This window comes from Erithacus rubecula (assembly GCF_903797595.1).
Source record: "Erithacus rubecula genome assembly, chromosome: 1".
In the NCBI taxonomy this organism is placed as follows: Eukaryota; Metazoa; Chordata; class Aves; order Passeriformes; family Muscicapidae; genus Erithacus; species Erithacus rubecula.
The window spans coordinates 95,214,829-95,503,186 of record NC_136658.1 but is presented as its reverse complement, the minus strand read 5'-3'; the positions used below and the strand labels follow the sequence as shown (position 1 = coordinate 95,503,186).

The 288,358-nt window shown below is 39.2% G+C and overlaps 3 protein-coding genes across 10 annotated transcripts; 1 reads left to right on the top strand and 2 right to left on the bottom strand.

Moving 5' to 3' along the window:
• Positions 1-56,356: 56,356 nt before the first annotated feature.
• Positions 56,357-88,912, bottom strand: MOSPD2 (motile sperm domain containing 2). Of its 2 annotated transcripts, none has more exons than XM_079320520.1 (15): positions 88,817-88,912; positions 88,521-88,587; positions 79,480-79,635; positions 78,498-78,584; positions 77,033-77,187; positions 74,977-75,037; positions 73,759-73,797; positions 72,699-72,823; positions 67,505-67,675; positions 65,228-65,340; positions 61,796-61,892; positions 60,945-61,041; positions 60,168-60,297; positions 58,919-59,021; positions 56,357-58,408 (listed from the first exon to the last, which is right to left on the bottom strand). In XM_079320520.1, the coding sequence occupies exons 1-15, from the start codon at positions 88,823-88,825 to the stop codon at positions 58,262-58,264; spliced, it is 1,557 nt and encodes a 518-aa protein (XP_079176646.1). In that variant the 5' UTR covers positions 88,826-88,912; the 3' UTR covers positions 56,357-58,261. The 2 variants fall into 2 exon arrangements, with proteins under 2 accessions (XP_079176646.1, XP_079176647.1); XM_079320521.1 differs by having other exon boundaries at positions 57,944-58,408; positions 88,521-88,584; positions 88,817-88,867.
• A 44-nt stretch (positions 88,913-88,956) lies between these two features.
• FANCB (FA complementation group B) lies at positions 88,957-102,551 on the top strand. Of its 4 annotated transcripts, none has more exons than XM_079305116.1 (9): positions 88,957-89,181; positions 90,041-91,088; positions 91,505-91,657; positions 92,172-92,264; positions 96,054-96,182; positions 97,041-97,207; positions 99,298-99,752; positions 100,575-100,812; positions 101,937-102,551. In XM_079305116.1, the coding sequence occupies exons 2-9, from the start codon at positions 90,156-90,158 to the stop codon at positions 102,355-102,357; spliced, it is 2,589 nt and encodes an 862-aa protein (XP_079161242.1). In that variant the 5' UTR covers positions 88,957-89,181; positions 90,041-90,155; the 3' UTR covers positions 102,358-102,551. The 4 variants fall into 4 exon arrangements, with proteins under 4 accessions (XP_079161242.1, XP_079161245.1, XP_079161244.1 ...); XM_079305119.1 differs by having other exon boundaries at positions 89,005-89,350; XM_079305118.1 differs by lacking the exon at positions 88,957-89,181 and adding an exon at positions 89,448-89,763.
• Positions 102,552-137,828: 35,277 nt separating this feature from the next.
• GLRA2 (glycine receptor alpha 2) lies at positions 137,829-267,787 on the bottom strand (the record flags this gene model as incomplete). 4 transcript variants are annotated; one of them, XM_079307401.1, is made up of 10 exons in its annotated part: positions 267,657-267,787; positions 266,777-267,488; positions 264,495-264,628; positions 244,227-244,294; positions 236,988-237,211; positions 223,898-223,980; positions 222,662-222,799; positions 220,886-221,100; positions 164,479-164,628; positions 137,829-138,107 (listed from the first exon to the last, which is right to left on the bottom strand). In XM_079307401.1, the coding sequence occupies exons 2-10, from the start codon at positions 266,842-266,844 to the stop codon at positions 137,829-137,831; spliced, it is 1,359 nt and encodes a 452-aa protein (XP_079163527.1). In that variant the 5' UTR covers positions 266,845-267,488; positions 267,657-267,787. The 4 variants fall into 4 exon arrangements, with proteins under 4 accessions (XP_079163527.1, XP_079163530.1, XP_079163529.1 ...); XM_079307404.1 differs by lacking the exon at positions 244,227-244,294 and adding an exon at positions 244,063-244,130 and having other exon boundaries at positions 267,657-267,694; XM_079307403.1 differs by lacking the exon at positions 267,657-267,787 and adding an exon at positions 244,063-244,130.
• Between the last annotated feature and the right edge of the window lie 20,571 nt (positions 267,788-288,358).

Genomic DNA, 288,358 nt, shown 5'->3' with positions numbered 1-288,358 from the left:
AGAGCCAGAGCAGCCCAGTGGCAAGGGAGGGCTGCATCTTGCTCATCTTTAAGATGTGGCTGAAAACACTTTGAAAGCCCTGTGTTGTCTAGTGTGGAGCCACAGAGATGAGGACATTAAACCCTGAATTGAAAAGCCTTCCAAAGCTAATGAAAACTGAGTAAGACTACTCTTCTTGCCCTTTTACAAGTGTCTTTGCGTGCACTAGAAAAGCTGGGTTCAGGCTCATCCTCACCCTCGGGCAGCTCACATCCATATCTCTTATCCTCAAAGGAGCAGACAGTCAGAGGCTGTTTGGTGGTGATTGCATCCACCCTTTCTCCTGTTGTATCTCACTAGAGCTCACCTGGGCTAGGGAAAGGGAGAATATGTCTGTACTCTGGTGATGCAGAGTCCCTGCTGCCACAGCTCCATGAACTGCCCATCAATTTTTATCACCCATAATACTGCACCAGCCCAGAGACCAGAAGCCTGTTCTCCAACAGAGCCCTGGCACAGATCAGAGCACCAAAAGACCTTTGTGTTCATGGACCCGAGCACTTGCAGCCCGTTTCTCCTGCAGGACACCTGTGCTTGCCCTCTGCTTTTCCAGCAGCAGCCCTGGCACCCCTGCCAGGTAGCCTGACTTTTACTCCCAGCTCACACTGAAGGGATCCAAACCTCTGTAGGGAATGCTGCAGTCAGCTGGAGTATATAAATTTAGCTTACATCAATCTACATTATTAATAGGCATTTTAATAAATTGTTGTAGCCAACTGGAGCAAGACCATCAGGTGAACAGGCTGTCTAAAACAGTATCTCATCCCTGCCTGCTGCCTTCTGTTGGGGTGCATGTATCTATCCATTTATGTCTGTAACATGCTGGTAACACTAATTAACCCTCCATAAACTATTTATAGGTGCTCCTTTGATATAGAAGTGTCATCTGAAATGCAAACACAGGTTTATCATCCTCTACCACACTCCTGGTGTGCAGCAGCCCATGCCTCAAAGATTAGATTGACAGCTGGTCTCCTTCTAAGTGCACCAGGGCATGAACCCCTCTCCCCACTTTCTTTCAAGATTATTCAAGTCACTCAGAAGGAAGTTTTCAAACCAACTCCATGTGGCTGAGAATCAAAGTGGTAGTTTGTGTGTGCAATAGGCACATTGATTAAATGTGTCAGTGCACAATGAAATTACAATGTCAGCACTGCATTAGGACAAGGATCCATATAAGTCAGCCAGTGCATTATTCTAAGGGCACTTTTATCTGGAAAACCTGTACTCTTCTCAGATTTTGCAATACCATAAATAGTACTTACTGCAGCCTTTATTTGCAGTTAACATGAATTTTTTTATCTCCCATTCTTCAGAAAAGAAAAAAAAATAGATAAATTAGATGTCTCACTTTCTTCCTGTGAAATGTGGTCTCTAGTTTATTGCTACCTGTAGAATTTGTAATGAAAACATATATTTTCCTCAGCATCCAAATGAGATGCAGGATCAGCTTATTTCTATCTATTAGATGTAAACACTTTGTAGTATCTTACCAATGATCCACTTTAAATCACCCTCATCTTCTGAAATCCTCTTTATTCAGATTACTGCACAAGAATGACAGAAAATACAATGAAGTAATCCTGAAATCCTTCTTTGATCTACTTTCAAAGCCAGTTTGCAGTAAGTTACCTCCAAATTGATTTCAGAAGTTAATCATCAAATAGGCAAACAACATCAGTCAATACCACATATTAGAAAAATTTCCCAATCTAATGGTTAAAAAGATTAAGAGTTCAGAAACACTCTCATTTCTTTAATATTTGACATTATGAATCATAAATTATAATTTAAAATAAACTACAAATCCTACTTTTCCACTATAAATAGGAAAGTTTATAATAAGAACTTTAAGTCAGGGTTTGCACAGTGTTGGATAGAAGATTGCAAGTTCCCTTAAAAAAACTCTGCTTCTGGTTCTAATTTTTGTTTTTCTTCTGCAGTGCTAATTAGACTAAGCCAACTTTTCATCTTGATGACACACACAGCCAGACAGCTCTTCAGCATTACCTGATTAGTTGTCCAAAATGTAGATATGATCAGATAATTTTGTACCAACTTTGAGAGGGCTTTATGGGTGTTTAGATTATGTTTATTTGTGTGAGTGGGTGTTGTGACCCTGTGGTTTTTTAATATACCAGTAGCATTTGCAGCTGCAGCATTGTTTGAAAAATGCAACTCAGACAATTACATGTTATCTTAACAACAACAGATTGTGCAATGTAACATAATGTAAGGAAAATGAGATGTCAGAGTCTCCATCCAGCCATCATCGTACCAGTGAACTCAGAGCTTTAAGCACCAGTCAAGATTTTGGCATGCATTTGTGAGACTATTTCTCTGGCTCAATTTTAAACAAGAAAAGGGTTACTCCTCCTGCTTGTGGCCTGTGTTTTGTTATCTATCTAGCCGATAGACCAAACCTGCTCTTTTTAAAATCTACAGAGCTCCTCCCTCCACGGGGGTGGTCTAATAAAATTTCATTTACACTATCATGGTATCATGTGGAATGATACAGATCAGATTATGCAATAAGAGCAGAAATAGAAATAAATTTTATGTCAGTATCACACCCCAAATGCAGACTGGACTTTGTGGTGCTTCACATACATCTCGTTCCCCAACACATGGGTATATCTGGTATCCCACAAGAAGAATTTATCTTAGATAGTAGCAAATGGAATAAATGAGAAAACTGGCTGAAAGAAGAAAGGTGCAAGGAGTAATGTAGCTGCCAAGACTCATGGCCCTAGTAGAGACACTTGTGACTTTGCAACCCAAGACAAGTCTGTACATTATGCAGCCCTGGTCACAAACACAGCAGAAGGAGACACAAATTTTACAATATTAACCAAAGATGTGGGGGGTGCAGCTGGATCTCTGTGAGATAACATTCAGGATCAGATCCTCATTCTCATCCATAAGCAAGACCAGGGTTTCATGGCTGCAACTTTACTAAGGAATAAAATTATCTAAAACTTGGCAAAGCACAGCTCCAGAGTTCACACCTACACTCTCCAATCTTTCCATAGACAGGGTTGCTACATCCAAAATGTGCATGGATAAGGTCTTTGGAAAATCAACTCCCTGTCCCTGACTAGTTTGTCAACATAGCTCTTGTCCAAATAAGCAGGCATTCAGGAAAATCTAGTCCAAAGTTTACCCTGCTAATGCTAACCTGCTGTGTGGAAAAGGTTACAGTCAGAGAAAAGGACTGCAGATTCCAGAGCCTGGCTGCTAGAAGATCACATGGAAGATGAAGTTTATAGCCTTTCACTCCTTTAGAGATTAAATTACTGAGACACTAATATTAAATATGACTATTTCATTCTAAATATTTATCTCTGCTGGGGCTGTGCTCCAGATCTCACCTTTCCTAGGTGGGCACTCTGACTGCATTGACTTAATGTCTTATTAATGATAGAGAAGAGATAGGACATGGACAATTCCATGCATTAAATATGCAAGCTCTAAATAAGGCTGCTGAATACAAGCATATTATTTTTGAGGCACCTGAGAATGAAAGTTTAAGTCACCTGAATAAGAGAGTGGGCATTAGTAGAATTTACTATTACAGTTTGTGTAATACATTGGTTAAGAACCACACTTGTGCCACAATGAAGTTGTTGATATATTGGCATGACCTCTAAGATACAGCTTCAGCATTTCAAGTGATTAGTGCATTCTGTCTAGGAGTTCTTTATCTATATGTCACACATTCCTTCCACATCCCTGTCATTGTTATGTTAGCTAAATACAGTACCTTTCCAGTAAGAATGTTCATTCTTGCCAATGTATTTTTGCAGGCTCAAAAAAGCATTCATGTATGCCCAAATAACTTATTCCAGTTGAAAGAAAAGCCACAAAACATCAAAAGCTAGAGTCAAATTTCCAAGAGACAAACTGTTTGTTTTCCCTACGTGCTAATGATTTACCACAGCCAAGTGGTGCTCAAATGGTTTCAGACACAGAAAATATAAAGGTGCAGAACACAGAAAACCAAATGTTTCTTAGTTTCTTAGCACACACACATATGGCACATTTGCCTATCTCTAAATTTTATTGCAGTGATTTACAGAACAAGAAGTAACTGTATGTCATCTTTATAGTTTCCTATCTTTAATATAGATCTCTACTAGAACAGCTTTTCCCAAAGGTAGCTTTCCAGTGGGATGTACAGAGCTTGGATAATAATTTATCTGCTTTTTACTACATATGCAGCTTGGTGTCAGAGCTTACAATGCGATTTGATTTGCAAGGTAATGCCTCACTGATGAACAGTAACACTTGCAGGCAAGTCACAGGGCTGTGGGCGACTTGCTGCACAGCTGAGAAAAGATTTCAAATAAAACCTGCCACCCCACTGCTCAGTGGGAAGAAGAGTCCCTGCTTTTTTTTTTTTTTTTTTTTTTTTTTTTTTTTTTTTTTTTTTTTTTTTTTTTTTTTTTTTCCCAAAAGGAAGAAAATGTCTTGTCCCACATTTTTCTGGAGAAATGGGGCATTCTCTCTACTCCCCCCATAAAGGAGGTCAGGCTGTTCTGCCTTGCCATGATTTGGAGCAGGCTGATAACAATTTCTTTGTCTTGTGTGTCTTGCTGTGGTCTGGGTTTCCTGAAGGAAAAAAAATGGTTATGCAGTTTGCTCAATCTTTCTATGTGGGATTCTACACCTCTATGAAATGGTGTTTCAGCACCCAATAATGGAAAAAAGTTTCAAAATCTACAATTCCAGTGCACTTAATAGAATGAGTGTTCCTTGGCTGGCCAGAACCAACAGGACTGGTTTTATTCTCCATCCTATAAGTGTTCATTGCCTTCACTGTCTGGAGAACTGAAGATCAAGAGTCCAATTACAACCTCATGGAAAACAAGCAAATTCTTACCTCTCACTCCAGTGTGTGCTGTGGGTCCCAAATACTTCAGAGCTCTATTTCACAGGCTTTGTGCTCTTGTGCTGCATGCAGTGTTTCTCAGTAAATATTTGGCTGAACTCTCTGAGCCTGTGAGCATTCAATAGCCACTTTTTGGGAAGCTTTTGCTTTATCTTTAAACACAGAGAGAGGACTCCAAGTTTTAAGTGTAATTCATTGCAAGAACATAAATGACAGCAATATTCCTGCCAACATACAGCATTTCCAACATACCACTTCTGCCATGGCTTCCATCTGATGTCCACTGTCTGACTGATATTATTAGTCATTATCATGTTATAGCATAATGCCCCCTAACCCTGGCACATTCTTGTATCCTTGTTCCAACTGCAATTTGGGACACTATTCTTTTTCATTTGAATTTTAAAAGCAGAGTGGTTGGGAAGTCCTCCAAGTAAATATGTGTCATTTCAGCCATCAGTTTAGGGACATGATAAATAAAAATAAAAATAAAAATAAAAATAAAAAAAAAATAAAATTACTACTACTACTACTACTACTTCTATTATTATTATTATTATTATTATTACTATTATTACTATCATTATTACTATTGCTGTTTTCATCATCATCATATCAAAATTGCAGATTCCTTATTTCCAATTTAAATACCCTCCTAATCTGCATTTACCTTAAATATGAATCAATAGCAACTTTTACCACTTCTTAACCTGTGACATGGACTTTTTTGAAGCAGCTGCTCCTACCTGTGGAAGTGTTGTATTTCATGGCATGTATCTAACCCTCATTTTTCAACAGGAAAGTCCGTGCTATGCAGAAATCTGTGAGATTTATATTCTGTGCTCAATTTATTCAGCAGAGTGGATGTTCTAGCACATTTCAAGTGGAAGCTGTAGGATATAATGCAAAAATAATATGCTGGTTTGCAGTTAGTAGGCATCTTGTAGGGTCCCTAATAGCTTCTGATTTAGCCTCTTTGGAAAATTGCATATAGTACCATTCTTTATGGGCTTTGTGTTGTAACTAAAAATGAAGGAAAGGGTAAGTTTTCTAATAGAGCCCAGTAAATTTAATTTTAAGTACATTGTTTTCAAGGGAATTAACTAGAAGAAATAAGTACATTTGTCTTTTCAAATGTGCTTTCTAACACATATTCAATATATCTGAGAAGATACAGAAAAGATCCACAATATACATATATATATGTTATAACTTCTATTACTTTAGCCAAGGATTGAAAAATTATATAGGAATCCACTGCTTTTGTGTCTTTCTGGACCTGACTTAAGACCTGAGTATTTTCATAGAATCACAGAATGGTTTGGCTTGGAAAGGATCCCTCCTTCCAACCCCCCTGCCATGGGCAGGAACACTTTCCCCTGTCCCAGGCTGCTCAATGCCCCATCCAGCCTGGCCTCTAACACTGCCAGGGATGGGGCACCCACAGCTTCCCTGGGCAACATTCCATGCTCTCATGTGTGTAGAGGTGAAGGAAAAATGTGTGTCCTGTGGTTACAATTAGACACATCAGGACCCATTCACATGCATCTTCTTCCTGTCAGAGTTCTCCAGCAGTGAAGGTCAAGGCTTTCCTCATTCTCAGTCAGCTCCCACAAGCCCATTTCCTATGTCTGCTCTTGTTTGCCACCCCAGAAAGGGCTGTGCTGATTATTTAGGCATTAGGAGGAGCCCCTTGACAGGAAATGTAGGTACCTGTCCTTATCTTAGCTTTGAGGGCTGTCAGTCACCTGTCTGTCATAACAGCACTGATGGATTTGAGGCTGTTGTTAGAAACAGCTCTTTGGGTACACTTGACCTTGAAAACAACGTTATGGATCTTCCCTGATTAGCTGATGCCATGCAAAATACAATTTACTCTGGCATAGTTGATACTGGGACATTGATACATTGATTAAATGCAAATTCTAAGCATGAAAAAGCTTTCAGATGTAATTTTTGAGTGACATTCCTCTACTGTGCTCTCCATGAGCAGTCAGCTAGGTTCATACAGCACTCTTCTGTAATTCTCTATGAATCTGTGCTTAGTCAGCCTGAATAATTAGAAACATCAAGCTTTGTCCAGTCTTTGCCAGGTGAACTCAAAATAGCACTTAAAAGCACATTTCCTTAATTAAAATATTTCCTAGTTAAACACTCAATATTTGCAGGTCAAATCAGACCCTGGTATAAATATTAATGAGGTGTAAATTTTAAACACACAGAATTTCAGAAAGCAGTTGTGACTTTCAAATTACCCAGTGCACTGTCTGGTACACAATCCTGATGCATTCATCTGCAGACACTCTTCCTGGGTTTGCAAAGTTATTTTTGCATCTAACAAACTGTTAGAGGCTTAGACCATATGAGCTCATGTTATATACATCCTTCATGTTCTTAGTCAGCCTCACCTTAACCTCATTAATGCAGTGTCAGGTTAGCATGCTGTCTCAAGATTACTTTAAATGATCTGCTCAAAATAAAGTGCAAAATCCTGAATCCAAAAATTTCCTAAGAGAATTGACTTAAAATTAAAAACACTTAAACACAAAAAATCATGGAGTTCTCTGAATTCATTAACTTTCCAAGTTCCTAAAGCATATTATATCTGTCACCTGTTTTCCTACTGTTTCAAAGATGTCTGGAGTATAAAATCCATAACATGGAAAGCACATTATAGGAGAATTTACTTTGGTTAATCAGAAAGCCCTTCTGCCTGAATTCTGTTTTGTTTTGTTGTGTTCATTTTTTTCCCAAGACTTGTGAAGAGAGCAGACTGCAGTCACAATCTGGTGGATGTTATCACCTTCTCTGATATTTTTTCTACTCACTGAAGGAAATAAAAATGTTTAAAACATGCAAGCCTGATTTTGTATAATAGTGATTGCAGAAGTGCTTTATTCTAGAGTTCTGCAGGATTCACACTGGTGCTTCATGGTGTGGTGTAGCTCACAGGTTTGGTCATGAGTCAGTTGTGTACCCATAAAATTCCACATTACCTCATGAACCACATTCAGATGTTGAGCATCATGTGCCACTGCAATCAGGCTTTGCAGTTTTCTCAGGTGCTGGTAAGTCCAGCAGAGATTACAGGTTTAGCAATGTCCAGTGTGCACAGATGGAGCTGCAGGGTGACATTTGGCACCCCATGGCAGAGACCCCCTCTCCCTTCCAAATCCTCCATTTCAGATGTGCCCTCTCTCTGCACTGATTTCTGGGATCACCTGCACACATTGCTTCCCTAACCTGGCACCTCCTGGAGGAAAAGTCCCACTGACCCTCCCTGCCCTCTCAGAGAAATGATTAAATACATTTTTCATATGGTTGGTTTGTTTTTATCTTTCTAAAGAATTTAAAAACCGAAATTTTTAGTTAAACTAGCTTAGTAGTCCGTTAACTGAGAATTTTTTTGAGATGTCTGATCCCAGCAAGTCACCTACAATTTGATGTTTGGACATTTTGTCAAAAGAGAAGCATACAAATGGTGAGAAACAAATGGAAATTGTTGAGACAAACATTAGAATTACGCATGAAAATGTCCAGAGCTCTTCTCAATTTCACTTTTTTTTTTGTGCTCTTCCAATTAAAGATTTATTTCTGTTTTCAAGAACAAGATGAATCCAGTTATTCTTTATACCACATTCTGGCCCCAGTCAACTGCTCAACTTTGTGAGAGCAAGAATGACTTTTCAAGCAACTTAACCTGCCACATCTACAATCACAGTCCTAACCTGTAGAATCTTGACAGTGTTATGTATATATTTTTTTAAAGTTAAACCACCTAAATAGTCTACCTTAAAATTATATGGCTGTAAAAATATAAAGTAGAATATAATTTTTTTAAAAATTAACTTTTCACAGAATCTAGGTGGGACACAGCATTTCTGAACAGGAGGATGTAAGAAGGTGTGAATGCTGCCCCCAGACTCACAAACCACATCCATGTGACAGATTTGAGGGGCAATAATCCTTGTGTACTTTCCATGCCCAAATCAAACTTGTTCTAGTTTACCTGCCAGTGAAAGGTTTAGCCTCCAATTACTGTGTGCTTTCCCTGAGATGGGAGGTGTGAGGTGGTTCAAGGCCTGTTTAGCAACTTAGACCTGGAAGATGGAAAAGACAGAGATTCTTTTCTGGGTAGTGATGCATCCCTAGGTAAATGTCTCCAGGCTTCCAGCAGCACCTGGGGCTTTTGCAAGTCAGAAGTGATTGTGACAAATATGTCACTGAGAAGGCATCTTGAGAAACTACCTTCCAAGTAAAAAACCATTTGCCTGTATAAAAATTCCCTCCATGCTACCTTAGATGCTTGCCCAGGTGTATCTGCGCCTGTGCAGCTTTATTGGAAAGTGATCTTCATATCTGTTGTATCTGGAATTCTAAGGAGAGATTCACAGGATCATTCATGCTGGGAGGGGCTTTGAAGGCTGGGTAGTCCAACCCTCTGCTCATAATGGTAAAACCCAGATCAGATTTCTGAGAGGCTTGTCCTGGCATGTTTTGATAGTCTCTTTGGGAAGATCCATGCAAACTGCCTGGCAACCTTGTGGTGCAAAATGCTTCTTCCTGCACAATCAGAATTTCTCTTGCTGCAATTTGTGCTCACTGTCTCTCATCCCACCACCATGCAGAGTCTGGCTCAGTCTTGTCTGTAATTTCCCATTAGAGGGTTACAGGCAGCAGCAAGACCTTTCCACACCCCTTGCCCTTCTCTTAGGAAGACACAAGGAACCCAGCTCTCCCAGGTGGTCTGATAATCACAGATTTCTACTGTCCTAAAAACAGAAACCTGTACTGAAATACATTGTCTGCAGTCAGCAGCTGGGCACAGCAACACACTGTGTCCCCACAGCAGCTGTAATTTCTGCTCAGCACAGTCTTCCTTTAAGCAAGATGTTACAGCAGTCAATGGATGTTTCTCCAGAGGATAAAAAGTGGAAATAATTCAGCTGTGCTAAAACCAAGCAACAAACAAGATAAAAAGCAGGTATAAACAAAAAAGAAATATCCATCTGTCACTGGGCATAGTCAAGCTCTGGCTGAGGTCTCTATCAGGTCAATGCTTCAGGCTCAAGTCTGCTCAAGTGTTTACACCTTAGATGTATATTTCCTGTAGTAAAGCAGAGGTGAAATTTAAGCCAGAGTGGATTTGCCAGAGTGGGAGGAAGCCTCCCATTCCAGGTCCATCCACAGCCCAGCTGTGAATGGCTTATCAGTGCTTTTTGCTGCTGTGCAGGGAAAGGTGATAAATTAGAGCCCTGGCAACCCCAGGGATGCCTTCAGCTTTGCTGTTCAAACACACATATGCACACTCTCACACTTGTCAGACTTTCTGCCCTATTTTCTTCTGCAGACACAAGGGCAAGGAATCCAGGCAGTTCAGAATCCAGTAATGATTTCTTGGTGCTTAGGCTGGGTTTATATTTGCTTCTGTGGACACAGATGATGGCTGCTCTGTGCCTTAGCTCTGCCTGGAGTCTGAGGCTGCTGGAAAGGGAGGGGTTGGCGTGGCTGCCAGTTAAAGCAGTGCCTGCTCACCTCAGAAAGGCCAGGCAGAGGAAATGTATCATCTTGCTTTTCTTTTTATCACTAGGAGCTGCTGCCTTTAATGAAGAGAAAGCTGTGTCCACCAGAGTATCTTTACCATTCTCCACGGGCTGGCAAAGTAGAGCTTTGCCTTCTGACACGTCTGGAAGCAGGAGCCTGCAAAATGCATCTGGCATTCAGTGTTGAGAAATAGCTATTTTAGCAGTGATAGCAGTAAGAGCTCTTTAACACTAAAAATCAGACAAGTTAACTCGATGCTCAGAGCTCCTGAGTGTCGAGGGAGAATCACAAAAATCCATCACCTGCTGGATGCCCTGCCATGGCCCATGTCACAGCAGCCTCTGCTCCCAGCCTGTCCCTGGACCAGCAGGGCTGGCTGCCTGTGCCCTGTGCCCACCAGCCCGTGGCTCTGCTGCTCTCCCAGGGGCTCTGCAGGATTGGGACCCCCAGGCCACCACCCTCAAGGCTGCCAGGACACTTCCACTTGAGATTTTAGCAAGGATTTTTCACCATTTTTTGGTCTCGAAGGTTTGTATACAGGGCCCTAATCTGAAGCAGGAGGCATTGAGTTTAGGTGCTTTTTTGTTTTGTTTTGATTTGGTTCGGGTTTTTTTTCTTTGGTTTTTTTTTTGGGTTTTTTTGTTTGTTTCCTAGTTTCTAGCTAGTCTTTATTCAGGGCTGAATTTCTATGAAGTAATGAATAATAGAACGAGGAAATGTGTTTTGCTGTCATTTTTATGAGTGAATCCCATCTAGCCAGCAACAGAGTATCTGAATATTAATGCATCCTTAAAATGTTCAAATCTGGTTTTCCACTAATAATCTGTATCACTTCCTTAATCAAATATGTAAGATTTTAGTCTCTTGTTTTAAACTATAGTATAAAATGAGCAGAAAGCACCAAGACAGTAATTGCCATACGTGGGGAGTATGAAACTACCTTTGATTGCAAATATCTCTCATTTCTGTACTCCTGGGCTGTAATGTGCATCCACATTTTATGCCACAAGGAACAGTGAGGTGAACTAAGTGTAAAATCATCAAATTAATACAGTGTGCTAACATGGCCAGAAATAGACCTGTGTCCCATCCAAGTGCAGGAACACCAGTGTCTGTTTTTCAGGTTAATATTTCATGCTGAACAAACATGCAGTCCTGGTCAGTGCTGGTGCTGGACTCACTCTTTGGCAGTTCTTGGATATATTTTTTTATGACCAGTGACACTTCCCTCTAAATGAATGGTCAAAAATAATTCTGGTAGTCATCCTCTGTATTGGTTTTTTTTTCCCTCTCTTTCAGATTCTAAAGCAATTGAGTAAGAGTTTTCCAAAGTGTTGCAATAGTGATTTTCAGTGAGAGCTGTCTAGAAAAGGACCAAGTTCCTATGGAGGGACCAAAAAATATTTTCAAGAGTGCCTATGTTTCAAACTCTCCATGGTGCCCACGGAAATTAGGCATCTGAGGCCCTTGGCACTTGGAAAGTGAGATTTTGGTTTCAGTCAACTTTGCAAAACTTTAAATCATATTAATATAAAAGTATTTTCCTCTATTATCCCAACTACAGTATCTAATCTCCAAATGACACCTGGGCACTTCTTGGCACTAGAGATTTGGAAGTTCATTTTTTTCTAAATAGCTTCCAAAAGGGCAGCTGATATATCTTTTTTCAGTCACACCTTTCACCAGTTCATCCATTCTCTTCTGCAATGTTTCATGACTGCTCTCTTGAATTTCACTCTGTGAAGTCTTGCCTTTGCTGTACTCAAAGATAATGTTTTTGTCTTGCAGATATCAAGATTCCAGTGTGTGTATCTATTTGACACTTGACCCAATCTCAGCTGGGCTTCGCAGGTGCTATCAATGTTTTCAGCTCCTGCTCCATGATCATCAGATTGGAAGAGAAGTAGAACTAAGAAGTGTATAAATCTCCACAGTCAGGTTGCTTTGAAGAATCATAAGCATACAACCCACCTGAGCACTGCCTTTTTGAAATGGGAAAGTTCACATTCAGAGATGGATCACTGGGAATGACTTATCTGTATTTCATGCCTGGCTTTCATTCAAAGAGATGCTTTGCTAATAATGCAATAAAGCATTATTACTTATATAGCCCAAGTGTTTAAAAACACTTCTCACAGAGGAGGACTCTACTGTGATAAATGCTATACTAACAAAGATAGGAAAGAGCTTAGATCTAGCCCAAGGACACTTTAACATGGGAGAAGTGATAATACAGAAATGTAGACAGTCTGGAGAATACCAAGATAAAATAAGTCAATATTGGTCAGCATATCAGACAATTATCCTAGCACACTGGTGGTCTAAAATACATCAAGAACTTCTGAGTAGCTCTAGACACAACAAAGAATTGAGCAGGGATTTCTAGGAGATGGTTATGTGGCTTGGCACAAAGACAGCATCCCACCGCTGGAAAGTTGTATATGTAAAAAAAACAAGTATTGCTTAAAATTGTAATAATATTAATACTACTACTACTACTAATAATAATAATAATAATAGTAACTGAGTTAGAGAGGCTCAAGTAGGGAAACCAACTTCCTAATCCACAGTGACAGATGATAGAGAAGCGAGGTAGGCCAGAAAGGACCTTTAATTTCGGGAAAAAATCTGTTCTCTGTGTCTGAGAAAGAAAAAGCTGCAGTAAATTTGGCATGGCCTCCTCTACAGAAGTTGTGATTTGGTTCTGGGACTTGCCCAGATCCTTCCTAAGCCTGGCAGCCTTGGCCATGTGCCTTACCTGGTGTTCTGCTCATTTCCAGCCCTCTGCACCTTGGCAGGTTGGGCAACAAGGTCCAGCTATGGGGTAAAGTGCTGCATTTCTGTGTGCACAGACAGAGCAAGGATGGGATGTGAGAGCCAGGGGAGCATCCTGCAGGTGGGGGGAAAGCAGAGCAGCATCAGCCACATGGCTGCACCAGCAGCCAAGTTCAGGTGGTTTGCAACAATGCTGAAATAAAGCTGGGAGCAAGAACCTCGGGTGAGATTTGGCTTGCAGAAGGTAGCAGGTAACAGCATTATCTGCTGTAAAAAAATAACTGAGAAAGAAATTTTGGAGGAGGACTCAGGAGGGAGGGTTGGATTTAGCCACACTGAGCAAGAGCTAATAATTGAACATCCAAAGGATTGGAGAGACTAACACTGGAGATGTTCTTCAGACATGTGAAGGCAAGTCTAAAGCTGAGGTTTGGTGATCAGACTATCAGTAAGCTACATTATTTATATCCAGGAAAAGTTATTGAAAAATTAATTATATCTCTTCACTAGAATTCAAATAATTTCATTATTTCCTGGAAGTAAATGATCTTGCTGGAATTAACTTTCTGTGTTGGCTGTTCTTTCTTCTGAGAATAGAAATGCATGTATTTAAGTGTTTTTTATTTCAATGAAAATGTATTACCTACATCAAAGTGAGGTTCTATACTCATGTCCTGCTGTTATTAATTTCTGTCTCAACAGTTGCTCATCTGATCCTCATCTTTTTATTTTCCTAAATTCAGTGAGCAGAGAGGATCAAACATGTTTGGTAGAATTTTACTCACAAGAAAAGAATCACATTATGTCTTGTTTATTAGACTTTGTTTGAAGTGAAAAATTTATTTTAGTATCCTTAGCCTCAGTAGGCAGCACACTGTTGTGGCTTACTTTCCTCTGAGTTAGTAAAATTATAAAATCATGGAACAGGTCAGGCTAGAAGGAATCTTGGATGCCATCATTGGGAAGGAAGCCTAGATGGCATTAACTATTGCCCTGTCCAAATGCATCTTGGAAACCTGACAGGGTCTCAACCACACCCCTGGGATGGTTGCTCCAGTCAATGATTGTTCTAACAGCAAAAAAATTCTCATATTGAGATGAAACCTTCCCCTGGGCAACCTCTACTGTTGCCTCTTTCTCTTCACCACGTGGTGCCTTGTGTCTAGAGATCCTCCATCCCCTCTGTGATCACCTAAGTACCAGAATTCTGAAGCTGTATTATAAACTGCAGAAAAGAAAATAAGGAAAGGAAAGAAAATACTTCTTATATTAATCAATTTGGCAGAGGAGCAAGTTGTTGCTTTTCTGGTTAGGAATTTTACTATGCTTCACCTAGGTGTTTTATTCTTTAAAAATTTCTGGGGAAAAAAAAGAAGTTTGGAAAAGCACTGTATGACTCTTGAAATTATTTTGCTTTACATTGTCAAGTGGGTGAATTATGGTTGGTTCCTACTGAGGAAATGTTTTACCTGGATTCATGCAGTTACTTCAGAAGTAGGCATAGGCATTTTCTTTGAAATATTGCCTTCATATTTTTTAATAATATCTTACTCCAGATTTTGAATTGTTAGTATCTGCCAGCAGACAGATATTCACAGACATTTAATTATCACCTGAATTTCTTACCTCCTCAAGGGAGTATAAAGTGAATTCAATCTACTTATATGACCCAGGTGTCAGGACACAGGGTGATTTCTGGTCCAGGCATTTATTTAGGATCTGTAGTTTTCTGAGGAGGGGAAGAAGGGGAAAATATTAACTGCTGACAGAAGACATTCAGATAAGATAATATTCAGATAAGATGAAATTCTTAACATTTCATTATTAGCATACAAAGGATGTGTGAAATTGTCATCCTATCCTGCTCCCTCTACCCCTCAAAGCACAAAAGACACTTTGCAAGTAATTATTCAGACAGGGAGATGCTAAAATCTATCAGCTAACAAGCAAGGCCAGGGGGCAAGCCTTCTGTAAGTGTTTCACCATTTCAGCATTGCAGTGACTGGTGGGCACTGCCCAAGCTGCATGCCGAGTCCCAGGAATCATGTTTCCACCAGTCAGCCCCAGCACACATGACTGAGGCCATCCCAGCTGCCCATCCATGCTGCTGACCACGGAGCAGAGGTGAGGAGAGCAGCAGGAAGGGTCTGCTGAAGGATGGCTGTGCAGCAGAGCTGGATCCTGCTGCTGCCAGCAGCTAGGACAGACAGGAAGCTCATCACTCAGATGATTCAAGCCTGCTCTGCAGTCAGCTGTATACATTTCTGCCAGTTATTAGAAAGATCAGAGATAATTTTCAAACTGGTGCAGGTCTGGGAATGGCAAACACATGATGAGGGCATGGGCATTTATACAGGTAAGTGGGTGTTTAAGGCATCACTATGCATTAAATCATCAAACACTCAGTGAAATAATTTAGAATACACGAAACCATTACACTGAGGGTATGTGTGGGTGTGCATAAATAAATCATAAAATTACAGAAAGATTAATTTTGGAAGGAACCTCCTGGGGTGAACAAGTCCATCTGCCTGCTTAAAGCAGGGCCGACTTCAAAGTTATGTCAGGCTGCTTAGAGCCTTCTCCAAGTGAGGTATGCAAATCTTCAGGGATGGTGATGACACAACTCCACTGCATAAGCTGGTTCAGTTTTAAGCTGTTGTAAACACTTTTCTCCTATAAGCAGATGGAATTTTCTCTTGTTGCAACCTGTGGGTTTTACTTCTTCACCATCCACCGTGATCTGTCCTTTCAAGAGGGAGAAAACCATTCCTCTTCCTCAGCCTGCTCTTTTTCCTAAGCTGCCCAAACCCATTTCCCTCAGCCTCTTCTCACCATCATGTGTTGCTGTTCCAGCCATTCTGCTCAGTGTGTGACACGCAGATATTGCCTGGGGAGGCACTGTGGTGAGGGCACCTGCAGAACCTGCTGCTGGAGACTGAAGCCCCACTTGCTGTTTGTGGCCAACACTGTGGTTGTGCTGACACCTTTTATTTGGCCCACTGTGTGTATAAAAGGACCTTGGGCAGGAGCTGAGGTGCTGTGCTGAGGTGTGAGGCAGTGGCCTGGCAGGTGGCACCGTGGTGTTCATGTTCACTGCAGCCACAGGACACTGTGAAAAGCACATCCCTGTCTCTGAAGGGTGCCCTAATCACAGCCTGTGCTGAGCACAGCAGCCAGTGACTGCAAATTTCAGCCTGTCATTTACTCTGCACTACAGGTGGCTGATTTGACACAGCCTAAATTCTATCTATCTGATGAGACACAACATCCTACTTCAGCTAAAGCTAAATCTGGGGATGTTAATACCAAACAGATTAATTCAGCTTAATTATATTCTGAATTTCCTACCTCCTCAAGGGAATGTAAAGTGAATCCAATTATGTTTCCTACACGGGCCAATTGTCCTGACATTGGGTGACTTCTGGTCCAGGCATATATTTAGGATTTGTAGTTCTCTGAGGAGGGGAATTAAGGGAAAAATATAAACTGCTGATAGAAGAACATATCAAGAACTGTAATATTATGAACATATTTCTGGTCTTTTTACAAACCAAAGAGGAATTTTTTTTGTCCTCTGAATTTAAGAATTAAACCAGACTTATGACAATATTCATCCATCTTCTAGACCTATTCTCAAAATAGACTCCCTTCACACAAAGTTAACACAGCAGTTAACCTGCAGTAAGATCTATGTCTGACCTTTGTTATATAATGAATATAGAAAGCTTAATAATTTCCTGACAAGTCAACTTTGTCTGTTTTTTAAGGCTTGCTGTGCTTCTCTGCAATTCCTGGCATATATGCCCCCACTGAATATTCTGAGACTGAAGTGGACAATAACTGCTCTTCATCTGGAGAAGATGAACTGGTGTGGGTCACTCCAGTCTCTGTACATGGCACCCTGCTCACAGGTGCTACTCATCTATCCTGTCTTCATATGGGGTGGAGCATGTCTGTTGGTTCAGGGCACAAAGGAAGAGTGCCAGAGTGGCTGGCACAGGTGGAGGGGAATGGATCATCCATCTAAACCCAGACATCCAATTCAGGCACCTCTAGGGTGTCTGAGACATCTCTGCTAAGCCAACAGATATGGCACAGGACATTCACAGTCCCTTTGACAATCTGGAGCAACAGGCAGAGACCTCTCTGGACATGTGGACTCCTACAGCACCTCAAGTGCCATGGGACACCTTGGTGTAGCTGCTGGGTCTCAAAAACACACAGACCACAGCATTTGCACAGGTGCCAGGTGCTGTTGTTCTGCTTGAATGTCATCTCCTGGAGATGTTCATCTCCTTGGTAGGAAAGGTTTGCACAGGGATCTGGACAGGCTTAATCAACAGGCTGAGGCCAGTTGTCTGAGAGTCAATAAAGCCAAATGCCAGGTCCTGCCCTTCAGTCACATCCTGGCTTGGACCAGAAATCGTGAGACCAGCAGGGTCAGGGCAGTGATCATCCCCGTGTATGGCAGTGATGAGGCAACACCTCAGATCTTGTGTCCAGTTCTGGGTCCTTCAGTGCAAGGGAGACATGGAGCTGGAGCATGAGCTTGTCAGAGAAGAGCAGTGGGGCTGGTGAAGGGTCTGGAGCAGTGTGATGTGGAGCAGCTGAGAGACCTGGGGATGTTTAGCCTGGAGATGAGGCAGCTCAGGGGTGGCCTTATCAATCTCCACAATGACATGAAAGGAAGCTGCAGCAAGGTGAGGGGTCAGTCTCTTCTCCAAAGTAACAAGTGATATGATGAGAAAAAATGGCCTCAGGTTGTGCTAGGGCAGGTTTTGAGTGCATACTAAGAAAAATGTCTTCACCAAAAGGGTAAAAAGTGTTAAATGTTGTAGTGGACTGGTCAGGGAAATGGTTGAGTCACTGTCCCTGGAGGTGTTCAAAAGACATGTAGAGGTGGCACTTAGGGACAAGGTGCACCTGGCAGTGCTGGATTAATTTGGGTTCATTGGATGCAGTCACTGTCTCTGTCTCTGTGCCAGTGGACATTTGTCAGAGATGCCAAGCAAGCTCTGACTTGTGGAGAGAGAATATCAGTTGAAAGCCAAAGAGAAGAAAAACAATCATTGCCACTGGTGAGGATTTTCTGTGACTCCTGATCCTCACAGATAGCTTCAGAACCTGATGCTGCCTGAACATGTCTGCTCCATTGCCAATATTGAATTGACAGTTCTTGACCTTCTTTAATCCTTTAGGTTTAACTTTATTTACAGTTCATTTAAATTTAATGGCTTCAGGCAACCATGGGCAGTCATGCCTTACTCTCTTTAGAGTTTTAGTTATGTGTAAGGACTCCCTGTCTCCCACTGTTACAGCCTTCCAATCCCAAAGGCTCCTCAGAAGGATCACGAGTTTTGACTTCAGTCAGAGCTGCTCATTGTAGCCACAGTCTGGAAAAACACAAAGTAGCTCCAACCAATTTGGCTTGCACAGATCTGTGTTTGTTTTTTTAATGGACTCTCAAGCTTGACTACTCATCCTTGTCATTGACTATACATGAATAATACATGTTGCTTGAACTGGGTGAGAGGAATTCCCAGCTGCATTCAGTCATCATCTACCTTCTTCATGCCTTGGAATATAAAATATGCCCATCTAATTTCAACTGTTCAAGACCAAGAACAATACAAATATATATGTACAGACTGGTGATTCATTTGCCCTGATTGCCTGTATTAATGGAGATGGGGGTTGTCACTATCAAATAAAGTATTCTTGGCTGAGATGGAAGTCAATGCCAAAGCCATCTTTTATCAATAGAACTTGGAATATTGCTATTTGGCCTTCAATCCTCGGGCTGATTCCTAAGCTCTTTATCTTTTTTTTTTTTTTTTCATGTATTTGTAGCTTTGTAGATTGCTAATGCATGGTTGTAGCTCTAGTACTTTTCCTACTCTTTTCCTCTGGATTTTAGAACAATAAGCTCACCCTGTAATACATTCTTGAAGTGCTGGTTGGTCCTATTGTTAAGAAGAAGACCTACAAGAAGAATATTTTGTTTTCCAACCAGAATCTGAGAAGTCATACCAAGAAAGGGGGCAAAGAAGCCCTTGGACCAACTCCAAAGGGTAAAACCAGGGATGGGTTACTGGGGCAACTGAATCTCCTATTGGATGTACCTGTTAGATATCCTAATTAATTAACCTTATAAAATTGTAGAAATCCAGTACTGTCTGTGCCCATCACCACTGGGACATCTGGAAGCTTCCAATAAAGGTCTGCCTTTTACTTTATTATTCTAACACTCTTTTGATTTTAGGCAACAGAGCACATAAGAGACTGTGAAAAGCCTGCAGCCTGAACCTTTCTGGGATGGCTCATCAGTGTCAGGGTCCGTCTCCTCAGAGGTAATCCCTTGTGCCACTCCCCAGGGGTATCTGATTTGGGATATTCTGAGTATTGTGTGCACCAGCAAGTACACCAGGTGGTGTGTGTGAGTAAGTGTGCTCCTTTGGGCTATTGATATATTCAGTCTGTGTGTGTAGACCCACATATTTCCATGGCAGAGAGAGGTCACTGAAGGGAGTGCAAGACTAATACTAAAAATCTCTTCCCTGTGACAAAGATAAAAGGGTGATGCAGTGCTTCTGTCCTTTCAGGAATACATTAGGAGGTGTGATGGAAATGTAGTAATCACCTATCCTTTTGGTTCCTCTGTGGGTTTCAGTTTGTCTTTCTTTGTAACAGATCAGTAAGGGTATTTTCAGAACAAGAAGATCCTTTCCTTCATAAGTTTTCTGCATTTTTCTCTTACTTTTCTGAATTGGTAGTGGTAGGTTCATAGCATATTTCGTTTATTGGTAGATGGGCTGGAGACAGTAAAAGTATTTTAAAAGTCCTCTAGTTTATTACAGAGGACACTTTTACAAGCAGCAACTACAGAAGATATCAGTGAAGCTGCAGTCACAGGACCTCCTCTCAAACCCTGGCATAAACTGGGGCTGGAGACTTTGGTGTGTTAGAGAAAATGTGCAGCAGCTCCCAGGACCCAGGGAGCCAAAATAACAGCAAAAGAAAGGCTGTGGTCTTCACAGGGGAGGTCTCAAATTTGGCTACAAGTGCTCTCTTTTTGCCTATATTCATGACCTGCAAGTTCCATGCTGGGCATCTCTGAGGAAAAGAAATCATCATAAACTGAGAATAGCAATGTTGAGAGAGGAATGAACAATAGGAATGGAAGAATTCTTGAGCAAAATGTGAGCAATATTAGGGTATGATGAAAGGCAGCACTGGGCACAAAAACCTGCATAGTCCCCAGCCCTCCCTGATCTGGAGAGGACTTTCTACTCAAATAACAGCAAAGGCAAGAAAAACCATGATTGTTTCCCTAAAAGCAGGAAGATGATGTCATTGGAAATAGCTGCCAGTTCCCAGCACTGCTTTGAGCAGCAGGGGCAGCTCTGGGGGAGCACACATGCCCTGGGAGTGCAGGGACACAGGGGGAAGCAGAGGGAGACAGACAAAGCTGGAAATGGTCCCCTGGCTGTGATGTACCGGAGTGTCTTGGCATCTTCTGGGGACACCTGTGGGGAGAGCCCAGCCCGTGGCTGGTAAGGTGGAGCCCATGATCAGGGCAGCTCCACTGGACAGCTCCAAGCCAGTGACGCCTCATTTTCCAGCCAGGAGTCCTGCCTCTCTGGCAGGATGCCACCAGCAAAGGGCAGTCACTGGGGAGACAGTGATGGCATGCAAGGAGGTAAGGCCTTCCAAGCAGGACAGCAGAGACATTTTCCAGATGACTGTGCTGCTGGCAGACCTGCAGGCTGAAGGTCTGACTGCCTTAGCACCACTGCAAGGCAAACACTGCCAGGCTGTCAATAAGTGAGGAGGTGGAACCTGCAAGAATATTGACCCAGTTCCCCTGTGGGCAGTGCTCCCCCATCCTTGCCTGTGTCCTATTGACTCTGAAGTGCCTGCCAAGTCAACAGTGAACAGTTTGGGGGGGTGGTCCTTTCTACTCATCCTTTGCATCAACCTATTGCCTTCTTCTCAAAAGATACTTCACGTGGGAAATCATTAGAGGCAATTTTGTGAGCTGTATGGATGATATCCTTATTCACCCACTCCAAGCTTGGAGTCCCTTTTCAGTAGATCACTGCAAGTGCTCATTATTTTCACAGGCTCTGCCAGTTATCTAACAGCAGGGACCTCTTTCATCTTCAAGGATCTCAATTTGTTGTGAGATCAAAAGTACTTCAACTACAAATTAAGAACATTTGTTACTAACACTTTCTAAGTTATATAGGTTCAGAAAAACTTTTCCAGTGAAAATAAATTGACTAGTTTATGTATTGAGTTGCCACACAGGAGGTTTCAACCAGTGTTAACAGACTTCTAAAAACTCTGAATCTATTGATCAGATCTATCTGGACCCAGCTGACAAATAGAATAATGGTTTTGTTTGTTGTTATGCTTGTAGGCCATTTTCTTAGTAATGCTGGTGTCATTATATGCTTAATTCTGGAAATTTCTTCCCCTACCAGAGAATGAGTTTCAGCATAAATTAATGTGATTTATGTAATAACCAATAAGATCTGAAAAAGCAAAACCAAAATGCATAGATGACAGGAGGAAGTATGTCTGAAATCAACTTCAGTGTGACATAGCCACACTCTCTCAGACTTTCAGTGGAGTAAATTTGTGCAGAATTGTTTATTCTGTGGCTAAAATGCTGTACTGGGCATGTACAGCCACAAAATGAGCTGTTGGTACACTGTACTGCAGTGTGCAAGATGGATGCATTCAAAGCAAAAGTTTTACTTGAATAAAATTAAATTGAATTTATGCAGATCACAGCTGAAAAAAAGTATTTATAGTAGAAAATAATTTAAAATATGTTAGAGTTTGATAAAAAGAGGTAAGTGGTACAAAGCCTATTTATCTGAGTCTGTGGAAGACTATGTATGCAATCTATAGAAATTAGTTGTTTGGGTTGAAAGGGGAGGTGTTTGACACTGCTGTGGAATTCCCCAACATGCAACACCCAGGCATTGGGGACATGATCCCAGGTCCCTCCCTTGGCCTCAAAAATCACCCCAGAGCATCACATTTGTCTTAAGCCATTGCCCAAAGATTGCTGATATTTCCTGACATGTGTTATTCACACAAAATGCTCCACTTCTGATGCTAATGCATCGTGATGCTAACTCCACAATGTTATCAGGTTGGTTAACTCCATCCTTTGGAGCTCAGTGAGTTTATAAGTCCTTACTGGAGCTGTTCTTCACCAAAGGCAGGATTTTGTTCTAAAGAATAAATGATGAAGCATGGGGTTTAAAACCACTCATCATTAAATTATCCTAAATATCATCATCTAGGTGAAGCCTTGAGAAGAAAACAAAAATTTCAGAGAAGATAAATAACTTCCCAGTGCTGACCAGTAGTTTCCTGGGAGCTCAGCAATAGAAGACATCTTACTCTTGTGTAATCAATACACCAGTCCCTGTCTCTACCCTCGAGTATGTGGATATACAATAGTAAATATTACCACAGAAATGTGCCCATGGACCACATATGATTTCTATGCTTTTTTTGAAAGAAGATATCACAAGTTACTAAATGCACTTTTGATTATTGCCAGCACTTACTAGACCTACAGGGAGGAAAAATAAAGGAAGAAAGAAGTCTTTTAAAGTCTTCTTTAAAATTGGAAATGTTGCCCTAACTTCCTCAGTTTTTCTTTCATAGTAGAAATGTATGAGTACCTAGCACTGACTGTCACAACACAACATTAAAGAATCTTTTTCACATTAAAATAGCAGATAATTATTTTGGCAGTGGGCTACCTGGTTACTGTGCAAGAAAAAAATATTTAAAAAACTCCACAGTGGCAAATCACTGGTGTCTCTGGTGTTTCAATGTCTCCTGTCTGGCTGAGTCATGTCATACAAACTGAGTATTTGCCCTAGTGAATGGGGACAGGAGTTCATGTCACCTGAGTCCACCAAGGTTTTGTAACAGGATCATTCCCTACCTTGTCCTGACCTTTGACTTTGACAGTCTCTCTTCCATACAACTCCAGTGGGAATTTTCTCTGGGTAGGAACCAGCTAGAACACATCAGTTCAATGTTCAGCAAAATAAACCTTTCAGTCCCAGAGGCCCAGAGCTGTTTTTCACATTTCAAAAGCACAGCATGACATCGTAATGCTGGAGCACATCTGCATGGCTGCAGCCACCCAACCTGACAGGCTCAGGACCAGGGACCAGCAGAGGAATGCCCAGCCCAGTGACAGGCACATGCTTGGGCTGGTGGATCTGTTCCCTTTTCTCTGTCTCTCCAGGAACCAGTAAGTCTCTGTACCAGGAAGTTATTATCATAGCAGATTTTTATCTGCTCATAAGTGCTGGAAGATTCAGGTGCTCCTCTTCCCATACAGCCTAGTGCTTTCTGATTTGCATAAAGCAGAAATGTAGACTTGCCTTCTACCATCTCAAAAAAAAAAAAAACACATGTGCATGCAGAAACCTTTCTACCAGAAGACATCCCTTATCCCAGGCATGCCAGGAGCTCAGTATTAGACTCAGTTAAGCAGTCTTCAAAATAATCTGTCAGGGACAGGAATCCAGAGCAGCTGGATGCTCTATTTAATTTAAGTTATCTAGGGAATCACTACTGCTTTATGGATGCATTTTTCTCCTTAAGAAGTCAAGGAAGTAAATATTGTTTATGGATATATCAGCACTTTTTATAAACATCCTTTGAGAAGTCAGCCTAATATATGACATTTCCACATCTGCCTTATGAGGAGGCTGTGAATCCATATCTGCATTCATCTTGGAGTAAAGATGCCTTTATCTCCATCCCTCACTATCCTCAGGAGTAATGCCACTGGAGTCAATTGAATTGCAACTGTGTAAAGCCAGCATAAGCAAAGCCAAGCACAGAATGCAAAGCAGCATGAGTCACTAGCTGGGGGAGCAGATATGTGCCAAGTGTAAAAACGAGTAAGGAATCAAGAGCCATGAGCTGATTCCCAAAGCAGTTTGTGTGGTGGGAGCAGCTTGCTGGGGAGCAGAGAAAATGGACCAGAAAGGAGCCCTGTTCTACAGCAGGGACCTTCCTACAGCTTCTGGTACTCAATGCCCAGGCTGGGGGTCCCTGCATCAGCCACTGCCATGGATTTGCCACAACAGGAGAGTGGGAGGGGAAGTGCAGTAAGCTTCTCTCCACTCTGGAATTCAAGTCTTGGGTATTTTTTTCAGTTTTATCTCTATATCCAGAATGAATGATAAGGCAAAGCACAATCCAGTCTTTAGGGCAACTTTCTTTAAGTATCTTCCAGCATTTCTTCTGACCTAGAAAGTGAAAAAGAAAATAGAACCAACAATCCCCACTGCACAAGACTGTAATTTAGTTGTAATTTAGTAATCTGTAATTTAGTAATCTGTTCCCAGGCATTCAGCTGAGAACAATAATATATGAAGTAAGAGAAATAGGGAGAGAACACAGCTTCTCACATCTTTCACTATATGAAACTCTGACATTTTGCATTACATTTTTAATTAGCTGGTTTTTAAATATTTATGTTTAATACCAGATCTGGATTTTGGAACAGCTCATTTAAAAATCAGCTTCAAATTACCTCATAAAATAAATAGTGTTGTAATATAAATTCTGCATCTCTCTGAAAGTTCTTTGTAATTACAGGGAAAAAGAACCAAAACATGTTCTCTTGAAAAAATGCAAAATTTGTTTGCTTTTGGAAGGCAGAAACCCTCTCTGCTTATTAAGGGACCTTGTAGAAACACTCAGTGCACATGCTCCATGATGGATTATGCCACTGCACCAGAGCATTATCAGCTCCATGGCATTCTGACAATGGATTAGTGCTGTAACACACTGGCACTTAAGTGCAGATTTTCCTTAACAAAAATGAAAGTCCAAAGTATAGTATCAGGAAGGATTTAAAGGTTGCAATTGAAAGTATGTTAGGAAGAATGCCTTTCACACTGTGCTAATGTTTTCTGATATATCTTTAACTTCGTATTCTAGGAAGACTTTTTAAACTGCCAGTTTCCCTGAAGATATAATAAACACATAATAGAGCCAAATTAGGAAAGAAAATATGTTATTGCTCTTAGCTGGCATGACTCATATATTTTACAGCAGAATAAGGAGTTTGAAAAAAAATAAATTGCCATTTCATGCCTCTATATGAAAAAAATCCATTGATTTACATGTGATCATTCCACAATCTGTACTGTGTGTTTAACAGGAAATACTGTTTTTGTGTTGCCAGCACTGAATGGCTGCCTTTAACTTGTCTGAGATGCTGGGGTGAGGTGGCTTCAGCAGCATCCCCTTACCCTGCCACCAGCTTCTTGCCCAGGCCAGCACACCTCTCCTATGTGTTGTTCCCTTTTTGTACTGGAGGCTTAGTTTCAGAGTCTTTTATCCCTAGATAGGCTTCAGGAGCTCAGTTTTTTTCTGGGTTAATTTGCATTAAAAGCTAAACCTATCAGCCTCTGTATAGTAAAAAGTATTGTGGAACAGTGTAAGTAACTTTGTTGAGCTCTGTGTTTTCATAGCAGGTTTCCCCCTGAAGAGTTAGCACAGTAAAACTACTGGGGAGACTGATCAGCTGCCTAAGGGGTTGTTTTAATGGCTAAGACAAGATGGATAACTGGGAAAGTGTTATCCTGTAATAACCTGTATTGAGTTACATGCTGATTTCATGCTGCTGAGGAATAACCTGAGGAACAGCAGGGGAACCAAACTCAGATCTGTTTCCTCAAAAACATACAAGTGCAACACTCTAAAATTCTAGTCTGGCTCTCTTCCTTCCAGCTGGAGATGATTCTGAAGGCACACCTTTCCTGAGGAAACAAGAAATATCTTTTAGGAAGAGCTAACAAAAGATGCTGGCACTCTATGTGTGTGTGCAGCATCAGCCTGGCCAGTGATTGGCACCAAGATCTTTTACCAGAGGAAGGAGAAGGGAATAATTTCATCACTAGTCCTGTTTGGCTACTGTAGGGAGAATATGAAGAAGCTATGGATTAAAATTCCAGTTTAACTAACACTTATGGTTTCAGGAAAATTCCAAATTTTCAGCCAGGTGAGTTTTCTGTGTTACTTGATAAAAGGTGTGACACAGTGCATCTAGGCAGACAGCACAGTGTAGGCAGAGAAATGGGCTCTACCCTGGATGACAACAAGGAAGGAATCAGCACTGGGATGCTGAAAGCTTTAGTAGTGGACAGCTAATGTGCCATGATTCCTGGGCTACAGCTGGCATTAAATGTGACCTGATGGAGGAGATTTCGTCCTGTCTGATCAAGATGAAATTAGATACTTTTTTTATTTCTGGAATCTGGATGGGTGAACAGCCACAAGGGGTTAAGCACAAATTGTCTTGGGGAAAAGGACAGGAACCTCTTCAAGCCCCAGCTGTGGAACTGCATGATGGAGCCATGTGCAGAGTGGCCACCAAGAGAGGACAAAGAACTGGGACAGGACCCAAAGGGCATGGCCCAACAGAGCTATTCCAGGCACAGGCTGCAGAGGCTGACTCTGACTTGAGGAGCAAGGGAACTGTCCTGGCTTGGTTCAGTCATGCTCAGGGAAAGGGTAGCATTTTTAAAAATAAGATACTTCCTCAAGAAATTCCTGACAGCTGTTAACTTCCAAAAGAATCAGATGGGACACACAACAAAAGTCAATAAGTTACAGCATCATAGCACTTGATAAATCTCATACATTTCAGAACATCTACAATATTAATTTTTGTGTTTTCTAGACATGTCTTTGATGCCACAGCTTCTGAAACTACTTAAGCACTGGCTTCCATGATAACATACATGCTTAGACTGTTATGCAGCTTGACAGTGAATTTAGGTGTCAGATTTTAGTTTTTATTAATGCACAATGTTTTATGAAAATCAATGGAATTGTACAGCCTTGCACAACTTGAAAGTGTTGCCCTTTACTTCCAGTTTTTAAATAGAAAGAACAGTGCTTTGGTATGAAAAAATGTCATACATGGGCTTTTTACTTATTGCTTTCTATTATTTTAGAAATATGTGGTAAGGAAAAATTATTTCTAGAATAAACAAGGTTATTTATGTACTCTAGCATTAAAGATTTGACAATACTGGAAAAGTATTTTTTTCTATTGTAATCAAAATAGGTGTCTTAAGTTTCAAGGGAGAAAAAAACCTCAAGAATTATGACATGCAAGTCCAATTATGCAATGAAGTCCCTCTGTTTGCCATAATAGAAATACAGAAGTCTTAAACTTATCTGTGTGCACAGATCCCTTTTAACAGTGCAAGGAACTAATCAGGGAAACCATAGGGACCCTTTCTCTTTCTCAGTGAATTTCTTACTGAAAGTTTTATTTCTAGAAACAAGGTTTTTTTCAAACACTGCTAGTATCTTCCTGTGGATAATGATGCCTTACCAAGAGAATTTGCTTTGATGTTGCACCAAGGAGAAATATGGTCCACAAGGAGGAACACTATTTCATAGTGTGCACCTTAGCAATACCAAACTTGTACTTGCCTTACAAACTCTATAAAAAACTTTTTTTCAAAACCTTGCTATGTTCCTCACACGTTCATGCCAAGAATCAAGGTGTACTGAAACAGTTCTCTGGCAGGGCAAAAAAACTGTGTGCAAACCCTGAGAACTAACAGATCATATGGAAAAGATGGTGAAATTCTGCAAAAAATGCATTTATCTTATAGTTCATGAATTTTTGTGTGGCAAATTTAGTTGACAAAAAAGTAAGCTAAAACACTAGACACAAGGAAATTTATTTCCCCAAAGTATAAAAATATATTTGATATGGGAGTATATATGTCATAGGGATTTCTACCCTGTTAATTCAATATTATTTTCCTGTATACAGTGTATTAAAAAGTTGATATCTGCTTATCAAGTTTCTACTCTATTTCAAAATAATCTGATACAATGCCAGTGAAGAACACTCCATCATACCTATATTTCACACAGGATAACCTGGCAGGGTGGCATAAATTAGTATCCAGACCTCTTTGAAATGCCAGTGAGCTGTTCTTTTCATCCAGATCAGTGGAAGAGTCTAATTAATTTGGCAGAATTCTTGTGTCCTCGATTACAACATCTGCTCTGCTGTGGAATGATCCAACACAACCATCTGTCTTTCACCATGCAAAGCAAGTGGCTGAGGGAAGATTTAATATTTTTCGACAGCAAAGGTTAGAAATGAACACAATATCAAATTTAAAGCTGTGTTCTTTAGACAGTCAAGGTTAACTACTGGAGTTATGCATAGACCAGCATACTGGATTGGGGAGAAGTGGTTTGTGCCAGCACGTCATTAAAGAAGGACGAGCAGCAAAGACACTCCATTGGAGCTCGCAGGGTTCATTGCTATTTTTGTCTCGACTGGTTAATCAGCATCAATCCCAATATTATGCCTGGGGCATCCTTTTTGAGGCTCTCTCAAGCAGAGTATAATCTTGCAATCCTAAATGTGCTCTTCACTTTGAAATTAAACCAATGCTCAATATCAATGAAAACAGCAGGGGGGGAAAAAAACTTCCTTCTCCCCATCATGACAGCCATGCCAGCAAAACCCACAGTGTATATCAAATTATGCAGGCAGACAAGTAGTTCTGTCAGCTTAAATATCCTTGTTTTGAGAGACAGCTTCAGCAGTTTAGGGGGAATCTCCTGCAGCTGCCTGGGCTGCATTGCCCAGCAGAGCTGCATGTCCATGGAGAGAACATGCCTGAGAGATGAGCCTGTGCCCTTCATAGCTGTGCTCTCCATCAGCCTTGCCTTGGCTCCCTCACAGCCAGGAATGAGTGGCCAGGTGTGCAGTTTAATTGCCCCTGTCAGAAGGAGCCTGTGTGCTTTGTTCTTTTAGAGGAACAAATCCTGGTTTTCAGGTACTATCAAGCCTTTCTGGTAGGAAAGTGTTGCTTGCAAGGTGCATGGAACATTTTTATTGCAAAATTACTGGTGCAAAATACCTCTCTGACTGACATGAAAGGTTCTGCAGTCTGTAGGGATAATGTGGGGTGGATCCATTCATTTACTGGTAGGAAATGCTGACTGCTCCAAGGGCAGCAGCATCACAGACAGGTGCTCTGCAATCATTCCATGGCTTGCAGCTCCAGTTAGGCACTGGTCATGCAAAATGCATTAGCCATATGAAACTGCATCTTGTTTTGCCTGTCCACTAAAGGTGGACAGAGGTTTTAGCAATAGAGCCTACCATTAATAACAGTGGTTTCTTACACATCAGACTGATGACAGTGAAGACACTCTGCTGTGATTGCAGAAGAGGTAAATTTGGGTTTAAGATAAAACAATCCAGCATTGCTCTCTGGTGTATCCATGCCAGAAGTAAAGTACTGGTATGAAAGGGCAGCCTGTGGCCTATTTTGTCATTAGATTCAGTATTGCAACCTGTTCTGCAGGAATATAGGTCCTGCATCCTACTCTGATTTTTTTTCCTGTCACACTCAATTTGCAGCAGTGCAGTTTGACCCATTCAGTCCATTGGACTTTTTCCATGCATCTCATTTTCTTTCCTCTTCTCATTTCACAGTTTTGCCTCTCTGTATTTTACTCTCTTACATTGTGAGAGTTCTTTGATTTTGCTGGGGCTGTTGGAGTTTTTGTTTATTTATTTATTTGGCTTCTAAGGAGTGCCAGTGGCTTTCCTCAGCGGCTGCATTGGAAGCAACATGAGGAGATGAAGGCAGCAGCCTGCTATGTAGTGATCACAGAAAGAAACTGGGTTTGTTTACTGTTTAGTCCCCCACTTTCATATCTTTTGGCTCCAAAAAGCAGTTCTATCTGCCAGCTGCTGCTGCCCAGACTAAAGAGGGAGACTATCTGGCATTTACTGTACCTTCCCAGTCCCACCATGGATGTCACCCAAAGCCACTGAATTCAGCTCCTACTGACCTCACTGATCTTCAGGGAGCATGACAAGGTCTTCACACCCAACAGCAGCAGATCTTGTACTTGTACTCCCTACATAATCTGCATCACTTTTCTCCTCCCCTTCCCAAATGGGGTGGCTGTGCAGACCTTGCTCTGTGTTAAAGCTCTGAGTTAACATTCCGTGGTAATTTGTTTGGTCTGGAAGGTAGCTACAGTGTTAAATGTGTTAATGGGAGCATGCTTCTTTTATTCCTTCTCTCCCCAATGCCTTTGTAAAGCTGTGGTTTGCACAGACTTTAATTAGACAACAGGAATTTTGCATGCTCTCCAGCTGAGCTTTCTTGGATTTAATTGTCCTTTTAGCTTTTATTTTTATTGAATTTGTAACAAAACAAAATGGTGTAATCCTCCAATCCAAAATAGATATAATCCTCCAAGCCAAAAGGGAAAGTAGTAATAGAAAGAGAGCAATGATAAAAATAACCCACTTTACTCTGGCAAATATCTAGACATCATTCAACAGAATCTACCTGCTGTCAAATTCCTTATTCCCACAGCACTATTTTGATTTCTTGAATTTTCGAGTTTACTAAAACTGTTTGAATGACACATTTTATCTGTGTTTAATTTATTTTTTTAAAAAGGTAATAACATTGGTTTCAGTCCAGAGTTCATGGTCCTTGCTGACAGACTTTAGCAAGAATAGGGCTTAGCTGTTTTCCTCATTCTGAGGTGATGAAAATCTGCTTTATCCAGGATGATCATTCCTCTTGAACATCAAGCTGCCTCTGTGCAAGGGTCTGATGTCTGCATCAGTGACCCATCTGGCAAGAATGAATGGGCTTCATTAAGGAGCACCATCTGACAGGTGACATGCCAGAGCCATGACACAAAGATTACTTGTGGCCAATGTCAATTCTTTACCCTGCCAGCTCAAATACACATCCTGCTCAGGATGTGGGTGATGCACACTGGCACCTGGCATATGGCAACAAAGCCTCTGCATCTCCACTGAGGGAAAGGCGAAAACGTTTATGTCAGCAATGGTGGAGGTAATAAAAACTGTTGCAACAAAGTGAATTAACTTGTTTTTCCAATGTGGATGACAGACATAGGTTTAGGCACAGAGGGTGAGATCTTGCTTAACAAAATTTCCCCCTATGGTGAGGCTTAGGAAAAACTTAGCCATCTAGGCCACAGGCAGCTTTCTAAACCACCCTAAATAACCCCCTTTAACCACTGTATGCCATGGTGCACCCACACACAGAATCATCTGCCTTACAGCCCTGGGTGCTTGATGTCCCCAGTTCAGGTGAAGTGTCCTGTGTCCCAACAGCCCGAAGCCTGTAGACTGAACTGGTGGGTGTGGGATCTGAGCCTGCTTTGGTTAAGGATCACCTTGGCCATAGCATCACATGCCTCACAAATCCTGCAGTTTCCCCATCAGGGTATTATGTGAGAGATCATTGCTAATACAGATTTCTTCTTAGGTAGTCACTCATTCCCCTTTTACCTGCTCTGGACCCAGAGAACCACAGATGGTGACCTGGGCATATGTACATACTTAGATTAGGTGTGAAGGGCTTTGGTGTCACTAGGGACATGTCAGCTCTCCTAACTATGGTAGGTGTGTGCATCACCTACAATGAGGCTACACCCTAAATCCTAGACACTGTACCACCTGCTGCTGCTGCCAAGCCAGGAACCAATCAGACCTGAATTTGCATTTAGAGCACCCAGTGGTTCTTTTTACAGTCCTACAGAACTAGTAAGACCCAAAAGCTTGTGCTGTTAGTACTAGCACTGGCTGAGGCTCAGACATGTGGAGGAGGCCAGCTCATTGCTGGGGTGGAATAGCTTCTGGCCTGTGAGCAGTGCAGGGATTCTGTACCACTGTTATAGCCAAAGTGAAGGCTGGGGTTAGAATGAGGATGATGGTCAGAAAAAGGTGGAAAAGTAACATTGGTACTGGACCCTGAATGGTCAGCAGGCCTACTACAAGATCTGCTGCCAGCAGTGTAAATGATGTGTTCAGTGTTGAGGAGGGGTTGGAGGTATGTCAGTGACACAGTGACATGTGTCAGAATTAGAGTGTAAGCTACCATGAAATGGTGACATAAATTTGTTGACCAACCATCAACAGTTTACTGTGTTTGGAAGGGATTATTTCCAGAAATATATTACTTACATTTAGATGTCTGGTGAACTCATACAGTGTTAAGTCAAAGAGTGTTTCAGTATGAGTTTAGATTAGGTTAGCCTTAGGGGCAACACAGCCAGAGAACATTTTGATAGATTTTGAAAGGCCTGCAGAGACAAGGTGATGCTGGGCAATGACAAAAGTAACCTTTGGTTGATTCCAAGATGGGCTGTGGCTAAGACTAGATTTGGGGCTGCATCATTGTCCCCATCCTGCTTTCAGGCAGTAAAAGCCTGAAGCAGAATATGATTGAATCACTTAGGTTTGTGAGAATGCCTGTCACTTGTCCCTAATATAAAAGGTAGATTTGATTTGGGAATAGATTAGGCTTTGGGCTAGAGAAAATTTAAAGCTAGGTTTGCAGCTGCATTACCATGGAAAATGGTAGGTTGGTAAAGCTAGGATGAGGTGTGATGTGGGTGAATTAAATGGTGTTAACAAGAGTCACTGGAGTGTTAAAGAGCAGGTCAGGAAAGGCATTTAAGAGCACATGTAGTTATAAAAGGGCTGAGCCACCAGATTTGTCACTGGGTTTTCCAGTGACAGATGAAAAGAGCTTTGTGTTAGGTTGGTTTAATGAAAGGTCAGCCTTATATCTTTACATCTAAAGTTAGGACTAGAAGGAGAATTTTAATGGCAAAGACAGAGGATGCAGTGTTATATTTGATCTCTGCATTGTCCATTAATATGTCTGGGCTTAATAAAATTTTATTATTAAATTTTAAGTTATTTTCCTTTTTTTGCAAGGATTGCTAGACTCTGATGTTAGAGGAAAGGTTAGAATTAGCTTCAAAAGCAAAGGTTTAGACAAGCAGAATTGCAGAATACAGTTTATAGCTTGGTCCCAAGAGAAGTGATCAACTGCAGTGAGATTCTTTCTGGGTGCACCACTTCACAGCCATTGCAGGATGTTGTTATGTTTTGAGAGAGCAAAGGTAAAGGAGTGAGATTTGCTGCTGTTACCTGGCAAGGCAGATACTGACAGGCAAAAATGGTATCACTGAAGATGGTCACTGCAATGTAAAGGATAGGGCTGGTTTAGAGTGAAGACTTGCCAGAAAGTTTACTATCAGCAGGGGAATTGTGAAAGGCAAAGTTGGGTGCTAAATGTGGATGATGGTGAGAGGAACAAACATCCAGAATCTGCTAGAGGCCACTGGTCAGAATGAGAACCAGTTGCAGTAGGATTAACTGGGGTAGAAATACTTCTGAAGCTGTTGGATTCAAGATAGATACATTTTGAAAGTTTTGATATTTGAAAAAGTGCTTGGATTCAGTTTTGTTGTTGCTAGGGTTCCTAGAGCATTCACTGGGATATACTATACATAGACTTATTTCAAATGAGGTTAAAAAGCGAGGTGGTTTTGTGTCTGCTGACCCTCACACTACACAAAGACTAAAACCCCAAATAAAACCTCTCCTAAGACTAACCATGGGACCCTGTTAACTAACCTACTCAACCTCTTCCACCTCTATCCTGACTGGAGTCTGAAGACTCATTATCCAGGGTGTCCAGACACCTATTGTAAGCCTTACAGTGTCAAGGATTTTGAAAAGATCTCAGAGACTGCAAGACCACTTTGTTTTCTTTATTCTGGTGGAGTTCTGAAATGTTGGTTGACCAATGATATCAGCTTTTCTCATTTTTTTTCAGGAGTTTTTCAAAGATACTGAGCCTGGAGCCTTCAATGATTTATGGCTGTTTCTCATTTCAGTCCATGGAGGTTATAGCACTACTTTTTTATGAGAACATTTGAAACTGCTATTACCAGGCCTGGGAAAAATGTCTTGACTTTTGTGGGATTTAGGTCAGTATTCAGGATAAAAGGACTTGAAGAAAAATTTCCTTCATGACTCCTCACACTCTGGCAACATAACAAATTGAATAGTGCTGGGCTTGAGGCTGCCAACCAAACAGTAAAATGGCAAGATTTCAAAATGGAGAAACAGGGTTCAGTACAAAGGTGCTGAGCCAGATTAGGGTCTGTACCTGAAGGCTGATTAAGGGCATTCTTTGAGAAAGCAGTTCTGATTGTTCAACATTGTTCAGTCCATTAGGGCAGGTCAGGGGGTTAGTTTCCTGTAGCTCATAATAGAGACTTTATTTTAGGGTGAAATATATTTCAAATTCATGTATAGAATTGGTTTGTTTAAACAGAACAAATCAATATTTTTTTGTGACAAGCATGAACAATATTTTGATAACCTGGCATGGACCATAATATTGGTTTTGCAGTTAGGTTTTGTTAGAACTTGAAATATGCTACTCACCCATGATGGTATCATGTCACACACTGCCCTGATGATCTAGGAGAACAAGCTCCTGAACACTACCTCAACCCTAACTTGAGTTCAGTGGAATTGCACGCCTGGGCTGATACAGCAATACAATTTACTCTTCAGTTTTCTCTTGCTCTTAAAGCTTATTCCCTCCCCTTGTGCAAGCTCTAAAAATAAGGGTAGGCTAATACCTCAGTTTTCCTAATTTTAGTCCTAATCCCAAAGATGACTCCATCACAAGATTCACTTCTACTGCAGAGCTGCCCATTGGCAATTCTTCCCCTCCAACACCAAACTTCACTCTGGCTCCACAGGACCTTAAACCAAACAGCTGAATGGTATAGTTGATATAAATACTGAACCCAACCCTAAACATAAATTCAAACTTGACCCATGTCTGCTGCACTGGGCACATTAGGGTTTCATATCAAGTCTAGATTTTGACATGCACTCATTATTCCTCCCTATTCTCCTTCCCCATTGGTGGTAGTATGGGATAGGCAGTCTAAATCAGACTGTGGCTAAACTCTGAATATAGATGAACAGGAGTCCAGATCTGTACCTGAAAAAATAGCCTTGAAGCTTTCCACCTTTGTTATCAATTAGAATTCAGATAAAGTCCTGGTCCCTGTTTAAGCTCTACTGATTTTTCAGTGGCTAATTGTCTTGGAAAAAGTATTTTTTTTCTGCCTTATAAAAGACTGGATATTGGACAGACACAGAATCCAGCTGTGAGGAGAAGCTCAGTAGCTAGCTGGATGCAAATGTGACATACAGTGGAGGAGTCCCAGCATCCCATGTTAACTTCAGGTAACATAGTGAAGGACAGGATGGGAAGAAAAAAGGTGAAGGAGGAGAAACAGAAACCTTCCAAGTCCCACTGGTTCAAAAATATTAGGGTGTTTGAGCTCAGTTCTGTGTTTTGCTCATATCCAAAAATGTGAGGTGAAGTTACTGGGCATTTCCATAGTGCCAAGCTTGAACAAGGCTGGTCACATTATTTTGAAAATATTATTCTTTCTCCCAGGATGGAAAGGGGAGAACCTTTGAAAGAGAAGCTACATAAACCTTGCTGCACATCTTGCTCAGATATATTATTCCAGGCAATGTTAGATGGCTGCAATTGATAACACAGCCTTTGCTGCACATGAATTAATATGAATTTTTGGAAGTGCAGAGGATGTAAAGAGAAAAAAACACGTTAACTCATGTGAAGAGAAAAAAACACATTAACTCGTGTCAAAGATGAGAGGATTTGGGGTCAGAATTGGTACAAAACCTAAGTTAGGTTTCCAAAAAAAGCCTTTCCAAAAGGAATACAAGAAATTTTCTATCCAACCTTTTTTGGTAGTATTTGAGTTTTGAATGTCTGTTGACTTCTTTGTGTTACACCATCCTGAAAGTCCTTACTCCCTTATGCATGTATAACCAACAGCAAAACTTCCATTTGCTCCAACGTATAATTTGCATTGTAAAGCTCTATCTATAACTAACCCCTTAAGACCAAAGCAGGAATGGATTTGTGGATCCTGTTGTAAGCATCCTGTTAGATAATGCTGTCCTAGGCACAATATGCTAAAAAGTATGTATTCTATCACCATCTGCTGAGACCAGGTGGGGCAGTGATCCTTATCTATGTGGGAGATATCCTCTGCTAATGGGCCATATGTTGAAAACCAGATGGGGCAATGTCCTTTATCTTTCCCATGACCCATCATTCCTCCAGGAACATATCTTCTGTTAATGGGCCACTGAGTCCCACTGCATGACTGATAAAATGACATCATCCCATTGTGAGATGCTCCACCCAGGGGGAGGAGCCAAACATTTCTTACCTAGATAAAAACTGAGATTTGGAACACCAAAGCAGCTCTTACCCACTGGTTTCCAGAGGACAAGAGCTACCAGGATCACTGCCAGGATTTCTACAGGATCACTGCTTCAACAAAACTGCTTCATCTGGACTGCTACCACCACCCTAACTAGTAGGGTGTCAGGTTGTATTCTAACTCTGTCAGGTTTTTCTTTTGTACTATTGCATGTATTTTCTTTTTCTTTTTTTTTTCCCCCTATGAAATTGTATTTCTGACTTGGAGTTTCGCACTGGTTTTGCTTTCAAAACCATCACAAATTCTTAAGAAAGCCCTTTGCCTTTCAACAGAAGGGGAACCAGTTCAAGGATGCAAATGAAGGATGTGCTGCTGCTCTTCCCTAGCCTGGATGCTCATTTCTCAGGTGAATAAGAGGTTGAATCATTGTTCACATTGCCTAATGGCAGCTGGGTAAGAGGCCTAGGGCCTGTATAATTTAGCAAATATTTCAATTTTCATCTTTTCACCCAATTTTTGGGATAAAGGACTGCTGCACAGCTAATGTGGAGAACATTTAAGAAAAAGCTATTTAAGTATTCTCCCTTATATGCAATTTTTGAAAGCCCAGAGGGAGTCCCTGTGAATTAGAGGCCAGGTGCATGAATGGCTGGAGTGCATGGCAGCCTTGGGGTATTGAAAGATTATGTATGATACCAAGAGGGACTGCTTTTCTGTGTCTTTCAAATGGAACTCTCACTTCACCCTCCAAATGTAATACACAGCAGAGACCTCTTCTCAATCCAGCTCACGTGCAGGAGGATTCCAGGTGGATAATTTCTTTCCCTTGAGATACTTTGCATTTTCTCTTTGCTTGCTAACTTTATGACTTTGAAACAAAGGCTGTATTTTGTTCTGCACATCTCAGACAGGAAACAATACTGCTTGTGAGGAGTCAGAGAAAATCTCCTTGGAGGACAAGACAGGCTCCTCTCCTTTGTGGCCTTTGTGGCAGACTGTGTGCTAAGGGATGGTGAGGGGTGCTGCTGTTCTGGCTGCTGCTGCAGTGATAAGCTGTACCTGCACACAGCTCACCTGGCTCAGGGAAGGGTGTATCCTCAGGGGTACTGGAGGGCCCCAGCAGTACATCCTGCACTGCTCTGCTGCCTCAGACAAAAGCACTTTATAGACAAACCATAGTGCTTTTTTCTACTGGTAGTTTTAAGCTGTTGCACACCACCTCAGCTCCTGCATGGTGGGAAGCCAAATAATTCATTATACAGTTAATGTAAGTCTGACACTCATGGGAGAAACACTGTAATTAATTGGGAGTAATGTTTCTGTTATGCTACAGAGGAGAAATTAGGAATGTTTTGTCACTTAGTGTAAAGAATTATCAGAGGGCAGCTTATTACCATACTAACTACTGTCATTTAGTTATGAAGTCACCAACTGTCTGCAGCATGATTTAGACTGTCCAGATGCCAAATACTGTTTTGAAATTTTTTAGACTAAGTTCTTCAAAAGTCCTCAGATGACATTATCATTGAGATTCTGTCAAACATAGTTTTCTCAAAATGACAAATTGTTTTAATGACATTTTCTCCAACTAGGAGAACTGATCAGAGTTCAGTTTTATAAAAGGGATGCATACGGATATTGGGACAATTACTGTACACAAGCAGGAATTACTCACACTCCACCTTTTCTGGATTGACTGTTCCAAGGATAGTTAGGTGAAGACATGGATATTTCATCACATCCACAGAAGATTTCACTCCCATGTATTATTTTAGCTAGCTTTGAAATGAAGTTTATTGGTATGTACACTAATGGTGTAACTGATGAGAAACAGTCCATCTCTGTAGTAAGTGAAGAGTAAATGTTGGGTCAACTCACCAGCTCTGCAAAATAGATAAAGGGAAAAATAAAGAGGAAGAAAAACAACGAGTCACATGGCACTATGCAGAGCTGAATGTGGGAGCATTCATGTGTGCCCCCTGCTCTCCCCTGGGCCATCCCAGACTGCTTCAGCCACTGGAAGAGCTTCTGTCGGTTGATAATATTTATTTGTTGTTCTACTGGTTATGCTGTTCCTCTCAGTGAAGGCTCTAATAATATTTAAACATCTTCTGATATAGAAAATATTAGAGAAGGCAGAAGCCTGTAAATGAATAAAGCCTTGCAGACAAGAGCAGTGGCACTCAGTCCTAATGTTTCCACTCAATCACCATGGTATCCTGTTGTGCCTAGTTATTGCAGTGTGTCAATAGATATGCCAAGCAGAACTCTAGCTGCTGCCAGCATGAGGATGCTACTACACTTTTAAAAAACCATTGTTCCATATGTTTTCTTCATATTTTTAAAATCCCATTTTTCCTCCCTCCACACAAAATCCTGCGCAGGTGGAGACCCAGGAGGTCAGCTGCCTGTAACAAGACGTAATTTCTCATGTCTGTCCTTAGCAACTTGTCCAAATACACTACTCTGAATAGCAGTGCTTGAAATAAATATTCAGAGGTACAAGGCAAAATTTAGCTGCCAAAATATGGGGGTTTCTGCTTGACACTTAATTCTTCAGGTGGACATGGCTGTCCCATAGGCCTTATGTCATGCCCACTTTATGGCACCAAATCCTGGATATCTTGGCTCATCTCCAAGGGCAAAAGTCATCTCCATGGAGGCAATGGACTCTTACCAAGGGTTTGGTGTCCCTGGGCTGGTAATGCTGCTGGGATCACTGCCCAGCCTTGCTGGGCAGCTCTGCCACCTGTGGAATGGCAGAAGTCCCAGTGTCCTTGGATGGCCTGGAGTTGCTCACCTGGCTCCACAGCTTTGCTTCCAAATGCTGCTTTCCAAAGGCAGCTGTGCCACAGCCCCAGCTCCCAGGGCCAGCTGTGCTTCCCCAGGGAGGGCACTGGGAGGGGGCTGGGGATGATAGGAGCTCTCACAGGGCTGCTCCATGGGCTGGCACTTTGTCATCTCTGCCCCAGTTACACCAGAGTGCTTCAAAGGGACTCCCTGCACATGTCTGTGTTGTATTCATAGCACAATCAAAAGCAAAGCATCATCACAATAATATATGTTTAAAAACCCAAACAAACCAATTACCAATCGTGTAGTTAAGAGTTGTGGTGGTTAAGAGTAAAGTTTAATATTTTTAGATCAATTCAATTAAAAGCAATGACAATATGAATACATAAATACAAAAAAAAATTCTATTATCTTTCAGAGTCTTCAATATGCCTTTACCTATGAATTTCCTTTGTAAAAGTTACCTGTCATTCTTCTCAAGCCCAGTAGTTAATTTGGGCATGCATTTTCTTTTGTTCTTTCCATTACTTGGTGCCTGCACATTGAGGAAAATTTGTATGCCCCTGATTGTGCTTATCAGATATTATTTCTGCTAATTGTGGAATATGTGTCTACCATTGCATGCTACTAATGATCCTGTTGTCTTTGTCCAACAGGATCAAAGGGCTCACAACACTTTTTTAAGTTACTGCAGCATCCTATGGATCTCTCAGGAATATTAAGGAGCCAGGAATGAGTGAGATATTTGTCTCTCCATTCTCAAATTGGGCTCATGTAATGACTGGATAATGTGGATAATGTGTGGATTTTTTAAGAGATCTGTATATAAAATTTTTTTTTGCTTAGCATATAGATGCACGAACATGTGATAAATGGTGCATGAGGTTTCCAATATTTGACATTAGAGAAGATATTGTTTTTTGTTATTACATAAGAGTAATTGGCAAGTTAATTAATCTAGCCCAAAGTGTCACAGTTTGGTCCTTGCTCTTTCTCTGTCTCCTTTTCTTTATCCTCAGCATTCAGCAAAGTCACTTGAAGGTGTTTTCACTGAAGTCATGAAGGCTTTCCACAAGCATGGTTTGTACAAGGACCTGTAGTCAAGAAACACCAACATTACAGTGGGTAGTCATTGTTATTTATCATCTCTGCTGTAGACCTGGGGAAAGCAGCTCCTAAAAATGAGAGCAGTGTTGCTACAGAAATCAGTGACATATCCCACAGTGAACAGCCCAGGAGAACTCTCCCTTTGATCCTGCTAATACAAATCAACCTGACAATCAATGTCAAGGATGACTGTCAGCCACAAACTAGCATATAAAGGAAAAAAAAGGCTTCTTTGGGAAAAAAAAAAAGAGATAATATCAACAATTCAGCTAAGGACAGTTATTTATAAGTCTAAGGTCAGACATTTGAGTATAAAATATTAGGAAATTCAGCTTTCATTTTTTGTATCAAATCCTGCTTTTTTCTTTAGGGAGCAAACAGATTTTCACACATAGAGTTAAAACTGTGTGACAGCTAAAATGTAGGAAGTAGCAAAGTCTTTGTTTATATTACCCTGGGTTATTTGGTGTTCTTATTGCTAGTTATATAATAAAATAATGAAGTGATATTGCTTTGTTTATGTTCAGTTGTCAAGGAGAAGGAACAATACTCTCTGAGCAATCTAACATGCCTCCCAGTCTTTTTGATTAAAAAAGACAATTGCTCAAAATTTGTGGAAGCACCTCACCACCTGTATTAGGAAATATGTCTCGCTAAAAAATTCCATTATGAAACAATTTCCACTAAGAAACACATTTTTTCCCAAAGAGGCAGTGTGGCTGTAAAGAGCACAGGTTGCCACCTTGCTCTGCACCTTGTGCACTGGTTCTGGTCCCAAAGGTTTTGACTTCCAGTTGTGATGCTGTTTATGGCTCATGAGCCAGGTAACTCCACAGCAGCACAAATTAGCCTTTGTTATCTCTCAATAATATAAAAATTAATATCCTTGTTTTGGACAATTGTCCCTGGACTTTCAATACTGTCAATGATTTATTGTGACTCTCAGTAGATTCACCCAGGTGTAGGGCAGCAGATACCCAAGCAGCACATCACAAAACGTAAAAATTACAAAGAGGAAATTTTGGCATTTTTTCACAGTATAGCTATAAACACAGGGTAAAGTTTTGAGCTTTGACAAATTTCATTTCCATGACATTATCAAAAATCTAATGGCTGATGCTTCTATGTGCCTGCTTTTCCAGATTATAGGTCTGCCTTTTGGCCTGTCACTGCAGAAGACATTGAACCACTTGTCTGTGTAAACCATGAAAGACAAAGGCAGCCTGGTGTTCAGAACAATGTTGTGAGCAGAGCTCTAGTCCAGGGACAATCTGCAAGTGTGCATCTCCTCAAGACTGTTCCTGCCTCTCCCTTTGATCTGGGACAAAGGGTGTCACGAGAGCCAAGCACATCCTGGGGCACAATGAACACACCATGAGCAGCCAGTTAAAAGAGATGATCATCCCACTGTGGTCAGGGCTGGAGCTGCCTCACCTGTGTGCTGTGTGGAGCTCTGGGCCCCACAATTTAAGAAGGATGTGAAGGAATTCAAATGGGTTCAGAGGAGGGCAGCAAAGATGTTTAAGAGGCTGGAAGGAATGTCCTGTGTGTCATGGCTGAAGGCTTTGGGAATGTCTGCTTTGGAGAGAAGGATACTGCAGGACAAACTGATTGTTCTCTACAGCTCCCCAAGAAGGGGAAGCAGAGAGGGAGGTGCTGATCTCTTTTCTTCCTGGGATCCAGTGACAAGATGCATGGGAAGGGTTCAAAACTGCACCAGGAGAGGTTCAGACTGAATACTAGGAAGAATTTCTTTACTGACAGGGTGATCAAACACTGGGACAGGCTTCCTAGAGAGAGGATCAATGCTCCAGACCTGTCAATGCTTAAGAAGCATTTAGATAATGCCTCAAAAATATGCTTGCTACTTTTGGATCACCCTGAAGAGGTCTTGCAGTTGAATTAGATGATCCTTGTAGGTCCCTTCCAACTGAGTCCTATTCTATTCTATTCTATTCTATTCTATTCTATTCTATTCTATTCTATTCTATTCTATTCTATTCTATTCTATTCTATTCTATTCTATTCTATTCTATTCTATTCCCCAAATTATCTGAGTTATGTATTTGACCAAGCAGTATTTTTCACAACACAGTTTTCTCCTACTTGATGAAAGAGAGCAGTGCTGATGTTAGAAGTGTTTAGTATGCTTTTTTTTTTGTGGTGCCATCAAGTCACTAAGCCTAGATTTCACTCAGTGTTTGAAACTCTATTATTGTACACAATACATAAGTACAAAATTTTGTACACAATATACGAAACATACTTTTGCAGAGTTCCTACATTTTAAAATTTTGGATTTATTTGGATCTTATACAATTTAGTAAGTCATAAAAATACTTTGATCAACTAACATTCTCACTTGTTTCAAGGTTAGAAAGACTTAATGCTGCATTATCCCCTACCACAGTCATCTGCACCTTTTCCATGCCAGCAGGACACTGAGTGGACTAGACTGGCATCCTCATAAAAGGCTGGGAGATGCACCTCAAGTAGTCACTGAAAATGGAATTAAGGTTTAAATTACTTCAGACATATGAATCTAAAAATTACCAGTGACTCTAATATGCCTCAGCAGTTTGTAGAGAAAAGCCAAAGCCCAGTCCTTTTCCTGGGAAAATTAGTGGAGTTGTGGCAGTGCTTTTACCATCAAGCTGCTGGCAAGACTTGGGAAATGTTTCTCCTCTTTTTTTTTGTAGCACACAGCTGGATATAGCTACTCTTGGTATGACCAGGGAACTTTCCTTGGCATCCCAGGAATTTGGAGACCCTCCATTGTAGATCTTGGTAACTTGAAATAAAGCTTCTGGCCATACTGACTGATTAGCTCTATCATCTCTCACAACAAGTGTCCTAAAAGAGAGGAGTTCTTATCAAGTTTCAATCAGTTAAAGTTCTGCACTTTTCAAAATGTTTCAGCACGATTTGCTGACAAAGGTGATATCTGGGAAAAGTGGAATTCAGAACATGGAGATGAAATTAGCTCAGTGAGGTCTCACAAGAAGTCACAGTGATAGATGCAGAGGTTTCTGATGTGCAGCCCTCTGCTCTGATCTCTTGATGACATTGCCTTCATCTTTCTTGACCCAATGTTGTTTTCAAAGTATCCTGTGAGCTCCTTCTCTTCCAAAATTGAAAACTATCGTATCCTACAGGAATCAATAAAATTAAGACAGGAACCCAAGACAAAGCCTTACTGATATCTGGTCTCTTTTCTTTTTTTCACAAGGATGCTGTTATCTTATGCCCAAGGAATTTTCACTCAGCTTTCCTGTTATTTTAAAAATGGTGTGTAAAACCATCCTAACCATTAGTCTCAAAAATGCTGCCCCAGCCTCTAACACTGTCAGTGCTAGCAATGTTAATTGCATGGACTTTTTGGCAGTCCAGCCCTTATATCTATGGCAAAGGAAAACCCTGAATTTCTTTCCTCATGTAATAACAAAAATTTTTTTCTACAATCCCCTTTCTCTTGCAGGCAACTGTTTTTCTCATATTATTCCTCTCTGGTTTTGTATCTGTTATCTGGTAATGTGCATCAAAACCAGCACTTTTACAAGGCTGTGAGATGTCTGAAGTAGGAGTTATATGCATCAGGATATGGAATTTTTCACAGTTTTAGAAAAAAAAAAAAAAAAGAAAATGTGTGTTACATGATTTATATTACTTTGTTCCTATTATAGCCATATTTTAGCCATATTTACTCTCTCCTTTTAGCTCTGTAATAGATTTTGTTACCTCTGATTTCTCTCTGAACATAGTGTGGACATTGAAGAAAGGTAATACACTATCAGATTCAGTTGTGTAATTACAATCCAAATACTGAAGGATCATTAAAACAATCATTAGGAGTATAATTTCAAACAAGCTCAAGTAAGCACCACAATTGTGCATTTACATTAAAATTCACATTTTGAATATTCTCTGTATCCAAGAGAGACTCACCATGCCTTTTTTATTAATTTGATTCATCTGTCAGTGACAAATATTTCTGAACATGAAATCAAATACACTTTGCTTTCACTTGCTAACATCAAATTCTGCCACATTATGAGTACCAGCAAGGGAACAGCTGTTCTTGTCCCCACTGCATTTGACACAGTTTTCATTTTGCCTCTCTGCTTCCCCTCCCCCCCCCCCACCCCTTTTCTATTTCTTTTGTTCTTTTCCCATCAACTATGAGCCCAGTGGCTGCTTTTAGCACTGCTTTTAATGACTGCTTTGAAGTCTGACACTTCTATTATAAGAACCAAATCAGAAGGCATTTAACACTCCCTATTTCATTTTCACTATAAAAAATAGAGTATTAAACTCAGAGAAACATTACACTCAGATCCACATGGGACTGATTTTATTGAGGGTGGCTCTGTGGGATGTCTGTGAGTTTAGTGCTCCATCTCCCTCCTGTGTGGGGGACACAGGAGGCAGCTCTGGCCTTACCCACTGCCTTCCTGAGGCTGCTCTGCTGTGTTTTGTTCACATTAATATTAAACATGTTTTCCTGTTCCATCCCAGGAGGCAGATCATTTGACTCCTTCCCTGTCTCACACTTCTTCCCACAGCATCCCAGCCTGCAGTGGAACGTCCTCCTTGGAGCATCAGGCTCCACACCTGGCTCATCCCTGGAGTCCAGCCTGTGGAGGGATGGCTGCACTCCAGCACCCTGTGGAGAGCAGCTCTTCAGCTGACAGATTGTCTGTGTTCAGTTCAAATATTTGATGCTCAGAGTTTCCCAGGAAATCCTCACTTTAGGGGGGAAATGAACAGCTGTAGTGATAATCCTGCAACTGCCTTATCCAGACAACACTAATGGGATTGTAAATGGAAAACAAAAGCAATGCAAAAAATATATTGAAAGGCCACTAGTTTCACAAAAAATGCTGTAAGACACAGCTTTTATTATTACTGCAAGCAAGAGGAAAACCCTTACTGAAGACTTTTAAAATATCTGAAGCCAGCCTCAGAAGCAAATCTGTCTAGAAAGTATTAAAGATTGCCAGGAAGCAGAAAATATCTGACAAGGATAGCAGAGGCTATTCCCAAAGACAACAGACTTTATGTTCCTGAAGTTCCAAGTAATAAAGAATCCACTGGAACAGTAATGTAAAATAACTTCCAAGTGTCAGTGCAAAGTTCTCTGCTGTAATTTTCCTATCACTTGCCAGGCTTAGATAGAATCATTATGCTCTTATAAACACTCTTGTTTAAGAAACAGGTTTGAACACAAACTTTAAGAGAAATTGCACAAGGAGGCAGAGGAAATCACAACCTGTATTCAGTTTGTTTTTAACTTGATAATGGCTCTTCTCAAAGTATCACTCTTGCCAACCAAGGGCAAAATATTGCAGGACAATCAGAGAGAGAACAGCCATGACGCTGTTCAGGCAACAGAAGCAAGACAGAACTGAGCTATAAATTATGGGAAACACAGGTTGGTTTTCTTCTCTTAGTTGATTATTTCTTATATATGTTTACAGTTACTGCTGGGACCCCTCTGTGTCTGATTAGGATTGTCAGGTAACCAGAGCGTCCAAATATATGCAGCTGATAGGATGTACATGACCTTGCAAAAAATTATGTCAAGTTTTCAGAGGAGAGATCATAACCCCTAGAACTGAAATATACTGAAATATTGCACTTTCTCAACATTTTGATTTTTATTTTCCCTCTGCACTGTGTATTAAATTCATATGAACTTGAATGATATTTCAATTTGGTGAAAACTTAAATTATAAATGAGTCCGTGCAGCTGGAAGAAAATTATCCCATATAAGTGTCATGTTCGAGGTATTGAAACAAGGGAATTTGAACCTGCTCTCAAATGAGAAAAAATTATTTAGATATGTTCAGCAGTGTTCAGCACACACTAATATGAAGCAGCTCTGTGTGGCTCAGGCCTTTCCTCATAGGGTTGGAATCTCCATCCTCGGATCCCATGTAAATCCTTTTGGATCATCCTGTGGAAAGAAAACCCCATAGCTGTGCTCACCCCTACATACCAGACTGATCCATTGACCTGAATTCACTTTCTCATCTCCAGGTATCTCTTTCAACTTCTTTCCCTCTCAGGAGCTGTCAGTTCCAGCCTGCATCCCTGTGTCCAAAGGGTCTCTCCCTGGCTCCTGCTGTGATTCCCTCTCCCCACTCTGCCCTCCATTTCACCCTTTGAAGAAAAAGCATTCTCACTTTCATTTAACACCCTCACCACCTCACCCAATGCCTTTAACCTGTCTCATTGCTAAAGCTGTCCTGCTCAGGATGTTCTCTCCCCAGCAATCAGGTTGTCCTTGATGCCTCTTGAAACAGCAGAACATGAAATAAAGGGCTTCAGCTGCAGTCAGAATCACGAAAGGAGGGAGAATTGTGAGTGTCTCCAGAGGCCCAGGCATTGTTTGATTGCCTGTCATCACTGCAACCCTGCTAGATTTAAAATGCTGAAGGGCCCTGTTCCCACCAGCCTCGCCGTGGGCTCCCAGGGGAGCAGCACAGGCACAGACAAACCTGCTCAAGCTGGTGACACACATTTCTGAGCTGGCCTACAAAGCTCTCCAGCTGCTTGGGGGAGGCTGGTTTGCATTTGACAAGAGCAAGAAAAGGTCATGTTTTGTGTCTGGTGCACTCTGCATATTTCTGCACCTCCTAAACAGCAGCAAGACACCATGAGTCTCAATTATGAGTCTCTTGAAAAGGGATTTGAATGTTTTTCTCATATAATAGCAGCAGAACTAAGCGGTGTCATGGCAAAAGCATTTTCAGAGAGACACCTATTTCACAATTTTTCTTTTTCTGGTGATAGACAATACCAGAAATCCCTGACATTTATGCTGCAGAGACTGTTGAAATGGGTAAAAACAATTTATACAAATTGAAGTGCACATATAAATAGAAATAGACATACAGATGTGTGCATATGTACCTGTACAATCATGAGCAGAATGGATGCAATAGCCCCAGTGTTTTCCTGATTTCTGCAAAACTGTGAGCTGATACGAGAAGAGAAGGTTTGTTCAGGGTCTGGGGAAGATGAGACTCCTTGGGTGTCAAATGCAGGAAAGGACAAGCAGGATTCCTGGGAGGTGCTGAGCATCCCCAGATGCAGCAGCAATAAACGTGCTGAGATGTGTCAGCCTCCATCCTGGGCCCAAAACCTTTGTGTGCTGCTCTGGGCTGGCACAAGCACCAGCAGTGCTGGTCACAGGGCACCCTGCCTAGAGGGAAAATGGGAAATCCCTCTTGCCTCCTGTCTCCACTGGGAGCACAGCAGACATCTGGCATGGGAAGAGGTTTGCATCTCCTGTGAGTTTGGGCTGAGAATTTCCACTCTTTCCCTCTGCTCTCTCAGTTCCTGTTTCACAGCCCCACTCCTGCCCTGCAGAGCTTCAGCTCCTGCCAGCTCTGGAAGCAGCAGGACAGGCAGTGAGCACTGAACAGTGAGCATGAAGAAACTCCCTCGCTCTTTGTGTATATACTGGGAGTCTCCCCTCCAAGCAGATGCACAATGTTTGGGGGACTGCAGTCCCTCTGGAATGGAGCATGGACTTCAATCTGGTCTCCACAGACTGAGGATCAGTGCCTTTGCTGGGTGGGCCAGCTTTCCATGCAGTAAAACCTTCAGATACTCACTCCTGATGGGTTAGTCCAATTTCTCCCAGCCACATCAGGTCAGACAGGCTGATGGTCCATCTGTCCTAGTACTCTGGGAGCACCCATTCTGAGGCAGTGAACAGAAACTGTTCTTTTCTGCCTCAGAATTCTCAGACTTGGATCTGAATCAGTTTAAGAGGAAGAAGTTTAATTTCCTAAAGTTTTTGGAGGAAAAAGTGGTTTATATTGCTTTGTGGAAGTCTGTATATTTTCATGAGAGAAGAAAGTACCATATGCAGCACTGCAAAAGGTAATCTTTTCCCTGGAGTTTCCTACTGAGCTCACAAAGAGAAAAAAACAAATATCTGTGAGGAAAGCCAGCTTGCTTATCCACTCTTCATCTTCAAGTAGCCTGCAGTCTTCAGCAGATTCACTCTCCATCACAAAATTTAGCACTGGTTTTCTTAGTTGCTAGACTTTCCAAGAGCTTTTCTTTTTGATAGCCAGCAAGGAGTGCAAGGAGCACTCATTTCCCCCAGCTTGTCATTTTTGCAAATCTCTCTGAAATGAAATGCCTTCACACAGACTTTGTTGATACAACAGAGAACAGTATTTAAAGCGTCCGTGAAAGTCACTTGGCACAGTCTCCTGGTGGATATGGCAAGAGCACTACCCAGCTTTGAGTTTAAACATTTCCAGTAAAGCAACTGAGTAATTTTTGCCAATGGCACTGGTTATTCCATCTGTGCAAATCCCATCTGTCTAATTTAGATCAATCCACTTAAAGAACATTACTGGCTGTCGTGCCTTTGAGAGATTTTCTCCCTTCTTCACACATGTCAGAGCCTGCGGTCAGAGTGCTGAGCAATGGGAGACCCAGCAGCTCTTCACCATTCCAGAGTTCTCAGTCTCACACTGAAGAATAAACAGATCTGCATTCAGCAGCGTTGTGATTGTTATAAATTATGAATAGTGTTTATCTACTGCCAAGAAATCTCTGATTTGTGCTGACAGACCACTCAACATCACTGTATCACTGGTGTATGTGCAAGTGTAATCCCAGTTGTTTACCAGGCTTGTGAGAAAGGGAGCACTGAAACTGAGAGGTTCTACCTCACTCCTTGAAAATTTAGTCATCTGCATAAGTATTTTCTCTTTTGTGGCAGTAAAATCACTATTATATACAGTATCTACACAGAATGTTTCAAGATACAGTATTAATAGAGCTCAGTCCTGTCTCCTCTGGGTTTTGTTAAGACTTAGACCTTTTAGTGTTTCTTCTACCTATACAATCAGATTGCAAAGCAGACCTGATAGGGCAGCTCAGATCTGTTTCAGCGTGCATTTTGGGAAGTTGCTGCTTTTATCTACAGCACTGCTATGACGTGGCTGTCTGGAACTGCTCCCTTTTTCCAACAGGCACTGCTTTCCCAGGCAGGGTAAATCACTTCCTTGTAATGCCAGCCTTGTATTTTTAAGCTGATGCATTTAATCACCTAGCAATTATAGTACAATTTACATAAGTATGATGCAGAGCTGTTAGAAAATAGGCTGCAGGCAGCTCCCTGCTTGCTGGGCTCCTTGTTCCACACAGCCTCTTGCCTTCTGAGTTTGGCAGGCCAGCAAAGGTGCACCCAGGGCCACTAGTCCCCATCCTCCCTGGGAGCCTTCCCTTCCTTTCACATCACCAAGTGCCCCTTGGCTGAGAGACGTGGAACAGTGGTGCTTATTATTTTCATTTCAGCTGCTAAACAATTTGTCCTTTACATTCAGTAACCTAAAATTGCTGTCCAACCACTAGAATTCTTGGAGTACCTATCACCTTTACACAGGGCCCTTGAGGTCTAAATCCTAGCAACATACTGCCTTTAACAATCAAATATTTTCTATAAATCCATAATATTTTGATTCCCTTATCCTCCAGCACTATGTTGCAAACTATATTGGGAATTGCCTATCAGTTTCTCCTGCAGTTTCTGGCAGAGTTGCTGTGAGTTATCAGATGTGTTCTGGAAGGAAATCCAATTGTAAATAACAGCACAATATATCCCTTACTTCAAAGAAGACACAGATCCCTGCTCCAAAAAAGTATGTCTCTAGATAGAGAGTTGGCAACTCATTTTCCTGATGCAAAACTCTATACATTTCCTAGAGAAGAAATACACCAATTTAGAAATTTTACTCACAAACCCCCCCCAAATTTAGGGTTACTTTTTTGGTATCAAGTTCTTTACTTAAGAAGAACATCAGTTTCAGGCATATCTCTCTTTCCAGCAATTGAGGCATTTCTGTAGTTTATTTTCCCTTGCTATAAAATTGAAAACTCCCCATTCATACCATAGCTTCATGTGAATAACATCAGTACAGGCACCAGCAACTCTGCTAGTTACCTCTAAATGCTACTATTTTCTTTTTAGCTGAGCTAGATAGAAGTGTCATACAAATTGCAGTACTTACAGTTTTTATATGATTTATCTTTTCTTCCAACTAAAATTGTAGTCCTCTACAGATAAGTTTTGGATCTAGTTGTTGCCTGAGCTGATATCAGGGAAATACTGAAAAAAATGGCAATTTGGTCACTAAATAGTCCCCAATTTCTCCTTTTGCTTCTCTTGAGGATCAATTCACTATTCAGCCTAAAAACTGTCCAGTATTACACATGTATGAAGGCCATTTTTGCTGGTGCTGAGCTGTACTTGAAGCACCATCCCACTCCCAGTCTGAAATTTGGTTGGGAGAAAACACAAGAGCAGCTCTTTCCCTGGTAAAGCCAGGCTGTGTTTTGGGAGCATTGCAAGCCAGGTGTCCTGCCCAACTGGTCCAGACAGGTTGGCAAGAAAGATCCTTGTATTGATGAATATGGTTGTAAACCCTACCATGTATTTTGCTCTAAGAGAAAACAAATTTACCTGCAGGGGCATTCACATGGATACCTGACCATCACTACACAGAGAGGCCTGTATTTCCACTCTTTTCTCTTTTTTTTTTTTTTTTTTTTTTTTTTTTTTTTCTTTCTTTTTTTTTTTTTTTTTTTTTTGACTGCATTTTCCTGGAGAGTGTTTGATTTGCTCCATGCTATTTTATACTTGCACACAGCAAACATGAGAATGTGTTTATCTTTCTTGCAACCCCTTTTGGCAAGTTTGAAAGCCTCTGCCTCAGTCCTGCAGGAGGCCAGCAAACACAGGGCACACTCTGCCTGTGTGATTTTCATTACCAGGACAAACTAGGACATCTGCTACTGGGTACCTTCCAGTGGAAATTTCACACATGCTGGCAAAACAGTGCTTGGAAAAGTTCCTGTAGGCTGTAAGGAAAGTTGGAGTCTCCCCTGCACCGTGGTATTGCATGTCATGACCGAATTCCAAATTACCCAGAGCTTGATGCAAATCTGTGTCAGTGTAGTCTGTATGGCCACTCTTCCAAGAACACTGTTTTCACTATTTTCAGCCTCTGTTGGTGTATTATAACCTAAACAGGAGAGGAAGAGGTTTTAGTGAGACAGGTGGAAACAAAAGTTTCAGCAATAACTCCCTGCTCCATGTCACTGGATTGCATGTCAGGGTATTTCTTCCAGTCTGTCTCTAACTGGAGCAACTTTTTTCCTGGTTTTCTTTTCATCACATCAAGCAGGGGAAATTCAGCTTCCTCTCCCCAGAGACTGCAGTTCCTGCTCTTTCCCTCCATGCCTGTCCCTTTCTGCAGCCCCCTGTGGCACACTCACTGCAGCTCTGAGTGGAGCCACCCCTCTGCAGGCTCCTTCCTGCCCCAGTGAGCAGCAGTCAAGCACAACACTAAAGTATATTTTCTGCATCTTTCTAAATGAGTTACTTCATGTTTGATCATCATGTGATATGCTCTACTTACACTTTTGCTGTGAGATGGCATCCATGTGACTAATGAATTTCAGATATTTTTCCAAGGCAAAATGGTTAATGGAAGGTAAATCTCACTGAGGGCAAAGCATAAAATCAACTTCTCAATGTGTCAATGTGTCTTTTCAATGTGCAGCTTATAGTAGGCAATTCCTTGCCAATTTGACCTTTTGTTTGTCATGTAATTCTTCAAGTTTTCCAGTAGATGCACTTAGACAAGTAAAATGAAGTAGTTTCTCTTTCTTGGGTGCTTTGCAATTTCTCCTCAAAAAAGTAAGTGAATGCTCTCTCTGAAGACTCAGAACAGAATGGCTGTACCAGTTTCCCATATTCCTCATCCAAATACCAGTATGGGACAGCCAGCATAGCAATACTGGAGTCTACTTTGAGTATGGGCTAGGAACATATGATTTAACAGTTTACTTTTAACTTCAACACACATCCAGTGTGAGTGGTAGGAAGACACATCACAATGCCTGCTGGAAGAGCAGTATCTGGGATTATATATAGATCAACACGTTTGTTCAGGATTGCAGTTAAAATTTGCAACAGATGAGCATGAGTGAGCACTGCTGTCCTGAGGTGTCCCACCAAATCCCAGACTGCACTCAGGAGCCAGGTTTGTATATCCTCTTTGCAGAAAAAGACCTGTTAAACCATGAACTCAAGAAGAAAAAGCTACTTTCTTTAGAATGCAATAAAAAATCTTTTTGTGAATCATCACAATCAGCTGCAAGTCTAAATTCCAAACAAAATCGTAAGAAAAAAAGAAAATGTGATAAATGCTACTTGGGTACAGGAAAGTGCACAGCAGGGCATGGAAATTATAGTAATTCAGATGCCAGGAGGCCAAGCATCAATCTGTGAGTTTTAGTTGCACCAGATTAATGAAGCATCTGTGGTGTTTGCCCAGACTCACCTTTCTGTTCAGCAATTTATCACTTGTAGCATTCTATATATATATATATATATATATATATATATTGACTATTAACAAGTCTTTTCTACACTACTGTTGTAATCTCTATTTATTTAAATGGTGTTTCTTGTTTTTGTGTTTTCTCTGCAGCTTGAAGAACAGGTGTTCAGATATAGCTCTAAGCCGTCAAAAATAAAAATGGCAATGACTTTTAACAGACACAGGGCTGAGGAAATATAAGAAAGTCGTAATTCTGAAAAATTAAATGCCACAGAGGGTTTGTTAGACTGCATCATGGTTACCCAGAGGATATTCTAATTTAGATTTCATCATAAACACAAAATGGGATTCTGGTTATTGTGGGACTGATATTGGAGACTTGGACTTTGGTGTCTTGTTTTGCATTTCTTTGCAAACTTAAGGAAAACACAGTGGACAGAACCTGTCAAGATTGGTTTTGATGCCTTTCCTGAGGCCTGATTAGGGGGGCACTTACTCTAGAGAGACCCTTAAATAGTCTGCTGGGGGAAGAGCATGTCCTTATGCAGCATATTTCCACTTTGCCCTCCTGACTCTCTGGATCACAGTGACCTATGGGATCAGTTTTCTTATTGAGCAGCAATGCAAGTTTATTGTGCAGCTGCTTCTCAGTATCCTACAGACATGTACTGGAACACCATGAGTAGATGAACCCTGATATTTGTAGCTGGGTCTATAACAGAAAGTACATATCCAACTATCTGTTCCTTCTGGGAAGTTCCCACAGGCCAAGTTTTTCACTCCTCAGTTGAGTAAATTTGTGTAGATTCAGGAGGAAGTTCCTATCAGGACTAAAGAAAAGAGAAGCACAGTGAGTTGTGTTGGCAAAAATGAAAGGAAAAAAAAAGTCTTTGAGTACTTTCAAAGAAATCACTGCTTCTTGTCAGCTGAATCACCATCAAGTGCTGGCCTATCTCATGGAATAATCAAGAAGAATGAAACTCATTTCACCACCATTCTAACAAGGTATTTTTAAGAGAAAGAAAAACCTTCAAAAATAATTTGTGTGAAACCACCAAGTGACAGTAAAATAATGAGTTCATTCTATTGCTGCCTAAAGAAAATGAAAGATAAATAACCAAATGCTACAGACTCTGTTTCATATCCAGGTTTTCCATCATTTCAGACAGTTACAATACAATATAGCACTGTATCACTAGTATTAAGAGAATTAAAACTAAATATAGAATTACTAACAGATCAAGAGACCCTGAACTCTATGAGAAAGAATGTAGCTGACCTTTGGGTGCTGCTACACTCAGGTTATGGTGAAAACAATGATGGGCAACTGACAAGTAGTTGGGGCTTCTTTTCCTTAAAGGGCTTTGTATAAGGACTTCATTACTAACATCAGAAAGAATTGCCTAATGCAATCTAATAAAACAATTGCTATTAGCTGCAATCATACAGCATGGAGCACACAGTGCTTCTTTCAGTTTAGGAAAACAGAAGTGACTTAGAACACGACAAACAGATAGGCTGATGCCCCACTCTTGGGAATAAAGAAAAGCCAGATGAGACACTGACCAGCAAATCTGCCCAGCTGCTTATTTTTGCTCATATAAATTGGTAATTTCAGTGCTTCTGCTCAGAAGTAGCAAAGCAGTAATTGCACAGATCTACCAGGAAGCTGCCTATATCAGACTCAGAAAAGGCCAGCAAGTGGAACTTCAGTCAGTTCCTCCACAAGAAGGAAAACTCACCCCTGCCATGCTCCTGAAGATGGATTTCCTGTGCTTTGTTTTGTCTCTCTGCATTCTATGTATATTGTATTAATGTGTGCATTAATGTGTGCATTTGACACTATAAAAGTGTCAAAAACAAGAATAGTGAGGTTCCAATTGAAAAGTGGCATAAACTACTGAGAAAACTGAAAGAGGGTGGCTGTTTCTTATCAGCTGCAGGAGGTACAGAGTCAGAAGCTGCTGATGCTGAAATGTGCCAAGGAAACAGGGATACTGAAAAGCCTAATTGGAATCATCACTTATCATCACATACCTGTGCTAGTGCAAACATAATGGAAATGCAGCAACTGCACAACACCAGGCTGGTAATTCCTCAGTGAGCCATCTTCCAGGGAAAATCAGACATGCACTGCAGAAACTGACTGAAATGTCTTATTTAACCTCAGAAATGAGGACACAACCTGCTGTTCCTGGCTGATTAGAAGTGACTAGCTCTTCCTAAATCAATACACATACTGTAGACATCCTCATGTCTTGACCACAACACCCTAGGGGGCCATACCAGACCCAAACCAGTGAATTCTTACAGCCAGCTGTGATGGGCTTTGCAGAATATTCTTATTCTGACTGAATGCCCACTTTCATAACAAAGCCAAAGAATATGAGTGAACTAACCCTGTGGTCACCAACAGAACAGCATTTACATCCTCATGCTGCCAGTGCAATACACAGGACCACCAAGACCCTGCACAAACTGAAAATGCTCTCCCATAAAACACCACACAGTCAAAAAACCCCACATGAACTAACAGCCTCTGGAAATAGGGACAAACTGAGATTCTGAAGGCAAACAACAGAGACAAATTAGTTACAGCAGGGAATCACTGATGGAATACAAATGTAATCTAAATACAAATACATACATAAATACAAATACATACATAAATACAAATATAATCTAAAACCCCTGCTCCTGCTGCCCCTCCTCCCCGTGGTTTTTTGGGGTTTTTTTTCTTCTTTTACACAATGTCTGATCTTTTACACAGGGAAGTAGAACAATGCCCAGAAAAGGGTATAAAAAATCCTTGCTAGAAAAAAGAGTATGTGCTCTTTTTGGAGGACAAATTGCTGAATTTAGGATTACAATCTTTGTTGTCTCTTATCTGTAAAATCCAAAATTAACTGCCAATCTACGAGGGAAAGGAAAACTCAGTTTTAGATTTTGATAGTTCATGTAATCAAATCCTATTTTGTGAATTGTCTAAATTCTAAAATGCCTCCCTTTTATAAACTGAGTTTTCCATAGTGTGAAAAAAAGTTTATTTTGTTTCATCTCTTGATTTTGGGTATCAAGTCATGTTAATCTGTAACTTCAGCGTGTTTTAAGCTAACTTAAAACTTTCCACAGTGAGATCCGTTTCCAAGGGCTGTCAAACAACATCTGAAACCACTAACTGAAAGCAATGAAAATACTCTGTGATGATGGAAACGATGTTCTTGAAGAAGAAAAATACAAATTGACTGTTGTCCATTTCAAGTTTAAAACCACTACTGTCAGTTTGCCTTTTTTTTGGTACATATACTTTTCCATTTTCTGTGTGATGTTTGAACAGTAGATCATTTTACCAAGATCCTTATGTATGTTAGCATTGTGTGGACTTGCATCCCCTGTGCCACGGTGCCACTGACATGCCAGCATCACATCTATGTCATCATGTCATGCTTTCTGTCCAAGAAGCCATTACCACCTATTTTACATTTGTCTGACAGGTACCACCACAAATTCTGTTCTACATCAAACCATGGGTCAGCAGCATATTGGTCCCTCCCATATTAAGTATCTGCAGACTAACAAGAAAGCAAAACCTCAGGAGATGCAGCTATTTTTAAAAGACTAAACATTCAAGACTATGTATTTCCTCATTTTTATTTTTAACTGTATTTTTCTAAAACATATTAAAATAGAAAAGATGTTCATCTGATTCATACAAAGAAAATACCAATAATAAAATAAGTAATAAAATACTGAAAATATATGAAAGCACCAAAACATTAAAATATTCATATTGGCAAAGACTCTACTAATATATTTCTGGCAATTTTACAGTAAAGTGCTATTCAATCCACTCAAATTAAGGAATTGGCATTTTTATAGCATGGTTATTATTATCTTAAGGTTAAAAATTATTTTATTACTTTTCTCACTAAGATAAGAACCCATTTTGTTGGAAGCAAAGCATTTGAATTGCATGCACATAAAAATAACCCATGTAACAGCTTCATTATAAGCAGTTAAGAATATAAAATGCCAAATCATTAGGAAGACAAAATACTGAGAAACAAAGGAGGCAGAAATGAGATTAGTGAAAAATTAAGAAAAAACAGATGTGGTATACAATTGTATAAATTAAAAGAGGACAGAAAACTGTGCACCAAACATTTCTATAGCTTTGCTTTTTACATGGCATTATTTTAGTAATCATGTTGCTGGCTTTATTAGTTAATCTGTTTATTATTTTAAACTGCCTTTTTCTATTTCCTAGAAATGATCCTACATCACCAACACACTGTAAGCAAAAGGACAGAAGCAGAGTATGACCTTTATTTTGCCTTAATAATAATTTCTCATCTATTGAAGTCAGCACTTCAATAAACTAATAAATCTGTTACAAAGCCAATTTGTAGCAAAAATTAATTCAAGTAACATAATTATTTTAAATTTTTTAAATCTCTTAAGGTGAAAATTTTAAATGTATGAAAGATACCATCGGTCTGCTTTTATCATTTTAATATACATATTTACAGCAATGAGTACAAAGAATCCTTGTTAGCAAAGTTCTTTCTAGCTTCATGCACCATTTACACAACAATTTCTGTGAAATGGCAGATATAATACTTTTATGTTGCCTTCAAATTTATTTAATCTTATTGATTTGACTTGCTTTTTTCATAATTTCGTATATAATTTAACCATATTGCACAACTCAGAGTAAGTTCTTATGCTGAATATTTAATAGCCTTTTAATGAACCAATAATAGGCCATCACAGTAAAGAAGTCAGCTCCCACACTCCTTCTGTAGTTTGAATACAAGTTGCTTTTTAAAAAAACAGAGAATAGGAATAGTTAGGAATAGTGTCTTGTCTTGTGCGTATGTTACTTGGTAAGAAATGTTTACAATAACTTTTCATTTAGAAGAAGCACAAAAATAAGGAATTTAACCAATGAGAGCAATGACTGAATTATTAAATCAAATTACTGACAACAAATGTCTTCTTTTATGTGCATGTACATATACAGATTATATTAAAAAATCCACCTGTACTACATAATTTCTGAAAATTTTCCTGGATGAACAGATCAGCTTTGGAATACACTAAGTTGACTGCATCTTCTATGGGAGTGATTCAGAATGTAAGAATGAATATGATGAAAATAAATTAAATATTGCATTTAAAGTAGTTGAATAGAGGAAAAAAAAGCACAACAGTCTTAAATAATGTTGTATTTGGTTTCCTCCTTCCAGTTCAGTAGTTTTTATTGAGTTGTACAGTGAAAATAGGTCCTAGTTTTAACATCTTCCTTATGCCCTATTCTAAGTGTCAACTTAGACAATAATTTCAGTAATTTTGTTTGCTGGTCATTCATTTCTTCTATCTTTTTTTTTTTCCCAAGTAAACTGTTCCTTGTTCATTGCTGTAGGCTCACAAACCCCATTTTGGCAGTTCCAGAATCCAAGTGCAGCACTGCAATCTTTTTGACTCCAATGAACCATGACAGGCAGCAGCACATCCAGGGCACACCAATTCTTTTCAGCTTCTCTGGGCATATGCCAGGTAGAAGCAGAAGGCAGCAACAGTAACTGATAGCAGTGATAAAACAACTGACAGCTGCTGGAACCAGAGGCAGCGATTCATCTGCTCCTCAAGTCTTCTATTAATCTGCAGTAAATGAGTTAGCTGGAAATAGAACAGTTTCATTAAGTTAGAATTGCTGCACTTGAAAGTACTTGGCAATTTTGAGCTATTTTGGCAATAAGTATAACCATAGACAAGAAAAGAAAAAGCCTTCTCTCAGTGGTCTCTCAGCAATACCTTTCTATCACTACATACTTCAGGAATCTGTTCCCTACAGGAGCTTCAAATCTTGAGTTAAGGATAACCAGTATGGCCTGCATCAAGCAGATGACATCTTTACACTCAGAAGCAAAAAATATCACTGATGCTCATTGATATGCCAGATCTGCATATTCACAAGAAAAATGAGCAAACTGCATTGAAAATTTAATGATTATTAAATCATTAAGCAAAATAATTAAATCACTATCACTGATGTAATTACGTTCAATTGCTGTGATGTTAAAATAGTATAATTTGCAAAATACCAAAAAGGTTCAGTAAAAATTCTTTTTATCTCTTGCATATTCTATAATTTTGCTGAATATTGAGCATGAAGGAATCCACTATTACCTGTATATGTAAATCTTCATTAGTTTTTGCTGGAATGTTAAATGCATTGTCTTTTAATGTCAGAGAAGAGGGCTTACTACTTTCTATGACGTGACACCTGAGCCTGTAAAAATAAAACATGCACATACAACAAAAATCACAAATGTAATGCAACATTGTATAATTAAGAGTAAACAATCCAGCTTAAGGGGATAAAGTCCCTGCACTTTTAAAATTTAAGACACAATAATTATAATTACACTGCATCTAGTCTAGATTCACCAAAAAGTAAAGGTCAGGCTTGTATTTATCAGTAAATAATGTACATAGCACACTTGTAATCAAATATCCTCTTTTATTGTTTCAGGGTCTTTTTTAAAAAACCCCAAATAAATTCCACCACTTACACAAGGAAACTTAAGGTGACTCACATGATGGAGATTTTATTCAAAAGGGAAGTAAGGGATAAGCCCTTGAAGCAAACACAGAACAAGATTTAGGCATCAAGACTCACAAAATACTTTTCCCACTGTAATTTTGGCCATGAGGGGGGTAGGGTAAAAGCAGCTCCAACAAATCAGCCCCCCCAAATCTACAGAAGAACCCCAGAAACAATCTAAGGCAAAAAACCAGCCAAATCTGCAGGGAACTTTTCCTAGACATGTTCAGTGATACCACCCAATGTGACTGAATGAGAGAGAAGAGCAATAGGTGCATTTTAAAAGTTTATGGGGAAATGTATTTTTCTAGATATTTTTCTAGATGACTTTTTCACCACTAAATATTAAAAATACACATACAAATGTGACAGGCTTTACAAAAATTTTCTACAAAATTCTGATTTTTGCTAGTAGAAAGGGAACATTTTAAATATTGCCTAGAGAACAGTTTTGCATTTAATATGTGTGCTTTCCTTGATTGCTTCTTTTTAGAAAACTTAAGTGACACATTCTTATTAAAAAACCAAACCCCCTATTGTCCATATGTATTGTCACATGCATTCATATTTTTCCACTTAAATCTTAATCATGAGAACAAGAAGAAAAAAAAGAAAAACATGTGCAGAATACCATTTTATAATTAAACCCACATCTAATCAGTTAAAACAGAGCAAAAGTCTCAGTAATGTATTTTGGTCAGTAACCACACACAAGTGAGTTTGGAGAATCCTCCTTTGATTATGATTACACAAGTGCTATAAATCAGCTAAATAATAAAGGTTAAAAAACCCCAAACCCCAGAACCTCTTACCAGAAAACCATATGCTCACCTATGTTCCATCACTTTGGTCCTAGGGACTTCTTTCCAAAACTGAGTCAGTTCTGGCCCACCTGCTCCAGAAGACTGGTCCATTTCTGCTGCCATTATAAGGAAACGATCCTGCAAAGAAGCTGCAAAACCTGCCCTCAAGCAAGACAAAAAGAAAAGAAACAGTGTGCTTAGATAAAATGACAATATTGCAAAGAGGACAGAAGTATTTTGGACAAAAGTGCCATAAAATGAGAAATTGTTTATTGCAGAACACCAGACACTGACTTACTAGAAATAAAAATAAGGAAATCATTCTCTAAAGCTCAATAATTCTAATTACAGTTTTCCCAAAATTATATAGGTTCATTTTAACAGAACTAATTTCACCTGAATAATTCAACCCAAAATTTTTAAAAAATGTATTCTCCAGCAAATTTACTTGTCCTTGCATCAATTTAGGAAACTGATTTACTGCAGATAAACTCTCACTCTAATAATGAACCAGCAAGACCACTGCCACTCAGACTTTGTTTTTTTAAGGCAAGAAATAAAATGGGCTGCAGACAACAGCTGCCTATGCCTGAGTGGAGCAGTAAATCAGTACAGGGAGTTACTCAAATCCTTTCTGACATCCATGTTTTTTTAACAAATGGTACCACTCTCATACTAGAGTCAAGTAGACATGGGCATCAGTCAGTTCTACACACCAACAAGCACACACAACCATCAGTGTCTACAGCATGTCTAGAAACACAGCTTGCCCAGATTGCTTACAAACTCTGTTTCACATTCTTACCACCATGAAGAGAAACTATTATATCTAATGATGTGCCGGGCTCACAGCTGCTGTTACTGGGTTTAACTCTGTATTTTTCAGGGGCAGTTGTTCTCACCTATAAACAAGAAATATGAAGGATACAGTAAGTGCGTGCACAAGCTACCATTGTTTCAAAACTTCTTTCATTCTATAATAACTAAATCCCCAAAAGCTTGACTATTAGGAGAAATGTCGAAAATACATCATTTTGTAGGCATAATAGGACTCTTGCATACTCCTTTTTCTCCCCTCAACTGTGTTTATACTTTGTTTTCTTGCATTTGCAATTTTTCTTTTGCATACGTTTAAAACCAGCCAAGAACATGTTAATATAAATATAAAAATATGAAAACTTTAAGTTATTTTAATGTGCAGAGAATGCAAAAGATGCGAAAAAGCCCACAAAGATGCAACTGTATTTCTGATACAAATATAACTGCTAATTCCTTTAATGGTGCGTTTGTAATGGATCTGCATAATTTTGGAGCATTATTAACTTGTTTCCTGCCATTACTTTAAAAAAAAAACATTCTAAAAAGATGACTTTTTAATGCTCAAACCTTACTTTTTCAATAAATATTACTTTCACTAAAAAACTAACCATCACTTTAGCTTTTTTTTTAGTCAGTGCTCCAAAGATGTATAATACTAATTATTCCCTTTGAGGTGGTACATCGTAGTCAGATTTCTTTCATTTGCCTCAAATATCAGTACACAGTAAAAAAAAAAAAAAATTGTCTGTAAAATGGATTTAATAGTATTCTTCCTCCTTACAGAAAACAAGAAAAAGTTACACAGTTAGTAAACCAGGCCACAAATAAAACACTTACTTTAAAAGCCACTACATTTTTAGTGACGTTTGTGAGAACTATCAAACATTTTTTCTCTCCAGTTTCTTTGGATCCAAAATACAGCTCTTCTGCTGGGCTAAGAGGAAATTTTAAAAGAATTAGTTTCTTCAAATTATCTCTATAATAGATCATAGTAAAAACTTGACCACACTACCACGAAAATAAAATACTTTCTATCCTGCAGCTACAGTCAGCATAAACAGATTTTCATTAAAAAAAAGCTATGAAAACAAAAAGCAGAAACTTTGTAGTGAAGTTGAGAGTTGACTCAAGACAAGTGGAACTGGCTGCCTCAACTGATTACTGCCCTTGCCTTCTGCCATCTGTGACAGCAGGAACAGATACACAGTCAGCTACTGCATCTTTGGGCAGTGTGTTAAGGGAAAGCATGGCTGACTTTAATTTATGCCCATGTTAAGGAATATAAGGTGTCACAAACAGGGAGTAATTTCCACTTCAAACTATCCTTGTCATGGACATAGTGCACACATAAGAGAAGGCAGATATTCACAACTGGCAATCATTTCAACCACGACAGCTGAATTCACTTGTACTTATGAGTCAGTCTTCACATACTTGTGGTACCACATGCATAAATAAAGTTATTGCTTGTTTTTAATGTTCTTGTGCAATTAAGAGAGACATGCATGAGATATTTTAAACCACATCAAACTAACACAACTCATTTTGGATAAGCATTCAAATGAACAGGTAGGTAAAAGGTAGAGAGGGCATGCTCATATAATACAAGTCGAAAGGAAACCTGAGTAGCAAGTGAAGAACTTTTCTTTCATTATGTCACATGAGGAGCACACAAAGAACTGCTGTTCTACTCTGTACTACTGAAGTGCATATTCTTTTTCAAGACACGTGATTTTTTTTCCCATGTCCTCTTTCTGGAATGCCAATTTCATGTTAATTTGACCTCCTCCTCAACAGACTTCCTTTTATGGTACCAGTACTTCCCTGAAACCAGCCTATAAGCTGAGGAGAAAACCCATTGGTGCTGTAGAGCAAGGGTGAACGCCCATGCCAGAAGCAGATCCAGTGGTGACTGTGATGTTGGGGTGCTGGTGTTTTACATTGCATTAGTCAGGCCACATGACAAGACTACTTCTGTGGAGGGGATAAGGAAGTGTGCCAAATAAGGTAAAAACCAAAAACCTGATGTGTTTAAAACAGCTTCATTGGGTAATCCTCTCCTCCTCTCATTATTCTTTCATTTCTGAATTGTCAATTTAACCAGTGAAGGGTTGTAGCTACAATATAGTTTATCTATATTAATGCTGCACTACTGTAGCTGCGTTTAACAACGATTGCAAGATGAACCATAAATGAAACAAGATAACATTAATCAGCCTCAAAACAAGCCACAGACATGATCAAGGGAAGGAACATTCTGCCAGAGCCTGATCTTTCTTGTTCTACCACCTATGGCCATTGAGCAAAAAAAACCCAAAAAACAAAAACTTGAGGACCACAGCTGTATGGCTCTTGTCAGTGAAATCAAGTTCCACAGGATTGGGGGTAGGTGGTGTGTAGCTAGGAGGAGAGTGGATTGTTTAAACAAACACCCAAGCTTTTTAATTTTTACAGATGCAGGAATTTCTTTACCCTGATGTGATATAACCAGCTTGTACTAGAAATTCTTGTACCACAACAGATCATGAGTTGCTCTTCCACTAGACAGTGCAAGGAAACTGATTCTTTTTATTTAATCAAATAAATTCATTTATTGAGGAGGAATGTCAGAGGCAGCCTTTCATTGTAAGGTATACAAGACAAATACAATTGTGGCCTAAATGAGCGAGACAGCTGACTCATGAGCATGACTAAAAATACAAGAAACAAAAGAGCACAAGGAGCCAGCTTTGGTCCATGGTTTTATGGTGCCAGAGCTGCAGTGCCACAGCTGCGTGCTCAGGCTCCAGGCTGCTCCATTCACAGAGCAATGCTGGGAGATGAGCAAGGATGCAAGTTAACATAGTGGCAGAGCTTATGGTCTTCTGTGATAGGTGCCTACAGCTGGTTATGAATGGCACTATAGAGTATTGGTTCAATCACCTTCAGTTCAGTGATCCGAGAATCAGTGGAAGAAAATGAAAACTAGTTCTAGCTTCTCCAGAGAAAGAGCATTAATGAAGAGCAACAGCTGCACTCAGGATTGATTTTTCTTTAAAAACAAAACAAACAGCAAGGACAATGGAAACACCAGTATTTTATTTTCCATGACAGCAAGACTACAAGTATTAACACCTCTATACTTGACTGAGTTTACTCTTCCATGTGTTGCAGTCCATGTAAGTTACTTCTATTCAACAAAAGCTTGAAGTATTTTAAGAGAAATAAAAAAATAATAAAAAAAAGATGTTTCTGGGGGTGCCAGGGGTGTTTCTGTTTGTTTGGATTTTTTTGTTGTTATCTGCTTGTGATTTGTGCCCCTTTCTTTGTTAATTAAAAAGTAGTTAGAAAAACACATCTAGCATTTGTGATTGTCACAGAAAATGTTTAACATTCTTTTGTAATCACAATTCTGCAGTCTACGCCTTTGTCTTGACGTACAAGAAACTAAGGCTATACAGAGGAGGTTCTTCTTTTCAAAATTAGGAAAAATTTACACATACAAAATAAATTTATGCTAATGAGCATGTCATTATTCAAATTCATTCCAGCACTTAAAAAGCTAGCTAAGAAATTACCTAAAAATTAGATATTTTCTTCATTCATCTAATTGCAAACTGAAAGTGAAAATAAAAGTTAACATCTAAATCAAATCTAAGTAAGCATCTTAACCTAAAAGGCAGTGATAAGAAAAGGTGATATTGGCTAATTGATTTCTTTATTCTAGTTCAGTGATAAAAATGACCGTGAGATGCAGCATCTTGGATGACAAAACCTTCTGAGTAGATATGCCATTATAGAGCCCTTTCCACACAAAATAAATTGGACCCATTCATTAAGTTTAACTGGTGGAAACTATTAGTGTTGACATTTATACCATCATGAGCCAAAAGAATTCAAGAAAGATTTAACAGTGAAAACTGTATTGAAAAAACGTTTTTTCTTGAGACAATGAAATCAAAGTGTCAAACCACTGCTCTCATTACACATAAGGACAGGCTTAATTTAGGTGGTTTTTCAATACAAACAAAACCCTTCTATAATTCTATGGAATATACACCTAGTAGTACAAAAGTATGCCAAACTTTGGTGACACCAGAAGATTCACTACAAACTTTTAAAACCAGAAAAACTCTTTGAGCTTTGTAAAAAAAAACCCCTCTTAAAAAGTTGTTTACAATTTGTTTTCCTCTAACAGTCTGAAAAAAGTTTATTTTGAAAACCAACTAGTTCAGTACTCAAGTGTCCAAGGCACACTGGAAAAAGAAAATTAAAGAAAATTTTTATTACCTGATATGTAATAAAGGTCCTTTAAAAGTGGTTAATGCTTTCTTTGCATTTTTTGGTTTGACCTCTGTTTTGTCAGTTTCCTCTGATTTGGAAATTTGCTCTATAGAATTCATCTGAGTAAAAATGATAGTTATAATGAATAACTAGAAACCTGGATTACATGTTACATAATCATGCAGGTATTTCAGAGAATATGATGAGGCTTATTTCAACAATTTCTATATTACATACCAAGCTTTATACATATTTATTCCCTGAAGGTGCTTTAAGTCCTGAATACAATTATTTACTAGAGAAGTTACATAACACATTAAATATGTATGAAACAAAACCTAGGGTTTGTTTTTTTTCCCACGTATTCTCCTGCTGTTCAGGTTGGCTTTTGAAAACTCCAGACATATTAAGCTGTAGCACTTCATTTATCTAAGAGTATAAAGCACTGGTATTATTCATCCACTGCAAATTAAAATTAAAACAGATGCACCAATACAATAACTGTATCACTGTAACAGAAAACACAGTACCAATTCCACACTTCATTGCATTGCAGGGTAGCTAAACATATCTTCATTGCTCCTAGATGAAACTCTGAAGTATTTCAGAATATAAATAATGCTGATGGAATTGGTGCTTTCAAAACTGCAGGTATATCTTAGGTTCAGAGGGTTTTCTTCTATAACATTAAGAAAATACATGCAAAACAGGGCAAGTGCTGGAGGTGTACAGAAAACTGGAAGAATTAGTGAGTGACATAATGATTCCAGATCAGCTGACTGAAGAGTTTGCTTAGCCTCCTTTTTTATTACACTTTTAATAAAGAGAAAACACATGAAGAGAATTCAGTCCATGCAAGTTCGAAGAATAGGAATGAAAGGAATACAAAACAATATGAAATAGTCTGTATAAAAAGAACCCACATAGCAACTTTGTTTTTATAATTATATAAAAGTGGTAGAAAAAGGTTAGTGTATAAATACACTGTACTAGCTATATGTTAGGCTTTGTTCTACATAAACTGCCAGAAAAAAATATTACTATGGAACACATGAGTGGAAGCACCTACAGGACAGGCACTTACTAACCAAGTTTATTCATGATTCCCTGTACTGAAAAAAAATTGAGTTGCACCTTACACTGAAAAAAAGTGAAAACAGTTATATGCTTTATGGTATTCCAAGAGTAAAAAAAGTAAAAAAAAAAAAAATACCTTAAGTAGAAAGTTAAGTCACCCAAGCAAATTAAAAGCCAACAAACACTGAGGCTTATTCAGCACCAAAGGTAACTCACAAATTGAGCAGAAATTCTCCATGTTTCTGTATGAGAATCATGGCTTGCAAAATGTGCGCAAAGCAAAAGAAGCTACTGAGTCTAACCATGGTTATGTAATGCTTTCTTCTGACCTTAAGGTCAGTGAAATTATCTTCTTTTTTTTTGAAAAGTTGGCTAAGTTGCAAATAACAGCTGGACTATCTAGTGAGACCCACATTTCAAATTATTCTGACAAACCCAGAACAGTAAATAAAACTGTATTCTACTCCATTAAACAAAAGTTTTGCAAGTAATATTCCAAATTTTATCATGATATTAAAGTAGTGAAATTCAAATTTTTTTCTACTATTTTCAAGAGCAATATCCCCCATTACTATCACTGCATATTCCTAAATATCACTTCATATGAACTTTTGTAAAATGATGCCTTTATTTCTGGATAAACAACACTGCAGGAAGATTATGTTGCAAAACATGATTGATGGAGTAGGAATACAATTTCTCCTGAGAACAAGTGAAAACATTTATATGTTGAAATTTTATCAATAATTTAAGAAAACAAATTAACATCCAGTAGTGCATAAATATTTAACCTAATATTTTTTCATGTACATACTGATTTAAGCATTGGAGAAAACTAGATCTATTTTTAAATGGTCACCAGTAGATATAACAAGATTAAAAAGAAACCAACTAGAAAGAAAACCTTTGAAAACAAAATACAGAAACTTCCTTCCTTTTACTGTATAATTCACTGTATTCCAAGAGATAGACTAAATACCTGCCGAACATTTTATGCATTTTGAAGCATGAAACTTGACTTAACAGACCAATAATCAAGGTTGAAACTGCAACTATAATTCTTCAGTTTTCCTGTATTCTTTTGCTAAATTAGAAGACAGAAAAACTGTTAAAAATGCAACACAAAGACAAGCAACCAAAATTATTTGCCTTTTGTCTCCCTTTGTAACCATCTAGCTGGTCTTGCCTAAACCTTCACTTAGATACCTTTTTCTGATTAAGGTTTTGTGCTTCATTCATGTCCCCAGCCTCCTTGGTGTCTGCATCTATCTCTTCTTTACTTTCATGCTCATCTTCACTTGTAATGGGCCCATTTTCACATAAAGGAGTTTGAAAATCATCATCAACCAATGGAGGATAACTGTACTTGAAAGAATCCTGAAAAATAAGATTTATAAAATATGAGCTGAGTGGATGAGAAGTGCCTTCTCTAGGGGTTTTTTAAATGGAAATATTGCCATTGTTCCTTGTTTCAAATTACTTTTATGTTTCATTTATTCATTTCAAGTTGCACCTCTGCACAAAAAGTTGACACAAAGAGTTTCCATTTTATCATCAATAGACAAAGAAATACAGTCATCCAATGAAGCCAGTAAAGAGTAACTTTTCTCTATAGTCACAGCAAAACTGCAGAAGCTGGTCTATTGAGGATCAGCATTCAGAGTCTTATTGTTGAAGGTCTGTTCTTAGTTCTCAAAAATGTGGTTTAAAACTTATGACAGTTATTTCTAAAAATATTTCAAAATGATGAAAGCATCAGTTGTTCCTTGTATGTTAGTTTCATAATGGCCAGTTTAAAAAAAGGAAATAAATCCCCAAACCATAAAAAAACCCCAAATAATCCCTTAAGTTTAAGACAATGTGTGGACCTTTAGCATATCCTGCAATTCAGACCTCTAGTATTTGGATTGCCAAATCAATTTGAAGACCTTATTTAAGACATATGAATAAAGCAGCAGCAGAATACTTAAGTTCTCAAAGACTCTACAGTAAAGGTAACTTCTCCATTGGATGATCAGTATAAACCACTTTTTGCTAACTAGAAACTCTCTTAACATTCTACAAATCATTTTATTACATGTAATGTTAGAGGCAGCGTTTGAATGGGGATCTCTGCTCCTACCACATTTTCAAGCAGTTTTAAGTATCAAGTAAACTGAATTAGTCTGTCAGCTTTTCCAATGGAAAAAAATTACATAGCTTTGACTCCTGCGAGGCAGAATGGAGCAATGTCCCTGCCTCCCAAATGATGCCCCCCTCATCAGAGAGCTACAAAAAGGTGTTTCAAGAGAGTTCTCCACAAGCAAGTACATTTTCTCAAAACAAGGAACAATGTCACGTTAATGTCATGTTAAGAAAGATTAAAAGGGAAAAGTTTTAGATGGAACCAACCATTTAAAGAAAGAACAAACAAAACAGCATACTTCCTGCTCATCTATAATCAAGGTCCAAATCTCATCTACTCTTCAGGCTGTAGCAACACTCAAAGACCTCTAGGTTAATGAAACAGGTATTCCCTGGCTCAAACAATATCCTATTAAGGGCCTGAAAAACAAGCTTTAAGTATCAGTTATAAACAAAATCACTATTAGAAGAAAAGACTACAGCCTGCTAGAAATGTTACAGTCTTACAGAATACTGACATCCCACATTGGACAGAAACATCAAGCTTCTCCTTATCCAGACCAACAAAGTTTGGTCACTCCCTTCCAGCACAGGATGAAGGGCATATAACAAAGTGACCTTAATAGAGGGAAATTAATTTTGCTGCACACCTTACTCGGCCATGTTAATCCATGATGCTGCATAGCTTCAAGAGCTGAACAGAATCTCATCACAGGGACAACTCAGTGCCACACTTCATAAACACAGTGCCTAAGTTTCAGTGGAATGGGTATATCTACTAACAGGGTGAAAACTTCAGCCGGGTAAACAAGACAGATTTATTCAATGCATGACAGAGCCATTTCATAGACTTATGGCTCTTTTTTATAGAGGATCTAGGGAATTCATACTACTATTTTTGGCAGTTTTTGTAGAGGCATCTTAATCACAGCAGTGATATTTTCTAAGATTACACGTGCAGTGGCCATGAAGCCATATGCAAGCTTAGCCCTGTCTTAACTTCAGGCCACTGACCTACATAAGGCACTTCCAAGAAAACCTGTGGGCTATCAATTTAGATACCCAGGTGAAGAGAACAGCAGTTGCACACATTGTTCAATATTGGCACCAGTTGAGAGAATCTTGATCAATTCATCCTTGTTAAATCCATCTTCTGACAAAGAAAGACTGGGAAAAACAAGAAATCAAAACCCTACTGTCTGTACATGTCTTGCATCAAAGTGTATACTGTACACTGCATACACATCAGTCTTGCAGAAAGTATTACTGAAGAGACAACAAATCTCCCTGCCCAGTCAGAAATGTGTATGCTTTAAGAACTGGACTGTTCCAACAGCTGGAAATGGCAGAATGTGTGATACAAAAGATAGGAATGCCAGAAAACACTAAGTTAGCATGCATTTATTACTAAATGAAAACTATTACCAAGTGGGTCTTGAGCACCTAACCCTGATTTTCCAGGCTGGCTAGCATTAGCTTGCTCCTACATCAGCCTCAGGCAATTTTGACAAACTCTCCAAAATAAACCTGCTATAAAGAGAATTACTTCTCTGCACAATGGACAAGAACAACTCAAAGCCACATCCATGGTATGTACCATGTATGGATTAGCAATATGGTAACAGCCACAGCCAACAGACTGAGGAGGACTTGAATGGAATTTAGACCAAATCATATCCCCAAGTCCTGTAAAACCCAAGTTTCTGTTTTCCATAACTAGTTTTAATGCTTATGGTACTCTGGAGACACCTTTGCCCACTAGTTGTCTAAAATCAAGCATGGAATATTCCTCCTTTCGCAGCTGGCTGACAGTCAATCAAAGGTTTTTAAAGCTATGGAAAGTTTTGATTCATCTTTTGAGTGACCTTGAGACAAACTTAAAACGTGCTTAGAAATAACTTCACTGAGACACTGAGGCTTAGAGGCTTCCAACAGAGACAGATAACAGTACCCTTAGTTAAGCGAAGACTCCAAGTTCAACATCATTAATTCTATGGATCTTTTTTGGTACTTCCAGAACTAGTCTCTAACATTCTTCTGGAATACAAAGAACCTAAGTGCAGAGGAATCTAGGTGTCTCCCCAAATTAACTTGCCAAATGATCTGCTCTGCTAGTTGACTACATCTGGCAAGACCTGACTCCTCTAAGTTGGATCCTAGTAGGGGACACAGCAACGGATGCACAGATAGGCTGTGCTCTTCACTGGCATTATGCTCATTGCAAATAGGAAGACCTGTAACTAAACATGTGGAAATCAAAGATGACAGAGACACAATCAGAAAGAGGCAAAAAAAAAAAAAAAAAAAAAAAAAGTCCCCCACAAACAAAACCAAAATCTTGAGAGAAATCAATTTGTGCAGATTAAACAAGTCAGATACTGCAATTATTGTCAGGCCTGACAATACTGGTAATGGTGAATTGTACTTTAGCAAGCTGCCTCAAGAGAAGTCAGTGCTAATCACATCAAGAAAAGTTACATTCTGAGAAAGGGCATCAAGTTGTGTCTTGTCTAGTAAGTGAAAAACACCCTGCTCTCAGAGATGCAAAGATTCTGCTTTACTGTGTACACTGAAAAAATCTTGGGAAGAAAGATTCAGAGCACAATTTTAGAGTCTTGGTATTTGCTAACAATTCTTCCAAAATATGACAGTTCTGAGGTTAAAAGCTCAAAACGCCCACCAAGTGAAACTCAGCAGTTGGACTAAGCCTGTGCTGGTTCAAAATACAAAGCTCTTTATATGCAGAGATAAAGCTGTTTTTCTGAAATTGTTAAAACCTCTGGAGTCTTTGTCAGGCAAGTTTATTATTGTTCTACTGCTTTATTTGTGCCAGTGACACTTTTTACCCCAGACATATGATTTAGATAAGCTGGCTCCACGACTCTGAAACTTGTTAATGCCCTCAGCAGATGGGCAACATGGAGACAGCTGGATCAACAGTCACTAACCAGCAATGAGACATTCCAGGCCTAAGGCAGGATTGCAGATAACTCTGAGTGTTCCATCAAATGCTTCAGGAGGATATTTAGCAAAACCAAAGTTTTTTTCTTTAAGGACATAATGGACTATTAGGTAAGACAGTCTTAAAAAGCAGATGGGAAATACTCAGCTTTAAAAAAAATCTTGCTCCTATATTGTCACAATAGGACAATACCACAGGAGCCAGGCCCAGAAGCACTGCTAAACAACATTCAATCTCTTACTGAAGCCATTCCAGACATCATCAGTCCTTCCCTCAATGCCCAATCCTGCAGTGCAGCAATTTCAGCTTTCCTCCATATGAGAAAGTTCTTACATGAGACTGGGAGCTAGGGCAGCAATTTTCCATGGAGAAAAACCCTATCTTTTCTTCAAGAGTCATGCACGTTTTAAAGTCTGCTAATCTCAGTCAAATGAAAATCCAGGTAACATTCTTTTATGTTCCACAAACAAGTTTGTTTCAGCCACAATAACCTGCCCTGAATTCATATCCAAAGGAACATGGCCTTCCTACAATTGCTGAAAGACAACCCTCCTTTTCTCCACACTGTTGGAGATAAACTCCAAAAATACTACCATAAAAGGCCTATTAACATTTTTAAGCATAGTTTTTCTGAAAATTTATTTTAAAGATTATGCAATACTGATATACTAGCCTTGTGAAAAGTGAAACCTTTTGTGCAAGATGCTTGTGCTGTTTCACTCTTTAGATTTCACTAGAACTGGATTCTGGTTCTGTTAAACTGATGCTGCTTGTGCTTGGAGCTCCACTACACTCTTTGAAAAAAAAAAAAAAGTCTTCTACAGCCATGTCTTAAAATGCAGCCCTAGAGATGGCAAAGGAAAAACAGCCACAATCTTTAGTGTCTTTAGTGAATCATAGTTTTGGAACAGAACTAGAACTCTCAGAGGACAATGAAACCCACTTTCTGTTCATAGAACTTGTTTCATAAGCTAACGCCATCTCTAATTCATCAGGGAGGAAAAAAAGTACAGGCAATGATGATACTTAAATAATTTTTCTTCAAGGTCTGAAAAACTAAGTGGTTTTCAGGGACTTATAAGGGGATGAATGATTCAGAAAGAATAGTTCTGTAGTTAAGAATGTATTTAAAAATGCAGATACCAAATGCTCGTGAAGTTAACCTATTTTATAATATTGGGATTTTGAAATCATCATTGGCAACACAATTTCAAGAAATCTCCCATCTGTGAAGGGCCAACCCTCAACTCCACATATGGAATTTATATAAGTGTCTCAATCTATCACAACAGGAACCTGAAGTTTCATACTTACAGTTCCACCCATGTGAGGTGGCAGATACTCTGCACTGATGTATTCCTGCACGTCACTCTTGTTTGTGAACTTTAACATGCTTATTGCATCTGGGCCAAGCCAACCCTTCACAATTTTAAAAGCAGCTTTAAAAAACAAAACAAAACAAAGGCATACATGAGTTAACAGGAAAGAAGTTTTGTAATTTTGTTTTTGAAGGGTTTTTTCAGTGAATTGGTAGATCTTACATAATACAAGCGAGTTACATCCCTCAAGATATTGCAGAACCTGCTCTGAAAGTATCTATAATTGGAATGAGCAATGCAAGGGAAAAAAGGTATTATTTACAGAGACAATATAAAGAGTATCTTTGATTTAATAACTGACAACTCTGTTGTCTTGGAATTTAGTCCTTGAAGTACTGAGGGGGTAAAATTCCAAATCCCAGTGAGGGAGACTGGGGAAGATAAGTATACACTCTTACTTGCTGAAATGTTTTGCTGATTTAAAGGGTATTTGAATCTATGAAGCAATACAAAGACCATTGTTGATTCAGTGACAGGAAAACATGAACATGCAGGAAAATATAAAGCCAACATAAAAATATATATTCATAGGGCAACAATAGAGGAATAGATTATTTACCCTATACATTATAGTTACAGGTAATTATTGAAGTACCCATATCAGAACAAATGTAACCACATCAGCATCCAGTGTCAGGCACCTATTTTAAAATGTGTATTCTAGTTTTGAGCTGGTTCTAAGTCACCATCACTGCTAATGATAGGATTCCTGTTAAAAGCATCCAAGGAATGGACAATTTATGAAGGTCTCCTAATCTTTGAAAAAAACAGGATGAATACAGACATACTTCATGTAAAGCACGATCCAAAATACAATGATAAGAGGAAAAATAAAAAGTATGCAACCTTTAAACTGACAGATTTAAAGATGTATGTTTAACAAACTCCATTATCCAGCTACTCTGTATCTACACAGAGCAGAAAAATGCTTCTTATTTATGCTGCTAAATTTTAAGTTATCACAATTTGAAAACACAAGAAAATCAAAAGCTTACCATTCATTATCCATGGCATTTCAAATATTACTATTTTTGCTGAAAAGAAGAAAAAAAAATCTGAATACCAAGTGCTAGGTATTTCTCTATTTAAGAGCAAGTACAGTAATAATATTAATGCAAAAAAGTAAATATTCACTTTTACAAACCTCCATGTTCACCCCCCTGTAAAAACAATTTTGTACAAGCTTATTTTCATTTAGAAGCATTAACTGATTGCTTGGAAAACAGGTAACAAAATTCCAAGTTATACACTGTTTATGTACTTCCTTGGGTATTTCTTATCTGACATATTGTTACTAATAACTCATCTTGTAAATAAGGCAAAGAAAGGCAGGATCTCAACCGGACCTAGAAAAGCAGCTACTGAACAGAAGAAAATTTAATAAGTATATTCAGCACCCCCTACTTCACAAAGAAACAAGTAACCATAAGTCCTGTAAATCTATGTTTTCCAAATAGTCTTTATTTAACCATAGAAGTTTGAAAACACTTAAGTCTCCCTTTTTTTTTTTTTTGCTCTTGAATGTCAAAGTATACAAAAAACAATGTTGCACTTGCCTTTAAGTTTGATATTTGATCAAAGCTTTGAACTTTGATCAGTAAGCCAAATTCTAATATTCAGAGTTTAAGCAGTTGCTGTATGTAACTTCAACATTCACAGACATTTTCACCTAAAATTTACAACACATTTAAGATGAGATAGCATAAACTATGCAGTGTTTGCCTATGCATAAAAAAATAGGAGACAAGTATGCAGAGTTTTCTAAGTGTGTACAAAAAAATGCCTTTTCAGAATAAACCATTGCTTCCCATAAATTTCTAGAGCCATTTATTCTTTGACCCCTGAAGACTCCTAAAGGATACAAGCTTCTACCCATACAACAAGTAGCAAAGGAAAACAAGTCAATTCCTGTCTATTATATTCTTACAATAGTTCTTACTACGTATAAATGTAGTAAGAACTATTACTTAGTAATAGTAATAAACATTACTTCACAAAAAGACAGTTGATTTTTGATGAAAGTAAAGTTTATTCACAAAACAAAGGTGTACTAAGGACAAGAATATCCTAATCCTGTAACACTCACATGGTTTCATGGTTACCCCAGCAAACACATGAAAAATACACCTTTATCTTCCCCATCTTTTGTCGTATTATGAAATGCTCTTGTTACACAAGTCTACAATACTTAATATTTAATATACAATACTTACTGAGGAAGTTTGGGTAATAATCTGTAAAACAGTTCACAATAAACCTGACAAAATCCAAGTCCTAAATAAAAATAAAAAAAACACAGCATAAATGCAAAGCAAGACAAAACATTAAAAAACACAGGCTTAGTTAAAGCATTTAATGAAAAACATAAGAGAGATATATTGTAGTCAATTATGTTCCAATTTTACATACACTGTCAATATCCTCAAAACACAATGCAAGGCTTTTTCCTCCATTAAACTGCTGCAGGATTGTTGCCACACTTTCCCTTATAATCTCAGAAAGAAGCCAATAGACCTCTGATCAGAACAATAACTAAAATATCTAAAGTACTGCAGAGTACCAACAGGACTTAAGATGTGCAGAAAAAAAACAGAGGAAAAATAAACCTTTGGTACTAGAGAAGCTTGACAGATGGAAGTGTACTCAATATATTGAAATTTCCCTTCAGTAATTATCCTACATACTGTCCAAAACACTACTGGACTCAGTATTATATTTCCAAAGGAAAAAAAATAGGTTTTCCTTTGAAGAGAATTGTTAGGTTGAATGTTAGTTGGTGGCATGCAGAGAAACTGTGGGCAGAGAAAGGACTCAAAAGAGCTGCTTCTACACCACCCATTTTCAGGATGCCTCTATCCAATGATCAACTGTAGAAAAATAGTACAGTCAGTCTCCTTTGCCAAATTCAGGTATAATGGAACTGACTACACAGTAAAGGGCAAAGAAGGCCTTTTATGAAACTTAATTTTAGAAATAAAGTAAGAGATACCTTACCACAATAAGGTACTCAAGTGGGAATCCTGCCACGAGTGCATTCCCCAGTCCTTTTAACAGGAGTGACCACCACTACTACTACTTTTAGAAATAGTACAGAGCATTTCTGGCTGAGGATCCAAAGCCTGTCATAACAGTAAGAATGGGGAAGGAGATCCTAGGGTGATGCAAACACACTACCAAAACATTTCTGGACAGAGTGAAAAAAGTCCCCCCCAAAAAAACCACTCTGTAAGGGGACTACCCACAACCTGAAAGCTTTTTAAGTGGCTTCAGCAACTAGAAACTAACTGAAAGCTTGACATCTTTACTGGCAGAAGGTGGCCTCTAACAGAAGCATTTATCTTAACTGTCTGTTGCTTGTACCAAACACAATGTCTTTCATTTAACAGCACAAACACAACGACAGATTCAAATGATTCGAATCTCCATTAATCAGGATGCTGATCTCTATTCTGCTGCCTGTCCAAAAGCAGTACTACCAAATAGCAGAAGAACAGAACCATTATTTTGATGAAAATCTGGAATTAGAAGTGAAGATTTCACTTTCAATAACTGCATCTATTCTAGTTACCTGACCTGGTGTGACACGCCCTGAGCTATCAGAATTATCTCCTGCATAACAGTGATAAAAGTGATATAGTAGATGTCCACAGCAACAGAACAAACAAATGAGGCATGCTCCTCATGAGATCCAACTCCCTTTTCTTTTAGGACAGATTAATCAATTACTCCACATGGCTACAAACAGCCATCATAAAATATTCCTGCTCTGTGATAAACATACTAACTATAAAGCAAGGTTGTACAATGGGAGAGTTACAGACAGCACTTGCTGAGATTTGGTCTCTGGGAGTCTCAAAGACACAGGGGAAAAAAGATACAAAAGATACAAGTTTCAGCCATTCTTGCAATAACAGACACTCTGTAAGAAAAATGCAAATTCATTTTATTTTTTAACTTGTAGACAATCTGTGAGATATTTAGTTATTAGATTAAACCAATAAATATGTACTGATAAGCAAGATCTCAACCTTGCAATCTAAACTAGCTCAGCCACCAAACTAAAAAGCAAGTTTTCAGCAGGTTGCAGAAGACAAAGCTTAATATGTAACAAAAGATTTTGGAAACTGTTCATGTCATGTGCAAAAGCTCTACCATATCACTGGTCTCAGGGACTGTTATTTATGTGTCAAGGACTATACAGTGACTTCATTTTTTCTGGAAACACAGGTTAAATAATTCCAAAAGCAATCAAGACATTAAAATACTTACTATGTGACTGATTCCAGTTTCAGCCATGTCAAATACCACTGTCAATGGCTTTCCATGATCTCTCTTGGCATAATGTTCTAACCAAAAAGCAACCAGTTTCTTTTTGTCAAGTTGTTGTTTAGGATCTTTTGTATGATGTTTCACTTTGAACCAAACTTGGACAAAAACACAAACACAGAAGTTGAAAGGAAAGATCCAAGCAAACAGAAAACATCATGCAAATAATTACAGAGGATGCACTGAAATATATTAAGACCTCTGAATTTGTATTTTACATTTGTCCTGATTTTGTGACCATTAAACAGCCAGAAAAACAACAGCACACCTTATCACAAACCCCACACTTCTCACATTTTTTAACTATAACTTTTTAGAAATTGAAAACACAAAGAATTACATCCCAGAAGAAAGAATAAAGGGGAAAAAAAAATCACTTTTTGTATATTTAAATACTATTTATCTGGACAAGCATTTCATAATTTAAAATTAAATCACATGGTCTTCAGCCAATATTATGTTCAGCACATAGTCTAAGTATATAAAATTAATGCTTCCTTTTCTGCTTAGGTTTCCTATAGCAGTTGATGTATTTTGAAAAACTATTTATACACACATTAAAAATTATATAAAAAGCAACAGATCTTTCTAAAATAAAATATTCCAGGAGGTGAGCAACACTGTATAAATGAAAGCCTAGCATATATTCTCCTGGAATTAAGAAAAAAAAAAAAAAAAAAAAAAAAAGTCATAGAGAGACTTCATAGAGAGACTTGTTTTTCCATGGGGAAAAAAAACAAAACAGAAGAACAAACCCACAAGCATTATTCAAAGTAAAAGACCATAAAATGTCTGAAATCAAGTACTGATTATGCAATAAGTGAGAAAAGAAATATTCAGGGCAGTAATGCAAAGACTGGCTTTCATTTTTTCTACCTTTACAGTATCAAAGTTAGACAAGCCCAAATATAACTTTAGATATGCTCAATATTCTTCTCCCTGAAACTTTAAATTTGTAGTAAAAACCAGATTTCTTCTCCACGTCTTTTACTTCCAATTGCAGAACTGAATTAAAAAGTATGATTTCATGTAAAGAAACAAATGTTTTTAAATACATCATGTTTGCTAGACTGTGTATTTCAAGATTAAATTCAAACACAGAACATACATTAAACTATTACACTCTTGTTTAAGACAGTGACCACATCACTAAGCCTGTCAGAGGCAGGCCCATGGTGTGATTCTGTGCAGGGTCAGGAGTTGGACTCCATCATCCTGCTGGGTCCCTTCCAACTCAGTGGATTCTACAATAAATAAAATATTTATTACCCAGTTACCTTTTAAAGTAAAAATAGTAGTCAATAGATACCTATGTCTGTTCTTAAAATGCTTATTTTACAAGATGATAAAATGGTGGAAACAAAATAATGATCAAAAGACTGAAAATAATCTATTCTGTGCAACTTACATAACTTATAGCCCTCTTTATCGTATCCATGCAGAAACAGAGCACCAATTTCAAATAACCATTTTGGAAGGACAGATTCTGACAAGTCTGAAAAACCAAGTGAAATATTATTTCAGTAATCATACTAATAATCACATTATAACTGAATAAAAGTCACTAAAAAATGCAAAAGTTTAGCAAAAAAAACCCCAAAAACATTTTATAAGCCACTCTCCAGGAAATTTATTAAACTAATGCAAATATTGAGATAATTTCAAATCATTACTATCTTCTTCTCATGCCATAGAATAGGGTGTATTTATGAACTAAGAATAATTTTAAAAAACCTACATAGGAAAATGCTGCAAATGTTTATTTTTTTAATATTTGAAGCCTCCCCCATCATCCTCTATTATTTAATTCAGTGTCAAGACCTGTAGACAGAGTTCACTTTCAAAATATTTTCACAGCACAAAAATAAGATATCCTTTATTTGATGTAGCAGACCAGTGCTATTATAATGAACAAGAGCTCTGTTTGTTGTGGGGTTTTTTGTTATTTGCCTTTCTTTTCAGATGATGCAGAGACAAAACAACAGATAGCTGCCTTCCTTCCTTCCTTCCTTCCTTCCTTCCTTCCTTCCTTCCTTCCTTCCTTCCTTCCTTCCTTCCTTCCTTCCTTCCTTCCTTCCTTCCTTCCTTCCTTCCTTCCTTCCTTCCTTCCTTCCTTCCTTCCTTCCTTCCTTCCTTCCTTCCTTCCTTCCTTCCTTCCTCTCAAACACCCTTTCAATAGACATGGAACCACAACAAAACAGACACTACTGGTCAACATGAAAAGCAAAACTTTTTCTCTTTTTTCCTTTTCTTGAAAGTTCTTGCTCAGGTCTCTGTGGTACTTGCAAACCTTTTTAATGAGGCTTTTAATGAAGCAATATATAGAGGTCAGTGGTGGTTCAATAAGAAAGCAACACACACCTTCAAAATCACTGCATAACACAGCTTACCATTAACTGTGTATTCTTTCCTCCACTGAAAGCTTTCATCAATCATCTTTAAAGTATCGTCCACAACATCGTGACGCCAGATCAAGTAGTTTTCAACCCATTTATCATCTTGCTGAAGTCTTTCCACATCTCTAGAATCATATTTATCTGATTTATCTAGAAAATAAATAAGTTAGTGTCTATAGCATTTGCTACAAAAACGTGAAGAGATTTGTCAAGCATCTACTTGGTACATAAGATTTCTCTTGTAGTTTCAAATTTAAGCAAACAAAGCACAGCATGATAAATTAATGAAAAACATCTATCTGCTGCAATGATATTCAGAGACACTATGAGATAACTCTGACTAGAAAAATATTTTCTGTGATCTTTACACAAAGAAAAAACAAGGTTCATTTGGGACAGGTGTAATTTTCCTAAAACCAGTAATTTAATTAATTCTGTAATTAACATGATTTAGTATACAGTCTTATAGTCTGTGTACTGAAGAATGTATATATTAAACATCACAAGTACATGCTTGAGTTCTCAAACTTATAGGTATCAGCAAGTTAGACCATAAAATGTCTGACAACAAATACAAAAGTCATGGTTTTGAGCACACACTACACATAATTGCACTAAACAAAATTTCCTTCTTAAAAAAAAAAATAAAATCACAGTTTATACTTGTTGCAAATTGTTACTCTACCCAATAAAAACTTCATGTAACTCTAGGGTAGCACAAAAGCCCCCAAGGCTTCTTGTATCACATTAGCAACACAGTAATAGGCTTACATGCTTCTGGAAGTACTTTAGATGAAACAAGACTTGCTGATTCTCAGGGGGTTTTTATTTTTAAACAGGAAAGCAAAACACAAATGCTAAGTGGACCTATTTCTACTGTAGATATGCTCAAACAAAAGCTCAGTTTTTAGATCAATGGTACTCTGTCTGAGAAATTGGTAAAAATAGAATGTAAATTAAGAGCCCATAATAGAAACAGACTTCTGAAAGCAATAGACATTGATGCACATTTCTGCTAACTACTAAAACAAACATAAATTTTTAAGCTATTCACTAAATTAATGATTACCAACATTACCATTAAAACTGTTAATAAAAGAGATTTAATTTTCACATACTGGAATGACTATTCCTCTATCAACAGCAATAAACTGCTTACAGAGCCATTTACAAATATCTAGAACTGTGACAGGATAGCTTGGGAATGTGTATTTCAGTCAGAAAACTCTGAGGAAGGAGTTAAGAAAAAAGCACCATTAAACTCTGCTTGTTTTACTGGCCTACATACAAAAAACATGATCTATTTTACTTGGCTTTCAATTTATACCCTATTATAAATTAGTCAGTGTAACTGTAAGAATATATCAATTTAAACGTGTCCATTCACTAAATTATAGTTGCAGTCCCCAATGCATCTCTTCACATCTGCTTCTCACATCATCTACCATGTTCCCTTCTTCATTAGGCTTCAAATTTCTCCTTCCCTTGATCCTACTCCACTGCTTTACTTTGTTCCTTAGATAACCCTAGAATTTAATCCCATTTTTCTTAATCCTAGTCCCCTACTTTCTTCTCTGCCCAAAAGCCTTAATCCACTAAAATCTTTTTAACTGTTGAAGTCCCTTTTCTCATTATTTTAATACTTGCACTGGACAATTTATTTCTTACATTCTGACTAAGTCCAGTGAAGTGATCCCTCAGCATCAGACTGAAATGTTTAACTTCTCTGTGGCTCTAGTGGAACTACAGATGAATTGCAAAAATCCAGGGCATGAAATTTAGTAGTCTCAACTGCTCATCTGAAATTTGGAGCTTCCCCCAATGATTTAGGAAGTTTTGTTTGAGAAAAGCTAACAGCACTTATTTTCAAGTTAACTACTTCACCTTGGTTTAATAATGTCTAACACATACTGGCTTCCAGCTATGAGTGACTGCAGTTAATCAATCAAGTACTTTGCTGAGATCACTCCCACATGTATCTCATATAAATAAGGGATTAGGGTACTGTGTAATTAAAGAGAAAATCCACCACCAGGTAAAAACTAACAGCTAACATTTCACACCACTTTCTGAGGCTCTCTCCTCTCAGTATCTGTTTAAGAGCACAGCTGTCAAAATGAGAGAATTGTGCACCTTGTATCAAACTGTAATTTAAATCCATTGACATACCTATACATAGAACAATCCTCAGAACACATTTCTCAGCCACTAACAAGTTTTCCCACTGAACTCAGTGAATATTTTTAAAAAAATAGACATTTAACTTTGTGAGTATTTTAAGAAAATGAAAGTGAAAGAGAAACAGAAAATGTTTAATCCAAACTTTCAACATCAATGGAAAGCAAGCTGCATTCAGAGATAAGGATAGTTGAAAAAGTATCTTTCCCTCTCTTCTGCAACTAAATTCTCAACAAGGCACATGTAACCTGAATTTACATGTATGTTACAATACACCCTAAACCCAGGGGAAAAAACTAGTCAACTTCTGCATCCACAAGCACTTGCAGAATGCCAGCATTTGAATCAGGTTAGTTTAAGACTGACAGAACAGTACTTAATACTGTATGACTTTTACCCAATTGATCCAATTCTTGCTACAAAATAAGTAAAATTTGGAATGAGAATATGAATCCAAAAGAAAGTTGTTTTATGTCACACACAAAAAGCAGAATGATACAAAATTGATGGAGTCCTTCCAAGAACCCAGTGTGATTGAAAATGTGTCAGTTCAGAGGAGGAATTCCTCTTCAAATCTGTACATGTCTCATAATTCTACAGACATCAGAAAACTTGTTTTTGAAATATCCTGTGAAATAATCAGAATGTTTCTAATTTTAAATCACTTATGGAACATTTGAGTGTAGTCACTGTATTATTAGAAACTTATGGAATTAAGTAAGAATTAGTTGAAAGAAAATAAGACCTGTGGGACTTTCAACACAATTTAAATAATTCCAGAAAAACAACAAACAGGCCAAAAGAGAAACAGTATTTGAGGGGCATCCATATGGAATTTCAGGTGGAACTATAAACTGAAGTAACTTACCTCTGATAATTTCTAAACCTACCCATTTAGATACCTGTAACCATACACTAATGCTCTTCTCAAAGGAAAATTAGGTGCTTGCTTCTTCACACTTGTCACTGTCACACTAAGTTTAGTGACACCCTCAGGTCAGGAAAAGAGACATCTCTGTAATTAAGTACATAATAAACAGAATTTCATAAGGTATTTGGAACACACATCACTCACCCCAAAGGTAACACAAGGTACAGCACTACCAGCTGTTTCTGTTCAGAAAGAGCTACTGAAAGCCACTTGTGTAGCCAGTGCCAGACTTCTGTACAACATTTCATAGTCCAGAGGCTTGGAAACATGGTTGCTCCCCCAGTCCAACACACTCAAATCTTTCTGTACCATAGAATAGTTCCATGGAAGAGGCAAAACTGGGATGCTGAAATATTTTCCATTGATCCAGGAAACTGTAGAAACTAATCAAGACTCAGATCCAAAAAAGCAAGAAAATGCATAATCTGACAAATTATAAATTACACATAAGGGGGTGACAGTAGTAAGGAGATGTGGCCATTATTATTCCTTTTTATTCTTTTAGCTGTAAGTTCTCCAGGAAAATTTGAGCAAGCAAAACTGACTGTGTATTCAACCTTATTTTGAAAACAATTGGTTAAAGTCACTTTTATTTTCCCATTGAGCATTTGAGGTTAAGAGAAAAGACTAAAAGAAGACAAAGTTCTGTTTGAACAGTAACTTCTTATATTACTTGCCTTCCTTTTTTTTTTTTTTTTTGCTTTACTGAGGACTTCCATGTTCCTGTTCTTTCCATGAGCACATTCTACCCTTTTATTAGTTGTCTTCTTCAAGCTGAGAAGCTTCCAGTGAAACTGTATCACTTAATTACTGTTTCAACATAAAGGATCCTCTATAACACCAGACTACAGCTCTGAAAACAGCTGCAGTTACGCAAAACTAAATGCACAGAGATTTCACTGCAATACTTTCAACTAGAAGATTTCATTAAGTTCTCCAAGGCACAAATTGTAAAATCCCTTCTCTTTACGTCACTCTTTTTTTTTCAATGTCATCTAATTACCATGCCAGGAGGCCCTGGAGCAGGTCCAGTGCAAAGAAGATTAAGGAGCACCTCTCTTATGAGAACAGGCTGAGGGAGCTGGGCCAGTTCAGCCTCGAGAAGAGATGACTGAGAGGAGACCTCAGTGTCTGTCAGTACGTGCAGGGAGGTGCCAGAGGATGGGCCCAGGCTCTGCCCAGTGGTGCCCAGCAGCAGCACAAGAGGTAGTGGCAAAGACTGGTGCACAGGAAGTTCCTCCTGAGTATGAGGAAGAACTTCTTCACTGTGGGTGACTGAGCCCTGCAACAGATGGCCCAGAGGGGGAGTGGAGTCACCCAAGGACTGTCTGCATGCAAACCTGTGCCCTGTGCTCCAGGATGACCCTGCCTGAACAGGCTGGACCAGACAAGCCACTATGGTCCCTTCCAACATGACCCATTCCATGATTACCAGGAGAACAGTGCTGTGCTTTCTCCTAGTGTTCATGCTTTAAGAAAAGTAATACAAGTTTAAGACTATTCAGCAGGAATATAGAAGAATAACTACAGGACTCAAAACCAGGCAGCACAGCTGTGTCACACACTAAATCCAGAGAAGTTCAAAATTAAAAACCTGAATGACCCCTCCCTTCAGAAAAAACTCTTCTCTAGAAAGGCAGTGTTACAGAACAAGCCATACATAAAGCTAAGTAGGGACAGCAACGATAGAGGAAAAACCCAAAAACTTCATTATACGAAGTAGAAAAAAACAAGCAACTTAGAAGAGTATGTCAAGTGTTACATTAGACAAAGAGACTCAATTTAACTACTGTTTTAAAGATATTCCAGCCAAGAATTTCTGATCTAAAATAGCCACAATCATTTCTCTGACTTTGGCTACAAGGAGAAACCCTTTTTAATTAGCTGTTGATGCCAAACATTAAGCTAAGCACTGCAACAATTCAGGTATGTGCCTTCAGTGGCTGGATGAACAAGACTAGAAACAATTAAGGTCAGCAGCCATAAAGGGACAGGGATGAAGAAAAGACCCAACATTATTTTCATCCAAGAAAGAATTATTTCAGTAACCTCAAGCAGCAATAGACAAAATATCTACCTCCACAAACTGAGAGAAAAACTTCTAGCAAAGCTGAACACTGTCAGTGACAAAAAAGACTACTTTCAATAAAAAGCTGAATCATCAATGTTACAGAGATTTTTATGAAAGTATGCTTCCCATCTTATCCTTTCACCAGTCTCAGCCTGAAAGTCAAGAACCAGGAAAACAAACTTTTCAGAACATAAGACATATGTTATGTTTGAAGAACATTATTTTTTGAGTCTCCTACTATAGTCTTATCACTGATTTTTAAGATGTCCCATATGTTTAAAAATTTATTTGAAATCAGCCCATATGATTAACAAAACACCTTTGCTACTGGCTTAAAGAAGGTCATGAGGAAATTTAATCCTTTACATTGGAAGGATGGGAAATGTCTCTTGCAAAATCTTTTTTGAAAATTAAGATTTGCCTAAAGGAGAAAGGAAAAGCATGTAAATGGAGAAGGCCAAGAAATAACAGGCAATTAGAAACAGCTAATATACAAAATGAAATGTGAAGAAAACTAGTTTACTGGAAAAGTCTAACAAGACTAGATTGCAAATAATTTCCACTGTAACATTAAAAGAGAAATTAATAGCCCAGAAATAAAAGATAATTTTAGAAATCCTCTAAGGAATGGAAATTTACTGTAGAAAAAGACATGCTTGTTTGCTAGAAATCATTGTTAGTGCCAGTCAGTGCTAGAAAAAAAACAACAAACCCTTTTGTTTTCATTGTTCCTTTCACCAGTAAAATCATTTACATCATCAACGCTCAAAAAGAATCCAAATAGGCAAAACAAAATTTAGGCCCAAAACCAGTGAAGACAAAGAGCTGTCTGCCTACCACATCAGATTAGTCTATTGGACTAACAGGACACCTATTGGAAATAAACCTTTAAAATACAAGGGTTTCATTATTGGGACATACATTCCTCCCAAGGACTGAAGTTGTCTTTAGAACCTGGCTATAAAGCTAACTGAGGAGAAAAAAAAAAATCACCACAATATTTCAATTAATAATAAATACTGCTTTGCAGAGAAAACCAACAGTGGCCAAGCTTTCCTTCTACAACATTTCAATGGCCAAATTAGCTGAACAACTTCAGCAAGAAAGTTCTCTTGCAAACTTTGGGAAAATGGACCAGTAAGGTTCTCTGACACTTTTACACTGTATCTGACAACCTAAAGCATTTTCTGATTTGAATGAAACAAGTGTATAATTCAAAAAAACAGATTTATGGTGCTTTCATTTGCTGAACAGAACTCTTCCCACCCAACTTTGAAAATTATCAAGCCACAGCATATTATTATAATAATTATAATACAAGTGGGAATATTTGACATTTCTGAACCAGCTACATAGTTTTGTGATTCTACTTTAATCTAAAAATTGTATTCTGCCAATAAATAATTTCAATGAAAAAGTAGGATTTCAAAGACACTCTAAATTTTCATTTCATAACAAAAGTAAACATTACTGTAAGGACATCACAGCATGTTTGATCATTACTAATTCTTCCAGCATGAAGAGGGGTAGGAAGGAAACTAATAACTATGAGTTGCAGAATACTGAAGAACCATTTCATCTTTGATGATCAGAATCACTATGTTTCTAGAATAACCAGTTACATTGTTTTCCTCAGAGGGAAAGCAAAATAGTGGCAGCTGCAACCTCCAGAAAAAAAAAAACAAAAAACAAAAAAAAAAAAAAAAAACAAAGCAAAACAAACTGCCTGAAAACTTTTCTCCAACTTTAACACCTGTAGTTCACCCAGATATGGAATAAAGTCTGCTCTGCAGAGGCAAACAGTTCTGTTTAGTTCTGTTTAGCTCACTAAACTTTAGTTCAGTTTAGGATCAGTGTCTTGGTGTAGCCTGACAGCATCCATAGTTTTGAAAATAAACTAAAATTCCTGGGTATGAAGCAATCATTTGTACCTTTACACCCCCAAGTCACAGGTTTGAGGGTGTCTGCATACATAAAACCCCACATTCCTTTGATTAAGAAGCATAAAAGAACACATTTTAGAATAAACACAGTAAATGCTGACAGACCAGTATAAAATTAAAATCCTGTGGTTTTCACTCTTGATTGTGGTCATGAAAACATTAATTTGCTTGTGGCATTCCTAAATTTGTGGCAGCGTCTTAGGAACACAAACTCAAAAAAGTCTTAATCCTATTTTCTTGAAAGGGCCAAGAGCCTGAAACCATGACCCAAAAATGGGCTTACTGAGAAAGTGTTCAAAATACTGCAAACAGGATTATAGTTTACCTTGCAACAGTATTCAGTTATTTTAATGGCTGTATCAACCAGCCCAATAGAAACATCATTACAACTAGAGAAACTCATGCAATTTCAAGATTTTAAGCAGCAGATCAACTGAAAGAGCAACACCCATTTTCCACAGCCATTGTCCCAGAGCAGTTCTAGGCTTCCTGAAATAATTATTTATGAGTGTGACTCTAGGATAATAGAACACAAAGTAAGTTGAATCACCTACCATATGAAAATACACAATAATTGAAAACATTAAGGGGCAGAAAAATTTAGAATTTAAGATGAGCCTTCACTCACTCAAGCCTGAGCTTTACAGAGATATCTTTCTTCACTTAGAAATATCAAATGGTAAAATAAGCTCTCTCTACTTCAAGACTTGCTAATAAATTTTGTCATCAGGAATAAAGGTCATCTCTAACCAAGGCCAAAGTAGTCTCCTTTATGAAAGTTAGCAGAGTAAACATATAAGACAAAGTTGTACCACCCTTAAGGCCTTCAAAGTTTTCCAAAAGCATGTTCCAGCCCATTACAGTGAAGCCAATGAAGAAGCATGTAACCTTTTCATAAAAGTGACAGATAGCAAGGTAACCTCAATAATTCTGATCAGAATCGTCAAAGTGAGGCATTAATTTGCAGAACTGAGACTGATATTAAAGGAGATGCAGGCAATTACTGGACTTTTACTGTATTTGCATTTAAAATTGCATAGAAGTACGTTTTTAGTAGAAAGTCTCTAGATAGTCACAATGAAATATACTGTTTACTGCAATTGTTAGCATACTCTACATTCCTGCAGCACAAGCAATGCAAATCAACCTTGAAATAAAAGGAAGCCACTACAGGCTTACCCCAGTCTTCCCTCTCTCCCCTGGGCATCCCCAGCATCTCCCAGCCTTTATTTAAAAGTCTAAATGTAGCTGCACTTAAGAACGAGTTGGACATGCAGCATGATCTTAATTATGCCCTGCATGAATTTCAATTGCAAGTTACTCCAGAAAAACAACTCTTTGATAAACTCACGAGGTCAGAATGCCACCCTTCCACCTTCCCTGACATGTTTTACGTCCAAAGAACACCAAGCACAGCAATGTCCCAGTCCACACTCTCCAGCCAACCAAACACACCTGCAGAGAAAAGGACCGAGAGCTCTGCCCAACACACCCTGCAGCCCAGGATAGAGACCCAGCAGACCGAGAGCCAGCACAGAAACCTGCTGTGCACTGCACCCTTCCACGGCTTCAGACACCCCAAGAGCACCAGGGAAGCTCAGGCTGGACATTAGGAAGAAGTTCTTTACACTAAGAGTGATTAGATGTTCGAAGGGGCTGCGCAGGGAGGCGGCAGAGTCACCGTCCCTGGAGGTGTTTAAGGAGAGACTGAAAGTGGCACTCAGTGCCGAGGGCAGGCTGACAGGTTCAGCCACAGGTTGGCCTCGATGATCTCGGAGGCCTTTTCCGACCCAGTCGATTCTGTGAACAGGCACAGGCGCTCCCAGGTTCGGGAAAGCGGGATACCCGGCCCCCGAGAGGAAAAGCGACAGGGGACAAGCCCCAGAGCCGGCACCCACCGCTCCCAGCTCACCTGGCAGGAACTCCGCCTCGAAACGCCGCCGGGTCTCGCTTATCAGCGCCGCCTTGTCCTGTCGCTGCTGAAGGGAAACAAGGAACAGGAGGCCCGTGAAAGGAAGGGAAAGGCCGGAGCCCCAGACCCTCACCTGTACGGCAGGGCCCGGCCACCCGTCCCGCCAGACCGCCAACCCCGAGCGGCTGCGGGCGGCGGCTGGGGAGAGGACACCGGGCAGGGGAGCAAGAGGGGAGCAAGAAGGAAGGAAGGCGGCAGGAAGACAGCAGTGAGGGAACAGAGGCACAGGGACTCACCTCAGCCATGATCCAGCGGGTCCGCCCGCGCCGCCCGCACTGAGGCGGCTCCGGCAGCGCGAGGAGCGGCGGGAAAGGGGATGGAGCGGAGCCCGGGGGGCGGGGCCACAGCGAGACCTGCGGCGGAAAGCCCCGCCCCCGCCCCGGCCCCGCCGCGCTCCCGTCATGCTCCCCGCGGCGGGAGCTTCGGAGCGGCCCGGCCGGCCGGGAACGGCGGCGCGACATTACCGGGGACTGAGGGGAGAGACCCAGCTGGGAACGGCGGCGCGGCACTGGCGGGGACTGAGGGGAGAGACCCAGCTGGGAACGGCGGCGCGACACTGCCGGGGACTGAGGGGAGAGGCCCCGCTGGGAACGGCGGCACGGCACTGGCGGGGACTGAGGGGAGAGACCCAGCTGGGAGCGGCGGCACGGCACTGCCGGGGACTGAGGGGACAGACCCTGCCGGGGACTGAGGGGAGAGGCCCCGCTGGGAACGGCGGCGCGACATTACCGGGGACTGAGGGGAGAGGCCCCGCCGAGAAGGGCGGCACGGCACTGGCGGGGACTGAGGGGAGAGGCCCCGCCGGGAAGGGCGGCACGGCGCCGCCGGTCGCTGCCCGTGCCCGCAGCCGGTCTCTGCGCGGGGCCCGGCGGTAACGCGGCCTGAGCCGGGACAGGGCCGTCGCTGCGGAACCCGTAAATCGAAACTCGGTGAGACGGCTGCGGTTCCCTCGGGGTCCCCGGGGCCTTCTCTGGGCAGAGAGGGAGTCTGCTTGGCCGCAAAATCACTGGATGCTTCTTCAGAGAAATTTCTCCTTCGGGGCCTTAGAGTTCTAACAAAATAGCTACTAATGAGCACTAAGCCCAAGAGAAGGCTCTTTAACTTGAGAATTCAAAGCATGGCTACTTTTCGATCTGATCAGTATATTTATGGTGCTGACGTCTTCAATGCAATCACACGAATTGTGAGTATGTTTCTGTTATTTTATATTATGCCGTGCAGCTCTAGATAACCAGAGAATTCATCTTTTGGTAAATAAACGTTTCTGAAATGTTTCTGTTACTTAAATGTCTCAGTACAAAGTTGTTTAACTTTATTACTAATCTGTGAGGTTAAAGCACATACTGGCCTCATTCTTAAATTTTTTTGTATTATTGCTTTGCAGCGCATAGTTATTATTAAGTTGTTCAGTTCAGCTTGTCCCAAAACAATTTAATTTTTTTTCTTACTTGCTTTTGTAGATGGAAAATGTCCAGAAGGGTTACAGTTTCCACAAAGAAATAAGTCTGACAGAAATACAGACACGTATGATTTTCTTGTAGAAAAATACATAAAAATACTTAAAGATAAATCAAGATGCTTCTGAGTGAGCAAGATCAGTTCTTGTCCTACAATGGTGAAGTCCTTGTATTTCAGTTGTCAAAACCAAAGCATTCAGACGAAGCAGATGATAAAACAATAAATTTATGTGTCAGAAGGATGGCATTCAACAGAGACACTAAAGTGTTTGTTCAGAAGTCTTCTGGAGTATTCAGCATGGGAGCCAGTCACTCAAAAATTGAAATGATTTGTTGTAGCTGCACGTCGGATTCCAGAACAGGGATTGTTCTTCCCTGCATTTTGATGAAGCAGAAAAAACGGAACAATGTCAAATACTTTTTATTGCTGCTACACAGTTCAAACCAATTTGAGCCATCCTTTTATTTTAGATTGGATTACGAGCTGAAAGAAGACATCAGGTTGTTTGCTGGCCCATCATTGTTGTGGAGACATGCCAACAAGCTGTTCTACATCTCTTCCAGCACATGCGTGGTTCAAAGTGCTCCTGTTCAGCTCTCTTCTGTGGTGTGGACAGGTGAAATTGTGGGTGAAGGCACTGTTGTCTTAGGGGTGAGAACTGCTTGCCTGCCAGAGACTGAAGATCCAGATGGGTTTTCTGCCTCAGACAGAGCCATCTGGGGTAGTGAGTTCTTTGGATACGCAATTCAAACACAGAAAACCTTGCCTGGCACGTGCTTCATGCCTCATGCTTACAGCAGAGTGGTATCTTCTGTCTACGTCTGCAAGAGTGAGAGATTGAAACAACAGCTTCAAATATCACTCGTTGCCATAACCCACAAGAACCAGCTTATTTGGTTCCAAAATGGTGCCCCTAAAGGTGTTTGTGAGCTTCCTTATGAAAAGCCATGTTCAGTAAAACCAGCTCTAACCAGAAGCAACGATTTGCTATTTGTTGTGTCTTTTGCCTCTGGAAACAGCTGTGTTGTGCAGAGGAGAGGCAGCTTACAGGTACTGGTGGCTTTGAACAGCTCCATTTTACTCTGGTCTTTTTTTTATATATTGCCTTATTATTGTGAAACAAAGATATTCCTCAATGTCAAAGGTATAATGCCTTTAACTGATCTTCAAGTATTACTGTTTCTAAATAAATTTTACAACATTCAGCTGTTCAGCTGTTTGAATACAATGAAATGCTGTCATCTTCAACCTGTAAAGTGGTCTTTAAAGAGAAATGGCTAACTTTTCCCAGAGTTACATAGGCTCTAAATAATGGGGTGCGAGTTAGAGCTTAAAAATTCTAAATATTACTGTATTTCACACAACTGAATAGGCTCCCTCTTAATGGAAAGCAACCTTCACCAAAATGGGATCTCAAATACAAGATTTATTCTAATAAATGTATTTTAAAATCTCTTCTACTGTAGGTGGCTTCCAAATGGCAAAAAGTGAAGTGTGTTCTGGTGGATGATTTTATTAGCTCTGGAAGTGAGCAGCTGTTACTGCTTTTTGAGGATGACTCCAGTACAGATGTGTTAAGTACATTCAAAATAACAGATCTTGGGGAGGTCAACTATGCAGTAAGTTCAGCTTGCCTTTTCTCAGCTACTCAGTCTGTGTTTACTATATTAAGAAAACCTCAACAAATCATTAAAGTATTGATGCAAAGTAAAATTGGATGTGTGCTGTGAAATGCCCTGAAGTTTGAATATATTTCTTACTGTAATCTTAAATTATCTGAAGACATTATTTGGCTTCTATGATTGTATGAATGTTCTGTTGGGAAATTAATGCAGTTGAAAATGCTTCACATAGTTTTGTTTCAATGCTTACCTTTTGGCTAAGAACACTTAATTTAATTAAGGCCATAGTGCTTGTTAATTATCTTCTCATAATTGGGTCTTTCCATTATGTACTATCAAATTCTAATTGCTTTCAGATAATAAGATTTTTCTTTTAAAAGGCATACTGTGGTTCTCCTGGCTTGCTATCTTTCCCCCCAGATTTTTATATAGCTATGTAGTAGCCTGTACCTTACTTTCAGCTTTTGAATTCATTCAGGGTTTTGGTTTTTTTTTTTTTTTTTCCTTTCAGAGTGGTATCAATTATAAACATGATGCTCCTGCTGCAGAAGGATTGCAAGAGAATGGTTTGCTTACTGTCCGAGCCCTTGAAACAAGATTACAGGTTTGTGCTCAACAGTTCTGCCTCCATGTTTTCTATAAATTACTGTTCTGTGTCATTGCATTATCTAAAGGGTGAGGCTAATAAAACTGTTATTATTGAAAAGTGATTCAGGGAAAAGAACAACATGGTTAAGTATTCTTGAATCAGTGGTAGTCTTCCAGTTTTTTTCAGTGGTAGTGTTTCAGTTCTCTGTTGTTATAAGTGCATTTAGGTAATTGTAGAGGTCTAATTTAAATTTAATTAAAAGTTTGAGATAATGTTGAAGCTATCTTATCAGAGCTCCTTAGCAGTCATTTTACTCATGTTTAAATACCAGCTTGAAAGAATTAGAATGTTCACTTCTTTTGCTCCCCATTACATATGTAACGTTCAGGTGATGCAGTGGCAGGTTCCCAGTGAGCATTTGTACAAATTGGTGGTGATGGTTATTTCACCACCTTCTGGTGTTCATGCTTCTGTTATTAGTGGTTTTATAAGGATCATTTTGAAAAGTACTATAGATAAGCTAAAATTTATCCTTCTTTCAACTAGCATCATTTATAAAACAAACTGGGGGAAACTTGCTGGAGTTTCCCACCCAGCATACTCACCAATGTGAGTGCTTTGGCAGTATATGTATTAGCCTACACCAAATGGATAATAATTAACAAATAGGAAGATTATTTAAGGGGAAAAAAAAGCTTTAGGGGAGAGTGTGAATCTAATACTGAGTCATTGATGTGAGGCTATTGTTAGTTTGCTAAGGGTGCTTTAAAGACGAGATATGAGGTAATTATTCCTGTCACTTTCACTTAGTGAAAACTAGGTAGGGTATTGTGACAGTTTTATTTCCAGCCTTTAAAACTGAAACAAATTAATTGGCAATAGTTTACAAGCTAATAAATAAATAAAAGAAGGACATATTATTAAAAGACTGAAAAATAAAAGGCTACTTGAGATCTAATGACAATCAAGATATCTAAAGAGATATTGTGCGTCATCATCCGAACAATAAAAACTGTTTGGAGAACAGTGGACAAAATATTTTTTTCCCTTATAGAAAGCTAAGAAAATAAAAGGTGTATTAGTTTTGAGGATCTCTTGAAGTCCCTTCCAATCATACCTTTTTTAAAGTTTGCATGCTAGGCTTTAAAATGCAGAAGTGCAGTCTTCCAAATGCATCTTTTTCTGTTTCTTCATTTTTTTTTTTCCTTTTTTGACAGTCATATTTTTAAAACTGACTTAAGTGCTGCATTCTTGCCCTACTCATTACATTACTCATTACATTACTCTTCTACAAAACGGAAATTAGTTTCTGTCTCTTATTGGTTGCTCCTTTCACTATTGTAATGAAGGTTGTGCACCCTGACATTGACAGCTGTATGTTCTTTGTTCCATAACTTTGTTCTTTTAATATACCAACTGGTTTCCAGCTGTACAGCTCTGTGAATCTGTGTCAGGATCAAATGAATAATCTGGTTTGCACTTGCTACTGGTTCTGCTGGAAACAAGCCACTGTCTGGATATTCTATCATGCACTGATACAGTTCTTATAGACATAGAATCCTTCCTAAGACTTGACATTTCTGTGCTTTTCGATCTTGTTAATCTCTAATTTTCAAGCAACAACAGTACAAGCACTGTAAGCAGTTGGAAATTTACTGTATTTTAATCCTGTAAATTTTTGAAATTGTCAAGCTGATGAATTTGGAAGTAGGTGCAGATATTTCTTTTTAACATCACTGTTGCTTCCTTGTTGAAATCCCCATTGTTCTGTATTATATTTGCTGAACAGTGAAGTACTCTTGCTGGCTTTTATAATCTAATGTATAATTGAATTTCAAGGATGCTTGTTTTGAAGCAATAGTGCATGAGTTCTGATTAGCTTGGGAATTTTCAAAGGTTGTTTAGTCTTGAAGTGATGCCTCTTGATATTTATCATCAAAATTCAGGTATTCTAGAAATTTGCAATCAAATCAAGTTTTCACAGTCTCCATGGAATCTTGTGTTTTAGAGCAAAATGAAATAGCAGATGCAGCCCTTTTTCATGCTTGTTGCTTAACCCTTGTTTCACATCTGCACAGCTGTTTTCTTAGTCCTGTGAGATCTTTTGGCAATAATGAATTATAGGCCACTGTATAAGTAAGTTGCATTTAAGTTATACACAGTAATGTATATAAACTGCATTTTGGAGGCAGTGAAATAGAAAAATAGATCAGCTTGAGCAATTTTGAATTGTTCTATCTTTATATTTTATACACTATTTTTTGCCTGAATCAAGTCTTTTTCTCCTTTGAGGTTTTTTCTCACTTTAACATGTGTTTTAATGTCTTCTGAAGATGACATCCTTTGGCAGAGTACTGCATTACATTGCAACAGCTGAGGTTACAGGGCTTCTCGTGGTTTTACTTGAAATAAAGAAGTGTCTTTATGTCCACTGGTCTGTTCTCCCCTCTGTTACTTGACAGTTTTGTAAAGACTATAATTCTGGATTTACTCACATCTCTATTGTATTTGGCTTTGCACTGCCTTATTTTTATGTTCAGGTTTATTTTGTCTTCTAAGGTGATCTGGTTTTATTTTCTTAGTTTCACAGCACCAAACTTGTAACTCCTACTGATGCTTGTAGTGTAGTACATCTTGGCATATAGCAGAAAGGATGTGCCTGTCACTTGTGACAGAGGGTTGATGGGGGACACAACTCAGTCTTGGGTTTGCTGTATGGTGGAATTCAGGTCTTTTTCTTGTGTGGCTTTAGGAGGAAAAAGGGTTTGCAAAACCAGATTGGTCAGCAAGCATACAACAGTGAGTGTTGGACCATTTTGACTGCTTCTCTGTCTGTGCTTCCCCATTTGTTTTCTGGTTCTCAATTGTTTATTCAGGAGTTGGCTCCATTGGGAGTAAATGATGTCTTAGTGTTCTGATGACCTAAATTAGGAAGGTATTGTAGACTCCTCTTTGTTCTTAACTCTTCATTTTCATCTCTTGACTCAAGTCTCTCACTGGATTATTGCTTGGAATCTGGTGCTTAGATTCACAGTTTGATAGGTGACAATTTTTTACAGGACTTTTCATGAGAGTTTCATTGGTTTAAATGCCCTTTGCCATTGCAGCTTGAGCAGAGGACATCACTTCACAAGAACTCCTTTTTTATCCAGACTTATAATGGATTTATGTGTTTGGGGGGGATTTTCTAAGGGAATGGGGAAGAGGGAAGTTTGGTTTTGCAGTCCAGGGTTTAGTTTGTTCTCTCCTTGACACCATTGGACTTCCTAGAATCTTGCTTTCCAGATAATAGCTTTTGAGGAGCTTTCTTAAAACCTGAGAAGGTGGCATGCTTATTTTGTTTTTCTTTAATGTTTGGTTTGTGGATTTTTTTGGTTGGTTTGCCTTGGATTTTTTCATTGTGTTTTAAGAGACACAGCCAACATGTGGCTGCTTGCATATTTGTCAACTATTCAATATATTTACTTGACCAGTAATCAATAGAAATCTTGAAAAGAAAATGAAACTGCTATCCATGAAAAAGTGAAGCAGGATTAATAATTAAAGATATCTACAGAAATATATCTGAATATCTATGTAATTTGATTAAGTTTACCTTAATATTTATCTTAAATTTTAGGTTTAATATTGAAAGACCGAGATTCTGACATTCATATTTTAAAAATAGAGTAGCTTGACTTGAATATTTTTTAGAAATCACAAGGTTATTTGTGATTCTTGCATAAAAATGGAAAGGTGAAAAGATATTTTGATAACTTTAATATCCTTTCTTATGTGCAATAGTCTAATGATTATCTTTTACAGGCTGGTTGGACTTCAGTTCGAGAGCTACAGCAGCATTTAGGACTCCAAAAGAGGGTTCTTCTTGAGTCATGCAGAGCATTGATAGATCTTGTTGAAGAAAGAACTCATATTTTACCAAACTCAAAAGAGGTAAAATTCAGGAGATGGGCCAGATCACTTCTGAATTCTGCCAAGCTATTTGTGGAGGGTGCTGTTCTTAATCACTCAGCACTTTCACTGTAGGGGTTGCCACTATCAAAGGTCGTTAATCTGCTTTTTAAGTCTGGTTCATTTTCTTAACTTGCCAATATATGTAATTAGGAATAAATTTAGTTGCTTCTCCTTGAAATTGATGTGCACAATACCTCCTGACAACTGAGTGGTATGGAGGAGTAACCTCTAACAGAGTTAGTGACAAACACAAAGGGAGTGTACAGTTCTAATTGCCTAGATGATATTGAATATCTGTCTGTAATCTCACATTACAAAAAGAGAGTTGTCATAAAATATGTGAGCAAAATTGATTTTATAGTGGGGGCAGAGTGAACTGTGGGCTGAGAAGGTGATAGAGGTTGGGAAAATTTTATTCTAGTACGTTGCTCAAAAGAAACCCAATTTAATTGAAATGGAGTTATCTCCCTTTCAGTTACTGTTGTGATACCTTTCAAGTTTTCTAGGTTTGGGCAACAAAGTATTAAGCAATTAAATGCAATAATATGCATTTTCTAGCACCTTAAATCTTTGGGCAAGTAATTGTGTGACAGGTCAAGATTTTGACATGTGATTTTTACAAGGAGAGGATAGGGTGTACTTATATGATGATATAATGTGTTTTAAGAAAATTCAGTTCTATTTCTTGTAAACAATAAACTAGTTACATATATCTTTCATTTTATATATCTTAAAAGCTCCTCCAGGAGTCACTTGTAGCAAAACACAAAATAATGCAGTATAAAAAGAACCAATATCTCTACTTAATTTATCTAAAAAAACATATTTTTCTGTAAGGAAGGCCTTGTCTCTCTCTGGGATGATGTGGAAAATCCTCCTGATTCTCTTAGCAAAGTGACATCATTGGTGTCTGAAGTCCCGGAGCACTTCACAGGAGAATTGTGGCAGCGTGTTGTGGGTGACAGCCTGGTAGTTGGAGTGAAACTAACAGAATCATTTTATTTGTGAGTATATATACTTATCTAATAATTTCATTGATAGTTTTATAGAAAATAAATATGTTGGTTAAGCTCTGGAGAAAATTTGAACTTCCTCATTTTGATCATCTGTATATAAAATGTTTCAATTGTGCCTTTGTCAGTATTCTTGCTACTGCTTCCTTGCTCTCTAGCACTGCACAGAAAAATACATTATACAGCCAGAAATCAGTTGTGTGAGGATAATTGCAATATTACTGGAGTTTTTTTACAAAAGTTTTCTTTGACAAAAATTATGGCTCTTTATAGTTCATGTTGACATAGCAATGCTAATATCAGTATGTGCTGTTAATAAAGCTTTGTCTTAGTTTAGTTCCTGATGCTTTACTCTTAGCTACTTGCCATTCCTAATTGATTTGCTTCAAGAAGCACAAAAGAAAATATATTAAATTCTTTTACCAACTAATTAATACTTAGCTTTTGAATTGAACTCTTTCTAGTCAAGTATCTAATCAAAATGCTTGCAAAGCTTGTATTTTGTGTAAATTTTGGGGAACAATGAGCCATACAATATTTAAACCTTCAAAATAATTTATTTTTAATCATCTTTAAAATTATTTGTTTATTTTAGTTACTCAGTTCTAGTAGTAAATACTACTTATGTAATTTTCCCTTACAGAGCAGGAACTAGGTTGAAACAGTGTGAAAAAAGGGGATTACATAAAATATAAAATTGCAACGTGAATTGTGTAATGTAAACTTTGGTGGAGTCAGAACTTCTCTTTTGACCCATGTTCCCACAGGCAGTGTAGCTGAGGCTGTGTTAGGCTGAGCTCAAAGAATACTGAGGCCACTGAAAACCATTCAGGTGGTTGTGAGGGAGCTGACCTGTTAGGCCCTCTGGCCATTCTGCTGGAGCTGTGGCTAAATTCTTTCTCAACTGCTAGATTGTTGTAACTTTACAAGAAAGTTGACCTCATCCTCTTGACAGCCTCTCTTAAGATCCACTGAGGCAAAAGGTTGTTTTTTTGCCTTTTTAGTGTTTCTTCTTTAAACTTGCATGATGATGCCTTTGCTTTTTTTTTTTTTTGTTTGTTTGTTTTGTTTTTTTGTTAAAGTGAAATGCTTCATTCCTGTATAACTTCAGAGATCTTCAGCAGATTTTAAAAACCATAAGCAGTCTAGCCCTCTCTCCCATTTTTGGAGTTGAGAAAATATCTGTGGGGAAGCTATTTGTCCCAGGTTACCTGGCAGGCCAGCAGCAGAACTTGGGTCTTCTGAGCTCCCGTTCAGTACTTTGTTCAACAGCCTGTGTTTTTGGGGAAAAGGACTTGCTTTATCTCCAACCCCAACACTGTAATTCTTTACTGATTATTTTTGTGCTTCCTACTAAAGCACAATTGCAGTGATAACATCAATTGCATTATGAAGTGGTGATAATTCTCTATAAAGAAAATTAGACATTCATAAGACATTGACATCTTGAGATTGAGTTGATTGACAGAGTTATATATTCACTGAGAGAGGATCTGGAACAGTAATATTAGGATTTCATTGAAAGAGCCCTGTGTTGAATAAATAAAGTACTTCATACCTTTCAGGAAATTGCTGCATGTTCAAAGTAAAACTATCTTAAACTTTTTATTTTACTCTTCATTCAATTTTGTTTGAATATCTATAAAAATGTAGAGTATCAGAAGAGCTTCTAGTTTTCAAAAGGGCAGAATTGATATTTTCCACAGTTTTTTATTAAAGAGAAAGTAAAATCTTTATAAAATAATCCATAAATGTCATAGAATATCTTTATAGATTACATAGAATTTTCAGCTTTTTCTAGCTGAATTAAACATCTAAATACTTTTGGTTTAAATGAGGCATCTAACTGCTAGAAGCTCTTTGAAAATTCAATCTGCATTTTGAGAAATATGAATACTCAGTTTATGTGAAACAGTCATGTGAAAGATTTAGCCTCTTTGCAAAGTCCATCACTTAATCTGGAATAGTAATGGAATTTATGATAGTCTTAAATGTCTGTATACATCTGCAGGGTTGTGGTTATTTGTCAGAAGGCAAAAATGTGAACTGGGAGTGCAGTCACATTGTATGGATTTTCACAGGTCAATGAATGATATCAGTTTATCTTTAGTGATGGATCAAGACTTCCCTTTGATTTCTCCAATTATCAAGTGTCAAAGTAAAATCATTAAGCTGAACAAAGCCTTCTCAGCATTGGCAATCTCCTCAAGTCAAATTGAGCCTCCTTCAAAAAAGATGAAATTGGACTTGCATAGCAAGAATGATCTGAAAGGAGAGTTTCCTATGAGATCTTCGAGGATTCAGCTGGATGGAGCAAAGACAGTCACTGCTGTCACCAGCCTTTCACCACTCTTGGCATTTCATCGTGTGTGCTGTGTAGTTCTCCTGCATGCCAGCAAGCAAAACCATCAGAATGATAGTTTACAGCAGAGCAAAAAGATTACTGTTCTCTGTGGGAAAATTTTGTTAAATTTGGAAGATACTTCAAATGGCAGATACTCAGTGAAGATGCTAAGAGAAAATAGTTACTGTACAGGTAAATGAATTTATATACTTTGGATTTATAAATATATATATATTTGATTTTTTTATTTACTCTAGGTGATGTCCAGTTAAGTTTCTCTCTGGACATGAGCTTCACAGACCTTTTGGGAATTAAAGCTGAATGAAATAGGAGATGGAACAGTTTTCAAAATGGAAGAAATGTCTAGTTAGTTGCTGTAAGGTTTGGCTAACATTGGTGATGAAGGGTGTCTGGAAAGGATAATTTTGAAGATAAGCTTTAATACAGAATGCTAAAGCCTATTTTATTTTTTTCTATGAATAAGATACTGCAATTAGATACAGGAGGTTTTTTGGCCATAATACTACCTCTTAAGACCACAGTAATTGAAGCTGTTCCTTATCTATATGTGTATTAAGGTAACTTATTTTCATTAATTTTAATATTCCTGATTGAATTGATTTTGAACTGGGCTTTTGCTCAAGCAATAAAATATCCCTTTTATTATTTGCAATGAATTTTAATTTTTCTTCCTTTAATGCTGTGTCACTGTTAAAGCCAACATGTCATCTTCCTGTCACAGGAGGCTATTAATAGCCTTCTTTTGGCAAGGTGATCTTTATCTTAAGAGTTTTCATTAAATTGGTGGTGCACCATTAATCAGCTGTTTTGCATGACAGAAGTAGGGATAAGAATTTAGGTGAGAAGAAAATTGCCAAAAACTGCCTGAAGTCAGGTGAAAATCCTACACAAAAAACTGGGAGTATGAGCCAAGAATTAAAGCTCATTTAATGTATGCAGCACGATCAACATATTGAGTTCAACTACCTTTTTTTTTTACTGTATTTTTTGCAGGTTCCATGCAAGATATACTTGCTGTCCTTGCAGTGTCTGTCAGATTTTCCTTTCAGATTGTGTCTTGTGACTGCACATTGACTCCAGTCAGATCATGGTTACTGGGAGAAATGGAGTGCACCCCATTTAAGGAATGCCAGGACAACATATTCTGTCATAAAGCAGGAAATGTCCATGGTACAATTTTTAATTGGGCCCTGAAAAATCCATTTGAAGGAGTTCTAACAATATTTTGCAGGTAAAATCACTTGAAAAGCACAGCTTATATTGATCTTCTATGCCCCCCCTTTTTTATCTTTTTTTGCTGTTTCTCACTGGTACCATAAGCAGCAGCTGAAATCATAACCAATAGGCTGCAAGTGTATTATGATAGCAATCACCAATAACAGACTGTTTTCAGATCAGAACTATGGCAGAACCTGAACTGAGTTGTTTGATTTTGTACGAGCTGGAACACTGAATTGGAAATAAGTCTAGTCTCCATTAATATCTGCTTGGGTGCTATTCCTTCTCTTCATTTTGCTGCATCATAATTTTATATTTTTTTTTCTTACGTTATTCTTAGTATAATGTGTAATTTGTAATTTTTTTCTTCAATGTGTGCTAATTAAAAAAAAACTTTAAATATTAAATATTTATATATAATATTAAAACAAAAAAATAACCAAACCTCGAACCCCAAGTTAAATTAAATTTAAGTTTATTGCTAGGTTTTTTAGTTTATTATTGCAGTGTAAATGTAATCTCATTTTGTATATGTTTCTGCTATAGTTATTTTCTATCTACCATGATTATGTAAAAAAAATGATCTGAAGTGTCCCACTGAAGTCCTTTTTTATGCAGATTCTTTGACAAATATTTCCTAAGCCAGGTTTAGCAAGTTAGTAATACTGCCATAATTTATGACTTAGCTGGATAAGGCTTATAACATAAAAAGTACTTCTGTAATATTAACAAATATTGCTGTTTTGAAGAGTTCAAGCTAAAAAATAAAAAAGATGTGACTGTTAAGAGTGTATTTTGTGATGAGGTTCAGTCTTTTTCTCAAATTAGTTATTAATTTCTTTTATATAAGGCGAAAGACTGAAATGTTTAAGCAATCAATCAGCAAAATTTTAAAATTTTAAATTTTAATCTCAAGACTTTTGTTTCCTTTTGAAAAGTGATTTTACTTGGTACTATGTACTTTTGATCCCTTTTTCTTAATAGTTACTGAGCCCCATGTTTATGGGCTGTGATTGTATTTTCTGTACCTTTTATTCTTGTGTTTGGATTAATCTTTTATTTGGCTAGGATATTTCTGTGATAGGTGGAAACTACAGAGTATACTTTTTTTGACACCATCATCATTCTATTTTGCAGAAATCTGACTGTCTTGTTCCAGTGCCTTCACAGCCTTACTAGAGCTCTCCCTCCAAGCTGCAGTGTAAAACTCCTGAGATCTGGGAGCAAAGAAGTACTTACTGAGCAGTTAGCACTGGCTCTGGAAAAGGAAATGCTCACCTTGAAGAATTCTCTTTTCTTAAAAGAAACTAAAGCTGAAAACAGCTTGACATGGGAGAATGAGTCTGGCAAGAAAATCAATAATGCTCCTGTGGCTTCTTTACTGGACACTGAGGAGGGAGTCCAGCAATTCAGAAAGAAACTGCAGGATGAGCGGGAAGAGAGTGTGAGAAGTGTGAACCAAACCATGAATGGTGCCCTGTACCAGAAAATTGCTTTGAAAATAGCAGAAGCTCAGCTCAGTTCAGATATGATTGTGTGGAGACTGGCCAAGTCCTAGAAACTATTGACTAAATTTATTTTGAAAAAAAATTTATTAAAGTTATACCATTAAATATTTATATTTTCATGGGTGCTTATACTGCTTTCTATTCTATAGCACTTCTGTGTTGTTTCCACTGATATATAGTGGTATTTTAACTGATGATTATTGGAAGAATTTAATATTAAAGATTGAGTCATTATTTTGTTACAGATTTTTCTAATAATTCCTACTCCAAAATCATAAGTTTTGGACTATAAAAAAACTATTTTTGAAAAAAAATGTGTGTACTCTTTAAAATAGTTTTATTGAACTTGAAAGATGACTCTTTACACATGTAAAATGTAAGCTTTTTTTAGAAATCTTAAATGAGGTTTTAGAAAGGATCTAAGTTATAAAAGCAATTGTAATTAATAATTTGAGTATGGAGTTGAACAAATTCAGAGAAAAGGCAGTTTATCTTCATGATATGTCAAACCTTTTAAATAATATCTAGTGCTACCACTTGAGGAATAAAACTCTATACCTTTCAGCCCTATCTTCTGGAGTCTACCCTCAGCTTTATGGAGCATTTATTGGAGGTGGAGAAACAGATTAGACCTCTTAACCAAATTTCAAGAACTCATGAAGATTCACTGCATAATAAAGCTGCTTCAGGTTTGAGAGGTCCATTTGCACACAATTTAGTGTTGGGGCTAATCTCACTGGTAGGTGCTGGGGGAAACTGTCCTTCCTTGGACCTTAACCTAGCTTCATTGTCAGGAGATTGGCCTGCTCCATCCCAGAGTCAGATGATTGTCTGCTGATGCTGGCTGCTCAGTGGTTTTGGCCTATCTCAAGTAGTTTAAATAATATTGAGCAATGCTTTTATTTTTATTCCTCATTTTGCTGGCTTGAGGAAGATCCTGCTTATGCTTCTAGGAAGAGAATGGCCTGTACTACTTGCTGAGATAGTAATTTTTTAATCAAATTTTTCCCACTAACTTAATGAGGGACAGAAAGGTTAGAAAATCCCAAATCAGTAATTTGCACCCTTTTATCTCTGTTTTATATAAGTAAAAACATTCTTAATGTTTGTCACAATTTTTCTTGAGTTGTCAGAGTTTTGCTTTTCATTTTCTCTGCAAACAAAGTTAATAGTTGACATCTCCAGCATGATCTCTCTCTGACAATAAAAGTCTGGCAGGAAAAGTGGAAGGTATTTATTGACTCAAAAAAATACTGATGTTTCAGAATAATTATTTTTGTCTCATAAGAAAGTTCAACTTCTCTATGTCCTCTAGAGGCATTAAGTGGTGATGTTTTTCAGTCCAAGGCATCTCATTCTGGCAACAGGAGTCGACTGATGCACATTAAATGCAAAAAACTGCCTAGAAAAACAGTATATAAGAGAACTGTGCTTTGTAACCTTAAACCTGTTTAGTGATACAGCTTTCCTTTTGAGATACTCAAAAACTAAATTACTCCTTTTTAGCTACAGAGAAGGGAAGACTTCCATTAAGATGTCAAGAATGTTTTGAGAAATTGTCATAGGTATTTCAATCTCAGAATTTACTGGATGAGAAAGTTGAGGGCTTTTTTACAATTCTTTCTTTGTTAAGCCACAGTCAGGCAGTAGTCAAAGCTTAAGAACCCATTGGCCGGGCTTGGCAGTCAGTTGTCACTGGAATTTCCAGAAGTTCCCGATTAGAAACACTTAAATGAAGCAAAACATCTCAAGGTGCAATCCTGTAGCTTGCAGCTAAGGGTGAGACCTTGCTAAGCCATCCGAGCAGAAACCCTCAGAGCAACAAAACTATTCTTCAGCTCAGGGCACTTGAAGGAGATTTTGCAAAGCAGTGTAAACAGTCCAGCAGTTGATTTTTGTCAGCATATAGCAGCCTGCTCTCATGTAAGTAACCATCATTGCTCTCTCTGTAAAGATAAACTTCTATTTGTGTTCACATCCCTTTGTTGAAGTAACAGAGTGGGACAAATGAAGAAAAGCTGCTAAGCACAAATGTTGCCAGTTTCTAATTCCATGGAGTTGTTACTTTAAAGAACCAAACAGTGAAATCACAGCAGTGTAGAAGTAAAATTATTAGAGTAGAATAGTAACAACATGTTCCTACTAAAGAGGCTTTCCTGAGGCATGAATGCTTATTTTGTAAATCATCAGATGAGGTCATTAAACACTTTCCTAATAGCTCTAAGATTCCTGGGAGTAGTTCTTCAACTACCTAATAATGCATGATGCAGGTGTACTGCATATGTGCCTTACTTTTATGTGCCAAAATCTAAAGGTCTCCTGGAAATACTTGAAAGGTTTCTGCTGGTATGTGGTTTTTGGCCAGGAATAAGGGAAAAAATGGAGCAGGCATTAACAAAGATTCAGACTCTCTAGAACCTTATCTTCAAGTGGCAGCAGCAAGCATTGTGTTTAGAGGTATTTGCTTTCCTAAACTTGCATTTCAGAAGTAAAAGCAACCAAAGGCATTAACCTACTTATTTGGTCTCTCATGATGATTAATATCTGTGTGTGCTGCTGTTCAAATGAGAAGTCTAAATTGCATGGACTAGAAAAATAGTGAAATTGGCTAACCATATTTCTGTCATGAACTATTGAAGTCTCATGTTCTGCACCACCAAAAAGAAGTGAGATCTTGCACAAAGTGTTTCGCAAATATTTTTTTGAACAAGTCATTTGAGAAATTAAATTACTGGCAGCAGCGGTTCTCCTTATGGGGGGATTGGTGTTCCTAAGAAACTGATAAAATGTTTGATTCTATAAATAAATTCCCCTTTCCACGATAGTAAATCAAGCTGGGAAACATGCACCTCCCAAGGAACAGAAGGCTTTTTGCTACTAAAGCTGTTACTAATAGCAGGTAACTATTCACACCATACATTCACTAATCTAGCACTCATGACTCCTCTGTGTGTTACACTGGGAGGTCAGTCCCCACCCTGGCACCTCTGGCTCCTAGGTAGGTCACAAAGTCCTTTGAAGAGCTCTTTGCTTCATCAGGTGTGCATGTGTAATCCTGCAGGGTTTTCATTTGCATGTAGCAACCACTACCTGTTTGTGTATGATCCAAATCAATGCAAACCATGGTTGGTTCTGATGTGTATAGTGGCTCTGTACACAGCCAGCAGGCTCCTGGTGTTCTGAATTTATCAGTTCTGGTGGATTTAACAGAACAACTGGTCTCCAGAGCTTACCAGTTCTGGGAGACTTTCACATGCTGCTTCTCAGCATGGAATAATCTCCTCAGCCTGCTGTTTGCTGGTAAACATTCCTCCCTCCTGGGCTGGAGAACCCTGTCACATAAACTCACACAAAGGGGCCTTTGATAAGGCAGTAAAATTGTGCCCAGAATCAACTTGTCTTGACCCCAATAGTTTTGATTTCTGGAAACCAGCAGATGTCAGTGGTTTTTGACAGGTGTCTATAGGAATGGTTCCAGTCTTCTGGCCATGGCAGCGTCCTGTGTGCAGATACTTACTTTGCAATGATTCTTATCACCTGTTTTGAAAGAGAGGTATGCAAAAGAGGTCTGACACAGGAAGTGTGAGCTGTCATGCCTGGATGCTGTCTTACAATCTTAGTACTTTCAAAGTCAATATGATTTAAGACCCTAAGAAGGACTGTGTGTCAAAGAACTCTGCTTTTTCTGGCCAAGTTGGTTTAATAAATAGATGAATTTACAGTGATTTTTCTCTAAGACCTCTCAGGGAAAAGAAACCTGTCTGCTTTTGAGTGGTTTCTGTTGAACAGTAATATTTCCTTTTAAGTTTGTGTGTGTATGTAATTCAAATTACATACAGCCACAGGCTGCTCAGTTGTTCATATTAGTAAAAGTTAAGCCTTCTCTCTCAGCTGCTAATTTTTGTTTTCCCACATCTTTTCACAGTTTGGGAATTGTGACAGTCATATGACTGATCTCCTCTGAATCATGCTGACTCTGCTGACAAAATAATGCTGGTAGCATGTTTATCCTTGAGTGAGTTATTCATTAGAGACTATTAACAAAGATGATAGGCTCAGCAAAAGGAGTATTCAAACAGTGGTAGTTTTCTTCTCCTCCCTTCTCTACTTCCTTACAAGAAATGAAGTTTTAAACACTGGAAAGAAATTTTAAATAAATGCAAGGATTTAAAATCTAAAATAGTTGTAAATTTGAGCATTTAGTCTCATCTTTTGCTTTGGTCGCAGGTTTTTTTTTCAGATTTTCTTTTCTGCATTCTAGGCATGCCATCGGGTAAGGACAAGATGAACATCAGTAGGTAGCAGGAGTTTCTCACCAAGAAAATCCTCCCAGGGAAAAAGCAAAAAGAGTGGAAGGTTTGATGCAGCTGTTTAGTCATGTTAATTACTGCTTTAAGGAGGTCTTTTCTGTGACCTCAGGTTTGTGGTATGAGACAACCTTGCGCCGTGAATATGCTGAGAATTCCTAATTCGTAGGTGCAGGCGGCAGCTGCGCGTTTGCGGAGCGCTGGTTAGAGCAGAGCCTTGTATCAGGTTTGTATCAGTGCATTCCCGCCTCGGGTCCTGCATTCCCAAAGCCCTGTGCTTAACGGAGGTATTTAGGTCAGAGGCACAGGTTGGTAAAGCAGTCTCAGGTTAGCTAATCCTCCTCCTTACTGTCTAAACGGAGAGGCGGTGAGTGCTGTGCGGGCTGCGATCCTCACCTGCACCGAGAGGGAGAAAGGGAGGCTTTGAAATGAGTCCTTCGGAACAGCCTGGGCTGCTCTGCAGCTGCCCCTTCCCTCTCCCCGAGCCCAGCTACAGCTTCCAGCTGAACATTCCCATCTTCTGTTGTAATCCTACCTTTGAAGTGCTCTCAAGCATGAGGGGAAATGCAGAAGCTGCCAAAACTTCCAAAATTCATGGTTGGTGGGAGTCTGCTGTTTCTGTCAAGGCTGTCCCATTCCCTCTGCCCAGGTTTCACTGACTCTATTTTCCTGCTTCTCTCTTCCCTTTGCCTCAGTGATCACACAGTGAAAACCAAAACCACAATCACTTCTAAAGTTAACAAAACAACCAAACAAAAACCAACCAACCAAACAAACTGAAAATCAAACAAACAAAAAAACCCCAACCAAACAAAAAACACCCCAACAGTTTGCCAAGCTCCATGCTTTGTCCTGTAGGAAACAGGTTCTTTTCCAAACTGCAGAATCATAGAATCTACACTTAAAAGTCATCAGCAAACTCGATGAAATTTTCAAGTGCTGCAAGTAATTATGCAACACAGAAAAAAGCATTTCCTCTCCACAGCCCTGACCTGAGCTTTCTTCATGACTGTTCATGCTGATAAGGTACACAGGGTTTTTTGTTTGTTTTATAAGATTTCTGAAGTTAAGGCTCATTCATGCTTCTGCTTTGTTTGTTGGTAATAGATTTTAATGCTGCCTACAACGTTTTAAATTTTTGCTTTAATTTTGCTTTTTCTCAACCTCACTGAGGAAAATTCAGCACTCTTTGGATGGGTTAGTATACTACTAGAATTTTTAATCTCTATTTAGAAATGAATTGTTAACACACAAGCTTCCAGAAAGGAGTGAATTTCTTGGGGGTTTATCAGAACCTCCTTTTCTTTTTTAAAGTAGTATGAAATCTAATTATCAAATAACCCAGATGAATGCAGATAATATACCAGCTGCTTTAATCACCCCAAATCAGCTGCATAAGACAATTACATCAGATAAAGCAAAGAAAACTATGTCACATTGGAGTTACATGAATTTTTCAACACAACTGTTAAGAGAAATAATACAAGACAGTCAGGCCAGTTGAGCAATCTTCCCCATTTAACAGCTTTTGTTTGTTTGTCAGCACAAGGTAAAATAGCCCAGGAGAGCAGCTGCTGTATTTGAAGATCACATTACCTTTCTTAGAATATGCAGTGTCTGTGAGAATTAATTCTCATTTGTGATCACATACATTAGATTATGGATTCCTCCCCAAGCTGGAGAGTCAGTGTAGTTGTCATGTTGTGCATGGGAGTGGGGTTTTCAACAACTGTCCCATCCAAAAGCTGTCTGTGAATTAATGACAGGAAGGTAAATACAGCCACCACCCTGTGGAGAACAGCACTTGTGACCTCAACAGGAACAGAGCTGAAATTACACATTTTTGTGGGGAATAATATCTGATCACCTAATGCTGATGGCTTCACTGAAACTGATTTCCCTAATGATGTCCCTGTTTTCAAAGTACATAATTCTTATTTAATTACTCAGAAAGGGTGTTTGTGTTGTGATAGTTTTACTAAAGCACTCAAGAATTTTATAATTTCAATTTACACCATAATTTACCAGCCACTTGGGCAGAGGAGTGCCTGTGTAAATGCAAAAATTAAAAAAGTGTTCCTAAGGTACTATTTTGTTTGTTCACATACTTTTGCAGTAAGTGAACTATTTCAATGCAAAGTATTGCTCAATAGTACACCACACCTTGCCAATAAATGTGATATTTTTTACCTACAGATCAGCTTTTAGTAATTTTCTGGAAAGAATATATCAGTTTATTCATTTCAAAGTAGCTCAATTTTATCAAAATGTGTTCTGAATATATATAGACAGATGCATGTGACCCATGCAAAATTCCTTGATACTTTAGTACTGGGTTGAATTTCAGAAAGAAATAGCTAATTTTAAAACTTTTCCCTATGTTGTGTAGGAATAGGGGTAATAAATGATCCCTGCTTACTGCATTTTGCCCAAAGATGAATAAATGTCTTGTGAAGTTATAACTAAGTAATCAAGTGAAATAACATAAAGTGTATAATCTTAAAAAAAAAATATGGAAAGGCTTGGGAGAGGAATAAATCCCTCCTCTATTTGTCCACCAAAGAGGTAGAAGTTTGTGCAAAGTTGTGCATTTTCTCAATAAATTGGCATGTTATAATCTAAAAGAGGATAAAGAATAGAGGAGCCCTGACATTTTGGAATCGATTTCTTCTGCAATAAATATTTGTTCTTACTGGCTGCTGAAAACTCGTGAACTGAATTCTTCAACAATCCACATTAACCTTCTATAAATTACTAGCATGTCTAAACCAGTTGCACATTAGCAGTATGAATGATCCAGGATTTGAATGATTTACATGACTGTGGATAGGCCCAGGTTATAGTAATGATTCCCTTAACATCATCTGAAGTGCTTTTTTTTTTGGTTTTTTTCTTGTTTTGTTTTTGTTTTGTTTTGGTTTGGTTTTTTCTTGCCTAGTACTAGTTCTCATGCCTTCCTAACACTGAGTTTTTAATCCACCACGTGTACCCCCCCTGTCAGCATTGCAGTTGTACACCTAAAAATATTAGTCTTTGCTTCTAAAAATCTCAGAATTTTGACTTGTCACCATTTTGTTTTCATGTGGCTGGGAGGTGTTGATTCACCTGTGTACACACAGCTCTAGCTGTCCTTTCCCTCTGCATGTCAATTTTTAAACCTCTTGGAACCCAATGCAATGCCTCCTGTTCTCCACTGCCTCCCCCTTCCCCATCCTGAACTCATTCTTATACCTCTTACACTATTTAGCTTAAACCTTGACCTCATCCAAGACAGTGGTGAGGCTTCCCAAGGGTTTCCAAGGTCTGCACATCTCTGTCATAATTCAGAACCCGCTTTTTTTGTCTTTTTTTTGGAGGGGAGTTAGTGGGTTTCACAGATCTAGATTCACAAATATTCTGCTCCTTTGCCCAGGTTTTTGTCAGCCACTAGTGTAATTTTTTAGTAGGTACAAATTGGCTGCCTTTCTGAAGAAGTAAAAGCAGAGAACTAATAAATTCTAAACAGAGCAATAAATTCAGACTTGCATTTATTCTGCAGTTAGTCACTGTTTATTTGAGTCTCTGTTCCTACTTATTTTGTATTTACATTGGCAACAGATGTGATGCTTCAATTTTATTTGAAATTGTTTGCAGTAAAGCTGGCCAGTAATGTGCCCGTATTCAACAAGGTAACACCATACAGCTTGTTGAAGTCATTGATAATGATATTTTAGGCTGTATATCTTCATGGTAAACAGCACATTTTAAGGATTGACTGAACAAATACTAAAATAGTCGTGCTTTGAATGCCAAAGCTGTGCTAGAAATCAAATCCAGATTTCAGTTGTGAACTGTGAGACTCAATTAAAGCTAGATTTAATTTCAGAGCAATGAGACACCATTTCTTCTTCAGGTTCTAGTAGAAATACTGTATGAGGTCTTTTTCCATTCTAGGTTCAAGTTCTTTTAATATCATAACAAAGGAATAAAGACACACTTAGGAGTTAATGTTTCAAACTTCTATCATAAAGTTTTAGAGGTACAAACAGTAACTTGAAAGCTAAATAGTGCTTACAAATATTCATATAAACATCTCCAGAAGGAATTACCATACTATTTTATGTATGCCAACCAAAGCATAAGCAGTTCTTTGTCCATTACCCTTCTACTCAAAAGTCACCATCATCCTGGTGACAGGTGCTATTAAGTGAAAAAGTGAGACTGGAATAATGAATGTAGTTAAGCTACTTAAGCTATTTTATGAGTCTGAAAGATGAAGAACAGAGACATCAGGCCACCAGCAAGCTGACTGTAGGGTACCCTAAGCTGATTTTGATGATTTGTGAGACTGCAATTTGGGAATCACCTTCCTTGCTTTGTGGCATTCTTTTTATACTTTATCTGTGGTTTTGTGCAGATAGTGATGTTAGTATATAATCTGTTATTTAGCTTAAGAAGTTTCTACAAGATAGCTGATCCTGATAAAATTCTTGTAAGGCATCTGTTGGTTCTCAATAATGTTGTTACCTCAGATTACTTACTGAAAAAAAATTCTCAGTAGCTTCTTATACATTTAAACAGCATTTAATCTTCCCTTATCACTGTAGAATTCTTTTTCTTTACTGCAAGTGATATGTATTGATTTACCTCACCTTTGTGCTGCAATCCCTTCCCACTCTATTCTGAGTCAGAGCAAATCTTACCTCAGTAAACTGTGCTGAGCTTCTCATTTCTAACATCCTACCATTACAAAAATGTTTGCAAAATTGTGTTTTATGGAAGTAAAAAAAAAAACCGAGTTTGTATTGTCTTAAAAAAAAGATTGTATCACTAAAAAAAGAATAATGAAATTAATTTGATACTTGAAAAATGAATTATTATTTCCAAAAGCAGAAGTGATTTCAATATATTACTTGAAATTGGTAAAATGCTCTTGGAGGGAAAAAGAATTGTATTTAAAACTTCCTTTGGCATTTACTTACTTTTAGCCCACAGCATATCTGCAGTTTAATAATCACTGGGGGACTGAGATGCCAATCAGTGAAAGCACATCTGCCTGCAGCTGGCATTTGGGAATCCATAAAACAGGAGGTTGTTTGTGTCCATGCACAGTGGATGTCTCTCTTAAAACTGCACAGAGAATTCTTAAGACAACCTTTCCAAAGAATTCTCTGCTCCTGGGGAGAGCCCCCTGTGAGTCTGCACGGGGTGGCCCTGGGGATGCTGGTGTCCCCAGAGTGTCCCCAGTGTGTCCCCAGCGTGTCCCCAGAGTGTCCCCAGTGTGTCCCCACCATGTCCCCACCATGTCCCCACCATGTCCCCAGTGTGTCCCCAGCCCATGGGGGTGGCTCTGGCCACAGCTGCAGTGGCAGTCTCAGCTGGAGGCAATGCTCCAGGGGATGTGGTGCCAGAAATAGAGCTCCTGCATGTATAAATAGTTCCTCATGCTGCTCAACTGATGGTGGCAGGGTACTACACTGCTGGTTTATTTATATCTGTGGAAGTGCCTCCAGCTTCATAACAGAATATCAGGCTTGTGCTGTGAGTTATTTTGATTGTTTTACCCCTCAACACAATCTGATTCATAAAAATCCTTGTTTTTCTCCATCAGTCTCAGTTTCTTGCCTGCAGTGATAAGTATCAAAAAAAGTTTACCAAATTACCAAATTACCCAGTTTGGGAGTGCCCGTACAGGCAGCCCAGAGTAAAAACTGTGCATTGACTTGTCTGTTTGCACACAGAGGACCAGGACACACAGGCCTGGACACTTCTACCTTTCCAGCTGCTGCCAGGCTGGGAACAACCCAGACACTTTGTGATTCAGACCTGAAACAAAAGAAATAAAAAAAAAAATCATTTATGAGGCCGGTGGTTAGATGTAACTCTGCAATGCTGAAAAATAAACATCTCCATTTCCAGTTTGAGCAGGGAGTGCCACTGGCTGACTTTCTGCTCCCAGCAGCAGTTGATGGATCCATTTCTGAGGCACTCAGCTGCCAGTGGGTGCATGCAGGTGGCAGGCTGAAGAGCAAACATGTCAGGAAGGGAATATTTTGACGTCATGACTGAGATTGGCCGTGTTCGTGTGGTGATTAGGATGCAGCAGGAATTGTTTGCAGTGAGTAGGTTAATGCATTAGGCTCATGCAGATGGCTCACCTTTAGATAGACCTGTTTCTGTTCTTGCTTTTTGCCAGAGTCCAGCTTAAGCAAGGTAAAGCAGTGTGTAGCAAATCATCAAAATTCTGCAACTTCACTGACTCATCAATTGGTGTTGATGGGTCTGTCTGCGTGTGTTGGAAAAAGGGCCAAGGGAAATAAATGGTTCAGTAAAAGACTTGTGGCCACTTTTTTGAGAAATAACCTCCTCTTTTGACATATAACAGATTCCTTTATAATATGTGCGTTCTGGCAGTAGCATTTCTGATGGAAACTGAGGGGCTCTTAGAGCATACCTGTTCAGGTCAACAAATACACAGTGACTTACAACCAGCAGTACCATTTTTTGCAAATATTAGGGAAAGGGACATCTCAACAATCATATATCTACAGATGACTGTATAGGGAAATACTGATAGGAGCTATGCACTTTTAAGTCTTTGCTAGTTCTTTGCTGCTCAGTACAAAATCCCCAAGTTTCCATTTTAGAGATGAGGCAGAGTGGATTCGTGTGTAGAAAAAAAAAATGTTTAATTCTCTCACAGGGTTTTATTTGCCCAATTTTTCCCTCTACAGTTTCAAAAGAACATAAAGTTTGCTTGTTTTTCCCTAGTAAGAACTGCTAGACCTGAAGTTAAAACAGAAAAGCTTCTCATCCCCCTTCACTTCTGTCTAGAAGTAATTCTAGCAGCAAAGTGAAGGAGGCAGTTTGTGATTAGTTTTTCTTCTTTTCAGAGAGCAGAAAAGCATAGCTTTTATTTCTGAAAGATTTTTTTCTTCCTTGATTTTGTCCTTCAAATGACAAACAAAATTTGATGTCTTTAATCCTTTGCTGGGACCAGAGGGTACCTCATTATACACTGAATTCATACAGACCACAAGGGCTCATCAGCACTCACATTTCTGTCAGCATGAAGCAGAGGAAGGAAGGAAGGAAGGAAGGAAGGAAGGAAGGAAGGAAGGAAGGAAGGAAGGAAGTAGGAAGGAAGGAAGGAAGGAAGGAAGGAAGGAAGGAAGGAAGGAAGGAAGGAAGGACGGAAGGAAGGAAGGAAGGACGGAAGGAGGAAGGAAGGAAGGAAGGCAGGAAGGAAGGAAGGAAGGAAGGAAGGAAGGACGGAAGGAGGAAGGAAGGAAGGAAGGAAGGAAGGAAGGAAGGAAGGAAGGAAGGAAGGAAGGAAGGACGGAAGGAAGGAAGGAAGGAAGAAGGAAGGAAGGAAGGAAGGAAGGAAGGAAGGAAGGAAGGAAGGAAGGACGGAAGGAAGGACGGAAGGAAGGAAGGAAGGAAGGACGGAAGGAAGAAGGAAGGGAAGGAAGGAAGGAAGGAAGGAGGAGGAAGGAAGAAGGAAAGGAAGGAAGGAAGGAAGGAAGGAAGGAAGGAAGGAAGGCAAGGAAGGAAGGAAGGAAGGAAGGAAGGAAGGGAAGGAAGGAAGGGAAGGAAGAAGGAAGGAAGGACAGGAAGGGAAGGAAGGAAGGAAGGAAGGAAGGAGAAGGAAGGAAGGAAGGAAGGAAGGAAGGAAGGAAGGCAGGAGAGGAAGGAAGGAGGAAGGAAGGAAGGAAGGAAGGAAGGAAGGAAGGAAGGAAGGAAGGAAGGAAGGAAGGAAGGAAGGAAGGAAGGAGGAAGGAAGGAAGGAAGGAAGGAAGGAAGGAAGGAAGGGAAGGAAGGAAGGAAGGAAGACGGAAGGAAGGAAGAAGGAAGGAAGGAAGGAAGGAAGGAAGGAAGAGGAAGGAAGGAAGGAAGGAAGGAAGGAAGGAAGGGAAGGAAGGAAGGAAGGAAGGAAGGAAGGAAGGAAGGAAGGAAGGAAGGAAGGAATAATAACACTACTTATCATCAAGCACCTTACAGTAATCTTTAAGTATTTAATGACATACATATATTTATTCTAGAATTTTTATGAACTTATATCTAGCATACACCTGCATTCTTATTTCTGTTACTGATCTACTGCTTGCATTTCATTACTCTGCATAAAATACAATATTCCATTTAATTTACCATCCAAAATGGAACTCTTCCAACACACCCAAATGCCACCCAGTGATTACTGCAGGAATTGCACTTGCTTGCTTATGCTGCTCTATTGCATGCAACAAATTGTGCTGGAATTACTTTTAAAGACAGATAATTTATCTTTGTGCTTAGAGAACTTTGTTATAAAATCAACACTTACTGAGATTAAATCAATTTCTCAGGTTCTCATATACACTGTACACTACATACACTATATACACTATACATTTCACACCTGAATGTTGTGAAACATCCTTTCATGTTCTCAGGATGCATTTTCTAAAGAAAATTATTCTCATCCATTTTAACTATAATTTCTTACATAGCATGTAAAGGCATTTCCCAAGATGCCTCTTGATCTCTTGCAATAGATAGAATGGAGAACCAGCTGGATAGCATGGGACATTTATTTTACCTCCCACAGAGGTGACATTTTGTCATTTCAAAAAATCCATCCAGAATTCTGTTATGGAAGAGCATGGTGTTTTCATTTGTGTATTCCTTAACTGTATTTGTGTTTTGCAAAGGTGTGTTTTCTCCACTGTTGCATCATTCTGCTTGGAGAACCCATTTTGTTGAGAGAAAATGCTTTGTTTTGTCTGTTACAATTCCATACTGGAGTTCCCTTGCAGGCTACTGCACTCTCAAAGCTGCACTCCTGCTGAGAGAGGGCAGCATGAGGCACCCCATTCCATCAAGCCTTGTGCAAAGGGTGAAAACAGTGAAGCGATGTTTCCTCCTTTGCACAGCTTTCTGTGATTCTTCACTAGCCACTTGCTTGCCCTTACCCATTCTGGAATACAAATTTAATGATTGTACTGAGTGCACACAGAGTGACTGCCAACAAATCCAGACTTCTCCATGTGTAAAACGCCATCCCCTATCCTCTCCTGGAGTGAGAAATGCTTTTGAGAGCAGTATCTGGTGTCATCTGTCTCTTTGCTTGGTCTCTCTCAATGCATCACTGTTCCTGATTCATTTCCTGTTGCTCTGCACTCATTTCTCTTGCATTGACCCTCAGGAAGATGTTAAAAAGGAATTATTCATCCACCTTTTGTATTTGAGCTCTGAATGGTAAAGATTGTAAACAAACCAAATAATTTCTCAAAATAAACTAGTTCCCAGAATGCAGTAGATGCTCTCCAGCAACAGAAGAAAAGGTATAAACTCATCAAATAAACAGCACAAACTTTAAAAGAGACATAAATTATTTCTTCAAACTAATTTTTATATTTATATCATTAATCACATAGGAAAGAGAGAAAAATATTCGTAGTTCGTTCTAGTCACTCTTCTCTGTGTAACTTCTCTGACGTTTATGAAGTTGTAAGAAGAGAGCATTTGGGCTTTCATCTTGATAGTGTGAATGTGCTAGGAGCAGAAACAAAGAATTTATCACACATGACCAAACATGACCACACTGTACATGTATTTATCATCAACTTGTATTTTTTTTTAGTAAAGATTTTTTTAGTCGTCTATAGAAGATTAAAAGACAATTGTGATTAAAGCTTCTGAAATGCTTGTTTACTTTTAAATGGTGCAGTTGTGAGGAAAAAAAAATCATTTTTACAGGAATCAGTGGCCACTTATAAGAGATGTGATCTCACCCAGCAGACTGTGAAGTTGATAATTAACCAGAAATAGGCAGGTTCATCATTCTGTAATGAGCTGCCTGCAAAACCATCTGATGAATAAAAGCTGTCAAACAGAATCTCTTGGCATGGCACATCCACCTGCAGGGCTTACTACAGATGGCATGACAGTGTCTGACCATCTGACTCAGTCAAGAGAGGCCAATGGAAAAGGGGTGTTTGCTACAAACAATATTTTCTAACTCTTCACATGCCGCAGCAACAAATGGTATAATTTCTATATTCTCAACTGAATTTCAGGGTAGGAAGGGAAACACAGTCTCAATCCAGTGTTAGAAGCAAAACACATCATAAAACACCAAAATTACATATGCATTATTTAACACCATTACTGGAGAGGATGCACTGGTGAAGAAAAAGCTACTATAAAAGGATGAAGTGGAATCCCAGAGCATTTGTAATATCTACCTTCCCTGTGGCACAGACTGGCATACATACAACTAGCTACAATTTGTTGCAATTTGTTCAATTCATAGCTATTTTCACCCTTTTTAAAAGGCCTATCCACTACTCTTTACTCAAAAGAAAATTGTAAAAGATAGTTTCTGAAGGCTGGAGCTCCATTCATGCAATAGCACAGATCTGAGTTGCACAATGGCAATTTTCAGTTTGTAAGGCTGTGCTGCAGTGCTGAAGGCACCACAGATGTTAAAGATTTATGGTGCTTATAGGGCACCATGCAGTGAATAAAAGCCAATTGGACAGAAATACAGGGTGATAAAGAAACATCTCTTTAGTTTCTTCAAACCAAATGAAACCAAAGCATGTTCTAGCTATCATTTATCCTTCCTTCTCAAGGTGAACTGACACTGACACTTAGCCCAAGCAAGTCACAGAGAGCTGATCCCAGACAAGCCATGAAAATGAGCAGAAAGGGGCCACCATGGCCATGTGCATTTGCAGGATCAGACATAGATGTGAGGTTGCCAGGGCCAGCTGCTTCCAAGAGTGAGGGAGCTGCTTGGGAAACAGCCCATCTGTGTCTCCTCAGCCAGGAAGGATGCACCATTGTCTTGAGTTGCAACACAGGATGTGGCCAGCAATGTGTATCACCATCTGTTGGACCCGGGTGGGGCAGTGATTTCCTTATCTCCATGGCACATATTATCTGCTAATGGGCCATATTTAAAACCAGGTGGGGCAATCATCTTTATCTTTTCCACAACCCATCCTCCCTCCAGGAAGATATCATCTGCTGCTGGCCCATTCAGTCCCACTGCGTGACTGATAAAATTACATCATCCCACTGGGAGATGCTCCACCCAGGGGAGGAGCCAAGCCTTTCCTACCTAGATAAAAGCTGAGATTTTAGACAGCAAGATACTTTCTCTCTACTGGATTCCAGAGGAGAAGGTGGACTTTTCCACATCATCCCTGGACCTTGGAGGAAAACTGCACCTTCTACAGGAGCACTGCTTCAGCTGAACCACATCTGCCACTGCAGGAGGATGCAGCCACCATTTAATGGGACTGCTACCAACACCCTGACTGACAGGGTGTCAGGCTGTATTCTGACTCTGTCAGCGTTTTGGGATTGTTCTTTATAATACTGTATTTCTATTTTAAGTTTTCTAGTAAAGGAAACAGCTGATTCCCCAGCAGAACCTGCATTCTAACAACAGGAGAGTGGCATCAACATGGCAACAGATCCCATAAAACATTGCATATGTGCTTTTTCCCATTAGCCCACAAGGAACATTTTCCCAACAAGGAAAAAGACACAATGAGCAGCAACCTGGACTAAGGATTAAAGACCTGAAATTAACAATGCTCATACTACTGCCCCATAAGAGAGGATTGTTCTTAACAGATATGAGGTCTGTCTGAAATTAGATTTTATGTGGCCCTCAAGAAGAACTCCAGGGACAAATGGAGGACTTGGCAGCTTGTGTTCCTGGTCCTTGGTGTCCTACACAAGTGGTTCAAGTCAGACATTCTGTTTCTTGTACATATGTGGAATGAGAGAATGGGTAAATAAAGTGTATAAGGGAATGGATGTGAACAGGAAACCTCAACTTTCTCTCAGGTGTTTGTAAAGAAATATTACCTCCCTCTCATCATATCCTATGCCAAATTTTGTATCACTGATTTCTATCCAAGTGTACACATCTGCCCAGGTTTAATAAGCTTGCTGCCTCCCAGGCAGATTGGATACAGGTGAGTTGTGCTTGTGGTGCTTTGCCCATCTGGGACCATGTGCCAGCAGCCCATGGCTGCCTCTGTGTGTGGTGAGATGGGTTTGGTAAGCTTGGTCCAGGCATCCCACCAAGCTGGAGTGGCATATCTGTTTCCCAAGGCACTCTTAGAAACAATATAGTCATGTTCACACCTAATAAACTTGGCTCTGCATGAGATGCCTCTGATGCAGCTTGTGCATCACTGGTGCCAAGGGATGGATATTTGGGGATGAGATCAAATACCCTACTTTAATTTTCTCTGGGGCACAATTCCTGACCAGTGAAGGATGCTGGCATGCGAAAGGCAAGAACAGAGACTGATGTTCTTGTTCCACACCTGTGGGATTTCCTAGAGAGGGCTGTCAGCAGCATGTTGACCTTCTGAATCCCATAATGGTCTATGATTATTGATTAACTCCTTACAGACCCACTTGCTATGGTTTGTAAGGGCAAAGAAGGAAGAGATTGACATTTTTGTTGTTGATGATATTGTTGGTAGCATCATTCCAAGGTAATTCAGACTAATCTTGCAATGGCTAGAAAAAATATTTCCCATTTCCCCAGTGCCAGTACATACAGGACACAGGACTGATGTGGTGACACATTTGTCTTGAATATAATTTGATTTATATGTGCAGCAGAATTTCATATGTGCAGCAGTAAACAGTGTATTAAGTTATTTGATTGAACTCACAAACTTTCAGTTTAAGTGTATTTTAAGCTGTTTTGTTTGGTGAGTTTTTTGTGTTGTTGTTGTTTTTGACATTTGAGATAGTTTAATTATGAAAGTTGGGAGCAGTTCTACAGGCAGGGTTAAAGTGAATTTTGTACTCAAACCCTCTAATTTTCTTTGGATGTGCCCTTCTAAAATGACATCAATTGTATGTTCTAAGGCTTTACAAATTAAACATACTGATTAGAAATTAAAATTAATTCATATTAGTATGCCAGAGCATGTAACAACTAATGTACAATTTTTTGTGCCTGTGCCCTTTCTCTCCCTAGCAAAAGCACAGTGTTATCTCTTGTTTTGTACATGTCAGTAGCATTATGAAAGCACTCCCTCTCCCATTCCCCCAAGCTGAACTCAAACTGACTGTGTTTACCCACAAAACACTAAGCCTGCAAGCTGCTCAAACCCTGCCATGTCACCTGTCTCTGAAACAGAATCACAGAATGGGTCAGGTTGGAAGGAACCACAGCAGCTCCTCCCTGCTCAAGAAAGGTCATCCCAGAGCCCATGGCAGAGTGTTGCATACAGAAGGTTCTTGAATATTCTCAATGACAGAGACTCTGCACCAGCTCCAGGCAACCTGTTCCAGTGCTCAGTCATCTGCACATTAAAAAGTTCTTGCTCATGTTCAGGTGGAACTTCCTGTGCATTGTTTTCTGCCCATTGCCTCTTGTCCTATTGCTCAACACCACCAAAGTTCCCTCTCAGTCATCTCTTGCCAAGTCTGAACAGGCTCAGCTGCCTCAACCTATCCTTGAAAGAGAGGTGCCCCAGTCCTTTAATTGTCCTTGGTTCCCTTCACTGAACCCACTCCAGGAGCTCAGTGTCTGTGCTGAGGATCCCAGGACTGGACACAGCACTCCAGGTGATTCTCACAGGGCTGAGCAGAGGAGCAGGGTCAACTCCTGTGACCTGCTGCAAACGCTGTTCCTGGTGTAGCCCAGGATTCCATTGCCTTTCTTGGCCACCAGGACACACTGCTGGCTCATGGGCAGCTCATTGTCCACCAAGACTCCCAGGTCCTTCTCTGCAGAGCTGCTTTGAGCAGGTTGGCCCCCAGCCTGTGCTGGTGCCTGGGGTTATTTATCCTCATATGCAGAACCCTGCACTTGCCCTTGTTGAAATTCACTGAACCAAAGCCCCACTGGAGGTGTTACAAAGCATTTTGAATGCTATTAGACCACACAGCACAGAGGTGCAGCTCACACATATGGAATCTTATACTAGTATTCATTTCCATGTGAATTCCCTTTGGAAAGAGCAGTGATCATCTGCAGCTGCTCTTCCTCATAAACAACAATTCCTTGGACACCCAAGATCTCTGGTCACTGTAGCTTGCTAAAGCAGGGGACATTTCTCCAAACATTTGCCTCTGCACTCAGCAGAGGTGAGGCACAGCCCTAAGTGAGGGCTATTTCCAGGAGCACATCTCTGATGCCATTCTTGGGTCACATGTACAGAAAGATTCTGTAAGGGCTCGTATTGATGACCAGTTTTCAGTATGCAACACAAAGAAAAGGCTGGTGAGTAGGAGAGGTCCAGAACAAATTATTCCCCCTATGAGCACAACCACCAGGGTGACCCCACAACCAAATCTGCCAGGCCAGACCAGGCTCCCACAGGGAAGCCACTTCCAGGGCACCCTGGGGCCTTCCATTGCTCTCCAGCAGCGTATTCTGACACAAGGAATAAGAAATGGCCTCCTGAAAAAAAAATCACTTTTTTGTGTAAGAACACTTTCAGTTGCTGAAGTAATTTCAAAATCAAATGTTGATCCATTTCTGAAAATTGTGAGATAATTGTGAGAAAATTGTGAGAAAATTGTGAGAAAATTGTGAGAAAATTGTGAGAAAATTGTGAGAAGAGGAAAAAGGGCAAGGCAAGTGAGATTAGAAATATGAGAAGTGTACAAAAGAAGTTGGGAGGTAATACAGCTTGACAGAAAGCTGTTTGTCAGGAGTGGTGCCATAAAGCCACATTGTCATGAGCTGCTCCAGGAGACCAGACAGCTCCATCCAGGTAGTCCTGTGCCTCCTGTTCCTTTGGCATTGATTTGAAATGCACATTCTTGTTATTTATTTTTAATGTTTTCCCCTCAAGGTGTCACTGCAGGGTAGACTTAAGGCTCTTTACAGGCACCAACTGAGTATTCTCATTCCTGAGAATGCAACATTAGCTATAAACACCTTGGGTAAATAATGTTTGGTTTGAAGGTAATGCAATATCTCCATGTAGTGTCAGTCTCCCTCAGGTTATTCTTCTTCACTTTACTCCATTGTGTTTTCTCCATCTTGGTCTAGTCCATCGTAGACCTGAAAATACTTAAGGCATTGGATTTAAGCCTGTTTAAAAGCAGCTCTCTTGCTGGTACCAGAGAAAAGCTAATTTGGGATATCACATGTCCTTGTTCATGCAGTAGGGCTGCTGCCTGCACTAGTGAGCTATTGACAGCCCTCTCCAGGAGCCCTTTAATTCTCTGTCAAAGTCTGCAATCCAAGAGGCTATCAGCACTGACTACCTCTTTACCTGATATCACAGGTGGTCAAAGGCTTAGGGAGAACAACACAGGCATGCTTGGAGTGATTGCCTCTTTGCTGAACAGGCATTGATATGGACTCTTTTTTCATTATTTCATCTTCAAGTGGTGCCATTGGTCAGACTATTCAATAGTCTGTGAAAGGGAAAAATCTGTTATTCTACTGGTGAGGAGAAATAAGCTTTAACCTTTCTTGCTTTACAGTAATTTCAGTTTCCTTGTCTGTCCCTTGTGACAGCTCAGTCTGGGGCCAAGATACCTGCCAGTTACACAGCAAGCAATTGGTACAAGTATGTGTTATACCTGAAATCTGCCTAATTCTTCATCGGGGGGAGGAAGGGATTAATTTTTTCCCATGAGATCATAGTTTTCACATATCTTTTACAGTATTTAAAACATGCACCTTACCACCACATTAGATTGCAGTTAGCCAGGGATCCCAAAAGCTGTGACTCTTGGTTGTTTTCTCAGGACACCAAGTTACTGAATAAAAGTGATCCAGTAAATGACCTAGGGAAATTTCTTCTAGCTGAGTCACTTATCTACTTGCTCATATACAGGTTGCAGAGATGTTTGAGAAGTCGTAAGCATCTTCTATAAAGGAACTAGATAATTTATTAACTTATTAAAGCATCCTCTATAAAGGAAGCAATATTCCATTGTCATGGAAGTGAATGGGAGTCTGCTGGTACTTGGGTTGGAACCTGCTCAGGCCCAGGTTATTCTATATCCTATATGTAATGCATCCAGCTGCTGGGGACAAGTGTCTTCATCACAGATAGTGCTTGCCAAAAATACTCACTTCAGTTTTAGCAGAAGCAGCAATGGAGCCAATCAGCCATGGGAACTGGCCCACCTCAGCCTCAATTGTTTCATGCATGTCAAGATAAATGTGTCTTGGTGGGAAAAGGTAGCTCTCACTTGTGGATTTCATTCCACTCCTGTCTTCTAGATATTTTGACTCCAGGCTTTCTTGAATTTCTTTTTGCTTAGCCAAGCATGCAATGAGTGGGAGCAAAAAGAATCTTGTTTCTACCTTTTCTCTTCCCCTGACTGCATTTGTCTTGCACCCTTCATCTCTTTCTTGTGACATTTCCCTGTTGTTGACAATGATGAGATATTAACATTGCTACTTTTGCTGTCACAATGTCAGAGCTACCTCTCAGAAAAGAGATTGGATCAAGAGTGAGTATTATGGGGGGAATCAGAATTAAAGCACCCTGGGCTGATGCACAGGGAGATATAAAATGAGGGGCTATTATGCTGAACAACTCCACTTGTGATGCAGTTGTGATGATGCTTTAAGCCAGCCTCTGTGATCTAATTACATTCACTGACTATATTAAGAGAGTGTTTTATGAGTGATTATTCAATCACTCCGAAGTTAGCAAATATCAGCATCTAGGTTCTCTCTGCAATCCAAAATGCATATTATACAACAGCCTTCAATTATTTTCTTTTAAATATATTTTTAAAATCACCTTCTAAACTGAAATCTAAGTACAAGAGCAGCACTTGGAGGCTACTGAAAGATGTGGGCTGGAGTCTTCTCAGTGGCTGCTATCCTGGCTCATTGGGTGTACTTGCTAGTGAGGATTTCTTCACACCCCCCAATTCACACCCCTGACAGCTTTCAGCTACCTCCAGCCAGCTCTTTTCTCAGCCTCTGGTTCTGTTCTCTCAAACAGCATTACTCTTGCTCAGCAGGACAGGGGTGTGCTGAGCCCAAGAGCCTCTTCACAGAAATCTGCTCCTACCTGCAGATTGCTGTGCAGTGGCTCTCATCAGGATTTCTCCCTCTTGTTTTTGCATTTGCAGGCACCCTCTGTGGCAGAAGGACTTCACAAACATCATTTAACTCTGGGCTTTTGTGAAATTTGGTTGCTGCCTGGTAAAAGGCAGAAATGAAAATGGAAACCTCTTGGTGTGCAGAGCCTGGGACCTGGACTGGCCCACAGTGATGAAGGGCAGTGACCAGCAGACCAAGAATGCATCACTGTGCAAATCATTCAGAGGAAAAATCATCACAGATTACTACCCCTGAACCCACAAAATTTGTGTCTAAATTGCAGTCACAGCTGTGGCTCCTCTATATGCTGGCATATCTAAGCAGATCTAACCTCACTAAATCAATAATAGTGGCAAGTTCAAGCAATTCAATACTGGTACAAGCCAAATCACAGTAACAGCAGCAGTGCAGACAGAGCAGCAATAACCTCTCTGCTGTTCTCCAGACAGCCAGGCTCTCAGGTGACTCAGACAGCTTGGAGTAACCAGATCATGGCTTTCAGTGCAAACCTGTCCACTACATTAAAGCTTGCAGTATGTGCCTTGGATTTTGTCACAGGTGTAAGGAGCAGCCTAATTTAAGAGGCCATATACCATTTAACTGTCCCTGAGTATGCTTATAACAAAACAAATGTAAATCCTGATAATCCATTAGATAAGTTATGATTTAGCTTCTTTAGGCATGGCTAAGTGCTCATTTTCAGTAAGATACAACTGTGTGAAAAATCTGAGTAATCTATGCCATTGCTTTATCAAACTCATTAGAGACAACCATTATGAAGTACCTTGCTTAAATATGAAAGGAAAAAAAGGGGAAAAATATTCATTTGTGAACAGAAAAGCATCCTAACCCATGAAAACTCTGTATTTCTCTGGGAAGGAAACATGTATTAGATTTTTAAATAAAGTCCCTCAGAGCAACCCAGATTTAGACCATAGGGTAAAGTAAGGATGTTTTTTTCTTTTCACAAAATAAAGACAGCCCACTGAGTTACCCAGACCTGTTCCACTCTTCAGCACTCATGAAGGTGCAAATGTTGAGGTTCAGAGAATACAGCCATCACCTTGTACTCTAGGATGTATAACTGCTCTATCCAATTTTATTTGCCTGCTTAAAGCTGTATGCCAATTAATGACATATTGATTCAACTTACAGAAGTAATCTTTTTTTCCAGTTCATTTAAATTATAGTTTAGACTGTACATGCTTGAAAGAGATGTCCATAAATTATGTCAGGTTTCAGTAAGTCTACATTTCAAAAATGCAAAGTAAATCAAAAGTGCTAATTAATTTTTGTTTAATTATTGATTTAAACTTACTCTGCTTTGGCAAATGTAATTACAGAAGTTGAATTTGGCCAGATCTACAGAGGGTTATACAGATTCAAATGTTAAAGGGAAGAATTCAGTCTCCTAGATCAATTATGAAAATGTGTCCATTGACAATAGCTCCAAAGAAGTCCAGCAGCATTTCAGAGTGCCTGTTTGTCCTTCTACCCATTCTCCAAAGGACAGACAGCATAAAGGAGGTTCTGGGTTCTCTCCAACATGGTATCTCACTGAAATACCAACAGGGGTGATGTTTTTTTGGATATAAAGGAGGTCAATTAGGTATTGACCTGAAATGAATGTCTAAGCATGAATTTCCTATACATAAATTATACCTTCCTGACTACCTATTTATTACCCTTAGAGGCTGTTTTACTTTTCCTCTATACCCAAATATTAATGTCTACAGCAGAACAGGGGAGCCTCCTCAGGAGGGAAAGAGACACTCCAGGAAGCGCCTCTACCATCCTCCAACCTTTGAAGTACAGAAGGACAGAGTACCAGGCCCTGACATGAGAAGAGGCCCTAAATAAAGATTGCAGTGTAAATTGGGATTATTCAAATGCATCCTCCATATTGCCCAAGAAGGAGACAACCCCCTGAGGTTTTATACACCTGGGAATCAATCAGGGAATCGTGACAACCATGCACTGAAACCCATGATCTGGTTACTCCAAGCTGTCTGAGTCACCTGAGAGCCTGGCTGTCTGGAGAACAGCAGAGTGGTTATTGCTGCTCTGTCTGAACTGCTGCTGTTACTGTGATTTTGTTTGTACCAGTATTGAATTGCTTGAACTTGCCACTATTATTGAATTAGTGAGGTTAAGCCTGCTTGGAGACATATTTTGAGCAGGTTGCTCCCATCCATAATTAATCCACATTCCTGTGACTTAATCTTGCCAGACTAGCAGGTTAAAAAGTTCCAAACCAAAAATTTTAATGTAACATTTTCAGACTACCAAATTATGAATTCAGTTTTCTTTAATGACTGTTATAGTACTACTGAAGGTTAAATGTGTTAGTCTGAAAAGATTTAAATGTTGGTAAAATAAATTTTTTTTTGCTGATGCATTCCTGAAGGATATTAGGTTTGTAGGAGGATTGAAAAGATTATTTGAGGGATTGTGAAAAATTTTCTGGATAACCTCAAATTTGTGTTTTTGAATGACGGCAGCCTCAGTGTAGCAAACACAAGAGGAAGCTTTCCTTCCATTATAGATTTTCAGCTTGCTTTCTCTCAGGGAAATGAGGCTCTGAAGGAATTCTCTTTCCCAAATAATTTAGATTGCTCACAGCCCTCTTCCAATAGAGTTGTTTGATTTCCACTTGTTTGCACTATTGAGCAATTAGTGGGCTGAGAAGTAAGTTGGGACCATTGTGGAAATCAGCTGCACTTGCTCTCCTCTGTCTGCTCAGCTCACCAGATCTTTGCCAACCCCAGCAATTCTTTTGGCAGGCCAGTGAGAATATCAGGAATCTTTGTAAAAGGATTTGAAGGTTAGCCAGGAGAGTCTGTTTGGGAGCAAATGTTGTGGAGGTAATTTGCTGCTGCAGGAATCCTTGTATCTGTTCAGGATCCACTGGGAAAACCAATCATGGGAAAAGACCTGTGCTCCTTCCAATGTCAGGGAGCTGGGATCTGCTTGGGATTTTTTCAAGGCTGCACATTTGAGAGTGTTTTTGTCTGTAAAGCTTTGCCTCATGTACTACCTAGAGGAAAGATTGCTGTGAGAAGCTGGAGTAAAGTTGATGCCTCCCTGCCAGGAGTTGTCTACAAGCACAAAGCAAACGTGCTCTTGCTCTGCTTGCTCGGCAGCAGGGGAAGAGGGGGTGCTGCAGGGGAAGAGGTCCCTGCTCAGCCAGCAGCTGGGGATGTGTCCCTCCGAGCTCTCAGCCAAGAGCAAACAGCTTGCAGCCCATGTGGCACTTCAGTGTGAGCAGTAAACATCACATTACTGTTTGTAGGAGCCCAATAACCTGTCACTGCGGGTTTGGCAGCGCTGCCTGAACTGCCTGGCGACTGAGAGCCATGTGTCCAGGGCACTGGGAGCACCTGGGGACAGTCACTGGGGTGCCCAGCCTCGGGGTTGACAGGGGGACTGCTGTGCCCAGGCTGGCTGTGCACCCACCTTGTGAAGGAAAGTTAAACTAAATATGGGCCAGCCCCCATGAGCTCAGCTCCACCCTGGCCCAGGGAAGGCTGGAGCAAGAGGGGGTGTTGGTGGTATCTGACACATGCTCAGGTGTCTGAGCACTGGGCTACCTGACTCCTAAGGGTGCTGAGGAGAAGCAGGAGCAGACCTGTCAGGTCCTACACAGCCACGGGTTGGCAGCCACTTCCCAAAGCACAGTGCAGATTAAAAGCCTCTCCTGGCACTCCAGAGACGCAGTCTCTGTAAAGCTGCCCTGGGGCTGTAGCTTCATAAAAATGCATGCTTTTATCCATTTTTCCATCTTATTTATTAGAGCTGTTCTTTTCTTAAAATAGAGACTAAATATCTTGCACAGGCTGTATGGACAGGAAAGCTGCACAGTTCTGCCATAGCCAGGACAAGGATATCTGCAGGGAAAGGCTGTCTGAGGAACCTTGGCTGTGCTGATTTCCAGAGGGGTGCTGCAGGATCCTTACTCATTCCAAAACCATGACGGTGCTGTCAGGAGGTTTCCTTTTTCCCCAGAGGGGGTTCATCATCCCTGCTGTGCAAAGACCCATGGCCTGCCCCATGCTGACACCAGGGTGTGCCACTGAAAAGAGCAGGGATCCAAAACACAGTGAAAGTGCAAAAAATGGTGACATGGAGAATCATGCTAGAGCACCCCATGAGAACAATGGAACTGATGTGACATATATATAGTATATATAGTAGATATATTATATATATGTGTGTGTGTGTGTGTGTGTGTGTATACACACATAGTTCCAGGAAGGGGACAAAACTGAGAAATACACTCTGCTTTTGGGAGAGTTACTTTTTTGAATATTGATAGTCTTCAAAAGCCTCTGCTGAAAATTATTCAGAAATAATGGGGTTGTTTTCTGGGAAGATACTGGTGTCCTTTTTTAATCTTCTGCTATAAGGTATGTAGGGAATGTTAACATGGTAGAATGACCTTCTGAACTTGCCTCTTTGTTGAGATGCTGCTCTTAGAAAAATGTCTGACAGGCATCTTTTCCAGTTTTTCCTGTTAAGGCAACTTCTCCAATCATCTTCTTACTGCAGAGATATAAAATACAACTCACCATGTCCACAGGGGTTTTGGCCTCTGGTGAAAAGGCCAAGAGTTAGCTCAGAAACTACTCTTTGTGAGAAGAAAGAAAAATATGGAGCTGCAAGTAAGTGGCCAGGAAAAACTCCAGGCAAAAGTAGCTTGTTCATAATATTTAAGACTGAGATTTCCAAAAGCACTTAATGATTTTGAGTGCCTCACTTCTTGGGTATTCCAACAGAGAAGTCTTTGGAGGCCTTACGCTCTGAGAATAAGTGCTTGGCATTTTCTGAAAGTTATGTCTCCATTAACATATTTCAAGTGGTGCATGAAGAACAGGATCTGTTGAAAAATCAGAAGGCCAAGATATTCTTTAGTGACTTAAAATGGTCAGACAAAGCCAAATTGTCATGCTCAGACACAGCTCTTCAAGGATTTTGAACATTTTTTTGCTTTCTCTGAAAGAGATTAAATAATGGTATATCAGAAATCTTACACTGCACTTCAGTTCTGTCATGAAAGATAGAATTCATATTTGATATTAATGGAGCAGGTGAAACATGAAATGATATTTCTTTAATCTTTAATGAAATTTCTGGTTTTAGCATTTAGGTTGTCTGTTCAATGACACAGAAGAGCTAATAATATCACTGTTTTTGAAGAATTCATTCACTACAGGCAGCCTGATTTTCTCAATCTGTTGGAAGCTCTTTAGGTGCTTCAATGATGCATGAAAAGCATAATAATAAAAAAATCCTTTGTCCTTGAAGCCCAGTGATCATAATTGGAAACATATAATTAAAAAAGAGAAAAAAAAATTCTCCCAGTAAGCCGCTACTCTGGAACAGAGATGCAGTAGTTTAGAAAATAACAATTCTACAGGAATTAGCAGGAACAATGGAGTTTCAGGAACTCTTTAACCAAGTGTGCTCTATAGCTTGGATAAGCACCTGTATATTCAACACCAAAAAGCTGAATGGTGCTTTCTGCATCAAACTGTTTCCTTGCTGCATGACTTTGTAGTTTTAGAATTTAGCAATTGCTTTTGTAAACCCCCACTAGATAGGATAAGTTAGTAAAGATGATGCAAGGTTTTGTGGGGAGAAACTGACTTTTTTTCTTATGAGGACATATAAATGAGAAAATGCTGTGCATGAGAAGAAGTTTGCTGTGAGACAGAGCAGGACTAGGAGGAAGTTCCAGGGTGCAAACACTCTTTACTCCATCTTCAGCCAGTTCCTCTGAGGCCAAAGTAGATCTTACAGTCCTTAAGGTCATTCACACCTTGATTTTTCATCTCTGCCTAAAATTTAGATTTTTTTTTTTTTTTTGAGGGGCCAGTGCTGACTTTCTTGAAACAGAGGAATATTGGAATAGTTTCCAAAGGCTGCAGTTATATTTCTAAAAATCAAAGATGCTCTCCTGTACCATTAAAGCTAGCTGGTAATGGAGATAATATAAACCTTGGCCATTCTCCCAGCTGACTGTCCTAATAATAGAAAAGCCCCTCTGAGTGAGTAGCTGATACTGGGGATCTGCCAGGCAATTTTCATTAAAAACAGCAATTGGTGACAATATCCTTGGAGAGGAGGAGATCTGCTTCTCTTACTCATACCACCACTGAAATGAGCAAGAGGATTCTTTGTCTCTGTTTTCAGTTCTCCTTTGGCTGTTAGGACTTTCTTGAAGTCTCTGATCTTTATTGAGATGTCTCCTAAACTTTTTTTACTTTCTCTTTTTTCTTTCCTCTTCCCCAATCCTGCACCCTCTTGCCCTTTTGTCAGCTCACAGGGAACCTCACAAGCCTGTGTAGCTGAGCTGGGGAGCAGCTGGAGTTGGAAAGGGGGTTTCTTTCTCCCTCAAATAAAAAAAAAATCATTATTTTACAGAGGACCTGGCTCACCTCTTCTTCTCCTGAAGGGAGAGTAGCTAGTGAAAAGGGAGGGCAGCTGGAGCACCCCAGGGAGTGGCCAGAGGTGGGATGTGCATCAGGCAGTTGCAGAAGTCACCAGTGTGTAACCATGTGGTCACCTAACCCCAGCCTGAAACAGAAATGTGAACATTAAGGCTTGGGCAGCCCTGAAGGGACAATGTGATCAAGCTGTGTGAGGAGAATAGAGCACTGGCAAAGCCTCTTCCTGGGCTGCTCCAAGGATGATCATTGGTGATAGGGTAGTCTGGATATCCCCTGACCTGTCTGCTGCTGCAAGGCAGCCCCTCTCTGCCCTGTGGGATGTCTGGGAGCTTGGGATTGCTTCCCTAGGCACCAGTGCCACACCCTCCCCAGCTGCAAAAAGGGCTTCTGGTCTCCTGCATTGTTGTGACTTTGTATTAGCACCATGCAGAGGGATGGGTTAAAGAGTCCTCCCTTTTTAGTAACTGTTTCCCTTGTGATTTATTAAGATCAGCTCGAATTTTAAGTTGCAGGAAAGATGTCCAGTAACCAGAACCACATTTGCTGCTCAAGTCTTCAGATGTGACCCAGAAACCTCATCAGAGAGCACTGGGCAGAGTGCCTGCTTAGCAAAACCCACTGCAGGTACATCCCAGCACTGCCATTTACAGGATGTCTGAGCTGTGCCTCAGCTATTTCATATGACATATATATATTTAATCCATGGCAGCATATTAGCAGATCAGACTTAGATTAATCAGGCTAAAGATAACTTTGGACCTTTTCCATATCTAGGTCAGAGGAAAAAAGAAGGTAGATATTTATCTGTGCTGCCCCACTAGCTAGCACTGTGTAGCAGATGAAAATTTCAGGGACATCAGCCAAAGAAATCCTGCATTGAGACTGATGGAAGCAAAGTGAAAGGAATGGTGTGTGTCTGTGTGTGTGTGTGTGCAAAAATGCAATACAAACTTTACAATTTGCAGAAGCTATCAATTGCCACTGAAATTCTCTCTGTTATTATAGCAGCAAATATACAAGTTTCTCTTATGATAAAATATCCTCCTTTGTTTCCTTAGAGCCATAAAACAAGTCCTGCCCACTGATATTATTGCCGAAAAGTACAGAGAGAATAACAGTGCAGCTGTACAAGGAAACCATGCTGCATGTCAGGAGCAGGGCTTATGTTTTCAGCCTTGGTCATGCCTGGAATAAGTCAACCAATGCATTGGAATTAGTTCCTTTAAAAATAGATTAGGTCACATTTAGGATGTTTAATGTGAGATGTTACTGTAGGTATTAATGGAGCACTTCTTTTCTGCAAATTAAAAACTGAGCTAGTGTTAATAAATCAAAGGAAACATTAAAATGCTCTTTAGCCTCTGCCAGTGTCCTTTTGAAAAGGCCTTTAAAAGACTATTATACACAGAGATTCTGATGAGAGGAAAAATTCATTGAAATTCTAAATGTTCTTTAGCAAGTTCTTCAGTTTTGACCTCATTTACTGCACTTGCAACACCAGAAGGGTCAGTGATCAAACCTCTCATTGTGGTAATTCAAGAAAACAGTCATGGGGCTCCAAAGTGAGAAGGAAATGTGCCATAACAGCAGGCAGCTAAGATGTAGGCTGAGACCCTGCCCATATTCAAACTTTCACCACCAACCTGTAACAGCTTGACTTACATGGGAGGTCAGCATAGAAGTTTCTCTTGGTTTTGACTTGAACTACTATATGGAAAAATTATCAAGAAAAAGATAGTTTTTCTTTTTTTAGCTTTGCATCTTTCATGGATTAGTGGAAAATTGTGATTTTCTTCTAAGCAGAAAACATGCTTTCAAAGCCCTATTACATGTAATGTAATACACATGGAAGGGGAACCCAATTTTCCTACAGCAAGGAGCTCTTTCAGCTCTTGCTTTTTCAGCTAATGACTCAGTAACAGCCCTGCTCTTCACCCCTCCTCTGAAGAGCATCTTTGGCAGACCCCTGTGAGCAGCCTCATTGATTATGTCCCTCATCTTTCCCTGAGGATAGAGCTCATTAGCTTATTACAGGAAAAATGCATTGGCTCTCCTTTTCTAAAGGTCAATTATCCCATCATAGGCATTTGTCCATGCTGCTCTCCTTGGTCTCCCCCAGATGCAGCCATACATATAGCCCTTTTGAACTCCAAGCAATGTCCTAGAGGAAAACTTTACCCACACATTGGCAGCTTCTTCACTGCCAGCCTCTCATGCCTTTTCATAATATCTCTGCCTGACAATGCAGAGAGGGGAGGAGCTGGTGTCTCCAGTGTGAATTAACTCATTAGTGCTCACATTTTCTCACTGGAAAACCCTGCTGAAGACTCTCTCTGTTTCCACAATGTTTCATACATTGCCATGGCTGTTGTCTCTTTTTGTAGTAAAGGAAAAACAAGGAAGGTATTAATTCTCCAGAAGCCAGGAGATAAATATGTGATTTCTAAACATGTTCAACCACAGGGCTGACCATGTGATGTCAAGGGTAACACTCTTCATCACCTTAGGGAAAACAGATTCATGCCAAAACAAAGGTAAAGTGGAAATCTGAGTCCTTCAACTGCTCTGCCTAAAGCAGAGCCCTGCTATGGAATATTCTTCCTCTGTGCACTCTCAGGGATCTTGCTGTTTTTTCCTGTGGAAAGGAAGGATGCAGCCAGCTGCATCTTCCTGCACACTGTCACCATCTCCACAACAGGAACCCACTCCGCTGGACATCAGATTCAACCCTTGTGATAATCTGAAGGAGCTGGTTTTGAATCAGTTGTACAGCTGTTCAGATGACTGGAGAGGATATTCTATAATTTGTCCCAGTAAAATCCCATTTTTAGCACAAGTAAAATATGACCAGGATCTCTGGTATTCACTACTGTTATTGCTTAGAGTATTTTCCCAGGCACAAGTTTCTTCAGGCAGCCTTTGTTTTAGCTTTGCAGTTTTCCAAAACGTTGTAAGACACAAGCTTCTATGCCAAAAATCATTAGAATAAATTACTTTAAGTCTGGCAGAAGATAATTTTCAGACACAGATACTACATTACAACTAATGAAAATGAATATATTAAATAAAATTATTTTCATACTAATTTGTGTAATATAAAACTGATTTTTGTACAAAGATTTTGTTTCTTTGTTCATTTCTGTGTTCTAATTTTAAATGAATAAGAAAGCTGTGCATTTTGTAGCCAGACATTAAATATATTTCTTCATGTATTTAGAAATATATTTCTGAATACAGAAATGCCACTATTGGACTGAGTCAGATCTTTTGAAAAGGTTCATAAAAGGTGACTTCCAGGTGCAGATGCAGAATCCTCTGGTTGAGGCAAAGACACCAATTCACCCCAATTAAAGCCCTTCCCAGGAAATGCCCATCTCTGTAATCTCAAAGGCTAGTTCAGGTTCTTCCACGATATTTTCAGTGACACCAACTAAAAAAGCTGATGTTTGTCAGTTTGGGCTGGTGCCTCATGCTTGGGCAGCAGCTCCTGTGCCACCTGTGTCAGCCAGGTTTGTATAAAGATGAAGAGCTGCAGTAGTTCAGTCTGCAGTAGACAAACATTATTTTTCCATCAGCTCTTTCCTCTTACTTTCAGCATCTCATGCTGGGAAAAAAAGGAATCAAAGCGAGAAAATCTCAATGTCTGTGGAGGAGGTTCAGTCTTACTCCTCAACTCTGCAATACATGAAAAAATCTGACCCCAGAGTAATTCATATCCCAAATGGAGTTGTCCTCCAGCAGTTATGAATTGCTGACATCTCATATTGGATACTCCAAAAGCCTCTATTGCTACACTACATTTGATTCAGAACATCACAAATGATGGCTCTGCCACCTAAAGAAATACAGAGAGAAAAAAACAGGAAAGAGTAACAAAAAGAGATCTCTCATTACATACTGCACTTCTTTTTTTTTTTTTTTTTTTTTTTTTTTTGCTTATTGAGGTGTTTTTTTTTAAATCTCTTTTATCAGTTAGATTTTATCACAGCACCTGACAGCATCTATCTGGTGAAAGGTGGTTAAACATTTTCCCTTGACTACTGAATCACTCAGGCCAGCCTGTAACAACAGGATGCCAATGACCTGACCTCGTGTTGCATCCTTTAAAGATATGCTTAAATTTTTTTAAGCTTTCTTGGTAAAGTAAAAATCATAGTAATTGTCTTATAACTAAATGCAAGTAGTTTAAATGCCCTAGGCTTAATTTTATTTTACCAGCTAGAATTGTAGCATGCAGGCTTTCTGATATGTGTGAAATCTCTTCAGAATTAATCTGGGGTCTCTTTCCTTCCATCATGATATGCCTTCTGTTTCACAAAGCCTATTTGTCTGGAAGTTGTTTTCTAAACCATTCTTTTTCCTCTTGCAATGGTGTCTTGAAAGAAAACTGCTTCACTATCTAATTCTATTGCTTCCCTGAGTGTAAGGTGATCATTTTTTGAGTGTTTTTTCTCTGTAAACCCTACTGAGAATTTGTTTAGGAAAGTTGTGTCCTGCTATCCTTGTTAACTGGTGTTTTATCTGCAGGCTGTTTCCCAACCAGATTCTGGTGCCAGCCATGTTCTTTACTAAGAGAAGGTTCTTTAATAGATGGCCTGTATCAAATTATCTCTGTGCCAGAGGGTTCACAGGCCACCAGCCAGCACGTGGCAACTTTTGTGTATCATGTGGCCATTCCTAATTGTCATGCTTGGTCGGCCTTGTCCATTTACATACATTGTTTGTTTCCAAAATTTAGTTAGATAATTTCAATATTTGTGACTAATTGATTAATTGTCATGTAGCCATATATTCCATCTTCAAAAGAGAGAGAGAGAGACCTTATCAGATTTTGTGCACAGATTATTCTCATGACCGGACCAAAGTTTATATAGAAGGCAACAGCAGAGCAATCTTCCCAAAGGATACTGTCAGCAAACCTCAGTTCTGATCAGCAAGATATTTTAGTGAACTATTTAATAATAGCCAAGCACTGCAAAGAGTGCAGTTGAATCTCTGGTGTGGAAGCTGGAGGCACATGAGCTTCACCACAGAAAGGGACATAAAGATATCCATAAGCTGAGTAGGTTTGCATTCCTATTGCAGTGACCTGAGTCTTTTAGGGCAGCTGTGAGCAGTAGGCTCTGACATTCCTGAGAGTCTCTGCAACACATCTGGGCACTGAGGATTAGTCCTGATTAATACTGGCATTACACCTTCACTTGGACATGAACATGTTTTTGGAGCAAGAGGTTAGCAAAGGTGAGGTCTGAATGTTCATGTACCAGTGAAGGCTCCTAAACTAAACATGGTTTAAAGCTGGCTGCCCTCACCCTGCTGCAGTTCATGGTACTAAGATTGTGCTGTGGTTTTCCTCTATACATTATCTATAATCAAATACTGTTCCACTTTAAAAAGCAATAAAAGCAAATCTGATGCTATAGAAAACTGCAAATATTATGATACTTGAATTTGCATCAAAAGCTTGTTTTTCAAAGCAGAATAGTTTGGACAGTTGTTTTGAGTTCTCACTTGTTAACCTTTCTGGGGCTGTCAGTCATATCTGGATCTGCAGTCAACAAGGTAGAGGTGGTGCTGCCAGTTCCATCAGAGGTGTAAGCAACAGAAGAGTCTGCAAAGCTGAGGAAGGTATAGGAAGATAAAATGCATGACTGGCTTTTTGTCATCAAATTATTGCTCAGGGCTCAGAGTTGTCATGACCTCCAGATTCCCCTCCCTGTTCTGGGGAGGAACAAAGCCTGGTACTACAGGCAGCCATGTGGAGAGAGATGGGAACACAGACACAGACATACAAATACAGGCTGTAGAACCTGTATTCTCTCAGCAGCAGCTGGTCCAGGAGAAAAAGCAGAGTGAGAGGTGCTGAAGTTTCAGAATGTCTCAGTAACACATCTCATCAGGGGAGTGAGAAAATATGTTTGTGTTGAGCAGCTACAGTGTTTGTATTTGGGCCTCACAAGGGACGGGCAGAAAGCTGAATGCAGTTTTTTATTTGCTTTTAAACTATTGGTTCATTCCCATGTCTACAAGAGGAACCTGACACAGGCCATCTCAGCATGTCCTTCAGCTCAAAGTGGTGAAGCTGTAACAAAGCCAGAAGCAAGTTCAGGACACTCCCAAGCCAGGCACAGCACACGTGAAGCTGGGCTGTGTTTCTTGCTGTGCAGGGATGGTGTGAGAGGGGAGCAGCATCTCTCCTCCCCAGGCCTGGCTCAGCACATACAAATGTGCTACAAATGCTCCCATCAGATCCCAAGCACACTTCTGACAGCCCTTGACGTACTCCCAAGGGCTGCAATAGTCTCTTTGCTGCAGGATAGATAGAAAAATTTGGCGTGCTAAGTCATGTCAGCAGAAGGCTGCTTTTCACCCTCTTTCTGCTGACAGAGCAGTGGAAGAGCTGGGCTGTGGCACGAACAGCCCTGCTGCTGCTGCTGCTGCTGCTGCTGCTGCTGCAAATGAAGAAAAGAGTGCAGAAATCTTAGTACCACATTTAGCTTTATTGAAATTGAACAAATACCTTTTTTAATAAACCCTTTTACAGCAAGTGTAAAATTTTAATGTTTTACTCATCTTATGTTACAGGTTGTCTTCTTCCATGTAAGCAAAAATACCATCTTTTTTTTCTTTTTCTTTTTTTTTTTTTAATTTTTTAAATTTTCTACTTTAAAACATGTAGCAAGGATTTGAATAACGCAGATCCGGCACCAAAAGGTAACAGGTTCTGAAAATCACAGTACAGTTTTAAAATTCTTAGGTTAATTAATGATATTTAAAATGATAGCCACTTTGAGTAAAGATATAAATTAGAGGTCTGTAAACAAGTCGTGTTTACCTATAGAGCTATTGACTGCAGCTACAATGAGAGCGATAATAGAAACTCAATGCTAAACTGAGCTACACCTTGGAGGAAACAAGTTCTTACTAAGTAGTGTGGTACAGGGTAGCACAATAGGTAAAATACAATTTGGCACCTCAAGTTGCATGTAAAATCAGCAGAAATAAAATGAAGTAAGTGCACCGTATCCCAACAGAAATAAACCGGGCAGTTTCACTGGTTTTGGAGTGTCAACTATCAAATAAATCACATGACACACAAGTTCAACCCCAAAATTACAATTCTAGTAAAGCAAGATAATATTAAAATGCACATCCACAAGGATAGTAAAGTATAAACTTTTTTTCTTTTTTTTTTTCCCTCTCCCCTATCAGTAGAAATAATTTACAACCCACAAAAGGACTCCTTGGTGAAACCACTACCTACAGACATGGTCATGGAATGTAGCTCAGTAGACTTGTTTCAAATAGAAAGGCAACATTATCCTGAAAAATTTTGGTCCTCTTACAACTCACTGTACTGTAGCCACCACAGTCTCTTGATAGATGTTTTAGGAGAATTGTTTGTTTTCTGGTTCTCTTCTGTTCTGAAAGGTAATATCTTGGTGATAAAGCTGGGTCAAATTTGGCCCCAGTTGTAGATGTCTGATCAATGCTGAATCCGGAAGAACACACTGGGAGTACATAGGGGGGAGCCTCTTTACTGGTATCATGACTTATTTTGTCATGGAATCACTTTTCCTTCTACACTTCTTTTCCTCTTTGCTAATTCTTTTCTCCAGTGTTCTGGGGGAGTGGGGAAGAAATCCTTAGTCCATATGACAGAAAGACATTTCACTGTTTATTTACATGTGGATGACTTTGGCTAAGAAGTCCTGGCGAACCCGAGTTCCCTATTTCTTGTGAATGTCCTCATGCCGTATAATTTTGTAAGTAATCCAGTAAAAGATGTTGAAAATGAGGAAGGCGAGTGGGAACGCAGCACGGGATATTGTGTCAATCCTTTTTGCACGGTCAACAAACTTCTTTTTGATGGAATCCGAATCCTTTGGCGGCGCTGGAGGCGGGTTGGGTGGCGTGGCCTTGACTGCTGTGCCATCTTTGACCTGCAGGCAGTGGCCCATGCCATAGCCACTGAAATTGAATCGACTGTCACGAGCAACTTCGTCTTCCTGGAGGATAAAAGGACAAATAAGACACACAGTCACCTCTCTACTGAGCATGCCATGTAGTTGAGCAGTTGAGGTGAACCCATCCTGAGCACCTCAGCACCTGGTTAAACAATAATACAAAATCCAGGTTTTAAAGAGAAACAAGAAGTTAAAACCCACATAAACATGAGGAAATACGATGACTTCCAGTGTTTGTGAATCTGAGCTTTAATTTTTCTAGCTATGTCTAAATCAAGTGCCCTGAGCAGCAAGCTGTACCCCAGCCCTATAGAGAGAGATTTGACTCCACAGGTTTATGCTGCTCTCCTTGAGCTTTCTGGGGAGAGGAAACACAGACATGTTGGTAGCAGGAGGTCTGCTCTGAATTGAATGACCCAGAGATCCAGGGGCCCAAGTTCATGTCAGAGTGTTTCCATTGCTCAGCCTCACAGCAGCCTTACAGCTCCATCTCAAGCCTACAAAACAGGGGTAGATCATGGTCCCTCCTTGCTCACAGGACTGCTCTGACAATCAGTGCTTCAAAGATTACTGGGCACTTGGATTTAGTGGTAGCTGGGAGTCAGGTGCAGTAGCACGAGCTAATGTAGCATCACCCTGCAGAAATCCATTCTCTCTTGTCCGAGTGGGTGATATTTGTTTTTGGAGAGGTGAGTAACTACCACTGAACTTTATCACTATAATAACTGTGTGATGAAAGGCTTGTGACTGTGCTGGTAAATTCTCCCTGATGTTTCTCCTGTCTGATAGAACAATAATACACAAGTTAACAGTTGCTGGCAGTTCTCCATGAAGGATTCAAAACCAACAGACAAAGCAGCTCTATTCTTTTTCATTCCAGCAGGGATAAATTGTAAGTTTTGGAGCTTGTTCTAGTTAAAGACCTTTTCTTTGACTGACAGATGCTTCACTGTTGACTGAAAATGACCATTTCTTGGGCTGATAATGAGCCCAATCCCTCATTGGAAATACTCCCTCATATCTCTTACCAAACCACAGACTTCTGAACATAACAGAAAATCAAAAACTGCAAGAAAAAAAAGCATCACAGCAGCAAGATATTGAATAACGAGTATATTGGCTGAACTTGGGGGTGGGAAGGGAGGATAATTTGCACCTATTCAGGATGTAAATCACTGCCCCTTCACAGAAGAACCTCTTTCAATAGCAACATTTTTCTCTCTCCCCAACTCCAGGACTGGAATTGAATATATCACCCAACTTGCTCTCCTTTCCTTGGAACTGACATGCAAAGGTGAATAACCAGCAGTGTGATTCAAGGCTACCAAATGAGAAATAGTCACTCTGACTCCTTATGGCATTGAATGCTAATGGAAGGAGGGTAGGCAGTAAACAGTGCTCTGGAGACCCTGTCACTTCAGCATGAAGGTCTATCCTGCAGTGTATCCATACACAGGTGGAAAATTGCATCACTGCAAGGCTGTTTGAGCACTTATCCAGGACTTACAACCTTTTCATTTCAAAAGTTTACCATCATTAAGAAAAAGAAGGATGAATCTCTCCTTTTCCAATTTTATTTGCAGTTTGCAGTACTGCTGTGAGAACTCTGCTTGTCCTAGTGATTATAGGTAGGCAAAGTATTTTAAAGATGAACCCACTGAGACCTAAGTTCTGGATAGCTTCATTAGAAAAGGCTTCTCTTGCATGACTTAATGGCTTAATAACACTACCAAGTCCTCCAATAATACAGGGACATGCCTTCCTCTCAGTGTTTTTCATTTTACTGAGTTTGAAAGATAAAATGTGTGCCCAGGACATGAGAGGTGATTAAAAAGGGTAACAGATTTTCAGCAGCTGTATTGCCATATGTACTTCATTCATTTTTAAAAAATTTAATTTCTGTTGCTCCTGAGAGATCTGTGGGAAGAATAAAAAGTACTGAGCTCAATGCAAGCTTGGAGAGTCCTGACTTCCACTGTGCCTTGGTGGATCACAGCTTTGTCACATGGGGCTGAGCAATTCATCTTCAATGTCACAGCCTTCCTTTTGAGCTTATGCTGAGTGGGAAGCCATCTGAGATTAGGGACAGGGATGTTTAAATCAAATTTTTTTAGGTATTCAGGACCCAACTGTTAACTGTAAGGAGCCACTTATTCCCAATGGGATTAGAGTCCTGCTTTTCCCACCCAGACAGTAGCTGCCTGCGCCACGTCTTTCTCACAAAAGCCAAAGGGAGGCATGCCCAGCCCCCATGTTAGTTTTTTATTTAGGACTGCAGCAGATGAGATTTACCCTGGGTACAAGAGGCACTGCATTCACCTGGGGTATGAGTGATACATGCTCAGGTTCCCTCTCTGCTTGAACAGATTTAAGTCTCCTTCTCCCTAATAAATCTCTGGATTGGTTTGTTACTGTTTTCCCAACATGGAGCTGCTTACCAAAAGAAAACTGTAGTTATGTAGGGGGTTTTTAACTTTTATCAGAAAAACCTCTTTCAAAGACTAAATAATCAATTAGGAGAATAGCAGTCTTGCTATACCCACTTGTTACTATGCCTGATATTATGCATTTACATAAACACAGCACTAGGGACACCCAAGTTGTAGCTTTTGGGATCATTTAAGTGCTACCAGAAGCAAGCAAAGCCAGAGCCCTTACAGCCCCACCTCCAGTCCTGGAGATGCTCCTAATCACCACGGGATTTTAAACAGTAAAATCCCCCAGGAGCCAAAGGAACTTTGTAGTCTGGCATGTGCTTGCACTCTGAGCCCCACCAGGTCTCACAGAACCCATCTGCCCCCATCAGAGCTCTCCTACCTGACCAGGCATCACCTGAAAGACCTCAGGGTGGTGAGATCTCTGCCCTTTCCAACAAAACTGGACAATGGTGTTGGAAGTTGACAATGAAACCCTGGAGATATCAAGATCCACATGTCTGTGCTAAGAGGACGCTTCTGCCATGAGACTGCAGAAGTGGGCTTGGACCTCTGAGCCCCTAAACTGGTCCCACCAAAATGAAGCAGAGGGACTGAAAAGCTTCCTCCACTCTGCTGCTGGGGAATCAGCCCGAGTTCTGGAAGTTCATTGTCCATGCTATTTGTGGGCTAGCTCACTCTGGGGTGGATCATGCCAAAAAGCTTTCTCCCAGACAAATCTGCTCCACTGGAGACTGATGCCACACACTGCCATCATGAGCCATGTGCTGATATCTGGCCTCAGGAATAATAAAATCCCCCATCTGATTTCCTTTAGCATTATGGATACAGTTAAAAAAATCTGTCTTTAAACCATGTCTTATGACAAGACTGCAATTTGACATTTCAGATAATCTTCCAACATCCTGTTACATATAAAGGACTTGGGGGAATAGTCACAGAGAAAGGAAAACAAATTTATGCCGTTTGATAAAGAACCTTTTGTAAAATTATAATTCAAAATGTGAGATGAAGAACAGACCTTAAGTGGTTTCCCTTAAGTAATGGAGATGTCTTCCTTTGGTTGGTGAAATACTGCACAACTTACCTTGGGTACCTTCTGGTGAGGCTGCAGAGTCACTCTCCATTCTCAAGGTCATATTCAGTTCATACCCTCTGACATATCTACCATGGACACTCATAAATTGACAGTCTTCAATGTGTTCACTAGCTTAGTCACTGATAAAACAGTCCAAATGACTTTTAAAACATCTCTATCATTATTTTAATCAGACTACACTTAAAACATATTCATTTTAAACTGAACAGGATCTCACTTACATAAATCCCAGACTATTTAGGTGTTTACAGATGTTAAAACCAAAATCAAAGAGCAGCTGGAAGCCACTGGACATCAACTGGAGTGGCAGAATTCACTGCCATTGAATTTATTAACTTTATTTTTCTGAAAGGATGTGAAGTTAGGTGCTACATAATACAGAACAACTCCATCTGTCCTTCATTAAGATATAGGGAAAAGGGTCATAAACTTGAATGAGAAACAGAAAATAAATTAATAGTAAGAGGGAAGTGTTCTTTTGACAGTTTTCTTTCAGATGTTCACACCCTGAGTATTTAAGAAGAATTATCCATTGAAAACTAATTATATCTCCTATGAAACTAATTATATCTCCTATGATTTGGCCAAATACTTTCTATAGATGCTGTTTCAACAACTTAAGTTTCTGACTATTGTCTTATGATGTCATAATGAACAGGGTTAGGTATTGGTTTAAACAATTTTCATTAAACAAGAATGACGTATTTTTCTCATTTTTTAATTACCCTTTATGAATTTAGTGATTTTTTTTTGTGCTTTACAAACTGATGGCATTAAATTCTCTTGACTGAGCCTTACAGAAAGCAACAGATAAATGGGTGTAATACTTCTGAAATGGTTTTCTTTTATCATTATTCATTTTTGAAAAGCTTTTATTTCTACTCCATCAGTGCTAGAATGTATTTGATAATACCAGTTTTGCACCAAAGCAATCAGAAGTGGGCAAAACACTTTAGAAAATCTAGCCCATTCAATGCCTTCCATGCTCAGCTTTCTGCACAATGCATTTTGAAGGGCTTGCTCCTCACCACTTTTAAATGCTTATTGTCAGCATTGACTCAGTTTTAACAATGAGGAAAATTAGAGAGAGGCTGGCTTCAAACAGTGCATTTAATTTACTCTCTGATGTGATTTATTCTTTTAATTTTGCTACTCTTTTTCCAACATATGGTGGAAAAACTATTTAAAATACTATCTGGTTTAATTAAATTTCAAGGACACAGATGATTAATTTTAGCTATAGGATAGAGAACATGAGAAAAAAAAATTCTGTTTGGTATTCATAAGCACAAAGTTAAAAACCCTGAATCAATTCAGACTTGAATGCAAAATGGAATCATTAGGGAATGGACACCAAAATGGAAATCTTTGGAGATTTCATTCTTAAATCATCTTTATGGCTTTGAGACACCTCCCATCTCTCAGTACTTTTCATAATTCATGGTGTGGTTTTGCAGACAGTCATGCTTACATGCTTTCAGTTCTCTGGAGTCACTGAGTATGTGGACAAAGATAGTTCAGCTGAGAAGCATATTTGGACCTTGAAATCCCCTTTGGTTCCTCACAGAAGCCTCTTACAAAATTCAGTTCAATTCAATTCAATTGTGAGGAGATGAGAGGGAAGGTCCTTTCATAGATTAACAGTTTAAAAGGCAATAATGGAGTTTAGGAGTAAAAGATGTATTTCATAACTGGGGGATTCACTGGGGGGGATCTCTAAGAATCTGTGTGAGAACCACTCAGAGGAATTGAGTTATAAATAAGCTGGGACAAAAGTTCCCAGGGGAAGGTGCACAGGTGAAACAGGATATTCAAAGCAGACAAAGCTAAGCCAAGCTTTCCAGAAGGATTCTAAAATATGAGTGACTAAGTAACAAAATAGCAGTACTTAATAATAAAGTTGATAAGTGCAAGGTGAAACATTGCAGAAGATAACCCTAATTACACATAGATGGTAGTGGGATCAAAATAGTTTTTGGGTTTTCCCTCATTTTTCGAGTTTGGGAAGTTATCACATATATGATTCTGACAGTAGTTCTCTGCTAAAGAGCACTCAGGAAATGGGCAAACAAAAGAAGATGTCATTCTGCCATTCTATCTACTCACAGTGTGACCAGTTTTTGGACACAAGAGGTGTTTGTAGTCATTCAAATCTAATGAAGACATAACAGAAGTAGATAAAATACAAAGAGGAGCAGCAAGGATGATAAGGGCCTTTCTTTTTGCATAAGGAAGAAGAAAATACATGAGTTCTACTCATCTTAGAAAAGCTTGTGTTTGGATGGTGATATCACAGGATGCTAACAAACTTCTCTGATTTCTTACAGCCTGAAAAGCTCTGTATCTCAGCTCACCTATGCCAGATGTCATTCCCACTTCTTCTTAATCCAGACTTCAGAGGAGAAGAAGGTGATGTAAAACTGTCACATTCTCACCTCAGTCCTACCCAAAGAATAGACCAAATACTTCCCAGAATTTGGTTTAAATATCACTTTTTCCTAAATATTCACCAAGATGTTTAATCAAAAACATAAACAGACTCTTACCTATCCTACTGCAAGATGACATTCCATCAGGATCCATCATTCTGCAGGTGTTCACCCCATTCCTGCCTCTCTTAACAGTGATTTTCCTGCTCACTAGGCTTTTCTTTTGCTCTCATTTGAACCCTTATGGAATCTAAGTAAAACAGACCTTGGATTATAAATAGGCATTTTAATTAATGGAAGAGAAATTGGTCATTGTTGTCTTTGGTGACGTTTCGAATGGACAAATTTAGGTTTGTTTTGGAAACCTGTGTTTAGTAGTATGCTCTGTCTCCAATAAACAGCAGAAAAATCTCTGAAGCAAGAGTGATTTACTTACACAGTCTGTAAGAAGAGCAAGTGAACTGTTGTTAATGCAATAATGAAATGGTAGTTAATGTGGCTTCGCCCTTCTCAAGTAGGAATTGAACATTATCCAGCTGAAAGAGTAACATAATTTAAACATGTTGTGAGCAAAAATATTTTCCTGGTTTGAAATATCTGTAAGTAGAATAGAAATTTCTCAAAAATTACTTTAATATTAAAGATTATACACTCAGTAAGGGTGAATTGTATGCTAGAAAAAAAAAAAAATCTTTAGTAAAGAAAAGCTTTTGTCTCTAAATTTTGCAAACAAATTTAATAAAAAATTCTTATTCCATTTCAAGTTTTATATATAAATATATTGAATGTTTTCATTTTAGGGGAAGGAGAGCCAGGTTAACTTCTGCTTTGCAAAGCACCAAAAATGTTATTATAGAGAGTCATTCCTCCTAAAAAACCATCAGATTGATTCCTGACACGGTCCTGGTTTCTTGTTTCTCTTTGTTTTAAAATAAAGTAATGCCTTAAAATATCCAGATACAGTGGTCTGTGAGGCTTACAGGTATAATTTGACAGGATATTAAATTCTCTCAGGGCAGTAAAGTCTGGAGACTTGACTGCTCTTGGGTAACTTCTGCCAGTCTCTCCAAAGAAGGAAGAGGTTGGACAGTTTATCAATGGGAATGGCACATTATTCTGTTTTACATCAGACAAATACATGTTGGTGACCTAGATTTGAGAGATAATCTGCTCTGACCAGAAATCTGGATAAAGGGAGACTGACTTCTGCTCGTTCTGTCTGCATGCAGGGCTGAGTAAAATGCAAAGCTGGTGTTTAAATATGTGACTATTTGAGCTAGAACATGAAATAGCTGTTAATGGGCACATCAAACTAAACAATGTAAAGCAAGACCACATTTGCTAAAATTTTAGAGGATCAAAAATCTAAAACACCAGTGGAAATGTACCTAAAATTCACTCACTCCATTTTCTCTTGCTTTCTGCAAGACGTCTACCTCAGGAGAGATGAGCAGACTCTCACCTTCCTCCTTTCAGCAGTGTTCAGTCCTGAGCCTCAGGCTTCAATTCTTTCCTCCCTGATACCTGTTGCAGGGTCAATCCACTGACAAGGCACAAGGTGGGTGACAGCATGGAGGAACTGCCACAGTAAGATGTGGGGCACCCATGCTGAAACACCCCAGCCACAGACAGGAATATCTGAGCTACCCTCTACACAGGATTTCCCCCATCAGGTTCTCTGGTCCTTTTCTCAGAGCAGATTTAAATACTTTGGGGAAGATGATTTTTATCACACCTTTATGAAATTTCTCAGTGCCCTCTTCCTTAATTTCAATTATTCCAGGAGACTTGGCTAGAGCACTCCTGTGCCCTTGGCTGTGCCAGCTCAGAGTACCCCATTAGTCAGTCAGTCAAAATTAAAAAAGAAATAGATGTCAATGCAGGGGCCATAAACAACACTACTGATTTATTTCATGCAGATTCCCCTCTAGAACAATATTGCTGGGGATGTTTTACTGCTTGGGTTATTCCTTGTTTTATTCCTTGGGGCTGATGTGCAGCCCACCCTGTGGGCACTGCTCTCCCTGCCTGGGCCAGGGATGGGATGAAGCACTGGGACCTGTGGCACCCCTACACCTTGCTGAGGTCTCCTGCTTGGTGCCAGGAAGGGGCAGAGAAAGGGGATGGGCAAAGGGAAGGAAGAGGAAAAGGCTTTTTGCCTCTTTGGTAGTGGATTTTCTCCTTCAAGCCATTTTCTACAACAAACACCCAGAACAAACCCCAGCAAATGCAGACAGAGTTTACCAGGGCTTTCTCAGACATTCATGCATTTAATTTATGCAAATACTGAGCAAAATGAATTAAATATTGCAAATTACATTAATAATTTAAATTAGGTAGCTAAAAATAGTGAAGAATATTTGAATAATCTTAAAGTGTTCACATGCAAATTTTACAAATTTGGTTGGGGGAGGTTGTGGGGTTTTTTTGTTTGTTTCCTTGTTTTTGGTTTTGTGTGTTTTTTGTTCCTGAGGGTACAAGCCTTTCTTTTCTAGCTATCAGTTCTTAATACCAGACTTCCAATAAATAATGTTTTGGGGTTGATTTTATTTCCTTATCTCCTACTGCCAAAGTTACCCTTTCTGATTTTCCATATAATTTATTTTTCATAGCTAGTCAAGATCTCCATCTGGATTTCTCTGGCTATCCTTGCATAGGTCCAAAGCATCATTTGGTTAAAAAGAATTGCAAGCTAACTGCCCTTCAAACTTGTGTTTAGAAACATCTTGACTGTTTGAATGTATTAGAAATTTACTACATATATAGACTTCAGTATTTTAATTTTTTATTTGCTTTTGTCAGGTTTTCTCTATAAAGTTCTGATATTATTTACTCTCAGGAAAAGAAACACTCATCATGAGGTAAAAATAAATGACACTCAGTGCTATAGCAACTTGACAGTGCAATCTCTACATGGAACTGTCAGGGTGTTCTTTTCTCATCTGATAAATAATAAGTCCACAGATTCTAGAAGGTCATTGGAAGTATGCATCCCATGGAAATTAAATAATATTTCATTTTAAAATGGATTTGATAATTTTTCTTTTACTGTATTACACACACACAGTCTGCATGCATCCATCCATGGAGATATATGTACCTAGATATAAGTGTGGGCATCTACTTAATCTAGTCCTCTAATGTGTTCCCTGAAGACATTAGTTAGTGGCAAGTTCACCTAGTGAGAACGTTTTTATTCTATTTTAAGGTTAAGAGCACTCTCCAGAGAATTTATTAATTATTAATTTTTTATAACTTCTCAATATGCCAACTTTTACACTAGCTTTTCCCCTGCAGTAGTTCTGAGGAGCAAGGATACAGAACACACAGGCAATGGCCATTAAACCTTCCCAACCCTGTCTGCCCATAAATAGGCTCTTTGGTGGGGTGCTGGCATTTCTCCAGGAGGACCATCTGCCCAGTAACTAAGCAACAGATCTCCTGGTGATGGCTTTTTATTACTTGGCAAAACTGATAAAAGGATAACCTGAAACAAGAGATTTAACTGTGTGTGAGAGAGGCACAGACAGATGAAATCTGGAAGCATGGCTGTAGCACTGGAAGAGGTATTCTTGGGAGAAGATCTCAGATGCTTATCTGAACTCAAGTTTTGTTCAAGAATATCAAGGAAAACAGGAGAAGAAATAGCAGTTAATTTACCTAAAAGAGAGTGCACAAGGGTAAGACAAAAGTAAAGGGTTGCTATGCCAGCAGCCTTCCTGAGACCTGCATGCTGTATGTTTAATCTGTTATGCCCTGGAGTAATTCCAAAGCAGTGTGTGCAGTGCCAGGGCTCTGGAGAAGCCTGTCATCAGGTACATGGGAGAGCTCTGGACTCACTGTGACCCTACACCTCCTGACCCTGAGGTTCCACTTTTGTGAAGAGGTGACACCAGGGAAGGATAGTGTTCAGAGAACATGCCAATAAGCCAAAGAACAAACCAAAGCAGGAGCACCCCAAGAGACAGGGAGAGCTGATAGCACAGGTTTCTACTTCACTGAACATCCAAGAGCTCCATGAGTACCAGGCAGGATCATTCTGTCTGGATCACACAAGATGAGGAGTTTGGTGACAACCTGAGGACTGCACAGCAGGACACCACACATGCTGTGCAGTCAGAATGGGTGGGCATTACACTGATTTGCTGTGCTCTGACCTGGAAATATGAATGGGGTCTTAGAACCCTTAATGTGAAACACAGGCAAGTTGATATCTACTCTTGGTCTTTTGCTTTCCCTTTCTGCAACTGTCTCTTCTCTTTTTAATTCCTTTTTAACTTTTTTTTTTTTCTCTGACACATTTTGCCTCACTAATTCCCAGACCTGTTTTTCCCTATCTCCCTTTTGATGCTTTCATCCTCACTGTTTTCCTTATATGTGACCTATACCTTCTCCTTGCAAAATTCAGCTCCTTCTTTAAGTCTTGGCTGCTCTGGCCCTTTCTGCTCTTTGCAGCTACATTATCTTCCTCCAGAGATAAGGCAAGACATAAAAGTAGAACTCCACCTTGCCAAGACCACCTTTAAACTGAGAGGTGTTTCTCTATTTTTTAAGAATAGCTAATTATTGTTTTCTTTTGTTGTTGTTTTTCTTGTTTTAAGTAAAACTTTCAGCTTTTGAATATTCACAGAGTTGATAATTGCTCAAAGAGTTTTCAGTATCATAAAGCATTTTAAAATGTGATGCTTCTCATTTGATCTGCTGTTCATGACACACATCCTGTCTCATCCCTGGCATGGAAAGCTGAAGATTAGAAAGTGTGTGGGGGCCCATGCAGCAATCTGTGACTGTGTTCTGACCACCCAGAACATGCAACATGAACCTTTTGGAGGCTTTGGAAAATGATCACTAGGGCTACAAAATCAGCACATGGAATATCATTTTTATTCTAAGTTTAAAGCTCATAAAAAAGAGTTTTTGTTTGTGCATAGCACAGGTTGCTCTAGTCTAGTGAAAACTGAGTAATGTGGTAGTATATGCAAATAGTAATAGATTAAAGACTTGGCATGCTCCAGAATACTCCAATGACATGTCCAATCACAGCAGTACCATCTGCTTTTCCTTATATATGCTAAATTTATAACACTCTGCTAATTTCTGTAAAAGTTTACTCACCAGTTTCAGGAAATTATACTTAACAGACATGCAATATTTGGGCTTAGTGGCTTACTGTTAGCAAACAGTTAGTAAATGCCTCTCCAGTTACTCATCTCTATCCTTAGACAAAGGACTTTAGAAATCAATAACATTGATTATGATTCTTAACCCCGAAGGGATGGCAGTGATTTGCAATTCAAATGCTAATTCCCTAAGTTTTTGCTCACACTCAAATTTTGACAGCCCCAAAGGCAATCAGACTTTCACCTAGAGCTTGGAAACCAGTACAACACAAGTCTGGTATTGTACAGCTAAATTAAAATTATCTCCTTCTGTCTGGGTGGAATTTTTACCAGGTAGCTTAACTATAACTTCTCTTCAGGCAGTGTTCATATTGACCCAAGGAGACTTTACAATATTGGCAATATCCCCCTCAAAATTGCTCACTGACACTCTGAGACATAGGAAAATAGAAAACCAGGCAAGGAAAGGCTTCCTTCAGTGGCCACCTGGGCTTTCCACCAGTGTTTTGTCCTGTTGGCTTCACAGCTGGATGTTTTACTGATGATACTGGAGTTCATTTAGAGTGTCTCTGCATGGTGCTGTCTGAATGATTTCTTCCCACAGGATGAAAGGCTGAGTTATCCCTTCTTTGGGTCTGAAGGGAGCAGGTATTTCAAAGTGTGAGACCATTGAACCATCACCTGAGGGGACAGTGGTCTAGAATATATTTTAAACGTGCTTGACACATTTAAATAGATGGTTTCAGCTTGCCATTTTTGGAATGGATCCTAAAATAAAAGTCACTATAAAGAATAAAGCAATTTGTTTTGGATGATTAAGAGAATCTGGCTCATATATCCAAGGTGTGACAATTCCAATCACATCTTCATTTCAATTTATAGGAAAGAAATAAACTAGGCTTCATTACTGTTCATACTGCTGGTGCTATATATTTGACATGATAATCTACAGTATTAGTCAGTAAATTGACTCACTGGACTGCCCTTGATCATATGCTCCATTTTCCACTCAGCAGGGCTCTCTCTAACAGCTATATATAACCAGAGAGGGGAAAAAAAAGAGACAGTTCTCTCTTAGATCCTTATAAAATGATGCTGTGTTCAGTTTTCCTGTTGCTTCAAAGGTTATAAGTGATGTGATCTTTTCACCGTCACAGATAATATATGGCTGCTGTTTGTCTGACTTGTCAGCTCCTCACACAGAAATCCAATACTTCCCCCTTGTCACATATTCATTTCAGAAATGTGTTCTCTTGCAGGCCTGAAATGAAATAGTCTCTGTGTTCCTATCTGCCAGTTTTCAAGTCTCGCCTTGTGTGGTCCCTCCTCGTCTTACCACAGTTGTCACATTAGCAACCCACATGAGTACTTGCAGCAAATGTAAAATGTCCTGATGGTAATTAAAATTCTGCATGCTTTTCTGTTAAATAACATAAATCATTGTGCATCATAATCCATAGCTCTGCTCTTCTGCCACTGTTTTAAAACGTCTGATTACTGAGCTAATTGCTCAGGCAGGTTGTTTTTAGACTGTATAATGCATTCATGGGTTATATATCTCTGTCAAAATAAGTATTGGATTAATCTTGGCTCCTCATCTACATCTTGAGAAACTGGTTCCTCAGTTCAGACAGAAGATAAAGTCAGGGGCAGCCTCTAAAAGGGGCTAAAGGGTGCAGGGCAGCTGAGAAAAATCTCAGAGATAAAAAAGCACACATCTCAGCAGAAGACTGGCATGAGTTACAAAATACAAACTTGTGTATCTCACAAACTTGTGTATTTCAGCAGCATATCTGCAGGTCTAACCTGCATTGCTGCAGAAGGAAGGAAAACCAAATACTCTTAGGTCAGAAAGAGCCTATCATTATTCCAGTCCAGAATGGCAAATAATTGTTCGGAGACTTTTTTGCTCACCTTTGTTCCAGAAGTACTTGCAAGTCAAAGAGAATTACAGGATGTAAATCAGAAATACTCAACTATGGGTCAGCACATCCACAAAAAGACAAAATTCAGCTCACACTCTCCCATATGAGCAATCCCTGACAAATCTCTTTTAAACTCACTCCCAATATACTGGGCACATTACAGAAGACTGTTGAACAGCACTGATTAATATTTTCATCCAACTGTAAATTGTCCAGTGTACTGCCTGGTGCTGGCTCTGCCAGCTGGCTCTCAAGGGCTCTTCTGGTCCTGTTCCCTGCCATCCCACAATTCTGTGTTTGTAGCAGTTTAAAGAACAGAATATAAATCAGTAACTGTCCAGGCCAAACAGATTTCTCTAAATTGTAATGCTTTAAAAATGCAAAGAGGCTAAAGTCTAAGCCTCTTTGCTTCGAAGGTTTGAAAGCTGCCAGCAAAAAATATCCCCAGATTCATATGGCACCAATTCCTAAGACATCTTCACTTTGAAATCAAAGGCAAGAAGTGAAGACTTATGGTAAAAGAAAGGTCAAAATTTACATCCCACCATGACATAGTGATTGCCCTTTGGGCCCCCTGTACTCATGGGGTATGGTGTTTTTGGCTAAATACCTTTCTGTCTCCCCTTAGGTGACTGAGACCTCACTATGGGAAAATGGGGTTCTTGTTTCACAGGTAAAGGATGCAAATATTTAACTCACAAGAGTCAGGTGTGGCAGTGAGGAACATACAGCAATGACAGGAAAAACTGAGGTGCTGAGAACACTGGCTGGGATGACACATGCAATAACAACATCTCTAAGCTTCATGTGGGCTTCAAAAATATTCATAAAATAGCAGCTGTTGGATTCAAACACAGCATCTGATGAAAAAGATCTGTTGTCATGATATAAGTCTGATATTCAACCCCAGCTACACAAATACCCACAAGAGGACTCACCAAACAAAGAGGAAGGCAATGACAGCACAGAGAAGTGTGACAAAAGCATCAGTCTCCATGCATCAAAAAGTAAAATTCAAATAGATTATTTTTACAACAAAATAACACAATATAAGCCGCGAGGGAAAGTGAACAAAGATCAAAGAGCAAATAAGAGACAGGCAACATAAACAGGCATCCCCAGTATCTAGAAGTCAAAGAACAGCAGCATCCAGCACCAGAGCATCTTAAAAGAGCTGTCATGTATTTGGGGAAAAACATCCTTTGTGCAAACTTGAAAAAAAAAGTATTAACATTTAGAAAGCAAGACAACATTTTCTGTGCCTGAGAAATCTATCCTCTCTGGACTTTTTATTACTTTTTCTTCACACTCCTGTTTCCTCCCTATAAAAAAATACATTTTATGTCTTCATTGCCTGAACATCCAGCAGAGGTAACAGTAAGGGCAGAATAATAAAAGACCAACCCATTAGCAAAAAATACAAAACTGGCTCCACCAGAGTTCATGACAGACAAATCTAGGACATCTTCAAGATAAGGAACAAAATAAAAGTGCTAAAAGACATTTTAAAAGAGAACTGCAACAGCTAGATAATCAATTGCTTTTACATAAAATCTAAAGCCAAGGTGAAGGTTTGGAACAGCAGCACTGACTCAGTGTTTAATTATTTCCTTTTTTAAATGTTTTTCATTATGAGAGCAAATAATCTTGTTTTCCCATTGCTTTTTCTTCTTTGCATGGGCTAAGGACCTCCAGTCACCCCCCAACCACCATCTGAGAAACCTAAAATGGCAGAATGTAATGGTTTTATTCTAAACCCCTAAATGTGCCAAATATGTTCCTGCTGTTGTTCATGTAATTGTGCAAACAGAAATACATCAGATAGGGAAAGAAAACCAGCACAACCACCTCCCTCCTTTCTCTTTCAGCACTGCTTTGCAGGAACAGTCACTGAACTCAGGGTTGCTTTGCTCATGACAAATACCCACCAAACACTGTGAACATTGCACCATGGTTTGCAAAAACATTAGTCATCCTGTTTGATTTCATCTAATGCACAGCTTTGGTTATTTCTATTTTTGGATTCACCTCACACAAGATCTTCCTCCATTTCCAGTCCCCTTTCCTTCCCAGTGTGCACTCTTCTTGGCTCCAGGGGCCATACACACTCCTAGTCCCACAAGTGCTGCAGACCTAATATGAACAACTCACAGCAAGTTTTAGGAAAGTATTTTAATAATTCATAAATCATCACATTGAACTGACTGCTCTATCCATAAATAGCAAAGGCTGCTCCTCATAAAAATACCACCTCTGGTTTAGGAATCCCTTGAGCTGCACAGTCCTGGAGCCCAGGAGGATGCATCAAGGACATGCTGCTGCCACACAGAGATTCCTGTGCAAGGCAGAGCCCTGGCCCAGCACAGGGCAGCCTCCCTGCAGTTTGTCATCTCCAGATGGAGCTTCCCACAGCACAATGTGGCCAGCTGCTGAACAACTACCTCATGCATTTCAAAGTTACACTGGCTATTTAACTCAAAAGTCTGGATAACGACCCAAATAAATGTTCCTACCAAATCCCTTTGTTTTATGACTATAATGTTGCAAGTTTAGCTTGAAAAGGCAACAAGTCTGTTTTTCCTAAGATGTAACCCTGAAAATAAAAATCTAAATTCAATGTTATACCTTTCCATATGCATTACTAAAACAATTGCTTACAAGCATTTTTAAAAATAATCTGTAATAGAGATATATCTTATTTCTGATAGAAATCCAGTTTTATGTGGTCCATGATAAGAAATTATACAGTTGCTAAGTAGAAAGGTAAGGCTGAAAACAAATGCTATATGAAAAACATAGTGAGTAGGTTGAAAAACCAAAAAACAGCTTTGCAAATCAAGGATGAGCATATAAGCTCATGCATGGTAGGAAAGAGATGAGAAGTAATTAAAAAATAAGCTATATGGAGCAATAATTTTGAAAGTACCAGGTAAATTAAAAAACCCCTAATCCTCTTTAATTTTGCTGGAGAATTCATAGCTAGAAATATTGGTGAGGCAACCTGAAGTGAGAAGCATGATACCCAAATGTAAGATGCTCAAAAGGAGAAATAGAATTAATAAATTCAGGAAAGCTGAAGCCCAGGCATGGCAGGATCTGCCAATATATGGGAAAACTGGCAATTACTAAGTAGACAGGTACAAAAGAAATCCAGACACCTCTGTGGGAAATATATTGTAAGCTAATGTAGGGAGAATAATATCTTAAATAAGTTACGCCTCCTCTGCTCCTTTGTCTTGGGCACACACACACATACATGTGTGTGTTCTCAAATTAGTGCCTTGGAGATATTTGTTTGTACCCCAGGAGGGACCTGTCTGATGGAAGATTAGCTGTCATTATGGTCAAACAAGGAAATTGCAGTCAAATAGCTGCATAATTTGCCTCTATTCCTCTGGAAATATGGGGCAAGAGCTTGCAAATCTAGAAAGAAAGGCCATTGCCTTCTGCAAGAGCCACTGGAAGGTTATAAATAAAACACATACAGTTTATTAGTAGTGTAGGAAAATTGCTGAACAAGAGCACATAATGATTTTCAGAAGACTTGATTATTCACTCATGGTGTATATGCCACCAATTCTGGGCATGCAATGGAACACTTTCACCAGACAAATACTCCTCAATTCATCTAACTAGGTATGGAATGGGAAAAAAGAGCATCAGAACCTTGAAGGACTTCCAGACAGAAGATACCAAGTGCTGTAAAAGAGCATCCTGTGATGCACAAGTTCTCTCTATCTCACCAGCCTGTAGTGGCATCACACCTGATTAAACTTGCTAGAATTTCTCTTGCCTGTGAGGATCAGCACACAAAAAAAGCCTAGAAGATGAAAATTCTGCTGATGGGGCAAATGAGTAGGCTTGGTGTCTGATCCCACAGAGGCAGTCAAAAAGAAAGCTGGCATAAGTTAACAGACAGCAGATAGATAAATTTCATGGAAAGTTTGTGCTAGAGAGTGTCAAGGCTGCTATTTGCTGATGCCTGTAAGACATCCTGAAGAGGAAATGCACAGCCTTCTTTCCTAGAATGGTGTGCAAGATCTCACATTTGTGCAACTCAGATAATCATTAATGAACAGAGTTCGTGATCTCTATTCTAAACTAGTTATTCTTTTGACAGATGAAGATTACAGAGAACCTGAAAGCAAGTCTCTACCACCAGCAGGCTTGGGAAGGCTTAATAGAAAAATGAATGAACCAGTCACAGGCAGAGCACTTCCACATGACTAGCAGAAAGGGTTATATCAGACCATACACTGAGAACCTCTTGAAGGGAGTGAGGTGAAGCATGAAAACAAAGGTGTCATGTCTCCTAAGAGTCTTGTCCTGTTATTGCAGAGAAAATCAAACCTCGGACCCTTGGTAACAAACTTGCAGGGGGATTATTTGTATGTACAATTGCACACACAGTATCTGTATGAAAAATTACACATACAAGTTAGAAATGAAATTATTTTAAGAGTTATGTCCTTGCTCAGAAAGAAGCTATTGGATCAATGCAGAAATTCACAGGTAGGATTCTGGGCTTCTGGTACATCATGTGTATTGGCAAACACAGCAGCATTTTCTGACCTTTCCAATCTGTTTCTCCAGGAGCTAGAAACACTCTGACATGCTCAGTATGCCAGATATATTCAAGCAGCCACTGGGAAACTGAGCTTTGCAATAGTAAGTCCTTCTTGACATTGGTCCTGCTGTAGTGAAGACATATAGAAGTGTGGGAAGAGCCAGTGGACAATTCTAAGATACCATTAGAAGTTCACAGAGAGTGGAAAGAAGTAAATTTTTAGTGACTTATGGTTGTGCTTGGCATGGAGTTTTCAGTGCTCCCAACTCGAAATGAGTCTTTGTGAGGACTATGGCAAGACTCAGCAAGAAGTGCTCAGAATATACAGGATTTCAAGGTGTTTATTCCTTCCAGAGTAACTATCCCTAGCCCCCTCCTCATGTTGTAGAAAAGAAATTCTCCTTCCTAACCTTTCCATCTACATCACTGATCTTGTACATGGAGTGCAAGATCAGTGTTATCTCCCCACCAAAATAAACCCAAAACAAAATCCACAAACCCACAAAAACCCCACAAAAATCCCCTCAAACACAAACAAACAAATAAAAACATCAGGTAAGAGAAATGCCAAAGTACAAATTATCATATTACAGTAAATAGCATCTTTCCCTAGCAATGGATCAAGAGAAATAAACACATTGGATCATTAAATCAATTCACATGTGCCAGAATCAGGCTCTGAGTGATCGGTTTGCCATAAGAAAAGCTGTCAACTTGAAAAGGAATGGCTATAAACAAGGCTGATTTCCCCCAGGAAAAAAAGGTGGAGAAATAAATGGCTTCAACATCACTTTTTAAAAATTACTGTAAAAACTGGATTTTACTGGAACCCATGAAGTTTTTCAGACTTGAGAGAGAATGAGCTTTCAGCAGCCTGGTTAATACAATTTGGTTTTGAACAATGTCATTTGGACAGCATCATTACAGAATGCTTCACAATTAATTACATTCAAATAGCAGCTTCTATCCCCTGTGGAGAATGGGATTAATTGGGTCAGATGTAAATATGCATTTCATGGATCCTACTGAACACATGCCCATCTCACCAATTTACCATGTAATTTGATACAACTGGTGTAGTGTTCTCTGGAGATGCACAGGGCGAGCAGGGCTGCTCGTGAGGGTGGCAGTACATGGATGCAGAGTGCTGGCATCCTCAGCCTGCCTTATGTTTGGCTCTAACTGCTCAACCCCTCCACTCTCCTGCAGAAATGCTAACTTATATTTACTAGCACTGAAATACTTTGCTGTTGAAAATGAGGCTTAGGACAGAACTGATATGAAGCACCATGACAGACCCTTGGCAATGATGGATAAGAAACTGATTCCCTCCTGCAGTCTTCACTTCCTCTGTTGGAAAGAGGACCTGACCATTATAGCACTGAGAAACCCTGACACCAAAGCCTTGCTGGTCCTGACTCTGGAAAGAGCCAAGATAAGACACCTGCTATGATAGAACAAAGGAACCAGTTTTGGGGTGAAGTTGCCTCCTGTGCTGTCTAAGCCTATATCTTGGGATTGTGATGGTTTTTCACTTTCTTTCTGAAGTCTTAGGTAGGGGCAGCTTAGGTTAAACATACTTCTGAAGTTTGCTTTCTTTTATTTATTTATTTATTTTTAATTATTAACAGATATTGACAATTTTTCACTGCTTTTTTTTTTTTTTTTTTTTTTTTTTTTTTTTTTTTTTTTCTCCTATGAAATGAGGTGGGCCAGAACACATCCAATGAAAGAATCACCATTTTCTAAAATAATCTGGAAAATAATCTGGAAAACAAAAGTTGATTCCTATGGCAGATGGTTCTTGAAAAGATACTTGTTGCTTTAAAGCTTCAAAAATAAGAGCACTATTTCCTGTCTCTTTCTAACTTCCTCTGTCCTATTTTCAGTTTGCACTCTCCCCTAGGTATAATAAGAAATAAGACATTTGCACTCAGCTGGAGAGTACCTTTCATGAGCTGGAAAACTGCAGAGTTCATTTTTGGTGTGCCTCCTGCTGTTCATGAGTAACTACCAGGACAAACTGACTTGAGTGAAGTGCAAACTTCAATCCCTAAGTCTTGCCAGTTCAGAGCTGATCCTTTCAGCCACTGCATGCTGAGTGGATACAAGAGAGAACCTGGAGTTTCTAAAGTAAAGTTCCACTACTGAGCAAACAAGAAAAAACTTTATCCAGTACTCCTGACTTTTCCAGTCCTACATGTCCCATGTGGTACAGCACACAGGCTTCATCACCCCAAACTGGAAGCACTCTAATATTGCTGTTCTGTAGCTTATGTTCTGTTCCTATCTTATTTAACCACAAGGAATAATTTGCTTAAGTATTTGCAAGCTGGGCAACATGAGTCATTAACTGCATGATTTTCTGCTTGCTGCTTTGGTGCCATGCATGGTCCCTACAGTTTCTATCCCCTGCCCCATAAAGTGCTCCTTGTTGTACCATTGATCAGTTCAGTGGGTATAAAGATTCATGATTCTGCAGCCTTACCTACTCCCCACTAGTTATCCACTTCTCTGGTTTCCACCCTTTCTAGACTAACTATGGTTTTCCTATTCTCATTTTCTTTGTGTTTCATTTTTTATTTGTTTGTTTGTTTGCTGTGGTTTCTTTTTGGTTTGGTTTGGTGCTGTTTGTTTGGGTTTTTTTTCCCCAAGAAATTCTAATTTTTTCTCTCCTGATTTTTCTTCTACTGTTACTTGGATTCCATCACACCAGTTTGTGCACTGGCACTCTACCCTCTTCAATTATTGTTTTGATATTTGAGACTTTCTCAGGAGATGATACGACATGTTCCATAAATTAGTCTGTTTTTTATTATAGAATGTTTAGTGGATTTTGTTTGGTTTTCAGAATTCCCTCCCTTGAAATGCAACTATCCATTTTCTCTTTCTTTCTTGCTTTGGCCATAATCTTTTTTGTGCCTGAGGCAATAAAACATAAAAAACACAGTAATTTGTTTAGAATTTTTAACCTTTCCTCCTTCAATAAGGGAGGGAAAAGCTTCCATATCGCTTTCAATTATCCTTGTAAACAGGACACTATGAAACTCGATTTTTCTCTTCCACTGTTTCTTTGTCTCTGTTTGCTTTTCATTGAAAAATCTACATTTCTAGTAAGCTTAGTCTCTCCATCTGGTCAGACTGCTCTTATTAGAATTTTTTGATCCATTGCTTGGATTCCACCCCCATGGCTGAACTGCTTTTTTTTTTTTTTTTTTCCTACAGGTTGCTCTTTCTTTGGGAACTCATTTCTCCAGATTTGTGCCTAGAGCCAGAGTAAGGATTTATAGAATGATAACTTTCAAATTTGAGATGATGTTTTTTTTAAAATGTTTGAAGTACATGTGATGTGTCCATTATATAAAAAATACAGATACTTCCACTGATATTAACTAGGGCCATTCCTAGCCTATTCATACTGAATATAAAAAGACAGACAAGGACATTCAGACGAAGCCACGAAGTGACATGATGCAAAGAATTGTGTCTCTTGTTTAACTACAGCTAAATATTCACTGCAGTTGTTAAGTGGGACTATAACTTCAAGCTAAATTATTATTTTGGTGTATTTATCTTCTACTGGATATTTTTATGCACAGTTACATTAAATTTGCCCTGGAGAAATAAAAGTAACCACAATATCTTGAGGGTGTTTATCTACAGCAGAAGCTACATGTGCTTTAATCCATTAAGTAAGCAAGATGAGAGAGAAAGCCATTCAGACTCAGATTCCTATTTTTCACAATGAAACTCGTGTTTGAGCTAGCTCAGTGAGTACCAAAAATAGCTCAGCAGAAGGGCTTTCCTTGAGCGCTTCCATTATTCACATGATGCGGCGCCTTACATAACGCGAGCGCGCATCCTGCCGCCAAATGTGCCAAACGCTCCCACCAGGGACAGCAGGGACAACTGCTTTAAAGGCAAAGGCAGCCTGAAGGCACCAGGTTTTCTATGTGGGCACGTCTAGAAAACCTTAGAAAATATTTGGGGGATCTGACAGAGGAATTTCAGTGTGATTAAAGTGATAGAGATGGCCGATTGAAGCGGGTATTACTCAATGGATGTCTCTTCTCCTTTTGAAAGATGGAAATACTGTATTATCTCAGTAACTTTGTTTGGGCATTTGTGGTACTTGCTTCACCACTGGCAGCTCCATCCAAAGGCCAACACTTCTCTGAAGCATTCGACCAGGTGCTTCCAGCTTTGCTTAGAGTTATCCTTTGCTTCTGTAATCAATTAGTCCTGGTCCCAGCTCTTTCAATTGAAAACACCATTTGTGCCTCCCTTTGCTAATCTGCATGCACATGAACCCCCTTGGCTGCAGCATTGTTATTTGTATTGCTCTGTGTTCCCTGCACATGGAATTAAATCTGTCACATCTTCTAGCTGCACAGTTTTCATTCAAGCTATAATGCATTGTTTTTAGCACTAACGGTCCCAAATTTAACTCCTAGTCTTGGTCACAGTGGTAACCATCACACATATAATTTAGGAAGTCATCTTTGAGATGATGATATGAATAATAGTGTACCGTGACTCATTTTGACTACTGATCATATAACATAATAATTATTGTTTTCAAAAAGGGAATGATTGAACCTGTGTAAACAGTTCTGCTTCCCTGGAAGCTCATAATTTGAAAACTAAGAAATCATGCTTGATCATTAAAAATTGTATTTTAAAAATAAATTATTTTCTTTCAAATGATCTGACACCATAAAAATTTAGATTTTAATATAATGAAACTTCACTACATCCTCAGTACCATTAGACTCCTGGCTTCTGCAGCCTGTACTCTCACTTTGTATCATGATATACAAGAAATAGGCAACCATTTCTCTCAGCAATGAAGTATTGCTACTGATGGGTGCATTTAACTTGAGCAGAAAGACTACATGAACCTTTAGGGTAAACTTTGCATGCTTCCTCCAAGAGTAACAGTATGGAGAAGACAGACAGAGTGGAGGATTGATAACTTGAGGGTAATAGGAATTTTATGTGTGTGGAAGATTCCAACAGATCCTGATAAAGCTGTCTTTCTAAATGGTTCATCTGTAATACAATTTCTGGATGAATAACAATACAACCCAGACTTTTCCTAGAAAAACATTAACAATCTGATGTTTTACTTAAGAGATTTGATGGTTTTTTAATATGTCTGATTTATGCAGTGCTCTGAGTGTTGCAGCAATAAGAAGAACAAGACCCAGCACAAACAATAACAAAAAGCAGTGTCAGCAATACAGACTTACAAAACTGAGAACAGGTATTTTCGTGTTCTGTAGATCAAGTTGCAAATCATGCAAATCAGGAATCATGGGCAGGTGTGATTCAGCACCTTTTTCCTCTCCCTAGTTTAGCACTGAGTGATGCAGTATAGATACTCAACCACACTCTTACACAGTCTTCTCTTGACTATGACTTTTACATTTGCATTCAACATAAGCTTTGGTTCAGTGAGCAATACCTCAACAAATCAAGCTCCCTGCTTGTGAGGCTCCTTGTGTCACCACAGGCTCTGTTCCTATGTTCTCTGAGCAGAAACATCCTTCTCTTGAGCACAAAAGTACTAAGCTGCAACCATGGTAGCATTGCTCCAGAAACCCCTGCCTTGCTATGTCTCCTCTGTTGACCTCTCAAGTGTGCATCACTTATGTGAAGGTAGTTCTCCAGGGGAAAACAATGCCAGAGCAGCTCCAGCTCTTAGGGCTCTGCAGCAAAACCACTGCAGTGACACAGCCCCTCTGTGTACTGCCCTGGCTGCCTGTGTAATGCACAATATTCTAAAGGAGAAGAGAGGTTTCTGCAAGCTTCCCTAAAGGAGGGGATAGCCACAACTTTAACTGGACTACCAGCACTTTATGATTGGCAAGATATGCAGCACAGAGTACTTACCTGGACAGCTTTTGTAGTTGTATGGCATCAAATTTTCTGTGGCAGCATATTAATACTGGCCATATCCACTAGAGAGACCCTGATTTTCTTCTTTTTATGTTCGATTTTTGTGTATGCGTAAATACTACTAATTCCCTTTATAGTGCACAAAATTGTCTGAAATCATCTGCATCTTATAATAACATGACTTTGCAGAGCTTGATCAAAGTTAGAGATGCTTAACAGCTCAAAAGTGGCTCAGACAATGTTTGTGTTCTGGAAAATCAGGTCCTGAAAGATTAAAATCCCAGTCCCATTTTATTTAAATGAACCCATTTCATTCCTCAGCCACTAGTAGCAGTGAACTGCACGCTAAGCTCGTTTCTTTCTCCATCATTGATTTTATTATCTCCACAACTCCCCCTGATCTGGATGTTTCAGCTGCTATCATATTGCTTCTGATCTGCTACACATTACACTGTGTAAAAGATTTCAGCTTCATGGCTCTTCTCCAAGCAAACAAAAAGAAACAAAGGAAATACTTTTTTTCATTCATAGCTGTTCATACTCCACTAAGCATGGCTAGGACATCATGATGAGGAAGACTGCAGGTTGATAGTTCAGGAATAAATACCACAACAATAAAAACATATTTTGTTATACATACCATATTCTGTTGGATTATGCTCATCTGAAAGGTGACACAGTGTGGGATTTACTGTCTCCAGGCATTTCCTGTGGCCCTCTCCCCCCACCACACTCACTCTATTTTTACACAGGACCAAGCTGCTGAATATGCATGCAGTTTCCTTAAGAGTTTTGGAATAGGGGTGGCATAGCCCAGCTAGAGTAAAAACCAAGCATAAGGATGGGCAATAAGAATGCACAACATGAAACTGCTGTTCATGCTGGGGACAGTACTTTGTATTTTGTGGGGGCATTTAGCAAAGAGAATGCAAGAGACTACCAGTGATGCCATCAAAATGGTCCATTTTGCTGATTTATGGCATCGTTGTGCACACTAAAACTCTCTTGCTTTCTCTTTCTCAGCACAGCTTTACCCTCAAGCTTGAATTGCCGATCTGATTCACTGTCCCGTAAGCTGATGACTCTTTGCTCCGCAAGCCATTCATGCGCCGCACGGACTCAACGCTCTCATTCCCAACAGTCACAGTCTGTGCCAGCATGGACAGCAGCAGCAAGAATGGGAATACACAGCAGCAACGTGACAACACACACACACAACAGGCAAAGAGAAGAACGGCTTGGTTAGAGAAGACCATCATGCAAAACAATGAGATTCACTTTCAAGGCAAAACAAACCGAGAAAATCGTGAGAGACAAAATCAAGTACAGAGATGCAGAAAATGTCTCCAAAAGAAACTGCCTTCATAACACTGTTCCCTATTTTGAAATTCATGCAATCAGATTCATAGGAAAAAAAAAAAAAAAAAAAGCAAGCCTATGCAAATGGGTAGATGTCTTTTAGCTACGCATTTCCTTGTATTTAATTATGCCATTACTTATTTTGCAAAGAATCCCTGCACCACTCAGCTTAGGATAAACACAAGTTTTCTGATGATTTGGTTTTAAATAGCTTTTTTTTCACAGTCACCAAAATAACAATTTTCAAAGCTGATGAATGACCACTTCCATGGACCAAAATCTCATAAGCTTGAGTAATATCACTGGATACTTCTACTTACCAAGGATGGCTGCTTACCTACTTGTTCACCTCTAAAAAACACCTTGCATCCAAAAATGAAATTACAGATGCTATGCAGAAGCTTCTGCTGCTGCCACGTTGGGTTTGAACACAAAGGCTCCTGTGGCAGTGCATAAGTGCCAGTAGACAGGCAAGCATCTCTGCTCTGCTCTCTCCTGTAATCTAATCTTCACGGGAATCTCAATTCATCTGACAATAACATTAAACCAGAGAAAAGCACTGGATTTCTTCCCAGAGTATCCATCAAATATTACATTAGCTACAGAACATTTATTAGACAGACCTGTCAAAACACAAATGCCCTGTGACATTGTTGTCATCCCTCTTATAAAGGAAACCATTATTTGTGGCTTGAAGCACTCATGGAGCTCAAGCAAATATTTACTTCACCTAGCAAATGTATATGTAAGAGTTTACAGTTCCACATTCCCTAGACATGGGAATGATCATAACTCAAATAAAACTTAATTTAATGTTTACTCTTGTCTTCCCATTTACTGAAAAAAAACAAAACAAAACAACTCAGGACAGATGAACAAAGTTCTGAAAATTATTTCCAGACTGACATCTAGGTTAAATCCAAACAGCCCTTATTCTACATTTCAGTCACTGGCATAAAATTATGTGGTAATGACACTCACAAAGAGGTCTTTTGCTAAAAATTTAAAGTTTATATCAGTGGCAAATTGTGAAATGACAGAATTCAGAGAGAAAATTCTCCTAATCCTTCTTCTTTTTAAAACTGGCCATGTTTTGTGGTTTTAGCTGGGAAAAACAGCAGTTGCTGGTGGTCTAAAAGTGAGGGCAGAGCTGTCAATCATTGCAATGGGCTATCCTAGGGAATCTCCCATTTTAGCACAGCTAGCTAGGGCAGCACTAGAATAGACAGGCATGTTCTGGATAATATTGTTCCTCTGTCTGTATCACTGCATCCAACAGATCCTTATCCACCAGTGGTGCCAAATAGCAGCACAGTATTTGTAGAGGTCCAGCTGTCTCAGCAGCTGCACAAAGAGAAGAAAATTCTTGGAAATGGTGACCAATTACTGACATTTGTCGATAACTTCATAAACTGCAAATAAAGCCAGCAGCCAATTATCAGCTCTTTATAAGGAGCAAATCACTCAAAAGTAAACTTTAGAAAAAGACTCCTGAAAGGACAAGAAGTAAGAAATCAATTGCACATGAGCACAGGAGTCAGGGCACATCCAGTCACCCCAGGTAAAGAGCAGCTGTACCTTGTTTTGTCTCCTCTGCCTTCTTCGGAGCCTCAGAAACTCTTTGTGCTGCCGTGAGACGAAGTTGACTGCTGCATATTCCAGCAAAGCAGCAAAGACAAAGAGAAGACACACAGCCATCCAAATGTCGATAGCTTTTACATAGGAGACCTAGAAAAAAATAGGACACAGCATGTCATATCTCAAACTAAGCTGAAGATATCGATGTGAAAAAAATAAACACATTTTTGCGCAGCATGAGTTCCATGAGATGGGCTTTTCTTGTGCTGTGTTTTGATTTGTTAATTTACTGGCTGATAACAAATGCATAATTCGACTATTAATGAAAATGAGTGTCCATAAATAATGCTCTAATGAGTTATTGCCTTTAGAGAAAGATCAGGATTACTTTAACAAAACACAAGTCTTCTTATAGTCCCAATCAAAGTTTGCAAAAAAGAATATGAATATAAGATGATAAATTAGCTACTGAAAAACAACTGTAGAAAGCTTATAGGTTTCATCTTTTTAATTTTTTATGAAACAACTGCAATATTGCTTAATTAGCTATATTTGATATCCACAACCTCAAAGTAAACTCAGGGTATTCTAGTCTGTGGGCTGATACAACTTTACCAATTAAATATTCCATCCTTGTTGCTTGACCTTTACCCAACATCTCTATAAGAAAAATAAATCCTCATAGATATTATCTACTAAAAATACCAAAATACCAGCTGCCTCTCTTCTAGTAAAAATCTATTCTGATTTGAATTGACTTGTCCACAATAAAATCAGACATATTAAATCACACGTCACAAGATCTTTATCATATTACCCACACTGGGCCAAACACTTGCCAATTAATGAGCTACACACTATGCATATCAAAGGTACATTCTCCACAGGTGAGTTTGGTCTCTCCCTTTCTTTGTAGTCTTGTAGTTTTAAGCAGAAATCTTATGATTTAGGTAACAGCAGGTTGTCTTTGTTGTTTATCAGGTATTACCTCCTGAGTGGAATTACAATGATCTGACTTAATGTCTACAATGTCCATGTGAGCTAGTTGCATAAACTGCTTTGACATAAATAAATCAAGGCATGGAGAAGAACGAGCATATCTAGGATGCAAGGCATTTGAACTGTTTCACATCTTCTCTACAATGAGATTAACAACATCCAAATAGAGTTTCTTCTTCTTCATGCTGGTAAGGAGGAGCTTAGAACACCTCTGAAAGAAGAGGCACCTGGAGCTTTACTCAGTTGTCTAAACTACAGCATCACAAATTAGGTACACATTAGGTACCTAGCATCCATTTTCTAATTCAGCAGAGCACAAATCTTCAGTATCTCACATTAACCAGTCCCCTGGAGATGTCTCAGGTACTCAGGGTCACCTCAGTTTGACAGAGACCCTGGCACCCCTATACAGATGAATCAAGATAAGCAAAATGGATAGTAACTAAACCCTGAGATATTACAAACATTTGAATAATAACCTGTAGGTAAAACATTTCAATGCAGTAAAAATATATAGTGGTCTGAAAATGCAGCAGAAAAGGATGCTGTGTTCCTGACACTCACGCTTAGGAGAACAAATCTCCACCTTGGAAAACCCCACCTTTTTCATAATATTTAAAATTACCTCACTCTTCTGGCTGTACAACATTCCATGATGGAAGGAATCACACCTCTATCAGTGGGTTTTGCTCCTATTTGCCAGGTGCTTGAACAGCATCATTTTTCAAAATCCATAGAAGATCTTTTGTTAATGTCAAATGGAATATACTGCACTATGTGCTTCAGCAAGCAATATGAGCAGAGGATCTGGCATTTAAAGCACAACAGAAAGGATACAGAGCTTTATCCTGCAGATCCTGAACACTGACAAGGACATTTTAGAGGAGCTGTTATTCAGGCTGCATCAGAGGAACATGCCTTTCAGTAGCAATAGTGCAGCTCCAATGGCAATGCCCACCTTACAGCTTGCACAGGCTGACATGCAGCAGGCTGAGGTGACACCATGGATCTGTGCCTTTCAATTAGGTACACAGCAGGTTTGTAGCTCACTCTCACATGTATAAAAAATTGTACAAGTTATGTCTTTTCTGAGCAGCTGTGAAAACCAGAGAAAACTCAAAATATCCCAGACTCTCTGCCACAGGCTGAGGCACAGTAGGAATCCAGTCACTGTAATTTGTGTAAAATGCAGCTAAGATTAGATTGTTCATTGCTTTCCTTGAAGGGGCAGCTTGTTTCCTTTACAAAATCCCTTAGGAGATGTATTAGAAATGAATAAACAGCTGGACTGTGCTGCCTGAGACAGCACAATGCAAGGAGCTGAAGTCAGAAGAATCAGCATTTCTGACTGTGCAAATCCTGTCCTGGTGGGCCTAAAGCAGGGAAGGCAAAATGATAAAGGAAGCCCTGAGTTAGCCATCCTGCCTCTTACACTGTGCTACCAGAAATGGCATCCACATCACTGCTGGGCCAGATGGATTATTTTAACTCCAGCCTGCTGGCCTGGAATCAGGGAATCACGATATCCTTGGCAGATACATAGCTTGTTCTATTGTTTGGCCATGGCACAGCTTTAAAGCAAAACAGAAAGCAATTGCTGCCAGCACTATATAAAAAATAAATAAATGGTAAAATACAATGAGTAATGCAATAAGTAAAAGCTGACACCTTTGTTTTCAAATCAATTTATGTAGCTTACCTATGAATCTCCAGTGTATACAGAATTGTGCTGCTCAAAGCCTAAAAGCCTATGGAATTTTCTGATATGCTCATAGAAGTTGGAGTCTGCAAAACTGAGTAAATCATGATAGCCTAGACAGATCCATTGCTTAGTCAGGTTCTTCTACCAATCTCAAAACCAATGTTATCAGCTAGGGGTTTTTCCCCCAGATCATAGTTTAGCATGAAAACTCATATGTTTGTTCAGCTTAAAGGCTTGTAGCACCTGCTTTGACAAGGACTCATCAAAGAGTACTGTACCTCCAGTTTCCTTAACTACCATGTCCATGCTCCATAGTCACTGCTGGGTACATCTAGGAGAGTACAGACTGATTATTTGTTGGAGGTTTCTTCTCACCTAACTTTAAAAGTACTATGCACCCATGGGGATTTTTTTCCAATTATTGCTAAGAAACAAGCAATTTTAGGACAAAACTCCTCTAAGTGGAACACAGATATCTACACTATAGTCAAAAAAACTGTATCTTAAAAGTTCCAGTCTCTCCTTTTTGACCCAGACTGGAGTTTTGGAAGGCTATTTCAGGTATACATGTATGTTTGATATACACTAACTTGGTTAGATAAAGCCTATGAATTATCTCTGTTAGTCAGTACCTTGATATAATCCTAATTAGAGCAGAGAACAACAGAAAGGAGCCTTATGCAATAGAGACTGTTACCTAAGCATTTGCCACCTTTCCCATAATTTCACTTGCAGCACAGAATCCAACAACAATACAAATTCCAACCTGACATTGTTAAGCTAGCATGTATAAAATGAAAAATAAGGCTGGTTTTCAAAGGTAGACCTTATAAAACTTCCCCTGAAAAGCCTGTAACACCAACAGCACACTGGCTCCATTTGCTATAAAATACTTTCAGAAGTGGATATTTGGAAACTCTGCCTTGTTCAGAGTTCTCATGTTCATAAAGCTCAATAAGATTTTCTTGTCCTTTTCTTTCTTTAAATAGCTGCTCCATTTTTTACTGCATATTGCCAAGCTTCCTCCCTAACACTGTTTGGGAGGAGGGAATTTAATGGCTTCCACCAATAAAACCATAAATTATATCAATTATTCAGCTGCTTTGTAAATGTTTTAGGGCCAGCTAATGAGGGAACTTTTTCAGAATTAGAGCTGTCTGCACTAAGAGCCAAGTATGGTAAGGCTAAGTATAGTGAATGTGACAAAGCTGCTTCTTTCCCTTCATAGTTTTCCTCATTTGTTATTTGGCCATACCCATTGTAAAAAAAAAGACCAGTTTGTTCTCCACACAGTTCTCAATAACACCAGTGAAGTTCCTGGAAATGGAAGTACAAGGAGAATTCCACCGTTTGTGAAGGACTTGTGGGGATTAAACCTTCCACTTCTCAAACTCTTTTTATCTTGTCACTGTGACTGTCCCACAGCTCTTGAGCCCCTTTGCCATGTGTCACCACCAGAATGAAAAATGCTTTTGTGGAGAGAATCCAGGGGAAAACATGGTCATGGGTCCTGCAGCTTAGCAGCTGTCATTTGTTGACATTTTTGAATCAACCCAAATGTGAGCTCTGTTTTTGCTACAATGCCTCATGAGAATCCAGACAACTTCTTTAAGTCTCTGATTCTATCAAACAAGTATAAGATGCAAATAAAGACACATCCATCCACTCCTAGGGTTCTGCACTGTGGAAATTACTTCAATATGCAGTGAAAGGTACTCAGTTTGTGTTAAAAAACATATATTCACTTATTTTGGTAGGTAGAATCTTACAAAAAAATAGCTTTTACTCAAGATACAAAGCCACAGACCTCTGTTTTTACACAATGCCATATTCTATACAAGTTTTTTAAAGAATAAAATGTTCAGCTACCATGAAATCTTAGAATTTGAAATTAACTTCTCCCATGAATTAAAATAAACTCTTGGAGAAAAAGGGTTCAAAGAATTTTGCAGGCTGAAAAGGTAGAAATAGAACAAAGTATCATTTTTAATCAAATCAAATAATAAAAATTGCTTTAAATGAAAAGTGGGTAATCTTCAAAGCAAAACACGAAACAAGTGAGAAATTTTTAATTTAAACAGAGTGAAAAAAATTCTACTACCCTCCCTCTATTCTATATGAAAATATCCACCTAGCTCAGCAGGGATTCACAAGTTGTTCCAGCAACCCAAAATTGCCTATTTTTTAGTGAATAAACTATTCATCCAAACATTTTTGTTCTATTTCTATTGCTGGTTCTGCCAAGTCATGAGATGCTAAACCTCCCACTCACTGCTGATGCAGAAATAAATGCTGACTGCATTCAAGCCAGGAAATGTATGAGAAACATTTATGGTTTGTTTTTTCTTCAAAGATAAAGGGAAATTTCCTTCAAGTCTTTGAAGAAGAAGATCAGTGAGTTAAGGCATTTCCAAAGATGTTCAGAGAGCCCCCAGGGCAGGAGTCCAAAGATGTGACCACAGGCACGTAACAAAATTCAGTACTAGGGCTACCAGCTATTTTTGTTGTGCTAACCAGGCCAAGATGCCAAAAATACAGGTCTGGTTTGTGAGTGGTCACAGCTCCCCTGTGCCAGTTCCATTCAACTCTTATTGAAGAGAGAAAGAAAGATGATCCCCAACATCTGAGTGGGGCTGGACCCCAAGAAACTGCAGGAATTTCCAACACTCTGCAGGACAAGGCTAACACTTGGTTCAAATGACACAGGGCTGTGTTGTAGTACATCCTGCTGGATGTGAAAAAGGGAGGACAGAGCAATAACTGCACACCAGAGACTGACATGCCTTTAAATATAGTTAGCTATATTCTATATGAAACATAAAACAAAAAACAAAAACAAAAACAAACAAACAAAAAGGAATAAACTTGTCTTCCAGGTTTAGAAAAGCAATAAAATACTTATTTTTAGCATGGACAGTGTCTATTGACACATCTTGATCTTTCTTCTCATGTGGTGTATTTCCACCTTTGAAAAATGTAACACCGTGAATACAAAATCAGTTAGCAGACTACTGAAGCCAGTACTGCTTGGGGTTATTTCCCAAGGCCATATGAAGCATTGGCATACTCATCATGTGTCATTTTGTGCAATCATATGGTGTAGTTCCCTTGTATTTCCTATTCCTGGCAATTCATTCTTTCTGTACAGTAAATTTAAGACAGCATGCAGATGATTTCCACTTCACCCTGCTTGAGCAGGGAGCTTGGACCAGATGACCCACTGTGGTCCCTTCCAATCTTACTCATTTTTGATTCTGTGATTCAAAAGCCCTCCATTTCTCTAAAAATAGTATGACTATTTTGCAGACAAAGAAGTTTGAGTGATAGCTTAAGGCACTTTTTCTAACAAAGCAGGTTACAGGTGAAAAAACAAAGGCTTGTGATTTGGACAGATAATGGTGCTGGTGCTCAGCTTGGGAGCAAACTGTGAGATTTTCTTGTGCATTGTTGATGCAGGGACAGGCTGACCTCTGCCCTGAGCATCAAGTAACATTAACTGAAATTATAACTGGGGTCAAAAAGTGCACTTTTATATATTGATATTCAACTGCTCGTTGTAACTCTTTCAAGATGACAATAATGTCTGGAAATGTCTCATATCTCAGGAGTTCAAGCCTAGCTCAGACCACTGCAGAAATAGTTAACAAGGTATAGAAGTGAAATGTTAAATTATTTGGGAATTGGAGGTTCTGGTGGCCCTGCCCAAGAACAGTGTTGAGTTCATGCCTTGTAAACCATGGTAGAATGGAACTAAGGTTGAACAGAGCCTTAGCCCCCTGTGGAAACAGATTGAAATTATAGAAAAATGAGAGGGGAAAAGTGAAATTTCCTCTGCTCATTATTTATTAGGACTTTGGCAAGCATCAGGGCACTGCTGACTTTTCTCACTGCCCTGATCCTGAAAAATGCTGGGGAGGAACAGGTTGGGGACCACACCTGTCCCACCAGCTCAGACACATCTAACACTATGTGTGAACAGCAATTTGTGGTTCTCACAACTCCTCAGCCTGGTTGTCTCTCTCTGCCCTCTGGGTGAAAAGGTTATGGCTGAGCTGTCCCACAAGGACGTGCTCTGCAGGGGTGCTGGAGACCAAGAGCACCTCACACCACCCAGTGTGATGGACAGAGGCAGCACTGCTTGGTCAGCCAGAAACACCCACAGCCTGTGCTTGAGCTGTCCCAGGAATAAACTGCAACACCAAACATCAGCTTCTCATCACTTGCTCTTTTCCTTGGTCTCACTTTGTATGTTTAGTCTTCTTCTCTCTTCAAGAAATTGGTCTTGAATAAGCACTTAGACCCATTTGATTTTTTTCCCTTGAAAACCAATCAAACTTCCAACACAGTTTTCTACATTCAAAGGGAGAAGAAATATTCCTGCCCCACAAAAACCCTAGGACTCTGCACTCACATATCCCCCATAGGTTACTACAGCCCTACCATCTCAGCACATCTCAGTGATCTTCATTTGGCTTGTAAATAAAGCAAGCTCATATTGGCAGAAATAAAATATATAATACTGATATTTGTCATGTTTCTTGTGTATGAACCAAAGAAAGTATGAACCAAAGAAAGTAATCAACAGATTGGTGCAGCCATGGTGATCAGTTTACAAAGCTGACAAATAAGGATTGATGTCTCTGCTACAAGGAAGCAGCTCCTTATTGCTAAATAATTGAAAGGCATTTATCACACAGAAACACCCCCACACATGAGCTGAGCTCAGAGCAAATTGAGAATTATATGTGGTTGCATTAAGACATGGGTGAAAACATATCCTGTCAACCCTTGTAGACAGATGAAAATGCCAGTCTTGGGTCTTGTTTACAATGAGGAGATTTTGGCTCTTCCTTCTCAGTGAAATCAACATATAATGTTTCTTTAATGTCATTAAAAGCTCACTTGGATATCTGGACTCTAAGTGGTAAAGTTTTCAGTGGATGAGAGCTTGGATAAAAACAATCACTAAGGAAAAAAACTGAGAAAGATTGCAAATTTGCTAGCAAGAATCACTAGCCTGATCATTGAATAATGTCATTAAATGCCTAAAGAGACTCAAATGCTGATATTGACCAAAGAAACATTTATATTTAAGATTCACTTGAAATCAGAATTCAATGTGGTATGCATCTGAGCACAGTCAGAGTGCCTACTTCTGTAAGGCAGGCTTTTCTTCTGTGATCATGCTTTTCTGATTTTTTTTTTTTTTGTTAACTCAGCTTTAGAAAACTTCTTTTGTTTGTAGATCCCAAAGTTCTTTAGCTGCCTCAGGTAAAAAGTAATCTTCATTCAGCTCAGCCATAGCCATGCAGGTTCAGTTATTACCTCTGCCATCCAGTTAGGAAGAATTGCACCAAATTGCATTATTCACTGACCTTTGAAGAGTTAACTGACTCAGTTCATAACTGTTATCAAATAACAAGTCAGAATTTCATTTTTGTAGCAATAGGAACAAATGTCTTCCTTCCAAGTAAAGCAGGTAAGGATCACACAGGGTATCAATACTAAGGACATGTATACATACATGTTCAAGTATTATTTCTTCATTGGATAGCATAAAAATTGAGTTAAATCTCACATGACTTCAGAACATTCTACAACATCTCTGTGCTGTATTTCCTGTTGTAGTCACAACTAAGTAAACCACTAAAAGTGATCCAATTCACTGAACCAAACATCAAAAACCTAAAATTATAAAAGGATGCCTAGGGAAATATGGCTTTTTTTCTTCCACTTTTGGTCTCTGCTGTTTGTGAAAAAAGAGTTAATTTTCTATTCTTCTCTAAGTTTATACTCCTAAATTCTGTATTTTTTAGCTCTTTCAGCAATGTAATCTAGTAGGAAAAGACATTGTTTATTTTTATGACTGCCAGTCTCTCTGGGTTAGAAATGGATAAATCAGAGTAAACCTTTGGTCAGAGAAAATTGCCTTATCAAAAATAAATATAGATCAGACTAAAAACCTGAGAATGGGTTAGGTCATTACATTACTCAGTAACCCCATGTGCTTCTTTCTTGACTATTACTTGATCAGTTACTTACTATTACTGAGCCACTTATCATTTTTATCTAAGCATATCTACTGGCTCCGGATTCTGAATTGCTTCCTTTATCTGATCGAACTGGAAGAGGAAAAAATGCTTTCTATTTGGATAATGCAAGTAACTGACAATAATGATATAATAAATAGATCTTGTATATACAGTCCATGAAAATTTTATCTTTTATACTTTTATATTTCTTCTCTTTCTATCTTTGAAAAAAAAAAGTTTTAAAATGAAAGATGAAAACATCTGTAAAAACAGATCTTGAAGCTGAGCCGATGCCAAATAAAAAGGCTCTGGCAGGATAACATGATCCAATTCCAATTGTAAGTGTGAGTGAGTCCCATTTCATGTGCAGTAAGGCACTTAAGGAGATGCAGAATTGAAAGAGGATGTAAAATGGAAATAATAGAATATGGCAAAGGTGAGAATGTACGTTGAAAGAAATTGATGGTCTGAATATTAATAAACACAAAGAAAGAAAATGGGATAAAGAGGGCAGGTTAGAGGAAAGGAAATGGAATTCAAATAAAGGTGAATGAAGAGCAGTATTGAGCAAGATTAATGCAAAGATTCCTTTTTTTAATTCAACTGAATCAGTTTCCATATTCTAGAGGGCTCAGCACTGCCAGGTTAATGTAAATGTACCTATCACACACCCTTGAGCCTGCAGGCTCAGCATCACCATTGCCTGTGGTGAAACACAGGTTGCATGCCCAGACCTCTGTTTTTCACCCCTCTGGGGATGGTGGAGAAAGCAGAGTGATCCATATGTTCCCATGGACTCTTCCAACAAGGACCTGCCTGGCCCACTCTGGGGTCCCACTAACCATCTACAGACCACCAGCCTGCAGCACCTCTTTTGGGGAAAACTCTGGACCTGAGGGCTCCTGGAGCACCAGCCTTTGTGGTGTGCAGACCTGCACAGTTTGAAACTACTGGCATGTACCTTCTTCCCTGCTTTCCCTCTTCACATCCCCTGAAATGTAATGATCTTTTTATCCTCTTTTCTGTAGTACTTCCTAATTGAGATCTCCCTGTCCTTTCCAGTCAGAGATGTCTGACCAATTGACATTGCTAAGTGCATTATGCTTTCAACCCCTTTATGGAAGACCAGACCTGGAAAAACAAAAAGCAGGAAAAACCTGCAGAGGACACATCATCATATCATTGCAAGCTCCCTTTTGTGTTGGTGTGGAACCAGCAGGAACACCTGCAAGGACTCACAAGGCTGTTTAAGCACAGGAGAGACAGAGTCACCTTTCATGCTCATTTTATGGTGCAGATTTTTATTATTTTAATAACTTGGTGTTGAGTTGCTGCATAATTGTCTCCTTGACGATTCAAAGGACAAAAAGAAAACTTTCTTGATTTAGAGTAAAGACTGGCTGTCCCAAATCCTGAACCTTTGTTTCCAAGCAGAATCTTGTATTATGATTTTGTTTGCAGCTATCATGTTTTTCACATAATTTCATTTTCACCTGAGTTATAAGTCCAAGAACTTTCTGAATAATACTGTGATGTTAAACAGTCTCCAGGACTCTTATACCAAGAGCTTTGTTCAAAACAGTGTCATCACACATTTCACTCAGGCTGAGTGAAATAATTTTGAGTCACAATAGTTAGAAACTTAGTGCAAATATATAATCAAAGCAATAACTAAGAACATCATCACTTTAATGTTTGTGCAGAAGCCTTTTAGTCATGCAGTCTCATGTATGGAGCACATTTACATTCCCTTCTCAATTTAACCTTGAGCCAAAGTACTGGGCTTTCATAACAGGAAAATTGTTTTCTGAAGTTTATTTGGTTGCTTTGCCTGACTGCCAATGTTTACTCCTATAAACTGCTCTTTTTTCCTCACCCCTTTTCTAAAGCCATGGTGGCTATATTTGTTGTGTAGTCTGCAGCTGTAGTTAAAGCAGCCAGAGACTCTCCAAGGAACCACACACCACTGAGCACCAGCTGCCCCCACAGCATCAGCACAGTGACAGAAGCAGTCTGGAGTAGAGATGGAGAGCTCTTTGGAGGACAGCACCTCTCAGAAAGGCTGCTGGATGGCCCTCAAGGTCCAGAGCCCTGCAGCACAGTAAAGGGAATGGTTTTCATGCCAGCCTGATACCACATGCTCAAGGCTTCTTGAACTCTGTTGCTCTGTGGCAAGCAAAATCTCGCAGCCAGAATGACTTGATGATACTGACAGATGAGTGCTCACCTTATGAAAAGGCTGGAGACAGCCAGGAGGGAGCTACTCAAGATATCACCACTGCTCAGTGAAGACTCACAGTGAAGACTGCTCATCTGTGCAGGAAGTAAGGACCAGATAACTTGGTTTGCTTATTTCTACTTGCAAATTTACAGGGTCTTGCATATGATGTGTTGGGTCACATCTTTGCTACAGCAGTGGCAATATAATTGATGGTATAGTCCTTTTACTTCTGTTTGTGTGTCTGTTCCCAGTTTGTGTCACATACTGTGTCTGTGAAACACAGGTTGAACACCTACAAGGAGAAGAGACATCTGCATCTCTGGGCAACTGCTAATCTCAAACAGAGAAGGTTCAAAAGCCTTTATGATATGAGATCTGAAGAAACTGTACTGAGAAACTCTCAGACATGATGGCCAGAATAATTTCCTGAAAGCCCAGAGGGGACCAAATTGAGTTTTCTGCCACTTAAAACCATTGGGATGGTTATAATTGAGGACACAGTAAGTGGGAGGAGGGTTGTGCATGAACTTTTGCATTCCTGCTTAGTCTTATGTTGCTGCTCTGACTTTTGTTTATCTAAAAAAAAAAAAAAATTAAAAAAAAATTAACTTTTCTTGTTCTATTCATGTTCTGATTAAACATGGGTAATTTTTAAGTTCAGCTAAACTTTTAATCCCTTTTGACACCTCATTGTGAGAAGAAGATAAAGTCACATCCACTCCAAAGCTATGGCTTGGGATTGTTCCTCTTGCAAAGTCACAGACCTGGTGCCCCAGAGCCTGTTTTCTGCTGTCCCTCTGATCGTGGGGACACCTGGCACAGCCACTGCATGAGCCCAAATTCCTCAGGCTGGGCACAGCACATTTCAAAGTGGGAGAGGAAGGGAAAATGGAGCAGCTTTTCTGACTCTCATACAATTCTGGCATGCTCAGCTGACTCGTGTAACTTAAAAGAAGCTGCAGAACCGAGTCAGCCTACGCAAGAGAAGAAAACAGCCTACATATAAATAACAACCTATATAGCTTCCCCCTGTCAGTTCCATAAGTAGCTGGAGAAGAACAAAGCTTTGAAACTAGTCATGTTACTCCCCACCCTCAGTCTCTCTCTTAAAGTTCTAAGGAAGCTCAGAAGACACACTGGTCAGAATTTTAAGTCTAAGATCAGGGTTAAACTATAACTCTTTCAGGAGATTTTAATGAACTGCCTAAGCCAGGAATTTTATATGCATATTTGGAAATGAACCTGTATCTTTCCTGGATCATTCTGTGAGCATTTGCCTTACTGGTAAGTCTAGGGTAATGTAGCTCACCACCAGAACTAAATATTCTTACAACATTGGTCTGCTCCTGCTACTAACTTAAATGTAGGAATTCACACCTGCATCATTTATATCCACCTGGTCATTACATCCTCCATTTCTATTATGACTCAGCACATAGTACACAGATTTGACTCCTTTTAGATCAAAAGAAAAGTCTGTTAGTCCTGTGCAGAAGCCTGGATTGTATTGACATGATACCCAGTACTCATGTTCACTATAAATATACAAATCTTTTGAAAAATCCTACTTCTTAATAACTCTAACCCCACTATCAAATCTATGAGGAGAGACACACATGACTAGAAATACAAATTTTATGCATATTTTATTTAAGAGCTCTCTTTCAGTATGATAAGTTATTACAATATGTCAGAAATTTCAGTTACACTTGCTCCATCATTACTTAGAGCTGTGGGGAAGTACTTGCCTGGCTGGAGAGCCCTGTCATATTTCTCACATGAAATGACATTTAATCACTACCAATTATGGTGGAGATGGAAAATAAAACAAACAAAAGAAAATTAGAGAACTGCTTTGCATGGAACATCACAAGTTAGCAAAGAGTAGATTGCATCTAATGAGACTCAAAGAGTAGGGAGTATTTCAAATTACAGTATTTCATAAAAGGAGTATTTCTCTGCCTCTTTCTTCAGACAGATCTTAATGATGAGTCTTAAAGAGGCTAATCCACCTGCTTCTCAATGAGTGTGTGCAATGTAGGGAAACATTCTTAGCTCCATGTTACAAATAGGGAAATTAAGGTGGGATATGGTAAGTATATTGCCCAGGTTCTCAGGAGGAGCCAGTGGCAGAGCTCTGAATGGAATCCTAATCTGTGTTTTAGAGTTCAGATCATCCTTCCCAAATCCACATTGCTGACTGTTCCACAGAACTGCCCAAACCCACAAGAACTTTCCTGAGGAGACTGCACCACCAACATTCTACAAATGGCCTTTTGCCAGAAATGCATATCTGTATCACTGTCAGAAACATCAGGAGAAAAACAGCAGATAGGCAGGGAAAAAATGTGCAGCAATAGTGCCCACTCCTTCTTGGCTGCTGCTGTCAGCTTGGTTTTGGACATAATAAAAAGCAGAGAAGAGAAATTCAAACAGATTTAGGTTTTTTTCAGAGCAGGCCATACTCATGGGTAAGGTGAGGGGAGGGCAAGGGAGATGTTCCAGCATATGCAGCTGCAGGAGAGATTTTTGTTTAAGTTGTCAATACAACATTTATTTTGTAAACTTATTTATCAATTTTGCAGCACTTACTCTGCCTAAAGCGTGCCTTGAACCTAATGTTATTTCAGCAGCCATGACTTTGATCAATTGTATATCAGGAAGCTTAAGTGCAGAAAACTCCTACACAAAAACACTTTAAAGTATGGAAATTAAAATTTAAAGGCTGTTTTTTTAGCATGTTTTGTGTGCCAGAGCAGCCCAGCCCCAGTCTGAACTGTGAGAATGGAGGAAGGGCACTCAGTCCTACTCACACAGGACCTACCCTAGGCACAAATTACCTTAACTCGTGTTAAGGTGGGAGGGGAGCAGAGGAACAGAGCTGGCAGAGCTTCCCATTTCTAACAAACCCACATCTGTTTAACATCCCCAGCTGCCAACTAACTGCAGAAGGGCTTACAAAAAGCCACAAGCAGGGCCTGGTTCTCCAACCAATATGCTCACCACATTTCTTTTCATGCACATCCCATCAAAATCCATCAGTGTCATTCAGTCAATATTAATATGCTTTTACCAGAGGTTGGGGTGCATAAAACATCCTCAAGCACAAGATTCTTATCTTTAGTGAATAGTGTCAGAACTGCCCAGCATTCCTGCACAGAATGGTCTCCACAGAGGATCTGCTGAGCTCTTGGGAAGCTCTCTGCATTCTTATCTGAGGGCTGTTATTTTTTGAGCACTCCTCAATATATCTTCAGGAAAGACTGAAAGTCAACATTCCTCTTGGCACTGGTGTTGCCATGCAGCAGGTGCACTGGCACTGATTTTCCATTGCTACGATAACACCTCACAATCTCTTTACTGAGGAAAATAACCCACTTTTACAGGGCAGGTGAGTTCTCATAACTGCATTAGGTCCAATGGCCTGTAAAGTAATTTGCTGTATCATAGTTTGCTCTTTCTTTCAACTCAACTCAAGCCACATTCCCCTCTTGGCCTTAACAATCCAGTTCTCATAAGAACTTACTCTTTTCTTTTTCACCCAGTAGCTGTACAAAGGGATAAAAATTAACTGGAGGGGAGTGTTTATTTCATCTTTCCCCTCTATCCAGTCCCTTTGATCACAGATCTAGAAAAGATCTAAGTGCTTAAGTCCAAACACTTTGCCCTTGTTCAGCTGTTGCTTAACTCTGGAGATAATTTAAATTCAGTAGGTCCTTCACTGCTTAACTTCAACATTTCTGGCAGCTGAGTTCTGCTCAAGCCAGAATCCCTCCTTCTATGTGCAAGGAGGATTCTGGCTCCAACCTGGGTCAAACATGATTTGGGAGCTACAATAAGAATGTATAAGGACTGTGCACAGTATTCAGATTCTGCCAGGAACACACTGACAGCCTTGGGTCCTTTAAAGAAATGCCTCAGTAACTGTGGGAATAGTAACACAAAATCATGCCAGTCTTTCTGTTGGAACATTAGTGGTACTGGCACTCATCAAGGAAGAGAGAAATACACCTTAAATGCCTGTTCAAGCCTGATAGGATACTAGTGCATCTCTACTACCTCCCACAATAGGAATAGTAGGCCACAGGCAAGGATGGGAACAGAAGGGGTTTTAAAGCTCAACTGGTAACAGTTCTGCTGCACAGGAAAGAAAGAAAAATTCTTGAATTTTGTTTCAATGAAGAGAAGAAGAGGAGCAATGGCTTAGCTGGCTCTTGTATATTGTCACTCACTGTCTAGAATGAAGAAACACTTTATTTACATTCATTTATTTGGTAAGTTATTTGCTATCTGTTCAAGCTGCTGACTGAGGAAAGGTCCTCAGCTCTGTCAATGATTGGGGGAGGATTCATGTCATCATTTGAAGAGATAGGGAGCTCCAGGGGAGACTTCAACCCATCTGCTTTAGTTGTTGATTGGCCACAGGGATGAATTGGCTCTCTGGAAGGATCCATTTCTGCCTACTGAAGAGGGAATTATGATAAAGGATACCTGCTGGTCAAATCAATTTGAAAAGCCAGGTCATGTATTCAAAGGGGGAGGGAGGGAAGAATAGAAATATAGGGGAGAAGAATCCAATTAAGTTAACTTGGGGTTCAATTGAAAAACTACAAAGCCATGGGATTCCCTGATTCATTCTGCCCCCCTTTTTGCTGTGAACAGTTTTTTAGTTGGAAGAGAAGTTCCTATTTTTTATACTGGTTTGTCTATTTACCTCCAAGGCTTAACAGAGACAAACATTATTAAAACACATTTTGGAAAAGCCTTTCAACACTGCCATTTATTTTAAATATTATAGTTTAATCACTGATTTCCCCCTGGTAATTATGCTATCTTTAGGCTTTGGAGTTTTTTAATTGGTGTTTTCCTGTGGCTTGGGTGTGATTCCTGCAGAAGCCTTGTAATAACCAAATAACTAGGACAGTCTAATCTAATAATTTGTGCATGCATATGATGTTCAGGGGGATTATTAAAGTTATTTTCTCACTAAAATGTTATCAGCTTAGAAAGCTGAGCTGTTCCAGGCTGATGGCTTTTTATTGCAAAAATGTTTAATACTGTTGTATGCACCAGACTGCACTTGCACATGTTAATGTCATTTATTCCATTGATTTTGCCTTTTGAAAGGAACCTTGCTGGCCCCTATTTTTGCTTTAAAATATCCTAACAACCTAACCAATTTTGCTCAAATGGCAAATGTTTTCTGAAACTGAAACTGGAGAATTTGTTTAGGCTAAAAGTGTTGGATAGGCTTCAGTTTGACAGGACTTGTTATTAGCTTAGGACATGAAGCTTTGAGAATTTTTTCCGCTATAATAGCATTTTATTTCAGGCCCCCAGCACAACTAATTTAAATTATTCCAGGGGTAGAACATAATCAATTTTGCAACCAAGATGGAAGTCAGTTCCTTAGTAGTAATTTCCCTGCAGGATAAGAACAGTGATAACAAAACAAACATGAGAAAAAAAAGACAAAAGAAAAAAAAACAAAAAACATCATGAATGCACTTAGCATTACTCAGACTTTTTAGTTCTGCTAGAGTAGTCTAAATTTCAAAGCCACCTCCCACATATATACTTATATATAGCATTTAGAAATACAATACTTCCTGAGATGTTGCATTCATTGTCATACCCTTTGTTCCTAGATATGGAGTATTTTGCTACAGAAATCAAGACAACATCAGTATTTTTCTGCACTGATGATTCATCCTGGACACTGAAAGAAAGAACTGGTACACAATAAAGCAGGAGCACAAGCAAAGGGAAAGGGATAAAGATATGGGCAGACAAATGTCAAATACAATTCAGTTGCTTGAGCCATGATATGCACAATATGTCATGACTCTGCAGTTATACATGCCTCATATTTTGCATTTGAATGATAATCCTTCTTGGTGTAATTGCAGCAAATATAGTCATGCTGCAATTGACATTGTATCCATTATACTTTCAGTGAATTATTTTAAGAATTTTTTTAAGTTTCAGAACCCACACAAGGAAGGCTTTGTTTAATCAGCTGGAGAGACCACAGCAAACTGTGACAAGCCTTTCTTAGATTCTCTAAGGAGACAAAGACTTAACCTGCTGTTCATACACCTTTGTTACTTGGCTTTGATGATTGCAGAAATAATGATTACTGCAGAAAAGTTCAAATGAAGCATTGCTTTCTAACATTCAGTTGCAGCTGAAATTTTGGCCCATTCTTTTGGGAGTGTTTGTTTAACAAAGCCTCTTCTTAAAAAAAGGTCAGTAGCAAATGTGGTGGGGAAAATGAAGATATCTTCTGGTCCCTGGGGGCTCTGGGGATGTGGGGACTGGTTGCCCTGCCCAGCCTCACTCGAGCCCCCAGCCCAGTGTGGGCTGTGCCATAGACAGGCCATGGTCAGCCAGGCCCTGCATGGACTTTTGACCAGTGACCTGTTGCAGCTGGCCCTGCCCCAGTCTGGCCTCCTTGACCCACTGGACACACAGAGTCACGTACTGCTGTGCTCAAAACAGCGACATTGAAACCATCAGATTCTATAATTAGTTGGGTTTGGTTCGGTTTAAGATGGATTGCATTAAAATCAGAATGAAATTCAACAGAAGAGTAAAAAAGGAGTAAGGATGACATGATTTTGATTCCATAATGAAACATACAAGGGGTAGTGATAGAAATTTATACCACATGTAACCATTACAGGAACATTTTTATTTATTTATTTAGTTAGTTAGTTATTTACACACACACACACACACATATATATATATATATGTAATGTGAAATTATTTATTTTTTTCTGGACAGCTCAACTGTATCACAAAAGGGGAGTGTCAGCAATTTGTTAAGAATATGAGCATCATCACTTTAAAAGTAGTCATCAGTCATAAATATGGGGTAGAATATAAGAAGTTCAAAACCAGAGCTTTTTAAAAAAACTTATTTGTGTTTTCCAGTGACCTTACAGCCACAGAAATTTCTATGGCCAGATAGAAGCTTTTTTTATTTTTTATTTTTTCTCTTTACTGACTCCAGCACAGCAGAAATTTTCCCTTAACTCCTGTGAGCCTGACAAAAATTACTTGTGTGAAAAGATGCCTTAACTTTGTAAGAATCTGGTGCAGTTTCTTTACCTGATCTTGCATTTTGTGCCTCACTGAAGTTCCCTTTAGATCAATCGATCAATGCCAATGTCATTTCTAAACTCATCTTCATTTACAAGTGATGCAGAACCTCCTCTCTTAATTTCTATCCTTAAGCAGGAGCACAATGTCCTTGATTCTTGGGTAATGATTGTTTTGTACAAGACTAGAGATGACTATGTTGAGAAATGCAACATAATATACACATCACTCCTTTAGTCCTGCTCAGACAAGTGAAACAGCATAATGCTACATCTGAGGAGCCTGGTGCTATGGTAACCTGCCTCATGAAGCATCCCCAGGAAGCCCCTGATCTGCAGCAGATGGGAATCAACTAAAGTCTCCAGCAACACACAGTCTCCACATAAACACTCATTGAATCCTCCAGTCAGTGCCTAGATGCACTGCAGGACTTCAGCTTCACAGTTCACAAAATGAAACGTGGCTAGATATGGGCAAAGGAGGAATGCTCAGCACCCGACACAATAGATTCTAATAAAAACAGCAAGGTCACTTCTGACAAGAGGAAGCAACTTCAGTTTCCCTACATTATTATTTTACATGTTTTCAATAAGTAATTTTTAATTCACAGTTGCATATGAATATAAAATTTCAAACCATTATATTTTCCCTGTAAAACATGCAATTTCCCTGCCAAAAGGACATTGAAGAGCTTGAATCCCTTTTAATCTATATTTAGCCAACATGAGAACATGCTAAAACCCCTAAGCACATCTTTTGTGTTAGCAGCACCACAGATGAAGAAATGCAATTTAACCTTCCCCAGCCCCCAGCTGGCTCCTTCCCTTTCAAATGCTGCATTTATGGATAATAATCTTGAACTACAAGAAAGCCTTGGGCCACTTGAGACACAGAGGGATGGGGACATGGAAACCACCTGATCTTGGAGACACAGGAACTGACCGTGTGTGATGGGATGGTTTGGCCACTCCCAAGCTCACCTGGGCACAGTAAAATTCCTGAGCCATCCTCAAAGGTCTTCTGCTCTTTAGCAAATGAAGTCCAATGCTTAGCAGACAGAGGTATTGTCTTGTGTTGTTGGGGTGTAAAGAGTAGTCAGGGAGCATGGTCTGAGCACTGTCCCCACCATTTGCATACAAATCAATCAGCAGAGCCAACAGTATTTACCTCTCACACAATTCACTGTTTTTCCTATCACTCAGCATCAATTTTAAGCACCAATGACCAGGTGCTTAAAAGCCATGATCCTTTAAACTCTTCTTCCCTGCAGGTGCAGCAGGGCCAGAAAGTGTGTTAAACTGCTTGGAAAATCCCCTTCTAGCCCAGGTCTACTTGGCATGGTGAGCACACACACTTACAAAACATCACAGCTTCACACCAGCCACTTCCAAGAACCTGCATTCTCCCCACGGCCCTGCAATTTCAAAACACTTGAAATGTATTTGTATTGTGTTTATCCTCTCCATTTTCACATCAAGGGAGCCTGTCAGCAATTTGCTGTGGGGATGGGTCCTGTATAGAATCACTAGAAAATCACCTGCCACCTTTGTCAGCTCCATGCACAACAGCCCTGAGGCCAAGCACAGCTGGGTGGGTCCTGCTCTCAGGACAGGACACAGCTGGAGCTTGGGCACCTAAAGCTGTGTGTCTGTAGGGTGTCTATAGTGCCTGTAGGTGCTGCCTGCACCACCTCAGCATTCAGCCCTTTCAGGCAATGTCAAACTAGACAGCCCATACAGTAATTTTGTCTCCTGGGAATGTGCAAACTGGCTTCTGTAAACCACAGGTCTGAGCCAGAATTTTTTTTCATTGTTGGCAATGCTTTAGAAATAAAGGCACCTTGTTACAGGTGTCTTTACTCCAGAAACTGGTACTCACAAAGTTGTAGTATATACAAGGAATTGCTTTTCATTCATTGACTTTCAAACATGTTGTACGTTTTCACACAGTCAATAGTGTGCTGATTAGTGTGGTCTCAAATGGATGTGTCAGTTTGAAACCTTATAACATGCACAAGAGAAATAAGAGAAACACTGTGTATGTGTTTTCTTGATTAGCCAGCAGTTTTCCTTTGAATGTAAAGCCAAAAACCAAACTAGCTAATGCAATGCTCTGCTTGACTGACTCTCCTGAGGAAGTAAACTATCCAGTATCATGTCAGGTAATTATGGTTAAATAGGTGACAGAGAATTGTTTTCAGTCAATGTTGAAAATCAGTGGCTACTCTGTTGGGTCAGGTTAGTCACACCATTAAATTGTGATAAACCAGGTTCCATTTTTGGGAAGTATGCACAGCACACATGGATGTGTTCCAAATGATGGAGCTGGCAGTCTGTCTTCTGTCAGAGCAGAGCTAATGAGAGAGAACTGGAAACTTGCTTGTTATTTTAATGTTTATCTGAAGTTGATAAAACATAACTGTGACCAGTTCTGGTCTTTTGGAATTTGACTAATATTTTGGGATACTTGCATAGACACCCTTCAAAGGTCTGGCTATCTGTAAGGCACCTGAAAGTCATGGCAGAAGAAGAAAGTGGGTAAACATGATATCCAGCAAAATTACATCATGTTAGAATGTGCAGGTTTCTTACTTCTGTTTTTTTTAAATTCAGGATCCAAACACAGTAAAAATGTCAGGATTGAAGCAAGAATTTCAGTGAGACATTTTTCAGAAAATAGAAAACAATGAATCAGTCTTGTAAAGAGTAAACAAGTTCTTCTTGCCCTTCTCAAGATATGAATAACTAGCTTTGGCCTATTACTCTTATTTTTGTATGGAGATTATAGAGTTGTCATACTCTTTCTCTTCCCACAACTCACCCACATTGAATACATGGGTCATGCAAAAATACAAGAAACATCTTTCAAAGCATTTGCAAATTATGTGCCAATGACACCATCATTGATCTTTTAATTCAGCATGCATTTATGTAAAAAACCTAAGGAATAGAAGGCCTGCTGCCAATCTTAGTGTGACTACATTTTTGTTAAAGAAACCAACAAATGCTTTTATTTTGCCCACAAACTTTGGTATTTCAAATGTACTTTAACACGAGTGTTATAGATTTATAAAACACTTTTTGAGCACTACTTGATGGGCACTTTCTTAACATTTTACCCATTGTAACATGAAGTTTGTTTCTTGGAAAAAATCCTTTCAAAATCTGAGTGATTTAAAGATGGGAATAGAACAAGTTTCAACCAGGAGCTGTCTGTTGTACTTTTCCACAAGACAACAAAATAGATGGTATCACTAATGTTCAAGTTTGTCCTCCTTCACAGAGGAACAAAAGGGCAGGAATTTTCTAGTCTTCCATCACTATCTCACTAAAAAAAACCTGGCTTTATGTCTGAAACACTGCCAGCTACAATGAACAGGCCCTTAGAAAAATTCTGGGTCAGACCTGTGGTTTACAGAAGCCAGTTTGCACATTCCCAGGAGACAAAATTACTGTATGGGCTGTCTAGTTTGACATTGCCTGAAAGGACTGAATGCTGAGGTGGTGCAGGCAGCACCTACAGGCACTATAGACACCCTACAGACACACAGCTTTAGGTGCCCAAGCTCCAGCTGTGTCCTGTCCTGAGAGCAGGACCCACCCAGCTGTGCTTGGCCTCAGGGCTGTTGTGCATGGAGCTGACAAAGGTGGCAGGTGATTTTCTAGTGATTCTGTACAGGATCATCCCCACAGTAAATTGCTGACAGGCTCCCTTGATGTGAAAATGGAGAGGATAAACACAATACAAATACATTTCAAGTGTTTTGAAATTGCAGGGCCGTGGGGAGAATGCAGGTTCTTGGAAGTGGCTGGTGTGAAGCTGTGATGTTTTGTAAGTGTGTGTGCTCACCATGCCAAGTAGACCTGGGCTAGAAGGGGATTTTCCAAGCAGTTTAACACACTTCCTGGGCCTGCTGCACCTCTAGGGCTTTAAGGTATCTCCCATTGCTTCTATTTCCATAGTTACTATTTCTCTACAGGACTGCATATATTGGAGCCTGCAGTATGAAAACATAAGAAGAGTAAATGTGGAAGGCTTATGTTTGCAGTGTGTGCTAGCTCTATTGAGTGTGGACATCCTCATAATCCACCAGCTTCTGGACCTGAGCCATGGCCCTAAATGTCTGTGAAGTTGGGAGTGGGTACACTGAATCTGAAAACACTTGGCCAAAGGAATGCTGGAATTCCCCATCTGTGTCTGTCTGTATCTGTACCTGTATCTACTCTGTTTCCAGAGTACCTCTCTCTGAAGAGATGCCCTTAATTAGTGGCAAGAGCTAAACAACAGGATCTAAACCCTTGAGTCCTGAACAATAATCACCAGGAAAAGAAATTAATTTTGATGGGGATGTAGTGTAAGTACTCCTCAGTGCCCAGATTAGAGACTCTAGGCTCAGAGCCATTCCTTAGGAAGCATCTGTTTCTCACTGACTGCCCTGGCTTCAAGCACCTCTACTGAGCCTTTCTTCTCTCCCAATCAGCTAATTAATTCCCACAATGGAAAGCAAATTGAATCAACCTGGGATCCCTCTTGTCTCCTCATTTGATCACTGCACATACAACTAACACTCTCTGCTGCCTCTTTTTCTCCATTCCCCACAGCCAGGTCCCTTCCTTAGTATCTCCAACCCATCTGCCAATTCCTTGCTCTGCATACCCTCTGCTCAGGAGATGAAGAGCCCATCAGAAAAGCTCCTGGCTTTCCAAGAAGCAATGTGGAGTGATGAGGGATGCCTCCAAATGGCATCTACCTGCTGTGTCCCTCCAGCCCCTGCAGCTGGGACTACACATTTGCCTTTCTCATTTGGCTTCCCCTCTATAATAGCCTGCAGCAGATGTTGGATATTTCACTCAGTTCTAATTAGAGATACATATTGTTTTCATTTCCATTAGTGAATCCCTGACACTTTCAAAGTCTTTTTCTCATGTATTTTATAACTCAGCTGATATTGAACACAGTTAAATGATCCATCTCCCAGTGGCTGTTCAAAATGGGTACTGAAATGTGGATTTTTACTCTCTGAAAAAAAAAGTAATTAAACTGGCCATGCAGCTTACACAAGGGTTGCCTTGACTGCACAGCTTCTTAATATTAAACCTGCAGAAGATAATGGTGGCAGATCTTTAGCCAGTCACTCCAGGATATTTTTCCAGGACCATCTAGAAGTAATCCCTTCAATATTGAGGAAGGGCTTAATTTTTAGTGGCTGAGACTTTAAATCTACTGCAATTCAGCAGAATGCAAGTAAATAACAGCAGAGGAGTTGCTGCAGCCATGATGGGCTACAGATCTAAAAGGAAGTGGATTTGAGGAGATGAGTTCTCTCTCATTAGGGGAGACAATGTTCCTAAAAAGAGACTGGTTTTGGAATGAGAGATCCTTTATAAGCATAATGCTGACAGAAAGCATCACCATCTATCACAGCAGCACATGTACAATAAAGGTGCCTGTGGAGCCCTTCTCCCTTTCCCTGAGGTGACTCTGCTCCCACCTCTGCCATGCTGCAAGTCTGGCCTAGAAAGGCTCTGGTCCCTGTCTCAGAGGCTGCCTCACCAGCTCAGCTCTCAGCTGAGCTGAGCTCATGGAGGAGGAGGGAGGATGTCCCCAGGGCATGCAAGAACCAAATGGAAAGGAGCACTGAGGTACAGTGCCTGACTCTTTCCCAGCCTTGTTTCCTTGAACCCTTTGATGGCAAAGAGCCAATGTTCCCACATCTTCCCCTACTTCAGCATAGCTGAGAGGCTGCTGGAAAGGGGTGGCACAGAGAAAACAGGCAGGACAGGGATGGTCCAGAGAAGTTTCTGAGGTGAAACTGGTGAGTCAGGAAGGGACCTGGAAGGCACCTTCTGTGGTAAAAAGTCTTAGCTGAAAACCATAAAACAACATTGCTAGAAGAGTTAAAAAGATTGTTGCTTACCTTATCATTCTATCCACTCATTCGTTTGTTGGTTCTTTGATCAAGTTGTTATGTTCTTTTCCCCAGTTAAATGTAGTCCCTATGTAATTCAAACCCTGGTTTATTGTATTTCCCCTATCCCAGTTACTTCCTCCTTCCGCCCTTCCCCTTACCTCATTTCCGGCCTTACCATTTCCGCCCTTTCCCTTACCTCATTTCCGGCCTGCTGCTGCCTGCCTATCAAGTTAGCCACACCCTATATGTAAATCTCCAGAAGTTTCCCAGTACCACCATTACTGGAAGTTGTTGTTGAAGAAAAGATTCACAAAAATAGTCAACCAACACCAAACCCAAGTTCACAGATCATCTCAACTAACAAGCCAAGTCACCTGCAATATGTCCTTTGTAACTGTTTAATCACCACAACCTTAAGGGCAGTTAAGAAGAATGACACCCCCAGACCAATGAGCCACTATTGAGATCTCGGACGTGTCCGTGAGGCTGAGACTCCCATCCCTACGTTCGTCGGGATCGGCAGGACCTCCTCCCGGCGTTGCCTGGCAGCAGCAGCAGCAGGCGTAGGGCCTACTCCCTGTGACCCCCCATTAATAAAGAGCTGTTTAATAAAGGCCTTGGCCCTGCTACATTCATTACAACTTGGGGGCTCGTCCGGGATAGGCCACGCCCAGAAGAGGACGTCGGAGGGGGAGGCGCCACCCCGAAGAGGCCCTCTGGGACAGCTGGCCACTCCGGACCCGGAGCTGCGCGGAACCAGGACAACACCTGGAGCACCGGTAAGTAGACCGGTGGCGGGCACGGGAGGCGAGCGAGTGTGGTGTGGATGAGACGGGGGCTGGCAGCTCAGACCCCCGAAGCGAGTGTGGACCCCTGAGTACCGCGGTTCCGGACTCCCGCGAGGGGGCCGGCCGGGAAAAGGGGGAAGCGAGTGAGGCCTACCAAGGCCTACAGCGTGAAAGAGGCGCCTCCTTGGGGCCTAGGCCCAAGCTTGGGGAAGAAGGAGAACCTTCGCTAGGACCCAGCTTTCTGTCGGTTGGGGAAGGAGGGGAACCTTCGCTAGGACCCAGCTTTCTGTCGGTTGGGGAAGGAGGGGAACCTTCGCTAGGACCCAGCTTTCTGTCGGTTGGGGAAGGAGGGGAACCTTCGCTAGGACCCAGCTTTCTCTTGCTTGGGGAAGAAGGAGAACCTTCGCTAGGACCCAGCTTTCTCTTGCTTGGGGAAGAAGGAGAACCTTCGCTAGGACCCAGGTTTCTGTCGGTTGGGAAAGAGGAGAGAACCTCACTAGGACCCACCACTGTGTTTATTTTCAAAGAAGGGGGGGTGCAGGAAGGGGCAGCCGGCGCCCCGCTGGGACCGAGCCCCCCAGGGACGAGGGTTTAGGAAGGGGTATCCGGGCCCCGCTGGGACCTTACCTGACTCCCACCGGTGGAACTGAGAAGAGTAGAGGGAGGGGGCGACCGGGGCCCCGTTAGAGACCGGCTCTATCTCAGTTTAACTGTGGGCCAGGAAGGAGCATAGGGAGGGGGATATAGGTAAACCCCAGTAGTGACCAGCTCTTTCCTTTGCCCTGTTTTAGTTGCCCGTCATTAAATTTGCTTTGAAGTAGGGGCACCGTATATTTTTTTTTAAAGAAAGAAATTATACGTTAAGTTAGAAAGGGCCAAATTTTTTGTTGAGTGTGTCTTTAGTTGCCTGTCAGTTGTTTCCTTTCGAGTAGAGGCACAGTAAGTTTCTGTTAGGCCCGTTTGAAAAATCACTATGGGGTCTTGTATGAGTCAAAAGAGTAGAGCGAAAGAGAACAAAAATGTAAAGAACATCCCTCCTGATAGCCCTTTGGCGATAATGTTAAATAAGTGGGATACTTGTGAAGCTACTAAAAAGTTAGATAAAATAAAAATGATCCATTATTGTGTTGAAGTATGGCCAAAGTTAGATTTACCAGGAGCATGGCCATGGTTCGGTACCCAAGATCCATGGATGTGTACAATGCTGAATCAATATTTAAAGACTTGGGGAGGATCAAATGTGGAACAACTTGAATACGCAGCTTGTTGGAGAGGGAGTAGAGCAAAAGAAGAACCAATAAAGATATGTAAAGTAGTAGAGAAAAAGGGACAAAGGAACGAGGAAGAGAAAAATAAAAGTAAATGGGACCCCCTTGATTATCTTCCCCCTCTTCCCCCGCCTGTCAATAACCCCGATTACCCACTTCCTCCTCCTCCGACCGTCACTCCCCTTCAACCTCCTCTTCCTCCTCTTCCGTCCATTACTTCCTTCGAACCCCCTGCTGTTTCTCTACCCACCAATGCTTCCAATAACCTTCCTTCTGCTCCATCTGTCAATTCTCCTCCTACCTCCTCTCCACCCACCAACACCCCCACTTACTTTCCTTCTTCTGTTCCACTTGTCAATTCTCCTCCTCCTCCTCCTCAAGCATCTAGCATAACTCCCCTGTCACCACCTTCCCTTAGTACCCCTATTCCAAATCAGCTTTTTTTACCTATGTGCCCACTTCCCAACCTGCCTTCACCCCTAGTATCTCCACAAACCCCAATTCCTCCTGCCTTGGTTCAGGCCCCTCCACCAATAGGTGTCCCTTCACCTCCTTCCAATTGGGAACTGAGTCTATCTCCATCCAACAGTAGCTCTTCCTCCAGTAATCAACAGAACCCTGTACCGGCACAAGCAGAGGGACCATATTATAATACGAGGTCAAGGGCAGCAAAAGCAGAAAGGATGTTTTCACTCAGGGAAGTCCCTATGGGAGGAATAGAGGGCAGACTTGGGTTTGTAGACGCACCGTTGACGGCCTCAGAAGTGAGAGGATTTAAAAAAGAAATTGGGAATTTAGTGGAAGATCCCGTAGGCATTGCCGAACAGGTAGATCAGTTCTTAGGACCTAGCATTTATACTTGGAGAGAAATGAATTCAGTTATAAATATACTATTCAACCCAGAGGAAGTTAGGATGATTAGAGAAGCCGGCCTACGCATATGGGAGAGGGAAAACCGGCAAAGACCACCGGGTGACTATAAACTACCTCTCACAGACCCGGGATGGAACCCAAACCAAGAAGAGGGGAGGCGGAATATGATTGACTATCGAGCTTTAATAGTGAGAGGAATAAGAGAGTCTGTTCCTCGCCAAAGTAACACCAAATTGGCCTTTGGAGCAGTACAAGAAAAAGATAAAACCCCATCCGCGTGGTTAAATCGGTTAAGGAAGAACTTTCAGCTGTACTCTAGTATAAATCCTAATAGTCCGAATGGCCAAGCAGTATTAAGAGTACATTTTGTCACCAAATCTTGGCCTGACATCCGAAGGAAATTAGAAAAGATGGAAGACTGGCAGGAAAAAGGGATAAATGAACTACTTAAAGAGGCTCTAAGGGTGTATCTGAGAAGGGAAGAGGAGAAAGCGAAATCGAACGCCCGAGTGATGGTAGCGATAGCTAGAGAATGTATAAATGCAACTGGAAATAAGCTAGAGAAGCCATGTGGATCTAGAGAAGGAGAACCTAAGATTGCGCCAGGCGCAGGAGGTTCTAATGCCAACCCTTGGCAGAAGGTCGGAAAATTTCAGGGCAGATGTTAATACTGTGGTGAAGTGGGTCATCTCAAAAGGTACTGTAAAAAGATTGCCATCGATGAAGCAATTGAAAAAGAACAGGAAAATTTAGAAAAGATTCTGAGAGGGGAAGATTAGGGGTGTCAGGGGCTCTTCCCTTTAGGGGACCCAATGAAACATCTAGATGAGCCCTTGATAAACCTCAATGTTGGTCCCCAGAATTTAAGTTTTGAGTTCTTAGTTGACACGGGAGCTGATCGGTCCAGTTTGAAAGATCTTCCAGTAGGAGTCCATATTAGTAATCGAACGTGCGAAGTAATAGGAGCTGAAGGGACACCCTTCAAAGCACCAATAATTAAAGGAGTAGAGTTAAAAGGAAACTTTAAACAGTGTGTGGCAGAGATGATTTATTTACCACATTTAGAAAAGAATTTGTTAGGGAGAGATTTACAAGTTAAGTTAGGAATAGCAGTTATTCCAGAAAATGGGAGGATGGTTGTGCGTATTATGAAATTGACCGAAAAAGATATAAGTGAAATCAATCCCCAAGTATGGGCAGAAGAAGGGAAAACTGGCTTTTTAGACATAACGCCAATAAAAGTGCAAATGCAAGAAGGAACTACCCCAGTCAAGGTAAAACAGTACCCAATATCAGAAAAGGGTAGAGAAGGACTAGCCCCAATTATAGACCACCTTCTGGCGGAAGGTGTGTTAGAACCATGCATGTCCCCCCATAACACCCCAATTTTAGCAGTCAAAAAGGCAGAGGGAAAATATAGATTAGTCCAGGATTTGAGAGAAATTAATAAAAAAATCATCGCTAGACATCCTGTGGTGTCTAACCCTTACACTCTGTTGAGTAAAATTCCCAGGGAACATGCATGGTTCACCACCATAGATTTGAAAGATGCCTTTTGGGCGTGTCCGCTAGCAGAAGAATGCCGTGACTGGTTTGCATTCGAGTGGGAGTACCCAGGAGGGAAGAGAAAACAACAATTAAGGTGGACCCGTCTACCTCAAGGATTTACTGAGTCCCCCAATCTTTTCGGACAGGCTCTAGAAGAACTATTAGACCAGTTCACCCCTGAAAATGAGACACGAATCCTCCAATATGTAGATGATTTGTTAATATCTGGAAAAGAACAACAGCTAGTTAGAACAACTAGTATAAAACTCCTTAACTTTCTGGGAGAAAAGGGTCTAAAAGTATCCCGGAACAAATTGCAGTTCGTTGAACCAGAAGTGACATACCTTGGTCATATAATTGGAAATGGATACAAAAAGTTAAGCCCCGAAAGAATTTCGGGCATACTAGCCATTTCGACCCCAAAAACTAAACATGACATTCGAAAACTTTTAGGCTTGTTTGGATACTGTAAATTATGGTTAGACAAATATACTCAAAGTGTAAAATTTCTTTATGAAAAATTAGTAAACCCTGAACCCATAAATTGGACTGCACAAGACGAAAAACAATTAGAAGAATTAAAAGAGAAATTATCTTCGGCCCCAGTCCTAAGTTTACCAGATCTCACAAAGGAGTTTGAACTATTCACGAACACTGAAAGGGGAGTAGCTTACGGTGTACTAACTCAGGAATGGGGGGGTTGTCGAAAGCCAATAGCTTACCTCTCTAAATTATTAGATCCAGTAGCAAAAGGATGGCCACTATGTCTCCAAGCAATTGCGGCTGCAGTAATTTTGATAGAGGACGCACAAAAACTGACATTTCAGGGAAAACTTAAAGTATATACTCCACATGATATTAAGACTATCCTCAGCCAAGGGGCCCAGCAATGGCTAACAGAAGCCAGAATACTAAAATATGAAATTATATTAATGAATGCAAGTAATTTAGAATTGGCCACCTCTAAAAGTATTAATCCGGCTCAATTTCTCTCAGGGGAACCCTTGCCAGAGCTAGAGCACAATTGCCTGGAGCTTATAAATTTCCAAACCAAAGTAAGGGAAGATCTACAAAGTACACCGTTGCCATATGGAGAAGTATTGTTTACCGATGGTTCATCTAGAGTAGTAGATGGAAAAAGGGTATCTGGGTATGCAGTAGTAAAAAGAGCAGAAGGAAAAGAGCTAGAAGTGATAGAAAAGGGGAAGCTACCATCCAATTGGTCTGCACAATGTTGTGAGATCTATGCGTTAAAAAGAGGTCTAGACTCATTAGAAGGAAAACCAGGAACCATTTACACTGATTCAAAATATGCATTTGGAATAGTCCACACATTTGGAAAAATCTGGGCAGAACGCGGGTATTTAAACTCAAAGGGGAAAGATTTGGTACATAAAACCTTAATAAAATCCGTATTAGAATCCTTGCTCAAACCAACAGAAATTGCAGTTGTGCACATAAGAGGGCACCAAAAGGGAAATACCTTAGAAGAAAGAGGAAATCGGTATGCTGACAAAATAGCCAAAGAAGTCTCATTAAGTTCCGAAGGGCCTATAGAAGTCTTTAAATTAAATGAGACACCAGAGAAATCACAAATTACAAAGCCCATTTTTAGTGAAGAAGAGTTAAAGATAATAAAAAAGTTAAAAATACATCAAGGAAATCAAGGAGAATGGGTAATGAAAGATGGGCGCAAATTTTTAAACAAAAGTCTAGCCAAAAAGGTATTGGCAGAAATCCATGAACTGACCCACTGGGGTGTTCAAGGATTATGTGACCACTTCCTCAGAGAAAATTTTTGTATTGGGATATATAATCTGGCTAAATCAATAACTAAAGGGTGTTTAATCTGCCAAAAAGCTAATCAAAAAGTTATGCGAAAAATTGAATATGGGGGAAGGGAATTAGCATTAAGACCATTTCAAAGTGTTCAAATTGACTTCACCGAAATGCCCCCAGTTCAAAAATATAAACATTTATTAGTTATTGTGGACCATCTTACCCATTGGGTGGAGGCCTTCCCCACTATTAAAGAAACCTCAGAAGTGGTCATAAAAATAATCCTTGAACAAATTATTCCTAGATATGGATTAATTAATCACATCGATTCTGATAGAGGCCCACATTTTACGTCACATATATTACATCGAGTCATTGAAGCACTGGGAATGAAATGGAGGTTGCATACTCCATGGCATCCCCAAAGTTCCGGCCGAGTAGAAAGAATGAACAAAACCTTGAAAAATGTATTAACAAAATTAATTGAAGAGACCCAAATGAATTGGCTCAAATGCCTACCTCTTGCCCTATTACGCATTAGGACCAGACCGCGTGCAGACATAGGAGTTTCACCCTATGAAATGATGTTTGGGCTTCCCTTTTTAATTACCCCTTTTAGCTCTGCAAACTATCTAGAAGGAGAAGCTGCCACCCAAGAGTATTTAAGAATCATTGGAAGAACAATAGAGCAACTAAAGAAAAAAGGATACCTGCCCCAAACCTCTCCCTTAGATTCAAATGCTCATCAGATCAACCCTGGGGACTGGGTTCTTGTTAAATCCTTAAGTCACACATCTCTATCTCCTAGGTATGAAGGCCCCTTCCTAGTCCTCCTAACTACACACACTGCTGTAAGAACAAAAGAAAAAGGTTGGACTCACATATCACAAATTAAAGGACCAATTCCACCTCCCCCTGGTGAATCGGACTCCACAGTATTTCAGCCAAAGGCACCTGAATGGACCATTACAAAAGGAACTACAGACCTCCAACTTAAGTTTAAGCGAAAAGAAAAAGACAGCTGAAAAGACTTAGACAGTTCCAATTTGAAAGCAAAGTGTTACTGTACGCAGTTTATGTTAACTCTAGTTGTTGTTATAACGTTGTTGTTGCACACCTGCAGTAGTCTTTCAAGTTCCCAGTAGTTCACTAAAGTTCTTGTTGTTACAAAATTGCTGTATCATACATCCTTCTCCGATTGTAAGTATCATTCAATCCTCTGTCGAAATCCTCAAATTAGAAGTTTGCCAAACCATAAAGACCAATTCCCCTACAGAACACTTTCTAAAAACATCTAAATTAGTATAAAAAGGGGATGAGAGAACTCTGGGAAAGTAAAATCTTACCTAAGGGGACCCCCACCTCCAAGAGGCAAGCCCGGGTGAGACTGAAAGCAGTTCATACCGGACTCTTGAGAGGAGTGTTGCTGGCCTTGCTAACAAATAACCTGATAAGCAGCGAAGAGGTTAAATGCAGCAAGTGTTACCATCGGATATATGATGGGGAGACCCAAGAGTCCCTAATAAGAATTCACACCAACGTGAATCCCAGCTGTTTCAATCATTCCCAGATCTCCACTTGTCAAGAAAGTGGAAAAACGTATTGGATTGCTAAGAATACTGCCACTTTTCGGCAGCGGTTGCTCGGAGAATGTCCTATAGGGGAAGCCTGGTTTTGCTTTGAACATGAGAATAATCAAGGAGAATTAATAGATTTGATCAAAGAAAAACAATTAGTAATAAATACCAAAAAGGAAAACGAATTGGAAATACCTTTAGGGAAAAATTTATTCATAGATTTAGTTGAAAGAATTAGTAAAGAATTAAATATAACCAATTGCTGGGTATGCGGTAATACACAAATGTCTGAGATTTGGCCATGGGAAGGGATCAGTTTAAGCCCATTGGAAATTCTAAAATGGAAGCAAACTAACCAAACATCTCAATTACCTAAGCAAAAACGAAAGAAAGAACAATGGAATTTAAAATATAAACCTATTGGAGAAGAATGTATTAAAAGAGTTGGAAACCCATATAGAACATTTGTAGGAACTATGCCCTGCAAAAGGTACCTAACTATAAAAAAGTCAATTATAAGGTGGATACCTAAGGAGCCAAACAAATATTGGACAATACACCAAAAGGAAAAAGGATGTGTTTATCACGAAGGATATGATTTACATGAATGTGCTGGAAAGAAAATAAATCCCTTTTGGGGATTAGAGGAATTATCCAAGTATTGGTCATGTCCCACCGAAACCAACCAAACCTTTTGGACAGCACCCGAGTATCTATTCTGGATATGCGGAGACACTGCATATACCAATCTTCCAGGAGATTGGGCCGGGAGCTGTACAATTGGGATTATAAAACCTTCATTCTTCCTACTTCCCAAAAATTCGGGGTCTAAATTAGGAATTCCCTTGTACGATGATTTGAAAAGGGCTAACCGAAAGAAAAGGAGTATGATTAATTTAAGAAGTACTCAAAAATGGAAGGGACAAGTGTGGACACCTGAACGCATCATGGAAGTATATGGGCCAGCTACGTGGGCACAGGATGGGTCGTGGGGATACCGTACTCCCATTTATATGCTGAACCGAATCATCAGACTCCAAGCAGTATTAGAAATAATATCTAATCGAACAGCCCTCGCATTAGACCACATTACCGAACAGTTAACTCAGACCCGAGCAGTGGTCTATCAAATTCGGCTTGCAGTAGATTATTTATTGGCCGATGAAGGAGGTATTTGTGGAAAATTTAATACATCCGAATGCTGCCTGGAAATTGATGATAAAAGCGAAGTAATACGAAACATATCTAAAGAAATCCGAAAAATAGCATATGTAGGAAACCAACAATGGACCCCTCTAATGGACACTAGCTGGTGGGATGACTTCTGGTCCCTAAAAAATAAATGGTGGAAAAAAGTAGTCTTTTTAGTTGCAAGTGCAGTCATAAGCTTTTTATTTTTACCATGCCTACTCCCATGCCTAATTAGGCTTATAAATACCACTATACAAACCAGTATAAGGAATATGACTGATCAAACGAGAGCTAAAATTTTGATGATCGGAACCCAAAACCCAGAACATGATTCAGCTAAAGAAATTTTAAACCAATTTCTAGAACTACAAAAATTATACCCCCAAGAAACCGAAAATTGTGATTTGATGCGGGTCAAAGACCCGATCAAAGAGAAAGAGGGGGGATTGTGGTAAAAAGTCTTAGCTGAAAACCATAAAACAACATTGCTAGAAGAGTTAAAAAGATTGTTGCTTACCTTATCATTCTATCCACTCATTCGTTTGTTGGTTCTTTGATCAAGTTGTTATGTTCTTTTCCCCAGTTAAATGTAGTCCCTATGTAATTCAAACCCTGGTTTATTGTATTTCCCCTATCCCAGTTACTTCCTCCTTCCGCCCTTCCCCTTACCTCATTTCCGGCCTTACCATTTCCGCCCTTTCCCTTACCTCATTTCCGGCCTGCTGCTGCCTGCCTATCAAGTTAGCCACACCCTATATGTAAATCTCCAGAAGTTTCCCAGTACCACCATTACTGGAAGTTGTTGTTGAAGAAAAGATTCACAAAAATAGTCAACCAACACCAAACCCAAGTTCACAGATCATCTCAACTAACAAGCCAAGTCACCTGCAATATGTCCTTTGTAACTGTTTAATCACCACAACCTTAAGGGCAGTTAAGAAGAATGACACCCCCAGACCAATGAGCCACTATTGAGATCTCGGACGTGTCCGTGAGGCTGAGACTCCCATCCCTACGTTCGTCGGGATCGGCAGGACCTCCTCCCGGCGTTGCCTGGCGGCAGCAGCACCAGGCGTAGGGCCTACTCCCTGTGACCCCCCATTAATAAAGAGCTGTTTAATAAAGGCCTTGGCCCTGCTACATTCATTACACCTTCAGTGAGGCAAAGAGAGCTTCAGATGTATCTGCACCTTTTCTCTGACTCTTCCTTTGATTCCCATCTCAGCTGGAGCAAGGGTGAGGAGAGGAGAAGAAGTTCTGTGGCTGGAGAGTGGGTGGCATGGCAAAGACAAAACAAAGAGGGCTTCAAAAGGCTCTGCAGCTGATTGATATGAATGTTTACAAATGCGAGCTGGGATAAGCTGCCTTTTACTTTCAACTGTAAATATATGATCTGTTCCAAAGGCAAGGAAAATGGAAAGGAAAATGGTTCTCTCTGCCTCTTCTTGTCTGCCCTCATATTGGAAATTTTGTTTTGTCCTCCTTCAAAGTTTTCAAGTTGCACAGTACATTGGTTTAAGTCAAAAATTGACTTTATCCTGATCATGCATGCAAAAAATTAGTTTTCTTCCATTTAATAATAACAGCAAAAAAGTAAATATGCCAAAACATTAAGAGCAATTTTGTTGATACAGTAAGTGGGTTAAATCTCATTAGTGATATCCTTTTCTTACAGAAGCATCAATTCAATTTGTCCATTATCCCAATATTTGCTTGAATTTCTATTCCAAAGAAATATTTTATATTCAGACAACAATTTTCTCACCAAGAGCTGTGTACATGGCCTCTATACGGAAATTATCATAAAAGGCTTTAAAGAAAGTTTCTTGCAATTGAAAGAGTAAAAAACAATATCAATTATATGAGTTTCTGAATACTGTTCCTCCAAAAGACTTTCAGCACAGTGTCTGCCTGGCTCAATGTTCCTCCAGATATTTGCAAGACTGATCCTCCCTTAGCCCACCCTTCTAAACACTTTCCCTACACTCACATGCAATGCTAGGGCTCCTTCTTCCAGAAAGTAGAACTTGACTCAGTTGGGGAAGCAAAATATGAACTTCAGGGTAAGAATTAATTTTGGTCTTAAAAGTCATGAGGCATCACTAAAAGCATTATTTGTAGGCAGGAAAGAATACTCAGATGTTCTCAAAGGCTTTTCTATACCTAAATCATGAATATAGAGGCAAATCAGCAACAGACATTCTGTTGGATTTTGCAAATTCTTTGAGAGGGAGAAAGGGCAACTCACTTTTCATTTTTTTTCTAAGACTTGCACAGTTACTAAAAATTCACGTGTGCAGTTGTCTTAATGATCTTGGAGAGGCACAAATCTGTCTGACAAACAAAAAGAGGTGAGAGATGCTGTTCATAATACTTATATAAAATCCTGCCTGTCTCAAGGTGTTTCTGCCTTAGTCCTTTGAATTTGCTTCTATCAGTGTCAGCCATAGGAACTCAGCAGTTAATGTGGCTTATTTTCACACCTTTATAGAAGTCACAATCAAAAGCAGTAGGACCTCTGCCTTGAGGACAGTGAGGGGGTCAGGCACATTACAAAATAGTTATTCTTTTTCTCTAAAAGGTGAAGTCATCAATTACACTTGTCCCTTTGTGTTCTGTCTTCCCAATCACAGAATGACTGGGCTGGAAGAGACCTCCAAGATCATCGAGTCCAACCCACACCCTAACACCTCAACTAGACCATGGCACTGAGTCCACATCCAATCTTTCTTTGAACACATCCAGGGATGGTGACTCCACCACCTCCTCAGGCAAAGCACTCCAATACTTTATTATTATTCTTTCTGTGAAAAACTTCTTTCTAATATCCAACCTGTATCTCCCCTGGCACAGCTTAAGACTGTATCCTCTGGTTCTGTCATTTGCTGCCTGGAGAAAGAGACCAACCCCACCTGACCAAAGCCACCTTTCAGGGGTTGTAGAGTGATGAGGTCACCTCTGATTCTCCTTTTCTCCAGGATAAACACCCTCAGGTCCCTCAGCTGTTCCTCACAGGTTTTGTCTTCCAAGCCCCTCTCCAGCCTTATTGCCTCCTCTGGATGTGCTCAAGCATCTCAAGGTCCTCTCCAAACTGAGGGGACAGACCTGGACACAGCACTCAGGGTGTGGCCTCACCAGTGCTGAGTAGAGGGAAGAATGACCCCCCTGCTCCTGCTGGCCACACTGTTCCTGACACAGGCCAGGGGCCATTGGCCCTCTTGGCCACCAGGGCACACTGCTGGCTCATGGTCACTTGGCTGCAAACCAGCACCCCCAGGTCCCTTTCTGCCTGGGCACTGTCCAGCCACACCATCCCCAGCCTGTAACACTGCAGGGGGTTATTGTGACCAAAATGCAGGACTCTGCACTTGGACTTGTTAAACTTCATCTTACTGGACTCTGCCCATCCAACCATTCCAAGCCTCTCTGCAGAGCCCTCCCACCTTCCAGCAGATCAACATGCTCCCAGCTTACTGTCATCTGCAAATTTACTGATGAAATAATATCCTCATCCATGTCATTAATAAAAATATTGAACAGGACTGACCTCAGCACAGACCCCTGGGGGACACCAGTTGGATGCAGCACTGTTCACCACCACTCTGGACTCAAGCATCCAGGCAGTTCTTAACCCACAAGACTTCCTCTGCCCAAGAAGTTTTAATTGCTATAATCTAAACCTAATTTTCCTGTGTCATCCTAGCTAACCTGCAGTAGATAAGTTGCCTTCCAAAGGATTTAATGTGAGTGGGCAGGACTGATTCCTTATACAGGCTAAAAATATTTGCTCTCTTAACGCCATGGTAGGTTCTGTCCATAAGAGGATTAATTAAACCATGTCTGTGAATATACAGATATGGTCACCAACTGCAGAGCACATTTGCACACACCCACAGTGAAATGAATTAATGTATCCAGAGAACTGTGTCACTTTATCTACCAGCAAAATCCTCCATACAGGCCCTGCTTGGCAGGCTCTGAAGTGTGGGCAAGGGACCTCAGCCTGGTTTTGGGTCCTTTCAAGCAGGACTGAGTCCTAGCACACAGCAGAGAGCAGGGAGTGTTCCAAACCTCTTCTGCTGCCTCCACAGAGACCCAGAGCATGCCAAGAGATGTCTGCCAGGGAGTCCCCAAACAGCCCTCAGGAGACTGCATCTCACTGGCAGGATGGACCCACACTTCACCAAGGAAAGAGTATGGCAGATGAGTTTACAAACCAAGTGCTTCAGAACTGAGGATGCCACAGGTGTTCTCTGCAGGACAGGGTGTCTAGGCAACCTTAGGGTGTTGTAAAGTGTTAGTAGCAACAACATCTCTGTTTTTTTCATGCAGTATCATGACATGCAGTAGCAGGTTAGTCACAGCAGAGCAGAGGGCAACTCCCCTGCTGTATGTCAGTTTGTGATTGTGTTATTCACTTGAATGGGTTTGGAGCTCCCAAGTAACATTCTGTGCTGCAGAGCCTGGTACAGATATGTTAACCCAGCCAGTAACTAAGAGCCATGCAGCTCACTCACTCCCCACTCCCTGCTGTGGTGTGGAGGAGAATCAGAAGGAGGTAGAACCCATTAATTGAGATAAGAACAGTTTAATAATGGAAATAAAGTAAAATAAAACTCTTACTGCTATTAATAATAATAATAATAATAATAATAATAATAATAATAATAATAATAATAATAATAGAAGTAATGAAGGAAGAAGAGGACAGGGGGAAGAAAGAGAGGAGTAAAACCCAGGAAAGAAAAGGGATGCACAGTACAATCGCTCACTCCCACTGACTGATATCCAACCAGGCCCCAAACAGTGATTGGCACCTCCTAGCCCACTCCCACCAGTTTATAGTCTAAGTATAACGTTGAATGGTATTGAATATGCCTTTATCTAGTTCAGGAGAACTGTCCTGGCCATGCTCTTCCCAGTTTCTTTTGCATTTGGTCTCTATCAGAGCATGTGAAACTGAAAAAGTCCTGGACTTAAAATAAGTACTACTTAGCAACAACTAAACCATCAGTATGATATCAATATTATTCTCATACTAAGTCCAAACCACAGTATTGTGACAGCTGCTGGAAGGAAAGCAACTATATCCCAGCTGAAACCAGGACAGAATATAAGGTAGATACAGAGCTGGTCACTCATTTTTGAAGTGAAGTTCAGGGCTCCTCCCACCAGGACAAGCCCAGGTCATCAGGTCCTAACAGAAAAACAGGCACCAGCTGAACATCTTACCTCCCAGGTACTGCCTACTGGAGACAGGAACAGTGCCCAAGGATCAGGGCAAGGAGAAAGGAAGAAGGAAAGGGCAAAGTTTTTCTCTACTACACAAATCACAGCCTTTATTAGAACACATTTCAAGAAGCACCTTCCTGTCTTTAGCTCTAGGCAGTGCAATAAGCTAATTCCAAATCTTTCATGTACCTGAAGCATGGCTGGCACTGGGACATGACTGTGTCACCCCCTCTGACAGTGCTCTGACTGGGCTGGGGAGCCATTCTGGCTCTGAGACCTGCTCCCAAGGCTTTGGCTGAGCTCTCCTCACTGCTGGGTCAGAGGTGACACTGGTGCTGAAACAGCACAGAGACCTTAGAAGGACTTTTCTAGAGGATTAAGCTGTCAGTAATGATGAGTGGAGTCCCCAAAGAACATAATCTAGCAGACCTTGTCTCATGGCACACATTTTTAGAGAGCTATAAGCAAACTCTTTGCTTGATGCCCCCATATGAGGGGCAGGCTGAGGGTAACACTGTCAGGGTGTAATCTACCTGATTCACTCATAACTTGTTCAGTCATAGTCCTCCCAGTTCATATGCACCTTAGAGGGCCACAAAGCAAGTCAGGCTTAAGCACAGGCCTTGGTAGTTCAATGTGGTTTCCCACTGGCTCTGAGCTGCCCTTGACTGTGTCCAAAGTTTGAGTGATGCAGCTAAGCTGGACACTGAGCTGGGGCATTGCTAGCACCCTGGAGACACCCGAGCAAATAGGTGTTCAAACTAGGTGTGATTGGAAATTTACCTTCACTTATCAAAAGACAAAGTAAAGAGAAGTCAAATTCTTGTAAAACAATTTAGCCATTTGAATTTTGGCTCTGGATTACATTTTAGGACAAACACAAAGGGAAGGAAACTCTGCAAAATGTTCTTATCCCTTTTGTCAGTGCCTGTGCTGTTGTTGTCTGTATAAGTGATGTGTGTGTTTACTGATTGCAGCTACCTGCATGAATCTATCGGGGCACACAGAGCTTTGTTGTACAAAACTGCAGGACAATGTCAAAGGGTTTCAACACACAATGTGAAAGAAGAGTCCTGTAATCTCAGCAAAAACCAGATGAGAGTAAAACAGTATCCAGGACCATTTCACAAAAAGTAAAAATTTTAGTTTTATGAAGTAGGTAGTTCTATTTTCACTGATCACACAGAAAATGGATTATACAAGTGTTAGTCGTAAAAATGCTATATAAAGACACAAAGTTATCTTTCCATTCCCATTCACAGCTGACTCTCCCATAGACCAATTTAGTCCCCTTTAGATGGTATCTATCTGTAGTTCTTGTCCCCTATAGTTTCTAAAACTGGGATTTACTGACTTATAGAACGTATTTCCTGAAGTGTGAACATGCATGTGTAATACTCTGAATAAAAAAAAATTATGTTAGAAATACTTGAAGTAAAACCAGATTCAGAGATCTTCATTTCCTGGTTTTGTGCTTCAGTCTGCTAGCTGTTCTTGGAACATAGAACAGCATCCTGTCCCTAGGAGAGTTTTCTGAATTGGACAAATCAGGTTTTTTCAATAAAAAAATAAGATTGTGCTGAAAAAGAAAACCAGTGAGATCCATAATTACCACCAGACAGGTCTGGTGCTCAGCTGCATAACTGAGTCCATAGCATCACTTGGGCCTCTGTGCACTGCTGGAGGTAAAGAGTAGTTTATATCATCACCTCCTTTTTGCTCCTCCAAGAGCCATAAATGCTAGGTGGTGTCCAGGTCAGTGAAGCTTAACTGAGACAAATGTGAAAAACACATTTCACATCCCATGAAAGATGTGGAAGGAGCCAACCTTCAGAAGCACGTGCTCCATACCCTACTGTATTGATGTATCCTCCTGAGAGTGCTGGTGGAGGAGCTTCTTACACATCTCCTGAGCCTGCCAACACAGCCTGGAATCTCCACCAAGGGAAGCCCTCTCCAGAGCAGTCACAGTTCTGTAGCTGATAACAGCTGGGAGCCCTGCAAATCCAGCCTTTCTCACAGTCTCCTGGCAACTCTGGGTGAGTGTGCTTGTGTGGAAAGGGGAGAGAGAGGAGGGGGAGTGATGGGAGGCTGTTTGGAAACACTGGTATAAATATGTTCACTTCAGGTTCATTTTTACAAGTGGCATGTACAGTACAACAACATATTGCTTTTTACTTTTTTTTTTTCCATTAAAGCTTTCTATGAAATCACCAATCTGCAGATTTTCACCCAAGTTCCTAGAATCAGAAATGACAGTTAAAAGCAAAAAGTATGCAGGATAATCACTTCCCTTCAGTTCTATTCTAACACTGAAGTCCCAGTTGCAGTGCTCTTATCTGCTATTATTGCTGAGCATTGGTAGCAATGGTGAAATAGTTAAAGGCTTTTTGTGGTGTAGCAGAATTATTGAACATGCTCAATAGATTTTAGAAAATTCTCAGAGGAAAGGGATACTTTCTGCAGTTGGCAAAGTATAGGCTTGTTTGTTAGATAAAATGTAATTTCACTTCTGGTTTAATCTCTTCACAGAATTCTTCTACCTCAATCCATTTTTGAGAGTCTGAATTACAAAACATTCTGCCTTCATCACTAAATTAATGTATAAACAAGGACACCTGAAAGTTTAAATATTGGAACATGAAAAGTGAGGTGTAATGTGACCACTGCTAGTTTTAGAGCTAAACTCTGTACTGGAGATTATCTAGTAGAATAAAATAAAAACAAACATTTTCACAAGAACAGCATATTGGGAAATAGCAGTGGTTTCACATATCTGTTTCCCTTAATCAGCAAAACTTCCTGCTGTTTTGGGATCTTAGATTTAGAAGTGACCAAGAGATGACACAGGGAGATGATAAATCACAAAAATGGTTATATCAACAGTGTTGAAATATCAACAGCAGAATCTGTCTAATGGAGCACTGGAACTAGCAAGAGCACACAACAACAACATGCATGTGCCAGATTTCAAATTTGGAACAAATCAAAAATCATTCAATAAGGAAGGATTACCATATGTTTTCTGGGTTATGGTTTAGCTCTTTGTTCTCCTGGGTTACTTGTGAATCCCTACATTTTGCATTTAAACAAGATACTGTCTGCAGAATGTTGATTTAATTGAAAAAAAAAAAAAATCCATTAAAAAATAAATATACTCAGGTAAGTTCTCCAGTTGATAAATTAGTCAGAGGTTTTGTGTAATTTTGAAGGGACTGAGGATTTAGGCTCCACTCTGAAAAGCAGATCTCGGTTTTGTGGTGTGTGCCTGCTCCATGCATATGAAAAATCCACAGATCCACACAAAATACTGCAGAATTTCAGAAGCAAAGCTCAGCTTTTCTTTTTGTGTCAGGCTGTAGAATCTCCCCATGCAGCCTGTTGGCACACTAGAGCAAAGGACTCAATTAAATACCTTATATTAGATTCTGAGACACGCTTGTAACCTTGCTCACGTACCTGCATTTACACAAAAATAGCAAATAAAACATGACCCCAGTGAGCAAGAACCTCTAACATTATATATTGGGCACAAGCATTGATCACAGAGGGAAAGACACCTCCTGAGTCACAGACTGGCATTTGCCTCTCCCTCCCTCAAACGTGAATAATCACAGTGACATCCACAAAGGCCTGAAAATCCACCAAGTGAATAAGTGCAAGCCAGAGCTCTCATACAGCATCATATAAATGCTCAATGCATGGCAGATCTATGCATAAATGTAAAAATGGCACTGGTACATAACTCTAAATGATGTAAAAAAACCAATATTGGCTCCAGTCAGTATGAAATGTGACCATTTTATAAGCTGGAGGATTTGATAAGTTTAGTTGCTGACAATCCCTTCTTGAAATGCTTAAATCATTTTTATTCAGAAATGCATGCATTGAAGAAACCACTAATATCAGCCCCTGATTTCCTCCTAGAAGGCCAGTTTATGTTGAGAATTGATTTTTTAATCCACTGTGAAGTCACATGTTTGAATTATTTTTACTTTGTATATATTCAATTTTCTTTTCTAATTTACAGCTCCAGGAGTCAAACTGAGTCTTTGTGATAGCAGCTCTTTGCCTAGAAAACTGGAACTGGAGACTGAATTATGCCCTGTGGGCAGCCTCACTTTCTCTGTGCAGGGTCTTACAGTCATCTCCTGTAACCTATTTGTCTTTAAGATTAACAAACATTAACAGACTGAAATGAAACAAGAGTTTAGATACCACCTCATCTACAATTAATTTCTTCTAATCCCTGTTGGCATGGCATGTGATTAAGAGTGAGAAGGAAAAAATTAATTCCTTTTCCTAAATACAACAGGTTCGAGTTTAATCACACACAAATAGTAGATGTAGGTAACAAGATTCTTGTCTGAAAAAAAATGAAGTTTTGAATATTACTGTATTATGATGTGCTTTTTAGTACTTTTCATATTGCATGTTTGGGATGGGATTTACCTCACACTGTTTCAGACATCTGCCTTTCAGAGTGCTCAGCCTGGCATCATTGGCTGACACTTGAAACAAGAGGTCACCCAACCTGCCTCACACACCTCTGTAAGTGTCAGAAGAATTTGGCAGTGGAGGTGCTTCCTTCTCTCAGGAGAGACAGTCCAAAATGACTTTCAGCCACCTGTTTTGACAGCTGAATCTCACTTCAAGGTTTACAAGTCAGTTGTTTACCTTCTGATTTAAAACTAGTGCTAAGAAACAGATGCATATAATAAAATAGCCACCACTAGTAAATGTAGAAAAAATTTCTGTGGCTTTCTTTGGACAGCTTCAGAAATGCAAATGGAACACAATTTCTGTCCATTATGGGCTATTTTACTCTTTCCTCAATCTGTTATTACAAACCACAGCTGAAAAATAGCCCTCTATTTATAATTACAGAGAGTTACACATTAATATTTTCAGTGCATGTTTAGAATCATGGAATCATAAAATTATTAAGGCTGGAAAAGAGCTTTAAGATCATCAAGTCCAACTTTTAGCATAGCACCACCACCACTACATTCACTATTAAAACAAGTTCTCAAGTGCCACATCCACACATTTTTTTAACTCTTTAAGGGTGGGTGACACTACTGCTTCCTGGACAGTCTGTTCCAAAGCTTTTCAACCCTTTCTGTCGAAAGAATCTTTCCTAATATCTAATCTAAACCTCCCCTGTTGCACTTTGTGGTCATTTCCTCTTGTCCCACCTGGGATAAGAGGCTGGCCCACCTGGCTGCAGCCTCCTTTAGGCAGCTGTAGAGAGCAATAGGGACTCCCCCAGCCTCTTTTTCTCCAAACACCCCCGGCTCCCTCATCAGACTTGTTCTCCAGACCCTTCCCCAGCACTTTCTCTGGACATGCTGCAGCACCTCAGTGTCTTTCTTGTAGCAAGGGGCTGCAAGAACACAAAATTTGATGTGCAGCATCACTAGTGATCTACATCTGTAGTTGATTTTAAGCTATTAAAGGTCTTTTTTATATATTTCTTCCTCTCTTCACCCTGCCCCATCTGTTAAGCAGGCTTTTTATTTTTTATCTTGCATGGATGAACAAGTGACTTGTTACATTGGTACATCTCCTCTAATCCAAAAGGAGCTCTACATTTTGAGTTTTAGAACTCTAATAAGTTCTACATTTTGAATTTTTTACTATTTTTAACATTGTCTTATTCACTTTAATTGGTATTGGAAATTATTGCCTATCCACTTTGTTCATGAAGAGCTTTTTCTCTCTCAGATTAATGCTGTCACTGGAACTCTTCTGTCTTATAATTAAAGAAACCCATGCATTTATATATTCCATACAAATCCACATTGTTCCCATTTGATGATACAAAGACTTTTTTAAAATTCTGACTTCACCTCCCCCATACACCCAAACCATCACTTGTTTGTCTGGCTGGGACCTGGGAGGCTCTCAGGCAATCACAGTTTTCTCAGCTGCCCTAGACTTTACTTCTATTTAAGTGGCTAAAATGAATACAAACTACCATTTTTTTACAACCCTGTCTGATACTCCTTCTAAGCTACGACTCATTTTAACCAAACTTTTCCATTTTTATTTTAAGAGGTACAGAAAGGGACTGGCAATGGAGCATCATCTCTGGAAAGCTGTGGGGAAAAGATGAATATGACTACTGAGACTATAAACAGAACAGAGGAGGAGGAGAAGGAAGAAGAAAACTATATCAAGAGTTTCCACGGTAGCGTAGTTGTGGTTGCTATATTTTAAAAGATTATATTGGCACAGTGAGAAAGATACAAGATTGAGGGCTGACAAAGACATTGAATGAGTGAGAGGCAAAAGAAGCTCAATTTGTAGTTTACAAACAACAACAAAATACGTTTAAAAGGTCACTTTTCATCATAGGATTTCTTGAATGAGAAGACACTGGGTCTGGACAGCATTTGTAGAACAAACAAGAATTTGTAGAACAAACAAGCAAGGAACACTGGCTGGAACATAAAGCCAGAGAATTCTGCCTTAAAAAACCCTTAACAGTGTGCCTGTGTACTTACTGAAATAAAATTCCCAACTGTATTTCCAGGAGAAGACTGCACACTTTGAAGACAAGCTTAAGCCAAATACAGAGTATCTATAGATCAGAGTTGCAGCAGGAATTGGATGAAAAAAAAATAGTGTTATTCTGGAAAGTCACATTGTCCCCTCTGGAGCATTATTTCTACACGACACTAAGCCACATCAGAATCCAAAGAATTCTGATCAAAGAATTCAAATCACCCTCAAGATTTTTGACATTTCAGAAATATCTTCAAAATTAGAATAAGAAATGTAAAAAAAGTCACAAACCACAAATTTGGGGGGTTTAAGTAATGTCAATGGATAATTTCTATAATTTCCATTTTCATGTAAAACTTTCAGATATTTTTAGACTGATTAACTTTTGATTTCCAGGCATTGAGGCATTCCAATAATAATAAAAAAGATGCTTTGGAGAAATCAGTGGTAGCTGGAAGTCAACAGAAATTATTTGGGAATTTTTTCCAACAAATGAAAACATAATTCTAAAGTATCCTTTTCATAGCTCCAACAAAGGGACATGTCTTTTACAAAAGCAGTTCCTCAGAGAAAATGCCTGACCTCCCACAAAGTGTTTGTCACTGCTGGAGCACAGATCTAATGCAATGTGTATTACACAAAGAGGAGAAGTGAAGAACTATTTTTTTGATTTTAGCTGTAAAGTGCAGAACTCGTTCTTAGCTGAAGATAGCATATGTGAAAATTCGCTTTCATTCTCTCTTCAGGGTGATTTTCACTTGCCTTTTCTTTAGAAGAGCATCTCAGAAGGGTATAAGTAGGAAAAAATCACAATGAGAAACACAGCTAGCAGTGCTAAGGATGCATTTTAAAAGTCTCTTTTGCAGATAGCAGACAGAGGAGCTGGGTAAGATGATTTTGAACTCTATTGTGGTCAACAGCTGCTGTTGAAAACACCTTGAAAAACATCTTTAACTAAGAGGGAAGTCCATCTGGAGGAAGTCAGTCTAATCACAGAAATCATGAATGAAACTGGCCAGATGAACTGCTATGAAGTGCAGCTCCCATATTCAGGCAATGCACAGCCTTTAATTAGGTATGTCTTTCAATTTAGGAAAAGCTTTTACTGAAACCTTATTAATGTAAGAAGCTAATCAACTCTTATTACTGCACTCACCAAGAGAATTTTACCTTTAAACAATTCACCCTGAAATCCTTTGCCAGGCTACAGGTCTTTCCTGGAAGGATGTGTAGTATATATATTTTTAACTTGTGAAACATCTGTCTCCTATTCCAGTCAATGAAGACAGTTCCAGTCTGTTCCAGTTGTGTGGAACATAAAAAGTGTTGCATTATTGTTCATATATAGCACTTCTGGGGTGAGCAATGCAGTGTTAATCCTGATCCGAACAGGGGACTGGAAAATTGCTAGGCAAAAACTTTCTTATTTACCAAAAATCCCCAACCATACTTAATTAGAATCAACAACTACACCATTACTAAAACATGACAAATGAACCAACTTCAGAGGGAATAATTAACCAACTAAGAGAATAATTATGTGTTTTTCTTCCCCCTCACTAGATGGGGTAGATAAAGAAAACAAGATACCAAAAAACCCCTAAAAACTACCACATTGCTTCCAGAGTGGTACTTCATCCTTTGAGATATATTAAAACAATGTCAGGTTGGGTTTTTTTTCATATCCAGGCATAGATATATGCACAAATGAATTGATCTGTGCTATTTTCATAACTCTGCCATCCTTGATTTTGGGGGGCCCTGGTAAGAGCAGCAGTAAAGGCCAAGCATCTGAATACTCTAAGTCACATCATTCCCAGTGACAGGATTTTGTTTTCATTCTGACCACATTCTCTTTGTTCTAGAAGATTCAGGAGACAGCAAAATGCAGCCAACAAACTCATAAAATAGATCCTGTCAGACAACTACAGCTTCCTTTAAAAAGCAAGTGAGTATCTTTATTGTTTGAATCAGAAAAAGAATCAGAACAGAGAGTCTAACTCTAAAGAGGTTTTATTATAATTCTGACATTTGGGCTGCTTCACTTTCTTAATTTTTCATGTTTTCTTTGTCAGTTCTATGGAAAATCAAAACGGTTTTAGATATTTTTTTTTATGAGCAGAGCATACTCAAACACAGAGTGGGCCAGGAGGGTGGTACTCTCATTGTTGTCTGTCACCAATCTATATGGTTCTCTCAGAAATTAACTGATATTTTCAAGCTGATCATCCCTTAAAAATGGATAGACATCAATACCTCCTGACCACAGAAAAATTTTAAAAGTAGAACTGTTAACAAAAGTTAACAAAATTTGAGTACAAATCAATCAATAAAGTGTTTCAGTTGCTGTTACACACACAAAGGAAAATGCCCTTCTCCAGAAAAGAGACAGAAAATGCAATAATTTACATCAATGAAGTAATGCAAGGCAATTTTTAGTTTCTCAGTAGACAACCTTATAACAGAAAGGGTTTCTCCAATAAGTGACAAATACTGATATATTCTCCTTATAACAGTGTCATTATCAATAGCTATTTGTAATATAATTGTACTGTCTTTTCTATAAATCATTAAACTGAGCAACATTTGTTAGTGTTTCCCTTTTTCTCAACCTGTATTTTCTGCTGTGACTTAGTCATTATGTTCCTCTCTAGATGTACTGAAAGCTCTGGCCCCATTCTCCAGAGCCTTAACCTTTGGTAGAATGACTCAAGACAGCACACTATGTCTGTTTCTCACAGGCAGGGCAGCCTAACACCAGATAGAAGCTACTGAGGATCAAAGCTTTTTATTCTCATGCTCACTTCTCTTTGAGACAAAATATAATAATTAACTCCAAGCATCCAGGAAGAGGAAATAAGAAGAAAAAGGCACTATTTCCTCATGGTTTAAAACTTTATTAGAAGAGTTTGTGAATAATGACACATTCTAGAATGCATGACCATGCCTTAAAAACCAAAACTATATCATTTTCTTGCCAATACCTAGTTTAGAATTGTTTAATTTCCAAAGCTGATCTTACTCCAGCAAATACTATAGTGCCCCACCATTGGTGAATTAAAGTTGTTGTTTTATCATAACACAGATATCTTATGTTAAAGCAAGACACACTGAGTCATTTAGTTCCTGTTCATGCAGAAGTTTGTTTGATGCATCCATGAAAAATTAAATTGTTTCCCTCTGTAAATTGTTTTCCTTGCAGGGAAGAGGGAAAGGAGAAAAAGGAATTAATACTTTTAGGTATCAATATCAACAAGCAATTCTTTTTTCCAATGAAAATGTTTCCCAAAGGGAAAAGAAAGACCTATCATTCAAGTAAGAGAATTCAAATGGCTCCATTGTCACTCAAAGACAATTTTTGGGAGTAAAATGTCAATGGCCCAGCTGCTTCAGCAGCCACATGCAGTGAGCACTGATATTCAGACTGGAAAGCAGCAGCCTTGATGTAAACTGCAAATGAAAATGATTTTCACAGACTCCAGGGGGTCCCATCAACATTATTTCAAATGAAATATTAAAAGAATATATTCATAAGTAATAGTCCTAGATGATCTAATAGAGTCAAGTCTTGCAAAACGAATGAGCCACGCCAGAGTCCGTCATTGCTTCCAAGCGGGTTCGCAGTGCTTGTGCCTGTGAAAGACCAGCACAAGGCACTCCTCTGAGAGACACTAAAAGCCACCAGAAAGTCCTGAAGGGTGTGACAGTGAAGCTGAGGGCTCCAGTATCGTGCCAGTGTTATGAAACAATCAGCAGACTGGTGTGCACAATAACTTCAACCCTTCTTTGATGCCAGAAATAGGCTCTGCTGAATGCCAGCCCTCCCAGATGAATGCATTATAAAACCTGCTGAGGAAGTGCCAGGAGTACTCAATCTACATCCCAGAGGTATTGAGACACATCTTACTGCATATTTTTAGCTATCACACATGACAGCAACTACTGCTTTTGTTGTACAGTAAATACCACTGTCTTCACTATACAGAAAACTAAACTTTGAAGTTTAGATGAGTACAGTGGAAATGGAAACCAATTTACTCATTCATTTCTCACTTTCATAGAGTAGAATCTGCTATAGGTCCTAGTGTATTGATATTAACCAGACAACACACCAGTTATAGTTCATCAGTTAGGTTTGCACAGAGCAAAGGACAAAGAGAAACACTAGAACCCACACATAACCATGGTAAGAATCAAAGATTGTCCAGTGCACAATATATCTGCAGCCAAACTAAACAGAATAATGAGACAATTTCTAGCATTGGATTTAGGTGCTGTGTTTAACTTTTATATCATTCTTCCACCTGCTTTTCTCACAAGTAGCGTGGATTCTGCTGGGTTTTGTCTTCTTACCCATGCAGAATACTGAAGACTTCAGTTTTATAGACCTAGAAACAGTGTAATGGAAGAAAAGGAATTATCCCATTATGGATGCACGATCACAGCATATATCTCTGTGCCAAAGCTCATCCAACATCATTTTAATTGAGACTTCTGCTCCCAGTGAAGTTGTAACTGCACAGGCTAGCTCTGTAAGTATCTACCTAAATCTCAAAGGGGCAAAATTTTGCAAGGAAAGAAAGTGTCTTTAACAAGACTAGCTGCTGTAGCTGGAAATATCAGAGAAGGTTTTGGGCACCACAGATTCTTTTAATCAGGGCCAAGGATGTATTTTCAAGCTGGCACTAATATGGCCACAGTGCTATAAATATTTGCAGTGGCTGGGAAGTTCTCCCTGGTACTCCACATATCATCTGATGCATGTACCACCTCTCCCACTGCCATTCAAACAATTTCCTGCCCTCAAGCAAACACACATCAATATCCTAACTCAAAACTACTATTGAGAAAACATAATTAAAGGGAGAAGAAGTAAGAATAAAGAAATGGGATATGAAAATTTGCAGAGCAGAATCAGAAACACACCTTTCCTGATGAACTATAAGTAAAGAGAAGGTGCTTATAAACTACTTGTCAGGAATACTTTCTTATAGCATTTTGTAGGACTGTTTATTTACACACAAAAGTTGATATTTAGTCACAATCAGTTTGTACACATTTAATTGTTTCAATAAGTCACAGAAATATTCACTTACTTAAAATAATTGTTTTTACTTTCAGATTTTTTTTTAAATTAAGTTCAGTCTGTATGACTTCCTTCATCATATAGAGTAGAACAGATTTCTATATCCAGATTCAAATACTGTGTGGAATACACCAATGGATATTGAAAATATTGTCTCAATACAAAAGTTAATTGCACCTAGCTTTGTCAGCCCCCAGCCCTCTCAATAAAAGAGTTAAAGTAGGTTTCAAGATCTTTAAATATTAGCAAAAGAAGGAATATATTTTGTAAGTCAAAACTACAATGTGAACAGAAAAGAAAGTTATATAAGAATGCTGAAAATTAACAAAACAAGTGAGTCCCAAAGCATATCCATGTAAGCACAGGACTGAAGAGCAGCTCCTCATGGCTACCTGACAGTGCAGCCTGACTTCCCAAGGGTTTGGACAGGATACCCTCTTCCACTATTGTAGAAAACTGGCAACCAATAAAATACTCAAGGGTCCTGAACAAATCTTTTAGAAGTGGAATTTTGTTTACAGTAACACCACCAGGATACATAAATATGATGTAGACCAGACACATTGAAGTATCAAGGTTTGAGACCATTAGGTCTCCAACAGGAATTTATAAATAGCTTATAAAAATAGGGTTGTCTTAATCACTTAAGCAGCATGTAAAATGCTCAGATACCCACATAATCCAAGTGCCAATTAACAAATCTCATTATTGCCAAATTACTTCCATATTTCCTCTTCAGATCCTAAAACTAGACTAAAAGTAATTTGTCAAAAAATTGCTTCCATTCCAAGTCACTTGACTATTGATTTTTTACCATAATGTATCATCTCTGTGCTTTGCTCATGAAAAAGTGATCACCTTTAGTGTTCTACTTCCTGTGAAAACAAATGTACACAGAACAAAATCATCACTGATAATAGCATCTATTCCTTTGTCCTTACTGGTATTGTTACTCTTTTTTTTCTTTTTGCTTTTATTATGGTATCATTTCAGCCTTAATTAATAAAACAAACAAACAAAACCAAAACAAAACAAAAGTGCCATATTCTTGTATCTTTTTTATTTGATAGCTTCTGGCATTCAAGAAAAGGAGACTGGCCTTCCAGAAGCCAAAGAATTTATAAAAGTCTCCAAATATGCAGGGGATAGCTGATGACACATAAAAACAGTCATTTACTGCAGAAGGGGAAAGACTGCTTTGGCTTTGGTTTTGCAAGTCTCTGTATCTATGCTTTTATTGCATTTGGTAGTATATGTAGTGATTTAAAGCAAAATGAAGTGAATTAAAGGACTCCCAGAAGTTTTGGTGAGCTTTGAATGAGACTTTTTTTCTGCACAGATTGTTCCCCTGGGACAGAAAATGCATTCATTAAGCACTGTGCATTAAAGTAACACAATATGAATGCAATGCAACTGTGTAAAATACAGTTGCTATTACTCAGCTTAAAATATCCTGAAATGTTTTGCTTTATGGCATTAAAAGTAACTAATTTTCTTGGACTGTTGTTGCTAAGGTTTGGTTTATGTAAGTGTTTTTAAGAAGAAAGCAGTCTAAAAAATACACAACAAGCACAGCAGAGAACTCATTATTCTTTCAAACGCCTCTTTTGAAAATCCTTTCAAACTTTTTATTCTGTTGATTCAACAGGAGAGCCATTTACAAGTAAAAAGAATAGCAAGAAAATGGTGCTCCAGAGGTCGGAAGAAAAGAACGTTTTGTAACACTTCTTAACAATTCTGCACTGCAGGACCTTGAATTTCGCCCACTTTACTCCCCAAGCTCACACACATCTGGGGCTCCAAGTAAACACAGATGTCCAGGTGTCCCCTGTGGTGCCCAGACAACGCTCAGTCCTTGTTTTGATGGATACTTAGTGCCCTCTGGGTCTGTGGTTGTCTTGGGTTGCAATACAGGATGTGGCCAGCAATATGTATTCTATCACCATCTGTTGGAGCCAGGTGGGGCAGTGATTCCTTATCTCTGTGTCACATATTATCTGCTAATGGGCCATCTTTAAAACCAGGTGGGGCAATCATCTTTACCTTTTCCACAACCCATCCTCCCTCCTGGAGGATATCATCTGCTGCTGGGCCATTCACTCCCACTGTGTGACTGATAAAATTACATCATCCCACTGGAAGATGCTCCAGCCAGGGGAGGAGCCAAACCTTTCCTACCTAGATAAAAACTGAGATTTTGGACAGCAAGGTACCTTCTTTCCACTGGATTCCAGAGGAAAGCCAGACCTTTCTACATCATCCCTGGACCTTCAGAGGAAAACTGCACCTTTTACAGGAGCACTGCTCCAGCTGAACCACATCTGCCACTGCAGGAGGATGCAGCCACCATTTAATGGGACTGCTGCCAACACCCTGACTGACAGGGTGTCAGGCTGTATTCTGACTCTGTCAGTGTTTTGGGATTGTGTTTTTTGTAATACTGCATTTCTATTTTGATTCTCCTAGTAAAGAACTGTTATTCCTAATTCCCATATCTTTGCCTGAGAGCCCCTCAATTTCAAAATTATAATAATTTGGAGGGAGGGGGTTCATATTCTCTATTTCAAAGAGAAGCTCCTGCCTTTATTGACAGATAACTGTCCTTCAAACCAGGACAGTGGGTCTGACACTTCCAGAGGACAAGTGGTGCTGGGCCCTGCAGCACATGGATGTACAGTAGGTCACATCAGGTCCATAACTGCTGCACCCTGGAGTTTCTCTCCAGAGGTCAAGCCCAGCACAGCCCAACATACAGGATGTCCCTGGCTGATGCACAGGACTCACACAGAAAGCTCAGGGATTCACAGAGGTTTCACTGTGGCTGTGTGGTCACAGTGATCACCCAGCTGGCAGCCAGGATTTCTGCTCAGCTGGCTGACCAGCAAGAGCCACCGGTGCAGCATTGGGTAATGCACAAACATTCCCCAGACTGAGTTTCTGGGTGGAAAGTGATGATGTGACCAGAGGATCAGATGTGGGTAAGGCTTATGCACATGAACATGTGGGAAGAGAACTGATCATAGGAATCCTGCTATTTTGGATCACCATTCCTGAGCATCCCCAGGAATGATGAATTAGTCAAACTGGAAACAGGGAATTCCATCCCAGCTTTCTGAATGAGTTCCTTACCATCCCCTAACACAGACAGCTAGGGCAATTGTGGTTACAGGACTCCTTACAAGTCTTCTACACAAAATAATTTCACCACTTTGAAAGAGATTGGCTCCATGGTGAATATTTCTCTGCAGATACACCCTACACAGAAAATCATTATTTCACAGTGCATTATTGTTCAGTTTATGCTAAAATTTTGGAGGAAGAGAACCTTTCTGCTTTCTGAAAGAGGCATTTCAGGTTACCTGTCCTAGAACAGTAGCTTTGTTGTGATGTAATCTGTCTCATAGTTCACTCTTGCCTTTGGTAAGAAAGAAATTGACTTTGCAGAAGAATAAAGGGGAAAAAAGAATATGGATTTCTTTATTACTATGCTGCTGATAATGGAATTTCACCCTATATTCATAGACGGAATTACAAAATACTCCAAATATAGTAATTCTACAGAAATACTACAAAATTTACCAAAGAAATATATTTCATTTAGAAGAATGCATTCTAGATACTTCTGTTATATGCCGCAAATATGACCTTCAGGTTGAATTAATTTTATTCTTTCATTTATTTTCATTTTCTTTCTTTTCATTTCAGCAATCTCAATCTTATGTTTAATTTTCAACAGCTGAGTGCCTAATGCCTGTGTGGTCATGACCTGCTATTATGAAATCCGTGTATGGAAATGAATATTAGTTATTAATATGGAAAAGAGCAATTTTAAGCAAACAGAATATTGTTGTGTTATCTTACACCAGGACTGAGAACAATATGTAGGTAATTACTTCTAAACAGTAACACTTTAGTCATTTAGATAGTAACTTGGAAACAAACAAAAAAACCTAAGGAATATTATCACCATTCTTTTTTGCCTTTCTCTAGGTAAAGAAATTATTCCCTTTAGAGCTGGCAAGTTTGATACTTTGCTGTTTTCCGTGACAAAGCTCTATTAAAATAGAGAAGAATAGAAAGAAACTCTTGGCATGAAACTGGGTAAACTAAAGTTAAATTGCATAAATCTATATTAATAAGAACAGGACACAAAGAAGGATGGGGAAATTATAGCTCTTGTGTTCAATACTAGGCTGCTTTCACAAAGCAAAGTTGCATTTGTTTTTTTCAGTACTCTTGCAAAAATAACCCTCGTGAAATATCTTATTCTGTTAGACATTCATGCTTGGAGCAACTTTTAAATGGATGTATCATTGGCAGCCTAACTTCCTGTGTCTTGGCAATATGTAGACAGGACTTAGAAAACCATTATTTTTAAACAGGGATTTTGAGACTTCAGCTCTGACACTGATTTGATTCAATTCCCTTCATACTTTTATTTCTAAGTGCATTTTGGCTGGACAGATTTTATCAATAAATACAATTTTGATATTAAGTTATGGATGGGGTTTTAAAATAGCTGAGTGCCTGCAACAGCAACAGCAATAAAACCTTGCTCCCATGTATGAGGAATCAGGTACTGGTGATTCAGGACATGAATGGTGCCCATGCTTCTCCAAGAACCTGAGTCATCCAGGGTGGGAGTCAGCTGGCTGGAGTGCTGGCATTTACTTGGAATTTATATGTTTTTAAGTCAACTGACACACCTTTAAAAGCCCCCACAAGGATTAACTAACATATAGAGAGCAAAGTTATAAAATAGAGCTCAGATGAATTACACAGAGGAAATGCAACAGCCAGGTGCAGCCTGACTGAAATAAGTGTACTGAGTATTCTGGTGAGATGCTTTTCTTCATGCCTGTTTTGTGGCTGAGGAACACAGAAGAAGAGGAGAAGGGGGAGCATGGATAGAGCACCACCTTCCTCTGACAGCTGATGAGATAAATGTACTTAATCCTGAGGCTGGACAAGAACCTCTCTAATAACCAATATGTCATGGTCAACATATTTTGCATCTTCCCATTTCTTCCACTCAGCAAATACTTCTTTACTCAAACACAATGCAAAAGGGAAAACATTTCAGTTGGATCAAAAGCCTATGACGAAAACACCTTCTACAGCATTAACATTTGGGGCAGGCTAACACTGCAGGGTTTGTTTGCCCAGTAGGAAATGTGAGTGGGAATCTCCACCACATTGATTGTATTATCTATATTTCTCAAAGCAGATAATTTATAATAACCTTGGAATATTTCATATGGATTCATGTTTTGCCATCTAGACACAGTCTCTAGTGACTCCAAACTTGCTATTTAAAGAGTCCGTATGCTTCTTTCCAAGATTGTGTTTTCAGACATTCTTTTCAAAATGCTGAATTGTCTGAACAAATGTTCAATAAATTTCCAATTTGAAATTCTGAGTTATTATATGAGAGGTTTTCAGTTTGCATGGAAAATTATGCATATCTCCGAGTGAGTAAGTGAAGCTGAACTAAATGTTGTACTCAGCAGATTTTTAAATGATACTTTCTCATTACTAACAAAGGAGTAACACAATCTGTGCACTTTTTGGAGTTGCCCTATATTTTTGAAGTTGCCCTCCACTTGAACAACTTGCATATTTGGGATGAAACAAAATGTGATACTGAGGGTGAAGCACCACAATATACAGACTTTGTTGGAATGTATCATGATCTAGACAAACACTCAAAATTTGTGCTTTTCATTGATATGAGCCCAGTCCCTTTGGTGTTGGACTGCTGGAAAAGGACTCTTCAGGGAGTGTATCTCATAACTCCTTAGACTATTGCAAACTTACCTACCTCTGAGCTCCCTTGCAGAAAGTTGTACAGAACCTGAGCTCGCACATTATATTCTGCTGGGAATGCTGCTATCAGAAGCATTTGGGTTGAGCCTATGCTGAAAAGAGCTGTCAGCCAGACTAAACAGAGAATCCAGTCTGTAATCTGTAAATTCATCTACAGCATCTGGCCAGGATTTAAAAGACCACAAAATTTGAATGAGAGGATATTTTTGTGCGTAGATAGGATGAAGGAATTCACATGACACTTGAATGAGTGGAATATGGACAAATCCTGCTGTGAAAGCAAGACATCAGCAGTTCCACATTAAAAAGATTCTCCAAAGAAATAATTTAGTTGTATATATGTTACAAACATGTATTTTATATAAACATTTTTGGGGGATGTATTTATATATTCACTGGACTAAGTGCCATGTCTAGAAACATCAAGATATACGAATCTAACAGTCAAGTGTTTTTAAAGTCCCCAGTCTGAAAGAAATCCATTAAAATATCTAAATACCTCAGAAAAATCTGAAGATCAAAGATAAGTGACAAAACTCTAGTAGAAATTCATTAAAAATTCATACTGCAGAACCATTCAGCCATCCACCAAAATAGGAGAAACATTCCTTAAAACAAATTCAAGTTTAACATCACACTGTTACCACTTTCTCACATATTCTTATCAGATGCATATTTACACATTTCTGAAATTTAGAAGAGTAGCACAATCATTTCTTATTAAGAACAAATTCCTGGTACAAAATTATTTCCTTACTTTTGGGAGGGAAGCTCTGGATCCTGAGCTTTGTGTGGTCATTGTCAAAACTGTAGTGATACCCAGTGCAACTCTGGCTGGAGCAGCATCCATGTTGATCCAGAAAGAAACCCAGGATAAAATGACAATCAGCAGGCTAGGAATGTACATCTGGATTAAATAGTATCCCATCTGACGCTCCAAATGAAACTTGACTTCAATGCATGTAAACTTTCCTAGAACATGAAATTACTTTCATAAATGCTTTTTGCACATTTTTATCTTGTTTTCTGAACATAAGTTAGCTGTGTAGCCTGCTTCCTAACCTAACACTGTAAGCAGGTCCTGACACACAAACACTTGTCAGACACTTGTTGCATGCTAGCTTGGGGGAAGCATGAGACCACTGAAGTATACTGTGTCCAGTTCTTCATATTAACTGAGAAAATGAGTATTAGCACAATTGTTTCACCTCCAGAAAATATAATGTAATCGGGTTTTTTTTTCAAAATTCAGTGAGCTTTTATTTTAGTCAAACATAATGTTAGGTATTAAAAGGGGACAGCATTTTGGTCTTTTAGAAGCATGAGATTAAGCAATCATGGCAGGCTATCCAGGCAGACTACAGGAAAGCCTCTCACTCCTGAGGTGTCATGCTAATGGTTTCAAAGGACTCCTTTTATTTGATTGGAAAATTAACAAAGATGCATTTTCCCTCTTTCACCCTTGCAGGGGAAATTAGATTGTTTGCTCCTTTCTGTGATGTCCCTATATTTTTCTGGTGGTCTACAATGCTGAATGGTGGGTGCAATAGTTAGCACAAAGGGGAGTGAAGAGGTTGTTTGACAAAGAAAGGAGTGGAGACTGATGGAGATTTGCTTCCCTGGCACTTTGGGCTGCATTTGGGGTACTCTGAGATGCTGCATTTATAAAGATTAAACCCAACAATTTTCATAAGAAATAAATGTGACATTATTTTTGTCAGAGGCAGAACCTCTCACACTGTATTACTTCGTAGAGTGAAACAAATGTATTTGATGCAACCAGATCAGCTCTTATGCTGAAATGATGAAAAAGCTATTTTAGATGAGAGGGATTATATTTAATCCCAGAAAGCACCCAGAAAACTGCTTTTTAAATGCTGTCCCCATTAAATAAACTCCAAGCAGCTAAATAAAAATTTTAACAGAGTTTCCTCTTCTCCGTAAAGCTAAAGCTAGAAAACAGTGCTATAAACAGCAAATGAAAGAAAAACAACTTTAGAGTATTAAACAATTTCCCAATATTCTGTGTCTGTACACTATTCAGATCAGCAGTGAAAACATCATCTTTTCACATGCTACATCTCATAAATTAGGCTACACATAAAAGCTGGTGAAAAATTAATACTTTTCTTCATTGGCTACTTGATATGCTGGAGAAATAAACTAGGTTCAGAAAAATCTTTAAAAGGGATGAATCAATTTTTAATAAAATACTTATTTTAAATATTTGTTAAAATGTTTCATTTTAAGGATATAAAAATTAGATTTTTTAATCAGTTTTTTAAATATTTTAAATACATCAATGATTTTAAGGATGTTAGAATACTTCAATGAAATTAAAGGAAATTTTGAAATTAAATCTTTCAAAAAAATAACATAAAGAAAATTTCTTTCTACTCAGATTTAAAAATAAGTGTGACTGAAAATCAAATTTTAATTTCTATTTTTTTTCACTTTGCCCATATTTTTGCATTACAAATTGACAATAGATACCATTGGAACAATCAAGACAAAAAAACAGAATAATGCTCACCAGTGTTGTAATGTTTTGTGCAATAACCAAGTTCTTTATCTTCTTTTAAAATGAACTGTGGCAAGGTTAAACCCTCTGCGACTTGCACAGGTCCATCACTTAGCCACTCAAATATCAGATCATTCATGGTGTAGCCAACTGCAATAAAGGAACCAGAGTTCACTACATAGCAACTGACCAGAAAAGAGCAAATGTTCTTATGTCTGAGAAGCTTGTCTTTGATTGCAATATGTGTTATCTCAGTTACATTTTCAAAATGTTCAATTAACAGCAGCACGATTCCTCTTAGTTGTTGGTTGCTATAACTACACCACTCTCTATTAAAAGCAAGAAGTAAATACTGTTATATTCTGAAGTGCTGCCCTGGTTTGCCACCAAAAACTAACTTGGCTGGCCCAAAGCAGTCTAAGATTGGGCACATAGGCAGGTGGAAGCCCACAGTTCATAGCCATACAGATAAATCCTTTCCTCTCTAAATAAAAAAAAAACTCAAAAAACAAATAAAACCAAACAAACAAACAAAAATAAAACGAAAAGAAAAAAGAAAAGAAAAGAAAAGAAAAGAAAAGAAAAGAAAAGAAAAGAAAAGAAAAGAAAAGAAAAGAAAAGAAAAGAAAAAGAAAAGAAAAGAAAAGAAAAGAAAAGAAAAGAAAAGAAAAGAAAAGAAAAGAAAAGAAAAGAAAAGAAAAAAGAACCCCAAAAAACAAACAAGGTGGATTTGGTACCTACTGAATATTGGGAATGATCACTGGCACCTGCCACAGTCTGAGCCACTCGTGGGTTTGCCTGGAGGGTGTGTGCTGGCTCCCAGCCCATGCCCTGCCTGTGTTTAGCACACCAGCTCAGGTGTCACTGACAGCACCTCTGCTTCATCAGGTGTTTCACTTCCATTTCCCAAAAGGGAGCTTTACTCAATCAGACATTTTGAATGCCTGGTTAAGTAATAATTCTTCTCTCTTTCCTGAGATTTAGTAATTTTTCCCACAAAGAGGTGCTGTATTTACCCCTGGAAGTGATGCAATTCTAATGGCTAAGCTGATTGAAGAGGGAGAAATATAAGGGAGCAGGAACAGCACAGAAACAGGCAACTCTCATGTTATGGTGATAAACATAATTCCCTTACAAAACACAAACACTGAGTCTCACCACACAAATGTGATAATGTAAATACAATCTTACCACTGAGTGTTAGGGTAAATACTTATTACTTAATAGATAAAGCAATTGGGCACTCACAGCTCTCTAGCTGCATTGTACATGTCTGTACATCCATAGGAAAATTCTTCAAGTCCATGGGACAGGACAAGGTTAAAGTAAGCCTAAAATTAGAGGGGAAAAAATATGTTATACATCCACGGGTTTGATCTAAAGCCCCAAGTTAGAGTTCAAAGGATCAAGAGCAAATCTTGGCACCTCAAAGGCTGGGCTCATCTCCCCTTTGAGCTGTGGAGACAAAATGTGTGAGCAAAGCGAGCACCCACTGCCTGCCCTGGCTGAGCAGAGCACAGAGGACAACATCAGGTTGGGAAAACATGCTCTCCACTAATGCACCAGTGAATGTTTTATGTACAGCACTGAACCAAGTAATCCAAAAGCTGAAATGCCTGGTCATGGGACACACGCTTTGAAGTTTATTTTGGAAAAAAAATAAAAGGAAACAACAATCATGGGGTTTTTTAACAGAGTGCTTTTGTTCTGTTGGAACAATGAGTCCCATTTCCAAGCCTTCATCCTTACTGCTTAGCCACTAAAGGAAGGAAAAACCATTATACAGTAAAAGAGTCACATTGCATTAAAGGAGTACACATAGAAGAAAGTAAGCCTAAAGGAACATAATCATACAAAATATATTTCTCTTTTAATTTTTCAGTTGTTATTGTCCCAGATAAAGCATAACTTTACTTAAACAGGATTACTTTTAATGTTTCTTTCTTCCTTTTTCTTTTTAGTTGATTTAAACTTTTAACATTTGATTTAAATCTATTTCAAGACTGTCTCTTCTATTTTTTTCTTTTTTTTTGCGTGAGAAGAAACCATTTTTAGATAACCAAGATATTGGGATGGCCTAATTGCAAACAAATAGCTTTGATAAACAGTATAAATATTAGAATTTTGTTTTAAATAATATTTTTAAAGTAAATTTTTATTTCTGATTACATTCAGCACAAAAAAAAAAAAAAAAACCCACTCTGAAACAAGGAATAAAAAAAAAATAAAATCTTCCTGTCCATTTATTATGAAGAGCAGTAACAAGACTGTCTGGTTTGGAAGGACATTGAAACATTAACACAGTATAATGACAGTAATTTTTCTAGTTATGTCAGTGTACCTTCAGGTCAGCTGTTTGGAAATATAACCTTGAAACTGTTTACATCCCACAAATGTATGTGATCTCTACAGAGAAATACTTGACTAAATTCTGTCTCTCAGCATGATTTTGTGTTTTTTACCACATACAACTGGTTCAAGGTCTTTCAGTCTATTTCTTCACCATGTGAAGTATTGGGGACCACCTGGCTGGGGCTTCTAGCCATAAAATCACTGTGACAAAAAATGATATATATGTAACTGAGATCAAAATTGTCTCACATAGATCTAAGTTCACATTCAACATCACTGCTGTTGCCTACATGTGGGCCACCTAGAAAAAGTCACACTATTTTCATCTTGACACAGTCTTCAGCAAACAAGATGGTAGTATCAGGAAATTAGAGATCACTTTTGTGTGGCAGTTAAATGAATGAAAGTCCCCCAGTACTCTTCTCAACATCACCATAGGAAGTAAACTCACTTTTAACTTTTGGAACAAATAGCAGAAATATTTTAAAAAACAAAATTGACATAAAAGAAAAAAGTTTATCTAGTAGACATATAAGTGTCATTGAAAATCTGTTCTTTCCTCATTTAAATATCTTAAGTCCTTACAAATGTTAACTAGTCTCATTTTTACTAGGTAATTTCCTGCATTAAAGATTGAGCTAATTAAGCTGTTAATCCCCAGCACTAACAAAACAGTGCCTCTGCCTCTTTCCTGAAGCATTTTTATATCAAACTCCCTTCCTTTAAGCCATCCTCTGAATATGGCTTTGATGTTTTAAGTTCCTTTCAAACATGCCTTTATGCAAATACAGCCCTTGTAAATATGTCATTGAATTAGGCATGGCCTATTCATCCCTTGGATTTTACAGGCTGTCAGGTGTGGACTGCACACTGGCTTTGTTTCCTTTCTCCTTCATCCCTTTCTACACCCCAAAAATTCAAGTAATCTGGGGGTTTGACTGCATATATGGTCAGGAAGTTCCCCTGTTATTTTAATATCAAATTTATGAGAAAGCAAATACACCCAGATGCAGCTTTCAAGATTCACAGGCTAAAAAATAATCTATCTCTATTGATATAAGATAGATATATCAAGATTTTTTTCCCTGAAGGTGAGATGAGAAAATTATGTAGACGCATTGTGTAGGTAATGGCCTACTTTCTCTTCTTAATCATTGTCTTTCAAAAAGATTGAATTTTTCTCTTATCACCTTGAAAAATAATTTCTATTCACCGTGTTGATGAGACTAGCTTAAGACATCATGCTCACAGTTAGTTATTGTTTTATCTCTACCTGTTGTTCACCTCAGCACAGTAGAGATTCAGAATTAACATCTTTTCCTCTAATCCCTTTTACCAGCAGTAATGCAAGTGTTGAAACAAGTATCATCCAGAGATCCACTGATTTTCAACAAGTTTACTACATACTAAATGTTCAGCAGCTGTAATTTGAAATAGATCCACTGAAGTCCATGGTGCTGGGTCAGTTTATACCAGCTGACTCCTTTTCAGCAAATGTTTCCAAACCCTGATGACATGGTACTGCTTATATGCGTTATATATTTATATATCTACATTAATAAGGGCATAGGGACATAAATAGAAAGTGTTAGATAGATATAGCTACCCACATTGCTGATAATAACAGTGTCATGGACAGAAAATATTTCAGCAAAATGAATGTCTCACACTTGGCAAATTTAAGAAGGGCCCCTGGAGGTTTGGAGCAAAGAGCAAATTTAATGGGGAATTACACTGATGAATACTTTAATCGTTAATAAAACAGAACAAACTGCTACAGAACAATTATTTTATTTTCCAGGCATCCAGCCACCAAGGCATTTGAGATGCATAAACAACAGCTTGGTGGTGGAGAACCATAAAACACTGATGGGAAGTGCTTCATGAACCATCTGTAAAACTGAAGTGAGAAGAAGCTGAGCAGGGATTGGATTTTGCCCATACCTGAGCACCCTCCACCCCAGGCCAGCCTGACCTGGGTGCACATCTGGCTCACAGAAAGCTCTGGGGCTGAGCACGGTGTGTTTTCCAGCTGAGCAGGGAGGGCTCATGAAGAAGAAGGAGGGAGTCACATCTCCAGAGCCTCAGCACACCAGGCAAAGTGCCAAGGATAGCAAGCTGCCTCAAAAAAGAGGCAAAGCTGCTCTCCTTTCCCTCCCTGCTCACTCACCCACCCCACAGCCAAGGAAGAATCAAAGCCTGGAATAATGCAAATAAGAGTATGAACTCAACAAAATACAAAATCAGAGCCAGAAAACAAAGAATGAACAACTAGCTGCCACAGTGACAAAAATAATAAATAAATAAATAAATAAATAAAGTCACTGAGCAGCACTACTGCACAGACAGGGCTATAATCCAAGTACTTCAGGGCAGCATTCTCTGTATTATGATTTAGACCCTCTTCCTGACACCTTAAATGCCTTCACAGGGCAGCAGGCACTGCTGGGATTTCTTCACTCAGCATTTCAAACTTCCCTCTTTCATCCCCTGGTTTCACTACAAAGTGCTGAGATATCACTAAGATTTGGCTTGTGGGCCTGTCTCTCTTCCCAGCCCTGCTCAAAATATTTAATTTCTGGTCACCCCAGGGACCCACTTATAGCATTACTCAGAGGTCTGCATTCCCCAATTTCTGCAGGCAGGAAAGCAAGGTCCTCCAGGCTGTAGCCTCTGTTACAGAAGGCAGAATAAGACATCTCATAGGAAAAATTAAATACCCTGACTGCTTAATCAGAAACCCTCATGCTGGTTATCTTTCACACCTGAAGATGTTTTGCAATGTCAGTGCTTTCTCCTGGTGTGAGCAGCCACAGGAGCCCCAGATGGGCCAGCAGCAGAGCTCAGCACAGGCACTGCTGCAGCAGCCACCATCCTCTGAGGAAAGGCAGTGCAGGGGTGCCACACACAGCCAAGAGGGCTCAGAGGTATTTATCTGTTGTGCAGCCAAGTCTGGGCTCAGTACTGGGGCTGAGGCACTGTTTTTCCTGGTCATCCTCTGACCACTACTGCTTTTATCCTGTTCTTTCTCCATCCCAGAGGCATTTTCCCCATATCCTCCTATGCCTCCATCTACCCTACAGCTGTCTCAGGGAACCCACATGACACAGAACCCAGACATTTTTCTTTGCTTCCTGGTCTATCCTCACACCCTTTCCCCTTCCTTCTCCTGTTTACCAAATCCTGTCAAATGCCACTCCCAACTGCTTTCAGGGTATTGAGTCTTGAGGCCAGGTGACAATTAACCCCCAAAGCAGCACCATCAGCAGTGGGTAAGGATGTTAAATTAAAAAAAAAAAAAAAAATCAATAGAAATAAAATGTTTGTAAGTAGATTATTCTCAAGATGATTTCCAATCTCATTCTTTCACTTGAGGATTTTGAATGCTGGGGCTCCCAACCATCACACCACTTCTCTGATAATCTCACAATGCAACAAAAACACTTCAGAGTACTACACAGACAGACCTGTGAATGGTCTGCAACACAAATCTGAGGTAATGAACTTCTTGTATTGTGTTGAACACTTAGGGAATTGTGTTTACAGCTTACATTTTCCAGGAATGGTTTTTTCAATAAATTTAAGAGAATATTTAATTTTAGTTGAGATTTGACGTATTGCCTTGTCTGCAGCAAGCCACTGAACCCACTCCTTTACAATGAGCCATCACTCCTCAGCCTTATGTCTTGCAAGACACCCCAAACTTGCCTTGATCTCAGGGACATCTCATCCCAGAGAAGGACACTAGTTCCACAAGAGAAGGGCCCTAGAGATCATAATATAATATGTCAGGGGAGTAATTTTTTCAATAGTTATTCTGCAAGAAAAGTTGGTTGTGAATGGGCTACAGAGCAACAACCTCCTCTCAGTTTTTTGGAATGATAAAGAACTAGGATAAGTCCTGTTATGTATAGAAATACTGTTAGGAATTTAAAAACTCCTGTAGATAAGGGTACAAATCCCTTCCGTCTGCAAAAAACCCATGATTATCTCCTCACTAGCATGAAAAGCATCAAATGCCTCACCATGAGTAGGCATCATGTTAAAAATAACGTTTTGTTGCTATTCTTATCCCTCCATTCTTTCACATTACGCCCATCTGCACCTCAACTGCTGGGACAAGAGATTTCACAATCTAGGATTTTATACTGCAAATACCAGAACATAAATAGCACATGCATGATCACTGGTAACATTGGCTATATGCCATTTTTATCAAAAGAATAATACCTGTGCAAACCCCTCAGTGCTGGACTTAGTGAGACAGGTGGGATTTCTTTTTTCCAGCATTATTAAATCTAAAGATGCTATTGTAAATTGCAAGGCTTCTGGTATTTTTTCTTAAAGATCCAAGCTGACAATAAAGTTAAAGATATTTTAGTGATACATTTTTTCTTTGGAAGATTAAACTCCTGATCTTTCTAGCTGCTGAAATAACATTAAAATATTACCTAAGCACAAGCAGACAAAGTTCCCTATTAAACTGGCAGGGGAGATGAAGTTGCACAGCAACCATGACAGCATCTCATGACACAGGAGCAAATGTCAGTCAGGCTAGTGACACTGAAACAGGGAGGAGAATCTAAAACCTCTTTATATTCCTCCCAGCCCCCTCTCTTGGGTGCCTGAAAGAAGGGCACACACACTGATCGCTTAGCAGAAGAAAAAAAAAAAAAAAAAATAATCCAGTGGCATTTTTATTTTAAATGTCTTTTCATTTTCCATCTCATTATTTTTTCAGTGACCTGACTCATCATTTTGAATGTCAGTTCTGGTAATTTTCACAGTTTACAGGCTTTGTCCTGTTAAATGGAACAGTCAAACTGACTGGTTTTTTCCTTATTTTTGAGGAGTCCTGGAATTCCTCTCTAATATTTGTCATGTTCTGCAGCTTCATTTCTGTCAGGAGGGAATGGGCTGAAGTCGAGCTCAGAGGAGGCGTGGAACCCTCTTTGCTATAGCAAAATGTGAGTTATAGGCTGGAGTTTCACGTACTGCTGTTTCTGAGCATGTTCTCACTCCCTCCAGTGCTTTGCTGTGCTTCATGTACTGCTTAACAACACAGGAGCTGGCACAGAGCAGGGTGCTGGATTTCTCATTTCAAGCATCCCACTTCTCATTGTAATGCAATCACTGTCTGCAGATATACAATGCCAGCACATGAGCTGCCAGCAAATGATTTTCCAATTATTGCTCAAACAAATTTTTTAAAATAAATTCTAGTGTGATTGTATGTAACAGTTAAGTTCTGTAAGCACCTGTTTCCTTTACAGGAGGAACAGTATTTCACCTTTTCCTTTTTTCTCTGTCATTTTCTATCTTAGTTTTCCTGCAGTATGTGTTTGGTATGGTGTTGCCTTCCTCCGGGCATGATGACATCTCTGTTCTAAGCCATATATTTCAATCCAATTGGCAAAAGACCTTTATCCCTGGGACAATGTTCTAGGAAAACATGCTTTTTTGTACCATTTAGAGAGGGTTCCTTCACCTACATCATTTTGCACCTATCCTTTAACTGCTCCAGGGTGAGTTCAATGGTTAAATGAAGAGAGTGATCACCAGCAGTCGAGGAAGGCATTGCCACTAGCCACAAGGAGGGTGGTACCCAGACATGTATTGGCTGTGCAACCATCCCTTTGGCACAGAAATCCAGAAGTAGCCACTTGCCAGTATTTTTGATTCTGCCAGCCAAGATCAACTTCTTGTGTACAAATTGGTCTCCAGCATATTTCTCACTTTTTTGCTTAGAACAAAGTCTTCCTTTTTAATTGAGACACAGAAATATAGGGCTGTAAAAGTGACATTTCATGCCATCAAATTTGATCACCTGCTATCGCCCAGAGTCACATCCTCTCAACCCTTTCAAAAATTATCGAAGTTCATTTCACTGAGTGTGTGTGTGTGTCCCCATTTCTGTTGGAATATTGTTGCAGGAATTCAAATTGTATATGGCTGTAAACTTTGTAACTTCCTCTGTGACCTTACTTATGACCAGTTCAGAGCCATTTTTCCTCCTGGCAGCATTGTCCTTCAGTCTAAGCAGCTCCCCTCTTTTACTCTCATTTTCCTCCAGTGCTCTCCTGCCTCATCTGGGGATGTGCATTAGAGGAAGAAGTGAGGCAGTACATGCTCAGATATAATGCCCATATCCCTGCTTTGCTTTAAATGAAGTGAAAAGCAACTAATTTTGTGTCATTAAAATGTAAATTATTCTTTTCTTAAGCAGTGTAATCAATGGGGTTTTCACAATAGCCATGTTAGTTGCATAACAAAGTACCCACATTAGGCTTTATTATTTATTTAGTAGATTTTATTATTTGTTATGCAAAGCAAGTACTTTAGATACAACAGGAAAGAAAGGGTATTGAAAACCTGGGGCTAGATCCTCAGGCTGAATTTGTAGATTGGGAGGGAATGAGAAAGAAGGGAATGGGTGATGCAGTTAAGAAAGTATTCAGAAACAACCCCAAAGGATGAGAAGAATCTGAGTTCATTTATTTAAAAGGCCCCAAAAGGAAGGGGCTGAAGTGGGGCTGAAAGGAGAGGCAGGAGTAAAAGCAAAAAGGAAAGAGAAAGGAAGGATGAAAACCAGAGCTAATGATGATCCAAGGACATTGGGTTCAGCTGTAATGAGAATGGCTGCTTGTCTACAAAGGCTGCAATTTTTCAGCTTCTGAAACCATTGTTATTATTCTAATCATGCTTATGGGAAGACAAATGTGTCAAATTCACTGGATTCACATACCATACAGCCCAATTTGGGAAGTGTCCGTGTCCCAGTATCATTGTGCAGCATAATGAAGTTTAGTGATTGTAGCTCTGTAAGGCCTCAGCCCACAGTCCCTTTTAGCTGTCAAACACCAAAGTGTTTTAGATATTCTCTATTTCAGTTATCATTTCCACTGACTGTTCTTCAATGTTTTGGTTTAAATGTAGAAAATTTACTTTGAGGTATATGAAGACATTTTATGTTTTTGGAAAGTCGGGGCAGTTAGAATGGGGTACTGTACAGTTTTGCCAATACAAGAATGAAATAATCTTCAATGAAAGTGTCCCTGTGAATATTGACATTCACTTCCAAGGGAAAAATCACCACCTTGTCAACACCAGTGTTATTCTGATAGGACCTGAGGTATAAATATGTTTGTGGAGGGTGGGAGTTTAGCAAGCAAACAGACATGCCAATCATGATAAATGTCTCCATGATCCCACCTCTGCCAATCTGTCACATGGAAAGACAATGCTGCTAGGAAAGTCCAAATCCTCTTAAATCCCAACACTGCATTGTAAAATAAAATTGAAGTCATCAAATTAAAGAACAGAGTGCACACAGGGATGTATAACATAAAATTTTCTACCACTCTGCTAGGAAAGACTGTGCTGGGAATGGATGATTTACACATAATGGACATAAATGGATCCTCAATATCATTTAGCTGCTAAAGTCTGTACTCCAAAATTGTTTTAGAAAACCTACACCTGACTTCACTGTAACTTGGCAACATACTGTATAGTAGCCATGCAAAAAATCCAAGACTGTATCTAATTTAAAAGCAATATATTTCAACAGGATAGTGAACTTTTCTGCCATGAGCAGTCTGTTGCAGAGGGACCAGCAGTGGTATCTATATATTTCCTTAACCTGCTTTTCTTTCCCATAAGGCAAAGAACACAAGTAGAGAGGAGACTACAAAACACAGAAGTTTCTCTCAGAAAAGCTGGATTGTAGCAGAGCTGTGGATTACTTCTGATGATTTATGTGATGGGCATGGCAGTCATAACTCCTGCTCTAACACCAGGTGCTGTGTGGGGTCATGGGGTGCAGGAGGGAGCTGGCTCAGTGCTCTGTCCCTCAGGGCTGTGGCCACACTTGGAAGAGTTGATTTTGGAAGCTCCTGAGTAAGGCAGCTGGTGTGGGAGGCAGCATTGCAAATAGATGAACTGTTCTCACAGACACTTCTCTACTTGCATAAGCAGGTGAGGGCTTTGGGATGCACCAGCTCCCCCTGTAGCTACTTATTTTGGAATGGAGGGCTGGAAACCATTCCCAGAACAGCTCCACAAACAGAGCCATCCAACAGCTTGAGCCTTCTCTGTTTCCTAGTGCCCTACAGCACAGAAGTGCTTTCTAGCAGACACTGCCCTCAGCCACAGTAACATTTACAATTAAAACTAGGTCGATAGTTGAAACCACAAGGAACTAATTGTCTACATAACTAACAGTTCTGGCACTGGGAAGACAAAGAAAGACAGAAAAACAGATGTTTTGAAAGACTTGAGAAAATTCTTCCTAGGTAATTAATTGCTCTTTGAACAGGAATGGGAATGGCGAAAATGGAGGAAGAAATGTAATTTGTGAATTTGCACAGATCTCCTCCCTGGAATTCCAAGTGTCTCTCTTGTCAAATTATGCAACACATTCTGAAATCTTCTCATATTTAAAAAATATGTACTAATCTGCATTGTAACTATTTCTGGCTAAATACACTGGCACTAAAATTCAGAGCAAAGCTCAACTGAGTGTTTACTGAAGCAGAAAAAAAATATATATTAAAAAAAGGTATATAGATACAGATATAGATGTAGATATATGATATAGATATAGATATTTACAATGCTTTTACCTTCCTGACCAATATATTCTAGATTCAATGCTATGGATCAATATTATGGTTAAATTATATCACCTTCTGAGAATCAATCTCATATGGCTGAGATGCACTGAAAATATTAAAAAGAGAAGAAGGCAATTAATGCAGAAAAAAAACCCCACAAACCTTAAATAAAACCACTTTCTATCACTCTGCTAAAATAAGCCTTTAGGCAGATGCTAATATTCTGAGCTGGCTGGCAGCCTGAAATGAGTTTGTGGGAATCAGGTAGCACAAATGGGTGGCTTGGAGAGAATATAAAGGTTTCTGTGAGCTTATTTAGCATTTTCCTGGTGTTCCAGGTGTTCCCAGGGGGCCCAAGAAGACACAACCCTTGTCCCTGGAACATAAAGCCCGTGCAGTGGGTGTGCAATGCAAAATGCAGGTGTCATACAGAATGTGAGTGCCTGGAACAGGATTCTTGGTACCATCACACAGTGCTGCAATACTTTCTGAGTGCAGAACCCCTCCAAAATCCAATCCATGCAGAAATCAGTCAAAAATTGGGAGCAGATGAGTCACAATTATCTAGGGGGGACACTGGGTAGGTTATTATTGAGCTCTTGTTGTTTTTTCATGATACAATATAAACACAAACTAATTTATTCAACACTGCTGTTACAAACATTTCTTGTTGACTGCTCTCTACAGAGTGCTTTAAAATAAAAGTTATAGCTACTTAACAGTTTTTCAATTTTTATATAAGAGTGGAACTGAGACTGATCTTGACTAAAGGGAAGTTGCTTTCTGAATATAACTTTGCTGTAATTGCAAACTTCTGAAAATACATGTGCCTCTAAGAGCCGTTGCTGCTTCCCCAGTGGCAAGAGCATATATTTGCAGTATTAAGTAGTTCTGGGTTCCCTCCACAAGGCTCCAGTTTTCCCTGTAGCACCCAAGGGTGCAGACCAGTTACCCAGCTACAGAGCCTGAGGCTGAATACATCATGCTGAGATCAAAAAAGGTATCAAACATATAAAAATGGGGTTAGATTCCTAAAGTTACGATTCAGAGGTGGGTACGTCAACCAACAACAACTTTTTTATTTTCTGTAACAAATCCCAGGGAATTAAATATAGTTGTGGGAATCTGCAAGCATGAGCATCATGATTATTATAAAGCAATCTCTGATGGAAATCTACATTATTAGTCACTTCTGTGCTGTGTTAGGCTTGTTTCTTTGACCAGCTATACAAGAGAAGGACAAAAAGCCTCATGCTCACCACAGATAATTCCCTTTTTTAGTAAAATATGGACCATGAGCTGTTGTCCCAGATGACTTTCTGAGTTTTGCCCAGAAAGGGGAGGTTTGATTTCTGAGGGTGTTTAACAGCCAGTTCTCCTCCTGCATGGTGTATTTTCATGTTTTGCAGTATATAGAGAAGATGGATATCACTGCTGTATAATACACATACCTTGCTTCATCAATTAGCAGGGGCACTTCCAAACTCAATTTATGCAAAGGACAGTTTGTATTTATGCAAGATTAACTTGATCTTGATTTTGTTAAATTTGGAAATACAACAAAGCAGCCTACCTGCCACATCCCAGAGGGATTTGTGAAGTGCTTTCAACAGTTAAAGCACATTAAATGCTAAAAGTCAAATATCACAACAGGCAAGGTGCTCTTGGTGCAGTAATGAACATTCACAATGTGCAGAAACCAATCACTAGAATACTCTCGTTTGTTTCTGCATAGCACAACTACAAGCAGCTGACATAGAAACATCTAGCCCAGTATCTAGAGAGTAAAGACAAGTATTTCTGATTGCTCCTGATTCCAAGTTTCTATACTCCAGAAAGTTTTCTTCACTGTAAAGTGAAAAGCAATTATTTGCCGTGTTAAATGTGCCAGGTTACTTTGATACAAATGAGAAACGATGAGCTTTGCTTAGTGCTCTCTTGGAATACTGCTTACGCTGCTTCAAATTAATTTGCATTTAGGTGTGGGAATTTTACCAACGTGATATGGCAGCTCAAAATATCACTTTTGCCGCATGAGCAAATGTCAGGAAAACCATCCATCTGCATTCAGAACAGCACCCAACTGCTCTGTCTCCTCCAATAAGATGGTGTCTGATGTCATCCAAACAAACAGATGCATTCATTTCCTTCTCAGGGTGAAACAGGAAATATTTGTAAGTGACAGCATATTTATCACTCTGCTAGTGCTGGTGCCATCCTTGTTTCCTGTTTTGTTTTTCTCAAACTCTTCAGGTAGAGCAATTTGGAACCCTGCTCAGTAACCCTGCTTCATCTCTCCAAATATTCCTTATCAAGGAATTTCCACAAGAATTATGTAAGTAGATGAAGTTCCCTGCTAATATTTATTTTTATTTAACATCCTGAAAAGCACAGCTATCCCAATCCTGGATCAATAGTAATTCCTTAATGAAAATGCAGTCAAAACCACAATACCCCATCAGAAATAACTGCCTTCTAAACTAATCTGCTTTACAGATGAACAAATTCAGTAAACAATCTGTTAAACAAATACTATCATATTTACTTTCCACAATGCAAGAAAGGCAAAAGCCAAGAAGCATTCCCAGGAAGAAAACAAACTCTAGGAATTACTTCATTTTAAACAATCCTAAGAGCAATAATAGAGTGGTTTGCATCTTTGGATACCTCTATTAAGCAATTAATGGCTCACAGTAAGCTGAATATCAAATGAATACTGCATGTTGTTTGCTGCTATTTATGCCTGTGGAATGCAATTTTGCTTTCCTGCTTATGTCCCATTTCATCAGGTCATATCAAACCATATTTTGTTAGTGTTTATTAATTCAGCTAAATCTAGTCATATGACACACTTCAGTGCACTTAGTATTAAAAACAAATGCTTTCCATAATTCCAGGTGTTTTTTTTTTTTTAATGTGACTAGATACATCCAATTAGCCAGTGACTTACATGTTAAATTTATTCCATTTCAAGCATGTTTTTACTTAAGTGTTCAGCAGTCATTGAAATTAATATTCCCTTTAACTTTTAAATTGCAACCCACAGACTACTGAAGAGATGATTTCCTCTTTGCAAGAGGAGTCACTTGAGCTTATGCTAATGGGAATTACTGAGCCATACCATTAAAGTTCTAGACAGCCTCAAGTTTTCAACAAGACCAAGGAGTACTGCTGTGCCACTTAGAGACTATTTTCCAAAAACAAAATATTAGCAAAGAAACATAGGCAAATTTTCCTCTACCCTGCTATTACTAAGTCCCATTTTGGTTGTACACATGGGAAAATAAAAAATTAAACATCTACATTGCATCCAGATAAACAGGGAGGGAAAGAAAAGGATCAAGAGAAAAAAATAAAATTAACTGGTTTACCTGATACTGTACAACACCTTTCCAGTTTTAGAAATCCTCAGCAACTTGTTGTCTGTTGTGACATCATGGAAATTTGCTCCCTTCTCATTGGCAAAGAATAAATCTGGCTTCCAAATAGAATCCAACATAGAGGGATCCAAATCCAGGGAATCATCAGGATATTCGCTGTAAGCCAGACGTGAGTCATTCCACTGCTGTCTCAAAAAAATGTTCACTCTGTAGTCCTACAGAAATGTCATGTAAAAAGGTTACTAAGCCACCAACACTGGAAGCCCACTTTAGCTTGCTTTATGGTCTTAGACTTACTGTAGTACCAGTATTACAACAACCACCTGTGTTATCCTTTGAACATCAGAGCTGTCATTTGAAAAAAAAGGTTGTCAAAATGCTGCATTGAACCAGACAAACACAACTGGTACATTTTCCAAATCAAAATTCCTTCAGTGATGAGAAAAATATTAACTGCAATCTCCACAATTAAACGTAACCTTCTTTCAAATGTTGTGGATTACCTAAGAGATATTTGGGAATTCAAAAAGCATTGCAGCCAAATATATGCAATTTCATAAAAGATTCTATAAAATTACCAATTTAAATAAATTCTAATTCCAATAGGTAAGTCATTTATGGCTAATGTACTCATGAACAAGTTTTAATAGTTTTAATAGTTTTAATTCCAGTGAAGCCAAAATTGTGTAGAAGAAATTAAATCACCACTCCTTATTTGCTACTTGTTTCCTTTTCCTATTTACTGTATGTTTCTGTGTATGTTCCTTCATTTATTCCTCCCTGTCTGGATCCCAATAAACTGGCCTGACTGTGATTTTCTGCTTGGTAGTCTGCTAGTCACAACTGGGAAAAGCAGCAACTATGTAGAGGTTCATTTAGAACCAGCATTAAACTTTGTCAAGAACTGGTTATTAAAGGGAAGAGCAAAAAGAGTTTTCAGGTTATAAACTCTCTGCAGGGAATGGGAAGAAGCAAATTTTTACTCTCCTTATCCCAGGTTTCCAAAGTCAGCAAATAAGATCTTCATCTCTCTGAGATTACTGCTTTTAATTTGTCTGTGAACACTCTCTTAGAAATACCATCTACTCTTCCTCTAAATTAAAAATATTTAATAATATTTGTATAGAATATATTATCTGAAAGAATGCTTTATCAAATAATTCTGCTGCCAATACAGAGCCTTAACATCTAGGATTTACTTTATGATAGTGGCTGTACATTAAAATGGCAACACTCTGCTTTTGACTAGGAAAATGTAGGAGCTGGCTGGGTTTTAGTCTGGTAACTGAACTGCATAGAAAAGAATTTATCACCCTTGAAGTGTAGATGGATATTCTCACTCTGACCAGAGCTGCAGAAAGCAGTTTGCCCTATATGCAGACTCTGTGAACGAGCCCCTCTGAGCTTCAGATTTTACCCCTTTGCTCCCTGCAGTGGCAGTGAGGTGTGCTCCTGCCCTGACAGGATATTTCTGACATCCAAACTGCTGCAGAGTTTGAACCCAATGGGAAGATGCTTTACAGTCTCAGTAGGTGAATAACTTTTCTTTCTTTGTTTTTCATTTTCATTTTGCTCTTGGGTAGATGTGATTCAAAACAGGAATGTTGACTAATCAGACCAGGACAGACCTGAGAGAGTTCTCAAGGATAGCATTTATTAAAAATACTTACAAAAGCCTGTGTCTGTTTTGCACAAATCATTGTACTTTTTATGATGATCTTGTTTCAGACATTTAAATATCAAATAGCTACTTACAGTTTTTAGCTTATAAAATGTCATCACATCTTGTGAGGATATACCATCCATAATCATACTATTCTTTATTTCTTGGTCTTAGAAACTGAGAGTGTCTTATGTTTATGTGTCTTTAGGATTACATTTAAGTCTAACTGTGTCTCAGAGTTTATAAGGGACATTTTGAGCTCTAAATCCAGGAATGCACTGATTCTAATCCTGCAGAAAAGAAGGCAGGAGAAACTCCTGATAGAATAAAATTGCTACAACTAGTTGTGAGACTGTCTTTAATTCTTCATTGTAATATGATATATAATGAAGTCTATGGAAAACAGAGGGGTTTTTTTCCCCATGACATAGAAATCATAAATAAGTCAGATCCATAAATAATATACAAATATCTAAAAAATTGCTTTGATGAACTTCAGAGGTTGGTGATTTAGATCATAAAAAACAGTCTGAAAAATCTTTATTCATAGAAGAGATTGCATATGATATATATTATACCAAAATCATAAATAGTACCAGTAAGATTACACTACATTTTTCAGTATACCGCTTCATAAATTTGTCAGTCATGACACCAATGCATTTAGAAATGCTTTCTCTCTGGGAGCTTTGTTGTTAGAAGCAAAACAGATCTGAAACCTTTGTTTACGTCTGATAGGCTTTGCATATATATGTGCAGGTATTTTAATGAGAAGTGAAAATGTAAATATAGCATGCACATCACAACAACAGCATTATTTTTCCTCCTATGCTTGCTGTATAAGCAGAGAGGGATGTGTGTTTACACAGTCAGACCTAATCATGTGCAGAATTTTGAATTTACTTTTCCTGAGCTACCCCTGTACCATGTTTTGAAGGAAAATTCTCTTGAGAATGGTAGAACAACATGGAGTTGAGGCAGACTACAGTGTGTATTTTGCAAGGTCCTGAGGGTAGAAGTGGGTGGACTTGTAGTAATGCATTCCTACACAACCACAAGTACACCTACTCTGCAAATCCTTTCTGACAGCACCACCACTCTGAACAAGGAGTGTGGACCTGAAGATTCAATCTCAGATGCAATGCCAGTGTCAGAAGTAGCTCAAGACAACTCAGATAAGGAGTTTTCATTTGTTCTCAAGCAGTAAGCTCAGAGTAATACAAACATGCTGAAAGAATATTAATCTGATTTAGTAGCTCTATCTGAAGATTTAGGGACTTGATCTACAGAGATCCTTAGTTTGTATTACAGGAATGTAGATAGATAACATTTTTCAGCAAATCTAAATCCAGATTCACTGCCCAGAGAAAGCTCTGGATCCCTTTGCTCTCAGGCCCTGCTGTGGCAGGAGGAGTGCAGGGAGCCCCTGCCCTGCTCAGTGCTGCCTTCTCTCTCTGAGCCAGAACTTTCTGGGTCTGAGCTTTCCTCCCAGATTCCCCTCCAACAGCAGTGATTGCCCAGGAGTTGAGTTGGGAGTCTGAAACAAACAGCTGACTTAGCTGGCCTTCCATGAGTAGGAGGAGTTTGCCAAAAGGCTGCTCTATTTCTCTCTAAATCCCAAAGATAAATGCTAAAAGAAGTGTTTTGATGACCTACTCCAAGGCCATGCAACAGAGAAAGCACATAGCTACCTATGGGCATAAGCAGGCAATGTGTCCCCAATGGCTTCAGTAAGAGCCTTTTATTTAGTTAAAAGTACACATGTGAATGAACCAGAATCTAACAAGCTAATTTGTAATTATGGGTTGTTTTGGTTGTTTTTTTTTTTCTCTAAATGGGAGACAGTATCATATAGCCAGCCACAGCAAAGCTTTTAGAATTAAGAAATGGCAATTTTTTTCTGCTAACATCAGTACTGAAAACACAACTGGAGTTTGAATCATTTACCCTGACAGAGAACCTGCTGCATAGTGTCAGTCATTGATTATAGGGCATAACAACAATAATAATGTCCTCACAGTCAGTCATTTCTGTAATTAACAATTAGCTTGTCAATGTACCAACCACTCTTAACTTCTCCTACAGCTGATAGCTAAAAAATCCTGGTCATTAGGAGCACTGAACATCTGAATTCTTTGGGATGCTGCCCAGGCTGATGCAGATTACTCATCTGTGATACTCGACTGCAGTCATGCTGTACAGTGAATTTTCTGCTGAATACTGCATGTGTAAATGTTTCCAAAAATAGATACAGAGTTTACTCCCCAAGCTGCTTTATTCAGTGAAGTTATTCAGAAACATCTTATTCTCTTTCTTTGCAAGTTAGGGCTTAAATTAAAGACAAAAAAAAAAAAAAAAAAAAAAAAAAAAAAAAATTTTCAGCTATATCATCTTGACTCTGACCTTTTTAAACATATTTTCATTTTGGTATAATATATATGTTATTTAATAAGGAAGAAAAACATTTCTTTTGTAGGAAAAATAATCTATTGGGTACTGTGCCATATGCTCATTACAGAGCAGAAAGACATCTACATCTGCATTTTGTTTCTCTAGATCTATGGGAATAAAATTCATTATGAGTCTATGGAATTAATCCATCTGAATCAGCATAAAATCCTGTTTTATTTCTTAATGTAAGGTTTTAGCATTTAGAAGAGTGTGCTGGACATTGGAGTTGTACTGGTCTTTCACATAGGGAGCAATTTTATCCTGTACTGTGTGTCCTAATCAGGGAACAGAAACTACTCCTGGTAGCATTACTGAGAACCTGGCTCACTGAATTTAGTAGGTCTGGGACTGTAATCCCATGTGCCATGTTAATTTCTCCTACTGAAAGCCTCTCTGAGCAAGTTTTCATCCTCCAAGTTTCCAATGAATTGCTGTAGATGGTCAAAGTTATATTCTGGTAATGTCCCTTCAGTGTCTGTACAAGGTTTCACTGAGCATTCTTCTCCTATGAGACAGGAGTGTCTCTATTGAATTTGCAATCCAGGCTTTTAAATGAATCATTTAGTTTTATGTCAAAACCATCAAGAATATTTTATAGGGGAAAATGATTCCTAGGAGTCAAACAAACTGGTTATTTATCACGAGGGACGCCAACAATTTTACAACATGATTATATCTGTTTCAGAAAAGCAAAGTAGTTAGAACAGTAATTGATGTCTGTCTCTCAGAGCAGACTCCTAAAACTACTCACAATAGTCATTAAAGAAGTAACAACATTAAGAAAATCAATATCAAATAATTGAACAACATTTTAGAAAAATCTTTTCACACTTTCAGCAGATATAATGAACAAAGCAAAATAAGAAAGCCAATAGTCTCAGTTTTCATCAAGTTGAATGTTTGGCTGTTTTCAGCAAAATGTGTTAATGAACATTGGATAGGTGCACATTAACATATTTGATAGAAGGTAAAATGCAATGAGGGGATTTAATCAAAGCAATGAAGGAGTCTAATTAATGCAATCAGCATTAGGTCGTGCAAATATTTTCATTGAATGCCATCTTGTAAAGCTAGTGACGTGCAGGATTTTTGCTACTTAATGCTATGCTGCTGTCTCTACACACTGGCATCAACAGACATGGCTGGGTAAAAATGCTACACTCACAGCTATCCTCTCAGAATCCTTAAAGCACAGGGAAAAAAATAATATTTCCCAAAATTAATGAAAATGAAGTCTGTTGATAATTATGTTATATCCTGATATGTTTTTTTCCCTGTCATTTTATATTTTATAATTTATAATTTTCTTTTAAGTATCTTTTAAATATTATAAATACATAGTCTAAAGTATTAACTTATCTGTTTGATTTATAGCTCTCTATGTTAAAGCTTGTCATTTATAGCAGTCTTTCCCACACTGTTAAAGAAGACAACCTGGCCTAGCAATAACTTGCCTTTCATCTCTAGAAAACATAAAATAAAATAAAATAAAATAAAATAAAATAAAATAAAATAAAATAAAATAAAATAAAATAAAATAAAATAAAATAAAATAAAATAAAATAAAATAAAATAAAATAAAATTCATTAGGAGCAGAAGATTTGTATATTCCTACTTTCTTTAATCACCACTTACTAAAATGATGGCATGAATTACAATTGAATCTCAATATTAAACAAAATGCGTAAGTCAGGCTAAAGATCTTCTCTTCATACTGCAACACATGCAAGGCAGTATCTATTCCATTTAAAAAGTAAAAGCTACTTTTTTTGTTTACTTCAAGCAGGTAGCAAGTTCATTATTAATTACCCAGTTCTTAGTCCTACAGGAAGCCAAACCCCTTTATTGCCTCTGACTTCAACAAATCCAGAAACACCTGGATGTTGTGTACGAATCTCTGGAAAAGAGAGCTGTGAAATTATATTGCAATTTTTTCAAAAGTGCCATATGAGATATGAGCATCTAAAAATTATTGTGGGCTTATCACATTATTATGATAAATCTTTCAAAAATATCTCTATGGATTAACCCTCATAGCCAGGTGTATGTAGGCTTGAATTAAAAAAACATTTTTTTTTAAATTCACTTTTGAAAAAGATTAAATCTTTTTAAATGGAATCTGATTTTTTTTTAAATTTATTTTTCTTAGCAAATATCGGAAAAAGATAATATACTGGTAGACTTCTAGACTAATTTTTTTTTTTAATTTGGGCAAAAATTTTAATTTTTTTTTTGTAGTTTGATTTTTTATCCTATATTTTGCAAGTATTAAAATCAAAATCTGCCTTTTTTTTTTACTGTGTTCTTTGCATTCAGTCATAATGCAAATTTCAGTTTGGTGGAATCCCATCATTTCCTAGTACAAATTTAACCTCAAAATACCTAATCTTATACCCACATGTTCGTTATTTGACTAAAGTTTTGCACTTCCTTCTGTGACTGATGTGGCTGCAATTCCCTCAATCTCAGTCAAACAAGACAATTTTCTGCAGCAGGAGGTAGTTCAGCATGTGGTGTAAAACACACTCAAATCTGGTGCACTTGGCAGGGAAACCCATACCTGAGCTCCAGCTGTTCCTCTGCTTCTTCAGAGCCAATGAAACCTGGGAAAGCAGCTTTGCACACACCTGTATCTGCTGCCATCACAGTCACTACAGACTGTGCTGCAGCCCCTATGTGGGTGTGTTCAGACTTGATGAGTTATTTAATTATATATATCATATATATATAATATTTTATATCTATTTTATATATTTTATATATATATTGCATATTTATATAAACATATATTATTTTATTTTATTTATTTTATTTTATCTTATTTTTACTCAGGTTTTAGTAGGTTTTTAGTAGCTTCATAACTTAATAAATGTCCCTACATCCTGAGCATCTCTATTCTACATCACATCCCACTCCTTCACAAGATGGCTTCAATGATCTGTCCCACTCACCATTGTAGTTTCTGCTATTGAACCAAAGCTGTTGATAAATATGTTGCAGGTAACATTTACAGGAGGACCTGCAAGTTGAACAATAAATAGAAAAATTGACAGGTTGTGTTCATGACATATATTAACTATTGTTGTTCTCTTGCCAGTGGCATCATAGCACTTACCATTGTGGTTTCTGTGACTGATCCAAAACTGTTGATAAAAATATTGCAAGTAACGTTTACTGGAGGACCTGTGGAATGCAATAAAAATGTTGCAATATACATTGAAACAAAAGTACAGATCCCTCAGCCTCCGTACAATCTGGTACAGATGTGGCTGAAAACAAGCAGAAAGTGAGTTTTCCCAAGCAGCTCACGTGAATTTTGATCAGAAGAAAAACATCATCAACACTAATTTATTTAACCTAATTTCACTGGAAGTTGTTACATAAATAGACAGAACTAAATCCTTGCATTTAGGGATTCACAAGAGAGTTGAGTGAGGGCTTTTTTTCTTATCCACAGTACCAGCACAGAGGATACTTCAGCACAGCAACCACGCCTCTCTCCCTTCTCCTTTCCTCTAGAACTTAAATTAAAAGGTTATCTCTCCACATTTACTCAACTCTGAAATTCTCAGCAAGGGAGACTTTTCACATCGACTTCAGTCCACAAGCAGCTCTTCATGCACCTGATCTCAAATTGTCTGGCTTCCTACAACCAAATATTTTAGCAATATCTGTTCTGGTTTGAACAGATAGCTCTCATTAAACAGCTATTTGTATTCTCTTCCCTCCCACCACCTTTGCTGTTATTCAGCAGTCACTGACGTGTGGCACAATGAATGGGGACTTAATATTTAATTAGTTTCCTATTAGCCTTCTTGATTTTTTAGGTGTGATGAAATAAACAGGGGTTCTCAATAGAATCATAAAGGATTAATGCTAAAGGCCTGAATTTCAGTGACACAGAAGCTGGTACAAGGATTGAGCATCAAGTACTTTCTTTCTTCTTTCTTTTGTCATTATTATTCTTAATCTCATCATATTCCTTATAAATGAAAAAATGTCAGTGCAGAGAACATAAATATCCCCATTTGGTTTGTAATTCAGATGTGAAATTTATTTACAATGGATGGAAACACTATTACTTTCTTTTTTGAAAAATGGAAGAATAAACTAATGAGTCCAGTGAAACCCATTGTCTAGCACTCAGGAAGTTGACAATGAGTTTTACCATAGTAATATGTTTTGAAGCTGTTAAATTCCAATGAAGTATGTTGTTCAACTCATTTTTTTACAATATTTTTGTTTAAACACTCCCTTTTTATCTTGCAAATACATTTTCATTTCGAATACCAAGTCAAAAAACAAACCAAAGAGTCTGCTACTTTCCCTCCATATTATCATTTTTGTTCCTTTGAATTGGTGGCACTTCTACTAGCTAGGCACCCTGAACAAGGTGTTTCTCTACATCCAGACATACTGAATCACTGTATCATTGAAGCTGGAAGGAGCCTCTGGAGATCACCTCTGGAGATCTTGTCCCAGAGCAGGATCAGCTAGAGAGGGCTGCTCAGAACTGTGCCACACCAGACTTTGAATATATCCAGAGATGAACACTCCACAGCTTCTCCAGGTAGCCTGTACCAGTGTGCAGTCATCCTCACAGTGAAATGCTTCTCTTATGTTTGTTTTATGTTAAGAATCTCATGTGTTTCAGCTTGCATCCAGTTCCTCTTGTCCTGCAACTGGGCATCACTGAGAAGGATCTGGCTACCTCTTCTTTACTTACACCTCACCAGTTACTCATGCACATGGTTGAGATTCCCCAGAAGTATTTTTCCCCAGGCTGAGTGGCGTCAGCAACCTCAGCCTCTTCTTGTATGACAGATCCTCCAGTCTTTAACTACCTTCATAATATTTTGTTGGACCTATAGCAATAAGTCCATGTCTCTCATACTGGGAAGCCCAGAGCTGGGCTCAGCATTCCAAGTGTGTCTCACCAGTTCTGAGTAAAGCAAAGGATCCTTACCCTCAAACTGTTGGCCATGCTCTCCCTAATGCAGCCCAAGAATCCACTGGCTGCCTTTGCTGCAGGGGCACATTGCTGGCTCATGTTCAACTTTGTGTCCACCAGGAGCCCCATGTCTTCTCTGCAAATCTACATTCCAGATTGTCCCTTCCAAGGTGAAGGACTGCATTCCCTTTCCTGGGCACAGTGAGGTCTTATTGGCCCATTTCTGCAGCTTTTCCTGGTCTCTCTCAATATCAGAAAACTCTCTAGGTCATCAAACATTCCTCCCTTCTATCTCCTGCAAATTAGTTGAGGGTGCACCATGTCCCATCATCCAGGTAGTCAATGAAGATGTTAAATGGTACTGGCCCAGTACCATGCCTGTAGTACAGCAGTAGTGACTGGCCACTGGCTGGACTTTGTGCTGCTGATCACAACCCTTTGAGCATTGCAATTCAGTCAGTTTGCCACACCCATTTAGCTGATCTGCTCTAATAGACAGTTCCATGTTGTGAGAGACTGCCAAAAGCCTGTCTGAAGTTGGGATATACACTTCTCTGCCCTGATTCATAAAAGGTTTCAAGTTGTCGTAGGAGGCTATTAGCATTCCAAGGAACAATTTCCCATTCAGAAATCCACACTGACTACCACCAGATATCTTCCTGTTCTTCATGTCTGGAAATGGTTTCAAGAGGATTTGCTCCAGGCTTTGAGGTAAGGCTGGCCATCCTGTAACTCCTGTATTCTCTTGCTTGTCTTTCTTAGTGACAGGAGTGAAATTTTTTGTCCCAGGTGATTGGGAACCTCCACCAGCTGCCATGACCTTTTAAAGATAATTAAGAATGCAATCACCCAGCTTCCACAGCTATGCTAAGCACCTGTGGGTATTTCCTATGTGGTGTCATGGACTTCTCTCTGTCCAGTTTGTGCCCTGTAGCCTAGTTCTTTACCACTAAGTTTTTATTGATTTGGACTCTATTACAGATCTTGTGGCATGGGATTCCTGAAGACCATTCTTGACAGTAAAAACTGTGGAGAAGGAGGCTCATAGCTGTTGTTTTGCTCACATCATATGTGAGCACCACAATTCCAGCTCCTGAATGCCAGCAGAACCTAGTTAGTGTGCTTAACTACATTAGAAAAACACAGTTTATATATGCTGCCACATCACAGTCTGCAGTGCTGATGTGCAGGAGTAGGTACATGCCAGGGCACTGTACTTTAAAATAAAGCAAATGCCTCCTTCTGTTTCTGTACTTAATTATAATGTCTTTTACTTGCCTTCTGCTGGTAGAAGTGGAACATTATAAGAACTATAAGAACTCAGTAAATTCAGTAAAAATAAAGAGATGAGGTTTGTTGTTCAGCTGAGGAACTTGAATATAAATAAGTCTATGATGATTAGATGCATCCCATAGTAATGAGGGAACTGACTGATATAGCTATCAAATCACTCCCCATGATATTTGAAATCAGGTGAAGTTCTTGGTGACTGGCAAAAGGGAAGCAGAACATCCATTTTTAAAATGGGAGAAAAAGGGACCCTGGGAGCTACTGATCTGTTAGCCTGATCTCTGTGCTTGTGAAGATCATGGGACAGATCCTTCTGGGAGCTGTGCTAAGGCACATGGAGTGCTGGGAGGTGATTTGGGACAGCCAGCATGGCTTCAACAAGGACATGTCTTGCCTGACCAGCCCTGTGGCCTTCTATGGTGGAGTCACTGCATCAGTGGTCAAGGGAAGGGCTATAGGTGTGATTTATCTGGACTTCTGTAGGCCTTTGATACAGCACCCAAAACATCCTGCTCTGGGAATTGAAAAGATAGGTAAAATTTGTTCAGCCTGGAGAAGAGAAGGTCCCAGGGACACCTTATTGTGATTTTTCAATACTTAAAGCAGGCCTGTAAGAAAGATGGGAACAAGTCTTTTAGTGGGGCATTCTGCAGTAGGACAAGGGGTAATGGTAAACTAAAAGACACTATTAGATTTTTCTAATCTAATAGTTCAATTAAAATGGAAGGAGCAAACATCTGTGAAGCATAGCCAAGATTTCAGGACACAATCTAAAAATCATCAAAGGCAAAGGAAATTAATTTGACTTTACTGCCTAAAATCTAAAAGAGTTGATATTACCTACAAAAAAAATTAAGCAAAGTATACTTTATAAATAAATCCTTTTCTCACTCTAATTTTCCTTTTGTCACTTCCAATGCAACAAGGTAACAGTCCAGGTGCCTTTTTGGCCACATTCAAGATAATCAAAGTGTTCTTTGAGTCATAAGGAAAATGTTTCTCAAAAGGTGTCAGGCAAGAAAACACCAAACCAATCCCAAACCAGGCAGCTAATTCTCAAATCATCCAGAAAGTACATGTCTGGTATTGTGATAAACAGGTGATATCACTTCTGTTCCCTGCAGCTGCCTTTCTTTCCCCTGCTCCCCCAGAGGGGCTGGGGCTGCTGCTGCCAGCCAACAGAGCTCTGCTACACTGCCTTCTTGGAAAACCCTGGCAGTGGAATGTGTCACACACCTCTGGGATCTCTTAACACTTACAGAAAGTCCCTGGCACTCCTATGCTCACCTTACCCACAAGAAACCTGAATACACAGAATATTGCTCAGAATGTGCTGCAGCATGTTGCCTCAAAACTCCTGTACCCAAGGTGTCTGTGCTCTTATTGCCATCTGCCTAGAGAATATTTTCCTTATCAACTGCCAGAGGAGGCGAATCCATCCCAATGTGCAGAACAGCCCCCATATGGAGTGATGAGTGCTGAAAGAAATACATTTGAGCCCCATCCAGCTACTTTTTCCAGCCTCTGCTAAATATTCTTCAGTATTGATAGCACATGGTCACAAATCTTGTTTAATTTTGTACTTTCTTGAGAAGATTTACTTGTGCATTTCCCCTGGAGATGATCCTATCTTCAACTAATCATATCTACATTCTCAATTCATCCCAACTGATCTTTTTTGGTGTAGAGTTTCCAGGTTGCACCTGGCACCTTTTCACATTAATTCCAACCATATAGCTAAATTGTCCTTAGTGGGAAGGCAATATTATAATCATACAAGAGATTTAAAATGATTCCTGTGCACTTGCCAATTTTGTTTGATATGTGTATTTATTAAGGGATTTTGTAAGGCAAACTAAAATACAGTACAGCAAAAATAAAAGATAACGAGGCAGAACCACCTTATGGAATGACAGTGGAAATATTGGCAAGATATTTACAGATCTGTCAGGAATCTTGTATCTTTTTCTATATGCAGTATTTTCTGGTCTACTTTCTCAATTCAACTCTTGTGCCAATGCAGTTTTTTTCTCTCTATCTCAAATGGTTTATTTTGTATATAGAGATGAGAAAGATGAGTCAAACCTCCCTTCTCTCTTTACCACAGAGAGCTGGATAATCAAGACTATTTGAAAAGACTAAAATCAATCCCACCTGAGTGTGGAGACAGAGCAGGAATCCAGGAACAGAACCAAGGTGCTAAGAGGGGAGGCAGTGATCCCACCAGGGACTGAGAATCCCACTGTCTGTAGAACAGGGATTTCATGTTGGAGCTCAAACAAGGGAGCTGATCAAAATGTGGATGGTGGCAGGACAAAGACTCACATGCTGACCTGAGCACCAAAAACACATCCTAGGACAGCAGGGAAGGATAGAGGAGCTGCTGGAGATGGATTTTAAGTGTGAGTTCTGGATACAGCTGGGGTTTTAGAAACCTTCCCTGCTCAGAGTGAAGAATGACTGAGAAGTGCTATCAAGGGCACCTCAGCCACTCCTGTGGCCAGTGACCACAGGCACTGGGCCAGGGAGACAAAGGCCACTTTATGCACTGAGAAAGTTCCTCTGGGACACAGGGATCCTGCAGTTACTCCAGAAAAAGGGCACACTTGTTTCCAAGGGCCCATGTACTGAGTAGTCCAAACTGTGATGAGGAAATTCACACAATTTAATTAGTTTGCTTAAGGTTATAGTAAGAAATTGGGAGGTAGACCACAGGTAGCCTTTTTTGCAAGCACCTAGGTAAGATTTCTGGTTTTTCTATTTTGCCTTTGGGAAAGACCAATCTTTTCCTCTATTTAAACATCATAATCTCATTACAGTCTTAACAGCTCAGTCACAGGAGGCAAAATAATTGGTACCAGGACAACATAGTTACCCTAAGGCTTAAAAATCAAGGTGACTTTTTGTTTTGATGGGTAGTGATGCCTTTCTTCTATGAGTTGTCTTTCTACGGGATTTCTCACAAGTTCATGACTTGGACTGCCTAAGTATAATCATGCCCAGTAAACACAGAATTCCTTCTTCTTTAGAAGTGTTCAACACAATGGAATGTGGATTATTAGGTTTATGTCACTTATTATTAATTTATGATAATAATACCTGCTAAAGAAACAAACAAAAAACCTCCAAATTATAAAAAAAAACATGTTCCAGAACTGAAAAAAAAAAAACCCCACACCAAATACCACAGAATCTCAAACCAAACAAAAAATCAGCCAAACAAACAAAGAGAAAAAAGCCAAAACAGCCAAACAAACAAAAAAGCAACCAGCAAGACCAAACCAAACCCAAAAATCCATAAGGCTAGAGGTCTCAAGAAATGCAGTAATTGTATGGTATTTTGCACTGATTCAATTTGCTGGTAAACTCTAACAAAGACAAAAATATTGTTCTGCTTCATCAAGCTAAAACTAACATCCTCTGAAAGTTCATCTGTCATATATAATAACTTAGCTTGCTTAGAATGCCATTTGCCCTGGTAGGAACATGGCAATGATTTTGGGTGCTTACTGTTGCATTCAAGACTCAGAATCATATTTTGTGTAATCAATATATATTTATGGCCAACAGACTGAGGCTAAGAGGCACAAAAGCACTCACAGAACCAGAGAAAAACCTAAAGAGATCTTTAGGTGTCTAATATTTTTTAGGACTCTCATTCCTATCAATATCACTCAGTCCAAGATTTACCAAGTGTCTGAGAAATACATGTGAGCAGTACCATTTATGAAAATGGTATCTTTCAGACTGGGGGAGACACAACATGCCTACCCATAGCAGGTGAAATATTGAGGCAATGCTGGATGGAATTGCAGGAAAGCATGACATACAGCAGAAAGTACAATTTTTCCCTAGTTCCAGATGCCTATTTCTAGAAATGCACATGTAGGCACACATGCAAATATATATGAACAAACAAACAAAAAATAACACTACACTTACATCAAGATTTAAGCTGCTTCCTTTCACTTGGCTTGAAAAAGCATCTAAGCAAGGATGTGGCCCCTAGATGTAAAAGGGACATGTGATATTCCAGAACTGAAAGCTCTTCTTCAGCAAAATACCACTGAGGCCTCCCAAGACAAACACTCCAGTGATTGTCAGATCCAGGTGATCACAGGAAGAGTCACAGAAATAAAATTCTCTGAAGGAAGTACTGGTAAAGCCATCTCTCTCAATATATATACATTGACACAGTTTGAGCTCAAACTGAATAGTCAATTCCTGAAGTGGTATGTGAGTTTTCAGCTGTGGGACTATTGCTGAATGTAACTGGAGTCATGCTGGTAAAATCCTATCAACATTTGAAGGAAGAAGAATCCCTGCTAAGATGCACTTTTTTGTGCCTTAAAGCTCTTGTGAAAATGGTTGGATTGGCATGCTTCACATTCAGGGGATCTTTTTGTTCATAGACCCAGTTCTGGCAGAGGAAGGTTAAGTCTCACTCTACAAAGCCTCTACAGTTCTGCATTTGGCATTACAGGATAGTCCATATGATGTGCTCATTCTTCCCTGACTCACTCTGCTGAGGCTGATAACAGAAATATACATTACTGTCAGCTCTGGGTTACAGAGGGATATCTCTACACAGGTTATCTAATAGACACTGAACAAAAACAATTTTTGGGCACTATTGCATTTCACTTCACAAACCAGGAGCTCAGGAAAGAAAAGCCAGTTAAACAGTTGACTTGCTCCTGATTTACCCAGCTAAACTGAGCTAGTCCACAAAGAATATATAGCCACAGCAGTCACAACAGATTGTATAAATGTGCCAGAGCTGGCTTTCATGTAGGTAGCTTGGGGGATGGTACCAGTGTAGCCATGGCAGGCTGGAATTCACTGGAGGCCATTAACCCCAGACTGCAGCTTGTGCTGAGCTCTGTGTCACCAGTGTTGTGCAGCACATCTCTGGGCAAATCACTTGAAAGCTCACTCAGATATTTCTACACAGCCCTCAGCAACACTTGTGGCTGGGTGCAAGCCACTCCTAGAGTTAAAATGTTCCATGTGTGAATGAAACTGAAAAACAGTGAATCAGAAATCTTACATCTAGAAAGATTAGAGTGCAATGTTATCTAGAATTTATGTCAACTTTGAGAATATTCAAATCAATCCTTTATCAATCCTTTTTTATCAATTCTTTTATATCCTTACATGTTTTTCTTTCTCTGAGCTTTCCACTAATCTTTCCAATTTCCAAGTCATGACAAGCATCTCTTTGAAAGTGTCTCTTTTTAAAGTTTTCCTTCCTTCAATGCAATAGAGCAATGAAGAGTATTTGGGCAAATGGAAATGTCTCCTGACATTAAAAGATCTGGATGCCTATTTCTTTTCTTATCACAACTCAGTGCTCACTGAAGTGGCTCTCAGCCTCTCTGGGAGCAGGTAGCAAGATGCTCCCCACACCTGATCCTGAAAGTGCTCAGTTGCTCTGCATTAATGAGAACAGAGCTCTTCCCTGCTGATTGGCATGCAAACTACATAACGTGTGCAGAGGCCTGGGACACTCCTGAATGTGGTTAAATAAAATATGGTATTACATCTAGAGTCATGAAATTATGAAATCTGCACTCCAGCATAGGGTCAGACAAACTCCTTCTGGGTAATCTTATTAATAATATTTTATGAAGCCAGGGTAGCCAACTCATCTAAGTGACTGCATGGAATCACAAGATATAAATATGTTCACTGAGAAGAGAAGACAGGAGGGAAGATCTGCTTAATGAAAGAAAGAAAAAAAGAAAATTATTAATGATAATATTAAAATGTTGCTACTAGCCTAGCTTTCCATTTTCAGTCAGAATTGACTGATGACTTTTTCTTGGCACACTCATTTCAAAATATTTCTTTTTAAAATTAATGTTATTTTGTTCATTTCTCTATAAATATGTCTTCCTTAGTTCCTTCTCTGTAATTCTGATCTTGTCTTGAAGAAATTAATGGAAGCGCAGCTATAAGTGTCAATAGGCAAAGTCTCAAATACAGGGCTTAGACAATATCTATGTCTGTGGCTACAGAAAGGACTCAGAATTGATTTTAACTCCCTTCTTGTTCCTCTGAGCCTCAGACATTCACTTTATTTAACAATCCTACCAGCTTTTTGCCATAATGTTCCTTTTTTTACTGTCTGAAGACATATGCAGCTTGAATTATAAAAGCAGCTTGGGTGACTAATATTAGAGAGCAGGAATTGATTTATGGCTGATATGGAATTATACACCAAATGATACATGGGACACAGGTGAACAATGGGATTTAGACAAATAGGTTGGCTCAGTGATAGGGACAAATGACAACAGAAATGGTCAGGAGCTGGCATTGATGTTAATCAGCAACAGGTCAGAGGCACTGATACAAACACCCACCACATCTTGCACTAATGAAATAAAATTTTCATTTTATTTTTAAGTACTTCCTATTTTTTGCCTCCTTACAATTCAACTCATTTCCACACAATGTGTGCAGAACATTATCTTGAAATTATTTCCTCCATACTGACTCTCATCTTCAATGCTCCCATCAGTTTTTCTGTTGTTTGTTTAGCTCAGCCTCCTATCCCTCTGCTTCACATATCTCCTTTCCTTTGGGGAATCTCTTATCTCGAATCCCACATCCTCAATATAAAGCAAGAATCTCTGTTTTCACTGCAAGACATTCTTGAGGTACTTCTTGGGTGTCTTTCACTAGCATTTTTTTCTGTCATCAGTTATTTGTATATATAAAATGACTGGAAGAATGGGAGGGGAATGAGAACTCTTTGCCAGCCTAAAAAATAAGTATTTCCTAAACTGACTGCCTTACTTTTTTGTCAATACCAAATCTGTTCTTTGATGCAGGATGTTAAAGGCATTGTTGTGAGGAGCACCACAGAGCTTTGACACAGGCTCAGAGCTCTGCTGACATAAACCATGTTGCAGGGTCAGGGTATATGATCATTTTTCTGTCTTCTACAAAGTCATCCAAATGAGACTATGCCCACACTGAGGAACTTACTGATCTAAATTGGATCTATCCCTAATTATTTTAAACTTTGAAAAGTCAAATTTATATTTTATTAGAAATCAAGGTGTTAACATCTGTTTTTAACAGATTGTGTCTTCTTTGTCTTACACAAAACACACTTCTGAAGTGTGACAAAACCCATACTCTCAAGAGTATGAAGCCAAAGAGTACAAAACTATTCGCAGCATTACAGAGTCAAAGAGCTGAAAAAAATGTCCCAGATGTTTATTTTTGGATGTTTCCTATAATCATACTGACCAAATGCTTTGACACCTCAGACTGGCCCATCTGATGGGATATCACTGTCTGGAAAGGAAAATTGCTGCAGTCTGAAACTTATATGGAGTAAACACATCTTCAGTTTTAGTTTAACATGAGAGAGAGTATGTACATGATCTTATGCACAGGCAACAGGCAAATTCACAGCTGTAAAAAAAAGGAGTTTTTGCATAATCTCCTGCTTTGGCACCATGTGTATAATTTGCATCTCTTCAACAGCTGATTTAAATTGCAGTGTGAGGGTTTATAGCAGCATTCTGAGCAAGCTGTTCTGTTGTTTTATTTATTATTTAGGACTAATTCTTTATCAGACATAGTAAACAGTGCAAGAAGAAACAGCAGTTCTGATACGATAGTTTCATAGCCTGAGACATAGACATAAAAACAACACACAGCGGGAGTGTAGTCATTAGAGGCAGCCTAACATAATGAGTATTGATCTGGTAAATTTTAATCCTAGGTTTTCCCTGACTAATTATATCAGTTTAAGGAAAGCATTTAGCCTTTTCTCAGATATATTTCCCTAAGGACAAAAGCAAGGGAGATAACCCATAGTGGTGTTCCTGGTGTGGAGGAGCAATGAGTTTGTTCGTGTAGTGTGAATCAATTGAGTGCTGGTTGCCATTCTTTAGTGGAGAGTGCCCACAATTCAGCTAATTGCAGCTGTGCCCAGTTGCTTCTCTGCAGCCTTGGGTTTTGGAGACCCAGAAATACAGAGTTAGAGGTTATTAGCTTTTGGGGAAGAGCATAATTCTGCTACTATGCTTCCCCAGACAGCCCACTGCTTATTACAGCCAAAAAAATCTCAGCTGCATGGCAGGCAGAAGGAGTTGCAGTGGCTGCTTCTTTGGTGTAGAATATCCCAGCCCTTGTGGAGGAGCCATGTGGTCCATGGGGCAGAGCATGATGCTTCAGCACAGCAGGGTTCTACTTGCAGAGAGCAAGAAGTCTGCAAGGGGCTCTTTGTGCAGCCTCCTCAAACCATGATTCTCAGCAGGGCTGAGGCACCTCCTTCAGGATCTACTGCTCAGATCTGCACCAGATCAGTATATACATCCTCACACTGAAGAATCAGAAAGGAATTTCAGTCTTTCCTTCTGAAACACAATCAGTTTCATAGCCAATAACAAAGCATCGAGAGGTTTCATGCAGAAAGGGTCCTTTCTAAGAGCTTCTCTATCTCTGATTTAAGGGATGCTGACTTGCATCTCTTAGACTACAAGGCTGTGGATTTCTAGGAAGATGGGGTGGGATATCTCTCACTATCTCTTATTCAGAGGAGGTGGGATTCATCCTAAAGTGCTGCCATGGTCACTGCTAAAAAGACTTCTATATTAGTGTTGAGGCAATTATCAGGAATTGTGAGAGAAGTGCTGTTTCTCAAACCCTATCCTCACAACTTTTTCTGTAACAGTCACAGCAGTTGCCCCTAAGGTGTACTGGCTACAATAGGCACTTCTGTGCATCTCATCAAAGTGGTCAAGAGGAAAGGCTCTCCTTTCTCAGACAAGCAGCTACATTGAAAGGTTGAAAAATCACATTCTGATTGCATTTTTTCCCTGGCTTAGTCAAGTTTGAATTCTTTGCTTTAAAATAGACCTCTCAGAATCACTTATATTCCTTTGGATCAGATAGAGGACTTTTTAAGCTGAGGGAAAAATGGACCAGAATTTTTTTTATGTATTGTAGAGGATGGCAGATACCATTTGTTTGGGGGTGGCAACATGGCATGTTAAGTGATTACACTGAGAGGAATCTTTTTCCTGTGGAATATAAGGCAGGCTCTGAGATGCCTGGTCCATACTGGGAGATGGAGATGGAGCAGTGCCCCATTAGGGAATTTGGATTAGGAGAGAGGTGGGCTCTCTGTGAAGCAGACTATGCATTCTGTGCACACTTGACAGCAAAACTGAGAGAATCTGAAGAACTTTAAGTAAAACAGTAATGCATTGCTAAGTGTTACAAAGCAGATGTATTAGACATTTCTGGGGAGGGGCCATGGGGTTTGCTTGTGGGCTCATATTCCACCTAAATCCTATTTTAAATGCTTTCTTCTTTTATTGACTCATGAAGTGCTAACATGGAGTTGATGCATCAGGAGTAATCCTTATGTCTTCATTCCCTGGCAATACTTGAGGATTGCTGATAGCTGGCACAGTTCAAATAAGCCACTAGGCTGCTCTTATTTAACTCTCCTAAGTAACTGAATCCTTGGTGAATTACACTTCTCTCTCATGTACTGTGGGGCTTAGATCTGCAGTTTCCTGTATCAGAGCATTTATGTTTCTATAAATTTAGAATTTTAATAATGGACTTGGTGTTTATGACTTTGGTAGGTCATTATTTATGCCATACATGGTGCACCCTTCATCTTAGAGTTCTGCCAGACCCTGTGCCACCCTGTCTGCATCATCTGGGGGACTCCTCTCTGCAGACTTAAAATCACACATTTCTGTGGAAGACTGTGAAATGTATGCTTGGAAGCTGCACTGTCACACATACATTTTCTGATGACTAAATCAGAGATTTAGAGGGACCCACAGTCACGACCCAGCCCACAGCACACAGAGAGAGAGGGGCAGTAATTCAGAAGAATGGAAGCTTGAACAGGCTGTGTACTGGCAACCCAGAAACACAACCCTGTTCTGGGCTGCATGAAAAGAAGTGTGGGCAGGAGGGAGAGGGTGAGGACTGTCCTCCTTTGCTCTGCTCTCATGAGACCCCACCTGAAATACTGCTTCCAGCTTTGGCACCCTCAGCACAGGAAAGACATGGATTAGTTGGAACAGGTCCAAAGAAGGGCCCCAAAAATGAACAGAGGGCTGGAGCACCTCTTCCATGAGAACAGACTGAGAGAGTTGAGGTTGTTCATCCTGGAGAAGAGAAGGTTTGGGGACACTTAACAGAAGCCTTCCAACCTACCCAAAGTGAGCCTACAAGAAAGATTGAGAGGGTCATTTCACAAGGAGTAGAGATAATGCCTTTAAACTGGAAGAGAGTAGGTTTTGAACAGGTATTAGAAAGAAATTCTTTTCTGTGAGGATGGTGAGACACTGGAATATCTGCCCAGAGAAGCTGTGGATGACCCATGACTGGATATTCTGAAGGCCAGGTTGGCCTGAGATCTGACTAATCTGGTCTAGTGGCAGGTGTCCCTTCCTGTGGCAAAGGGATTGGAACTAGATGATGTTAAGGTCCCTTCCAACACAAACCATTCTAGGATTCTATGGAAATCCACAGAGGAAAAAAATAAAGTAATGAATCTGTCTAATAAAACTGCGTATTTCTGTTCTATGAATTCATTTTTCTAGTAACCGTGTAAAATAGATTTGCAGATTATAAATGTATAAATTTATAGTAAATTTAATGTACATGTTTTTATATGTTCTAAATATAAACCTCATGCTTTCTAAAGCAGCCAAAACACAAAAAGATCTTTAATGAGTGACCCAAGGGCCTTGGCTTCAACTGCATAGAAAATTTAAGTGTGAGTATGGCACTGGATGTGATAAAAACATATGCTTATATTAGAATATGATTGAAACAGTAGCATCTCCTCCTTTGATATCAAAGGTCTTTGGTTCTGCTTTGACATTTTTTTTTGATAAATCCCCTTTGCAGTTTATGCAGCAGCAGAATAATATTCCATGACAACAGCCAAATCTACTGATATTTCTTAATCAAATAATTGGTTCTGACTAAAGGCAACACACTAATACAATTCAGACAACTGTGGCTAAACATTTATATATAATATAAAAGAAGACCTGGGCAGATCCTCAGCTTGGATGCCAGGCAGCATTGGTTAGGTTGTGCTTTACCCTGCTGCATACTCACAGCCTTTTGGCTTGCCTTGGGAGCAGCTGGCTGTGGGAAACTCAGAAAGAGACACAGGGAATGAGCAAACAGCCAAGCAGTGTAGCTGATCAGGGGTGCCTTGAGCTTGCTGCCTGGCCCCTTTTGTCTAGTAGCCTAGACATAACCTAACTAGCCATGCAACTCATCCAGCCTATTCATGCTCTGAAAAGAACCTGAAATTAAAATAAGAGAGGAAGAAGTGCAAGGTCCATAGTCCTTTCTTTTCCCCTTACCAATTTTAAAAGAAACCCTATTAAAAGGATCCTTCTGCCTGAAAATGTGCATACCTAGAGCAGAGACTGAGCAGCACTTCCTTAGCTTCATTTTTGCAGTTGAAGAAAAATAAACCAAAACCAAATAAACCCCATGTCCTATGGGTAAGTATCCTTGTGCAGCATCTTACTGTGCAATGAGATGTGTGCACAGGGCTTTATCTGAAAGTTATTGCAAAGTATTAGATGTATTTCAAGACAGAAAATAAATCAGAAGCTTACCTTCCTAATAATATATGCTCAGACATCTCAAGCAAGCATCTCAAGCATCTCATCTATATTTAGGGAGTGCAATGGTCTGGCCAGATTTGAAAACTGGCCTGGTAGTCTCCCTTCTCCTATAAAGAATCCTCATCCCATGCTCTAAAACTTGAATGCACCAATAATGTGCTCTGTCTTACTACACTCTGTTCTGCCTGAACAAGATTTGAGTCTCCACTGGCCTTGGCCCTCTGAGCCTTGGAACTTGGCTCTTTGTGAGAATAGCCCAGCACAGGACATTCTCCACCTCTGACTTCAGGGCCAGTGATTATTACCAGCTGAAGTGTAATAGGAATATTGTTAACCACAGAGAACAAATTGCTACAGTCCCACAGCTAATCTTTGGTGTGTTTTTCAACTTTTATATTCTAGATTAAGGTCAGCTTCTGCAAACAGATCCTTTTATCATGTGCATAGAAACTGCTTCTATTTATTAAGTGTGATGCCATGAATTTCACCCTTAAATATCATTCAGTGTTTTCCATTCACATTTTTTAAACATTTCATTACTCGGGGGCAAAACAAGGGGCAACTCAGGGGCCAAATAAGTACAAAATAGGTTTGAGCATATGGGAAAACCTGATGCTTGCTGCCAAAGAGTTAAAGTATTAAAGTGCATAAGCCATTTCCTGTAGCAGTTGTCAGGCTAATTGTCAGTAAATTACTTAGTCCATGTGTTTATTATTCAGATATAAATCCACGGACTCAGCATGAAAATGGCATTACACTGCTGTAATCACAGACTAATCTTCTACAACTATGGCCCTACACCCCCAAACTGCATCACTAATAAAACAACAGCTTTTGAGCTTAATTCACACTGTATTGCACCATTCAGTGATGAGGCTAACAATAGCAGGCACTATTGCTGCACACCTCCATGTAATTCCATAAAAATCAGAATAATCTGTAGTAAATAATGATTCAATGGAAAAGACTGAACTTAAAGCATGGAATGAAATTCAATACAAATAAAATCACTATCATGTTCATTGCAAATGTTTTTTCTACCTGAAGATAACACACTTTTGCAGTTCTTGGTGACCAGCTCCCCTGCTCTGTACCAGTGCATGACAGCCAGCCTATCACTTTAAATATTTTGCATAAGGGACATATCAGTGCCTATAGATAATGGAGTTTTTTCAATCTGATAATTTCTAGATTGCATTTAGATTTTGAGTGGTGGTAGATGATGAAAGTGTTAAAAGGCTGAAATAATTTAATAATCTATGAAGATCAACACCTGCTCAGAAATGTTAAATTCAAGTTGGTGTTCCATTAGCCCCACATCTCATGCTGTGATTCAGTTTAAGATTGATCCCTTGTATCCTGGCATTACATGCAGTGCTCTTGAGCCTGAGCTGAATGTACACTAAGCTAAGACCACTTCACCATCCCTGGTTTCTAGCAATGAGAAAGCACATGCTTGGCTAGTTTCATTACAGAGGTGCCTTACACTATTTCTGGCTTTTATTCAACTATGAAAGCAAAGTGAGCACTGGAGAAAGTAAAAAACATTGCTTCCCTTGTGTTTTACCATTAAAAAAAAAATTAATGTCAATAATGAAAAAATGCACTGTGCAAGCCTCACCTTTTATTATATTTCAGAAACCATGCTCAGTTGATGTTATAATTGAAGAAGGAATTGCAAAGCAACTCATAGGACCATGAGCACACATTTGCTGTCAACAGAAAGACTCTCAGGGACTTCAGTTAGTACTAGATTGCAGTCTTTATATTTACATTTAAAAGTATTCCCCTCTGTCCTTACACAAATTATTAGCCTACTCAAATTCAATGAAAGATAAGTGGAAGATGAAAAAGTATGCATTAAATATGTGACAGAGTGATTAAAGAAGAGCAATTTTGAGAGCTGTCACTCTGGCACTTCCTTCTGGATTTTCACCAGGGAGATATCCCCTTTTAGTGTCTGGACATTTTGTATCCAACCACTTGAAATCATAAAAAAAAAGAAATATGTTCCTCTGTGTTTGTATGAATGATTGTATAAGACAGAACAATACAAAAGAGAAAGAATCTTTCATTGTACAGTACTGCTGGGAAAAAAAATAAACAAGCACAAAACCAAAAAAACTAAAAAAGCCACAAAAAAAATCACAATCAAAAACCCTGTTGTTGATGTCTAAATGTTTATATATTCACCTGTTGCTCTCCCAATATCTTCCTGAGTTTTTTAATTTGCAAGAACAAGATAGGAAAAAGCAGTCACTAATGAAGAAATGCTTTATCTGGATAAAACACCTTGTTCCAGTAAGTAGCATTTTCCTCTCTCTTTAGAGTGCACAGCCTTTATTTCAAAAATTAATCTAATAGCTGCTGTTTTCCAGTAATTTAAACTAGTCATAGAAGTATATTTAATTATTGTATAATCAGTGGCATAAGATAAATGTGTTCTACTCAGCCGCATTTCCACAAAATCAGACTTTTCTGACACTTTAAAGTGCCTGTGGTGGACTCAGAAAAATCTGTGCAACTGGTCTAAAGCAGAAAAGCTGGACAAATGCATGAGTAGAATCAGAATCACAGAATGATCATCAGGATCATCCAGCCCAACTCCCAGTCCTGCACAGGGGCCAAGAGAATCCCACCATGTGCCTGAGAGCATTGTCCAAATGCTTCCTGAACTCTCCCAGGATTGCTGCTGGGACCACTTCTCAGGGCAGCCTGTTCCAGTGCCCACCCACCCTCTGGGTGAAAAACCTTTCTCTAATATTGAACCTAAACCTCCCCTGACAGCTTCAGGCCATTCCCTCAGCTCTTGTCCCTGGTCACCAAAGGAACCACTCTGGTGAACAAAAGATCAGTGCCTGCCCCTGCAGTTCCCCCCAGGAGGATGCTGAAGGCAATGAGGTTTCTCTCTCAGCCCTCTCCTCTCCAGGCTGACCAGACCAAGTGCCCTCAGCCACTCCTCAAACAGGTGCCCCTCAAGAGAAGAGGCTGAATAGTGGCACAACTATCTTGATTCACAATGTCTTTTCTGAAACGTAGTAAACAAATATTATCTCCAGACTAAAATCAAAACCAGATAGAAGATCCCTAGTTTAAACAACTGCTCCAGTAGCTTCTTTTATGATAAAAAGTTCTTTCCTTAAAATACAAAAAGTGTTATGAATCAGGTACTCATTCAGCATTTCATACATTCTTCCATTTATAGGATTTAGAATATCAGTACTGTACAATACTCCTTATCCCCAAAATTATCTTAAACATATTTATAGATGTTGAAAGCCAAAACAATTTATTGTGGACTCAGTAAAGGCTCAGTAAAAAAAAAAAAAATAAAGTTTATCATACTGACTTCAATCAAAATAAATTTATTTTGACTCCTTTGAAGCTGTCCTTATTCTTTAAAACAAAGAAGTATGCAATATAGAACAATAAGTATTTTCAATTTTTTTAAAGTATTAATGAGGCTTGGGCAACTAAACCATGGATATTAACTAATAAACAGGGATATTAGCTGACAAGGTTTTGACTGGTGATGTGAAGTTCAAAACTGCATAACTTAGCTCTAAGTTCTAAACTCTGAGATCCAAAATACCATTCAAATGAACATAGCAAAAAACATGAAGAACTTTCGAGAAAGCATTGAAGATCTATTCATCAGTTCAAATTATTCCAAAGTACCACCCCACTCTGGAGTGTGACTTAACAAAAAAAATCAAAAACCAAAACATGGGAGATTCTTTCCCAGTAAGGTCTCATATATGTCAATAGGCTGCAACCTCACTTAGGGAATGTAAACAAAATACAGGACTCAGAGGGAAGAAGTGTTTGTCAAACAGCTCAGTGTGCAGCTCATGATACCTGCCCTACACACCTGAGTGCCAGGGGGGCAAAGATGTGAACCTGCCTCCTGTGCTTTTTATGGAATGGTTGTAGACACATACTGGGGAGCAAGTGAGAGCTGTCTCTAAGTCATGTATGTCCATGGCACTCTTGCTATTACTGTTTTTTTCTGAGATACGAGAGATGAAGGCTTTTGAATGTGCCCCCACCCTCCCTGTTTAAAGAACAGGAAGATGTTCTTAAGGATTGATATTGTGCTCAATTCAGGAAATTTCTGCCTTCATTTACATTCTTTAAAATTTTGCTGATACTCATGCAAACACACAAAATGCATGTGAGAGACTAATGCAATATTACTTACTATAAACTGATGTGGACACCAGTTGAGGAACTCAATAAGCACTTTGAAAAATGTTCTGAAATTAAGACTTTATACTTCACTGACTCGGTTTTCCTAACTTGTCAGCTCTCAAACCTTTGGATCTGAAATCCATACTGGTTGCTCCTTGCTCAGGCATAAGAAGCAGTCAAAGAAAGGAACTTTGTTCTAAATCTTGTAATTTGCACATGTGGAACAGAGAGAAGAAACTTATCTTTGATCTAAATTTAATTAAACACTTTTCTCATTGACGTGAGCGTCTTCTCTCCTTACAGTTCACTCACTGGCTAAGAAATGATTGTTTTTTCCAGCCATTATCAACTTTCACAGCACTGCTAAAAAGACTTTAGACAGGAAAAAATGCATTTCAGTGGCCAAACCTAATAGATATGTGTTGCAAATGTAAATTGCCATGAGATTTGTTAAGGTAGGAAGCATTCAATCAGTTTTCAAAGTAAAACTTTATTCTGAGCTTTAAATTGGCATAGAGAAGATTATTTTGGTGGAATTATAGGACTCTCCCAAAATGCTAAATTTTGGCAATTAAAACTTGTCTCCCAACTTACAAGACTACAGCAAGGATAACTTGCTTTGAGTAATAATGTTTGCAAAAGAAGATTCCAGTACACAGCCTTCTTTGTGCTGGGATGGTGGTGATGATGTTCCACAATTCAGTCCAAATTTTGGAAGAAAAGGGGGCTGTCATGGAAAAACTGAATACATTTTCTATATTCTATAGGGATCCTGAGACATTGGTTCTTATCATTCATTCAGCATTATCAGGATAAAATCTTCTGTATATATTCCTTGAGTTTCCCCTACCTTGAGGAAAAAGGCTTTACTTTCTTCAAGTTGAAAGAAAACATTTTTTTTTTTTTCAGACACTGCTATAAAGAAGACAATATCTTAGCGTGGAAGTTTTAATGATCCTGTCTTTGTGGCTTAAAAATTTCAGGAACAAGTCATCTCATTTGGTTTTAGTCTGAAGCCCAAAATCCTGTTCACTATGTTAAATTAGTAAGGTCTTCAGAAGAATTTTCTGACAGCTAAACATTATTGTCATGTCAAAAGAGGGTTTTCAAGCTCTGGACCTTTATTGTCTACACTGCTCTGTCTCCTAGTCCACCCCATGGATCAGCTGTTTTCTATGGCACTATAACACTGGAAAAGTGAAGTTATTAAAAATATAATCTAAACTCAGAGGTTAAAACCCCCTCAAAACCTATAATTTATCCCAAACTTTATCAATTAATTAATTGGAAGTCTTAGAAAACTTACCTTTAAAATTTGGTCTGATTCTAGCATCATACCCCGATGTCCTTCCCATCAATTTGTCCAAAAAATCTGAAGGAGACAGGGTCTGTGAGGGGGATTTTCCAGATCTTGAATCATGTTCTTTACAGAAAGTCGTCCTAAATAAATTATTAGCCACCATTAGCTAATATTTAGTTTGTATTGTATCCAAGTCATGGAGAAATTGCATCACTAAAAAAAATTGTCTCAACTCAGTGAAGGTAGAAATCAATATTTTTAAAGAGCAACATACTCTACCTTTCATCTGAAAACTTTATTCTAGAAATAAAGATGGGTTTCAGGTATCATGCATGAACACATTTTTCTATTCAGGAAAAATCTTAGCCTCAAAATAAATTCAGTTACAGTTTAAAGACTTTAGAAGATTTAATTTACTCTTTGCCATAACATATAGATCCATCTTAGAGTGATTTTGATATCCTATTTTATATCATTATTTTAATTTCATGGATGCTGCTAAAATGTTATGTTAACACTGGTTTAAGATTGTCTTAAACTTCCGAACAACATTCAGCAACACTTAACGAGCAGCACTGAAAAATATTAGATTTGTTAGTGCTGAGAAAGATACAGATGGAAAAATAAATTCAAATTGTTTTTTTACAGATGCTATCCAAAAAATATGTAAATCATGCTAATGAGTGTCTGCATTCTTTCCTAACACACCAAAAAGGATTCTGGAGTCAGTCACAACTAATCTTAGAGGGGGGATTCACCCCCACTCCATGAGCACTGAGTAATAAAATTTAGTATCACCAGGTGGTATTCATATGCAAATTCTTTGAACATGTCTATTTCAAGAATTTAAGAGAAAACTTCTGTTACCGTATCATGTGTGTGAAACGCTGTGTACACGGTTCACATTACATATTGTAAACACATAATATATTGCAGAGAAAGACAGTTTAGGAGTTCCCCCATGGTTGTTCCCCAGGGAAAAAGAAACTGGAATGAAAACGATCATATTTGGTGTGTGGAGGCACAGATTTAATAATAAAACATTATCTTAAGTCTTAAATAACCAACTTCATTGTGTCTTTTTCCACTTTATCTTTGAGCTAAATTAAAGTAATTCTGACTCTGACTTCTTAACCACTCTCTGTTTCAATATTTGCCCGAAGGGAACCTCTCAGTTTCAGGAGTGTTTCATGGGGTATTTTCATGCATCTACATGCAAGTATAAAAAATCAGGTATGCATGTGATCATCTGACATGAGAAGCAAGCATCAAATCCTTTCTGTCTCTCTACAAAAGAGAAACAATTCACTGAAATTGTTAAAAGGCATGGTGATAGTAAATTCTCATGGTGTGATTCCACACATTTTTTTCAGGTTCCATTTATAGGAGGCAGTTGCTTCCTTTTGCTTTTTTCAATGACAGGGTACCATTACAAATATTTTTAATATTTAATACACAGCAGATGATATATCCAACTTAAATAATGAAATATTTCAGTTAAGAAAATAAAAACTGGAAAATTAAGATAGTGCACTTATTTATATGCATATTACTTCTATTTTCATATTTTCAACCCTGGCTCACAAATATAAACACTGTTTCACTCTGTCCCTATATGTATACCTCATTACTCTTAGAAAAACACTTTTACCTGTAGATACATCTGTACGTGCAGATCCACAGCAGCACACAGTTCAATTATGAATCTGATCTCAAAAGCTATTCTATTTAATAAAACTGACCTGCTTGCTTAGTACCACAGAAATTCAATAGCTGAAGCAAAAGCTCATGAAACGTAAAAAAGAAATCAGAAACATTGGGACTTTAAGTGAACACAGTAATACTAGTCTGATCCAGGGCTTTTCCAAAATCAGAGGGCTGGTTCTCTAATTTCAAGTATCTACATCCCTGACAAAACTGGTACAATCATTTTCAAAGACTGAAGAGGAGGGAACCAAAGCAACTTCCTAAACAGCCTCAGCCAGGAGCAGAGAACTTGCATTTAGGAAGAAAAGCTGAAGAAAATATTCTTAGCTATACTGAGATATAAAAAACCCCACATCTTTGCATCAGAAAATGGAAAATAGATCACCCAAACTTGAGATTATTATTTTTTGTGTTTGTTACCAAGCAACGAGCCTCTGGGTGTAAAAGGGATAGTCTATATAGAATGAACACAAAACACTCCCAAATACAGCAAACAAACTAGGTTATTGTGACGTAGTATCTTTATAGTTATGATTCTCATTACCTTTTGACAAATATTATTACAGAATGGTATCACCTACCTGAAGTGGCTTGTCTCTAAGAAAAATGCAAACAAGGTTGTCAAAATTTTCACTAGCTGCCGGTTCATTCCTCCTGCTTTCTGTGATGATTTGGAAATATCCCAGAAACGATTCCAGAGAGATGCAGGGAAAAAGTAAGCTGCTGCTGCCTAGATTTCCAAATTCAGCAATAATTTAATTTTCTTGACAATCAGGAAGAGAAGGTCTGGATCTCTACAAAGTGGGGGCAAAAGAGAAATGCCAGTCCTTGGAATCATGGTCAGGTCAAGCCTAGGCTCATCTCCAGCAGTCAGCACAAAAGAGATAAGGCATCAGACACAGTCGTTCCCCCAACTTGCTTTTTGGTGATGAAGGAGGGGGGAAGAAAAAGAAAACAAACAAAAAGAAGAAAAGAAATGGAAGAAAGGACAAAAAAAAGGAAAAGAAAAGAGGAGAAAACCCAACTATGCGAGGAGCATCAGGCAAAAGGAAGCAGCGCTGAGAGCAGTTCTGCTGCCGATATGTTTTATTCCCCTTTCGCTGAAAATTAGTATTTATGAACGGTGGTGGGGCTACTGAGTGGCTCTGCTTTCCCCTCTTTGGCAGGGAGGCGTCGGCGCTGCCGGGAGGGCGGGCGGGTGTGACGGAGGGGCAGCAGGGACGGGGGGAGCGGGGATCCCCGGCGCTGTGCAGGAATGGGAGCGCACGGATTCAGCGCTCGGACAGCTCCGCGCTCGGATTCAGCGCTCGGACAGCTCCGCGCACGGATTCAGCGCTCGGACAGCTCCGCGCACGGATTCAGCACTCGGACAGCTCCGCGCACGGATTCAGCGCTCGGACAGCTCCGCGCTCGGATTCAGCGCTCGGACTGCTCTGCTCACGGATTCAGCGCTCGGACAGCTCCACGCTGCGCATGCGGCCGTGCGAGCGGGGCGGGCGCCGTGCGGATGCGGGGCGGGGACCCGCGGGGTGCGGGGGGTCTGCGGGGGGCGTGCTGGCTGCGGGGCGCTGTTCTGTGTTTGTGTGTGTGTGGTATCGGTGGTTTCTGCGCGGGGTTTGTCACGCGTGGGGCTGCGCAGCGGCGCTGCCTGCGCGGTGCGGTGCGCGCTCCCGCCGCGGGGGGCGCTGTTCCCGTGGGATCCGCGGCGCTCCCCGCGCCCCGCACGGAGCATCCACCGGGAGCGGCTGCGGCGGGAATACCCAGAGAGTGGCTGCTGTCGGTGCTGGCAGCCGCCAGGAGCAGAGGGCACCCGCCTGAAACTGGTGCACAAGTTCCATCTGAACATGAAGAACTTTACTTTCAAATCTATTCCCGCAAAGAATTTGGGATTTTAGCCATCCTGCCACTCCCAAAATAAAATAAACTATTGCTCTCTCTCCAGTTTTAAAAGCAAACTTTAGATTTTCTTAGGTTTTTTAAGAACTTACTTTTTTTAGAATATGAACTATAGGCTCATCTTTATTTTTTAAGTCCAGCTGTATTCTCCTGCCACAGAACCAATACACCTGAACACTTCTTCACTTCCACAAGAGTATTTACACATGTACACATTTTTCATATCTCCAAGTAAAAAAACTACAGCTTCATGACAACTAGTATTACCGTGTGTCTAGTCATGTTAAAAAAAATGCTTCTGGAAAAGAGTTGCTATGTTCACACATTAGCAAGAGATCAAAGCCACATGCTATTCATTAAATGAAACTCAATTGTTGCATTTAGTTTGTTTATTTTCGTTTAATAAGATAGGATGTATCTGGAAAAAATGGAATTAAGTAAAATATGTAAAATAAAAAAATTAAGAAAATCATAGAATGGTTGTGGTTGGAAGGGAGCATACATATCATCTAGTTCCAATCTCTCTGCCATGGGCATGGACACCTTCCACTATACCAGTTTGCTCAAAACTCCACCCAGCCTGACCTTGAACACAACCAGGAATAGGGTGTCCACAACCTCTCTGGGCAATATTTTGCACTACCTCACCACCTTCACAGAAAAGAATTTCTTCCCAATATCTAGTATAAACCTGCCCTCTTTCAGTTTAAGGTCTATCACTACACGTCCTTGCAAAATGTCTCTCTGTAGCTCTCTTGTAAGTTCCCTTTAAGGACAGGAAGGCGCTTTAAGATCTCCCTGGAGCCTTCTCTTCTCCAGGCTGAACGACCCCCATTCTTTCATAGGAGAGGTACTCCACCCTTCCAGTCATCTTTACATCTTCCTCTGGACTTTCCCCAGCAAATGTCCTTCTTGTTCAGGATGACCCCCTGAACCTGACACAGCACTCCAGGAGGGGTCTTACAAAGCAGAGGGGGAGAATCAACTCCCTTGATCTGCTGGTCATGCTGCTTTTGGTGCAGTACAGAGTGTGTTAGGGCTGTAAGCACACATTGCCAGCTCATGTCCAACATCCTGTCCAGCAACACCACCAAGTCCTTTCCCTGAGGGCTGCTCTCAATCCATCCTCTGCTCAGCCAGTATTAGTGTTTGGGTCTGCCCCAGTCTGGAACCAGCCTGAGAACCTTCTGGATGGCATCCCTCACCTTCAGTCTGTCCACCACACCACACCACACCACACCACACCACACCACACCACACCACACCACACCACACCACACCACACCACACCACACCACACCACACCACACCACTGAGTGTCATCCTTAGGCTCATAGAGGATGCACTCCATCCCAAACCCCATCTTGCTGTCAAAGATATTAAAATCAACCTTATTAGTGATTCTTAGGCACAAACACTAAATAATGCAGCATTTTATGCACAAAAGATTGAAATAACTGAAAGGACAGCCCAAATTTGCAAATGTAAACTAAATTCCTTATTGTCTCAGCTGCTGATTCTGTGTCAGTGACATAAATTAAGGCTCAGTAGAAGAAAGGGCACTGTATGTGCTTTTATTAAAACTATCTTAGTTTATCATTAGACACTGAGCACTGATGCTGAACCACTGAACTGTAGTATCACCTAACCCCTTCAAAAGACAGGTCTTCCTACTGTCATATTAAAGAAGAGAGGCTGAGTTATGTCTCTTGCTACAGTGTTTCATTCTGAGAAATAAAACTCACAAAGTTGTATCTGGAAATAATAGAATACTGTTGAGTCAACAGAGAAGTGCATTTCAACGTTCAAGCCTGTTCCCATCTAGATAGGAACCCAGTAATAGTGCTGAATGTTTTTACCTTGAGATAAATGGGGAAATTGCAAAGCATGATTTCTATCAGCTGCAGGAAGAATCTATGTCTTTTTAACCTACACTGCCACCTGCTTAAAAGTGTGGGGAATCTCAGAACTGCTTGCAGAGTTCATAATGCAGAAGCCACTGAAATACAGCAGATTTCTTTCCAATGAGTCTGTTAATATGGATTTTGTGACATGACATGCTTTTCAAGATCTATAAATGTTCATTACCCTTCTTGGTAGCTGCAAGTAACTGAACATTCCCTTAAGTTTTCTAAAGTTTTTCTGCTTGAAATTCTGCTTTCCAGGATTTAGCTGCTACTGGCCATTTTCTGCACTTCATGGCTTATTTGAAATGCTAAATAACTATATCTCTAAGCTAAATAAAAATTATAGGAAGTTCTTCAAAGCATACTTCCCTTAATTGATGTGGGTTTCTTAAAAACATGGGGAGAGATGTCATGGTGAAAATTTAAAGTATCTGCTCCACCATTCCTTACACCTGCAAATGTCTAGTCTTTAGTGAGATATTACTCAGCATGGTGGTTACATGGAAGTGCCCATCAAAACTTAATTATTAAGGGTTGAAAATAGTGTGTTACTGATGCTTATTTAACTAACAGCAGCAGTCATTCAAATAGTTCTCTGCTTGAAATTCTGGGGGTTCTAAGCAAATATTTTCTCTAATCAAAGGGCTCCAGGTCAAGCTGTCATGTATACCTGGGGTAAAGGGGATCAGATTTCAGTCCATCCCCACTTTTTCATGAATTAACATGAGTGAAAAACTTCTTACTTTCAGCTATTCTTGCAACAAAGTCTCTCCTCATCCTGTTTTCATAGAAAAGGTTGTTTATAGTTGTTTTGAGTACTGTAATGCTCCGAGCTGCCATTCATTCACAATTAAATAGTGTTTATTAAATGTGCACCTGATGGTGAGGGAAGATTCAGAGCTCAGCAGAGCAGGGGAACCATTTGGGAGCAGATTTACCTGGATGCACGTGGCACTTTCTGGTGCTCCTCTCCTGTGCCAGAGCCAGAGCTATGAGCAGCAGTGCCACTGATGTGTAGCAGGTTTTGGTTGAACTGTGTATGTTCAATTGCATAGATGAAATTCTTTTCAGTGTCACTCATTTGTTATCTCCCACAACACATTTCTGACAGCAGAAGTGTTGCAAATGGATAGGAGTCAAAGAGTCCCACCTGGGACAGGAGGGGAGGCTTGTAAAATGGCACAGGGATGTGCATGAAGACAAGATGGAAATGTTTTCAGGTGGAAAGGCTAAATAACACATCCCTGTGGTTTCCCAGGCATATACAGAAGCTCAATAATCGTGCCAAATATGGCATATTATTATTTCAAGTATGAGCTAATTCAGTCCAATTTCTCTATTCCACCTGAGTTTCTTAAGCACCAACTTACTGGGCAGAAAATAGGACAGAATTACCGTTTCCATGTAAATGGTTTTTTAACAGTTATTTGATGGAACATGATTTATGTTTGTTTGCACTGTTTATGCATTTCTGAAAACCTAAGAAATGGAAGAAATAAGGTCATACCTCTTTCTCAGATTATGATAAATAAGGGGTCCAGATGCATGCTTCTGAGAGAACAAGATCCATCACTTCAAATACGCAATTAGTGTCTATAAGAAGAGAAAATTCAATATAACTTTCAAAATGGTATGTCAAATTATCATAATTGTTGAATGTTGCTTAACAATGACAAGTGTATTTCAATACAGTGCCAAATATAAATGAATCCAAAGTACAGTCTATGTAAAATGTCCAATTATAGTGAAGGCAAAAAATGCCAAAACAAAAACCTGAAGGTAATCTAATGTGACTGCAAGTTGAGCTAAGGATAAGAAATCAACTAGCCTGGATTTTGAACCATATATAAATGTGTATGAACCATAAGAAATTGTGTAAAGGATCAAACAATGTAATTAAATCCCATTTCTTTTTAATTTTGGAAACTCTGTTAATAAGAAGTCTCTTTCAGTGAATGATAGTGATAGCCTTAGTTGTCAGGAAAAGGCAATAGATTTTCAGCTTTCCAATAAGAAAACAAATGTTTTATTTAAAACATTTTTATACCTGAAATTAACAGATACAACAATGTATTTACCAGTTCAACTCCATTTTGTACATATGCAAAATATTTTCACATCCTTGCCTCCCACATAGAAATTCCTTATTTTTCTATATGATGCAGTTTTTCCTTTTAAACTGTAACAAAAAGAGCTGGAAAGAGAGCATAACAAATTTACTGTTAATGGAATTAGGTATTTTAAATATACTACTTGTATTGAGTTTTCTTTCTATATCTGAATTTTGTTCTCTCAAATCTTGAATATATATTACATAAATAATAATTTATAATATATACATTCATTTATCTTCGTATTATAAAGCACCTTACTATATCAATTCCCAGTGTAATTTTTTAAACTACAAATGTAAGAAATAAAGAATGAACTAAATCTCATTTGAAAATTTGTTTCCTCCCTTAAAGGTCCGGTAATTTTACAGTGTAAAATTATGTTGGGAACTACATCAATTTCACCAACTGGGTCAAGTAGATCTAGCTATTGTGTTTTAGCATTACTAGATTGTTGATTTGCATGATTTGTAACACTTCTTATGTGGTACCAATGGTACCATTACAGGATAGGGGAGCATTTCACACAAATAAGCAAAGTACAAATAAGTACAAGTAAAAATATCTGGCATTTGGAATTTGATAACACTGAAAATAAGGAGAAAACAATAATAAAATGTTAGTTATGTTTCAATCTGACTGTAAGAGAAGGCAAGAAGGTTAAAATGAACAACTTATTCAGCCCTTGACCTTCAGCCCGAGTACGTGATTTATATTGGGAGGGGCTGTCAGATACTCACACAGGAGAAAAAACAGTAGTCAGAATTGTCTTATTTCCCCTTTCATATTTCCTCCTGGTAATTTAGATATGAACTGAAGAATTCCTAGCACTTTGTGTCAATTTGTGACTTAAATTCCTTAAAACAACATGTACCATGTATTGTACTTCAAGAAGGTATCCAAAAGGACCCTTTCACCCAAGACAATATAGTCATGATGAGAAAATCTGTCTTAAACATTAAACTGGTGTCTTGTTTCTTTAAATCTTCTCTTGTGAAACCAGGACCTCCTTACTTGGAAATACTGTCTGGCTTAGAGGATGGGATTCCAGTAGTCAGAAGTGATTCCAGACCCATTCCAGTAGAGCATTCTCTGCCCTGTGATGCCTCAGTTCATGATAGCCAGGAGGCAAAGAAGGTGGCATGAATTGACAAGGTAGTGTCCATTACCTACCTTTGTCTAGGGTCCAGGGACTGGTAAAACAGAAAATAACCTTATTTGCTTCTGCACACTTACACTCAAAATATAGTTAAAGGAGTTGTGAGGTAAGTGATTGTTCCTTTACATGAGTCTGGGCTTTGGATCACCACCCTTAGATCATCAACACTGCAGGAAAACAGATTAACACTCTTGTTTTGATCTCTCTTGGATGGAAGCATCAGTTACCATTTCTATAAAACACATCATGTGCAAATTGAGATCACTAAGTGAGGCCACTCAAAAGAAAAATCAGTTATTTGAATTATGTTTACATTTATTGTATATGAACCTGCATACAACAATTTTATTGTAAATATGTGCAATTACCCACCTCCTTTGTTTACTTTCTCTGAAGTAGCTGCAGCTGCAGACATTATTTTCAGCAAAAATCAACACGCCTCTCATTTAGTAGAATTTAATAGCAAAAATTAAGTATCTGACCAGCATTCATTCATCTTTAGTATTTTGGGTTTTTAAAGTTCTGACAGAAAAAGCAGCAAGAAGAAACTATAAAAGAGTTTTATCTAATCTGTGTCTGATAGGCTGACTAACAAAGAGCTGTTATGTTGAGATGATTTATCTGGTGAATTCTTTCTTCCTATATATGTATAAATACATGAAAATTCCATCACACTTCTCAATTTCATTTGCAGTAATTATTTTGTGCCAACTGTTATAGATTAACTTTATGGATTAAATATCTTACTTCTACTGTAGATTAGATACTTCAGAAGACAGCAGAATTGTATAGTAACAATGACTAATGCTGTGCATAGTAATCAGTTTAATCATGTCTTCCCTTAATGCTTGTAAGCTAAATTTGCTTCTGTTCTCATGGTATTATTTTGTAAATGTTAGTCTTTGATATTTAATTGAGTATGCATTCTTCCTGGCTTGCAACAAAACAATTTTTTTACCCCATTTAATGCTTATCAAGCTTATTCAAAATCACATTTTAAAATAGATTTTACACTATAGTATCTGATCTAACCAAAAGGATGCTGGGATCTTGAGTGGTATAATCATGTATGCAGACTGAAGAAAAGCTGTAAAGCTTACTTTATTTATAAATGGATTGCAAAAGTTTCTTAAAATTGATATTTTAATTTTATATGCCTGCTGAGGAAAATGACGTAAATAATCATGATAAAAACATAGGTGTTTTAGATAATTTTGTGTCTTCTGTTTGTGCTGGTTCAATCTTGTCAGGACTATCTACTCTCTAGCATCTCCAAAATGTAGACTTCAGTACTGCTAACACATGTAAAAAACTGATGTAATAGAAACAGGGAAATACTTCATCCCAGGTGTCATTTGGGACACTCACCTATGGCATAAGGACTTCCATAGCATGGAGTATGCAATTAGGTATCAGCATCACAAAACAAATACTGATGTGTGCTTTGAAAACTCCATTTGGTGATTTTTCCATGCCACAGAAGTGTCTCATTCCTATTTTTCTCCTAGTGTTTACTATAGAGGAGTATCAAGAGTAAATGTGTGAATGTGTGGGTGCATAAATTCTTTGCCTGTATCTTTTTTGTGGCTCAACTTACTAGGAAGGAAAGTGCAATTTCTCCCTCAGCTGACAATCTCTGACTTCTGTGGTGCAGCATAGAGAGGGAGGAATCTCAGGTTCTGCATTCCAGTGCCTCACTGCTGGCCCTGCAGCCGTCTGGTGGCAGGCAGAATTTGGGTATTCCTGTGTTCAGGAGATTGTTGAGCTTCAAAAGCAGAGAAAACACCTAGCAATGTATTGACTGCAGCCTCACAGGCTGCATGTTTTTGGTATGCATGTTCATAATCAGTTTTCTCTATGAATAGAGGTATCTGCAAGGTATCATCTGAGTCCCTAGCAATATTAGAGCCATGACTGTTTCTTAACTTTAGAACACGTGTTTGTTTATGCCCACAAGGCATGCTGTGGAGGGGTCATGCTCTTGGGACCTACAGGAATTAAAATTCTGCTGAGGTATGTCTCAGTCCCCTGTAAGGCTGTCTGAGATCCAAAGAAGAACAGTGTTGCAGAAAGGGGTGATTTATTTGTAGATGTATTGAGCAACATTAGCATGCTATGTCATTTTATATAAAAGACTTTCTTGGATTCTTTCTAGCACATACTGAATAATAGATAGCACTAGAAAAACTGCATAAACCAGTATTTAAAACATGGTGAAGAAAATAGTTTTATTCAAGAAATGGCTTATAGTTAAAGGCTATAACTTAATCCATTTTTCATTATGGGGTAAAACTAAGATTGCCCATACATTTCTTGAAAGGCTTAACAATGCAGGTCTGTATCCTCTCACCTTGCTTTTTATATGAATTTTTTGTTATTTAAATGGTTTAAATGATTTTATGACATCTGGTGGTATTCTGTGACAAAACCAGTACTAAGTAACAGCGAGCTACAATAAAGAAGATTTTTTTACAAAACATATATATTAGCTATGCTCTTTTCTCTTTGGAAAGTAATTAAAAATCAAGTTTCTATTAACCATTTTACCTAAATTAATCCTACTGCCCTGGCAGGAATTTCACTAATGCTTCTTAACCTACTGCATTGAGCAGTGGCCTACAGAACTGCTGTAATAAGATTTTATGAGTAGTTACCAATTTAAAATTTCATTCCTTCCCAGTGCATGTACATAATTACTATCGACAGCAATGTGAGTTACGGATTCATTACAGAGTATGTGCTGAGAGGAGAGAAGGGCTCCTACAGAGAATGTGGATCTCTTCATATCTATCTCTCAATTGTTTACACTCTAGGGAATAAGTAAAGGTCATTCTCCCAGGCTTTTCTCCTTTCCTGCCAAAATATGAGCCAAATTAAAGTCAATTGGAGTTTCATGGAGCTCTCAGACATCTTAAGAATTCAGCTTGTTAAACAGGTTTATTTCAAAGATGTTATAAATAACAGCATGTCCCACATCCCCCCAAAACCCCAACCTTACAAAAACAAATAAACAAAAGAAGGCTGCTTTGTAAAGCAATAAAAGCTTCAGTAAAAGCTGCTTGTGCCAAGGTTTCAGTCAACTCCACAGTTATAGTTGGATAGATAGTGGCTCTTCTAAAATCAGCTGGGTGATGGTGTACCTTAACAATAGCTCTCAGAATCTCCCATTCTTAAAGGAAGATATCTTCTTCAAAATTTGAGTGATCCAGTTTTGCTGCTTCAATAATTATTACTATACAATAGAAAACAAAAAGAAAATAAAAATAACAAATCCAAAGCCTTTCTAACAACATAATCTGAAATTGCTGATTGTCTTGCAGTTGTTGATCTTAATGTTAAAAAAAAAAAAAAAAGACAAGAACAGCACTGATGTTTTAAAAGAAAGATATTAACCACCTACTAGTTAAATTTATGTGCTTATGGAATTAATCCTGTCAGCAAACTAAAGGGTGACACCAATACAGAAAGACAGCCTTCATATTGATTTAAGCAAATACAGATCCAGGAGTATTCAGCACCCAAAGCACAGCTACAGAGGCTTGGTGATACACTTTCACTCTTTCCATGATCCAGTGAGAGACATAAGGACCCTGGACTTCCAGCACTCTCAGTCTTTGTCCTTTCTCTTAAACATAAGGTCTTCCAAGTTAAAACATGCAATCTTTTGTCTAATGTTGAGTGAGTCACTCAACATTAGACAATTCATAATATTGAGTCACGTGAACTCTACAGTACTTTAAAACCATGGGAAAATACCTTTAGAATAATGTCAACCAAAACCTATAAATTACGGGTTTTTTAATGGCACTGAGAAGGAAGCCCTTATAAAAAAATTACCAAGCCTCGATGTTTGTTTGTTTGTTTGTTTGTTTGTTTGTTTGTTTGTTTGTTTGTTTTAAGGAAAAGCCTCCCCATAATATGGATAAAAGATCAAGTACAGTGTAGAATGTCCTCCAAATTAGATCTGGCAAAACAGGATGCAGAAAAAGTTTGAAGCCTGTGAAGCTTTACTGAGATTCAGAAAAGAACAAGTAATCACCCAGTAAAAAGTAGCAACTCTCCTACATCATCTAACCTCTCTCTGCTGGTGCAAGCCAAGGCAGCTCTTGCACTTGGCTGCTAAATCTGATGTTTCAACAATTCCTCAGCACTTCTACCTCTCATCTCTTGGAGGCCAACCAAAATTTTTGGAGGAGAAGGGTCAAGAAAAAGAGTAATTATATATAAATGCAGAGGAAATCACCATCACAGCAAATGTGTAACTATTCCATAGCATCTCCTAGAAGAGATTTTGGAGCAGAAGACAGTTAGTGTGTCCATTTCTCCAGTATTTAAACTCAGGATTGCAACTCAGTTGCATGTGAAGCCTTTGAGTATCTGAAGGCAGATTTCTAAAAGACCTTCAGACAACTTAAGAGAGCATCAGCTTGCCTTAGCTGTCCCACCTAAGCCACTTCAAAAAGTGAATTTGAGCTGTCCCATGAATCCTCATGTACTCCAAGGTACAACACAGTGTGTGTGTGTGTGCTCCTGCTGTTTCAGAGCTGAGGAACTGCAAACTCACAGTATGTACTGAGGAACAATTGGTGTCTTTGAATTAACCAAAAGTTCATGTGTTTCAGTTTTCTCTCTATTCCTTCATCTTCTAAGAAAAATTTGCTAGGGTGCTGAGGTCTTCCTTTTTTTTTCCTACCTGTGATTATTTGGAATCTTAATGGGGGCATATCCTCTGGTATCAGTTGTTAGGATAACACAAAGTAACTGGAACTTGTCACAAACTTAAGCTAAGTGGTAATCAGTGTGTAATTAATCAATCATCTTCCCTCTTGTGCTTAACCCAGAAGGATAATCAAATGTGCTTCAGGCCAAACTGAAGAATGATACACTGCACCAAGTGTGGTTGGAAGCAGATAGGTTGCTTGCAGACTTTTAAAAATTTAGATTAATTTATGGAGTGGATCTAATTGATTCCTTTAGACTACTAATGAAGATGTTTATTCAAACAGTTTTGAGCATTTGAATGTTTATTGTATATCATTGATATAGCTTTTTGTAAATAAGCAGTGCAGAGACTTCAAAGGATTTATTTGGTGTGTACTCTGACCACATCCCTCTGTCATATCACTACCTAATTTTGTCTGGAAAAGGAGACTACCCTCAATTGATAAGGAAATATTTACACAGTTAAATTCACTAACATGTTCCTTATCTAGCTCAGGATTCAGTGTTTCTTTTTTTTTTTCCTCTTTCTTTTTTCCAAGAACCACTAATAGGAATATATTTCCTATCCACTTAATTTTGATTTTTTTTTTAATCTAAATTCTCTTCCCTGACCTGCACCACTGATTTCTACAAATCTTCACACAGAACTCACATTGATATCAAGAGGAATTTTGAATAATTAAGACTTGAGTTACTTCCTAATGCAATCAAAACAAGTGTCTGTTCTGATTCAGTTGGAACTCACGTTCATTAGGAAAAACTGAAAAATATGTGAAAAGAGGAAAGGGAGAATTCAGGTCTTTGATGAATTTTTTATATAATTACTTTTTTTTTGGAGCAATTTTTTGGAAATAGCTATAAATAAGACTACTAGTCTTTTCCATTTAGTAAACATCAACCTTTTTGTTCTGTATTATCTTTAGAGTAGTATTTCTTAATTTAATTTCCTTTCTTGTGATGAAACATTACTCATGATGCTTTGACCCTTCACAACAAATTTATTTATTAGGCTTTCATTTTTTTAACACAAGTTCTCGAAGTAACTTCCCACTTATTCATATGCTAGACACTGCTTCAGTCCCACAAAAAGCACTGTTCCCTCAAATAATCCTCACAGGAAAGATCATCTAATTCCTCTGTAGCTGTGAACTTCATCAAGGGCTTCCTGCTTTATTATAAAATTTAGGACATTGCAGAAATGCTGTGTCACTTCCTGATCTAAACAAGTGGAAAATATCTTTAATAAGAAATTATCCCCTTCCCAATACAAAGCTATGAGGATTGCTCCCCATGGAGACAAACCTAGACTTAGTCTACAATATAAACAGCTTAAAAGGAAAATGGTGTTCAAGCTAGAAGGGAGCAATCCTATAAGGATAAACAAGGGAGTATAATTTAAAGGTGGGATCCTGTATGGATCTGGGTAAAGATCTGTAAGTATTATCCAGATTGTGCCATTCCTAAACCTGATGAACACAGTCAGATTGCAGAGCAGTGTTTCTGGCTCATCAGAGCAATACTTTGCCAACAGAAATCTTGTTTCAGGACAGCAGCCTGGAAACACTGAAAAATCCAAATCTTCCATGTCCAGTGTGACATCTCAGTGACACTTGCAGTACTTCAATACAGAGGAGGGTCTTATAATCACTAATAGTAGTTTATCAAGACCTGTACCATATCCATCAAATAATTTTTTGTTTGTCTTCTCGTCATACCTCTACAACAATGAAGTTAACCTGATATTCTTTGCACCTGTTTTTCACTGAAATGGGGTAGGAAACACAGATGCAGAAAGAAGTTACTATTTCCACCTTACAAGAGACAGATAAATTAGCAGTTATAGCTAATGTTTGATGGAAGATGTTAATAGAATTTCCACTCCATGAACAAATGAAATTTCTAATCTGATGTTTAAAACATGTAGTCATTGAATTTGTACAGTACTTTCAATAGTAATATGATACTTATGTATTAAAGTTGGTTTGTTTTTTTTTTTCTGCTGTGCCATGCACTCTGCAAGATGTATTCACATTTTTATTCAGCTTTAAGACTTTGCTGCACATTCTTTTTCAAAACACTGACTTTGACACCCAATGCTGTTCTTGGTCTGTAAGTGGAATCAAGCAGTGAAATCACAAGGGAGAAAATGACTGGCTTGCTGAGATGTTTCAGACCAGTCCATTACCCTTCCAAGCTCTTCCTTGTGTCTGTGAGCAGCTTCACCTCCTTCCTTCTGGGCTCTCTTGCCTTGTCTTTTCTATCCTGCCTCCCTTTTCCCTTACTTTCCTTCTTCTTTTCCCTTACTGGGACACTCTGCCCATGTGCATATGTCAGGGTCAGATATCATATAGTCTTCCTTTTATCTAGATTTTGTAGTGGTTTAGTGACTGGGTGCTTAATATTGCAGGAAAAGACTAATTACTACAGATGACTGTATGGAAGAATTGAAACAGCCAGCAATCAACAGGCAAAAACAGCAGGGAAAAAAGAGTAGCCTGCACCAGATTTTGGATCAAGCAGCTTGAAATTATCAGTAAAGTTATTTGTGTGTACAAAGAAAATAAACCTTCCTAATACAAAATGAACTGTAAGTGCTAAGCATTTTCTTATTTGGTGCTAAGCCCTGAAAGTTGTCTTATGCATATTGCTGGTATAAGTATGTGAAAATGCCAACATTGTGACACATCTGTTCAGACTTGAATTTAATTTTGCCTTTTATACCCACAGGAGACTGCAAGAGCTTTGTGATCTATGTCTCCTTGTATTAATGACTCCACAACTATAGTCCACAGCCCACTGGTGTCTGTGAAATGATCAAAAAGTATGTTTTCAGCTAAAAGTTTGAGATTAAGAATGCCCAGTAGTCCATGAAAAGTCATGAAAGTTAGCAGTAATTGATTAAAGGACTCTTAGGATCATTGTTATAGACAACTTATGAGGTGAATGGGAAGCTTTGCTTTTGCCTTGAGTTTAGTAGGAGGTGTACAGTGCCAGCACTCCTGATATTTGATGGCTTTCCTGGTCTCCTTAACACAAGCTTTTCATCTGTATATCTTCAAAACAATAAGTATCTGAACCTAATATTACATGGCATGTCTCATTTAGCTTAACAGCCACATTTTGTCCTTCAGTTCTTTAAATCAGCAATAGCTCTGCACCTTTCTGACCAGGATTCCTTGGACGTGCCCCATTTTGCCACAGATCTTTTGCAGACTGGCCTTGCAATTCTCCCTGGTCTCAGTTTTCCTCATGCAGGAAAGCATCCATTGCTACTAATTTGATGGATTTGAGGGAGGATATCTCACTGGTTTTTTACTGTAGTTAGAGATACAAAGAACTAAAAACTGTTTATATAAGGCATCATTATTTTTTGTAATCTGAAGTTGACCATGCTGTGCATAGTACTCCTGAGGCATTCCTAGAAGCATTCATTTAAGTGACTGTGTTTTGTTGGTAAGGAAGGCAGCATTCCAAAGGTACCTCATTATTTCTAGATGTCCCTTGGAATATGACTGTTAACAATTGTATTTCCTTACATAGGATTGAAATTACAATGTAAAAAGTACTGTAGTTAATAAGGAACCAACCAAGTACAGGAACTCTTTTTCTTTTTAAACTCCTTTGCAACGAGTAGGAAATTTAATGCAGCCTGATGTTCTTTCTGATAACAGATGACAAAGCAGCACAAATTGTTTGCAGTAATTAACTGAAAATACATGACATTACTTGACTCTTAAGTATGCACTGCTTCCTTTCAGAAGAGGTCATATATTTCTCTAGCAAAGGGGGCATTTAGGAAAGTCCATATTCACATTTTTTTGTGAAGTACATCCCTTCTGAGTATCACAGCATTCCAGACAGTGTTCTTCTATAATTTCTGTTCCTTATTGTAGAGAGGTGTATCTCACCAAAAGACATAATAATAGCAATGTGATAATTGAAAAATGTTTGACAACATTTTATCATGCTTTAAAATTCTTACAACTGAAGCTGAGTCAGTGATATTATGCTGATTTTAAAGTGGCAAAATTGTATTATGATCTACTAAGTGGAGGCTCATTGCTAAAATATTTTAATAATATCAGTTCTACTCAGCACTGGGAAGGTCTCACCTGTAGATCTAGGTCCAGGCTGGAGCTTTGTTTCCCTGAGATTTGTGGACTCATTAGAGAAGGTTCAAGGGGAATAACAGCAATACTCAGATGTCTGCATGCTCTGTGGACTGAAAAAATCTGGGTTGCTTAGTCTAGGGAAAATGACCCCAAGGTGATGTACGGCTGGCTTCAGCTGGAGAAAAGGTAACTGCAAAACAAATGATTAATGAACTCTTCTTTGCCAGCACTGGGGCCAGGGCAAATATAATCAGCTTAAATTACATCAGGAGAGATTTAGATTTGATGTCAAGGAAAAGTTCCAAATAGGAAGAATTTTTGGAAGCTGGAACAGATTTCTGGGAGGCTGTGAAAATAAATGCCTATGCACAGAGAAAATTCCCAATACTTCAGCCCTGACAAACAGGAATAACTGAGAATAGATGACATTGAACTGGGAGAGGAGGGACTAAATGGCCTCCTGAAACCTTGTGCAGAGCACTTTTCTACGCTTTTTATGTTATAAAAATACACCTATGGAGTCAAAGAGTAGCTTACTTTGTAACAGATCTCTGAAGGTCATCTGGTCCCATTCACTTGCTCAAAAAATGCCAATTTGTATTGCAACTGCCCTATTTGGCCAGGCCCCTTGGGTCCTATTTTTCTCTCGTTGCTTGAAGAGGAAAATATCCATCATGGTTTGCATAGTCTTTTTTATAATTAATATTCTACCTCCTCCACTTTTCATATGTGAATCTTAATAACTCAAAACTTTTTGTATCCTTATATACTGGCATACTCATGAAAAGGACTCTTGTCTTTCACAATCCATGCACATGAGTAAAGTCATCTTCAAATTCCTGAGTCTGGAGCAACAGCAATGAACACCACTGCAGATGGAGATAGAAAATTTATCAAAGTCCCCTCAAGAGGATAATTTGAATGCCATGATGTGTGGAAGCAGTGTTTGAAATCAGCATACTTCTGGAAAATTATTTTTCTGAATGTTTCTTGTAATGTTCCTATCTTGAAAGAAGCAGGTTTGAAGACCTGAGGTGCAAGGAGCAGTTCCAGCAATCAATGAAGTGCTTTTCCTAGAAACATCCATTGCTTGATTAACAGGAATAGCTGAAAAGAGAGAGATTCTGCTGAGCTTCAAACACTGCTCAGCTCTACAAGCACCAGACAGAAAGCACTCATAGAACACCTCCTATAGTGTTAAATATCTCTAAAGCTATAAGAGACAACACAGGTTTAATTTTAGCTCATAACATTCCTCCACAAATGCAAAATCTGTAACTATTAGTTTCACCAAAGTAAATGGTCAATTAAATTGGAGCCTGGAACTTCAGAGCATGATAATATGCATAGCAACCAAAAGATTTCCTTAAAGCCTTCCCATGCCCTTTCAGTAACCTCTGTAATGTAATTATTAAGAACACCGCAGAAAGCAAATGTTTAGTTATGAGAATGCTCAAATTTTCACAGACAGCATGAAATGTATGAGAATTGTTTCTAGTTGGATAGCTGCTTTCTGTGTTAATGATTAGCTGGGTTAAGAATTGAGACTCCCTATCTTACTTCTCACCTTGGGGAACACAGTGACCTGATTTTCAGTATGAAAGCAGAAGTCACCCACCATTGCCTTCCCTGCAATTTTTAGGCACTTAGCACTTTTGGGGCTCAGCATAAATCAAGTTAGTCCTGCAATGTTTGTCCTTAGACAGTGCTCAGGGAATAGCCTCCATTCTTACAATCTGGAGGTAAACTCTGTTCCAAAATACCTTGAAATCTTTGTCATTAGATTTGGGTATAAACAAGATAAATGTCAGTAGGAATGACGAAAGGTGAGAACTTCCTCCCTCTTCTTTGGGACAGGGATTGGACTTCCTGCCCTTCAAATCTTTGATGATATTCCCAAAACACATAAATTTACATAATCTGATATTTGCTTCCTTTGTCTCATATTAAAAAAAAAATAGGTTATTACAGAGTTTTCAGCTTTCTAATTTGAAGTGTCTTCTTGGAGTAGCTCTTCAAAGTATTCTACCATTAATATTGTACCTTTTGCAGAATTATAATATAGTCCCAAAGATACAGAATCACTTTGAATGAACTTACTTTTAATTTTCAGAACACTGAATTTAGGAAGAACTGTTTTAGTATTTTTAAGAAACTGGAGGTATGCCAACATTACTGGTACTAAGATTTTTTTTCCTAATTACAATGTTGAACATGGTTAATTTCATATCAGTCGTGGGATTTTACAGGAGTTAGTAACATACTGTGAACCTACACTTCCAAATTATATCAGAAGTGATAATTGCATTGTACCATCCTACAATAATAGTCCAATTAACCTATCGTACTCTGCTCCTGTAGATCCCATTTTGATGCAGTAGATTTGTCTAGTTAAATAAAAAGGAAAAAAAAGGAAAAAGAAAAGAAAAAAAAAAAAAAAAGAAAGAAAAAGGAAAGAAAAGGTATCTTCACTCTAAGAATAAATAAGTAGATAATTCCCCATCCCCACTTCCCATTACAGAGAGAGAATTGCATCCTAAATTAAATTGGTTTTTTTCCTACAATCTGTGTTGTCCAAAGAAGGATACCCTGGGGCATTCTGGAATATCACCAATGAAAGTCTATCTGAGATGAAGCAACTGAACAGAGGAGTCTTTCCAGCAGCCTTCCTCTATTAGTCTGAGGCTGACACTAAAAAAACGTCTTGGGTTCCTATAGATTCCACAAACATTGACTTTGGGTTCCAGTTCTTCCTACTGAAAGCTGATTTCTGTAGACCAATTTCATGGTATTTTCCCATTTTCTCACAATGTAATTCCCTTTTGGGATTTCTGAAGTGTACTTGCATTTCAAGTGAATTGCACTAACATCAGGGACCCACAATCTGCCAGAAACAGTGAATTGTTCAGCGTGGGCCACCATGAGGCTGCTCCTTTGTCACTGCTCCCACACTCATTTGTGGCTATGCCTAAAGGAGTGTTTGTGGAGCATGACCCTTGCTTAACCCCACCTTGACTTTTCACTCAGGAACCTGCTCCTACACCCATCTTAGAGTCCCTGTAGGTAGAGGAGAGGAATGTCTATTCCACTAGACAAACACAGATTGAGAGAAGCAGAACAATTCGGTTCTTAAGGAAAAATGGATCTGTATTTATATGAAATCCTTTGACAATGGGGAAATCACAACAGATAAACATCCATACAGTGTGGAACAAAAGTACTGGGGAGAACAAGAGGTAACCTTGGTGTCCTTTCTGTGGATTCCCCTCCTCAGTTCAATTCAAGGTTAAACTTAAATCCATCCTGCTTGACTTCCACTCTTACAACTACTGTAACTCTTACATTATAATCCACCACTGTGTCCATGAGTGAGATGGATTCAGGGAAAGGATGCAAAAGCACTGATCCTGTTTCCAATAAACAGTTTCTGGAAGGAACTAATCCTCCTGCTGGTGGGAGGCTGAGGCTGACTTTCAGTGGAACCAGCTTTTTTAATGAGCCTTAATACAAGTGTGGATCTTCAGAATTTAGTTGAGGGTGTTTTTGTGGGGTTTTTTCCTGTGATGAAACTTCATGGAACTGTAGGAATTGTAACTTAGGGGTAATTTTCATTAAAATTGTGAGAAATTGTTCAGGAAGATGAGCACTTCTACAAAGACAGAATAATGAAAAGTGAAACTGGCATGCACTGGAACTATTTTGGCAAATATTTAAGAGGAAATAGTCAGGGATTAAGGGTCACTCAAAGGTAAGTCAATTAAGCTACTATAACAAAAATTATTTAAAAACAAAAAAAAGGTGGCATTTATGCTTTACAAATACATACTGACTTGAAATGTGGAAAAAGATGTTTTCTACAAAATAGAAATGATACACTTGTTTTTCTCATTACTGTCACTAAGCAATATCTAAAGTCAAGTTCACAGAATATAATTGGCAGATTTCCATTTATGCCAGTTTCTTGTTTCCTTCACATTTCTGTTTCTGGTATCAGCAAAAAGAACTGTTAATTAACCTTAGCAGAAAAGCAATGTAAGACTTTGCTCCAAATTCAGAATGTCATCTGACAGGAGACTGCAATCTGCAATGCTGGTCTGTCAATTAAACAGGACAAGACAGGAAAGAGGGCAGAAGATCTCCATATTGTTTCCTTGAACCAAAAAGATCAACAACTCAGTCAGTCAGAAATAATTATCTGCATTACTCTCTGCAATTACTTTTGCTGGGACTGAGTGGATATTTTCACTCTGCAGTACTTCTGAGCCAGAGAGATGAAACAGGGTCTGTCCAGCTCTTTGCAAGGAGTGAATCAAGGAGAGATGTTTCACTGAAAAATTGTAGGTGTGTTTCAGAAAGAAATGCACAAAGCCATGATGTTCTGTATGTTGAGTGGAAACTGACACAATGCAGCCAGATTTATTCACACTGTTGTATTGGATAACAACAGCAATCCTATGCATGGACTGGCAAAACAAAACTTGAAGAACTGCCCTTCCAGGGAGGGGAAATTTTAATTCCAGTGAGAACTGACAAGGACCTGTATGATTCATGGTGGGGGGAGAAGATTTATGAGAATAGATTGTCTTTGATGCCTTAAAAGTTAAAAAAATATGAGTTTTTTCATATCTTGTTAGCATTTTATGTTTTTTTCATAAGCAGTTGATGTTTGCTTGTTTGTCACAAAGCTCATATTAATCAAAAAATGGAAAAATAACATTTCTAGAAAAATGGTCCCAAATTCAAATTATATTTTCAATATGTACAGTCAAGAATTATTGGGCTATTTGAGGGATTTTGTTTGCTTGCTTGCTTGTTTGTTTGTAGTAATAAGTGTGTAGTTATAAGTCCATTAATTTATCAAATTAAATACACAATAATTAAATTTTAACAGCAAGATAGAAAATATGATGAACACCACAGGCTTCCTTAGTTTTCTCATAATTAAAGTTTCACATACACAAACAAAAATTTATTAAAAAGCACATGCACAAAAGGGTATGATTATAGATGGCATACTTCTCCATTAATTAAATAAAATCATCATCATGAATTTCAATGGGATTTTTTTTCTTGAGGTACTTTCTTCGTTTATTTACCAAGGTCTTCTTGCATAAAGAATCTACTGCTTGTCGTTCAAATCATGTCATGATTTTTTTAATAAATAACAAAATACTAAATAGCAAAAATGGGTTTTCTACAAGCAATGAGTAGAATTTCAGTACTGAAGCTGTAGACTACCAGTTTCAGATCTAGAGGGAAATGTTACTCCAACAAATTTTTTTAAATCTCATTTACTGACCAATGATGCACTCTGCTGTCTCAAGGGTTTTCTCCACTTACTGGCAGAATCTGATTCTTCCACCTTCCACCACTCTTGACAGAACCTCTTTAATTCCTTTGGGAAGGGTGTTTGGTGTAAACACAGACTGCATAATCCATGAATTGAATTCCAGATTTCTACTAAAAAAGTCACCCCTTTTGCAGTTTGACTACACCAAAGACAAATTCTGCTTTTCATTATCACAACCCTATCTCCAGATTCATATTAGAGGTATGAAGAGAAATTTTTTGTCATACATTAACTAGAAATAAATGCCTTCTGGCATTCATATGACCAGTCCAATATCTTATGTTTCACAAACAATTTGCTCACATGTTTTGCATGGGCAAGGAAGCATGAAATGACTTGTCTCTAACATTGTAGCAAAGACAGGAGAGCTCACAGCTGGTGCTGGATCTACCATTTGCATTTCTAACAGCTGAATTCCTACACCATCAACTCTTCCTCTAAAATTATTTAGAATTGCCTGCAAATACTTGTGGTTTTCTTTCTCACTCTTAAAGCAAAGGTGGACATTCTGCTTAATATAATTTACAAGTTTCAAGTACCACTCTGTTTCTGCAGTCACTAGGATGCCATCCAAGTAATTCTGTGTAGCAGCTGCTGTACACTGATTTAAAAAAAAAATACAGAGCTAAATTCCTTCATCCCAGGACAACAAGTTATACTGGAATAATCCTGTCAATAACTAAAAGCAAGACAGGGTGTCCAGCCAGCACCACCTTCTGGTACACAGGGACTGAGCTCAGTGAGCCCCTGCCCTCCCGTGATGAACTGAGGCAAGGAGGCATTGATCTATGTCTGAGGAAAGATTAATTGCTATTTTTTAATCCTCATAAATTTGTGCATTACCATCTGTTTTCACTACAGCACATATGTAACAGGGAATATTATCCCTTCATTTCTATCCATCTC

Coding starts and splice junctions, on each gene's coding strand:
- MOSPD2 (XM_079320520.1), bottom strand. Junction 79,636..88,520: donor CGAGGCGGAGTTCCTGCCAG/GTGAGCTGGGAG, acceptor TTTATTTTCTAG/ATAAATCAGATAAATATGAT. Junction 72,824..73,758: donor AATGCCATGGATAATGAATG/GTAAGCTTTTGA, acceptor TGTTTTTTAAAG/CTGCTTTTAAAATTGTGAAG.
- FANCB (XM_079305116.1), top strand. CDS start 90,156: ATGCTTCTGAGTGAGCAAGATCAGTTCTTGTCCTACAATGGTGAAGTC. Junction 91,089..91,504: donor AGAGGAGAGGCAGCTTACAG/GTACTGGTGGCT, acceptor CTTCTACTGTAG/GTGGCTTCCAAATGGCAAAA. Junction 96,183..97,040: donor TTTTACCAAACTCAAAAGAG/GTAAAATTCAGG, acceptor TTTTTCTGTAAG/GAAGGCCTTGTCTCTCTCTG.